Raw genomic sequence first — 287,542 nt, 5'->3', positions numbered from 1 at the left:
CTCCTGCTGAGCTCTTTTTATCAGAGAAAGACCTTGCATAAGACACTATAAGGGCAGCAAACACAAATTTGCTGAGAAGGCCATTCTCTGAGCTTGTGGAATTAGTGACTGATCTACTCACACAATCATCACAGACTCAAATGAAGTTTAATCCAGGCATTTCTCTGGGATGCTGCACGGCCCACGTTGTATCCCAAAGCACTGATCTTCCATTACAGAAAGTAACAAGTTCTCTCACAGATGGACAATAGTTACATAAGCTTCATATGAACTTAATAGGTCCAAGCTCAAATCTACCTGTCATCTAAAGTCCTTAAAGGCACATTAGTGGGCAAGCGTAAGCAAGAAGGTCTGCATCCAAGTCTAGATTCCGTTCTGCTGAAATTCCTACAGAAAACACATCTGCCCCAAATCCACCCTAAAACATCATCTCAAACCTAAAGCCTAGCAGCACGTCTGGTACTGTATTCCATCTTTTGTTTTTAACAAAGACGATTACAAAATGGGTCTGAAAAGATTCGTACGAACCTTTTACAATACTGCAACTCTCAGAAATAAGAGAGTTGCCAGAAACATCAGCACATCCTGCATGGGGAAGCCTATCCTTGGGTTTACAGCATGTGAAGTAGAGTCACAGGCAGGCGAAAGGAGAGCTGCTCACAGATTTCCCAGTAGATCACTATGAGAACCAGTGAGGTAAGTCCTCTCTCTCAAGTCCTGACCCCACATTCTGGTTTTTCATATGAAATATTAGAATCTGCAAGATAGCTGCGTTCAATTTTTTTTTTTTTTTAAGATATTTTTTCCTTTTTTTTTGTCAGTCACAGCTTAAATAAAAACCTTGGCACAAAGTCAGTCCAATAACTTTGGTTACTGACTTTCAGATGTTACACTCCATTTGCAGAGAGCATCTGGTGTTGAGCTCTGCAGGAACACGACAGCCAGGGAGGGGGAACTGCTGGCGATTGACCCTTCCAAGCAAAATTAAATTGGCAGAGAGATGCACGTCCGATTGATGCTCAGGGGTTGTACGACCCACAGGAAGCAGATGACAGAGCACCTGCCTGGTGTGCTCGTCTGTGTGAAGGAGAAAAGCAGGATGGGTTGGTTAATGGCATTAGTGGTCAGCCCAAATCGCACTCCTGCATGCACTGAGGCAGAGTTGGACTGGGAGCCAGAGGGTCCCCTTGAGCATCCTTCCATTTGGGAACAGTGGGTTTAGGTCCATTCAGGTGCTCTAAGGTCCAGGAGTGATTCAAATGGAAGAGCCCCAGTCCAGCAAGACGCAGGGAAATTTGGAGCCACACACCAGCACCAACTACATCTCGTCATTTTGTCTGCTTACACATGTTCTAAGGCTAACTCCTGAGCTGGAGGTCTCCACACATGTCCTGGGAAGGACAAGATCTCAGGAATCCCAGAGGCCCACCCAAGGTCCAACTAACAGCAAATGATCGGACAATCTCCTCCTTCATACATCAAATCTGTGCCTTCTGTATCTTCATGGTAATTCCCAAATGGATTTTGGACTTTGTGGCAGAGTACTTTCTGGAGGCTCTTTGGGATGTGACAGCACTTGTGCTGGGGCCCAGCAGTTGAAAGAAAATCATTCTGAGAGCCTGTTGAGAGCCCTTTCACACTGCTTTTTACATTGGCTAAAAGCAACCAAATCCTGAACACAACTTCTGCTCAAATGAGCTGTCTGGGAAGAGGTTCTCTCCACCCCTGGCCCATTTATACCCAAATCAATGCTTCTGAGAAGATCCTCTCTCATCGCAGAAGACCTTTGAGTTACTGCACTCCAACATTTTACCTTCAGGATATGAGTCAGCCTGCTTCACCAATGGTAGAAAATAACAATCCACCTTGTTCAAAGCCTACTGCTACTGCCTGGATCCACCCTGTGACCAAGCAGGCATCAGAAAAAAATATCCACAAATCTTTTGAGTCTCATAACACTAAAATCTGCGGTGTTCTGAAACAACGATAATCCCTCTGCCCCCTAAAGGAGCATCCGACACCTTGGTCACTGGATATTTAGAGGAGCAGAACACAGTTATTCACCACTGGGATCAACTCAAAAAGCAAAAGACGACTCTTGGTAAAATCCTTGATGCTGGCAGCATTTAAATTGTCCTAGGATATTGCTAGCCGTGGACGAGCATGTTCTAAGTACGGTTGTTGCACACAGTAATAATGTTAATTCAACCAAATTAAAATAGAAGCCCAAATCCTTCCCCTGGTTTCTTCCCTCTTCCAGCCTTATGCTTTCCAAAGAAGCACAGAACTAAGACAGAAAAAAAGCAAAAACGCTGATGTTTTACGCCTTGATCTGCAGGCTTACGGCTCCAACAAATCAATACATAAATATGCTAACAGGACTTCTCAATAAAAAATTCATTCTGTCCCCTGATAGCGTGGACTCACTCAGCTGCTTTATTCATGAGCGTGCCCAGCGCCGTGAAAACTCTCATTCACTGTCAGAAATTACAAGCAGGCCAAGGGACTCTACCTATTTATTTTTGCTAATCTCTCCTCTTTCTTATTTTAAACAGCTTGGAACTTGAATTATGAATGTAAACTAGGTCTAAGCAACTCCTGTAGGAAACAGGAAATGTTTGTTCATGCTAAGGAAGGTCAGATCTATGATGGAGTAACCAGGAGAAAGCATTACCCAAGGATCACGCATCCAGTTAGCCTGGGAACCACAGTGGGCATTTACAGCACAGACCTCATCAGGGACAAGCATTTTACACACATGAGCACCTTCTACATGGCCACAGAGCAAGTCAGCAGCACAATGATGAACAGAGCCCATCACGGCCAAGGATCTAACCAGAGACACCTCAAAGCAGCTCACAGGCTACTTGCAAACTCAACACTCCCTGCAACTTCTGTTTGGCCATGGGTAACAGGAAACCATTGCTGGTGACCCATGGCCCAACCCATGGCCTACCCAGCAGCACCACATGGCATCTGCACCAAGCCAGACCCCTTTTATTTCAAAGCCCTCAAAAGCAACGTCTAACAAATAGAAACCCTCCCTACGTGCACTTAATATTCATCATTTAAATGCCAAATCACAAGTAAAACCAAGTACTTCAGATAATTTCAACTAAGCATAACTCAAAGATGCTAATGGGCAGCCAATTCATCCAGCACAAGTCCAGTTTAATCTATTATTAAAACCAGTACCGCAGTGGCCGTTGTTGCCTTCGAGTTTCTTCTCTCTGAGCACACAACCAAGACCTGCTTTCTGGGAAGGGACAGACCTTACATTGCCAAGTGCCCCCAGAAGGTCAGCACAGAGGTTGTGGAGAGTTTGAGGAAGGGCTGCTCCTTGGAAAACAAGTGCTGCTCTTGAGTTTGAAGTTCTTGGAAAGTAAGAGCGCTTTGTATTTCACTCATTGCTCAGAAAGACTCATGCCTAAGTCATGTTACACTTAGAATTAAATCCAGGCCTTCCTTGAGCTTTCTTCTTCTACTGCATAGCCAACCAAACCAACTATCAAGGCTAAAGGAACACTCTGTCTTTTGTAGAGTTATCCCAAAATTACTCCCAAAGTCGTAAGGAGAGAGGAGTACAAACACACGTGCACACAGACACAGCTATTTATGAGCTATGGCTGTTCAAGGCTACATGCAATATTTACGTCAGGGTAAATGCACATTCAGACTGAAACATGAATTCTGTCGGCCTGGTGAGCAGATGCAGAATAAACTTGTCCTCCTGCTCAGCAGCCCCCATGGCCTGTACCCCTAAGTCAGCAAGACAGAGCGTCTCACATGGACAGATTCCCAGAACACTTAACAAAGAATTCAATACTCAGTCACTTTCTGACAATGACCATGGGAAATTATGGATCGATGCCCAAAATCATTGCAGATAATGACAGTCCTAAGAATAATGCACTGGCTTGCTCATCATCTTAAATGCAGGTCTAGACTCTTCCTGAAAGAAAAAAGCCTATATATTTCAAGCACTGATTTTCCCTCCCAACATTGTAGGCAAAAGCTTCCCAAGAAATTTTCAATAGCAGAAATCTGTTTAGCTGAATTAAGTTCTTCATTTTATTGCATAAAATCTGAACAATAGGCTATTGTTATGTGCATTCCTCAACAGAGAATTAGGTTTGTGCAGAATATGGATCTATTTAGGTCAGGCCACCTTCTCATTTTGTCTTCTAATGAGAATACCTCCAGCTGTACAGCTATCTCCTCCAGTCAATTATAAGCAAAAAATATCTTTGTAGGCATTTCTACAGCCTACAAAACAAGCTAGAGCTGAGAGCTCAATCACACAAACTTCAGAACACAGCAAGACCCTCAGGTCCAACAGTCCTTTGTCAACGCACACTCTGCTTCTCAGGACAGGAGCCCAAAACTGGTTTCTTGCCACTGTTTTCCCATTTCAGACAGGAAGAAAAAAAAAAAAGGCATTGGTGAAGATCCTCCAGCTCTACCTAAAGATGTTTCATAAAGGTTTTATGCAACACGTTAATTAGAGCAGCAGTGCAAGCCTGGTTTGTCAGGTCTCAGTCAAGAACCTGGTGCAAGTCTTTGTATGCGTATCCTTTGATATAGCAAATACAAACTTACATCCAGGTCAGGATGGCCATCTAATTAGATTAGAGCAGAGCAACTCTTAATCACAGCGCCACAACTAAACTTGTCTTTAAAGACAGGAGAATCTTGAATCAATTAATTAGTTCATTAGCACAACTAACAGCCTGCAGTAGGGAGACGAGCCCAATCTTTAACTGACCAATTTAGGTTAGAGGCTGTAGCAGAATCAAGTGATGAAAATACGTATAAAAGAGCCTAGTGAAAATCCTGCGGTGTGGCTGCTTTGTGGAAGACCACCTAGCACCCAAGCCTGCCCAACTTTACAATTAATCAATATCTTGCCTCTGTGTGTGACTGGATTACTGCACACCAAGTAACAAATCCATCTTTCACGTAACAAGCTGGCTGGGGAATCAGACACCCTGCACAGCAGAAGTGTCCAAATGTACCTGCTTCCCTGTTGGGAAACCAGTGAATGTATGTTTTTAATCCAGCCAAATGCCAACAGGTTTAGCAGAGCTAAATGGCAGCACAGCAGCCAGTTCAATGGGCTGGACCCTGAGCTCCTGTGTGGATCCACGTAGATCCATGCATCTCTCTCTTGATCAGGACTTTTCAGTCTAGACAAGGTGACTTTCCTTTAGAGCATGGCTTGTTTTTCATGAAGTTACGCTGCTTTTCATACTTACTGGACAATTACCTCCTGTAAGAGAGTAGCTGAGTGCACGCTTGACTTTGATGCATGGGTCTACAAGCAGTGAGGGCAATGTGAGCATTGCATGAAGAATCATAGAATCATTTAGGTCAGAAAAGATCCAACCATCAACCAACCATCTCCACGCCCACTGAACTGTGCTCCTCAGAAGATGAATCTGGATTTTAAGAACCTCCCATTTGAAAGTCTCAATAACTCTACTAAATTTGTCTGTTGGAGGAGAAAGGAGAAGAGAGTTTTGCTTGCAAAGGAGGATGATGAACCTCCTGCCAAACAGCAGCCTCAGTTTGCACCTTGTAGCACCCTGAGATGTGCCAAAATGCTGAGCACAGAGGACCTCTGCCCCAGCAGATTGCTCCTTGCCTCCCTATCACTGACACAGCACAGAAAACAGACCTGTGATCACCATCTGTGCAGGTTCCTAAACCCAGCATCCCACCCACACAGCCAGCATCCCACTCATCCCACTGTCAAGCTGCCTAACAACAGCACAACCCCGTATGCCAATACTGCACCTCTTAGCACAGCTCATCAGTGCCCCAGGGCATGCAGTCTGCAGATCAAAGACGTCATCCTGAATCCCTTGCACATCCAGCCTCTTCTGCAGGAGCACCTAGTATTAGGTCTTCTGGATTGCTATAGGAACTACAACAGCAAGTAAAGTCCTCGCCTTCTTTTCTTTTCTTTTCTTTTCTTTTCTTTTCTTTTCTTTTCTTTTCTTTTCTTTTCTTTTCTTTTCTTTTCTTTTCTTCTTGTTTTCTTTTTTCTTTTCCTTTCTTTCAAAGAAGTTTTCTCTTACTCTTTTCCACTTCAACCACAGATGTAGCAGTCATGGCTCAAGCAGGCTGGCATGCTTCTGAAAGCATCCAGCTGCTTTTATTTCCCTTTGTAGGAAACCAATTGCAGGGCATGTAAGAGAGCTGCTTATACCCTCGCTGCTGTAATGTTGTCAAGCTGCAAGCGAATTTCTTCAGCTGGAGTTTTCACTTCTTGGCAGGCACTGGTGATTAAGCTGTTGTTTGGAGAGATTTTCATTTCTTTTCAGAGAGCAATTGCTCTGTTGAAAGGGCTCTTTAAGTTTGTATGATGTATGTCATTCTCCGGCTGTATATGTTAAAGCCTCCTATCAAAGCCTGGAGGTGGCTGCCCCACAGTCATTTTGAATATACCTTCATTGAGACATTCAATAAAACGCAGAAAATACGGTGAGGCACTTAAACACTTGCTCGGCTTTACATTTCCATTTGCTCAGGCGGTTTTCTGAGCAGGGCAGTGTGCTGAATCAGGCTGAAATGCCCTACCTTTCTGCTTTACAAAGAGCTTCCAGCAGACGTGGGGGCAGACAGTCTGTTTTGCCAGACAGGTGGAGAGCTGGGCACGGCCAGAGACCTCCATCAGACCTGTCTTAGCACCTAAACATTGCAAAGCTACTTCAACCCTAGACAAGCTCCCCATTTGCTATTACAGTGTATCTTTGGAAGCACACAAAGAGTGCCTGCAACACAACTGCACCTCTCGGGAGGCTGTGAGAAACAGGGCATGGACTCCTCAGCAGGGATAAGGGGAAGTGTTTTCCAGCTAAAAGAGGAGAGATTTACGCTGGATATGAGGGAGAAGTTGTTTGCAGTAAGGGCAGTGAGGCACTGCACAGGTTGCACAGAGAGCTGGTGGTGCCCCATCCCTGCAGACAGCCAAGGTCAGGCTGTTGGGGCTCTGAGCACTGCTGGAGCTGTGGGTGTCCCTGTGCACTGCAGGGAGTGGGACCTGATGGCCTTTAAGGTCCCTTCTGACTCAAACAATTCTATGATTCTAAAAGATCTGGGACCTCACCCTTTGGCAAACAGACTCTGTGGTGCTCCAAAATCCAGGAGAAGGCGGAGGAAGGCATAAATAAATGGATGCTGGCCAATGCAGAATTTAGAGTGGTGAAAATCTGTTGTGCAGGCAGGTCATCCTCCCACACAAGCCCCATCAGGGGTGCAGATTCCTCCCATTTCGATCTGTCTCACAGGGGCCAGAAGAGAAATTCAGCCTAGCAGGTGAAAGCAGTGCTGCTCATTCGTGCTCATTTCTTATACTGCTGTATTACATGGAGCCAACCAGGTCTCATCACTGACAGAGCTATTCCAAAGCCCGTTGTTAGACATCTCCCTGGGGAAACCCAAGTGAGAAATCCAGTCCACCTTCTGCTCTGTAGCAAGGTGCTCAGGACAGAGCATGGAGTTCTGGGGAGGGTTTTAAAGGCACAGAGAACGCTTGTTATTTTCACATAGCCATTAGGTTGGTGCCTGGAGCAGGATACAAGTGGTGGGTTGTTCTGTTTGTGCAAGGATTTTTGAAGCCTGGGAGAGAGGCTGAGGACTGCACGACTGCCACAAACATAAGAACAACTTAAATGAATTAATGTCATCCTCAAAGATTCGTTTTTCTACACAATAATGATCTTCCCTGTTATTTGAGCCAAACACACGTTGCAACAGCACAGTGGGGATGCAGCAGGCTGAGAGCCAGCATGGGTGAAACCCACACCTTTGTAACCAGGTCTGTGCATCAGCCCATTCCAGACATCTCTGCTTAATTTTCCTGTAAGCAATTGGTCCTACTGAACAACCAGAAACGAACACTACCCCTCAGCAGCAGCAAGAGGGATTATCCATCACCCTGTGTGCACGTAGGAGGTGCCTGACTCTTATTAGAAGATTACAGTCATCCTAACTGGATAGTAAATACTATTTAACACTAACAGCATCCAGGGATTTTTCCTTCTTTACAGAACTGCAGGGAGGAAAAGAGCAGTCTTTCACATCCATGCAGCAGCACTAACTCTGGTACAGGTGCTGAGCTGCCACTGCTGCAGCACGCACTGTATGTGCACTGCCAGCTCTGTAACCAGTGCTTGGATGTGAGCATCTCTCATCATGCTCAACATACTCCCAAGAGCAACCTCATTGTGACAGTGAATGCTCAGTGCTGGTGAACACCAGATCCCAGGGATAATCCATCTCCTAATAGTGCAGTGGGGAGTTCTGCTGTATATGCTCTCCTTGCACTCACATGGCTTTAGGCAGATGCCACGGTCCCAGACAGCATTTTGGCTTAGGCAACACAACATCAGAAAGTCAGAAGTCCCCAGAAACACACGTGAGCTATCCAAACAACTAGGTAAAACAGATTTTCTTCTGCCCCAATAAATTCCAACACATCCACCACCTCTGGGCTGGGCATGGAACAATAATTACATCCTGACCTTCTCTTCCTGTGTCTTTGTAGGAAATTCAAAGACACAAAAAGGAGTGAAAAAATACCAAGTGAATCATCCTCAATTCAGTGAGGGTATAGTTCTAGTTGAGATCCAATTTAGGGCAAACTTGCATTTTATTTGAACTGTTCCTTTCTACTTACAAGCATATTAGAGGTTAGGTGCAGTCCACGCTCTTGTAATACCCACTGGACACTAATATTTGACAGTAGAAAATAGAAGAAACAGGAAAATCTCTTGCCATTAAGATCAAAAGAGAGTGAGCGTACACTTTGACATTTCTCCTTTCCTGCAAGGAGTCCCTGTTTTGCAAAGCAAATTCCACCATGTTATCCTTGAGCTCCTGCAGAGGAAAGATAAAAGGTGAAAATCTGGCGCTTTGAAAGTCAACATCCAGCTTCCTACCAGCTTCAGGTGAGTCAGGTTTGAGCCATGGTTTCCTGTAGGAGAAACGGGGCCACTCCAAAGCACACTCCTCAGATCCTTGGGAGCCCAGTGTGCTGCAAAGTCACCACTGCACCTCCCAGAGGGTTACGTACCAGGTAACTGCGAGAGGACCACAGCACAGAGCCCAGAAACCTTCCTATATAAGTATATAACAAAAGCACTGAGCCCCAACCAACCACAGCCATTAGGTCTACACGGGCTGCCTCATTTACAGTAACCAGTAATATCTGGCACATAGTTTACGTCCCTGTGGAGTAACTGGTGATTCTATAGAGGACAGCAAGGCGTTTTACAGCTGGGAGTTTGTATGCAGGCATAGAACATCTCTGGTTTTTCACACTTGGCAGAGCAATCTGAGCTTCCCACAGTGATCAGGGCCAAGTGCAGGAGGGGGCTCATGGTGGATGAGAAGGTCCTGGTATGGGAAAAGCTGAGAATCACTGCTATAGGAAGGAAAGCATCTGCTTCAAGGGTGTCCAACCTTTTGGCTCGTCGGAGCCACATTAAGTGAATGGCAGTTGTACTGGGCTGCATACACAGAGATAACTCAAAAGTTATGTCTCCTGTATACTTCCATGGAAAACTACAACTGGAACAAAGAGCACAACAGTGCTATTTGATAGAGCCAAATCTCAGCTACAAAACACTATTTTTCAACATAGTCGCCACCATTAGCTCTGCATTTTCACCAGCATTGAACAAGAGCCTACATGCCACACTTGTAAAATTCTGCACCAGTGGAGGTAACCACTGTCACCACTGCTGCAATGCAGCCCACCCACTGCCTCTCTGTGTTGGTCTCCATAAATATTCAGCAGATGTCAATGAATGTCATTTTTTCCTCACGGAGGAATTTGATGACACGCTTTTGCTCCATATGCACTTCCATGTCAGGTGCCATTCTGCCAGACTGCCTCTCTGCTGCCGTATGTCACACAGCAACAGGAATATCGGTGGGAAGGTTCAGCCTTTGCTGCCAAACCACCAACACAACTCCAGCTCACCTATTCTCTTTCCCCTTTGGCAAAAACCTGGAGGCATTGTGGAATTGTTCTCCCTCAGTGCTAACAAGCCCAGGTCATTGTCAGCTGTGCTTCTGACAGGATAACAAGTGCAGCATGATAATATTTAGCATATTAAAATACTTTACGAGAACTAATTAATACATTTACATAATGGTCCCAAGAGACCCTCTGATCACCAGTTACCACTTAGGAGTTCAGCAGTAGTTCTTTCAGGCACATGTGAAGCAGACAGTGCAGCTCCTGCTGTCCTACATCACTCCCATCCGTGCTGTGATACTCCAGGTGAACACTACTTACTTATTTACTCTGGAACAGGTTGCCCAAGGAGGCTGTGGATGCCTAGGAGCATTCAAGGCCAGGCTGGATGTGGCTCTGGGCAGCCTGGTCTGCTGGTTGGTGACCCTGCACATAGCAGGGGGTTGGAACTGGATGAGCATTGTGCTCCTTTTCAACCCAGGCCATTCTATGATTCTATGATATGATTCTATGATTCTTACCATGGGAAGGCCCTGTCCTGAGCAAAGCCCAGTGTCAGCACCACCAAAGCAGGACTCAGAATGGTGCATCAGCCTGCTGTAGTGGGCAGAGCGTCTTGAACAGCATTGCTGCTCATAGTGATCTGATGCTCTAAGGAGGTTTTCCCTCATTTCCCAGTCCAAAAGATGCTCTGTCTCTACCTCAGAAGACAAAAGGCGCTTTCTTGTCTCCTGTCCTTTGCACACAGTGACCTCCCCAAATCACCTGTTGCTCCTCACGTCCTTTTTGGCTATAAACAGCACTGCAGCCGACAAATCTGCAGCCCACAGAAGTGCTCCTTCGGAGATACTGCTCTGGTGTTCCTGTGCTGCTGACTCAGGAAGGAGTTTTCCCCTGCTTACTCTTAGCGCTTTTCACCTGATTAACGATTCAGTCTTTTTGCTTCGAGCATAAATCACCCTCCAGATCAAGCCTTGCTAGAAAGCTTTCTTTGGCCCCAATTAAAACGAATCTCTGGAATTATAAACAGTGGATCAGCAAGGAAAAACAGGGCTGAGATTTGTGAGCCAGCATTCTCTGTGCCCTCCTAATTCCTCAATTTATCACGGGAGGAGTGGATACCAGCAAGGTAATTACTGACTGCAAAGCCTTGCCTTTGATGGCAAGGAATGTATGGAAGTTGCATCTGCACACCATGTGAAGTCATGAAGCAATGACTCAATAACCCTCACAAAGCAGCTCTCACTGGAACCCTTGGAAGGACCTGAGCCAAGTCATCGGACCCGAACCCAAGCTCCCTCTTTTTCGTGAGCATCGATTTACATCAACCTTCAGACACAGCCCTCATTTTTCTGTCTTGAAGCTGCTTTCAGGGCAGACGGCTCTGTCCCCTGGTAGCCTCGATGCAGAAGTGGTAAAGCAGTCTCACCCCGCCACTGACCCCATCCTGACTGCAAAGACAAATTCGAGCTCTTAGCACCCCATAGCAGGAAGAGCAGCAGTAACAAAGCCCCATTCATGCAGCGCGATCAATCAATCACTATTCTGCAGGAGGAAATGAATGGCCCATTAAGGAAGCAGTCGGTAACCTCAGCTTCCCCGTAATTGCATTCAGCCCTACGCTGCCTGGCGTCCCGGGGATTTCAACTCTAAGGACAGACCCGAGGTGGGGCCGTTAGGAAGAAGAAGGGTGAGCAAAAGCAAGGCAGCAAACCCAGCCCAGCCAAGCAAACCTTGCATATGGCAGCGGTCAGGTAAGGGCAGAGGAAAGGGAAGATCAGCCTTCCTCTGTTCCTGCTTGGTGGGAGAAGCACCTGCTTTGTTCCTTATTAATGCATAGTCACAGTTTACACAGACTGTATCTTGTAGTCTCACAGACATTTGCAAATCTTAATTAAGCTACACGTTGAAAGTAGGTTCATAGCTCCGACGAGGATCCTGCACCTGGGGAACGCAGCTTTCCTTCAGGAGAGATGGCAGAAAAATGCATTCCACCACTGCTGGATGCAAGAGGCAACACCTCATCATAATCCAGTATGGCTGCAGTAGGAACTCATGATTGCAGCTGAGATGTGGGACGGGTCAGAGCTGGAAGGACTCTTAGCACCACTGACACCCACTGCTCTGCGTGTGCTGCCATAACTGCAGCAAGGTTTGGGCTTTTACTTCCTATTTTTTCTTCTTCTTTTTTTTTTTTTTTTTTAAGTTTTCTTTTTTTTGCTTCTTTTTAACAAACCTCGAGTGGGCATGGGAGAAACCAAGATGAAAGCCAAGCAGCTAGGGAACAGCCAATGGCTGGAGCTGTGAAAAACTTCAGGGTGAAACTTCTCCACCCACATCTTTTCTTGGCTGCTAACCTGCAAAAGGACAGCCAGCTCTTCAGCCAGCAGAGCAGCACGGGGATGGGGCTGAGGAACAGGGGCAGAGCTGGCTGCAGGCAGCAGATGTGGGAAGGCTGCAGAGTGGTTTGGTAGCACTGCAGGCAGCACGCTGCAAGTAAACCATCCAGAGATCCTCCAATCCAACAAAGAACCCATCAACCATTGAAACCCAACCAGGGTTGGGGGTCTCAGGCAAGGCCTGGCGTTGTACAGCAAATGCATGCTGCATCTCATCCAGGCATCTATTTCCAATTAGATGAAGGGACATCTAAAATGATACTATAATAATTTTCAAGGCAACCCCCACAATCAATACCCCAATTCTAAACTCTGGGTGTTTTTTTTTGCATGTGGTACAAAAAGCAGTTTGGGAGAAAATGATCTAATACACCACATATTGATTAATCAATCCCAGGCAGGATGCTAATGGGCTTTTCTTACAACAGTTGGCAATAGAGGAAGGAGTGGGATTGTTGAATGAGAGTGGGAGAACCAGGTTGCGTGATAAAGTTTCAGGGCAAGGGGATGCAATGGGGAAATGGGCCCTTCTAGAGATCACTTTAAGCAGGTAAGGACTTGGAAGAAACGGAGAAACTGAGCTATGAATGATAATAAATCAGATATATCAGCTTCAAGCACTGACGATTTGTACCTTGCAATTTACTGTGGTTGGTATTAATAATACTTCCCTGTTGCTACAGAAACCCTCACAGGAAGGTCTGCAGAAGAGCCCAGCATGGGACCAAAGCCTATAATGAAGTAGATGGAATATTTTGTAGTGTTACCAGTCAGGGAAATGGTCTATTAATGCCTGCTATGTTTTGTTTTCCACACTGGCACTTCTGCCTAAGACAGGACGTGGTAATTCAGATCATCCACGCATAGCTGTCAGACCTTCCTTTCTTCCACAGTCAACAGAAAGGAGCAGCTGATGCAGTCATACATTGCTAAGTCATCCCCATTCCTAAAGTGAGCTGAAAAGTGCTGTGTCCTTTGCGCCCCTGTACTGGATAAAGTCCTTTACTATCCTAGGAAATGGAAGTGCAAAACACGAGGATCATCCTTCAGACCTGTTACACCCACTATGAAAATATGGGAAGAGCTTAAGAAAGCATGAAAGTGGGGGCAGCTCTGCAACAGGCACAAGGTCCCCATTGATTCTCAAAGACTCAAAAAGGACCCTCTCTCCCCCACCCCCCCCAAAAAAAAAGCCAAAAAAAGCCAAACAAATTGACTTCTATTTTTCCCTGCACAAACATTCTCAAACTAGTGCAGTGCATTCCAGCACCCAGGAGCCCTACAGCCCCAGCTGCAGACTCACATTGTAGAGGATGTCGGTCCATCCCTCCATGGTGATGCACTGGAAGACGGTGAGCACAGCAAAGAGGATGTTGTCAAAGTTGGTGATGCCATAGTTGGGCCCTTGCCAATATTCCCTGCAGGTGGTCCCACTCTCGCACTGCCTGGCAGGAGGCTCCTCTCCACAAGGAAAATCTCCCACCTCTTCACCTGTGCAGGAGAACAGAGGGAGAAAAACTTACTGATCAAAGCCAGCTAAGCAGCTGGAACTGCTGGATCCTCTTTGCACCATGAGATGAACCTGGTTTGCGTTTCACGATTCCTTGGTGCCACTCTGGGCATGTAAAAGATGTTACACTCGGGCAAGCATTTATATACTGCCATGCTTTAAGGGGCTGTTAAGTGGCAGAGCGGAGCAGAACTACCTCTGAACTGCCCACAGTTTGCCCCAGTGCTCAGCCACATCATTTACAGAATCATAATCATCCGGGTTAGAAAGATCTACAGGATCACCATGTCCAACCTGACCTACTGAGTCCCATCACTGAGCCATGCCTCTTGGTGCCACCAATGAGAAGCAATATGGAAAAGAAATAGTGCAGTAAAATAAAATCAAAGGTTTGGAAATGGCTGAGTACAAGAAGATGCTGTGAGATACGGATGCGGCTTCACACAGCATAGCTAATTGCTCAGCTGCAGTCTCATTGTAAGCTCCATGTTTCTACCCCAAGGTCAAAGATGGCATCCAGCAGCAGGGATGGGGCTGCTCCACTGAGCTTTGGTTCAGGCAATGCAAAGGGGGAAGCAGTCTGCAATGGTTCAGGGCCACTGGGGATGGCCAAAAGTGTCCCATGTCTTCCAGTGCCAGCTGTGAGTCATTGCATCCCTCCAGAGACATCATGAGCGCCAGCAGAGAGCAGTTTGGAAAAATAAAGTGCTGGCTTTTCAAAGTAAATAAATACACCAAGCAACGTCCCTGCTTACACAGAGTTGCAATTCTGGAAATATTACATGGTTTTAAAAGCGACACGATCTGGTGGTGGAGCAGCAAACTCCACAAAATCAAATTCACCAGGGGGAGGAAACAAAATCAGCACTAACAATAATTAGGAATAATCATTCCACAGAGCAAAGCCTGCAGGAGGAAAACAAACCCATCAGCGTGGCTGCAGGATGTGGATGTGTGTGTAAGTGCTGCCTTTTCCTGTTGACTCAACACCTCAATGCTGGGCATCGCTCTCCAGCTCCCACCCTGGTCACTGCAGGCTTTGGGAAGGGGTTGGTGAGACAGGGCTCTGCAAAGAAATATCAAACCTGGCTCTTGCTGACCGTCTGTGAGCTCTAATAGAGAATCTCTCTCTTTCGCCTTTTGCTGCTCTAAAAAAGCAATGAGTTTTTTCTCTTGGAAAGAAAGACATTGACAGAGCAGAATTGGTCCCTACCCCCATAGCTGGGGTAAAGAGATGAGGAAAGGGAGCACACCAGGGAAAAAATGGGAAGTAAATGTGATGTCCTTTGTTTTTTTAGAGCAGATTCAGAGTGTTTGGCCTGAGTGAGATGCAGAGGACATCTGCTTAAAAACTGTCCTGTGTCTGCAGAGCAAGATTGCACAGAGGCTGCCAGGAGAGGAAAACAAGTCTGGCACCCACCAGACAATACACAGCTACTAATTTTTTTATCCATTTCTCAGCCCAGCCTCAAACGTCAGCCTCAAATGAACTTTTTGCCATATTTTGGTCCCCAGCATCCCTCTGTCATAGTCTGTTCCTGCAGGGCTTCCGGGCTCACAGGTCTACAGCAACGTTGACTGCTGACACTTCCACTTTCTTCCCTCCACGACATGAATTCATGACTGATAGCCCTCATCTGGTCCCCAATCCCAGGAAAAAATCTCCAGAGGTTTCTCACGTGGAGAATTTGAACAGACACCAATGTGAGCAAGTCCTCATCCACCAATTTGCGACCCTTTGACACGGGTCATCTTTTTAACGAGGTTCACATTCACATGCTGAAGTCAGCTGTCTGAGCCCGTGGTCTCAGGCCTGTGCTCGTTAATGCACCTCTTTGGATCTGATGAGCACTTAGGGTTTAAAAGGCTGTGCTGACAGCATTGTGGGATGCTCTGCTGCTCCACTCAGGGACTGCAGAGCCAGGAAGCCTCGCTGCCTTTCCAGAAGCATCATTTCCTGCAAAGCAGGTGGCATCGATCCCCATAACTCACCCTACAACGAGGGGAGGGGAAAAATAGGGTTCAGTGCCCGTAAGCAGAGCCGCTTTCTGCACTGCTGAGATGCCAGGTGCTGCAGGGCAGAGATGTGACATGCAGCATTTTCTGGCTGCACTCCCAATTCCTGGCTGGGGGTCACTCAGCAAGCAGCAGTCGCTTGCACACCATGGGGCACAGTGACAAAATCTGTTCTCAGCCCCCAGCTTGGCACTGAGACCTCTCAGTCACCGCTGATGTCACGGTTGTTTGCAGAGAACAGAGTGCTGGGGTTTGTTTTTCCATTCCAAGCTAACTAGTTTTCTAGGGAGGAAATATGAATATATCTGTATTATTTTGCCCACTGGATGCAGCCACCCCAGCAGAGAATGAACTGCAGAGCCCGGTGCTCCCAGCCTGCAAGCCGAGGATGCAGGAACTCACCCAGCTCATTCTAGGGCTGCAACGCAAAAAATCTGAGAGTGCTGCTCAAACTGCAGATTTTTGCTTCTTGTTATTCTTAAGTGTTTTCTCCTTGCCATCTCAGCGAGAGCATTGCTACCTCCTGCACCTCTGTGGTCACCGTTATTGCTGTTCCTCTGCAGTCGTTGCAGTGAGATGAAACCTTTTCTGCTTGGCACCAAAACGCACACACAGCAAAGCAGTTTTCCTCTCCTATCTCTCCAGCCCAAAAACTTCTCTGATAGATCAGTTGGACGCCAGCACAGGCTGCCCAGGGGGGAGGTGCAGGTGTTCCAGAAGTGTGGAGATGTGGCTCTGAGGGACGTGGTTTATGTTGGCAGTAGGTGGACGGTTGGGTTGGATGATCTGAGAGGTCTTTTCCAACCTCAGTGATTCTATGAAACTCCATCTCTTCTAGGAATCACTCTGCTGCTCACAAACAAATCTCTAAACACCCAACTGTCCTGTACAAGCTGTGTTCTGTTTTGTTAATGTTTCTTAGGAACATAAGCAAAAAAACAATTTCTCCCTCTTTTTGCTAAACTCTGTGTAAACTGAATACATTAAACTGTTTCCATGTTGTTTATTATAAACCCTCATGAAGGATGCCCAGAGATTTGGCTGGGATGTTCTTTTATTACCATTTGAATGCACATAATAAATCAATATGAAGACCTATTAGTGATAATCACTGAAAATACAAGACTGTGCTTTAAAGACAGTCAATTATACCTTAAATTGCATCTTTTGGAGACAGGAACAATATTTTCATCTGTGGTTAGTCCAGATAATCAGCACCTATTAGCGCTATTATAGCAGGAATATTTAAAAATTACATGGAAAAAAAAAAGGCTTTTTTATTTTAATTGAAATGAGTTCAGTGAAGCTGAGCACCTGTTGCACTGGCAGTGCTGCATGGTGCCTGCTCCTGCCCACCTCATTCACCTTCATGAGTGCTCCCTGCTCTGCTCTGTTTGAAGGGCATTTTTAACCTTTCTCCATCAGAGGGCTCCTTGCTTTTCATCTATTTACCTGTTTGTTTTTTTCAGTTTTTGGGATTACTCCCAACCTTTTCAATGTTACCAATGGCACTGACATCTTCTGCTACCCATACAACTTGTCCAAGAGATCTTGCAAGGAAATTTCCCTTTTGCTGCAGTTTGCAGAGCTAAACCCACTGATACCAAGCAGAGACCAACAAGTTGAAATAAAAAGCTGCCCTTCAGAGGGCTGCAACCATTGAAATTTGTTTCTTTATATGTATTATATGCCTCTCTGGAGGTGCCTGTGGCCATGGATAGAGTCCTGGGCTGCCTGGTCTGGTGGGGGGCAACCAGCCCATGGCAGGGCAGTTAGAACTGGGTGATCTTTCAGGTTGGCTTCTAACCCAACCATTCTATGATTCTGTGATGATTGTGAAACAAATCAGGAGGCCCTGAACACCCTTGTCTCATCCTTGGGTAGACTGACAGCAGCACTGAGAGCTGGTGTTGAAGTGGCAGGAGGATCCATCCCAGGGTGCACAGGGTGAACAGAAGTCTGTTAACTCAGTAAAGATGGGAAAGGAAAAGCCACATGAGAACAGGATGGGGATAGGAATCTTATGGAGATGGATAAGATAGAAATGGAGATGGAAAGGATGGGATCTCTGAGTGCCACGAGGTACACTGGGATGGCAGCAAAGCTCCAAACTCACCTGTCTCATTAGAGAAGCAGGTTTTGTGAAACTTCCCCATGTAGAATTCCAAGCCGATGATGGCAAACATCACGATGGCAAAGAAGAGGAGCAGCCCAATCTGAAGCAGAGGCACCATTGCCTTCATGATGGACTTGAGGACGACCTGCAGACCTGCAGGGACAGGGAAATACAGGTCATCAGGGAGGGAAGGAAAATGAGGGCTGGAGCAGGGGGGTGAGGCAGGGGACACAGGGCATCTAAGGGACAGATTAGGACTTGAACTCCATGCAATGCTGCTTTCCTAGGGCGCTGTAAAGAAACCTTCACACGCTCAATATTTCAGACACAGAAGCAGGGAAGTTATCTTTTTCCAATCTCCTTTCTTCAGATACCAGATTCAAAGGTCTCTTAAGCTTCAGAGACTCAAAAGGACTTTAAAAGGACATGCCCTGCAGTTGGTGGAGTCCCCAAATTCAGCTGGGGGCCAACTTACAGCCAGGCTCTTACAGCTTCTCCCCTGACAGTGCAAGTTGCCTGAGGTCTGCTTCCACAAGACCAGCAGGAACAAAACCAGACTCAAACATTCTCCCAGGGTTCTCCATCTACAGCTTTTTCACAGGCACTAAAACTCATTTTCAATTAAAACCAGGGGAGATAAGGCTAGAGAGGCAGGCGAGATGGAGGTGTCAGATAACGTCATGCAGACGCACATAACAAAATAAATTCAGCGATAACTGGCAGCTGAAAGCCACCTTGGTGGCCTGCTGTAAGGTGCTGAGAAGGAAGGGCCATCGCTGTCTCACCACCTTGCACTGCTGAGGGCACTCTGAGGGCAATACAAGATTAAAAAAAAAAAAAGCATTGAGATCTGTTGGAGAGGAAAAAGTACCTAGAGTGTAGAAGAAAAGCATGTAAGATGATTGTGTGAATGAGCATTCAGTTTTACATTTACTACAGGGGGAAAAAATACACAGTGCTCACAGCTTTCAAATCAAATAATCAAATAAAATCAAATAATGCCATGTAGGAAAATATCGTTGCCCAAAGAGGTGGTGGTGCCACAGCCATGCAGACACCCAAGGTGAGGCTGGACGGGGCTCTGAGCACCTACTGGAGTTATAGGTGTCCATGTTCATCACCTTGTTGGACAAGATCACTTCTAAAGGTCCCTTCCAACTCAAGAGATTCTATGGTTATGATTGTGCAGGTCCAGGGCACGCCAGCAGATGGGAGGGCACACCTTACCCAGACAACAACACCTCAAGGAATCACAGCCCCTAGCAGGGACACCAGGGCCTGGCATTTCTGTAAACACATCATCACTTGAGCCCTTTATTTTTTTTCCTCGACACTCAGTGAGCTGATCCTTGTGTTGGCTGGAAGTAATTTAAGTCAACATTCCCTGACTTGAAGCCCTTTTCCCCATAGCAGTCATCAGCAGAAGCAATATCTTTTATTGAACTGACTGCAGTACATGGAGGAAGAAGACAATATTTCAGGTGCACAAGATACATCCTGAGCTACCTGAATAAAAAATATATCAGATAATAAAATAAAATAAAAAATCAGCTTTTCCCCCAGCTTTATTTCTCCAGCATCCTTGGATGTGGACACAACAAACATACAGCATCTCCTTTTTAGATGTATGTTAGTAAGTAGTGCCTTTCTTAGAGCTAACCAAGGACCTGACCTATTTGGGCACTCAGACTAAAGCCTTGCCCATGAAAGGATGCTGATCTGGGGAAAATTTGCTGTTAGTGCATGTAAACCTTTGCTTCATATCTACAGCAGTGGCGTTTTGATCCCAAGGTAGCAGCCGGCCAGCAGGCAAGGAGTTAATGCAGAGCAGAGCATCCCCTGAGCTGAGGGGTTTCCTTTCACTGGCTCTTGCTAGAGAGAAGACCTCTCTGCTCCACATCCAGAAATGAAAGACACTCCTGACAGCCAACTGTGCAGAGCAACTGGTGAACAAGGACAAAGAATTGTAGAATCACAGCATCTCTAAGAAATGGAGAAACTGGAAAAGACTCCAGGAGCATCCAGTCCAACCGTTCACCTCTCACCAATATTTCCCACTAAATCTTCTCCCTCAGTACAACGTCTAAATGTTTCTTGAGCACCTCCTGGGTCAGAGACTACACCACCTCCCTGGGCAGCCTGTTCCAGTGCCTGACCACTCTCTCAGAGAAGAAGTTTCTCCTGATTTCCAACCTGAATCTCCCCTGGCACAACCTGAGGCTATTCCCTCCTGTCCTATTGCTCAAAAAGAGCAGCAAGGAGTGGTGTTGGTGCTGGGTGGTCTCAAGCTATAAGCAAGGCATGATTTATCCTCATTATCACCCTATCCACATTATCACAACACCCTGCCATGCACCAACAGAATTCAGGAACTACATCAGATGGCCGTACCAAAACTGGGACAGCAAAAACCCGAAGCCTTGCAAGCGTGAGGGAAGAACATATTGTTCATAAAAGCATATTAGACCCCAAAAGGTATAGAACCCATTTGGCTGTGAAGGCGACAGGTTCATGGCACTCACTTGGGATTCCCGACACCAGCTTCAGCGGCCGCAGCACACGGACGGCTCGCAGGGTCCGCAGGTCGAAGTCGGTCCCAGCAGTTGCTAGAATCCTAGAGTTCAAAGAAGGGAAGGGAAAGAGAAAGGAAAACGGGATTAAAACTGCAAATTCCTGTTTCCAAAGCATGGATTTGGGGCATTTTTCAGGCTGCTTCAGTTTTTATACCTGTCATTCATTGGATCTGCTGAAAACCAGTAATTTGCGTGCTCCTCCTGAGCTGCTGAGCTTTACTCAGACATGGGAAAATCCACAACACCTTTATGAGGCTGTTTGCATTTAGAGTGGGTCTGGCTCTGGCCCTTACAAAACAGCACCCTGTACTTAGAGAACACATGCCATTTTAAGACAGTGAGAGGGAAAGAATCCCCTCAGCTGTGCTAGAAATTACCTGCCAGAGCCTTTTGCAATAAATTCAGAGATCCCTCAGGTACCCATACCCTGTGTTTCATAATATTTAAAGAAGTTTCTGCTTATACAGTTTATCTCTGCAAAATTAATTTTTGCTCAGGGAATCTTATTTGAGGAGAACATCCAGAGAGTAAGGCGCGTTTCCTCTGATATGCTCACATGGCCCTAAGAAGAAATACAGGTCCCAAAACCAAATGATTCTTAAAAATGGAGTAGTTTCAGAAAATGAAATCACATTGGTGTTTCAGGATGCAGTAAGGGAAGAGAATAATAAAATCACAGGATCAGTAAGGTTGGAAAAGAGCTCTAAGATCATCTAGTCCAACCATCCATCATCAAACATTGCCCAGTAAACCATGCCCCTTGGTACCACATCCACAGGTTTCTGGGACACATCCAGTGATCCCCCACCTTCAGGGCAGCCTGTGCCAATGCATCATCACTCTTTCAGAAAAGAAATTCTTCCTGACATCCAACCTGAACCTCTCCTGAAGGTTCTACAGCTAGATGGTTGAACCTTCAACCATCTACAGCTCAACTGGGTGTTTGGAGCCCCATCCAGCCTGACCTTGGATATCTCCAAGGATGGGACATCCACCATCTCTCTGAGCAATCTGTGCCAGTGCTTCAGTACCCTCATGTAAAAAAAACTTCTTCCTTACACTCAAGCTCAATCTCCTCTCTTTTAGTTTGAAATCATTTCCCATTTTCCATTTCCCTCACAGCAACACACAGAAACACTGTGAGAGGTGTAGAGCACCCGAGATCAGCCTCCACCTGCCCGTTTTGCTCAGTGCCTGATAACGTGTAGCTGATCTCTCAGCCAAGTGGCCAGCTGCCATAAAAACACAAAATCAGAGTTATGCAGAAGGAAACATGTCGTTTTATTATGTAGTATGTATTATGCAGGATGTCTGGCAAAGTGGGCCATGGAAAATGTGGCCATGCAGGATGGGGCTGTGCTCACAGTTTCCAGAATAAAAGCCCTGTCCTTGACTTACTGACTGACTTAGTGCTGCTGCCAAGTGTGGGCCAGGGAAGAGCAGGCTCAGCATTGCTGTGCGGAAAGGGCCAGACTCAATCAGCAGGAGGTGCTGGAGATCAGGAAAAAGCATGCTGAGATGCTGGATGGCAACAGAGGCAGCAGCAAGCCAGAACCTGAGGAGCAGAGTGTCTATTCTATAGGACACCTGTTCCTACATTTCCACGACCTGAAAATTCGTGTTACATCAGCTCTATTGGTGCAATTTGAGCAGAAGCAACAGGAGATGATTTAAACCAAGGGCTATTGTATTCAGAGACTTTAGTTTTACTTTCTGCTCTCATGCCAATGATTTTGATCCTCTTTTCCCTTCCTTACATCCTCACAACATAATTGCTTGCTTATAAACCTCAGCAGCCAGGGAACCATGCACACTTCACACTGAAAGATAATCTTGAACATCCACCTGAGGTGTTGCTGCTAAAAGCACAATTAGTCTCCAGTGAGCTAAGATGGATTTGTGCTGTCATCAGGCAGGTTTGTGCCATGGGCTGAATGGGGGGGGATACTCTGTATGTTCATTAATTTGCTTCTGAGCTCATCAAGGACAAAACAGGAGTATGTGTGGGACACCATCAAATAGTCCCAGGGCATCAATGGCTGAAGGTCTTCATTCCAGTCCTGTCTTCTTCAGTAGTCTTGGTATTAAAAAAACAACCCGTGGCAACCTCCCCTAGTCAAAAACCCTAAGTATTCATTAATTCCCACATCACTAATGCTGTAATTCCCTAGCTAAATAATATAGGGCACACTACACCCCGCCATCTCCTGTAGTTGGAGAGCTGGTCCATGGATCACATCAAATCTCAGTCTGATCTTGTGACTTGTCCATGTCTACATGGCTGAGCTGTAGCTGCCAACTCTGTTCATGAATCAGCCACACTGGAAGACCGTAAAACCCCAGACAGATTTTGCCTAGAGAGAGAAATACACAGCAGCAAGCTAAATAATGCCACTTCCAGTGAAAGAAATGGATGAACAAGGGTACGAAGTGGTAAAATAGACAACAGCTCTGGGTCTAAAAGCCCTCAGTTGAGACTTGCAGGTAAATGAGGCAGGTGGTGAGAAAGCCCAGGTGGGTGTTGAGCCTTGAGCAATGCATTTTGCACAAGGACAGCCAGGTGCTGCAGCCTTGTAGGCTTTGCAAATAGTTTGGCTCTGGGAAAGAGACAGGTAGGATCTGGGGCTGACTGCAACAACACGACTCATCCTGGCCTGGGGCTCCTGAGACATTTCTGGAACCGCTTTACACTGACAAAAGGCTGTTTACATCAGCAGTCACTTCTTGCCAGCTCCCCTCTCACAGCCTGGATAGTGGGAGAAATTGGAAACCATTGCTGGCGCAGACAGGTGGGGAGGGTCTGCTCCAACCCAAGTCTGAGGGTTCGCATCTCCTGTAAAACACACTGCAGCTCTCTTTGCATTTGTTTGAGTGCAACAATACCTCTGTGCCTTTTCCCTTTTGTACAGGCAGGCCATCAGACCTTTCTTCCTCATATGCTACTGCCGCTCTAGGGATCTGGGCACGGATCCTGCTAGCTCAGCAGTGCTCAGGGCTGCTGCACGCTGCTCCTCATGTAATATGAAGCTGCCTGCATACAGAGCTCTGTACCACCACCTCCACACTAACAAGCTCTGACATCTGCTCCCAGACAAAAAGGCCAAATTTGTGATAAATGCCCCAAATCTTTTGTTCTAAGAAAACCTGGAGTCAGTTATAAAAAGAGCTCGTTCCTCTGGGTATAAAAGGATGCAAGGAACAGAGGGGAAGTGTCCTTCCTGAACATTATGCTAACATAAATAATTAGCAATCTGCTTCTGGAAGTACCTGAGAGCTCAGTATTTCTGTGCACTGGCTCCACAAGACACATTACCACGCGATGCTGCACATTTCTGAGCTGCCTCATATCACTGCTACCTCCTGTTATCACTGTCCATAAATCACACTGGAGGCCACAAGAGATGCTCGCCAAAGAACCGGGGCTGGCTGCGAGTCCAGCAGCTTCAGTGTGTCTGCTTGCAAGCAGATAACACAAAGCTACAGCAAACAGCAGCAAGATAAAGAACAGAATTACTAACACTTCCAAGTAGGTGTCTCTGCTGGACAACACCGGGTTCTGCTAGAGGAGAAATCACTGGTATAAACATAGGCATTTTTTAATGGAATCTTTTCATTTATAGTAAACTCTAGTCCTAGAAAGTAAGTGGAAAGAGCAATTTTTTCAGACATCTTATCAGAAAAAGAAAAGCCCATTCATAAGAACTGAGTCAAACTCTTCAGTGGGATTAGGAAAGAGATTAAATACTGATGAGACAGCTTTCCTGGAGGGAAAAAGAAGAAAAGAAAAAGATCCAGTTTGCAAGAAGCACAGAAGCCTCCTTGTGAAGAGAAACAGCAACCACCAAATCATACCCATGGAATCAACCCCACCTAACACAGACAGCTTGGCAGCACTGACCCCAAAATATGGGGCCACAGTGATTTCCAGGTCCTTCACCAACACTGAAACCAATGGGAAGAAGGAGAAGTGGGCTTGTCTTCTCTATCTTGAAGGAGCCAATACTGATGGCTGTCAGCTGTGGTAGCTCTTCAGAAATACTGGCCAACCAGTTTAAAGATGCTTCCGCTTTCTATGGGCGGCCCGTGGCTGGTTGACATCTCTATCTGTGGTCTTCCCCTTGTATTTCTGTCTGATTTCTCCTCCAGGAGACAGAAACAGACCCCAGCCCCACGGCAGCTGACACCACCATCAGGACCACTGCCACTGTGCTTGCAGTAGATGGATGTCCCAGTGCTGGAGAACCCACAAGCAACCATCTAAGTGCTTGACAAATTTACAGCTTAAGTTTGTTGGAAAGAACTGTACATGCATGTTGAAATGAAAGATTCTATCAAAAAGTTTCATTGCCTTAAGAAAAAAAAAAGTCCTTTCAATTCATATTAACCAGACAGGCCTTTTATTGGGTGCATTTCGAATGGCTACGATGTCCATCCTGCACAGCAAATGGCTCTGCTCTGACTCAGGCACCAGCCCACTATCATCACATTTCTGGACTGATTATGTCAGATGCTGTAGTAGGCAATTTGGAAGGGAATCAGCCTTATTTGGGGTCAGAACCAGGCCAAAGGACTCCTGGCTTTCTAGATTTTGGGCTCTAAACTAAAGGAGCATTGACACACGTATACACCAACCAGTCCAATGTGAGAAGCATACACTCATGAAATACCCACAGTTCCACAAGGAGTCACAAAGTACACCTTTCCAGGTGTCAGGAAAATTAACATAAGCTTCATCCACAGGAAAATGAAAGGCTGTGACAACTGATTGAAACTGGATGTAACATCCACAGGAACCATAAAAGCTTATTACCCAGCAAGTCAGATTCTTATCGTATATCAGACAACATAGCATTATAATCCTATCGGCTCTGTGGCTCTCTCCAACAAGCAAATCCTGCTGCTCCACACTGCACAACCTCTGTGCTTGCCACTAGACCACTTTTCCTGACCCTGGAAGGAGCAGATGTCTGTAGTTATGGAGGAGGATGGAACATCTCCATCACTGAGCTGAACACTCAAGCAGCACCTCTTCCCCAGCCTTCCTTTAGAGCTCACAACCCGAGCTGCAGTGCGAGCCAAAATCAGATCGTGGATCCCACTGCCAGCCCTGCTTCTCCCAGCTGCAGCACAAAGCTGCATGCAGGCAGGGCTGAGAGCTGCTGGAAAGATGCCCTCTTTCACTCCATTTGATTTCACGGTGCGTAAGCTTTATCTTGACTACCAATGACACACAGTCAACACCGGGTCGGATCCGATAAGTAGATGTGGCATGCTAATTGCACTGATTAATTCATGGCATGAACAGGTCCCACTGTTGGCTCCAGCACTCCACATCGGTGACGTCCCCACCAGCTGTGCCTGGGCCTTTCCATATGGAAGGACCCTGCTTGCCAGCTCTCTGCCTCATGGCCAACACCAGTCTCAGCATCCAAATACCTGCAGGTCTAAGCTTACTCCTTCCCCTCAAAGCACACCTACAACAGCGTATAAAACATCCCAACCCTTTCCTTTGTAGGCATCACTGAATTTGTCACTGGCTTTCAGCATACAGAATGCAGCCTGGAAACCAGTGCAACCCCTTTGCATGGCAGACATGCTCCAGAGTCCTAGGAAGAGACACAGCAAAATGAGAGCAGAATTACTGCTCCCCTCCCCAAACCACCTGCAACCTATTTTCCCGACTGTAATTCCTGAACAAGGCTCCAGGGAGATAAAAGGGAGAGGAGCATCTGTAGGCATACGCTCCTCTGCTATAGTGAGACAGTCTGCAGCCAAGCAGCGTGCAGCATTCAAACAAAAAGAATGAGGCTTTGCAGAGCACGGGGCTGATGGCTTGGCGTCTGCCCAGGATGAGGGGAGATATTCTGGTTACAACGATGCAATTACTCAAATAAGTCCTTGTTACTTCTAAGCAGGAAAGACATCAACACACCATGGCACGTAGTATAAAAGGAGGCTCATTTGCTGTAAGCCATGGCAGCTGGCAGGAAAATGCATGTGTCCAAATCATTTCACTGAGCATACACTGGGAAATCTGAGCATAGAGGAGTTAAAGCCATCCTGCACTTCATGGTGGCTGGAAAGTAGGTCATACCTTGAGTCTTGCTAAATTAACATTACAAAGGAGAGATGACTGCTTTCTGTCCTTGGAAATGGGCATCTGAGAATTTTGTTCCTGGCACCGGAGGATGAGGAGAGCAGGAACTGGGAGCCCAGAGCACTTTCCTGGCGTCCCACAGTCTTTTGGGTATGGGCAGGAAAACAGAGGGGGTTAGCTTAGTAGCTTACAGTCATAGAATCATAGCATGGTTGGGTTGGAGGAGACCTTAAAGACCACCCAATTCCAACCTCCTGCTGCAGGCAGGATTGCCAGCCAGCAGGTCAAGATTCTTAAATAGGAGAGGGAGGGAAATGTCAGATTCAACAAAACATTCAAAGTGTTTTTACTTTATGTCAGGAAAAAAAAAAAAAAAAAAAAAAAAAAAAAAAAAAAAGCAGTGAAACAACATTTGGGATCATTTGTTCCACTTGTCAAATTCTAAAATGAACTATTCTGACTTCTAATGTGTTTTCCTTTTTAGCAAAAGCAATTCATGTCAAGCGTACAAATATTTTTGACTTGATTTAAAGCTGCCATTTGCCTGACGAAAGAAAGGAAGAAAGGAGGAAACCTCAAATCCTGAGTGCATGAAAAATATCTCCCCAACTAAATGCTAGATTTCAGTAAGTCAGGAGGAGTGTGACTGTGCTTCTACTGGGCAAAGGGCAGAGCACGGCTGGTAGGTGGATGGGGGAATGTGTTTTTCTGCCAGGTGGGCTAGCAGGGCAGCAAGGACACTGCAGGAGAGATCTGAATCACTAAAAGCACATCTCAGCCCTCCATCATCACAGGACCCACCCAGCCTCCTTGCCAGGCTGCCCTGGGAGCAGTGACAAAACCTGCATTGTTTGGAACCAGATCCACAACACCCTCTGCATTTGGCCAGTCCCCAGTGATAACTGTTCAGAAGCTGAGCAGAAAATGTCATCACTGTCAAATTACACTGGTGTTGGGGGAAGGAAAGAAGAAAAACACATACACAAAACCAGCCAACAGTGAAAGGTTCAGAACAGAGCTCAGCCTTCTCTCCTGGTGCAAGCAGAAGAGAAACGGAGAGCAACATCATTGAGGGGCAGGTGCAAAGGAGAAGAAAAATATTTGGCAGTGCTGTGCACACCAGTCAGGATGAAAGGGAGATCCTTGTATTGTGACTGTCTTTTGGGCCTCTTTGCACAGCTGGATTTTCTTCCCAAAGTGATCCTGCCAAGCCGTGCACTGGTTTCTTGAGGGCACGCATGGAGGGAAGACCTTCTTCTGCATCCATGCACTCCGCCTTCTCATCAACCAGTGATCATCACCCTCCCTGGCCTGATCCACTTCTGAACACAGTGCCAGGAAGCAGCACAAGGAGGTGGCTGATCTTTGGAGCTAGAGCCATCTTTCTCCTTTCTGCTCTGCCATGGTGCAGTCCTGAATTCCTAAACATTAACAAGTGTTAATGCAACACTTTGGTGTCACTGCATCACTGCAAGCTGCAAAGTGACAAAAATGGATCAGTATCAACATCTGTGCATAGATATACTCATGCATTTGACCAACCAGAGATCCCAAACAGCATACAAATTGAACAGAACCATCCTAGCAAGAGAGCTTGACCAGAACCTCAAAAACATTCTTTTTTTTCCCCCTACAGTGTAGCAAAATGCTGACAAACAACAAGCCACCAGTATGTCGTTGCCCCTTGCCTGCCTGTAGCCTCGTTGTGTTGCTCCTTCCAGTACAAGCATGCTATGCCCAATGAGAAACACTCAAGTCAAGCTGCTATTTGTATATCATGAGAGATGACCACAGAGATGGTATAACTTGATATGCCAATCAAGCATCAAATGGGGTTAGTGGGTTTATGAGCACCCACCGCTGCTTGGTGTTTCCTTATGTCTCCTCTAGCAGCTGGGAAGTTCTTCTATGGGAACACAGCCTCCATCTGCATGGGTCTAGCTAATTTAATGACCTGGTTTTGGCACCGTGCTCATGATTTCCAGTTTAAGTCCATTGCAAGCATTGGAAGCAAGATGAGACGTTGAGCATTTAGTTCACAAGTTCTTTTAGCTAATTACTTTGAGAGTGGATAGGAGCCAACATTGAACTCAGGAGTGGTTGGACAGCAGACGGTTGTGTCATTATTCCCTGGATACATGGCGAATGCCCTCGGCTGCTGCTCATGTTACACCATCACATCACACCCCAAAAGGTGTGCCAGCTCCCTCCTCGCCTGTGCCTTCCCAGACATCTTAGCTCAAATCGATGCTGGAGCTGAATTGAGCCAGACTACAGCTGCCCCTCATGCATTTCACATCCAAATCTCCTTGCTCAGATCTGAAGCCTGACCAGCGTTCACACCCCAGAAATAAGTAGTCAGACCCCAAATCCACAAAGCTAGATTGATAATTACTAGACATCTAAAGAATACTAATTATATTAGGGCTATTTGCATTGACTCCTCAGGTTTTGTAGGCAGGAAAACATGGGATCATGTTTTCAAACTTTAATCTACAAGACACGACAAATGATCGCTTTCACATGAAATCTCCTCTGTCATAGGGGTCTTGATGATGAGGATTAAAGTAAGGCAACTGATACCAAAAGACTCGTAAGGTAATATCCCTTCCTTAGTGCACATCTGATTGCCACTTCCAAAAGGCACTGGTTTCCCTCTTTCATAGAATTCTTTTCCTTAATTATTATTATTTTCTGTTTTGGCCTGAACTATCACAGCAAATGTGTAATGTTGTTCTAAGGAAAACACAGTTTGCCAAGACATCTAAAATATTGTGTATTCCCTCCATCTGCTTCTCCTAAATAAACCCAGGGCCTTATCTAATATAACGAGTAGATGTTGGCAATAATTGCATAGCCATCTGCACCGTGCTTTAAACCTGTTGCAAGCTGGGCTGCGGACATGAGAAAGTCAGAATTTATTCCTTCCATACTGCAAACAGAAATTGTAACTTCCCCCCTTCTGTTTTTTAGGATAATTTCACTATATCAGCTCATCTGCTTGCTGCTTGGGGAACTGTAATTCAGGACCATGACAGACAAAATCCCTTGTTTCCCTATCTAGCATAGATAAAACTCAAGATTTGAATCTGGTGAAGGTCGGAACAGTCCCAGGTGAGTACTGCCTGTAGCAGAGCTGCCTTGAAGAGGAGGTTCTGCCCAGCGTGTTGCAACCACGACACAATATATTTCAGCAGCGACTGCACAACAGCAGTGCTCTGCCTGTACCTGAACCCTGCTGGGAAGGACCAACGCAGAGGAGACTTTCCCAGAAACCTTCGTGCCTGATTAGAAAGTCTCTTCTGGCTGCACGCAGCTGCTTGCACCATTGCATGCAGGGCTCCATCATCCAGATTTACTGGGGAATTATTTGTGTTATCATCCCAACTCAGACTGAGCCTGTGTCAGTTGTAAAGTTTAGTCGGGACTTTTTTAACCTTGTTCCACTGCTAAGCGTGAGATATCACACCAGTCGTCACAGATAATGCCACAGAAATAGGGATTCCCTTGCAAGAGCAGCTGCTGGGTCAAGCTGCAGGGTCAGTCCCACCCGAAGAGTTGGACATACACTACTGAAACACAAGCCAGGTCCCAAGCTCTTATGTATGAGGAGGACAGATATGAAATCCCATCAGCCTTCCCAGACACTGAACAAAGCTCCGGGAACAAGGAGATACACCACCATTTTGGATGTGCTCTGTCTTGACATCAAGCAAGGTCTCAGCTCTATCACCTCTCCCACTTGACCATAGGAAAGGGTCTGGTTGGCACGTCTGTGCCCAGGGTTGGGACCCTGCAGGACCACAGCGAGCAGCAGGAGGATGCCTGACTGGATTCACTGTTTGTAGAGCATGAGCAACAGCATCTAGGAGAGGAGCATTCATCTACTTTACTCAAGAGTGAAAAACACCAAAGTCATTGGATAGAAAGAACTGGGGTGAAGACCACTTGCTGCCAATGAAATCTGATCACCTGAATACAACAGATATGCACTGGCCTGGTGTCAAGGTTTTTCAGAGAAGACAGCATAGCTGCTGCCATCCTCTGCGTGCAACGACCACAGGAACCCCCACCAATGCCAACACACACCATGCCTACAACCACAGTCCCTATGAGCCCTTTGCACCTCTTCCACCACATACTGTAGTTGTCCACTCTCTCCCCACTCTCCCCCTTCTTTTCACCCACCACAACATGACACTCTGCTGCCTGAAACCAACATATAACTGCACCAAGGCTCAGCAATGCAGATCAGCATTGCCAGGTCACACTGAGCTGAGCCTGCTGACCTCAGAGGCCAAAGCAATGTCACCGACGCAGAGAAGCGACATCTTTATATCAGGAGAGGGAAATGTGCTTAAATTAATTGGCAGTTCAGATAACGGAGGCTTTCGCTCTCCACTGGGCTGTTAAGAACACTGGAATTGCTGCAGATAAAAGCCTGGCAGTATTTTCATCATGAGCTCAATGTCTCTGGACTGTATAATCCTGCCGTTAAAAAATATATGCTCTGGGCTGAAACTCGACATAGAAGGTCCCTTTGCAGCAGCAAACATTTGTGTTTTCCAAATTTCCAGGGCAGTCCCCTTGGGCCCATTGGGTAGTTACAAGCCAGCAGAGATGGAAGCTGCAGTTTTCCAGATGAGGCTGTGCTGGCACAAAGCTTTGCATATTTGGGGTTTCATTTTACTGCACTGACCACGCAGGCAAGTTTGCCTGCAGCTTCTGAAATACAAGCAGGAGCGGGTGCTCATCAGCACCACTGATTTGCTGCAGCAAGTTCCCCCGTGACACAAAGGCAGGTCTGAATTATGGAGTAGGAGAGCGAGATCTGTGGGGGATTTCTCAGCTGCAGAAGAGGCAAGAAGTATCCTGCAACCCACAGCAGCTTTCTGACAAGGTGGTGCATGAGAATATAGCATGGAGGACTTTGGGATGCGGGCCAACAGCATCAAATGCTTTTTGTTGATACAGCCTATTGCTGTGAAATGGTCCAGAAATCCCTCCTAGCTTCTCAGCGCCAGAGTTAAGTGTCTAGTTAGGAGCTAAATCATCTCTGCAGCCAATGGAGAAGAGTGTAAGTAGCAAAAAGGAAACCAAAAGCAGCGCTGGCAATTTCTGGCATCCAAAACGCGTGGGTCAAGTTCACTGAGGAGTAGTGAGAGTGGCTTTAACACCTGACCTGAGTTTAATCACCAAGTGAGCAAGGCAAGACAAGTCACTGCTTCACCTCATGCTTCTGTTTTCTCTTTATAGTACACCTGTTGTGCATTTTTAGGAAGGGGAATGCTACACATTTGACTGGCTCCCAACCTTTATCTCTGCCCACTGTTCTCCCAAATCATCTCTCCTGCTCACAGCACCCATTGCCATTACAACACCCAGCTGGCTGCTCTCCGATTACCAAAACCCCCAGAAGAGAAGATCTGAGGTTGCGTCCAGCACTGGGGCAACAAAGGCATTCCAAGCACATTTCCAGCCTGCCAGCATCAGCTAATGGAGTTTGCACAGAGCAGACCGTCGTCTAGACAGCGTTAAGCTCCAATTGGGGAAGGTGCAGGACGACACAGCGTGGTTTCCAGAGTAAGCATTTCTGACATTTGCTTAGTCATCCCCTTCCCTCTTGGTTGATGTCTGAGTGATTCCTGGCTCCAGTAGCTCTGGAAACCATGGGAAGAAGCAGCTCCAGGTGTGGAGTGCCACTATGAGGCGTCGCTGGGGGGAGATGTGGGACTTGTCACCCCTGCCTAAATCCTTGCTGCCACCCAGGAGACTCTGAAGATGAGCTTTGGATAGGACCAAGATCAATTTGAAAAAGCTCTGGAAACTTACCCATTTTTTAGCTAGGAAAGTGATAACAAAGAAGGGCTGGAAGATGTGGCACTCTTCAGCTCCAGCAAAGAAATGGTAATCAAGATGTTTCAGCTAAAATCTGGATGGAGATGGCAATCAGAAGCCATTCTTCCCACATCCCTCCTGAAGGAGCCACTTACTGTTTTAGACCCCACACAGCATAATAGTTAAGTACATTGGCACAGAAGGAGACCCTCCAACATGGACTGAAGCCTCACATATGGCCCGGATCACTCCATACAGCAAAATGAAATAACCCAACATTGGGTCTCCACGGCACCCCAGCTGGGAAATCCCATCACACCTCAAAAATCTGCCTCTTTCCACCACCTTACAAGCAGAGGCAACTGCATGCTGAGAGCAGAGGATGGCATGCCTCCATGGCAGGTCTGGGGGGACACCAACAGAGATAGAAAGACTGTAAAAAATTTAAGCCCTCCTTCAACCACTGTCCATAGTTTGTTTTGGGACCCAATTTCATTTCCTTCTGTCCCGATTCTGCTTTTTCTCCAGCTTCACTGGAGCAGTCCATAGCTCTGTCCACCACCAACAGCTCTGAAGAGCTCCAGCACAGTGTCATTACCATCTTATTCTTAGCAGCATCTCAATTAAGAAACAGCAGAAGAATTTGTACAAAACACTGTGTTGTGTAACTCCTACATTAAGAGCAGCCACAGCAAAGTGCAAATAGGTGGCATCTTAGAGGCGACAACCCAAGCAAATCCAGAGGTGTTGTTGGTTCTCAGAAAAAGCACTCAAGAAAGAGGGCTTTTGAGCTGAAAAATACCCTTTTCCCCCCCAAAAAATAATAAAAAAAAGTGTACTGTTAGAGAAACATCAATTTCAGTTTTCCCGAGGGAAATAACAAACCATTTTGATTTCATTTTGTCTTCAAATATGGCTTCAGATTTTGTTTTTATTTGGTTGTTTCTAACTGCAATGATATTGTACAGCTGGCTGAAAGCAGGCATTTCCACTTAAAATCAGGTTGAACTCTCCCAGGGGAAGCTCTACATTTTGAAAGAAATCTTTGGGAACTGGGAATTTTCCCTCTGATATTTCTGATTGGGGATTAGCCTGAATTTCTCAGTAGCCATCCTGCAAGGCTGAAGAAAGACAGCCCTCACCTGAAGCAGCTCATACTGCCTTCCCATTGGGACGTGGTGAGATTCTGAGCATCTGGGATGGAAGCAGATGTTGGGTGTGAATAAAATTTTGGGACAAGGAAAAGCTTGCTTCAGAAGGAAACAGCGTGGCAAGATGCATCCTCCTTCTGGAAGGCAAGACCATGCAGGACACAGATCTCCAACAAAGTTTCCAGCAAAAGGGGATAACTGAGACTGTGGGAGGAGGAAAAAAGCAAGGGAGCAAAGAGAGGGGCTGGAGAATGCCAAGCAACATCAATTTGCTTGGGTTTGCCAAGAGCGCAGGTGGAGCTGGAGTGATAAAGTTTGCATCTGGGTTTTGCAGATGACTAAATTTACAGGCTGGGGTAGAGTCAGAATTTGGCATGTTATCTCAGGTCCCACACTGCTGGAAAAACTGAAGGAGCATTTCAGCCTGAAATTTCCCAAAATCAGCCATGGAGATGCTTGGATGCAGTCAGAATGCATCTCCCCAGGTACCCCCTTCCCATTTATTCAGCTTGCATCAGAAAGGAGCCCAGAGCTCTGCTCACTGCCAGCAAACAGCTTTTTCACTGTGATCCAAGAGCAGAGTCTAACCGTAACTTCTGTACCTCTTGTAGAACCTGAGACAACCCAGTTTGGATGCACCAAAGAGTTCAGCTCCCACTGTGTCCCTTCCCCTAGCCCAGCTGCAGGATGGAAGTCATCTTCCTCTTTTCATTTTGCTTTCTTGTTCCAACTTTCTCCCTTGTTACATGAATGAGACAGCAGAATTTTAATGCTTCTTATGTTTGGAGAAAGATAACAGTGAGTGGTACCACTCTGACCTTTTCAGCACTTTGCCATCTCATCAGCTGTCCACAACCATTCTTCCCTCTTGTGCACATCAAGGATAGAGGGGAGTAGAACAGCAACACAGAGGACTGAAAAAATACTTTTTCTATAGGGTTAATCAATTCTATAGAAGCAGTTCAGCTGCCAGTAGAGAGTATGGGAAGCAGAAAGCTGACACCAGTCCCTGTTACCTGTCCCCACAGCAAGCTGTGGACATGTCAGCATGGCACAATAGCCTCAGTGGGGAAATTGCTTTGGATCAATCAGAGCAGACCCTGTCTGTGCTGCAGATCCAGAGACCAATTCACGTCAACCACAGATGGAACTACCTCCGAACACAACCTCTCCTCCACAACACTGCGCCTTCCTTGGAGGAAGCATCTTGGAGATGCTTCAATAGCCCAAAGGGCTCCTCCTCCTCTTCCGAAAATCACCCCATTCCCCAAATGCCAAACACGAAATCCCCTCTAACAGATTTCCTCTCCACTGCAAGGAGAAAGCAGCCCTGCCTGCCACAGGCCTAGATAACCTAGTGAATTTTAATCCTGGCCTGTTATTGTGCCACCACTAGAAGTACACAGATTGAGATAAAAGGCTCAACCAGCCCAACCATAATTATATTAGAAAGGTAATTATCTCCTCTCCCACCCAACTTTATGCTTTCTTTCTGTAACGAAGTTTCCAGCTGCTGTCTGTAGTGACAGAGCCAGCCACCACGAAATCGCCGGGAAACGTGAAAGCTAATTGACTGTTTAGTGCATGAGAAGCAGTGGATGAAGGCTGTGGAGGAAAGAAAGGGGAGGGAGAGCCCTGAACCAGAGCCCATCAGAGCTCCTAGCTGCTGCTGCTGCTCTGGCAGCACCCAGGAGCAAATAGATTTATTTGTTTCAAAGCATTGCCCCATAGATCTCACTCTTTTGTATATGGTTCCGAACTGTCACAGAGGTTAGAGATATGTTTTAAAAAGACATTTTCATCACATACAGGTTGACTTAGTAATTAAGGAGAGTGACTGCTCTCCCATCCTCACCAAACTTTGCTGTGCTGTTGGATGTATCATGCAAGTCATAAGCGAAAGGGGAAACTGAGGCACAAAGAGAGCATCCTGCAAGGTTATCATAGAATTGTTAAGGTTGGAAAAGACCTCTAAGGTCACCCAGTCCAACTATCCACTTAACAGCAATATTGCCCACTAAACCATGTTCCCAAGTGCCAAATCTAATGGCACTATGTGTACCCCAAGCCTTTGTCCACATGCAGCTCCTCCCAAACACACTGTCTACAATTTGGGCCACAGCTGCCTCTGTGCTCACTCATGTTCCAAAGTATGGAAGTAACACAAGGGCTCTTCTCCAGCAGATAAGAAGTTATCTGGGACTGAATGAGCTAAATATAATTCTAAACAAGCACGTGTTGTACAGATCACAACACGAAGATGTTGGCTGTCATGCAGTGGATCCATTGTTTCACAGAAGTTTCTTTGTGTTTTGTACCATTGCCGAGTAGAATAAAACTACCATTTAAGATGCTTAATTGTACTAATTATAATCTTTTGTGGAACATTCTGAAAAATTACTATCTTTTACCAATGCATAACTGACCAAATGGTGCCTCCTCTATGGAACGGCCACCAGCCTTTCTTCCAGCTTTCCAAATTACAAGGCTACAGCTTTTTGCAACACTCCCATCAGGATTGGTTCCCACCTGACACATCAGCTTCAGCTGTTGCATGCCCTCCCCATGAAACTAAAGTATCTCAAAACTTTGGTCTTTGCTTTAAAAACCACTCAACATCTCCCAGTGCAACAGAAAAACCAGCACAGGCAGCCAGTTCTTGAAACTGGCTCGAAAGTGGCTTTCCACCAACTACACAGAGATGGGGCAACCGGGAGTGGAGATTTGGCTGGAGATGGTGTTTTATTGTCTTAAGACATCAAACCTGTAAACAGCTCTCCCTATGTAGCTGCTGAGTGCAGCTGGATGGATCTGGATGCAGCAGAGGAGAAGTAAAGGCAGATAAAAATCAGTTGTGCGATCCAATGCCAAGTTCTTCTAACGCAGCAATTTGGAGACCTTGTGTGCTTACCTCCTTAATCCTTCATTTATCTGGAGATCTGTCTCACTCATCATTTCCAGGGGGCACCAGCAGTAGTGCAGGAACAGCAGAACTCATTTAGGCAGTAAAGACCCCTGCCATCTCCAGCCTCCCCACAGACACAGCGCTCCTCGCTGACACCAGAGCCAGGCATGGGAAAGGCTCAGGGCTGTGGAGCTGCTGTGACTTCAAGTAAAAAAACACATGTATGAGGTGACCTCCATGAGAACTTCAGCTCGATACCTGCAGAAAAGCCGTGACAGAGTCACCACCTCTTTGCAGCACAGCCAGTGCTGGTTACTTTGACCACAACTGCACAATGAGCAATTTTGAAAGGACAAACATGTGGCATGCACTTTGCACACCATCTCTCCTGGGCCAGGCTCTCCTCTGAGCCCCTCAGCAGCCCTGAGGGATGCTCCCCTCCCTGGTCCCACCTCAACAATGGATCATCTTCCATCACGCCATCCAACCTCGCTGTAGGGTGCAAGGTCAGCACATCTTCATCCACATCTCAGCCTGCAGGTCACCAAGCTCTGCAGCCCAGATAATTGACTCATCTGTAGGCTTTCATCTCCTCCCTTGGCTGGAAAGATTAAGTCGAATTGCACCTTCAGCGTTCAAGCTGTCTCTTGCCACCCCTGGCCAGTCAATAAATCCCTACCACCCTCACCCTGTGGTTTTCAGCTCAGCAATGAAAAGATCAGGCCAAAGCACTGGCGGAAACATCCCTCTCATCTGTCACACAGCTTGCTCTGAAACATGAGCATCCTTTAACCCGCCTTTACTTATTTATTCAGGCAGGAAAGGAGGGAGAAAAACATCCCTGAGTAGCCTGTGTCAGCAATTAGGAGCATGAAATATCTGGCAAGAACAGCTTTATAATTAGAGCTTTGTCTTGTCCTTCTCTGCTCCTCCTGCCAAAAAGAAATCATTGAAGCCTCCCCACCGTCACCTCTGGCAAAGGAGGAGGTGTGGGGTACAGGAGCAGAGGCAGTTGGCTTTCTGCTAGCAAGTGCTGAGAGGATAGAGGGGGAAAAGTCGTATGTCTCAGTCCCTTGATCTAAGGTCCTTGTTTCACAAACAGAACAGATGCGGGTATTAGGTTGGGAGCTTTTCCTGCTGGGGGATCTGAGTATCAGCCTTTTCTTCGATTCCCTGAACGCTATAGCACCTGGACGTTTCAGCTTGTGCTCTGTCAGCAGCTGCTGCCCAGCTCAGCAGAGGCCCAGAGCTCACAGCCAGCCTGCTGCCTCACTGCCTCACCTCACAAGTAAACATTTCCCACATGAAAATGCAATAGTGCTGGCCCGCAGGTTGTTCTCAGCTCTCCCAATGCCTTCGGACAACTCACACGAAGGCATTGCACATGTCCATCCCCATCTTATATCCTACAGTGTCCTACAACCCCTTTGAAAACAGACACCCCAAACCTACCACACCAGCAGCCTGCCTGCACTCCACATCCACTGTCAGTGTTTGTTCAACATAAAGCCTTTCTTTCCACACGCCTGCTACTGCCAGCTTGCTCCACATCAGCTGTCTCTGGTCTGTCTTCTAATTCTGAAATCATAAACTGCAATTTCTAGTGTTACATGCTCTCAGGATGGGATAAATAAGTTGTCCCAAGCAGCTATTTATTAATGAGATTGGCTCCTCATAGCCAGAGCCTGGTGGGTGACTGCCAGTGTCCTGACTGCAGCAGCAGACAACTGAGTGGCAGAGCTGTGCCGTCCCTGGGTCACAGGAATCGATATCTACTGGACCAGGCCAACACCTGCACACCATCCCAGTCCAGGAGCACAATGGCCAGAGCCACCCCATCTCTCCAAAGGACTCTTACACTCAATCCTGATGAATCTGTAAGGCTTCAGCCTTCTTCTTGCACTGGCAGCCCACAGGAGAGCTGTTCCATCCCTAAGCACAGACCAGCTTCACTTTAATCCTACCAGCAACCCGAGCCTCTCCAAATTCCCTTGCAAAAGAATGCATAACCCAACAAGATGAAAGCTCTAAAGACCATGCTGGGAGGAAGCACTGATCTGCCTGTGGGTAGGAAGGACCTATAGAGGGAGATCTGGAGAGGCTGATCAATGGGCTGAAGCCAACGGGATGAAACTCAAGACCAAGTGCTGAGTCCTGTACTTTGGTCACAACAACCCCATGCAGTGCTACAAACTCTGAAAAACTGCACGAAGGAAAAGGTCCTGGGGGTGTTGGCTGATAGATGGCCAGCAGTGTGCTCAGGTGGCCAAGGAGGCCCACGGCAGCCTGCCTTGTGTCAGCAGCAGTGCAGCCAGCAGGAGCAGGAGGGCATCATCCCTCTGTACGGCACTGGTGGGGCCGCAGCTCAGTGCTGTGCTCGGTGCTGGGCCCTCACTGCACTGCAGACACGGAGGCCCTGCAGCGTGTCCAGAGATGGGATGGAGCTGAGAGGGGTCTGGAGCACAGGTGTGATGGGGAGCGGCTGAGGGAGCTGGGATGGGTCAGCGTGGGGAAGGGGAGCTCAGGGGAGATCTCATCACTGTACCCTGCACATCCCTCTGTTCTCTGGACTGTAGATTGGCACACAGTTTCTATCTGAAAGTGACTTTTCGTCTTAAAGAAGCATAACTGAGAACAAAAGGCAGCCACCTGTATATCACACATACCTCACAGTGCTAACAGAACTGCAGCTCCTGGGTCTGCAAGCCAGCACAGTGCTCCTGAAGTTGTTCCATAATTCCTTATCCATAAATAAGCCAATGAATTTCAGGAGCAGCTGGATTGCCATGCAACATCTGGCGCTGCAAAGAAACCCCAGGGATGGAGCAAAGGCCCTAAGGAGCCACAAGTCACACAGGAATTGGAATGCTGGTAGGATACATCCTGCACTGGGAATACTGGCTGCGTTTGGGAGGCAGCCACGTGTCAGCACTGCCCAAAAGCAAGTCCCAGACCAGGCAATTCCTCACCAGGAACGACTCCAGAATATTTCTGCAGACCATTCAATCAGCAGAGTGTTAAGTTGCCCGAAGCCCAGTGACATCACTGCCAAGGCCAAACCCCACACCCAACACTTCTCGCCCCACAGACAGCTAATGCCTTAACACACAGTTTTCTACCTTGCACCGAAGGAACAGAAAAAAAAAAAGAAAAAAAAGTATATAAAATCGGAGCAGCTGCTCGTAATTGCAAGAGCCTTTGGAGATTTGCAGCATTTGTGCAGTAAGCGGATTTCAATTAAGGCCGTCCATGAAGAGAGAGGGCCCCTCTTTCTTTCTAAATCACAGCGGCACATCAGAAGGAGTTGGAAATGTATTTTTAAGCGATATACCTCAGATGGTGGAGAGCTGCATCTTCTTACATGGAGGCGGGAAACAAATTAATTGATGCAGGTCAAACCAGAGCAAGAATCTCAATTATTCTATGGTAATTACCCTAATAAAAATTTAAACACGCGAGCCTGCTCAGTAGGTTTCAGTCTCAATATTAGCTACATGAGAAATCCATCATCTACATTTGTCCAAGGAAAAAGTGGGAGCTGAAACAGATCTCCAAACCTCTGGACAGGTCTCCTCCCCACAGGCAGCATTCAGCACGCATGGAAATACACTGCCAGTACACACAAGTGCAGATTTCTTGCTTCTGTGCAAACACAGCTGTCACTTGAGGAAAATAAGATGCTTGTAACATAATACAACATCTTCAGGCCACAAACTCATTTTCCCTTACAAAAACACTGATACGCATCTTAAATAAAATGAAATTTCACATCCAACAGAATCACAGAATGGCCAGGATTGGGAGGGACCTCAAGGATCATGAAGCTCCAACCCCCTGCCACACGCAGGGCCACCAACCTCCACATTTCAGAGCAGCCCAGGCTGCCCAGGGCCCCATCCAACCTGGCCTTGCACACCTCCAGGGATGGACGAGGCATCACAGCCTCTCTGGGCAGCTGTTCCAGCACCTCACCACTCTCTCTGTCAAGAACTTCCCCCTGACATCCAACCTCAATCTTCCCTCCCTCAGCTTAAAACCATTTCCCCTTGTCCTGCTGTTATCTCCCCTTTCAAAGAGTTGATTCCCCTCCTGTCTGTAGGCTCCCTTTAGGTACTGCAGGCTGCACTGAGGTCACCCCACAGCTTCTCTTCTCCAGGCTGAACAAGCCCAGCTCCCTCAGCCTGTCACCTGTAGGGGAGGTGCTGCAGCCCCCTGCTCATCTCTGTGGCTCCTCTGGACCCTCTCCAACAGCTCCCTGTCTTTCTTGTACTGGGGACCACAGACCTGGACGCAGTGCTGCAGATGGGGATTGATGAGGGCAGAGCAGAGAGGGACAATCACCTCCCCATCCCTGCTGGCCACCCCTCTTCTGGTGGAGCCCTCCTTGGAAGTTGTGAACTATTATTTTTTTTGTTCTCATTTTTAAGCTAGAAGATCTAAGTTTCTGGAAGATGTTTTATCAAAAGAAAATGCATGTGGAGTGAAACCCAAAGCGTTGGCTAATTTGGGATGAATGCAGTAAATAGCCTCAGCCAGGAAAAGTGAAGAGCTGAAAGAGTAATCAAACATTTCCTCTCAGTGTTTGCTAAATTAGGTGGTTAAGAAGAGTGCTTTAACTTCAGCACTTCTCCATATGTCAGCATAAACAAGCACCAGAAGTATATATAAAAAAAATAGAACAGAGCCACACATTTTTTCAGCTATTTGGGGAAAAAGCAATGAGAAACGTACCTGGGGTCCACCAGCCATGATGGGACTTATATTTCTCAGATTGCTTAAACAGAAATGGAAAAGAATTGAGGAGGCTCTCGATTTCTCTTCTTATTTTTGCATCCCTTGGTGCAGACAAACCTGTGTTGAGAAGGCAGCAGCAGGGTGGGTGTGCAAGGAATCAACCACGGACCGTTCCCACTCCCTGTCACAATGGCTGCTCACAAAGCTGATGCACAAGAAGGAAAGCTGCTCCACCAGAAGGGACTCCAAATACTTGAGGATTAGCTGGTTCATCCCTAACGAGTTTGGGATTCCTATCCTAAAAATCAAGCAGAGCTTAGCTCTGGAGTTTTCTCTCCTGAATCCAAAAGCTCTGAGCATGATGTAGCAAGGAGCTCTTGGGCAAACTGTGCCTCTTCACTTGGAGCTGTTCCACTTCATATAAACGTTCCTAAACGCTCAGGGAGGTTGTTAAAGAGAGCAGTTACAGTTTCACCACTACAGGAGGACACATCCTTCTGTTTACCATACATCACTAAACTAAACACGAAGTCAGATCAGGTCAGTAACCTAAAACTGCTCAGAACTGTTCTTATTTTGCTGCTTTGAGACACAAACCCATTCTGGGCACCCGAAACAATTACTACCCCTCATCTCCCAGCTGGTCCCATACCCAGAAAAGGTCGTTTTGCTCCAATGCTCCTCTCATTGATAGCAACCTTTGAGGAGGTTCGTTATGCCTTAGCATGCTAGAGCACACAAGTGGATTGCTCCAGGAGCTGCCCTGCTGCAGACTGGTGCCAGAAGAGTTGCACTGGGGTTTTGTTTGTAAAAACCTTCCTGCGAGGACAGGCTGAGAGAGTTTGCAGCCTGGAGAAGAGAAGGCTCCGGGGAGATCTGAGATCTGCATGCCAGTATCTACAGGGCTGTAAGAAGAAAGGGGACAGATTCCTTAGCAGGGTCTGCTGTGATAGCACAAGGCGAAATGGTTTCCAACTAAAAGAGGGGAGATTTACACTGGATATAAGGAGGAAGTTTTCTTAGGACACTGAGGCACTGCACAGGTTGCCCAGAGAGGTGGTGGTGCCCCATCCCTGTAGATACCCAAGGTCAGGCTGGATGAGGCTCTGAGCACTGATGGAGCTGTGGGTGTCCCTGTGCACTGCAGGGAGTGGGACCTGATGGCCTTTAAGGGTAAACTCAAACAATTCTGTTGCACTGATGCATGTTCCCTCATTAGCTGATGGCTGGGGAGACCATGAAGAGTGAGAGTGCTGCTGCTGGACCGACACATCCTGGGAAAGGCACAGCCCAGCCACTCCTGTCTGTTGGAAGCTCTGCCTGTGCAAGCTGAAGGCGAGGCGATGCTGTTGCACAACCAGCTCACATCCTGAACCACTTCTGCAGCTCTTGGTAAAGACTTTGCTGCCCTTAGGCAGCTCAGTTCTCTCCAGAGCATGTACAGCTCCCAGGGGTTTTAATAGCTCCCTCCAGAGCCTGAAGCAGGGGCAAGGCCCCAATTACAGTGGCAAATTCAAGTATTCTTCATGTTATATAAGAGTTGGCGAATTCCTGACAGATGACAGGAACAGCAGGGCTAGCAGGAGAGGCAATGTTTCCTATTAGGCCCTCTGGGAAAAGAGAGGAGCTTTCAGGAATTCATTTGCCATTAGATGATTGCTTAAAAAATAAATAAATAAATAAATAAAAAGTGCATTTCTTGTAGATGTATCATTTGATCTAACAGGAGCACCTGTGCAGCCTCAAAAGTCCCTGCTGCTCAGCTCCAGCCCTGAAAATCTGTGATGTTAGCCTGGGAGTCACCAGGCTCAGCCTTCATATGTGAGGAAAAACAGCAGACGTTCAGTCAGAGTTGATCCAACCTCGTCCCCTTACCATCACCACCCCACAGGGATGCTCCCCATCAGCCCCACGGTATGACTGGTGCTCTGGGGCTCATTTCCCACTAATCTTTCCAGTCTTGCTCCCAAACCCCATTGTAAAGGGGTGAAAACATACCCTGCAGAAGGGGATGGGGACCAAAATGCTTCAATACCTGCTGCAGAGAGGTACAGTCTGCCTACGTGCCCCTCAGCACAACCCCTCACAGTGTGTGATGATTTCTCCTAGGATTTCCCATCTTGGTTTCCAGCAGCGCTGGGCTCCAGATGCCTGTAACCAAGCCAGGGTGCTCGTGCTGCCAGAACAGCATGGAAAACCCTCTCTGGAGTCAAAGATCAAAGAGAGAAGAGGAACTCAGGAAGCACAAACATTCCCACTGACTTCTGCAAGTGCTTCCACACGCAGAGAGCCATGCTCAGCTCCCACCTGAATCCTCTGCCCTATAACAAAAGGCTGCAGCTTTTCACTGCAACAGAAGCCTCAGCACAAACCTTTCCCACCCTTGCAGGTGCTGCCAGCTCCAGGGTACAACCAGCCCTGCAAACCCCCTGCCCACGAAACAACACAGTGGCGTTGTGCACAGAGAACCAGGAAGGGTTCAGTGAAGGATTTCAGATCAGATAGGAAGCAGACATAGTAAAACTCTGTGCTCTGCTTCATGCTATAGTTGCACATTCTGCTGAGCTCAGCAGCCTGCAAAGGAGGCAGCTCAGAGGCAGGGAATGGGTTAAAAAGCCGCCTCTGTTGCCAGGTGCCGTTTAGCTCAATTATGTCACTGGGAGAAGAAAAAATATTGCAATGAAGTGCACCAAGATATCCATTTCCTAGGGTGCCCGGGCAGCGAGAAAGGAAAATATTGATTAGAGCTGGCTGCAGATTTTCTGGGAGAACAGTTTTCTGACAGAAAATGCCAACTTGATCACATCAAAATATCCCGCTAGAATGGGTCGACCTCATAAAACTTTCATTCAGGAAAACAGCCACAATCTGTCTTATCATTACGTCGAACATGTTTGTTCTCATTTTGAAACTGTATTTAATTTCATTAAGACTCACCCAAAATAAACTCTGAAAGCAAAATAAAAATATTTTGATCTGTCACCAAAACAAACTATTTCTGCCTTGCTGGTAGTTTCACATTTTGGCTTTCCAAACAGAAGCTGGAAAGCCACTGGGAAAATCCAGCAGAGCCATCCAAGGATGCTGTAGGGATACCTGTCCCTATGGTTGGGTGCTGGCAAAGTCAGGGACATGGAGCATCAACTCCAGGTCTTCCAGATATCAACAAAAGTAGAGCAAAGAAGTGCAGTGCTCACAGCAGCGAAAGTTAAGCAAAACGCTTGAGGTCCAGAGTCACAGCAGCATTTATGCTTCCAACTCCTGATTTCAAAGCAAGCCAGGAAGTAAATCCATCATGGATCCATGCCAGGGATGGAATTTCTCACACCTGTTCAGTGCTCTTTCATTTCTCCCTTCATTCCTGTCATCACACCATTTATTTCATTCACCATTGCCTTTGCCTTGCTCCCTCTGGTACTGTAAAGGCATTCCTTTCATTCCCATTTCTCAGACATTAAAAGCACTTATTTTGAATTCTGGTGCCTCCAGCATGCAAAATCAGCCCCAGCTGCACTCAGAACATCAGCCTGATCTCATTATACGCCTGTATTTCATATGGAATTAAGGCAGAGAGGGAAACCCAGCCGGCCTTCAGATAACCCTGTTCATTCACCCCACTCCAGGTTGGTAAGGATGTGCTGTGAGGTCACACCATGTCCCTCTGCAGAATGGGCTCAGGGCTGGGAAGCGGTGGTGGAGCTGCACTGACTTCTTCCAGAGCAATGATAATGCTGTATTATTTTAAAGGTGACCAACAACGTGGATGAAGGTGGGTCTGCAGAGCAGTGGAGTCACAGGCCATCACCTCATCTCCCTCTTGTGAACACTGCTGTTGTGTAGAGCCCTGTCCTGGTGGGGATCTCTCATCTCACCCTGGGGATGCGGCTCAGTGCTGCTCAAAGCACAGGACAGGGTGAAGGCAACCTCCCCTGCTTTGCTGCAGTGAGCTGGGTGCATGCTTTGGGTGACCTTATTTCACCTCTCTCTTTTTGCCCTGCATTTTCCTACTATTTTTCCCCAGTGTTACCCTCTAAACAGGAATGGGAACCTGCAGCGGAAGGCAGTAATTTCTTACCCAACCCATCCCCATCAGCACTTAGAGCAGCATGCTGTGTGCACAGCATCAGCCTCAGCAGCTCACCCTGCTTGCAGAACAGCCCTACTACTCTCAGCAGCTTAACAGCAGACAGCCAAGCTCTGTGGCACTGATCCCCTGGAGCCACACTGGGGCTGCTGAAAGGTCCTCCAGGGACCCATGGGCTGAGCATCACAAGCAGTTCCTAATCCAGGCAATGTAAGCAGCACTATGCAAAACCCACAGAGCTCTGTTCAGCCAATGCTGACTGTGAATTCTTCACTAATGCAAGCGGCAGTGTGAGCAGGACCGGACTTAGCATGGATTCGGGGAAGCAGACAGCACCTACGTTACATATACAATAAACCCAACCAGCTTTTGTGGGCTTTGCCATTCAGATTGCTCAGTGCTGGCTGTACACAGTGGCACACATGAGCTGTGCAGCCCTCTGCTCCATTTTTCCCAGCAGCTTTGCAGGTTGATTGGGATTTGTGGTCATTTTTAGCTTTTATCCCAAAGGGGAAATGACCAAAAAATAAAAATAAAAATCCAAACTCATTAAGCTGTGAACTACCAGTAGTGGTTAGTAATGAGACAAACACCAAACTGGCTCCCAAAATGCAGGAGTGGGAAGAATATAGGGGATCTCTGAAAAGAAAGCTTTCCATCAGCCTCAGGTGGAATCGAGCCATTCCTCTGGCACACCACCTCCCCATCTCCCCTTTGTGACACACACACAGTGCCCTGGTGTAAGGTCTGTTCTCACTTGCAGCATTGAAAAACACACTGGATGACCTGCTGTTGATGTGACCTGAACAGAGCAGGGGAAGCTGAATCTTCTGAGGGCGATGCCCATGATTTCCCCAGATGACAACCTGAGCACTCAGTTCTGGTTTCACCAACAGCCCACACACTGCATCTGCAGCCTTCACGTGGCTACCAGGGGACCAGCATCAGCTCCTCTCTCCCAGGCAAGCAGATAGCCTGGAGAGATATTAATTGTCTTGCCTAGGGTCATATAACAAAGCCATCCAGGCAAGGCAGAGCCCAACAGTCCCAGCTGGAGCCTTGATACAAGGCAAAAAACAACATTCCCCAGCCTGGATCCTGCACCCATCTACAAGCTCCCTCTACTGTTCCCAAACGCATGTTACAGTCCCTCATTCTCGTTACTCTTTTTTCCCTCCACAGCAAGACCCCAAAATATGGATGAAATAAGGGGGGAAATCACCCTGCCTGCAAAGGGCTCAGAAGTTGTGCTGAAAAAGAGAAAGCAGAAAAGCAACTGCATTAAACTAAGTGCCTGAGCTGCAGGTGACCACCCCACCTGTGGCTCCTCTCTCTGCTTCTCCCAAGACACAGCCCATCCTTTCTTACTAATCGCCATCCACAAAACCCTCCAGCAAACATCCAGGGCACCCCAGGGTTAGCATGAACTCTAGTTCTTCTCCCTCTGGCCCTTGGCCTTAAACCCATCTCAGTGACTTGCAGTGATGAGCCTGCCTGGTGGCAGGGGCAGCAGCAATACTCAAAGGTCCACTGCAGCCTTCAGCAAAGACTCAGCAGAAAATGAGCTCTAGCACAACATCCTGAATTCCTGCAGTTTTCCCCGCTAGAGGTCAGTTCATCCAAACTTGACCCAAATGACATTCGTTGTCCCCAGTCAGTTCACAATCCACCACAAGCAAAGACCAATCTCATAAAATTCAGTCTGTTCTTAGTGGAAATAATAGCATACAGCCAGCCTAGCCTAAATACAAATAACTGCTTGCTTGGATCAGTTGTCTCCTGAGTGGGCTGCAACTGCATTTTCATATGAGGAGAGGCATGAAAGGAAGCCACAAGCTCTATTATGGAGGAGACCAAAGGCAGCAGAATGCCGTTGCATGCAGTCCCCAGGCACGCAGGTTGCTACCAACGTCTGCCTGAACTGGTAAATGATTCATCTCCGTCTCTGGAGGATTTTTCTGGTAACTGCTGCAGATCCACCTTGGGATGACAGAGCAGAGCTAACAGAAAACCAATCTCGTCACTTCTATTTATTCAACCAAAAAGCACAATTCCAGGATTGGGAAATTGGAATAAAAAATAATCTGATTCCTTACAAAGAGGTTTTTTAAGCCTCTTTTCAGACCATGTGAGAGCTGATGCTCATGGATTTATTGGTGAAATCTATGAACCAGTGAGGAAAAACCACCAAAAGAGAAGGAAGCACAATCAATTCCAAATCTCAGGGCGAGAAATAGCTTTCAGTAGGATTCCAAGGTGTTAAAGTCAGTAAGCCGGAGAGAAAGGAGTGTGAAACAAGTACATACACCTCCTAATCCCCACTGTTTTTGTCCAGAGGACATGGAACACCATGCTGCAAACTAAAAGCAATAATTGATGGACAGCCAGTGCGTGTTGCCAGGCAGACCACACACAAAGCATCCTACATCTGTGCCCAAGGGAAAGGACAGTAGTCACCACCCTTTTGACTAAACCTGTCTCCCTTTGGCTGGCACTGGAGACGATGTCCCTCTGCAGCCAGGAGAATAAACACAACCCTGTTCTCCCCCAGCTATCTGAGCCCAAGGTCTGCTCCCAGACCACTATGGCATGGCCACAAATGAATGACAAAGAGGGAAAAGAGAGGAACAAGCCTCCAAAATACTTGTTAGGTCCAGGAGTCATATCCCCAGTTTCTCAGATGCTATAATTATGTAGATGCATATACATACACACACATACATCATTTTTTGCATCAGCCCATTGTCAGTTGGCACCTGGGGGAAGCAGGAGGTTGGCTCTGAGTCACTGCATGAGCACAGAGCTCAGCAAGAGCCGGATGAGCTGAGCTGCAAGCAGAAAGTTGCTTTCATTGCAATGGCCTCCTCCTCCTGAAAACCCATTTGGAAATTCCTAAAAAGATTCATTTGCAAAAGGAAATGTGAGGTCACAGAGAGAGAACTATGATTGTCAGAGAGGCAGCAAGTGCAGAGTGCCACGGCAATCACATCAATATCACAGTCATAATTCAAACCTTTTGCCACAGCCATGAGAGCAAAGCACCAATGGGAGAAACAGGCAGAAGGCAGAGCTGGGGCCAGCTGAGAAATAAGAACCAGAACACCTGGCTGGAAAAATGGCCTAAAACATCCCAACTAATTAGCTCCTCGGCATACTTTGTTTATCCACTACAGCAGGAGTGAATGGAAATCAGTTTCTAACCAACAGTTTGGAGCATGACAGTGTGTTCAAGGGAGACGCAGTTGAAACATTCACTGAAGTTTTCAAGGTTGGATTAAGAAAAAAAAATTGAATTTAGAACACCAAATTAAGAGAATTTATTGGTTTTTTTTTTTTTTTTTTTTTTTTTTTTTTTTTGAGGGATTATTTCTTCAGGCCTCAGGTGCAGTCACAGAATCATAGAATCATTAAGGTTGGAAAGACCGTTAAGATCATCCAGTCCAACCATCAGCCCATGTCTGTGATCTCTCTAGACCATGTCACCCAGTGCCACATCTACCCTTTTCTTGAAAACCAGGGATGGTGACTCCATCAGCTCCCTGAGCAGTCTGTGCCAATACTCCACCACTCTTCCTGAGGAAAAAAAAATTCTTTATGTCCAACCTGAACCTCCCTCGATATGACTTAAGACTGTTACCTCTCGTCTTATCACTAGTTACCTGGAAAAGGTGGCCAACCTCCACCTCACCACAGCCTCCTTTCAAGAGAGAGCCAGTAAGATCTCCCCTGAGCTTTCTCTTCTCCACACTTCACCAATCCCAATTCCCATCCTCAGGGTGGCTCAGTGTGGGGATGGATTGTGGTTGGGCAGGAGGCAAGGAGGAATGGACAGGGATAGTGGGAGCCTGTACTAGACCGACTCAGCCTTCCCAGTGGGGTCATATCTACCATATGTACCATATGTACATATCTTCCAAACTTGGACTGGATGATCTTTTAGGTCTTTTCCAACCTCGGTGATTCTATGATTCTATGATTCTACGATTCTAACTTCATATTCCAGGAGATTACAGTGCTGAGCATGGCTTTCTCTTGCAGCAACACAACGATTTTTTGCATCTGGCAGTGTGAAAAGCTAGAATTCTTTCTGGAAACACTTCCAGCAGCTCTGTAAACTAGTACAGGTCTTTCAATTTCTTGTCCTTCATGCTGTCTGCCTTTATCACAAGGAAATTTCTCATAGCTACTTCTGCAAAACTTCTGTTCTTCACACAAACACTCACACTTTCATTTATTCTAGGGAGCCACTCGTGGAAGAGTCCTCCAAAATCTGCCATCCTTCAATGGAGCATCTCCAATCCCAGTAGCACTGCGTGGGACTGGAGCACCCAGACTGCAGCTGAGGTTGAAGACTCAATCAAAGGCCAACAAAAGACCAGGGGTCAGTTAATGGAGAGGAAATTAGTGTCTTCAGTAGTCCTGGCTCCATCAGCCATGAAAGGAAAGTTTAGAATGCTCTCGGGGGAGGAAATATTCTTATCTTAAGGCAAACTGACCTACTCACTCTATTTATAAACAAGAGGCAGCATTTTAGGCCTGCTACAGCTCAGCAGAGTCCACTTGGATGCTCTGCATGTTATGCAAGTGCTCCAGATCATTGGTCTCCCAGCCCATCCCCATGGGTATGTGGTTACCAGGAGCCCATCCTGTCCTGGGCAGGAGCACCCATCTGGCACAGGGATGGCAGAGCCCATGTACTGCTGCAACGTGGAAATGATGGCAAGAAGGGAAAGGCCCAAACTGAAGCATGCCTGATAGCCCTCTTTATCACTGCTATAAATTGGTCTCTGAAAGGCAAAATAGTACTGAGAATGAGGAGTCCCAAGAAATAAGAACCAGAAAATTGAGTTATTTGAAACCTGCTGTATTGAAGGGAATGGCAGAAGTCTGATCTTAGGCCAAATACCAGTTGGTTGATCACCATGGGGCTGCTCTGGAACAGGATGGGGCCATCTCCTGTTCCCTGGTCACCTTACCTCCAGAATGATGCTGCACACAAGATTTCAGCCTTCAAGATTATTTCTGTGCTTTTTGGATCAAAACAGTCACATTGGCCATGAGAAACTGTCCCACACAAGGTTGATTTTGAGTGCATGTGGCTACCATGATGCAGCCAAGTTAAGTTCCCATCATCTTCCACCTCCTGATCTTTCCAGTGCAAATTTAAGCTTCTAAAGTACTATTTGCGTGTCTCCTACCTCGGTTATTAATAAGGGTAACAAAGAGAGCCATTCCTGTTAATGGGAATTTCATCGTGGTCTCTGAGGACAGGGTTATGTGGGGTTACAGGGATAAATCTTAGGAATGCACTCCGCTCCCATTCCCAGCCAACCTGCACAAGAAGGGGACATTTAGCAACTAGATCTTGTAAACCTCATGCTGATGGAATCTCTCAAGACCAAAGATCTGAGTTTTGTAACAAACAAAATCTAGGTAGACTGTATATATGCAAACACCAAGTCTTTCCTTATATCCATCAGCTCTGCTCCCAGGGGCAGAGCTCTGCTCTGGGGCTGGGATTGAAACTTAGGGCCACAGAGTGCAAGCTGATGTCCAGCAGCAAAGCAGGTGCCATCCATCTTTCCACAGCATCTACTACCTTGTCTAGCATGAAGTTCTGGAATAAGATAAGAACCAGAGAAAAACACAGAAATCTCAATGGGACAAGTTACCAGCTAAGTGAATCCCCATGGACAGGGGCACTTAGGGCACCAGACAATGGTTAGAGCTGGGCTTGCTAAATAATATAGTATAATGCTTCTTAAGGATTACTCACAAATACACAGACATTTCCTGGAGTTGTCACATCACCTCATCAGCATGTCTCATTACTTATTAATCGTCCCTTCTTTATATTAACCTTTGAGAAACTGGTTAACCCTCCAAATACAAACATCTGAAGGGTTCTTCCTGCAGTAATCATCATCTTTGCCCCAGAAGGGATAATTCAAAGCACATTATTCAGGAGCTTGCTGTTAACTTGAGTTTTCAGGAAGAATGGAGCAAGATTCATAGCTGCAGCAAGGAATTGCTGGATGGAACTGCGAGGAGATGGAGAGCTACAGCAAGAATCACCCCAGTGATCCTCCAGGCACCTACATGGTATGGTGCAGCTCACAACACCTGCAGAAACACAGAAATTTACCTTCTAGGTACAAACATAGCTGAGAGCAGCTAAATTCTCTGACCACAGTGTGGGCTACCAAGGTGCCAGGGAGTAGCTCTGCCAACAGGGGCTGAATTCTTCCCCATGCAACATCACCCCATGCTGTAATACCCAGCTATCTCCAGAGCCAAGAACACATCACTACGTGAGCACAGCCCTATAGATGAACCATTCAGCTTTGGTGGGAGGAGGAGGGGCACCTCACAATGGTCCCATCAGTGGCACCCAGGCTAGTGCCAATGGATGCTGTCACAGCGGTGTGGCTTTGCAGGTCCCTCTGGCACAGCATCGCATCCCACAATGTCAAAACATCCCCTGCTAATGCCATGGGCTGTGCTTCCGTCCCCTGCAGCTGAACAAACAGCCCTGCTGCCTCCTACACATCGTTAGGCTAATTAAAGGGGGAAATGCGCTGTGCTGCTGCTCGCTACAGGAACATGGAGAAAGAAATATCAGAGCTCAGCAGGAGACCTCCCGCTGATCACTGGTCTGATACAGGGCAAAAGGAGAGGCTGCAGTGAAGGAGAGAGAGAAATCAAACACGAGGCACTGAGGGATAGACCCAAGCTGCAGGGATCCAGCAATTAATACTTGCTCTTTGTTATTGCACAAGCCATGCAATGGCTACAAGACACAGCAAAACACTCCAGCTTCTACCCCTTGCTGAAGGCCAAGAGACAGTTGTAGTAGTTGTCCAGCTGGTGCTGGGACTGTCCCAATAGGGAGCAGTGGTCTGAGGTCTGCAAAGCTGCCTCGCATCCTCAGTGCATGCCCAAAGGCAGGTGGTTTTCAGGAGGACACCACAATGTCCGTGCTCAAAGCTTGGAGGAGTCCAGCTGGAGCCCTGCTGCTTTTTCTCTGGCCTTGAGGTGGGAGATGAAGAGGAAACAAAAGCACAAGCAGCAGGTTTGAGTGTGGGAAGGAGTGCAGATGGCTAAGACTGACACTTCGGGGAGGAATATGGGATCTTGGCATGTTCCTAAAATATTACCTTTGTCTGTCTGACAAAAACTGGGTGAACACTGAGTGTGCCCTAAAACAAAATCCGTTAATGAGTGCTAGCAGAGTCAAGGAAAGCTCTAAGGTACCAAATAAAAACTAAAGAGGAAATGATGACACAAGTCTGCAAACGTGTCCGTATGCCACGTTAAGAGTCAAAGGTCAAATTCTAACATTTGACATTTCATTGCCTCTGTGTCAGACTCACAGCAACACAGTGAATATGGCATCAGTTCTCATGTGGCGATGACATCAAGTGACAGCCAGTCATCACTTACCATCCCCCAGGGTGCAAAATCCACTGCTGTTTTCAGGGCAGAGAGGAGAAAAGAAGGCATAGCAGCTCAGTGCCTTAAAGCAAGGGCCACCAGTACAGGCTCTTAAAGACAGGTAGCAACGGTGTGCCTAAGTTTCCCCAATGTACAAAGAGGGATTAAGGAAAGCATTCGGGATTTCCAGAGATAATTGCAAGGCTGAGTTAATACCATTGGATATTTCAGGAAAGGAAGGTGAAAAAAACACATAGCATTGTTCACTTAATACTTGAATATATCTCACATATAGCTGCAGTGTGCTGTGTTGAAGGATTATTTCACTAAGCACAGCTATTCTACAGGAAACAAAGCATCCTCAGTGCCTAGAGAGGAGTGACCCTCCATTGGCAGGTGGGACAGCCAGTGTCTGTCCTTTCCTCTCCTCCTCCCCAAGCAAGGGCAGTAGTTTTTAATGTGAGAAATTAATAGAACAATGCTGAATATGAAGGATAATGCCAAGTACACTTGTCTATAAGATACTGGCAATGCTGCTGCCTCCTCAGCAGCACCCTGAGCTGCTCCAGCAAGAAACATCCAGATTGCCACAGCACCAGTCTTGTCCTCCCATGGATTAAACACACCTGGGGTGGAAGATGGTGTAATGGCCACTTCCACTGGGAAAGCTGAGTGTGGGTTGGCTGGCACAGCTCAGGGAATGTCTTCTCCATCCACCCAATAGGTTGTTCAAAGGATCTGTAGATGCCCCATCCCTGGAGGTGATGGAGAACCCGCTGCGTGGGGCTCTGAGCAGCCTGATCTGATGGGTGGCAATCATGTCCACAGCAGAAGGGTTGGAACTGGAAGATCTTAAGATCACTTAAGGTCACTTCCAATCTAAGTCATTCTGTGATTCTATGATCCCACTGCCTTCTTTCTAGTCTTGGTCACATTTCACGTCTCAAACAGGAAAGCAGTAAACATCCTCACAAAAACATGGGTCAAAGATATGTTGAGAGAATCTGGCTAGCTCTTGGTAGAGGAAACATTCTCCCAAGAAAGCAAATCAGAAACCAAAAGAAAGCATGTCTTCAAGAGAACAGAAAAGATCTACTGCTCTAAGTGAGGACAAGTTTCCCCAAAGCTCCAAATGCATTAGTTTCCTTTAGATGTTAAAGAAAGAAAAAAGAGGATCCCTCTGAGACTCATCAATCCCCTTTTTCCAGGCCAGTCAAGCAGTACCTGCACACCAGCTCTGTCCTACTGTCTGCTGGCAGCACACCTGGGAGGGATGGACTCAATGCCAGCAAGGCTGTGCCAATAATTAGGCTGTTTCACACAAGCTCCCCTGTTTGGGTGTTACCATGCAAACCAGCCAAGACAACTCAGTTCATGGATCCTCTCTCCTCATTTAAGGGCTTTTAATATTTTCTAGACTGCTCTCACAGACCTTAAGCACTATTATTTGCTAGATGGTGCTAATGAGCTCAGCATCATCAGCAGTGAGGCTGATGTCTGCGAGTGTTCCTGCTACCCCTATGAATCCAACCTCAGTGCTCTATCAGCCAGGAGCTCAGGCAAGCTTCACCTCCAGAAGCACGGCTTTCCTTGGTCTCCGTGCTCCACCTAACTTTGTCCCATAGAGAAATAAACATGTTTTGTGTCTTTTCTGCAATGCGTTGCCTATGCAGAAGGAGGAATGCACTTGCCCAGCATCTAGGAGAGCCAGGTGGACTGTGTTCCCAAGACCATCAGCTGCAGGACCAAGATCTAAGGTTACTAAACAATGTCTCTTGGGAACGCAGGTCAGCCACAGGTCCTGTTCCCTTCCAGAAAACCTAATTATTCACCTAATGGGTAATTTGCTGCCATCTGGACATTGAAAGCTTGACTTGCAGTATGCCAGACGTCCCAATGAAGTCAGTGTTTGGCACCGATGTGGTGCTACCGCTGCCTGGTACTACTGGAGAAGTGGATGCTGATGAGCACAGCAGCACAAATCAAACAAGCATTAAAGCTTTTGGGTGAATGTTCTGAGAGTCTGCTTAGCAAACACTCATCCACTTTCCTCTGAGATTAACATAGTTTGAAATGCAGGTGTTGGGCAGAGCAGTGTATGGAAGGCAGCCTATATTCTGTTCCTTTATAGAGTTATCATCAGCTCCTAACTTTCACAGGCAACCAATTACCCTGCTAAATGTCATTTTACAATGATGCACATGGAGAAGAGCCTTGACTGGTTTGCTGGGAGAGTCGGTCCTTGGCACTCACTCAGAACTGTTGCCAACAACAGAGCACCTCAAGGCTGTTCCAGCAAAGACCAAACCTACTGCAGCACCAGGTGTTAAGTCGCACAAGTTAGAATTTTGTCAGGATTCAATGCAAAGAGTCAGCACTTGGAACCAAGATCCCCTGCCCAAGCCAAGCACTACTCTAATGAAGAAGCCCAATGCTTGCTGCGTATTTGCCTTTATTAGCTCTTGGAGAAGCACTAATCCCTCTAACCTCTTTCCATATCAGTTGAAGAGCAGTGACAACATGCATCCATACGGAACCACAGAATCCTTTGAGTTGAAAGGGACCTTTAAATGTCATCTAATCCAACTCCCATGAAGGCACGCTAATATAAAGACCATACAGAGAGGTGCAAAAGTTACACGGATCAAATTTTAACGCCGAGGTGGAGCTGAGGAGTTGGCAAAGGATGTGAATGAGTGCGTGGATGCAAGCTGGGATGAGTGAGCCCAGTGCCTGTAACCATGTGAAGGAGCGAGTGCGTCTGAGTGAGCAAGTGGGCTGGAGGCGCGCACGCTACGGCAGCAGTGCTGCACATACCTCACTGCTCCATGCTTTCATCCAGCATCCAACACGGGCTCTTTTTCAAGCTATGAATTTCAAAAGACCCACAATTATGCTCAAGCAAGCAAATAAGGAAAGATATTAAAGAAATCAGACATGGGAAAGAAGGACCAGGGAACAGGAAGCCAAATGCAGAACTATTTCCAGCAGGAATAACAGCCATATGGAAAAAGTTACCAAGATGATGAATTCTGCCTTCAATATGTTCAAGAACAAAACTATACCAGACCCATTCTGGGGGTGGCCAGATCCTTCGAGAGGGGGGGAAAAAAAAAAGCTGCCACCCCAGCTTGAACTTGAACATTTGGTGTTTCATTTGCATCTTGGAATGAGGCAACTGTTATCATTCAAACTTTGCATTCTCCTCTTGGATTTCTGCCTTCCCAGGTCACATTTGTGGCTCTCACATAACCAGGAATCCCCCAGCTACAATATGCTTCTCCTGGCTCAGTCCTGAAACCAAATTCCAGAGCAGCTGACACGGAAATTTACCACCAAACAGCTATTAAAGTTTTACTTCAGGCAGTAAAAACTGGTGTATGTGCTCTGCATAAAAAATGTAAATATGCACTCGTCTCACGTGCTCCATGGCATGTTGCCACTGAGTTTTACACTGCAGTCTCCTCAGATTTAAGAAATGGGGCTGGAGAAGTGCAACCCCAGTCCTATCAGTCTGTAACACAAAAATGATCCCTACATCGAGCTGGAAACCCAATGGCTCCATTACAAATCACAACACCCACCTGAATGAGCCAAGGTGGTTTTCTACTATTAATTAATTTGGCTTCACAACCTCCATCTGGACACCACACCCAGTGTCATTACCCAGTTCGAAGGCTGGAGAGAACCACAGCAGAGCCGCAGAGGGTCAGCACAAGAGGCAGAGAGGCAGAGAACCCAAAAGCACATCAACTGCCCAGGGACACTCATTCCTCTCTCCTCTGTGCAGAGGAGCTCCTGGTGTATTTCCACTGCATGGAAGAGCCCCGATGAGCTGTTTTTCTCTATGGTGCCTGATCCTCTACTGCAGGCACCTGATTCAAGATTTAAAGCTATCTGGGATGAATCCAGACTTTTCTCCAATTAATGGCAATTTCCTTTTCTACTTTATGTCCCAACATTTTCTGCCTCCTTCTTTTCCATGCAAATCACCACCCACTTTCCTTCAAGGGTGGACAGCCTTTGCCAATACAAGCACCTAGCAGAGAATTAAAGCTAGAAACCATTAGCCATTGTTGATTTTTTCTATCACTATCAAGCTCAAATTTCTCTTCAATTCAAACAATAAGTGGGCTGATACATCTCTTCTGCAGATCTCTGCGTTCAAGGGAGAAAAACAACAGCAACAAACCCTTCTTTTGGCTAATAAACAGAAAGTCATTGCAGTTTCTTTCCTGCAAAAGGAACTGGGCTACTGATGGCACTGGTATTTGCACCAGCAGTTAGTTTAATGTTCTCCTGCTAAACCCTACCCACAGAGCAACTACTTCCCCCTTTGTCATCTGTTTTTTCTACCCAGTGCCTAGAGAGCATATTCCTTTCATGGCAAGGATTGTTATTCTTTCTTTAGCACATAGAATCAAAGTATCATTAAGGTTGGAAAAGACCTCTAACATCATCAAGTTCAGCCATCATCCCATCTTCACTCTGCCCACTAAACTATGGCCCTCAGATCAAGCTACTTTCATCTCATTGCTAGTTACCACGTAACACAAAAAAAAGCACAATTAGACTTTCTCCATTGCAGCAGTAGTCACAGCTTAGTGCTAGTCTATGAGCCCCATGTAAGGAAAGTTATTTTGCCCAGGATGCAGAAGTTATTCTGCTGCACTGAGGAATCCAAGGAAATTTTGCCATAAGCAAGGTTAAAAAAAAAAAGAACTCCTTCTTCCTTTCTCCTCTATAAAGCAACTTGCTGATTAATTCAGAAGCAAGGTAAACAATAAACAGTGATTATGTGCATAGGGGTGATGATTCAGCCAAAGAAGCAGATACGTGTTTGAGTAACAGGCTACAAACGTGTGTTTTATTTTCTCAATGATGATTCTCCAGTGAGCAATGGAATGAGTTGTCTTATACAGCCACCAGACAACAGCATGGCTGCAATGTCAAGAGAGAACTCATGTGACTGACAACCTGAAAGATCCACATGAAAGCCAAAACCGAAAATCAGCTCCACAGGGGATCATGTGATTTAGGAGCAATTTTTTTTCTTAATTATTTACTTTTTTTTTCCATCCAGACTACATAAAACACAAACCAGCTGGGACATTCCAGTTAGCAATAGCATGGCAGTGCCTAGAACACACTGTCAAAAAATGAGCTTCTGGAAAAAAAAGAAGATGCATAGGGACACCTGCAGAACAACTACTTTTTGTCTGCATAACTGAGCTCTGCAAAATGTAAATGGGTATTGCAAGAAAAACACACTGGGGAAAGCTCTCCTATAAAGCCATCCAACACTTAGCTACAGCGGGAAACAAGGAAGTTGTGATAGAAAGCATTTGTGCTTCTGTATTATGCCTCATGTTTATTTTGCTTCATTGCAATCCTGATTTGTTCGTGTCTGTTACTTGGAAAAAGAGAAGATGGAAAAGCTTTCTGTTGCATCAACAAAAACCAGCATGAAAGATAACTGCAAAGGTAGCGAGCCAGATCCGAGGTAGCTGGAGGTCAGCATCATTCTGCAGCAGCCAACAAAACAGTTTGGACGTAGAAGGCTGAGATTCTGACCTGCACACATCTGTGATCAGAGTGGTCTGCACATAAGCAGTTGGCTTACAAACCCGCAATATTCTTTCAAATGCAATTACCTGCACATGGATGAGGAAAAAGACAGTGGCAGCTGATCCTTTGGGACTGCTGCTGGGCTCCTGTGAGTTGTACGAGAACTTCACTGGGACTGAAGGCAAATGCAAATGAATCCAGAAAATTCATCTCTGTGTCCCTGATTTGTTCCCTACCTGACATACCTGATCCATCCTTCAGCAACTTGGCCTTCTTAAACCCTCCTCTGCCACCAACGCAGAATCATAGAATCAATCACCAAAGTTGGAAAAGACCTCCAAGATCATCCGACCAATATTACCCACTATACCACGTCCCTCAGTACAACACCTAAACATAACAGGTGCCTTCCAATAACAGCTGTAGGTTTTATTATGTTAGTAGCAACCAAGTGGTTAACTAATCTAAGAAATATATCCACTCTACTTAAGCAAAGCAAAGCAGCAAGGGGGCCCTGCGGTGTTGACAACTCCAACAGCAAATTAAGAAGCTGAAATAAAATGCACCATCAAGCAAGCAGCTGGAGTGAGGCCAGAAATCAGAAAAAGACGTAAAGAAAACTCTATCAAGAAATCAGCTCCAAGCAGGTTCATTGAGCTCAATTACTAGAAATTACAAAAGGAAATGGAAAAATGTATATTGTAAGGACACAACGCATTATGTGGCATCAATTATGGTTGTACTGTTTGTTGTCTCTCACCTAATCTTGTTTTTATAGCATGGGATTTGCAATACCAGATCCAAGTGATATTGATACAGGAGTAAGCCTGTGGCTTCCCTCCACACCGTTCCCCACCGTTTACATTTAAGACATCAAACTAGAAGTGAAATCCAGCAGCTGGCCCATGTCCATGACACTGTTGACATTCCCATGTGCTCACATCTCCACAACCAGGAGCCCTCACAAGGCAGAGGCTGGCTGAGAAAGAAGGAGAGATTTCCAAAAGATTTCCAAAAAGAATTCATCTTCGAGATTTTGAGCCAGCACCGCCCTGCTTTGAAACTCTACTCTGTACTCCAGAGCACTAAGAAATAAAAAACATTTACTTAAAACAAAAAGAAGACCAAGCTAACAACTCATACGAATTGTCATATGAGTCTAAACAGAACACTGATTTATTCTTCCATCCCTGTCTTGTGCTTATAGCCAGCCTGAGTTCAAGCTGGACCCCCAGCCCCTCATCCAGGCAGGTCAGGGCTGGGAAATGGTCCATACCTTGCTCTGATCTGTCACTTGCTTCAGCACAATTTGGCAAACTAAAGATGTGCTAGGTTGAAAGCCAGCCAGGATCTTGCAACAGTGAGTGCCAGGTCAAACACAGCCCATGGCTAGCTCAGTCCATCACTGCTGAATGTACACTTTGGGAGTCATGTCCCATTGAAAAGTAAGAACCATTTGATGCTGCAACGTTTTCCCATCCTTTGAACTGTGGTAAATAACTCAAGCCACAGAAAAAGACATAAAAAGGCTTCTGGGCATAGCCTGAAGATGCCTTAAGTGAACAAATCCTCTTTGGCAGCAACAAGTGGACCCAGAAAATACCCCTAATCAAGTAGGAAAAAGCTTTTTTGCAGAAAGCTGCTGGCAGCACTTCGACATTGGTTTGATGAGGTACAGAAGCAGATGAACAAAGGAAAAAGCCCACAGAATCCATACTTCAGACTCACTTGTCTGGCTCAGCAGAATACTGGAGCAGCCTAATCTTGCTCAGTGCGTTTCTGTGACACACAGACCTTTCACTCCAGATGTTCCAGAGATGGGAAGGCCAGGAACAGCACTCAAGTCTGCAGGTGTTTCCAGCTCATCACAGCCCTGCCAGCTGACAACTCCCATGAGTTGTCCCCTCACATGCAAGCTACAGGTCATACATCTCTGGAAAGGTTTCTGCTTTGTGTCTAAAAAGGCTACAAGAAATGTAAAAATAAAGTCTATAATACCAGAAAAAGTCTATTATATCAGAAACTTGGTAGCCTACATCTCCTTCCTGGAGATCCAGGAACCAGAAGTAGAATGCAGATGCCTTGACTTGGTGAGTGCCACAAATCCATGGCAAAGCACTTGTTTAGTGCTTGAGGGAATTTGTCCTCCATTCCTGCAGTCCTCTGCCTGAAAACAAACATCTTCTCATAGGGCCCTTTCTTCTCAGGGGTCCCCAGAAGAGGGACAGCTTGGACTTACTGCCAGATCTGAGTCCCCATCCCATATTTCAGTGCATGACATTGCTCAAGCACAGGTACCACCATCCCCACCTGGGGCAGCCCTGGAGCCACCCTGGCTCTCCCTTCTTCGTATTCTCCTTCTCATCCAGCTTTCTCCCAGCTGAGATGCAGATGGACTGCTGAGCTGTAGAGAGAGCTCTCTTTTCAGCACACTGTTTAAATTGATGTAATTTCTTCAGAAACAATTTCCTTTATTACATTCCAAGGGGAAAAAATATCATGTGCAGTGACACACGCAAAAGGAAGGAAACTTATTCCTGGGTTTGCTTATTTAGACAACTTATTGGTATATATGTCTAGAAGGTCACTCATTTAAAGCAGTCTGTTCATCAGGGTCATATCCTTGTAAAGTATTTCTTCTATTACTTTAGACTGCACTGAGGCTTCCAGTACATTCAGCAGCTGTCTAAAAAGCCTAAGAAATAACTCTGCTGTCCAAGGATATTTAGTCTCCCATTAGGCATTTAAATGAGTTTTATCACATTGACATTCCCTATCCCTAAAGAAAGGCAAAGATATCACGTTGCTGCTTTCCTGCTGTGCAAGTCCTTATGCAGCACTGTGACATGCCTGCCTGCATGTCCCCAGTGCCCCAGGTAGTTCAGAGACCACCCCAAACCAATAGGCATTTGCTTGGCCCACAGGCTGCTGGTGTGCATCCAGCCCAGAGCAGCAGAGGTGCAGAACCCCTCATCCAACAGCTTTGTTTCAAACTGCAAGAGGGGAAACTTAGACTGGATATAAGGAAAAAGTGTTCTATGATAAGGTTAGTGAAGCACAGGTTGCCCACAGAGGAGGTGAGGCCCCAACCCTGCAGACAGCCAAGATCAGGCTGTTGGGGCTCTGAGAATTGATGGAGCTGTGGGTGTCCCTGTGCACTGCAGGGAGTGGGACCTGATGGCCTTTAAGGGTTCCATCCAACTCAAACCATTCTGTGATCCCTTTGGGGTAATGCAGTCCCTCACCTCTGTTTCCATCTTGCATCCCTTCTCCATACCCAAGAGGACCTTCAAACCACTGAGCTGCACAATAAAGAGCCTCTGAAGCCACAACCAACCCAAAAAAGGTGGTAAAGGGCTTACAAGGAAAGGAAGTAGTGAGGTTTTTGAAGCATGCTGTGGTTTTTGAAGCAAAGTGAGGACTTCTGGCAAGGAGGTGGTGTAGGCCTGAAGCTCCAGGGAAGTCATTGGGGTACATAAGGAAGAGGAGAAAAACATCTGAGGAGAAGGCGGCGATGATCATGACAGCAAGGGAGATGGAAGGGAGCAGAGATGGTTCTGGAGATGCTTGCAAAACTGCTGAAGAGGTGGAGAAATGTCCAAAATAAAGAAAAAAACCCATAATCTTAAGGAAGGATTCTAAGTGTACAGTCTGGGACTTGGTAAAGCAACCCTGACTGTTAGATGGAAAGGAGGGTAAATGCATTCAGGCAAAGTATTCTTGGCACAAAATTCCTAGTCTGCCTAGGCCAGGGCTTTCTTATGGAGCTTGAGTTCTACTCGTAATATCAGGAGAGTCAAAAAAGGGTCAGAAGGGCCTAACGAAGCAAAAAGCAGCTCTGCACCAGCCTTTATGAGAGCTATAGTGCCCCAAGGGCACCTAGGCAACAAGGGATTTTGTTCATGCCCAATGAAAAGGCACACCAGCCTGACCACAGAGAGCATCCTAGGGGACCTCTGATCAGAAATGAGAGCTTTGATGCCTACAGCAATGCAGGATGACAGCATCGCTCCTGAGTGGGTGGTGCAGCCTCATCCTTCATGAATGAAAATTAAAATATATATATATATACACACATACACACACAAGAAAGAATCACACCACCCACTAGCAGGTGTGCTATAAATGCCATGGCAGGGGGGTGTCTGCAGAGGAACTGAAGGTACTTGCTTTGTGGCATACTTGCAGAGCAGCATAGGCAACTTAATTAGCATGTGGAGCTGGAGATATTTGGCCATGCCTGAAGGCCTGAGCTAACAGAAAAGGGCTGGCTGCTTTGCTACAGCCATGCAGCCCATGCAGCCCCACAGCGGAGCAGAACTATGACCATGTCCAACTGGCTTTGCTAGAGAACAGGCAAAGCATCAGTTTTCTAATACATCGGCACCTACGCGCATCCCAACCCTGGACAGACTTTGCAGCAGAAAGAGATTTTGTGAGAGCACAAACTGCTTGTATGAGCCTGGGCAAAAATATGACATCCCAACCCTGCCTCGAGCACTGCTGATCGAAGTTGAGCAGAAGAAAGTTGGTGCAGATAGATGCTGACCTTCATCGCAGTATGGAACATGCTGAGCCTTGCAACAGCGAGAGGAGGACAAAATTAAAATATTTGGCAAGGTTCATGCGAGATCACCTACCTGATGTGCTTGCTAGGCTAGGAGAAAAGAGGAATCCCAGCAGAACCCTTCCTAGGAATCAATTTAGTGCACAAAGTTATTGCTTTGCGGCTAAATCGATGCCACTTGGGGTCCAAATCTGGTCTGAACTGCACATGAATGACAAGAGTGGCTCATTTCTGCACTGACACACCCCACGTAACAATGATCAGACCCCAGTCCTTTCACTCTTAATGGTTCCTCCTAAAAGCCTTCTACAATGCAGATTGCAGCAAAATTTATATACAGAGCCAAAGAAAAAAAAAATCCCGACATAAAAATCACATAAAAGCACAAAGAGATTTGCCTGTTTAAAAGAAGTGTTTGGTTCTACTGCTGCAGAGAAAGAACATTGTTACCTGGAGAATGATCCTAGAGGAAAAGACGAAATAACAAGAGCTCTTGGCAGAGGGAGGGGAAGAGCACGCTGGATGGCACACAGCAGGCAAAGCAGTCCCAAGCACAGGCAGAACCTGATTGCAAGGAGCCCTGGAGTCACATTTACCAATAGCTCTAAATAATAAACGAGGCCGTGTGGACTCAGCCGTGGTGGTGGCTGCATGCAGCAAGCTTTGGCTTTGCCCCGCAGCAGCAAAGCGGGCAGAAGGAGCAAGGAAGCAGGGTTCATCTCCCAGCAGGACACACGAATGTTCATCAGCCTCACATTTAGCCTGAGGGCATCCCAAAAAGTGCAAAAGGGCTCTGCTTACACGGCTCATAAGAACCTTACTTATGGGCTTACACACTCGGTGCAGGCAACGCTCCAGCACATCCCCAGGACAATTTAAAGAGAAACAATTAAGCAACTCTAAAGCTACCTGTACAGATTATCTTCTGCAGTATCTCCAAGCATTAACCATGTGGAGTTGTTTGCACACTTTGGCTGACTACTGAGCACTAACAGGATGTAACCTGGGATTTAGTCTTTTCTGAGTGCAAATCCACCCTGCAGTCACAGCTGCTCAACCCTGCAGCCACCTACAAAGAAAAGCTCATGTTTCCCTTTTCTCAATGGACGTGTTTGAAAACAGAAAGCAAGCATTTTACCAAGGCAACAGTGGTGCCAAGTGCCAAAGCACCGATTGCTTCCAACCAGCCCATAGGAGAGTCAAACAGAACATGCTGCTCCTCCTAAAGCATCCTTCCAAGGATTACAGTAGGGTAGAACTTATTACAAAGAAGCATTGCATATGAAATTTCCCAGCATCAAGCAAGCCACTGCTAACGTTTTTGCTGAAACTGTAACACTGGAGATCTTCATTCCCATCACTCAGCCTGTTTTATAAGAAATGTTACTTCAAAAGCCTTTGCATACAGATGAAATAATAACATTTCAAAATGTTTTTTTCTTTCTTTTTTCTTTTTTCTTTTTTTTCCTGAAGAAAATATATTTTCCAGGAGAAGAGGTCTGGTTCACATGATGCCAGCATAAGGAGCCCAGCTCCAGCTCTTACAATACTTTGCATATGAAAGTAAACCACAGCTGGAACTGCCTGGCAGCTACAATCCAACTCAGAAAGGTTTGATTTACTCTCTCCTGCACTCTGTATTGGGCTCAAATAGTGTGTTTTTGATTGCACAAAACTGGATAATAATAATTACCAGACTCCACCCACAAGCTGAGCACATCCCACTCCACAGTAAGATGCTTCCATCAAATGCTGGGATGTGGCACTCTGCATGGGCACACCTCTCTACCAGCACTATCAGTGGGGTTGTGGAGACAGGGACTTGTCACATGAGCAGGACTGTCACCAATGGAAGACCAAAGTCTTGGCACACTGGGTGCTGCTGGGTGACAGGCATAGACCATGGATTTGGGAGGAGGTTTTAGACAAGGTCTGGGTCCACCTGCTCACCCTAGAAGGGATGCTGATGAATGCTTGCCAGCATCTTCACAAAGATCCCCATCTGCCCTGCCCTTCCCCCTATAGAGCCTCCCTTAATGCCTAAGCTGAATTTTGCTGGGGACATTTTAGCTTCTCATCATAGCTACCTTGGACACAGAGAGATTTTTTCCCCCCTTACGGCAATTATCAACAAGTTGATCCTTGCAGCATCTGCTTCCAGGACACAAGGAAGCCATTCACAGAGGAAGCATGAGGCCGTGTTTCTTGGACACTCACCTGCCTTGCACCTCTGTGGATTGCTCTTCATAATTCTCACCATTAAGCACATCATCCTAAGCACAATGGATACTTAGGACCACAACATCAGGAGAGCCATGGCTGGGGCTCACCTCAGCTGCTTTAGGTGCACATAGAAGTTATCTTTTTACAAGATCAACTCATTACCACACCCTCCAGGTGCTTCGTGTCAAGGGAAGAGTCACAGCTCCATCACCCCTGCAATAACCTTATTTCTTAACCCAGCTCTGACTGCACCAATCAGAACATATCACTAAAATATCAGGGACCAACACACCCGGGTCTGATCTGAAGGCTTTAACAACAAAACATGAGAGCTCTGTCATTCACATCCTCTACGGACTGGGGAGAAAAAGGGGTAAGCACAGCTAACCACAGTCATCAGAGCAACATTTTGACGCTGCCAGATCCAAAGGATGGTGTCTCAGTCTCGCTTCTCCAAAATAAACATTTGTTTGAAGAGCAACAAGACATAGAATAAGGTTTCTCTTGGAGACCAAAACAAACATTGCCTTCCCCTATACTCACAGCCCTGCTCAAACTGCCTTTCTCGATTCTCTAACTGAAAAAGAAAGGAAGGGGGAAAAAAAAATTGCTTACCAAGATGATTAAATAAAACGTTAGCTATTCCAGCTACCCACTGGCTCTGGGTTTGACGTCAGTGCTGAATGCATTAACTATATTTGTCGCTCAAGATCTAAAAATATCTGAGGTATTAAAAAAAAATAGGGCAGTACTGAGAGAACCGTAGGCCCTTAGGAGGCACAAAGCCCCTCCAAGCCTTCGTGGGGTTCCCTGTGCCCCAGAAGACGTTCATGTTGTTGCACAGCCCATGAGGAGGCTACAGAAAAGCTGATGGTGATGCAGCCAAAGGGAAGGAAATTGGACACTGCTTTGTGTCTGCCTTTCAGAGTGCTGATTTGCCAAGCAGGCCAAGGAAGCGTTTGAAGCATTTTTGCCTCATGCTCAGCTTCCCAAACTGATGAACAGTGTAGTTGGTATTTTGGAACCAATAACCCGTGCTTCTTGGAGTAACTAGAGGAAAGAAAATTCTCTTACAATGATGCAACAGATCAATGTGCTGAGTTCCAGCCTCATTCTTTTCCAGTCTGTATCAACATTCTCCTTCTTTCAGCAAGCTCAGTCTGCTTACAAAGGCTACTATGGGCACTACAGGTGCAGCTTCAAAAACAAAGCAGTCAATACAGAACAAACCCTGGAGCAAAACTTTTGAAGCTCTTCACTTTTGCTTCTTGCCAGAGAGAGCACCTGATGAGTCAAATATCCTTCAACCCCTCCTCACAGATTGCTGAGAGTCAGGCTGCTGCTTGAAGGGCTCCTACAGGGGTTGTTACAGTGTAGTAAATATCCAAGCAGGAAAATAAGCTGCAATGTCCAGGCTGTTGTGTGTTGCTCCAGACTGGAAAACTTTTGAATACAAGGCAAAACCAAGAGGAAATAAGTTTGGGTTTAATTGAAGTGATGGAAAGAAGTCTGCATCAACAACTTGCATTTGTGCTGTTACTGTTTGTGTAGGCCCAGTTTCAGTAGAGCACGTATTTAACCACAGGCATAAATCCTGCTGGTTTAAGTACATTACTAATTTTTCACTGATTAGGAGAGGATTAAAATACGTGCCTTGCACTTGTTGCAGAAACCTTGCATGATGCGTACTAAAGGGTGGCAAAGAGGGGCAGGAGGACCTGGAATCCCTCCTATTGCAGTGCCCCTGGGGCTGTGCAGCACCCAAAGAGAGAGGTTGCTTCACTAGCATTTCACTTTGCTTATTCTGTCCGAATTGGCATGGGAAAGGTAGCATCAGGAGACAAAAACCCAAACCTCTGACCAGTGCACTTAAGAGGGACTGCTGTAACAGTGGCTCTGGATACCAAAAACAAGAACAAACACACAGTGAATCTGCAAACTCAAAGCAAAAAGTTTCAGAACAACAGAAAGGAGGAAACCAGCTGAACAATGCTTAGATGATACCTGGACCCCATGGGGAAACTCCTTGCCTGTAGGGTTGGAAGAGCACAGGTACTCAGGAGATTTTCCCATCCACAAAACGCCTCTGGCTCTGCAGCCTGAGTCACAGCCTTTTGTGCTTCCACAGCCCCAGATTCTAGGCACAGGCTCCAGGGAGACAAAAATCAGATGTGTTTTTAAGCACACACACTTGATGAATGACATGATGCAGAGATCAGCAAGTCAAAATCAATTTAATGGCTCTGTAAGCTAGTGTGCATTTGGTGCAACGAGAAACACACCATTCAGGTCAGATATTAGGAAAAAATTCTTCTCAGAAAGAGTGGTAATGCATTGGCACAGTCCTCCCAGGAAGGTGGTGGAGTCACTGCCCCTGGAGGTGTTCAAGAACCATGGGGATGTGGCACTGAGGGATGCTCAGTGGGCATGGTGGGATGGGTTGGGGTTCGACTTGGTGATCTTAGAGGTCTTTTCTAACCTGAACAATTCTATGATTCTACTCAAGCCCTCATAGTGCAACCCTTCCCAAAGGAATACAAGTCCCCAACACATGCAAGGTGTTCTGGGTTGCCCATGGGAAACAAGGTGCCCACCCACAGTAATGTTTCTTCAGCATATTAGACCCATCCAGTTAGAGAGAAGAAACATCACAGGAGTTTAATCAAGCATTAATGTACACTGATAGAGAACAAGCACAATTGCCTTGAAATGCCAACAGTGACAAGATAGAGAACAAAATGCATTTCCCCCAAAATGCGATTCAAGTTGCCTAATGTGGAAAGTTTAATGGAAGGCTGGATGTATAGACAATATGTAGGTTACCCACAGGAAAGCTTAATTTTGTAACTGCAGCCATGAGCCCAGAAACTACCAAATTCCCTAACCTGAGCCCTAGCAGAAACAGTCTATCATAGTTACTTCCTCCAACAGATCTGCAGCTTGTTCACCTCCCTCCGACACTTTTTCCTCTCTATTGTGTGAGATTAACATATGCCCAATCTGTTGAGGGTTGCGGAAGGAATTTCTCACTAAGAAAGGTTAATAAACAAAGAAGTCCTGCAGTAGCAATAGAACTACTGTGTGAAAACTTAATTGGATCGGCAATACATCAAATGTGTCAACATACAGACAAACCTGCAAAATGCTTGTTTAATCTCAGCCCTAGGTCAGAGTTTCAATGAGTGCTTTGCAACAGAGACTGCTTTTAGCTGCACTGAGAAGTAGGTTACAATGCGTTGGAAATAAAAGCTGTTTTGTAGTCGCCTCCCTGTTTTTAAGGCAAAAAGTTCTTGCCTTACTGGAGATTTAATAAAAACAAGCTCTGAGAAATATAAATTGCAATCTTGTTTAAAACAGTGTATTTTAGGGAAATAAAGCTTTGTCATTTTTTTTTAAAAACGAGTATTTTCTCTGTGTCAGATTATCTGACAACTAATTAGATTGAAGAGTACAGGAGTAAGTCCATCAAAGCTTGGACAGCCGAGGGAAGCCCTCAAGATCATCTACCAATACCACCGTTAGCACTGTCATGACAGCTCCATGACATAAGTGGGGACACTCACACCATGCAGACCAACATTACAAATTTCATGTTTTCAAATCAACTACAAATTTCCTTGGGGACTCAGCATTCTCCAGAAAACCAGTCAGTGTTGCCTGGTGAAGCCATACAGGCGTTTAACTTAAGAGTACAATTTCTTTCCACTTCGAGTCCTCAGATCTCATTTGGCACGAGAGGCCCCTGTGATACTCAATTTACAGGGTTACTTACAAGAACCCAACCTCACTTTGAAGCATAATAGACTGACTTCATCAAAGCAGGTGATTTCAACAAGGGGTAACAAGCTGCTAAAAAATAAATAAATGTGTTTCTGGATGTCTTTGTTGTAATTAGAAAAAATTGAAAATAAAGAGAAACTGACACCAAGAACCCGATGAGATATCACAGCTGCATCTGCTTTGACTAAACAGATGCTACTCTGCAGTTACTTAACGCTCAAAGTCATGTAGCTGTCTCAAGAAAGGAGCATTTTAAAAGTGACCACAGGAAGTAGAAAATAGCCAGGAAATGTCATTCCCCTTTTAAATGCATGGAAAACCATAAATTTCATAGTGATTGAGTTGGGGAGTCTTTCTTTTTTCTTTCTTCCTATTTCTGTGGTTTACTCCATATCCGGGAAGGAAATCCATTTTGATGTGATATTAGCAAAATGGCAGCTTCCCCTGGGAGAAGCCATTCACATTTACAATTACCAGAGCAGTGGCATTTCTCATCAAATCACTCCTCTGAGAGTTGAGGAGCGGAATAATGAGTTGCAGCAGGAAGAGGCTGGTACAAGCTTGTGCATGGAGAATGAATGTTCAACAGGCCAGGCTCTGTTCCCAGCTCCCCTGTGTCAACAGCAGATCTCCAGTCCCCAAGATGTGAACCCAAATACACAGGGGCCAAAGCATGGTTTAAGTATGAACTTTTCTTGGATACACACCCATGCATAGCATGGCTTTGTTTTCTAACATTCCAAGGTATCATGAAATGCCAGCAGGAACCCAACCCATAACCTCATACAGTAAAGCATCAGTTCAAAGTCATTGAAGCCTCTGCCTTATGGCACTAGCAATTCACTTGCCTGGCCTGTCAGCCTCGATCCATTCAAGAACACCAGATTGTTTTCCGTGTGCTGGAGACATGTCCAGCAAGATCATTTCTCAAGGTTCAAACAGATCCCATCATCCCTGATGCTTCTGCCCTGTGCACACATACTCTGTCCCATAGGGGATTTCACTACGGTCCCACAAGTTCCCTGTATTGTGTGGCTCATCAGTATTTAACACTGTCAGAAGGTTGGTCTGGACTCATTCCCAATCCTCATTTGTTCACTCTGCTTAAGAATAAGTCCCATCTAGACATGGGATGGTCCTGTTGGAAACCCACCTAAAACACCCCAGGGTGCTTTGGTCCCATCCCAGCACACGCTGCCCATCAGGGCTGTGACAGCCTAATCCTTCCCCATGCCCAGCCAAGATCCCATTGCACCCTTCAGCTCTACATATGGCTCTTCTGCATTAACACAATCCAGTGTTGCCCCATCCATCTTGACCTGGACGGGTCCCTGCTGATATTGCAACACAGTCCTAGCACAACCAACACTGGAAAGAGAAGGCAGAGTAGGAGCAGTAGGTTGGGTGCACGAGGGAGGATGAGGTGTGAAATTTCTGGTCCTAGCTGCAATTTAAGGCCAAGTCAGAGACAGTTGACGGTGATGAGAATTCTCTTCCACGGTAGGTGTCTAAGGAGATCCTAGCACAACCATGATGTCTACACAACACCCACCCCTTCCCCCACAGCTAATCCCCTAGATCCTCAGTTTGAGGAGGGTGATCCAGATCCCTCCAGAGACACTGCCTTTTTATCTCTGTACTCATGTGTGTGCCCCTCCATCACCACACACTACTGTTGATGCCCTCCCTTCCCCATCCCACAGCCATTGAAGGGTCGTTGCCACTCCCTCCTCCCTACCCCCTTCTCTTCTCCTAGCTGCACTCATCCTCCACCTCCCATCTTTCAGCATGAATTTTTCATTGGTGTCAGCGATGGTGCAGAAGCAGAGAGGAGACCAGGCTCTCCCAGCCTCCCAGACCTGGGTTCTTTTTATTGCAGTCAGCTCCAGAGGATCCAGTAGCATCCAGCCCCAGCAGGAAAAGAAGCAGACAAGAGCAGCTCTCTAATATTTCAGCACACAGACAGTGATCAAAAACTGCTGTTGAATATGGAGGATAGGAGATATACACTCACACATAAAACATAAATGCCATCATGCATCAATATTGATGTTTTCTTGCTCCCACAGACCCAGACCAAGGATAATTACATGCAATTTTTATGCTGCCTCTGACATGCTTAAGTCTCTGAACATCAAAGCATGGGGAGGTAATGCTACAAGTTGCCAGGAGGAGTGTGGATCAAAATGGAACTTGCAGAGAGGAGCAGTGGGTGGCAAGGTGGGTAATTGCTGCAACCTTTCAACACTGCAGATGCTGCCTGGGGTTACAAGGAGAATGAAGCAGGTGATCACAGGCTGGGCCCGATTGTTTGCTGCATACAGTTCTGCTGCCCTTGTCAGAGCCTGGGAGGGCAGTGCAGAATGGCTGAGCGCACTGTGGGATGTCAGGAAGCCTTGAGGGACCCCAGAGCCAACAGCCAGGGGACAGGGAGAACAGCACAGAGGGATTAACAGCAGGATGAGCTGAAGGCCGGGAGCTTCTCAGCCTCCGTCCCATACTGCTGCAGTGCCTCTAGGGAGCCCTGGAGAAAGCTTTTACTGGGCTGGCATGTTTCCACACCACCTCCACCCTGAAGAGAGGCACACCCCCAGCTTCAGACCGTAAATGCCTCTAAATCAGACACTGGGAAGCATTTCCCGCAGCAGTGAGAGGCAAAAAGTAGAGTCCCTGAGTCAACACCACTGATACACAAGCTGTTGTTTTTCCTTCCATGTACAGCTTCCACTATGGCTGCATAAAATCCAGTAGAACGCATAGCACCTCATCCTGCTGCGTTGGAAGGGATCTTAAGGATCATCAAGCTCCAAGTGCAACACTCAGTTTGGACCAACAGCTCCTCTCCTTCTCTCAAGACAAGGCAATTTTGCAGTCAACTGAATCTCTCCATTCTGGAGACACAGATAAAAGCCACATCCAGAGTTGCAACATGCCGTGAAACTCAATGCACGATTTAACATTTTTTTTCCTTGAATGACAGTTTTAATGAAAGACATTTTCGTGCTTAGGAAATCAGCATAAATGATCAGTTGCTAATCTTGTTCTCCCAGTAACTCTGACAAGTCAGAAATAGAGCAGGCAGAATAAACTGGGGGCTGAAAACGGAGGTGGGGATAGAAGCGGGGGTATGTTTTGCTCCTCTTTCTGAGAAATCACATAGAAATTACCACTGATTAAAAACCTGCTTTCTTACAAAAGGCACCATTTGCTGTACTGCCAATGTTGTGCAATACTTGAGGCACGTTTGGGCTCAGCACTTTTGTGCATCATCACAATCTCCAGCCTTTTACACTGTTGCAACTGCGGCACAGCTTCCAAACACCACCATCCCTGCCATCGCTCAGCACTGAGCACACAGAGAGAACACACAGTCTTATCACAACAGGTAAACAGCCAGCGCTCAGGAACCATAGCTCTGGAAACTGCGGGATGAAGGACTTCACCCGATGGATACAACCATGAATAGGGAAGGATGAATGGGTACCACTCCACTTTGGGACTAAGGGGCACTGTCCTGGCCCAGGCTGCTGTGGCAGATGACATATCTCACTATCTAAAATCAACAAAACATCTTGCTTTGACTTTGCTATTTCCATTTACCCTGTTCTACCCAAAATCTTACTCTAGTCCTGTCACCATGGTATCTGAGCTCGCAGTAGCAAAGTATTATTCTTTACAACATCAGAAGAGCCCATTTTCACATCAGTATAAGACTTGTAACACCTACAGCCTTCATGATGCTGCCTTTTTAGTAGTTCCTTTCATTTCTGCACTTTTTTTTTTATGAGGCTATTTTCTTTATTAGTGCACCTTAATAGGCTTGAGCAACACCTTTCTTGCCTCCAAGAAGGTGCTTTATAAATGAAATTATTAATAAAAGCTACGGATTTAACTTCAAGAAAAAACACAGATTGCAAAATTATGAATCCCACAGCCACCATTACGTGCCCACCATGTGAGTCTGGGTCCTAGTGTAGCCAGCAGGTTATCAATCCCGGTGTCTGCGCCACTGGCAGAGCAGCTGGAGCCTCAACAGAACTTAGTACTTCACACAGATAATTAACAGGGCTTTTGGAAATATTAAAATTATATTTGCTGATTTCTATACAATCCTGGTCTTAGTTTCAGAATTATAACGTTGCTTTTTTTTTTTTTCTCCTTTCTTAGAGGCTTCTTAAAATGTAAATGGTACCTGAGCCACCAATTACCTACAGCCAGCAGGACGCAGAAAACAGAAAACAGCCCATTATGCCAAAAGGTCCCAGGGTACGTCCATTCCTATGGATGTTCTGATCTTGAGTGCAGCAGACAAACAGAAAAATTGAGAAGAGCAGAGCTAGATGACCCCAGATCACTCACCTGTCATTGCACATGATAGCACAGACCAAGAAGTACAGGACACAGCCATGAGTGAGCTCAGATCTCTCCATCTATTGCACACACCCTCAAATTAGTGGGGACTTGAGGCCTGGTGCAAGTGAAAATGAAGTCTTGAGCTCAGCATCCTCCTTTAGCAGGTAGACCAGATGCTTCTGCTGTCTTCCCTTGTACCACGTAGCACATGGCTTTCATTGCCCACCACTCAGGACAGCAGCAGAGCCTCATTCTTTCCGTAAGGGGAGACCTTATAAGCTATATCTATCAATGAATTGTCTCATCTGTTGCAGTACAGTAACATAGCACCAATCTAATATTAAAATATCAGGGTAAAGCAATGCTACTCCACAGGAACAGGAAGCCGAGGTTCAGAAACCAGCCCCCTCCCAACAATTAACCTTCCCTGCACCCACCTGGTCCCAGGGCTGCAGTTAGGGTTTGAGCCACCTGGCAACAACCAGCTGATGCCTATCAGCCATATGGCAGCTGGGCTGGAGGCAGCCCAAGGCCTCCATGCAAAATCTTTCCTGCTGAACTCAGTGCTATTTTGTTTTCCCCATCAGTGCTCCTAATACCCTCAAAGCATTCACCTACTGGAGGAGACATTTTTGCCAGCATCCCTGGGGAAATAGGGCAAGCACTGCACCAGAAAAAAATACTCTTCTCCAAAATCATTTCTGCACTCTGAGACTGCCTGTTGAAGTAAGGGAAGATGCATCAGAGACCCAGAGAAGACAAGTTTGGGGGACAGATGAATCACTTTTGTTTCACAGGAGGCCAAACCAAAAGTATGGCCAGGGCAGTAGTAATTGGGGAATAGGTTCCAGGGCAGTCAGAAACCAGGTGAGGTTTAATAAAAGCAAGTGTAGAGCTTTGCACCTCGGAAGGATTAACCACAAGTATCAGTACAGATTGGGACATGACCTGCTGGAGAGGAGCTCTATGGAGAAGGACCCAGTGGTCCCAGTGGATGACAGGTTGGCCATGAGCAGTGTGCCCTGGTGGCCAAGAAGGCCAGTGGGATCCTGGGGTGCATTAAAAGGAGTGTGGCCAGCAGGGCATGGGAGGTGATCTTCCTCCTCTGCTCTGCCCTAGTAAGGTCTCAGCTGGAGTACTGTACCCAACTCTGGGCTCCCCAGTATAGAAAAAAAACAGGGATGTCCTGGAGAATCCAGCAGAGGGACACAAAGATGATAAAGGGCTTGGAGTATCTCCCCTGTGAGGAAAGGCTGAGTAACTTAGGTCTGATCAGCTTTGAGAAAAGATGACTGAGAGGGGATCTTAGTAATATTTGTAAATATCTTAAGTGTGGGAGTCAAAGGGAAACGGCCAACCTCTTTTCAGCGGTCTGTGGGGACAGGACAAGGGGAAATGGCTACAAACTGGAGCATAGGAAGTTCCACACCAATTTGTGAAGGAACTTCTTCACAGTGAGGGTGACAGAGTGCTGGAATAGGCTGCCCAGGGAGGCTGTGGAGTCTCCTTCTCTGGAGATATTCAAGACCCACCTGTGCAGCCTGCTGTAGGGGGCTGCTTTGCAGAGGGATTGGACTCTACAATCTCTGGAAATCTATTCCAACCCCTACAATCCTGTGATTCTTCCTCTACAGACACCTTCAGCTCCTCCATAGTGCTCTGTGGTGAAGTTCTGCCTCAGACCTGAACCCAAAAATCTCCTAAAGCCAGAAGATAAAGTTCCTTTGCTTCTCAGAACCCACTTTCAGGCCCCATGCAACAAACTTATCACAGCGCATCGCAAGACCTTTGGCCCATGGAGTCTGTTTGCAGCAGCACTTTTAGCTTGTCAGAAAAAAACCACCATCAACACACATTGCATCAATCAGTGCTATTCACAGAAGAAAAACAATTTCTTCCTGATCCCTCCAGGTAATTATATTTTGCCCTGAAGCACGAGATTTGATTATGTTTAGTCCCATTTTATTTAGAGCCCAAAGAGAGACCATGAAGTCTGAGATAGGAGTGATAAAAGGAAATGATGTTCAAGTCTAACCTTCTGCAAGTCAGCATCTGACCTAGGTTAAAATCATTCAAGCACAATAGGGGGAAAAAAAAAGTCCTTCAGATTTTAATCTATTTGCAGAGGGCAGAAATGCTAGGTGAATCATGAACTCTAGGGAATATGAACGCGTCCCGAAGGAAAGAGGGCTTTCTTGTCAATGTTCTTTAAAAAGAAAGTAATGTTTCATGTGGGTGTGTGCCGTTGTTTTTTTCCACTGGAGAGCAAGTGTCCCATCTTATTTCTCAAATGGTCTTTTCTTTGTTGATGCCTCATCTATTAATAATCCTTCACTAGAAGGGGAAAAGGAAAGCAAGCTTCTGTCAGACATACAAGCTGTTAGTCTGAGATGGACAAAAATAAACCAAAGCAGCACAATTAGCTGCAGCACAGGTCAGTTGTCTGCATTTGGGCTGTGGCTATAACAATAACCTTATGAAATTTTCCACACAGAGCAGGGAGTCAGATAGTGCTCAGTATCTGTAAGTGTCCTGAAGGCTTGGAGTAAATTTAGATGGTTTCCAGAGACATCCAGCCCTATTAGCTACATCAATGCTCTCTGTTTTGGGCCCGTGAAAATACTGTGCAAGTCTTAAAAACAAAGAGGAACCCATGGCTGCGCTCCCTATGGAGTCAGGGCATTCAGCGGGCTGCCCTGGAGCCACATTCTTCCCTGAGGTATGCAGTTTTTTTCCATAACATTCATTGAAAGTGGGCTCTGATCCCATCAGAAACAGTAACGCTTTCCCCCACATCCTTTCTGCACAGCAGAATTGCCTCTTCCTTAACACAGATGGGACCCTGGCTGCCAAAGCTGCCTGAGGATCTGGGGGGTTGCCCACAGGGTGGGAGCTGACAACGTGGTTTGATGACGTTCCACCCCCCCAGTCACCCCAATGGAGGGAGGTGGGCAGCATCTTCAGGTGGAGCCCGCCATCAGTTTCACTTTGCCACTTCCTAAAAGAAACCTTCCTCCTTTTTTACAGGTCTTCTCTACGCTGAGGCCCCTTTGCAAAAAGAACAGAATTTGCTGGAAACGTCAGCCCGGAGCTTTAGTGGTGGGTATGTTAAAATGCCACTGGTAAGTGAGATCAGTTATACTTCTGAGGTGTGAAGCGTACCAGGGAAGCAGCCAACTACCTGCGTCACACTGCAGGAGGCTTGACGGTGCCACCACATTTCCTGTGAAGGCACAGATGCCGGCTGAGCCCACAGCAGACCTCCTTTCCTGCCTGTTCACACAGCACCCGTAGGAAGAGTCGGCATTACTGAGGCACTTCTGAAGATGGCAGCCCTCAAAAGCAGGCCTTGGCCTGGGGACATGGATGGGAAGAAGTCAACCAGGAGCCCAGTGATCACCAAGCAAAATGAAGTGGTTCTCAACACATCACTTCACAGCTCCATGGTGCAGCACAGGGTGCCTGGTCCCCAAGGACTGAACCCAGTATTCGGAACCACCTGTCCCCTTTTTACTGCTGGGCAGTATTTCTGCTCAGAGGAAAACCACGATTAATAGCAGCATTACACTATGCCATGAGCTCTGCTGTAATACTTCCAGTCTTCCTCTTCCCCTCATGTTACTCACCAGCAAGAAATTAAATTATATCCTTAATATATTCATCTCTACTTCTTGTGTCCTTACAGAGGGTCACGGTTGGGCTAGATGGATCGAGGGGTTCTATTTTGTGCACAACCTGGTACATCAAGCAGTGGGACCAAGCCTTGCACTTTGGGATGTGATTGAAGGACAGAGCCCTCAGAGATCTCAACAACCAGCATTTTCTAAGGGGTTGAATGAGCTGTAGCGCCTTCAGCCAACATAAGGGTAGGTATACAGCGAGCAAACTGGATTGGGACTGTACCAAGAGCAGCAAGAAAGCAAACTCCATCATCCCTCTTGCATATGGGGAGACATTCATCACTCTCTCTTGCCTGCACCCAAAGCATTCAGGGCATGTTGAAGAAAACAGCAGGCAGACCTAATCCAAAAAGTCTTCTAGGTATACCAGGGATGGAGACTGCAGCAGCTCCAGAACAGGGAAAGAGGGTGAGTTACTCACCTAGAGTCAACATAGATCTAACCAGCCTGAACATCTCTATCAAAATCACTTTCCCAATGCTTCCATCACTCTTCTCTCACATATCTTTCCTTCTACATCCTGGGCTGTATTTCAATCTTCACCAAGACAAAGCTGAAGGTCCCTGAGATTTTTTGCACTGGGAAACACAGAGACAGAACGTGGAACTGCACGTTTCCACTTGCCACACCAGCCTTCCAGTTTGGGGTTTCAAACAGCAGCAGTAAACAATCAAAGCACTATTTTATGAGATAATGCCAGCTACTGTCAATGCCAGCAAGAGATGCGTTCAACCCAGAGCTGTTTAATTTCAGTGGTATGAACCCTCGGCTTTTTGCCAAGATATAGAGCCCAGACTGCAGTATATTAGCATAGGCTGCTTTATCTGCAGGGAAATAAACTCAGACCTGCTGAAAACAGTTGAGTGGAATATCACCATAGAAACTAGGCAAGGAAATGGGTGAAGTGTCTCTCCCCAGCTAATTTCAATGTGACAGCAACCAGAGAGGCCAACGACTTTGGACGGAGGCAGGATGGATGAGAAGAATGCCTGGAGCAGCACCGACCCGAGAGCAGATGTGTGCTGGTGGGGACACCCCCCACCCACCCTTGGGCTTTATTTTTAGCCCCAGGCAGGCTTTCTCCTCAGCCACCCAACACCGCTTTGCAAGGCAGCATCCCCCAGTGCTGTATTCGTGCCCTGCTGCCTCGGCCTGCACCTCTGCTACACACTTACCAACTGCAGTCGTGGGGCAGGGATGAAGCAGCCTCTTGTCTTTCATTTGCACATTTTAGTAGAGAAGGAAGGAAATGATCTGAGAGAAGATTATAGAGCTGGTGAACCTAGCTCCTACAGCACAAATATAAATCCAGCCCTAGGCTGGAGAAAATCTTTGCAACACGGACTTTCCAGGAGAGAGACACCCCAAAAAAATTCGTCTTCAACTACAGCCTGGTCCAAAAGCTTTGGAGAAGGAACATGAAACCCAAGAGCATTTCTTGTTCACTCCCTTCCCCTCCTTCCATGTTTGCAGGTGCCACAAAACAACCGCAGCATCGTGCCTTTAATGTAGCAGCAGCAATGCTGGGCTGTCTTGAGATGCCATGTGCACAAGTCCTCAATCTTGACAGTATCTACACACTGAGCTCCCCAGTTCACGTCCTCTGTAAAAGGTAAAAACATCATGTTTCCCTTCCATGTGCTTTATTATTATTTTCAGTAGTTACATGCAATCCCTACTTGTGTTTCATAAACAAGAAGAGGAGTTGCTGATTCACTGGCCCATCATTTCTGATTTTTTACATTTTTCATGTCCCCTTTTAGTCATCTCTTTACATTGAGTGACCATAGACTTCTCATTAATATTACTTCTCCTGTTTTTCATCTTGACAAGTTCTATTTCTACTCCATGCCCACTGTCAGATGCAAGAATCAGAGAACAGCTCAGGAAAGGGACTTTCACTGATATTATGGTAAGCTTATTTTTCTATCCCACCGTAATCATAGCAGATTCATTATTATTTTCACCACTGCCATGCACTAAGCATATTTTCCACTCAATCTCCACAGCATTACTCAGATCTAACTCCCTTTTCTCCCCATAGTTATCATCCACTTAAGGCACACTCACATCAGTAGCTCAAATTATCCCTTTCCATGGCATAAAACTTATGGCTGTCAGCACTGACTTCCAGCTCCTGTCTTCCTGCCCATCATGCTAACTTGGCTCCCACCTTCTGCAATCCTTCAGTCTTGGCTAATCTCACTACTAACATGAGACTTTGACCCTCGCATCTTCACAACCCGCTTCCCTGGACCATTAACAAATACATTACACATCAGTGCTAAAGCAGAGGCTGCTACTGCTTCCTGCTAACAGAGATACAACAATTACCATCTTGCATGCAAGCTTAATTTCTTCTGAATCCCATTTTCAAAATACAGATGTGTAGCTATTGTATTGGAGAAAGTAGCAGTATTGTCTGGCAAACCAGAGATTAATGACTGACCTACATGTTTAAATTGAGCCTCTAATTGGTTTCAGATCCAATTCATATCTCTATAGGACCTAGTATAATGGAATCCTGGATCGTGTACAGGCTTCTTGCAAATGCAGATAAATAGGTTAATAAAATGAAATGGAATGCGATAATTTCTTAAATTAAAATATTTTCAATATGATGATTGGGAGTTAAGATTATCCACTATTGAGCCACATTTCTGTTGATAAACTGCAACAAGAAGAGCATTTAATTTCAGCAAATTTCTTTACAGATGCTTTGAATTTGGGAGACTTGGGAAAAGGTACATTTACACCAGCTCAACTAAGTAGGTGTTGCCAGAGAAGGATGTTGTTGCATGTGAATGTACATATATATGTATGCATGGGGGCAAAAAAAATAAAGTACTTCTCAACCTTAACAGTTCCTTTTTGGAAGATCTAATCCAAAATTTTAGAAGAGCACTTGATTCCAGTTGGGCAAACAGCTGTCTAAGCCTTGGAAAAAATATAATATCTTAAAAATTCTCAACTATAGGAAAATAAGAGCTGCTCCTCTTCTGCCTAAGGGCCTCCTGAGTGGGCAACCAATGGATGGGGGCCAACAGGCACATGGTTGTACAGACAAACGTCCAAGCAGGCTGTAAGACAATGCCAATGGCCATACCAAAGGAGACAAGCCAACAGCACGTTTGAGGTGGGGATTGGCAGGCAAAGCACTTCATCCAGCAACTGTTGAAAACTGTGGGATCATTTTTTGCTCAGCTTCAGCTCCTTTTTCCTCTCAAGGAGAGGCAGAGGGGACACACAGATCCTTCTTTGGAGGGAGGAGTTGTTTATTGAGTGCTTTCTGCCTTGAAGCTTGTTGCTCTCCTTTCTAGCCAGGGCCCCATTTTATAAGCATGCAGCTCCTTTGTACAAAGAGTATTAAATCTTTAAGGCATTTTGTGAAAATAAGATGAAGCAAAGGCTACTTTCTTATGACTTCATTGAAATCTACAAAAAAAAAAAGAAAGAAAGAAAAGAAAAAAGAAACCTAGGGACGCCTCCATGGCCACTCCTGCCAATGCAGAGGCTGAAAATGAGGGGATGAAAGAAAACAGAATGAAATTCACAAGTGCCTCCTCTTCAGACACCATCTATCAGGGGTGGAACAGGGAGGGCTGATGACACAAGCTGCCCGTCTTCCAAACCTCTTCAACTTGAAATAATCAGTGTTTTTTAACCCTTTCCCAGTGAAAATACCAGAAATGAAAGGATTTTGTCCCCATGGGGCAGAAACCACACACACTTTTGTCTGCAGGGAACACTGCTCAGATATGCATCCTTATGACTCTTGCCCGGTTTTGCCTTTGGCTTGACCAGAATCCCTTTTCACTGCCAGAGTTTGAAGGCTGCCCAGCCTTCTCTTTGTTACACAAAAGCACCTATAACACTCCCTGTCTTCAAGGAAAATGCTGGTAGGGGATCCTTAACCTTTCAGCATTTCTTTTTTGTCTGCTGAACTGCTTCTGTAGACTCTTCAGATGTTTTAAACTGAATTTAACAGCCAAGATCTGCAGCCAGCAATACCCAGATGTCACATGGACAAATCACTTTCTTCTCTGTGTTTCTTCTGGCATTACAGACTGCAGCACAGCACAGATGCTGCTCTTTCATGTAACTGTATTCTTCATATCAACATGTTTCCTCAATAGAGGTTCCAAAACCATTTATGCAAACAGAATAAAGCTCTTCTTTTTCATATCATGCTAGACTACAACTTTCTATGGAACGTGCTGTCATGGCTTGGTGCAAGGAGGCAATCATGCACACTTAACCTCATTTCCTCATTCTTCCGTGTCTACTTCATTCCATTTCCCTGTCAGGTTTCAGTGCTTCCCATTCCAGCAGGCACAGACCCTTTCAATTCAAGAGGTTTGCATTTCAGAGGAGACCAGCAATGAAAATTCCTCCATGCAGATACTTTCCCTGGCAAGGGGGAGAAAAATCACTTTTTTGAGAGTGGAAAAAATTGGGGAAAAAAAACAAAAAGAAAAACAAACCAATTATTGCCACCTGGAGCTGATCAAGAGAACCTTTTCAGTTTGATGATCTAAGGGAAAGCTTGTGCAAGACAATATTACCAGTGTTATTTCAAAGCACAAAGTCGGAGGGTATCATTTCAAATATGTAAAAGCCATATATGAAGTGGTATTCAAAATGAAACACTTCTCAAATCTTCTTTCTTCCACATTTTTATATTGAAACTCCTATCTTTGAACAAATGTATTACCTGATGGAAAAAAAAAAGGGGGAATGTCTTCCTCTCCCAAACGTTACTGCTTCTTTCCAGAAAGAAAAGGCATCTCCAACATTGACAGAAAATCACACCATTGGTTTGTGTTGTGTCCTAACACGAAGCTGGGAGGGGTTTCAGGCCCCACAAAGCTTCTTTTATTCCCTTCTGGTCAAACAAAAGTAGTTTTCCACCAGAAGTCACATTTCCACTTCTTTATCTTTCAGATTTCCAGATTTGCATAACAAGGAGTTCCTAGTAACAGTGCTAAGCTTTTATAAGAGCCAGGGATTTTTCATCCAAACTGCTAGGAATTATTTTTCTCATCCTTCGGGTGCTAAATGATTTTATGTAAAACTGAGCTCCTCAGGTAAGACATCACTTAGCTGATGACCACGAGATCCTAGTTGTGTCCACCTCTCTTATCAGGTGGTGCCAGGATGTTTTAACAAGATGCAACAGTCTGTTCACGTGGCACACTGACGTGACCATCGGGATGGATGGCAGGGAGCCATTCCACAGCTTGCAACCGTGCTCTGCAGCCCAAGGCAGGAAGCTAAGAACAAACGAAATGCAATTAAAGGTGCAAGAAAGGCAGATGCTAAGATGTGTCATTGCCAGGATGCTGGGACTGAAAAAACCAACAGTTCAGCTCCAAGTGCTGTGTGGGCTCATTGACCTCACTGGGTTGAGGCCTCATTTTTACATCTGCACCAGGAAGATCCACAATGAATTTCACAGCAAGCTCCATAGAAGGAAGAATTTAGCATGCCCTACAGCCTGCTCCCTTTCCAGGTCTTATAAAAAAAAAAAAAAAAACAGGCAGCTGTGTAAAGCAAAAAATGACTGCATTTTTGTTCTGTGTTGCTTTGCTACTATCCTACTACGTCCCTCCTTCATTTCCTTTCCTTGAAGATGGATAATAGTTGTGTTGCTCTTGCATCTTTCCCGAGATACTCAGTAATTGCCTGCTTGCCAACTGCCTCAAGCTCTTCAATAAAGATTCACAAAAGACAGAAGCATGACCCCCTAAAGGCCTGTCCACAAGTTGTAGATGCCCCTTTCCTGGAGGCACGCGTGGTCAGATTGAATGGAGCTCTGGGGCATCCTGATCTGGTGGGGAGCAACCAACCCACGGGGGGTTTTGGAACTAGACAATCTTTAAGGTCCACTCCAATCTAAGCCATTCTATGATTCTATGATGTCTTTGTGGAGCCATTTTTCCTTGCCACGTGGATCACAATTCTAGGGAAAAATCTGCCTTTTATCTTAGCTCCTGCTTTATGGAAGTTTCTCCCAAGAAACGTTAGCAGTGCAGAAATACAGGAATAAGTGCTGTGAGCAGAAAAGTAGTTCCTGTCCTCCAGCATAGGCTGGTTCGTAAGACACCAACTTCAACCTTAGCTTGTGATATAATGGACTTCCAATTTTACAGACATGGAAATAGAGGAAGTTTGGCCTGAGGTCAGCCGCTATAATGAGGGAATGGAATGCCTTGCAGCACCTCATTCATCCCCTTTCGTCAGCCACTTAATCATCATTTAATCCAAGGGTACTCATTCATTCTGGAGTCTCAAAGCCCCGAAGGAAGCCTTTCATAGTGTCATCTGAGATATTTAAGGCTGAGTGGCTGGCAAGGACAGCTAGGGGGATGGCACTGTCTGCATCAGGTTCCTTGACCCTTACTTTGAAGAGCTTCCTGCACTAGCAGAAAAACTAGAAGACTGTTAAAGAGCCCTCTCAAAGATGGAATGACCCAACAGCAGTACAATCATTTCCTTAGATCATCAGGGCCATCTCGCTTGTGAATCAAAGCATGAGGGAGAGATCTTTTCCGAAAGCTTCTCTTAGAAGACCCGATGCAGATCTGCAGTCTCCAGAGATTCATGCAGACACAGGCGCCCAAGAGATTACGTTTTAATTTTTAAATAACTCTGGTTCATTAGGTCAGTCCCTGTTTAATGACACAGACTGATGGTCATTCAGGTTGGGGATGATTTTTCCTGAAGCTTCGGGCACCAACTAGTCATTATGAAATGAGGTAATTACAGAGCCGATTCATCAGCACTCAACTAGGCTCAGGTCTCAGCCGTGCATTGCCCACCCTTCGGCTCCCTAGAGGCTCTGCGTTGGATAGAGAAAACTTGTCTGCATGGTTTTATGTTCATGACCTGTTTCGAATAGCGAGATGTGAAAAGAAAAAAAAAAAATTACATTATTATATTGGAATTATGTAGAATAGATGGAACAGTACTATAAAAATTGACAAATTGCAGACATAACTGCACAAACCACAGAAGACACAGAAGAGTCTGAGTAGTATAGTATGTAAGATGGAGTAATCATCTTAAGAATTGAGGAGCTGCGGTCTATATTTATGTTGCTAAGGCTCCTTTCAGATACCTGAGCCAGTTCCTCATCTGTAACCAAGAGAGCAGCTTTAAACTTCAGCAAGATCAATCACAGAGCATTGGTAAAATGGGAGGAATGACTTTCCTGAAAGACAGTGGATTTAAATTTCTCGATGTTCAGTGACACCAATTGTTTCCCTCGGTTGCACATAAAATAACTGAGGCCTGATTCTGATTCATCCAGTGCCTCGGGCATTGAGAAACAGAAGCAAACCTGACACACAGGAAGAGATGAGTTATGTTAGCTTACACCTGGGTTAGAGTTTTTCCTCTCCTTTCATCAGCAAAAATCTGTCATGAGATATTCCTAGAAGAATCTATTCACAGCCACAAGAACAGGATAGAACACTTTTGCAACAAAGGACAACTGCAACAATTTGATATTAGCTCCAAAATGGTCTAGAATGAGCCACAGAATCGACATGCTGTTCTGAAGACCTAAAAAGCAACAGGGTGGCTGCAAATCACAGCGGTGTCCAGGACAAGGTCATCCAGAGATGCACTCCAGCCACTCCTGGCCTCAAACAGCTCCACAAAACCAATTAAAATGTCTGGAAAATTATCAGGGCCTAGAGAGTATGTGTATTTTTGGTTCAGATCGACTTGAAAGAGAAAGTTTGAAGGACTTTGTGGCACAAGGGGCTGGAAAAACTTATTCAGAGGTACAAAGGATTCGTTTATGGGACAGTAATTACTCCACAGTAATGGACATTAATTTGAAGTTCCTAGGGTTCAAGATATTTCATTATTCATTCTGCACCCCATTTGCAATGATATCATTTCAAAGTGATGGATTCAAATTTACGCAAGTAATGCACTGATAGGACAGAGAATACACTTTCTAATGTTTTATGAGCACGAAGAAATCCATAAATTTCAAGCAAAGAAAGACATTACAAAGATAGAAAATATTTTATCCGTCAACCCGCCTGTCTTCATTGCTGAAGGAATAATTCAGCAGGGTGCAGCAGCCCAGCACACCCAACCAGCACTGCTGGCTGCCCTGCAGGCAGATGCCAGCAATCGCAGGCAATGAATTCAGTGCAGCAGTGTGGTCAAAAATCTTTGGGGACTGATCTGAAACCCACTGAAATCAGCAACTTGGGTTGTGAGGACCTGGTCACTACCATCTAGAGCACAATGTTGAATCCCAAGCGTGAAACCTCTCTTGCCTTTCTATTGGCAAAAAGAATGGCTGTGCAGCAGGTTGGAAAGGGTCTCAGCCAACATATGATCTCAGGAGAATACAGAAAGGAAGAACATGTTGAAAAGCTCCTTTTGGCATGATGTGAGAGGAATGTGTCTGAGCTGGGATAGTCGAGGTTCACTGGGAACTCCTTCACCCTCCCATTGCTCTCATCTTGGTGCAGGAACCTAACACATCCAAACACTTGGACCCATATGTCCAGGCAACACACAGAGCCCATAGCACAGGAACAGCACCATCACACAACCTTAGGATAAAAAACCATCGTAATGACTTTAGAAGGGCTGAATAAAAGGAATGAAGGCAAATCTTGCCTTGACTGGCACCAGAATCATGTTTGTCTGTCAAGACCACAAAGCAGCCCAAGTCATCTGGGGATTTGCATCTCCCCTTTGGGGCGAGAAACATCCAAGCATTAACAAAAGAAGAAAAGTGCCTGCAGATAACATGGGTAAGAATATGTTGCCTTCCCAGTAAAGTCTCAAAAACTGCATCAGACCTGCTATTAAAACAACATGGAGAACATAACCTCAATTGAACAAAAGGAATAGACATTAACTCCAAATGATTTTATTCCAGGAAAACTAGTTTGAATATATGCTTAATGTCTCAAGCAGTTTTCCCCATACCTGCTAAGTACTTCTGCTTGAAGCAAATTGATTGCAGTTCAATTTTCTAGATACCAACAAAATGTAAATTACCAGAGCAATTGTCTGGCGCCTTCATCCTTCATCTCATCTGTATCCCAGGCTCCTTACTTGCAAACTATGAATACCTGCTTGTGGATTCTAATTTTTTTTCCAAACATGCAACCAAATATCTTGTGCCACGTTGCATTTCTTTCCTCCAATATAAATAACCTTCACTTAACAGTGAATGCATTAGCTCAGAGAACTATAGTACCATTGTCATTTCCTGAAATATTTGTCTTTTGGGTAGAAATTTTCCATTCTCAGTCTCAGCTGAAAGGCAGTTGTCCTCAATTATTGCCATCCTTTCTTCACTGTATTTTGATCTTATTTTTGACTTTTAAAGTAACAGCAATACTTTTAACGAAGAAGAAAGCCTAGACTTCTCCCTGAATTGTTCTAAAGTTTAATTTGATGATTATGAATAATCCATTTGACAACCAGTGGAATGCTTGTGAATAGGTCAGTAATGTTAAGATGCATCTGAAACCAGTACAAAGTTCCAAGAATGGCACAGCAGAGAGAAGGGCAGAGGAAAGTGCCTACGAAATGCCTGGTTTAAATACTGGAGCAGCTGAGGAAGCAAGACAACTAACTACTGCCCAGGAATATAGATATGTTTTGTCTTTGAATGATTTCCCCTTGTGTCTCCAAATCAACGTGGGGCAGAGGGTAGCAGGCTGGGTTAATTTTCAGCTGCCCATTCATGGCTGAAAAAAGGAAGTTAGCAGCTATGTGCTGAGCTTATCTGGGGGATACAAACACCTTCACAGAGCTGCTGTCTTAAACACAGATTGGACCCCTCTGGCACCAACAGGATTTTGGGACCCAAAACACCACAGCAATAAGACTAACAAAGATCAATAATGCAGAGAAAAAGGGATGCCAGACCACCCCCTCCGTTCTTCCAAGTGGGAGTGGGACTTCACTGATGTTTTTTTTCCTATTATTTTTTTTTCCATAACTTTTCATCCAGACATGTGAAATGAAAGCAGCTTCAAAAAGAGAGCAGGGATTTAGTTTCATACTTTATACACACAGGTTTCCAGGGTGCTTTTTGTTTTGCTTTACCACCCTCATCACCAATAGAAACAACTCCAAGTAAACTCAAATCGTTTTTGTCAGCTTAAACATGAGGAATCCACCCATCACACAGATATGCTCCACTTGGGATTGTTTTCTCCTGGAAGGAGCACACGATCCAGGCCAGCAGCTCCATCAACTTTCCAATCCTAAAAATAAGCAGTGTTTGTTCCTTGCCCCTTTCGCTTCACAAGAGCTCAGATGTTAAATATTCAAACCAACCACATATAGAGAACTGATTCATCCCAATTATTCTTGGACATTTTCTTCCTTCAGCACACATATACCAAATAAAGAAATAATATCATGAAAGCTTTTTCCCCCTCCTCAAGTACAGCTACATCACCAACGGTTCTAAAACTCACTCTTCACTGACAGATGGCACAGAGGGCTACATGATGGGATGAGTGGTAGAAGGTTTCAGATGAGCATTCAGTACAAGTTGCACAAACTGTCATCTTTAAGCTAAAGCGGCCACTAAGACAATCTTTACCACCATCACCTACATGTTTTTTAGTTTCTGCGTGCCTCTATCCATCTTAAGTACATGAAGTTACCAACAGACTTAAAGGCTGACTCCCACTTCTTTTTCTTTTGTATAGTTTTACATTTCTGGGTGTATGAGCATTCTTCAGGAACTGATGAAGCGGCGCAGCCCTATCCTAAATCAAGGAGGGCTGTAAGAAAACTCATAATGTTATGAGAAGCCCTAGAAATCGTTTGCTTTGGGTTGTTGCCCTGAAACTTCACAGGGAAGGAGCCTATACAGGAATAACAAGTCTATTGCTGTTCCCAAAATATGTTTTGAAAGTGTTAAGTGAAAATTAATGACTACCTTTTCTTTCAGATTTCTATACCTACCTTTCCACTATAAAAAAAAATAAAAATCAGTTTATCTCACAGGGGCGTTGTGAAAGTGAATTAATGCTTGCATGAAGAGCAATAAAGTCCATAAAAAGGATTTCAGTCCAGAAGGAAATGAAGATTCCCTTCTCCAGCCCCAGTGTGAATGGTGAGCTGTAAATAAACTCAGGGCTGTGCACTGGGCAATAAAGACAGCAAATGAAATTAGCATGGTCCCTTCTGCAACCTCAAACAGTGCTGGAGCCCAGCAGAGAATATGGGGATGATCAAAGGGCAGCATGGAGCAGGCACCACCAGACAACATTAATTGCAATGTTCCCCATTTTCTGACCACAGAATCACAGAATCACAAGGTTGGAAACGACCTGCAAGATCATCCAGTCCAACCACCCTCCCATTCCTATCAGTGCCACAAGCTACTAAACCATCTCTCGTAGCTCCTCATCCAGGCGCCTCTTGAACACTGCCAGGGACGGCGACTCCACCACCTCCCTGGGCAGGCCATTCCAGTGCCTGATCACCCTCTGAGAGAAAAAGTTTCTCCTAATATCCAACCTAAACCTTCTCTGGTATAACTTCTGGCCATTTCCTCGGGTCCTACTATTTGCCTGGGAGAAGAGGCCAGACCCTTTTGCACCACAACCTCCCTTCAGGAAATTGTAGAGTGCAATGAGGTCTCCCCTGAGCCTCCTCTTCTCCAGACTGAACAATCCCAGCTCCTTCAGCCTCTCCTCATAAGACTTGTGCTCCAGACCCCTCACCAGTTTCGTTGCCCTTCTCTGGACCAAGTCTGCACTGAGCAGAAAATGGGTTTGTGGCACCAAGTCTGCTTTGCAGAAGTCCACTGTCTGGTTGCTCCCTGAGGAGCATCTCCATGCTCACATTGTCCCCCCTGCCACTACAGGAGCAGCTGGGATGAGATGGATCAGCAGCCTTCTTCCCCTGTGTACCAAACCCCAAGGGAGCAAAGCACTGAGATCAAACAGCGTCGCGGTGGCACCCATCACATGCTGCATTCATGGGTTGTAAAAGGCTCCAGGGACAGGTGTGTTGTAGGGAGGCAGGTTAATATTCAACAGAGCAAGAACATCCACACCCATCCCAACAGGTTGGTGCACCTGCTGCATGTACTGCTTCACAAGCATCTCCTATCCTTCTGTTGACAGGGCAAGGTTGAAGTTCAGCTCTGCAGACTGGGTGATCACCAAGCAATCAGGGAGACTTAAAGGAGAAGGCATTTCAGCAAAAGGTGGCATCCTGCAGGCCCCATCTGCCCAATCACAGAGTCATTAAGGTTGGAAAAGACCTTTAAGATCTCCAGTCCAACCATCCATCTACCACCAATACTGCCCATTGAACCATTTCCCTATGCACCACATATGCATGGTTCTTGAACATCTCCAGGGATGTGCAGCCTGTGCCAGTGCATCACCACTCCTTCTGAGAAGAAATCTCTCCCAATATCCAACCTGAACCTCCCCTGATGCAGCTTGACGCAGCATGATAGAAATATTTTGCTCAGTAGCTTTTGTTGGATTGCCCCCAAAGATTTGGGTCAACCACATCACTGCAGTAACGAATGCTAAGCTCACCAAAACAGCTCCTTGAAGGGAACATAGAGAATTGTTGTTTATTTTAATTTCAACAACATTAAATTGAAACATTTCAAACTTAATCTTTTCAATTTGGGAGGATAATAAGTTCTAATTTTGCAAATAAAGTTTGAATTATTTAAAACATTAAAAGCTCAATTTTTTCTTAATCTAGATTGGACAAAAGAATTACACCTCATTTTACACAATTGTCTTTATTTTTGAAAGGGTTGTCTTTTCATCTGAACAACAGTCATGTCATTTCTTGGATTTTATTTCTTTTCAGAGCTACAAGTGAGCCAGAATAGTAGTTGTTTACACAACCAAAGCGGTCATGCCACATCCATTGCCATACCTATTGGACAGCTAAATTTAACTACTAAATTATGGGGTGAGAAGAGGGAAATAGAAATAAAGGCTGTACATGATAGCAGGCAACCACCTCTTCTTATTTCAAGAGCAGCACCAGGGCTGCCTGAATAGTCTCCTCTTCATCCTTTCATTCCCCTGCTCAGTGCTGGAACAGAATGTCAGCTCTCAGTTGCACATTTTGTCCTACCTTAAAACCTAAATTTGAAGAACGACAGTAAGTCTAAAGAAGAGAGCTGAGAGGTTTAATTACTTGCATGTGCATTTGAGAGGTGCTCCCATGTACACCCAGGATTCCTGGAATCGCAGCCTTAGTACAAGGGAGAAAATGAGCAGCAAGTGGCAAGCTAAAAAAATCTCTGGCTCCCAGATACATGCCTGAAACAGCTCATTTCCAAGAACACCGTGCTGCGAGGCTGGCCAGGCTGGGCTGCAGCAACATCCTTTCCAGTCAAATTCACCTCCCCACTACAAGGTTATGCATAAACTGCTCCTAGCTTTAGTGACAACTCACCATAGCAGCCCTTGCACAGGATGTAGTTCTGTGGACAGGTATCAGGTTGGTAGTTTCCTGCCAGCTGCTCTATGTTGATGTTCGAGGTGAGGCAGTGATTACGTCTTTTTAGACACACTTTATGAAGTGCTTCCCTGAAGTCATGCAGAGCAATCTTACTCATCCTCAACCCATTCCTACCAGTTTTTAAAGGCTTTATAAGGTGCTGTCTCTCAGCTGAATTTCTCAAACCACCTGTCCATGAAACATGGCACAAGGCCGCTGGATTTCACAGATCTCCTTTCCTACAAAAATACTCCTACAAATCATAGGATGGGCTGGGTTGAAAAGGACAACAGTGATCATCAAGTTTCAACCCCCTGCTATGTGCAGAGTCGCCAACCACCAAACCAGGCTGCCCAGAGCCATCATGGAATCATTAAGATTGGAAGGACCAAGATCACCTACTCCAACCATCTACCCATGCCTGTGACCGCTCAAGACTGTGTCACTCAGTTCCACATTCACACTTTTCTCGAAAACCTCCAGGAACAGTGAGGCCCCCAGCTCTCTGGGCAGCCTGTTTCAATACCTCGCCACTCTTTCTGAGCAAAAATTTTTCCTAATACCCAATCTGAATATCCCCTGGCACAACTTGAGGCCATTTCCTCTCATTCTAAAGCCAGGAGACTCAAAGGATGGTGGGAAGCACTGGGACGTATACAATAGCCTCATGTTTGTTCTGGTAAAGATTCTCTGTCCCTTTACCATGCTTTCTTCATCCCAAATTACTGTGGCTACTGCAGCTTCCTCCCCAGTCCAACCTCAATCCATCCATCCTAATGCCACAATGCACCACATGGAGAGTTTGCCCCAGCACACTCACTGCAGTCTCAGCTACAGTCCTGTTTCCCACACTAGCAGCAGGGCCAAAGCATAGCAACTACTACCACAAACAAGATCATGTGGAGCCAGTGGGTCTCTGCCCCCACCAGCACTGCCATGAGCACAGCATGGGCACCCAATAGCAGCCCATGGAAGCAGCAGTAGTGGTTGTCCTCCACCGCTGTCATTTTACAAGCTCATGGGAAGCTTTACAAGTAGTTATTCATCTTTGTGCCATATGCTCTGTCTACACACTCACCTCTCACAATGGCATCAAGCCCCACACTATAGCAGCCTTCCCTCCCTGGATAAAGGTTATCTTTCACAAACCACGTTAAGACAATTTGAACAAGCCAGCCATGGGAAGAAGGTTTTTTCTCCCAATTTTCTCATACCTCCAGAGCAGCAGGCTGACTCCTGAAAGATCCAGAAAATCATCTCAGAAGCCCTATTTGAGAATAAGGAGGACAAACTTTACTCAGCTACAAGAATCAAGCACAATTCTTCTGAAGAGTACCCTCATAGTACAGCCTTTGCTTCTTTCCCCTTTCTACAGCAGGTCTGCATAATTTCAGCATCTTCAGCTCCACATCATCTGCTGCACAAGGAGGGTGGACACAAGGGATGACTATCAACAGCATATTCTATGCCCTTAGAGAGTTACAGTGATGTCTGGACATCGTACAAAGCTAAAAACTCGTAACTACCCAGAAATCGCTCTGAGCTCTCGTAAGTTGGTTTCAGTTTAAAAAAAAAAAAAAGAGATTCACTGACCAGTAAGAAATCCAAGCTGCTTTTTAAAGGAATACATGCAATACCTGTTCCACATGTTCTTTGTGAGGAAAAAAAAACCATAGTTCAATTACAGCTTTACATAAAATGAGACGAGAGCATGGTGAACTGCAGTCTGGGAATTAGAGGTGAAGATACTGTTTGGTGCAGGCAGGCTGGGAGCAGCATTACTTAACTGTTTCAGGAAGCCACACACCCTCCCTTACTAGAGGATGTGATTATTAGAGATACTCCAATGCATTCATCCTCTCAACACAGTTATGCACTTAGGCAATGCAGTTATTTCACAGATGGAGACCAGAGAAGCCAAATGAGCCAATCTGCACCATCCAGCATGCAGGAAAGCTGGTCACCGCTCACTTGAGCTGGTTTCCAGCTGCTGGTCTGACTTTCTCTTTGGGAACTGGTTTGAGAACAAGAACCTTTTGCCACAGTAATGTGGCAAGTCCATGGTCATATTGCAGTGTCAACAGCAAGGGGTACCAGGCATCTCTAGGGCTGCAGATACCTGCAGTGCAGAGCTGGATTGTCAAGGCCTGAGTGAGCCCAGAATCTCAAAATGGTGAAGATTGGAAGGGACCTCTAGAAGTCATCAAGTCCAACCCTGCTGTGCAAGCAGGGATTCCTAGAACAGGTTGCTCAGGACCACGTCCAAGTGACCTGGTCTTTTGCAGACCTCCAAGGAGGGAGGACTCCACAATCTCTGGAGCTGATAGTGATGAAGGTGTACTTTTAGGCAGGAAGCTCAGCTGCAATATTGGGTGAACATTTATAGCAGGGTAGGAAGCTTACTCCTTCCTCACCTCACTAGCAATAGATTTACACCAAATTGCATGTCATTTGCCACTGTTTCCTGAAGAGTTAACAAAAGAAAATATTTGATCCATACAGATGTGACTGCAAAGACCAAGCAGAGCTTACAAGTCTGCTGCACCAAAGGCTCTGTTTTGCAAAGTCACATTTTTTGATCCTATCTGTATTTCAGAACATCTCCAACTGAGCTCCATTAATGTAATCGATTTTTAATGTCATTATCGAAGAACGAATGTGAAGATTTTAACAGCCTATTAGACTGAAATTAAGCCTCACCCAAACCTTCTTCCTTAAGAAGAAGGGTTTCAAAAAAATTGCAGAACTTTATTGCTAATGGACCAGGAGTTACTAAAGGGACCTGGGAAAAGGGAAATTTTTTTCCTCATATTGCAGTATACATAGCATCAGTTCAATCTCTGCTGAAGATCAGAGGTTTGTAATTACAAAAAGTGGAGTTCCCTATCGCAAGGGAAGGTTTTCTCCTGCTTCCCACGCAAAGAAGACCAGAGGGCAGCCCTTAAGGGATTAGAAACAGAAAGTATTTGCTGAGCTGGAAGAATTCCAGGATTCAAAATAAAATACAATGCATGCCCTACTTGCTTTTGTTCTCTGTGTTCCCTGAGAACAGGCATTGGCTGATTCTCGGATCAGGCCTTTGAGATCCCAACACCTGAACCTGGCCAGCACTTAAAATCAATGGCTTCAGCAGTGCTGCTTTCACCATGAGGCTTCTGCTATGATAAAATGTTGATAGCAACCTCCATCCTTTTCCTTGGGAAAGAGGCATGGGTGAGGACATCACCTTCTCCCTTTTATTCATTCCCTGTGTGAGCCACGTCTCTTCAAACTCTACCCATGATTCAAGCAATTCAAAGACAGGACAGTAACCTAAAGACTGCCTTTGCCATGGCTGACATTCATCTTTCTCTGCTCAGTCACTTCTCCAGCAAGAGTCAAGGCACTTTTTTATTCTCTGGCAAGTCAGTGACAAATACTTGTGGACATTTTGACTCAGAGCATGTCACCTCCTCCAAAGGTCCAATCTTTCCTCAGGTTAAAATCTGACAGACACCCACATTTGCAATTTCCCCTGTGTGGCACGCCATCGTTTTAACACGTTCCCCATGGTACACGAACACTGAGCTCCATGCAAGATTCTCCCACTCACTGTGAGTGAGCATCTGCATTTCTAGAAAATTATGCTGTTGCCATCTATTTTACTTCTGATTCAAATTTTCCTCTCTTGAATTCAACGTTTTTTAAGAATTATTTTTACTTCTTTTGAGACATTTTAAACTCACTTCTTTTCAATACTGTCAACCAGCCTATTTCACTATTATGTTATGAAGACAATGACGGCACCTGAATTCATTTTTGAAGGGATGGAAATGCGGATACAGAAGTGAAAAGCAACAACTGAAAAAAATCCTTCATTAGCCAATGGCATAGGCAGAAAAACACCAAGACACCCCCAAATCCTTCCCTGTTGCTCTGTTAGGCAAGAGAACTGAGATTATTAGCTTGGATCTGTCTCAGACACAGCAATATTATCTGCTGCTATAGTCTCATGTTCTTTCATGTCTTCCAATTAAAGCAAGTAAATTGAATTGGGCTGAGCTTCCTTTGTCCTTTTCACCTCTTGCGAAAGTCAGAGGTTACCATGATTTTATACCTGTTATAATTAGCTTTAATGTTGTAACCTAGGAGGAAAAAAAATAATGTTCTTTTAGTAATAGACTTAGTGGTTTTCTCTTTTCTGCAGCTGGTAGCCAAGTATAGACTTCCCAAGTCTTATTACAGTGTATCTAACCAATTCAAGTACTTTGATCAATTCGTTTGAAAAACAAAATTAAACTGTGCAACAAGTCAGTCCAGGCCAGGAGATAAATCTGAACACAGAACTTCAGGAATTTGTAGTTCTCCTGCTCAGGAAGCAAGAAAACAAGGCTCAGATTTAGCTGTTGGACTCAACAACCCTTATGGGTCTCTTCCAACTTGGGTGATTCTATGATTCAAGAGCTAAGAAGTGCAAAGTTTCCCCATCGCGTGTATCTCAGCACAGCAATAACGTGCACAGATGGGTGATGAGGATATAGATGTTATCAGCTGAATGTTTTTTTGGACTGCTAGAGCATCATTAACTTGGAGCATGTAGTTATGAGCTTTCAAAGATAATGAGATTTAACAAAAAAAACATTTGAGGAGTTTCCTGCGGTTTTTGTTCTCAACATTGCCTCCACGAAGCAGAATTTTTAGCCATACCAGCCAGAATACAATGTATATCCAACAGGACAAGACTTCAGAATTTCATCCCATATTTTCCCCATACCCACTTCCTATGACCACCAAGATTGCTATTAACTGTCTACCAACACACCAGCCAAAACTGCTTATTCCTTCACAGCGCAGAAATAGATTGCTGCCACTTTATGTGGCCCTCGACTACCACCCTTCAGTCAACTTAGGGGGCCTGAAAAGCAGCAGAAATTTGCATTGGTGTTGAGAGAGAGGTATGTTAACACTTCTACCTGCCATGAGAGCTTTGGTGCCCAGCTTCTTGCAGCTGGGTGAGTTGTCAAGCCTGACTGACGCTTCATCCAGCACAGGTTCTCACTTTGAGAAGATCATTTCATCCCTCAGAACCTGTTGCCATGTTCCAGGTCCTGCAAACAGACTGCAGCCAAGGGGAGCCCTCTCCTCCCAACACAAAGTCACAGTGATGTTCCACCATGGAAAGATCAGCAAAGCTACAGTACGTGGCCTGATGGAACCAGCCCTCAGTACTCTCCAAAACCAGAGCACTTTGATAAAAGTGTCATTTATATTACTTTAAAAAATCACCTTGGAATCATTTAAAATGAGGGACAGTGTTGAAACCCAGATCTTTCCCTGAAGTTTAGGCCTGCAGGATGTGGGGGAACATTTCTCACAGCACCGGAATATCCATTTTTTTCTCAAAGCTGAAGAATGGCTTGCAAAAGATGTTTGCTCTTTAAATCAGACATTAAGTGAAAGAATACCACCAGTCCTACTGATACTGTTTCACATATAAAAGGAAAGTTTAGCCCTTGACATACACTGCTTCATTTCATGTGTCATGCTGTAACAGACTGGATTGCTGGATATCTCCAGCATGATTCAGAAGAAATTACAAGATAAAGAAAAGGACAATTATGAAACAGCCTGTTCAAATTTCCACCTAACTCCTTTCAGAGAGCAGCAGGAAGTAAAAGGGTCTAATCACACTCCTTCAAAAATCCATTTCCTTTCTGGTGAATCTGTAGATGATCTCAAGGCTCTTTTTGTCTCAAGACTCAAAACAGCCCAGCTGAAGCAAAGTCTTGTGACAGTGAATTCCATGAGTTAATTATATTTCCCTTAGCAAAGGAGTTCTAAAACTTCAATTTCTTTACTGATTCTTTTTGCATCCTGCCAAAATAGATAGAGAAACACAATTTCCTCTCTTTATTCTTCTTTTTTCCTCTGAACTGCATCACCCTTATGAGACTTTCCTCTTAATTTTAACTCTCAGCCTTTTCATTCCTCCTGAAATAGAGATTTTTTTTCAACCCTTTAATCATTTTCACAGCCTTTCTCATAAGCTCCTATGCTCAAACTCAAGAAAAGCTTTATTCAAGAATGCTGGTTCAAGATGTTCAAGATGGGAAACTGAAACGAAAGACAATGCAATCTTCCTTTATCTTTCTGAATTGGAAAATAAGCTGAAGAACAAGTTTTGTTATTTCGGCTACACTTTGAATGAGAACAGAGATACATCCAACTAAATATTTCTGGTTAGTAGTTTAGTTTGAGAACTCTTCAGAAGAAGGACATTATGTAACTGAAGAACTCTTGGTTCTTCCAGGTATTCTTCATTCTGTCCTTTCCTTCTTTATCTCTACATCACCCCATAGGCCACTAAATCATGTCTAAACCCATATTCATGGTGTGTGTGTGTCCTATTTTTCAGACCCTCACTGGGCAGTATTCTTAATAACAGGAATGTGGAAAGAGTAAACTTTAGCCTATCTCCTTTAACATCCATAAGGGACAAACTTCACAGCATTTGCAAGCAGATTTACAGCGCAGGGGTGACACGTTGAGAGCAATCATTCTTCTTTTTCAAGAGGCCCAGGTACTCTTTCTTTTCCCAGTGAAAGACATTACCACTCTCATCTCTATTTCTGGTCTTTTTCTTATGCAGCCCAGCATGAACTACCTTGAACTCAGTTAACAGCTAAATTCATTACTGGCAAAATCTAGGGTTTAACTCTGAAGTTATCTGAGATTCTTGCTCCAAGGGGATGACTTTAAAAATCTACAGCTGATCACAAGATCAGCCCACGTAACCCTCATAGCCAGCTCTTGAAACCAAGGCATCTTCTCCAGCACTGACAGAATAACCTGACCTGTTTCCTCAAGGTTCCACTCTAAGATCACTTAGAAAATAAGTTCATTTTGAAGAGAGAGGAGGGAGGGGAGTGAGGATTATTTTTCTGACTACTAACAGGAAAAAGAAGGTGGGAGAAGACAAGGCTATATGTTGTCAGCCCTTTATTCAGCTAATGGTAACCATGCCAGGAAGGAAAGATTCAGGTGTCCAGGCTTCCTTTGCAAGGATCTGGAAGCTTTCCAACCCCTACCTCACAGTACAGGTTCAACATGTGCCACAAGAAGCAGGAATTATTTCTCAGCCCAAGCTGCCAGGCTTTCCCATGGCAGGAAATTGACCCTCCCATGTAGCCAGGAGTTCTTGCAATGCATATTCTGTTGTCACTGAGCTCACTTACACAGAAACCTTTCTTTAATTAAGTTCTATCAGGTTCTTCAGTATAGAGAATATCCAGAACAGCAGAGGTAAGATGTTTTGGTCTTGAGGAGCATCTGCAGGCCCCCAGATGACAGGTGCTGAGCATAGGGCCTGAGTTACCTACGGAGACCTGGAGCCATCCAAGGATTCAAGGGTTCTTGGACCAACGTGAGCCTGTTGCTCCTGACATGTAGGATTAGCTTACAATTAAAATCAGGCTGATTTTCTAAATCTTCCTTCTTTTCAACACAGCCAAGTCACAGCCAAGTTCTTGTCATCTGAGATGTGCAGACACTTTGCCATCAAAGTGCCACTTGGGAACTGGGACACAGCACTGAAAGTAGCATTTGAGAAGCACGAGTCTGAGAAATCCTGCGCACTCCTCCACATTTAATCATGAGACAGCACTCAACACCAAATAGAGGGCCTGGGTGATTTGCATTTTTTTGTTTGTTTGTTTTTTAATGGGGAGGGAGTAATAAAATTAACATTAGTGCACTTCAGAGCCGCATTTTTATTCATTGTTTTTGGTTTTCAAATCCTAACATTTAAACCCAGTGGCTAGGTAAGCAATCCTTTCCATTGGTAGAGAACAGCAAGCAGTTAAATGGATACCCACTGTGCCAGGGCAGGATCAGAGATCAGGAGCAGATCACAAGGCCCAAAGTCCTCTCTCCACACCTGCAGTCTCTGTAATTGCCCGTGCATGGCACATCTGGTCCACTCAGAAGAGGCAATATTTCCCTGCCAAGAAATATTCCTCCTTTCAAGAGCTGTAAAAAGCTAAAACCACTGTCTGGACTCTGTACTAATTATCCTGGCTGGCTTTGATGAATCCCTGGCTGTGATGAGGAAGCACACCTCCCTTTCATGTGCTATGGCCATTTTTGCTGGATAGCAGCTCAGCTTCGGGGCCTGCAGGTCAAGCACTCTTTAGGTCATGCCCAGCACCACTCTCCTTATGTGCCAAAAGCTTAAAAGAAGCATAGAATCCTAGAATCATTAAGATTGGAAAATACCACTTAGATCACAAAGTCCAACCCCAACCCACCCCCACCATGCCCACTGACCACGTCCCTCAGTGCCATTTCTTGGAGCACCTCCAGGACCTCCTCCTCTGTCCCCTGGGTCTCTGTTCCACTGCTCAAGCACTCTTTCAGAGAAAGAACACAAGCACAAAACGTGAAAATCAGCACAAAATGGAAAACTGAAGAAATGCTCCCATTTTCTCTCCACTCAGAGAAAAACTATTTGTCAGTGCCTTTTCTGGCTTATTGTGCAGTACCCATCACTTATCAGTTAGCATACCAGGTATTCAGTATACTGCATTCAGTTCTAATAAACTAAGAAAGGAGCGTGTTCATCTCATTATTTCTTTGCCCTTCAGAAATATTCTGACCTGAAACACTCAGCGTTCCACAACAGGGAGAGCAGAGCCTTGCTTCAAGGCTAACTTCTGCCAGGGAAGGGCTGGATCTACCTGTGGCTCTTCTGAGAGTCTGTGACCATCTGCAGCCCTTTGCTTCTTAAGCTCCCCAGTGTGGCTTCAGTGTCCCATGAGCCCAGATGGTCAAGCGACAGCCGAGAGGACAACCTTAAATTTCAGGTCCATATTGAGGGATCACATGCCCTCTCCTCTTCTAATTACTGGCCACTTGTTTTCTCTGCCTTCCTCCATCACTGCTCCAGTATAACTGTCAGATCTCCACTTAACACTTTGCATTCAGGAAAACAATTCCCTTTCCCTCGTCCTCTTTTTATTTAATTTAATATCAGAGTGTATCCTGAGCTTTCCTGAGACAGCAAACATTCATCCATCTTTGAAGCATAAAATAAATAGAGAACAGCGATCATCTCCATTAAAATCTGTAGAGGTTTTGTTTTTAGCATGACTCATGCATAATGCTAACAGCAATCAGACTTGGCCCATCACCACCCCTTCTGTATAACAAGTCTTACTTACTTTCCATGAGATAACTTCAAGATAAAGCTTGCCTCTATTAAAACATTCATTTGCCCAACTCCTGTTGCTGCTCAGCTTTGCTTTCTAGCAGAGACACAGCGAAAGTTCCATGTAGAAAAAAGAAATTTGCATTTCCCTGCACCCACCTCCTTTATTCCCTAGCTGTCTCGATCTGAAGCTTTAAAAAGAAAACACCAAGCATACTGGCTAAGCAGAACTGGAAGTGCTTTCAAGGGTTTTTGTTATTCTACTTTAATTTTGGTTTTTAAATTACCATCCTCTATGGCTATTTGGAGGTGGGGGATTCAACCATTCTCGGCAGTGCACAAGCACTAGTCACGTAGGGCCCTGTAATTCAGTCATCCTACTCTAAGAGCTTTTGAATTCAAAGGAACACATGTGGAGAATAAATGTTAGAGACTACAGGCATCCACGTTGTTTGACAGCTTCAGGAATCCCAGCCCTCAACCAGACATTCACTTTTCAGACTATTTCCCAGCCTCATTACACCTCACGCGCTGTCTAAACGGTACAATCTACCTCAAGCTGGAAGATCAGATCTCTGCAGCCCACTGTACAGACCAGGTTTGATGGTTCCTGTGCTTCTCCCTTTGACAGTCATTGCAGCAACTAAGCCTGCTGCTGCTTCTCATGCACTGCACCAGAAATAGCATCTTAGACTGCCCACGTACGGAGACGGTCCTGGTAACTAGCAAAGCAAATATCAAGGATGATCAGGTCCTTGTCATTAAATGAGTTACCTTCCAGATTATTAGCATCACCACAACCTATCGTCCAGACAATCGAGAGAATTCTGGCTTTTGTGATTTGTTCCCAACTGCCTGAGACATCAGGAATTGCACAGATACTTTGTACATTTCTTTTGGCAGCTCCAGGCCTGGCACATGCTGTCTCTGCCAGTCCCACCCAGAGATCCAGGCAGCTGATCCAGCTGGCTCTAAGCAACACCAGGACTCTTAAAGAGTGTTCAATGCAGGCCTATTAAAAGCAAAAAAAAATTAACTCTGCTCATAAACAACAGATCATGAGATTATTTTTTGTTTAATTTGTTTATACTGGTCATTAGCCACTCTCAGTGTTGGACAAACAATGCACACAGTTGTGGTCACTGCTTCCCAGAGGATCCAATGGAACCAGGGAAGGACCAAAATAGCAGCACGAGTCAGTGGTGCTCTCATGTTCAGGGAGGTCAGGTAGCTGAGGTCTCCAATACAGGAAAAGATAGAGACTCAAAACTATAAACATGCAGGAAAAGGAATAAATTATTTCCCTGATCTCACAAAATCTAATGGAAAACCAATGGAAATCTCAGGTAGCTAGTGAGGAGGAGGAATAAGCAGCAGCACCACTCTTCATGGCGTGTAGCTGAATCATGAAATCTTTTGCACAAGATATGATGAAGCCAAAATTATAAGCAGGCTCCAGAACATGTAGGAGGAGAGTCCCCTTATAACTCTCAGTTTAAAAGCCAAGAGACCCATCTTCCCATGAATTCCAACAAGAACAGATCTGAGCCCTGAAGGTCCTGAATGCAGGTTTGCAGGTTCAACGGTAGGAGCCTGGATGCGGGGAGGGCTCTGTTTCCAGAGCAGCAATAGAAAGTAAATAAATCCCCCTGATCTTCCCTCAAGAACAGTGCATTAAGGTTGTATATTTCCAGCCCAGTTGGGCATTTGCCTTTTTTTTTTTTTTCCTTCTTTTTTTTGGTGATTTAGAGTAGCTAACAGGTGATGTGATCATAGGAGCAAACACGGGCCCATGCAAACGTGAAAAATAAAATGAACAGGAGCAATAAACTACGTGTGCCTCCACAACAGCAACAGGCCCATCGCAGCAGGGCACATCTCCTCAATGCTCATCTACAACTGGAAGAGTTTATAATAAATAAATAAAAATAAATTACGGAGAGAAGAAAATCTTCCAGGAAGCAGCAGTCTATTATTTTCCCAGGCCTTTATTAGCAGTGGATCCACAGGCTTTCTTGGAAGAAAATGAGAAAAAGCATTGCAGCTCTGCTGTCGAAAGAAACCAGGGGAGTATTTTCTGGAACAGCAAGCCAAGCTTTTTAGGGCTACTATCAATTAGTTTCCAGTTTAGCTCAATAGGATATTGATCCTGGTCACATATAACAGAACCCTGGTTTATTTTCTGATTAACAAGTTTGACTGTTGGATTTTGACAAACAAGATGTCCATCACTGCAGAAAAAAAACAGCCGTATTTATCAGTAATAACAATATGAAGGCTTTGAGTAGAATAAGCTGGGGAGGGGTGTGTCAAAAAAAGCAGGTGTGGGAAGGGTTACTGCACGATCACTTTAACATTTACATAAGGGTAAGTTCAATTAATGCAGAGTCTTCCCCCACAGCCTCCTCCAAAACACACTCAGACACTGGCTGGCCTTCTTCCTATGGAAACAGCCAACGAGAGCAAAGATGCTCTTTGCTTTCATGGGTATTTTAGTTAAAAGCTGAAAATGAGATCAAGTTTTCTGACATTTGCTATCTACCTTAAAAACGTGCACCCAACAGGATTAGCAGGTGCACAACCCTGCGTGTGATATCATGAAATGCATTCCATGTTCTTTTACGTTTGTATGGAAAAAAAAGAAATCAAAATCCCTCTGTAATATTGAAGATCAATGTGAAACTGAGCTTAGGAACCAAATATCAATTGCTGCCTGCAAAACATGAAGTAACATATTCAAGTAGGAATCTTGCACATATGGCAAAGGGAAGCTTTTGATATTGAGTAGTAAAATGATGCTTCAAAACCTGATGTCCTACATAACTGTATTTGTAAGAGCACATAAAGCACAAGTTCAGCATGGTCCTTCTTTATTATTCTTTGACGAATTACAGAACCTGGCTTGATTTTTATTTTATTTTTCCAACAGATCTGCGATCACTTTCCATAGAAAGGAAAATTAAAGCACCAGTTGTGCTACCACCTCCCTGGAGAAGCAGCCAGGGCTGCTAGCAGTGAGCGTTTTTCCTCAGCAGCCTGCCTTCAAAGTCTAAAAGCAGAAATACCAAGCTGCTATCTATCTGCAGTAAAACCCTCACTCAGACTTCCCCTTGAGGAGCAGCTAGCCAAGCAGGAAAGGCAATGGGTGGCTGAGAGGGTTTCTGGTCACTTAAGGAAGCTTAAAGAAAGGAGAGTCTGCTTTCTAGCACAGACCCATGGCAACACAGCAGTGAGGTAAAACACAAGGATCTAGGAAATTCAGAACAAAACACAGCAGGCTGCAGAGAAAATACTAATTTAACCCTGTGTTAATCTGCAGATCGTGCAATCTCATTTCTCTACTGCAGGTCCCCCCACATCATTACTGGATTTGCAAATACAGCCCCCAGATTCAGAAAAACATTCACCTAACCAAGCACACCTGATGCTTTCGGTGGGGCCAAACACCAACACTTGGTCACGAGCTCAAGAATGCCTCAAGAGCTAAATCCAGCCCTCAGTTCACAGGATTAGAGGGCTGTGGGATTCCTCACTGGAGCAAACCCTTGGGCTTGGTGCCGGTTGGTTTTCACATTGCCTTCCCCACACTGCCTGCCTGATGGGAAGTCCATGTACAAGACAGCTTCAATACAGCCCAGCTAGCATCACCATTGGAAACCAGAAGCTTTGACATTAACAGGATTGTACTTCAAAAGAATACGCATGTTTGCAGATAGCAACAGGGTTCCTTATTACAGCTGTCTAATCAAGCCGATATTCTGCAATTATACTCTGAGATCAAACAGCACTGCAAACAGCACTTGCAATAAAACTGGCACCAGAAGGATGCCCGTGTCACGCCTATACACTGAGCCTTCAGTTGTGACTCCACGAGCCTGGCACACGCACTCAGTTTCAGGTGCTATTGCAGAATGTTGAAAGTTTCAATCGCAGCCAAGTGTTTTTTAACTAGACATATTTTGATCCTTGGGATGTGTTTATTTAAAAAAAAAAAAATAATCAGGTAAAATCCAGTTAAATTGCTTTAATTTGGGGCACAGAACCATTGGAGCCAGCCAAGTTCAAACAGATACTTGAATGTTTTGCTGTGGGATGAACTAAAGCAAGTTCTTCCCAGAACCAGGGCCTTAGTTTTGGTGGTTGGCTGGCTGGGTTTTCCATTTGTTTCCTTGAGCACACAGGAGGGCACATTGCAAACAAGAAATCAGAACGTACTGTTGGTGCAAATAATTGTAGCATCTATGCTAATTCTTTTTTTAATCCTGATACCCTGTGTGCTTCTAAGTATGTACATCTGATTCTCCTTGTGGCTCCACTGAAGTTTCTATTGATTAAATACCCAGCCCCAGCAGCAGGAGGATCAAGCCCTGCGTATTTATTTTCTTCCTCTCAATACATACAGAACTCCCTTTGGCCTCTCAATTGCTGTATCACATGGTGTGCTGAATGCAAATAGAATTACAGTGCTAATGCACCCAATGAATATATTTGTATATGCGTGCCAGCATTCTCTCCTACCAGCATCCTACTGTACACCACTAAGTAGACCAAAGAATATATATTCATCACACCTGGGAGGTTTGTGAAATGAGTGCATATGAGTAACAAGAACCAGTGCTCACTCTTCTCAAAGACAAACTGAGATTCCAAGATGAAGGCTGCAAGATCAGGACCTCATGCAGACCTTTGTAAACCCTAATGTTCACAGTGGAGTACAATCTGCACAAAGTAAGAGTTACTTAACGCTTGTTAAACGCAGAAATTGTTGCAATGTGTAACAAGACAATGCCAGCATTTCCCAGAAATAAATTAGTGGTGTCTCTTCAAATAGGACACAAAACACACATTCAGCATCTTCAACTACAATCTTACCAGACATGCACCCTCTTTGAATTATTTTCAGCAACCTTGTTTTACAGCAAACTAAATTCATCCCTGTAGAAGCTTCACTGATTTCAGAGCAATAATATCTTAAAGATGGGATGCATTTAATTTGCTGGTTCACTCTACATTGACTTTTGAAGTCAGCCTGTAACGTCAGAAGATAGATTGATTTAAATCAGGTTCAAGTACCTCGTGGCAATTAGAACCTGCAAAGCCTGGGAAATGTCAGTGAGTATTCGGATGAGTTACATGCCAGCATGTATACAAATAAATCTCCCCAAAGTCTCACTGCAGTTGGTTCAAACAATGCTTTGAAAGTGACTCACTCTGCTCAATAATCATCATTTAAAGACAGTAACTGCAGTTTTAAAGCAATGTTTCACCACAGCCACTTCCACTCTAACCCATAGTTTAAAAATAATGCAAACCAAAACAAGGCTGTCCCCTAAATTTACAGCAAGAGGAGGTCACTTACCCTGTGAGGACCACAACGAAATCCATCACGTTCCAACCATTTCGGAGGTAAGAGCCTTTGTGAAAAACAAACCCCAGAGCAATGATCTTTATACCAGCTTCAAAACAAAATATTCCAATAAAGTACGGCTCAGTGTCATCCTGCAAAGAACAAAAAGCAGAAGTGTTAAAGATGCCCACGTGCCTGCACTTGCCTCAGCAATTGTAGGATAAATACGTGCACCAACTTCCCATTCTTTCCAGCTGTGGACAGAGTTGAAACCAAAAGGTTCAAATGTATTGAAACCAAGCGTAAAGAAGGATTTCAGAATTATTCTTATGAGGATAAATTTGACTTTTTACATGGAAAATTCTCTTTGCCTTTGTTCCAGTGGTTTCAACCCCTACTTTTCACAATTACTCAAATTCCTGGAAAGAACTTTAATACTGAAATCTTGCTCCAGGCATACATCTAAATGTGAAATCACATTTCTATAGTTACTGACATGGAAGAAAACACGTTTCTGTTTCCTGGATGAGCTATAAAGACAAACCAGAGTAATCTGAGGAAAACAAACTTACAAACATCACCAGGAAGTCTTTTATCATTTATTCCATCACTTCTTTCACTCTTTCTGCTTCACATTCCACAGCTTCAAATCCATCTACTTTTGTTCTGTTGTGTGTCTGATTCAGGGACAAAACCTAATTTCCTTCTGTTAATAGTGGAAGCAGATAGATTTTTGCCTAGTGCCCCATTGAAGCTAAGACTTCATATCCTAACCCAATAAAGAAGAGAGCAAGTTTAGAGCTTTATTAAACTTCCTTTCCATCTTTGGCACCAGATCCATCAATATTATATTGATCCCTTGGTATTATATTGATAAGAGTTTAAAGAAATTCATTTCTAAAAGGAAGCATTCACTGTTGGAAAAAGAGATGTCAGCAGAAAACAAGAGCAAAGGAAAAGGTGAAAGCACCAGGTGTCAATTTCAAGAGCATGCTAAGCAGCTTCAGCACCTGTATCCAATTTTCACACATGCCTTAGATCCATGATTTTAGCTTGAGGTAATGGAAGTGAGGCAGCCCTACTTAAAAGGAAACAAACTACCAAATTAGAGAATTGCTGTTACAGTAGCTTTGATAATTCTGATCAAGAGTTGAGCTTTGGGTGCAGTTATTTATATGTTGCAGTTCTGTTAGTGTCAAAAAGTAGTTCATTTTGTGCAGAAAGAACATGAGTGTCAACTCTTTGTGGCCACAACAAAGAAAGGAGCAGTTTTGACACGAATATTTTGCAGACACAGCACCACAGCTTCAACCCAGCACTGGCACACAGACCATGTTTTAGGTATGATGCTTGTTACAGAAAGCCAGCTTTTCTCTTACAGAACGACATGATAGCACACCCTTCCCAAAGAGCCTTGAACACTGATCACATTGATGTATACCCAACTCAGAAAATCAATCACAAAGCAATAATCCCTGAGGGTAGCTCTAAGCTGTTGGAAATACCTACATGCGGACAGGCTTTTCCATCAGCATCTGAATTAAACTTTTGTTTCCTACCAAGGAGAGTCCTGCACCCCTACGCACATCTCAGTGACACAAGACCCCTATATCTCCCATTCTACAGCATCTCTAGTCCCTTCTACCTTTCTTAACCTCACTGCTTCCCCTCCTATTCCCCTGTGGCCAGGCAAGAAAGAAGAGAGATCTGAAATTATCGTACATGGTTTAAGGAGAATCTACCTTACAGCTCCCTTGGCTTTCCTTTGTGATCACAGAGCCTCTCTTGCTGCCTAGGCTGCCTGCTCTTCAGCCCCACAACACCTTCTAGATCAACAAACACCTACAATCTTCACAAAACAAAGCCCCCCCCAAGCCATCCTTCATTTCCAAAACACATCTAATAGTGGACCTCTAAAAAGAGCTTTTCTACCACATCATAAAATAAATATTAAAATTCCCCCACTCTGAATGCACTCCCTGCTTATTACTCCTTCACTTCCTGAAAGCTCTGCATCTACTCTGCTACTAGTCATACACTCTATCTGGGTCAGATGCCTTGTGGTTACAGCTCCCATCTTTAAAGGACCGGCGTTCAGGTACTCGAGGGTTTTATAGAATATGTTTTTTCCCAAAGTCAGGAGTATACAGAGCTGTTAAGAATTGGGTCAAAAAAGCTCTTATCAACATCTAAGAAATCAGGAAGGATCACATATGGGCTTGGGTATTTATTTAATAAAGAAAAAAAGAAAAAAAAAAGAAAAACAAAAAACAACTATTCACAACATTGATGAGAGTGAGTAGCTGAGGAAATAAGAGGGCATAGAAAACTGATCTTTTCTAAAGCCTATCTATATTTACACTAATTCAGCCTAAGAATCAGGTCAGTAGCAAGGATAGAATTAAATACAAAAGTGATGCCCCTCTAGGTAGTAGGAGCTGCTGCTGAAAAAATGGATTTGCATTAGTGTGTGTGATGGAAGGATGTGGAGTGGGTGACTTGCCCTGAGCAACACTGAAACAGCACTGCTGTCAATTGAAAAATCCTGCTTCCAGCTCATCCTGCAGCCCCTTGCAGATAGGGTACTGGGGTCTTGCTTGAATTTAGGTTTAGGGAAGTAGGAGATTATAAGTATGGATGTGAATGCTTAGAAAGAGGGTGGAGAATTTGGGCAGCAGCCAGAGCTGTGCCAGCAGGTTGTTTGCTGTGGACACAGCAGAGCTTGAGTCTGGGCCAAACACACATTTAATCAATATGTTTCAGATCAGAAACAACTTCTATGTCTGGGAAGTCATTACTATTCCTAGTCCATTTCCTAATGTCTTTCGTTGGCCTTCAGATGTGACAGCCTTAATAGATTTGGGTGTGTAAGCCTTTGTTCATGCAGAGCTTAATATGAACTGCTCATATATGGCTGCACGAAGTGCCAGTGAATAGGTTAAAGAATTAAATCCATTAGGCAAATGAAGGATCTGTCATGCTGAATATCTGAGAAAACAATTATGTTCCATCCTCACATCAAAACCAGCCAAACACTAGGAATGTTCACCCTACAGTGAAACACACATCCTACAGACCCACTGATGTCTTCAAGCAGGCTGTTCTGCACAAGAGTAGAGCAGAAAATAAGTTTCTCATCCTGTTAGTTCAGATATTGTGTCTATTAGGCCGAGAAAAATTCATGGTCTATAGAAGCTTCACATGAAAAAAAAAAAAAAAAAAAAAAAAAAGAAATTAGCAGGACAATGGAGAGCAAAAATGAGCACAAGCACACCTCAGGCTGGACAGCCAAGGACACAATGGCCAAGGCATCCACCTGCAAGGTCATTCAGGCTTCGATTTGAAGCTCACCTTCCCACATCTGGAGCTCTCACCATCAGGCTCTGGGCCACTCAGTGCAATTCCCTCAGCATATTTTATCCTGGCATTGCTCCAAAGTGTATAAACAATGCAATATTTATTGGAACATAGTGAAACTGCCTCTACAAACTATTGGCTAAGGCATTCAGCTGAGACAGAGAGCAGTAAGCTTGCAGCATTCCTGCTCCAATGGATAATTACTGATTTGAAGTAAAAACTTCCAGCAGCCAAAGAATGCCAAGCTCCCAGACCAGCACAGGCAAGAGCCTAGGGAGTAAAGCATTCCCCTTCCAGTGGGAGCGTGAGCTTATTTCTCTTGTCAGATAAACAAGAATTTGCAGGCAAGGTTCCAGCTCACTTCTAACTGCTTTAACCACCAGACTGACATACTTTCAGAGCCTTGATTTTCACTCCCATTCTAGTGTCACTTTTTCCACTGATAGACACGAGGTACATTTCTGCCCAAACAATTGGGTTTTGACAAAGTTTCCATACATTGCTTGTGTTTTTCCTGGATTTTATTAGCAGACTGCTCCCCAGTCTTAACTTGACAGAACAATAAGACTATATGCTTCCATATAAACCTCAGTTGTCCAGAAACTTCAGACCAAAAGAGCTAGAAATTAACCTAGCTAGTCCAGGAACAAAAGAGGCATCAACAGCTTTTCTGTCTCACAAACTACATACTGAATATGAATTATGAACTAAAAAAGATTACTTATAATATGAACTAAAAAAGATTACTTATAATTCAGCCGTTCCAACTCTGAAATATTGCATATACCAATATATCACTCACTCTTCCCATGTATTCAATTAACCTTGCTTGTCAAGAAACATGAGCATGGAAAGCAAATTGAGATTGCACTGCAGGATCGTATCTTGGGTCCCTGGGGAGATACATTGAGGAAAATCTTGATCAGAAGAGAAAAATAATGAAAATATTTGCGAGGATTCTTCCGTCATCTTTTTCTCGACTTTAACAAACAGATGATCTTAAGATCCCTTGTCTTTCTGTCTGTGGTGCAAAGTATTTGAGCAGGTTTTGTTTTCCTTCAAAACCTCACCCCACATCTCTCAGTTGTAAAAGGCTGATGACATACATCTCATTCTTAACATCTGATTAACTCTTCAGCAATGAATCCACAGTCCAGTTTGGAGTTTTAATGAACCCAGGAGAAAGAAATATATAGCCATAAATCATTAGCCAAAAGAGGCCATTTCTATTCCTGCCAAAGACAGTAGTAAAGTACCTGGTGTTAAACGTGGACTTATAATCTGGCTCAAAAAAAAACCTGAAAATATGTGGGATGGTTTGGCCACTCTGTCTTAACAGAGAATTGTAACATTTTCAGTGAAACTACTCACAGTTTGTGGGACACAACAGGAGAATTCTAACGAGGCTTCGCTTTTAAAACCAGAATATAGTTCTTATTCACAATGCTTAATTTTTAAAGCACATTTTGAAAATAGAAAATATCCTGATTTGTAAGGATCATCACTGTTATTCTACGCTAAACTCTTTAATACTGCAGTTACAGACGTGCTGGTGTTAAGATGGCCTCAGAATATGTGATTAAAATTCAATGCTGCACAGCTTTGTTTGGGGCAAAACTTGAGGGTTAATTCTTCCTTCATCTCCAAGGCAGAAGCAACAAGTTGGGTCCTATGCATTTAATTTGTTCAGTTATTTTACACTGCTGTTAATGACATTGCCCCACACAGTCGTGATATGAGCAGAAACCAAAAGAGGACATGGAAGCACGGAGCATTGAAAAACAGAGCTAATGCAATGGAGAAAAGAAGCAATAAATACCATCCTGGATCCATTTGTAAGTCTAGGGATACAGTGCAACTCAGACACAATGTGCTAACCATACCACCTCCTGCATGAAGTAACAAATTACCATAAGGTTACCAAGCCAGAATATTCACAAAACTGCCTTTCCCCTTCACTACTGCATATGTTTAAGATCCATGTATGGAACGCTGGAATTTTCCCAGCTCAATCATCATCCTAAATCTGTGCTTTGCTCACAAACCCACATTTGCTTTTCTATCAGATCCCCAAGCATACAAAACACATTGTCATCTAATGAAAAAGTTCAACACATTTTTCATTTTTTTTCATCAATACATCTTAACTACAAATCACAGAATCACAGGATTTGGAAGGGACTTCTGGAGATAATCTAGTCCAACACAATAATAATAATTAATATTAAAAGTGACTAGAATACAATGTAAATAGGCAGTCAGTCTATTATATATGCATCAGCAGATACATTTCCAAATAGGCAGTATCAACCAGCTGAGCCTGAAGTTCATTCTAGATCTCTCAATTACACACTTTTTTTCCCCCCTGTTTTCTCTTTACTTCTGTTTTGAAGACTGAAATTGTGAAAGTTGCCCACTGTTATGGACCAGACTTAGAAACTGTAGCAACCAGCTTTCAGAGGTTCAAGCATTTGACTAGAAGGATAATATTATTGTTGTTTCAATAATTTAATGTCTACATGTAAAACACACGGAAATACATATTTATTAATCCTTTGAACATACACCAAGACTAATGAATTTAGACATGAAATATATTCCAGATCATTAACAGCAGGAGAGAGAGAAAAAAAAAAAAAAAAAAAAGTCAGACCAAGTATTATCCATTTTTTCCTACAGCGATGATAAGTGAAAGAATGATTTTGAAGCTATTCTTGTATTTCCTTCTGAAATAAGGTAATTGAGCTCATTACCATAAAGCCTGCTGGTAAATTATTTTCCTCCGTAAGTTGATTTCCTTTTTGGCAGGGGAATGTAATATTCTAAACCCAAAGTTTGCTTAAAATGGTCCTTAATATACAGTTGTAGCTGGAAGACAGCTGAAAGACTCACGGGCCTAAAGGTTATTCTGTTCTAACACTTCCTCTGAAAATATCAAAGATGTTCATTTGATTCTACACATAAATCTGAGCAGCTCCTTCCTGTCTTGGTCTACATACAGTGCAAGTTTTCTCCTCTTTTGTTACGCTGAAAAGTCCCTCACTTTTCTTGGAATTGCACAGGATTGGCTAGCGTGATGAAGCATTCTTGTGCTTGTAGAATTGGGAGGCTGTAGTTCTGTTTATTGTCAATACCTTATTTGTTCTGTTTGTAAGTTCCATTTCTATTTGTTTACATATGGATCTTGAAAATAGATACAAGTACCCACAACACTGGGTGGCTGATTGCTTTTTGTATAAGACTAGAAGAAAAAAAATCTAAATAAATGAATAGAACTCACCAATCTCTCTGACATAGGTGTCTTGTCTCCATCCGGCAAATGTTGCTCCAGAGCCAGCACAATACAATTGGCTATGATTGTAGCTAAAATCATGTATTCAAATGGAGTGGGAACCAGAAGTTAAAGAAAAAAACCAAGATAGCACAAGAAGAACCACAATTAAACTCATTTATACCTAAAGCAATTAAGTTGAATGTTCAAACATCTGTTATCTCTTTTGGAGACGTTCGGTCTCCTAGAATTTCTTAGTTCTTTTGGGGGTATCTTTGGAAAAAGAACAGGAAACTAGATCTTTGTGAAAGTTAGTGACCTACACAAAATCAGAGCTACTCAAGGTGAAGTGTAACAAGGATGAAGAAAGGAAAAAATAAAAAGTAAAAAAAAACCAGAAAGCTATCTTTTTATCATTATTAAATGAGATTAATGACCCAAACTGAAACAAAATAAATAATATAGCTGTATGTCATCTGCTGAGTTATTATTCAGAAATTTGTCATCATTTAACTTGCTCGCATCATGTAAAGAAGTCATGGACTAAATAGTTCTATTTAGTGTGCCTACACAGGTCCAAACTGCTAGATTGCAACACCTGCTCCTGATGAGAGCAAAATAGTCAGTGCTCTATCGAAATGCAGAAGAGATCTTAGAGGAAAAAAGGCAAACCCAACACGGGGTAGCCTCTCGTTTCATGGATTCATTCTGGCCCTGAGCCGTTGCGAGTCTCGGAGCTCCGAGGGCGGAGCCGCGTCGCGGGCGGCAACGTTCCCCCAGCACGGCGGACAACTCCGCTCAGCACCGCGGACAGTTCCGTACCGTACCGCGGGAACCGTGAGTCAAAACGTTGGGTCGCGCCCTTTTCAGCACCGTGGACAGCGCCCGATCGGCACCTCGAATAGCGCCCGTTCAGCACCGCGGATAGCTCCGTCGCTCAGTACCACGGACAGCTCCCGCCCTGTCTGCCCCCGCCCTCCTGGGCCGCAGCTCGGCCAGGACCCGGCCCGCAGCCCGGCCGTGGGGACCTGCTGGTGGCTCTGTTGAGCCGGCTGGCTCCGCAGCGCCGTGGGCCCCCTCCCCATGCTGTACCCTAACAGAGCAGTAGCCCAAGAGGCTAGAGAGGGATAGAATATATCTAGCCTGGCAGGAAATGCGATGCTTTGGCTGCCACTGGGGCTTTGGAGCTTGTTTATTCATGCAGGGAGCAGAAATGGATAAGGAAGTATAGCAATGCCTGTGGTTTTATAATTCGGATGGAGAGATCAATATGCATGTGTATTCAGGAGGAAAAGAAGTGCATTCATTCCACTGCTGTATTTTTTTCTGTTAGCCTCTTTGGAAGTGAAAGCTTGGGAAGACTAAAGAGAAGCCGGCCTCCATGGCAATTGAAAGTGTTGCTAGGAGGCTGGGAGAAGGCCTTCCTGATGTTAGCTCACAATTAATTGGTGTGTGTTCAAATGAAAAGAAAACAACCAGCTCCCTTGAGATCGCCAGTGTAATGCACTCCTGTACACACACGCACGTACACACACACATGCAATACATCTACTCCCTGGTAACCTCAGTTAATCTTGGAAGAAGAGCCTACTTCCCTTTTCTCACAGCTTACAACCCCGCTGTGTGTATCATTACAAGCAAAGCCTCCTTCTAAGGAAGATATCTGCAGCTCACTCGGCCTGGAAGCTGGTTCTGAGACAGAAAGCATCTGCCCCTTTCACAATACAACAGATGAGCTTTCCCTCCACTTACTGCCTTCCTCTCTCACAAAGCTTCACTTTTTTGTTGTTGTTGTTTTGTTTTTAGAACTGACTAAGCTTAGATTGGGTACTTCATTCAAAGTGATAAGATTCCTGTTGGTTCTAATGGATTCAGGACACAAGGTACTGAAAAAAAAGCTGCAATGGTTGTGTGGTGGGATTTCACAAGGTACCTTAGTTATCACTGTCTCTCCTATCAGTGCAGTTTAATGCTAAGGTGTCACCATTTTTATCTTACATTTATTCTCCTATTTCAGTTAGAAATAAGAGTTGTAAGTCTCTAAGATGGAAATAAGAATTGGGATTCATTAGCAGGAATCTAACAAATTCATTAACATTTCATTTAAATTGTAGAAATACAAATCTATGCAACTATATATCTCACACCTAGATACACACTGGAATGCATGTATACCTAACACCCCTGGCACAGTCAAAAGCACACTCTGCTGCTTCCACAGAAGCATTTTCCTGTGATACCAAGCTACACAACTGCACATTATGTCAGACACAAGGATCTATGTCGCACATACCCATTACACACACTGGATCACACATGCAGGTCTATATTAGCAGCAGACACTCATCCTCAGCTGACTAGAGGGGTCTCAATCTCCACATCTCCCCCCTCCCCAGCTTCCCCACCATGCCCACACAGCCTCCCTGAAAGGATATGGCCATTCTGTTATTCTCTTGGCATATTTCCGTATAACATTATCTTCACTGAAGATGAAGAGGGATCTGTTGACTGTGAAGCAGTTCTGTTTGACAGGGATGGGATTGTAGAGAGCCATAGTCCGGGCCCTCTGAGCCATCGACTGCTTATACATCCTTTGGCCGGCTTGGGGGCCACCTTGCCGGCTGCTCCCTCTTCCAGCCCCGGCCGGCCCTCCACCTCCATAGCGTGTTGGTAGATCATCCCCGAACCGAGCCATTCTCTCAGCGCACGGAGCTGGGTGCTACAATCCAATCTGGCAGCCGAGACGAGAGGAAGACGCATCACAGCGCGCAGCACTTCTCCCTCCGGGGGCTTCTGTTGCGGGGTCGGGATTGATCGCACCAAAATGCACAGCTAGATTTTTAAAAAATAATCATCATCATCAAAATTCCCTTCCCTTCCTCCGCCCTTCCTCTTCGCTCGTCGCTGAGGCTGCCCGGATAGAAGGAAGGTGCCGATGCTCCGCTCACCTCCCCGCACAGGTGCCGCCTCTTCGCCCCGACCTCATGGCCGAAACCGCGGGGCTGACGCGGTCCCTTCCGCGGCGGCCGACGGGGTTCTGGGCTGAGAAGGGGCTGCGCCGCTGCCGTGCCCACCGCCGGAGCGCTCCGCCGTGCCCAGCCCAGCCCGGCCCTGCCCGGCCCCGCCGCATGTGATGCCCGGAGCCAATCGGTCGCCGAGGCTCCGCCCGTTCCAGTCACCGGCACCGGGAGGCGGGGAGGGAAAGAAGGAGCCGACCCGGCCCGGCCGCCACCTCCACCCCGCTAAATACGGTGAAACCGCGGCCACTCCCCGGGACTGCGGGGGGGAGGAGGATCCGAGCGCCCCCAGCTCCGCGAACGGCCTCGCAAAGCCCCGACCCGGGGGTGCGGGTGGAGGGGTTGGGGAACAGGCGAGGCAGCCCCCGCGCCTGCGCGCCGCTGTCCAGATGTGCGCTGCCCAGCTCCTGCACCCGTGGAAGCTGCAGAGCAATGGGGCTCCAGGCCCCCGCCCCTCCTTCCCCCGGCCATTGAGATCCCTGGGGAAGAGAAATGGGCTGCGGTTGCGAAAGCTCTTTTGAGAGCCTGACCCCATCCGGCTCCTGCAGGACAGAAGGGGGCTGCAAGAACAAGGCACATGGATAACGTGGTGCAAAGCTGAGTGCGGGCTGGCTTAAAACGGACAGCTGCATCCTGGACAACTCTGTATCCCCTTGTTTTGTGTTACTCTTGTAGAGCCCTGGGTACCTTTAATTCCATATTTATGGATGAAATCCTTTAATCCTGTTTATTCCAACACCCTCTATTGCTCCCATCCATCCCAAGTCAGAAAGCTCACTCCTTGTTCCTGAGGCACTCACACCAACCGTCACCACAGTAGCTGGTAAGGATAACCTTCTACGTTTAGGCTAAACCTGGAAGGGGCCCTCCAGAGAAGTCAGGGCTTCCAACAAGGGGACATTTTCACTTCCTCCCACTAAGGAAACCTTGGATTCTGCTGCTTATGAGTTTTTTGCCTTAGTCATCCAAGCTGTCTCAGCTCAAAACCAACCCACCAACTAGGCAAGACTGCAGCAACAACATCTGCTGACTTCAGGAGACAGTAAGAGGGTTTTCACAAATAAGGGCTGGCAACGTCCAAAAGGGTGACTCTCTAAAAGAAACCAGTTTCTTACAGAGGACTTTGGCATCTGAAGGGTTTTCTCACATTGCAGGATGGCCAGAAGATGCCCTTTGGAGGCAGCTGGTAACAACATTAACTCAAGGAGCTGTAGAAGGAAGCAGCAAGGGAGGAAGGCACAGCATTCCTTGCTGCCTTGAGGGTTGGTTAAAGCCAGCTGAAGCCCTGGGCACAAGATCAGTGAGGCTGGCAAGGCTGCAGTTTGCCTTCCCACATATTTTTGAGAGTCTATGTGGCTGAAGAACATTAATCAGGACTTGCCCCTCAATCCCAGCTCTGCATAATCTGCAGATTGAATTGAATGCTGGAGTCATTGGTAAAAGCTTTGCCCAGAGAAAGAAGATGAACTCTTTGAGAAGCAGGGCCTCGCTCTTCAGCTACCACCAAGTTGCTCTGGCATCCACCAGACACCCGAACCATCCCTGGGTACAGATGAATATGCATTTCCTCATGTAAGTCATCATCTGTTAAGCATCACACTGAAGCTGATCCCCACAAATGGACACACCAGGGAAGCCACGTCATCTTTTTACCAAGGCAGAAGGAGGGTGCAGAGAGCTCACAGCTCATGGGCTGAGAAGAGTGGGAGGTGCTCTTTCCCTTTAGTTTTCCCTAAAAATATCATTTTCACCCTCACTGCAGTTTTTCCATAATGAATTTAGAAAAGCAAGTTCCCCCCAGCTGATTTATTTTGTCTAAATTCTCACTTCTCATCTTCTGGTCACTCAATCTAACATCCTGTGATCTTATGCTACTCAATGGAGGAAAAGCTGGCTCTGTCAGTAACCAGTGGAAAGAGAAATACCATTTTCAATAATCCCTCACCTCTACTGATAGCAATCAGCATTTGGAAAATTAAATATATTGGCTTACAGAAATCTTCGTTCTTGTATCCAGTAAGACAAAGGCTGGGGAACAAAGCACTGAAAAGTAAAAATAAAAATAAAATAAAAACAAGCAAACAAAAAAACCCAAGGAAATAAAACAGCCTTTCATATCAAATGGCATTGAGAATCAGGTATAACATGGACTCCTGTGTCTTTTTCTCTCCTCCCAGAGCCCACAAGCCAGCAGCTCCCCAGCACAGCACTGCAGGAAGTCAGCAAACAGGCCAGTGGGGGTGTTTGTGACAGCTAGAAAATGGTGCAGTGTGGCGTGGTGTTGTTCTCTTACATCACTGCTTGCCCTTCTCTCTATCTGCATGCCCAGGATTTGTTTGGTGTTGCATTGGTTTTTGCTGTTGTTATTCCCCCCCCCCCCCCCCCCCCCCCCACCACAAGGAAGATCACACAGATCTTAAGCTCTGAAATCCTTAAAGACAAGAAAGAGGTTGCAATTGCAGGGATTATTTAAGCTTTAGAAAGGGAAGCATCAGGATTTAGTTGGGGCTTCTTAAGATTATGAACAGAGCAGGGAGTTAAGAGACAACCAAAGAAATGAGAGCTCTAAGACAGGTCAGACATCTGTGGTCTGTCACTACAGGAGGGCAAAGAGCAATTTCATGGTGAATTCTAAAGATGGATTCGGTAATGAGAAACCCCTCCTAGTGAGACCTAAAGACAAAGGTGAGAAAATCATACGGCCCTCAGCTGCCTCAGCTTCAGCAGTGAGTTGTCCTCGTCTCCGAGCTGCTTTGCCAGGCAACCAAGCATTTCTCTGGACTTTCACCTCCAGACCAATCCTGAGGCAGGTGATGGCCTGACTGGAGCAGTGCTTCCATCTGGGCAGGCAGAGCTGCCTTGCTGAGACAATGGTGTGACATTTAGGATCTTGGCACATAGCTGCATCACCAGGGTTAGTAGTTGACAGGGACTCCCAGGACGGTCTGGATCCTCCTCTCTGAAATCCCCAATGTTGAGGAACACAGCAGCCACTTCAACCCTATGCAAACTGGAGCTCAGGACCAAGGTTATCACCAGATAGAGCAACTTCCAAGAGCACAATATTCCCACAGATTTATTAAACGACAAGGCTGCACATTGCTTTCTATCCCATAGCAAAATCTGAAGCTCTGGGCCAAGAAAAACAGCTTACAGAGCTGTTCCTGGCCACTGACTTCTCTCCTCACTCACATGCATGCAATTTGCTCCAGCTGTGCTAGAGGAAGATCCTGCTGTGATGCAGGTAGAGAAAACTGTTAAAGGTTGTGCTCAAGTATGCCAGAAAATGCCAAATGGCATTATGAAAAAGACAGCGAAGGGAGGGCAGTGGGAAAGACAGACTGTTAACTTTCGTCAGCAATGCAAGGATAAAACAGCTATCAAAGGGAAAGAAAATACTCATGAAGACACAGCTCCTCTTATGCACATGTCACGATCCTGGTACTGCATGTAATACAAACAGTGCCCTGAGTCACTGGGATCCATTACCATCAGCTGCTGTGCTAATGTAGATTAAGAGAGACCCTGACCTGATTGCTCAGAGTTTGAGCTGGGAGCGTGGACAGTGAACACCAGACATTATTGCCTCTGACACTGCTGCACCATATCTGAGCCCCAGCAACACCAGGGCTGTGCTTCCTCCTCAGGACAGCAAAACAACTTGCTCACATGCACTCAATTGCTCAGAGCAGAGGGACCTCAACAAGATGATGGACAGAAAGTGCTATTTTTTACATCAGGCTTCACACCTCAGTTCCCTCCAGTATTTCCAAGATTGTTCTTAGCCCATTGATCTCAAAGACTGACCAGCCAGCAGGGAAAGGCTGCAAGATCACACCTCCTCTTACATGGACTTCAATTCAGCTGAGAACTTGGTAACCAGAGAAGGGAATTTGGTGAATGAGCCTGCCTTCCAGTACGTATCTGTCTGTGCTACCAAAATGGTTAAGCTCTAATCCTCATTAAGATTCAGGTCTGTCCCATGCTCAGGCTCTTCTGAAAATCTGCCTAGATGCTTCTCAGCACATCCAAATGTCACAACAACATTTCAAGTCTGACTTCAGACAAAATTAAGTAATGTATCGGCTCGGCTCTGGGTGAACATCACTCTTGAAACCTGAGAGTGAGCAGCATCACAAGAATTGATTGAGCACCCTGACTCTTCTGGCCCGCTGATCATGAGCTAGATGGGTTGGCAATGGAAAGTCAGAGGTTTATACTGTAGGAAATTAATCAGTCACTTACCCAGAGGTCAATGCAAGTTGAAGGCAGCTTGCTTCCAGGCTTCTTTCCACATGAAACCAGCAATGTGTACTTGTCCCACACAGATGCCTGCTATCAAGCCTGCAGTACAACATACACACGTCAAATCACACTGCAAAAGTAATCACAGTTTATTTTCATTCTTCATACCGAATACAGATCGATCAAGGATGAAGAGTGTGTTGTCTTCTCCATGATGGGCAAGAGAAGATATTCAGGCATAGGGAGAAAAGATGCATAAAGGAATATGGAACACACAGGGAAATGGTTCCATGTTTGGTGTGAGGATAAGGTGGAGGAGGGCCCAGATTACTGAGTCTTCTCAAGTTTTGAAGACCTTGAGAGTAACGCACCACGAAACCGTCTTCTCCCCACGTCGCAGGGTGGCAATTGTTGGTGACAGCCTGTATTATAAAAGCAAGGGTGATGACGGTACGATTTTTGGCTACCTGCAGCTTCAGTGGGTGTTTCTGCAGCTAACGTCTGCAAAAGTTTGCCATTTGCATGTACAACATCCTTAATTATGCAACTGCACGTGGAATGTGTCTGAGGAAGGGCACGTGGGGAGAGCAGATACCTCTTCAGTATTTTCTTCTGCTGAAGAAAAAAAGAGCCTTTTGTCTAGAAGAGCTGGAAACAGCAAGCTTATCTCCCAGGAGGTATCACTGCAGGTGAATGAAGCAGAGTGGAGTAGTGACAGTATCTACAGTGCTGTAGCTGCAGTTAAGTGGGAATCCATCCTCATCTTCTGGTACAGACTTAGGAAAGCCAGGTGAAGCCTGGACCGGGTTAGCAGCACTAACCTCACACATCCCATCATCATGCAACCCTGAAAACTTCTTTGAATCCTTTCATCAACACATCTTTTGTCTTCCAGTTTCCAAGTGGTTTTAAGGCCTTCTAGCCTAGGAAAGAAAACAGGTTTTGGTGACACATGGTCAGATGACAAAAGAAAAAGAACAACACAAGGATTAGTTTCCTATACGGGGTCCTCAGTTCATATGGCACAAAATAAAGACAAGGCATGTAAAGAGGTGAACAGAGGGTGTCTTAAAAAAAAAAAATAATAAAATTGGGCTTTGACTAAGAAAGACTGCAGCTACACATCAGATGTGCAGGCAGGAGTCTAAAGCTGGTGCAGAAATAAGTTCTCCTCATTCCCCAAATCCTAGGACCTGCTTTGACCAACACGCAGTGAGCACTGCAGCCTGCTGGCACAGGGTCACCAAACGTAGGGCCCACCAAGGTTTAATCCAAGCTCTCTCAATGACCCCAAGCACATGGATATAGATGAGGTCTTTACATCAAGAGGCCCTTTGCTTACTTTTCCCCTGTTTCAGATCTCTCTGCAGTCTGGGATGCTCTCTCCTCCGTTGCAGCACGCTGAAGCTTTAAGCTCACCTGGGACTTGCAATACACATAACACAGATTTAAGGGACAGACCCAGGGTTTGGTGCAGTGCTCATTGAGACACATGGGTTAATGGGGGCCTGTACTCTTACTCTGTTTAGGACCAAACTGAGAAGCAGGCAGCAAGCAAGAATAATAGGAATGTAAAAAAGCAATGCACATTCCACAGCCTCCTAAGATTTGAAAGGTTAATGCACACAAAAAGGGAGAAACAATAAAAAGCTCTGGAGCTACAGATTAACTTGCACTTCTCAGACTCTATTACTGTTATTAGGGCAGATATTGGAAGGGAAGAAAGAAAAAAAAAAATAAGAGAGAGAAAAGGAGGTAGGTGTCCTACTTCCACTGCATTGCACTGGGAGTTGGGGCTTGGTTTTGTTTTATGCCTTTCGGTATCTTCCCTTTTTTTCTTCCAACCTGCAGTGAAATGCAAATGACGACAGCTTTGATAAGCAGCCTGAAAGCTGAAGAGCTCTGACAGTGAGGGAATCCCCCAGGCGTAGGGCAGGTCTGCGCATTGCAAAGCAAATCCCCCTTCCCTCGAAAACCCTTTGTAGCTGGGAGGCAGCCCCAGTGAGCCCACGCCAACGGAGAGCTCTATTTCTAATGGAGCATCTATTAGGAAAGCGGTCTGCTTAGCTTGGGTGCTCGTTGTTTATTCAGCTAATGGTGAAAGTTATGTCCACATTCGAGCGTAAATTAAGTATTCAGCTATTTTACAAGGCACTGGTAAGTCGGTCAGCCTTAGCCTCGGTAATTAGGGCTTACTGCTTAATTAATCTCTAGTGGTCACATACAAGATAGAGATTGCTCTATCGCACTCTCTGTTGGCTGTCACGCTAAAGAGAAGATAGGCGAAGGAAGAGGAAGAGTTAATCCTTTAAATGCATCACTTACCCCCACTGCACAGCATTAATTGAAGCAGCCCCCCTGCTTCCTCTCTTCACTGGTGGAAAAACATTTGGGTTACAAGGCTGCAGAATCACTCAGGTCATTGGCTCCTTGCCCAGGTGGCAGAGCAATCCCACTGGGACTGTTTTCTGTAAAGGAGAAGGAAAAAACTGCTGCACCTCTGGCCAGAGAAATGCTGAGCTATCAGGGTTGTGCCCAACATGAGCCTACAAGCAGCTGCAGAGGCTCTGTGTCCCATGGCTCTTGAGCCCACAGAGCAGAAGACACCAGGAAGACCCACTGACATACAGCAGTGTGGCTTTAGAAATGAACTAAGTGTCTGACTAAAGCAATGCATCGAGGTGGTGATGATTTGCAAGGGGAATTGCTGTGGAATGCACCCAGCATGGGCATGTCAGCACTGCTGGGCACTGGGAGCATCCCTAGAAAGTGCTGGCTGCATCACCAGCACACAACTGGTGAGGAATTTTGGGCAGCCACAGCAGTGCTACGCTACTACAGGTGGTAGGAGAAGGTAAGAGCAGAGCAGAGCACCCACTGCTCACCCATGAGCTCTTTTCCTCTGTCACTGATCTCAGGGAAGCTGGGACTCTCATACTAGCAGACTGATCCATCTTCTGCACCACGACCCTAGAAATCCTCCTTCTTTCCAGGGCAGGGCATGACAAAAAGCAAGCCCACATATCAGATGGGTGCTCCTGCAGTGCAGAACAGCTCCTTTCCATGCTCACGTGCCAGACTAAACAAGCCAGTCTGTGTCACAGAGGGAAGCTGCTAGCATTCGTGTAGAAAAACCTGCAGGTCTTCTGAACATCAACAAGTCTCCAGTGCTTTACTCAAGAGAGATTTCCCTTTGGAAGAAGGATGCAGAAGCTTAGTCTTTAATTTTCCATCTGGAAGTCTTCCTGAGCATGCCTGAGACTGTCCAAGCCTTCACAATGCTGAGTGGATAAACCACACACACACACACACACATTTGCAACCAGCAAGATTCACAGATGAGGCACTTCCTATGTGAAGCATTCTCAACACTCTCATCACTGGCATAGTGCACAACAGAGACACCACTGCTTGCTCCAACCCAAAAAGCCTTCTGTGAAGACCTAACTCAAAATGAGAGTCCACAGGCCACATCTCAAGGAATCAAATAACAGAAACAGCTCAGAACCCAACAGCTACTTCACACTGAGTGGCTAGCACAGAAGTTGAACCTTTCTCCAAAATTCTTAGAATCATAGAATTGTTTGGGTTGGATGAGACTCTTGAAAGCCATCAGGTCCCACTCCCTGCAGTGCTCAGGGACACCCACAGCTCCAGCAGTGCTCAGAGCCCCAACAGCCTGACCTTGGCTGTCTGCAGGGATGGGGCACCACCAGCTCTCTGTGCAACCTGTGCAGTGCCTCACTGCCCTCAGTGTAAAAAGCTTCCTTACATCCAGTCTAAATCTCCCCTCTTTCAGTTGGAAACCATTTCCCCTTGTGCTATCACAATACTTACCCCAGAAGCACATTTGAGAGCCCTTTCTTTGGCACCCACCTCTTCCCATACAGCTGGTAGGATGCTAAGCACAAATTCCCAAGAGATCTAATATTGCTATCTATATGCAGATACATACATTCAAAATAATACCTATATAAATGCATTATACTTTAGCATAGGGCCAGGACTGCATACCATCATCTCAGCATGGATTGAGCATGGTAGCACTTCTCTCCACTTTGAGGCTATTTGGAGAAGAAAGCCAAAAGCCCTGAGATGTTTCGCTGCTGCTAAAGTGAGGTCATTAAAACTCACAGGTTGCAGTCAAGCATCAGTGACACCACAGCATCACTGAACTCTCCAGGCAGTGACATTACAGGTGGCATCAAGGGCCAGCAGGTGATCAGTGCACAACGTGTGATAAAACCCCATTGTAATCATTCAGCATCAGGACACAAGGATGCGGCATCTCAGGAACACAGCTCTGATGATTTATGATGCACTCAAGATCCTCCAGTGACATTATTTATTTGCATTACCAAGAGGACTTAATTATTCCTTCTTACATTAGGAGAGATATTGAGAGCTTCTATTATAGAGAAAATAATCAGCAAACAGAGCACATGCCACAAACCAAACATTCATCGCAAGGAAAGTCAGATGTCTGAAGAGTTCATATTTCAAAACCTCACTGAACGCAGCTGCGTGTGCCTGATCTGCACAGACTGACCCACAAACGGGAGAGACTAATTGCAGCAAAGCTGATCAAGCTTTTCAGTGGGTAGCGCTGCAAATGAGCACAGAGTTGCCAAAAGAAAAGAGGAGAAAATAAGGCAGATTTAGGGCAGCAAGCCAATTGTCTTGCCTGAGTTCTAGCAGAAAGCAAAGCCCATTGGTCAGAAGAGGGACCCTAAAGTCACATGAACTAATCCTATTGCTGGCTTCTGGGAAACAAGCAGAAGGGTGACGGCCTGTCCCCAGGCACACAAGGCCAGAGGTGGATGTGACCATGGCAGCTGATTGCCTCCTTCCCTGGAGGTCACTGGTTGACTCGCACGGAGCTCTGCATCTTTCTTCGCAACTGCTGTTCAAATTCCCTGCAAAACTGAAAAATTAATGCCACTGAGCAAACCTGTGGGAATCCAAAGGGATGTCAGATGTGTTTGAGAAAGTTTGATTTGAATACACAGTCTTCTTGCTTATTGCAAGAAAACACTCCTGTTCCTTCACTTAGTTTTCTATAATCAGAAAAAGTCCCTTAAAATAACAAAATCTTTCATTATGTGGAAAAAACAAAACAAGAACATCAAACCCCACAGCCCTGCTCTTACTGGAAGCCACACCATCTCGATCTGCTTTGGAAACTTGGACATTTCCTGGAGAAAAAAGCCTGCAAATCTAAGGAGAAACGGGTACTCAGTGCTCTGCTGAGGCATGCTGAGCGGAGGCAAGACCATCCAGCATGAGCTGCCTGCCTTTCACGTCCAGCTATTTGATGTTCCCCTTAACATCTAAAGAGCTGATGTGATCATCAGATCAAATGCTTCTTCCCACTCGTTATTTAACCCAGGAACTTTAGGCAGAATGCAGCAGGGATTGCTCCCCTCCCAGCTCTGCGTCCTTCCACGAGCACAGCATCACAAGGGCTTTCTTCCCCAGCACAGGGAAGAAGCTGGTCCCCATGTTCCTGCCTAATGATAGTGTCCACTATTCAAGCTAATCCTCGGCTAAATACAAATGTACAGCCAGCTCTTTCAGTACTGGCATCTCTACAAGTTAAACACAGCAATTATGGCTCGAAGCATTCAGGGGATGGATACACTGCTCTGCCAATGAATGAGGATTCAGTATCCACTCGATATCATCTCCTGGAATATGAAAATCAAAGGGGTCATCACCGGGGTGGAACAGAAACACGCATGGATGCTGGTGAATTGGATCATTGGCAACCCTGCCTCTCATTGGAGCCATTTGCCCAAGGGCTCACAGCTGTACCACCAGGACCAGAGGCATTCTGATGGCCTAAAAGGGTCAGCGAGGTGAGGACATGTCTCTTTTAAGCTGGGAAAGAGGTAAGAGCAACAGGAACTGCTGTGGGACCAGGACTTTGTTCACTAATGTGTTGAACACATTGTGGTTGGCATTACCTCCTGTATGGGCACGTGAGGTTGTAGGAACAGCTCCAAAGCATCCTGGGGTCACCATCCTGGAGTCACCATCATGGAAGCGCTTAAGAACCATGGAGATAAGGTACTGAGGGCTGTGGTCTGTAGGCATGGTGGGGATGGATTGGCGTTGGTCGTTTTCTTGGGTCTAAAGCATCCAACAGCAGGCAGCATCCGAGCAGCCCCAGTCATTGTTTGGAGTATTTCACTCCACTGAAGTTTTTGCTGTTCCTATTTCAGGCCGTTTAATAAAGGATTAGTTCTGAGGCACAGCTGCATTTCTCATTTCACTGAAAAATAAACATAAGAATCACTTTGCTCTGCAAGTGGCACAAGAGCAAGAGAGCTCATCCTTCCCAAGAGAAGCACGATGTACCTCTACCGTACCCTCCTCACCCCACTGCAGCACCCCGTGAAACCTCCCCTTGCTCAGAGGGTTGGGATGTGATGCTTCCCTGCAGGAAACCTGCAGACACCACAGATGAGGCTTCATGCCACAGTAAACCCAAACATCTCTACAACACTGAGCAGCAGGCTCCCAAAGCCAGAAGGCCAGATCCTCCTCCTTGCTTTTGTTATCCACTGAAGACACAATAAAAGTATTTAAATAAGGTCCACACACCAGAGCCTGTGCAGGACCACAACCCACCAAGTGTTTAACATCTCTGATCCAGGGGGCTTGCTCCTGGAACATGAATAAAAACAGCTTCTTAATTAAGTCCTGTGTATAGATTTCATTTTCATCCCATTAACTGCTTTGCCCTACATGCGTTTGCTACGCACAGCAGGGTTCTCCTTACCCCCACCTTGTAAACACACAGCCAGCAAAGATGAAACAGCTTCATTAGCTCTCTCTACTCTTTAGGCACCAGCTTCATTTTTGCTTTAAAGTGCTCTTAAAAGAGCCTTCGCAATGGCTTCCAGGCTGCCTCTCTCCAGCAGAGCCAAGATACACGAACCAACATCAAGAGCCATGCTTCACTGGAATCAGGAGAGAAATCTGCACAGCCCATAAGGAAACCCATCTTCTGGGCACACCTACATCTACCACTGGGCAGGTGATAGGAGTACAGGGGTCAGTAAATCAAAAGCCCCAGAGGCAGTGCTACGTGTTAGTCCTCTTTGCAGAACAGTATCATAGAATGGCCTGGGTTGCAAAGGAGCACAGTGCTCATCCAGTTCCAACCCCTTGCTGTGTGCAGGTCACCAACCAGCAGCCCAGGCTGCCCAGAGCCACATCCAGCCTGGCCTTGAATGCCTGCAGGGATGGGGCATCCACAGCCTCCTTGGGCAACCTGTGCCAGTGCCTCACCACCCTCTGATGAAAAACTTCCTCCTAACATCCAACCTCAACCTCCCCTGTCTCACTTTATAACCATTCCCCTTGTCCCATCACCATCCACCCTCACAAACAGCCGTTCCCCCTCCTGTTCATACGCTCCCTTCAAGTACTGGAAGGCCACCATGAGGTCTCCCTGCAGCCTCCTCTTCTCCAAGCTCAACAAGCCCAGTTCCCTCAACCTCTCCTCATAGGAGAGGAGCTCCAGCCCTCTGATCATCTTAGTGGCCCTTCTCTGGATCTGTTCCAAGAGCTCCATGCTGGGGGCCCCAGGCCTGGATACAGAACCCCAGTAACAATAGTTTGTCCTTAAATACTGAGCAGTGCCAGGGCAGGACACTGTGCTCCTGGTAAAGAAGATCCAAAAGTTTCTTCTTCACGTGTGCGTGGGGGAGGAAGAGTTGTAAGTGAGAGGAGTGAGGCAAATCCCAGGTCAAAAATTGGAAAGTGAACAAATGGGGAAGCACAAAGATAACAGACTGAAGAGAAGAAGAAGGAAAAGAGCATTTTCTTAAGAGCTAGAGAAGAGAGACATGGAAAGAGACAAAGAGTTGCCACTGCATCCTCCAAGGTTATTTGCACCAGAAACCAAGGTTATTTGCACTGAGAAGACTCTTTCTGCACAGTTTTTAAACTTACACAACCACATTTTGGTCTTTGACCCAAAGGATTCACAACCAAAACTGAGGCTCTGCACGTTAAAGGAGAACAATGGCAGAGAAGACATACTTATGCGTGCGAGTAGGGGATGCACACACTTTGAGAGCAGCTGTTTTCAGCTGAAAGGCATCACTTCTTCAGGGCATTACAGAAAAGGACAGAAGGAATGAGAGCTGGCAGAGACATGGAGGCACTGAAGCCCACCAAAGGGAGATAAGGACAGAAAGGATGGAAATCATCAAAATAATAGCAGGATGGCAAAGTCTTTGGCTGCAGCAAATGAGAATGAGCACAAATGCAGCAGCCATAGATAGAGAAATGAAAGAAAAGAGCTGCTTACGTTTAAAATACCTCAGGTAGGCAGGAATCTCCAACCTCTCCTGCCAACCATTAAATGAGGTCTGGATCCTGGCTTCACCCCTTTCAGCCTCTCAGGTGCATTGCATGCAGCTGAGCTCCCCTGGGTTGGCCCTGCCTTCCCACCAGGTGCTCAATCACTGCTTCAAGCTATGATTTAGCATTTCCATTACAACACGTTTTCAGCTTCCTTTTGGTTTGAGTTGAAATCTGAGGAATTCCTGGTATTCCCAAGCATAAGTAAATATTTTTCACCCAAACCTGGGCACAGCAGCAGAGCTGGGTAAGGAAACTGCTGCTTTGTGCCTTGATACCAAGGGCAGCTGCCTAGAAGGTCAATGAGGAATAATCAATAATCTGAGCAGCAAGTTTGACTTTCTCCAGCATGCTAGCTTGCAAAAGCATGGTTGGTTGCCAAAAACTTCTGGTAAAGCTTCTCATTTGGAGCTCGGTTGTTTTTCCAAAGCAGAACAGAGCTAAATGATTTGCCTGGTTTGAGGCAGCACTTGGATGTTTACACGGATTTAAGAATTAGCTCGAAAATTAACTGTGTGCCAAGAGAAGTGGCAGCAATGATGGGCTGCTTGGAATGTGTCAGAGCTTTTCCAAAGTCCAGATTTCTCTTTGTGTCTTCCTTCAAGAAACAGGACTCCCTAACATCAGAACAGCACCTCCCCAGGTCCAGCCCTCCGCTGGTGGGAGTCAGCACAGGCGTCACCGGGACTGCGAGAGGAGCTCCATTCCACAGACCCACAGACCAGCAGCACTTATTCCAACTGAATTAGCAAGAAAGGTCTGGAATGGTTAATTGAAATTATTTAGCCATAATGTTTTGCCCTTCTCCTCCTCTCCCCAGCATAATGTTTTCTAAATTGAATTCCTTTAACAGAATCCAATATGCAGCAAAACTGTTGTTCCAGAGAAATGTAACATTTCAGGTCTGGCTCACAGCCTTCCCCACAGCTCCTGCAGGCAGCAGCTCCCAAGGACCCCATTGCTGTCCCCAGCATCAGGTGTTGCATCTCCTCTGTGGGTTAATGACACCAAGAGCACACAGGGCTCAGCACCAAGGGCTTCCCTTGGACCTTGGGCAGATGATCATGTGGGAAGGCTGGGGAAATCAGTGCTTAACCAAGACACAGTTCCTGCTCTGGTAGCTTTCCTGCATCAAGTTTAAGAACAATGCTGTGGAGAGTTTCAAATAATGGGAAAAAGGGATTTTATGTTGATCACTAGACCTTGAGATCCATGCAGTGCTTCTCCCTGCAAAGAGGAGACGCTCCGAAGTGCGCCATGGAGGATGCAAGCTTGGTGACCCTCTGGGTGAAGAACATTACCCTCCAGTACAACAGGGGGGCCCTGTTGAGCCACCACCTCATTCCCATTCTGAGTTCTTCATCCCCTTCCAAGGAGGGCTTAGGATTTTCCTATCCTTTTCATTTCACAGAACCACAGTATTGAGGCTGGCTGCACCTCTGCGTCCATCCAGTCCCACCCCTGTTCCAGTGGGGACACCCAGAGATGTACCCAGGTAGATGATGGGGATCTCCAAAGAGGACAGCCCACAGCTACCAAGCAACCTGTTTGAGCCTGTGTAAAACATTGCCATAATAGATTTTTTCCTACCTTGAGTTTTCATTGAGGACCACACGCAGACTCATCTGAAGGAAAGATTTCTATGCAGAGTCACAGGGCAGACACAGAGACAGCAAATGGTGCATCCATGCATCAGGAGCAAGCCTGGTAAGCACCCTTCCAAAAGCAGAGTTGCAATGGCAGCTAGGATAGGAACAGCCACCTCCAGGCCAGGGCCTGCATGAGTTCCCAACATCTTCCAACACGAGTCTGTCTCATAGGGATTCTCAAGGTATAAATGAGAACATCATCCCAAATCACCTTCTTTCTAAATAGAAAAAAAACCTCATTTACACAGCAGTTTTGCCAACGCTGCAGGCCGCGTTTGCTGCTCACAAACTTCTCAGCAATTTATTCCAGTTATTTTCCTCCAGCAGCTGCACAACCAGAAAGGAATACTCCTCCCAGCAGAGATAGGAGAGCAGGATGCTCATCTTTTGGCTGGGGAAAGCTTATCTGCTCAGGTGCTGTTCAGAATTACATTTGCAAAGCACAAAGAAAAAAGCACTAATTGCTGTTGCTCGAGAGGAGCATCTTCTGCCCACCCTACTATACAAAGCCCCCAATGTAATTCTTATCTACAGTTGAGCTGCACAGAAATGTTTTAGCATTTACCCCCCATCACTATTGCATTCCTGCTGGGATGCCACCATCCTTGGTGATCAGCTGGGTGCATGGGATCCACATGTGTCCAAAAGCTTTCTATTCCAGCAGCAGTATTAAAGACTTCTGCAACCAGGAAAGTTGGCAAGTGGCTCCCTCTTAAAATAGCCAGCCCTCTGCATAATGTAATCTCCTGTCATTCCTGTTAGATAGCAGAGCTCCAAGGATTTAAACAAACTCTTGGCTTACTTTGCTGATGCCCTGCCCCTAGCTGGTCAGCTGGGGAGGTTTGCTGTAAGGATGACTTTAATCCCAGCTGTAAGGATGAGTTGAATCCCAGCCCAACACCAGGCTGCAAAGGCTCAGTGATGGCATTTGTCTGCCTTAAGGCATAAACACCCTGATCCCTGCATTCCTGAGAAGGGGCAACTGTCAAAGCCAGCACCTTCCTCCTAGGGACAATAGAAGCTTAAAGACCTCCAGGGTGGTGAACTGTGACCTAAAAAGCCCCAAATGTTCTGGCAGCTCTGCTGGCACTGAGCTGATAGGGGTTGGGGTGTAAATGTGGTTGGGCCACTTGTTGCCAACAGTCCCTTCCTTCCACCTCCCCATTCATTCCAGATGAGCTGGGGGTTATTTATTCATCACAAATACAAACTTTCTGGGTACAGGAGCATTTCCTCACTGCTGGGGGCCCCCTTCCATGGGGATACCTTCCATCAGAAATCCCTCCCATCGGAAACCCCTTCCAACAGGATCCCTTCCACATCCCTACTGTAAGAGCAGATGTGGCATGACCACATGGCATTCACCAGTATCTGCTGTCTCTGGGTGCTGGGAGGGCTGGACCTGCAGCCCCTGTGTCCACTGCCTTCAGCCTCTGGGTGGTTGAGCTCCTCCCCACCAGCAGCAGCCCCTCACCCTGCCTGCGTGCTGGGGAGGAAATGAGCAGAGCGATAACAGAACACTTTTGGCAGCTGAGGGAATATTCTGTGCTATCTGTGAAGTAAAGGGATATTGCTTACAGCTCTGGCACAGGCTCAGAAATGAGGGGTGGGGTGAAGTCACACAGCTGTATTGATAGCTCCTACCTGCTGCAACCCTGGGCTATTGGGGTGATCCTACAGATTCCAGGAGCATCGGGATGCCATGGGATGCTGTGCAATGCTTTGGGTTGCACAACCCCTCCATGTCCCTCCCCATAGGTGGATTTGTGTCCCCCTTCCCACCTGAGCTCAGTACAAAAATTCATCGTCCAGTGCTGGGGCAGCTGTGTGGCCCTGGGGATGCCCTGAAGCTCTGCAGGCAGGTGCCAAAATGAAGGCAAATGAATTATTGGAGATTTCTTTGTTGTAAGTGGAGCCGAGGGGAGCATCAGCAGAGGGTGAATAGGAAAAGCAATCCTCCTGTGCCAGCAGCTGCCACGAGCAAAGCTACACGCAGCAGCCTGAGAGCGAAGCCTGAATCAGATGCTCTCACCACATTAAAAGAAAAGAAATCCTACTCTCAAACAGAATCAAATCAGAGCTGCAAACACATCCTCGGGCAGCCCAGGGCGTGTGCAGCAAAGGCTTCATACCCACAGAACGTGAGGAGCCATTGCTTCACTCCAAAACTTGGGGCTGCAAGCAAGATATAACATGACAGCGGTTGCACCCGTTTGGATAAAGCATTCCCACAACTGGATCAGCCCCTGTGGGATAATTGCTAGAGGTGACTTGGAATTAAACTTAACATAAGCATTGTTCACGTGGTAAGGAAAGAGGCAAAAGCAGAGCGCAGGCAGTGTGCAAGGAGTCTGTTGTGCAGGAGATCCATGGGCAAGCTGAGGTGTGGGCAACAGGAGGGCAGCTTGGTGTGATGGATGGAAGGAAAATGGCACCAAGAGTGGAATGGAGTGAGGACATCATCACCACCATGGGAACGTGGGATTATGGGGCTGATGAGCTGTGTATTTTCTACCTGAGCCAGCAGACTGTCATTTTTGGACAGCCATCCTTTGGGTGAACGTTGCTCATTATAATCTCATAATAATACCAGAACACACCTCCATCCTGAAAGCTGCCTGTAGGCAAGGTGCAGCTGAGCCTGCGCCCTGCCTTCTTCAGGTCTATTCCTTCAGCAGCAAAGGGACAGAACTTCACAACCCTCAGAGCAAAGGTGTGTGACCTGAAAATGAGAAATCATACAAAAACGGCTCAAGAGAGGGGGATGTTGGGGAAGATACCATCAGATTTCAGATCACCTCTGATTCCTGGGATCCACTGGTGGCTGAGCCCCTCTTCCCTCCCACATGGACTGATGCCTTGGGCGAGATTCCAACACTCAGCTGCAGGAGCATTTCCACGGGGAGCTTGGAGAACTCTGTGGAGTTGTTCTGTAACCTCTTGTGGCCAGGCTGCATTATTCTCATTCTTTGTGTGTGCACGTGCTTTGCAGATGGGAAATGTATCACTGGCAACCCAAAAAATCCGTGCATCTGATGCTTCCATAAACCACACTATTTGTTAAGCTGGCTGTGAGATCTCACTGAACACAGCCAGAATCCTCACCTGTGGCTGTGGGAGCTCATTGAACAGCACTGGACTGAAAGTGCATGGCAAACACATACATCCCTAACGGTGACAGTTCAACACAGTGAACACAACTGGACTACTAACCCCAAAGAGAACCTACCCAGGGAGGTAGTGGTGCAGGGGTAGTTCCATTCAGAAATGAGATTTCCCAGTGTTTTTCCACTTCTCCCCTTCAGTTGAAGTGCATTATTTTAATTCTGATGCTTCATTGTACAACATTGGGCTGTAGTTAAACGACCTTCCGTGCCACGGCACACTGGGGTCTCAGGGTTCCACCCAGCATTCTCACTGCAGCCCTTGCAATCCCAACAGCAGAAGTGGGATTTCTTGGCAAGCAAATCTTGCAGCTGATGAGGATTAGTGCCCAACTGCCCTCAAGCAGAGCAGACAGAGAAACAAGGAGAACGGCAATGCAATGAGGGATGGGATGGGGTGAGGAGGGGTGGAGCTGTTGAAGACGTCCCCAAAACTTTAATGCAGAACTGAGAAAAGAGCAGTGGGAGCTCCCTCTCCTGGTGCACAGTGCATGAAGGGCTGTTGATGGGACACGGGTGCAAGGGACATCCATGAGGAACCCTCAGGGCGCACCTGAACCCCCTGACAGCTCCTAATGCTGCTGCTCAGTGCCTGGACATCACTGCCCCAACACGCTTGGCAAAGCCACGTGCTGGGAGCAAACCCAGCTCTGAGAGGTAGCACAGAAGCCAGGCGATTTCCCCCTGCGACTGGCAACGACCAAACTGGCCACCAAGGCGTCCAAGGCCCCCAAATTTACTCCAGAAGTTGATGCCCCATCCCTGAAGACTTCCAAGGCGAGGCTGGATCAGGTTCTGGGCAACCTGATGGAGCTGCGGTGTCCCTGTGCATCGCAGGGGAGTTGCACTGGGTGGCCTTCAGAGCTCCCTTCAGAGTTCCTTTGGACTCCAGGGATTCCAGGATTCTATGATTCAGAAGCAGAGGGAGGCACAGACTGCAGCCCAGCAGCCCCATGGCTGGGGCAGGGAACATCCAGCCCCACTGGCAGCCCTTTGGGATGGGAAATTGCCTCCATGCAGGAGATTTGGGACAGGCAAATCCCAAACCAGACGGTTGGGCATCTTTGCATTGGCTTGAAAGCACCCCAGGTCTTACTGCTCACCTTCTTCATTTCGCTCTCAACGACGAGGACGAGGAACGCGGCGCAGAGGGCAAGCAGAGGCCAAACTCATTTTAAAGCACTTTTTTCTTTTTTTTTTTTTACTTTTTTTTTTCTTTTTTTTTTTTATTGATTTCATTGAAAACAGAACAAGAAAATGATCAGAGCCAAAAGGCTGCATCTTTAAAACTGTCAAAAAACATGAACAGAAAAAAAAAAAATATAATAATAATAAACATGACGGCATTATGAATGTTCTAGAAGAGATGAACAAAAAAAAAAAACAAAAAAAACCAACCTGTAACTGCACTAATTACAGTATTAAGATATATGCAAAAAAAAAAAAAGAAATTAAGATAATGACCTGCCCAGCCACCACACAAAAGGTGATGGCAAATTTATTCACACTACAATACTAACAATTTAAAAAAGGTTTTGTGTTTTTTTTTTTCCTGCATTTTATACTAAAATCACTTTGTTCTTTTTTATACAATTGATAGTTTATATTCACGTGGTGAGCAAAAAATCACACCAGAATCAGCACCGTTTTTTTTGTTTTGTGGTTTTTCTCTTCGTCGTCGGGTTTTTTTCTGTGTGTGTGGGGGGGTTGTTGGTTTTTTTTTTTTAATGCTTTTTTTTTAATGGTTTTTTTGGGGGGGGGTCTTTTTTTTTTCTTTTTTTTTTTTCTTTTTTTTTTTTTTCTTTTTTTAACGCTACTCCCCAATGTTTCGGTAATGGTAAAAAATAAATCAGTTTATTGAACACCTCATAACGTGTGGCTTAAAAACGAACCGAAGGTGCCCGGCGTTGAGCACTCTGATGGGAGCAGACGAGCTGGTGGCATCGGGGTCCTTCTCTGCAACGCGGCCCCTCTGCTGCTCGCCCAGGGGGTCTCTGCAACGCATCTCTCATCCGTTTTAGCATTAGAAAAAGTGATTTCCTTTAGCAGTTAGTGTCTCGCACAAATCCCCTTCGACGCTCCCTCTCTACAGCCGCCGCAGGAGAGGGAGATCCTTCCATTGGTGAAGCAAATGCTGGATCCGCCGCGTGGCCGGGAGCTGGATGGAGCCGGAGGGCTTCGCAGAGGGGTTTGAGGAAGCGTCTCTGGTTGGCTCAGGGACCAAAGGGGTCAAACGTGGTGGATTTCTTGTCATCGGAAGAGTAAAAAGCCAACGGGTGACGAGGAGGCATTGGTTAGAAACGCAGAGGGCAAGCGGGAGTTGGACCAGATGACCTTTAAGGGTCCCTTCCAACTCAAACGATTCTATGAGAGGCCCCACCGCGACGTCCTGCGAGATGAGGGAGGAATTCAACCAAACTGAGCAATGAAACCAACCAGCAGAGCCTGGCCAGCGCCTCCCTCCCGCCCTGCTCCCCCCGGCCTCTAGAAACAAAGTCCCATCAAGTACTCAAAGTTTATTACAAGTGAACTGGAGATGACTTGGCATGAGCGATCCATTCAATTAACAACGTTCAGAGGACGGGCGGCTCTCCCTGGGCTCTGACAACACTTAAGAACATTAAGAGATGGAGGCCAGGACAGCTCGCGTGGAAAAAAATGCAACAGCCACCCCTCGGCACGGTAAGAACCAGCAGCTTTCCAGGACCAGGAGGGGAGAACAACACCACAGAGGTGAGATTTGCTTTCACTTATTCCTCAAGTAACAGTCGGTGGCACAGCCCTAAGTGTCACGAAGCCCTGGCTTTCCTCGAGCGGGTTTTCTCTCTTTAAATGGAAAATTCAGACAGTATGTGAATCTATAGGGTTAAAACGAGTCAGTCTCTGAGGAGCGGAGCCTCAAAAGGGGCCGGCTGCTGTGGCAGAGCTGGTGTCGGGGAGCCCATTTTCCTGCGTGTCCTGGGACGAGGTGCTCGCCTGCCTCTGGGCCAGCGCTGAGCTCGAGTGTTTGCACTTGGGTGAACCGCACTGACAGCTGAAGAACTTGCCTTTGATGTCCCAGAACCTGTCGCCGTAGTCAAAGCTGGAAGAAAGAAATGGAAACGGGGTCACCGTGATGATGGAACGCTCGGGAGCGAGAAGCCGAGGTTGGCAGCACCTGAAGCAAAGCAGCATCAGCACATGGAGTACATTGGGGACACGGCTTGGCAAGCAATGGGACACGGCAAACCTGGGGGCAGCAGAGCTCTTGTCTCTCTGCAGAGGAAGGGGTTTGAGAGGTGACAATTCAGGTGCCTACAGCACTTCAGCCTCCAGCTAGCTGTAGGACCTCAGCACTTAGAAGTCTACCCTGGACCAAATGCATTTGGAGAGTTTTTTCTGTTTCAGTCCACTGCTGGATAAAACCATCCAGGATCTGCCCCCAGCACAGAGCTGAGCACAACGAGCTTGCAAAAAAATCCAGAGAAATTCCTACAGTGAGGACCAGAAAGCCACAGAGGGGAGCAGAGCCCCCAGCTGAGCTGACCCCAGTCAGCCAAGCAGCCACCAGGGGATGGGGCTGCTGCTGCCACTGAGGTTCCTCCCAGCACCCCGAACCCCAAAGGCTGCCCCAAACCAGCATCCTGACATGGGGCCACCTGGCACTGGTCTACTGGGGAAGAACTCAAGACATGAATCCCAAATCCTGAGCACCAACTTGAAGTACGTGCTCTGGACAAGTCCTGGTCTACCAGTGTTAACCTAACACAACCATGCATGGAGAACAGGAGACAGTAGGAGGGTCTGGCACAGCCCCACCACGTGCCAGCCCTGCCCATGGGGCACAGATGGGGCCTTCTGCTTCATACTTGGAAGGTCTCACACCTCCCAGCGCCCACAGTGGAGATGAGGGCTGTGCTGAACAACTCTGTCACTGCTTACCGGCTTTTGGGTTCATGGGATTTTGTTGTTTTGGGCTTTTTTTTTTTTGTGATTTCCCAATTTCTGGCTGCTCCAGTGGCTATCCACAGCAAGCCCACAGCAAGAAAAAGTTTAGGGGGAAAAGGGAGGCTGAGTTACAGATGTCACCAAACAAAAGAAGAACAGGAAAATACAAAATCAGCGACATCAAGCACTGAAGCTCTGCTCAGAAGGCAGGACAGGGCATGGGAAGGTTTGCAGCACTCAGTCCTGCCCAGGCAAGGTGCAGGCAGCCAGCCCAGCTCGGTACCTACCCAATTTCTTCTCCAGCCTCTATGTGCCTCGTGCTGAAGAAGGCGATCCTGGGAAAGCGGAGGTCCTGGTGAGACATGAAGACTCGCACGGGGATGAGGTTTGGCTCACAGAGGTGGTTTATAAAGCGGCTGATGTTGCCATAGAAACGGGCATCTATGCAGTACACCTCTCCATCCTAGAGGGAGAAATGTTGTGTGTTTCATTAGATGGGATTTTAAAAAAGGCAGTGAGCGAGCTAGCAGCCCTTGTGCTAACACTCTGGAGATCCTGAAAAAGAAGAATGGCCAGGGAAGGCTTTAAAAGGACTAAACACATACTTCTACATTCAACACAGCCCCGAAAATAGTTTCCCGTGGAACACTCTGCCCCTGTGAGCCCAAAGACCTTTCAAAAATGCTCTTGACATTGGCTGGCACAACAGATCTGCTCTGCTTTTGGTGCAGTGGGATTTGCGTTCTGGGCAGAGCAACACCTTATGGGTAAAAGCCACTGGACAGGGGAACAGGAGTCCGTTCTGTCCTCTAATTGAACATGACAGCTAGGAAAACACTAAGCCAGAGCCTAGAGAAAACAGTTCTTTTGCAGATAAAAGTGAAAGTGAGAACACAGAAATTCCCTTTCCAGAGAGCCCAGACAGCAGTCATACTTTGTTTTCCTTGAAAATAAAAGAACCCCCCTCAGGGCTTTTTTATTCCAGTACAGAATGACTGTGCAAAGCAGAGACTTTAATTACAGAAGCTAATTTCTGTTGCAAAGAGGCCAAAAGCAAAAGGATCCATTAGCTGCGCTCAAACTCCCTTTTGGGCAAGCACCTTGCAATCTTTAATGGATGAGCTGGGTCAGATCACACTGCCCAGCTGGTGCAGGAGCCCAGGGAAGATGTCCCAGTGATTGCGGAGGCATCACCCTCAGAGCCCCACGCCACACAGTGCTGCAAGCTCTGATTTCAATTGCATTTAAGTCTCATCCCTTCTTCACTTGTGGAAATGCCACCTTCTGTAAGGACAGCATCAGCCACCCCAGTGAGCAGCTGGGAAGATCTGAGCTCTTCACCATACAAACCAAGATGCTCTCCTTGAGAAAGCAGGCAGCATTCCCACGGCCAATGAGGACAAGTCCCAGAGCAAAGTGCTTCTCACCTTGCTGCAAGAGTTTCAGGAATGTCAGAGGCAAACAGAGAGGAAGAGCAGAATGGGGTAAGAGGACGCACACGGATGGACTCTGCAGACATCTGCATCACTTCTTACACCTAAGATCTTCAGTGCTTAAAAAGGACCTTAGGATCTGGCACTCAGGGATGCATTTTGGTGGGCATGGTGGTGATGAGCTGACCACTGGATTAATGATCATAAAGGTCTTTGCCAATCTTAAGGATTCTGTGAAGAACATTTATTTCAAATGGCTTTCAATGCTCAGCAGCTGCGATGCGAATGGTTCCCAGTCAGGCTTAGGACCATATGTGGGAAGGGGAGCTTAACACCAATAGAAAGCAAGCACACCAGATAAAACTCATCCTCCCATCTATCAGAAATAGTGTGTTTTTTTCTGGCTCTCTAATACAGAGAGAAAAATAAAAATAAAAAATAATCCCATTAACCTGTGGAAACCCAGAAGGTGTCTACTGTGCTATGTATTCTGCCCTGAAAGCCCAGAACAGGCCCTGACTTCTGACTGCTCGATGTTTGCCCTCTTTCAGACACAGGAAGGGATGTGACTGCAAGACCTGGCACGTTGAGTGATTCACCACACACATGGCCCCCAGTGACAGCTCAAGGAACAAAGACATCAGAAATGACGTCCTCAACATCTGTGCTTCAGCACAAGCTGCATCCAGGCCACTCCTCCAGGACACAGCAGAGCCCTAATGCTCCCCACCCATGATATTTTCCCAGTGCTGGGGATGTGAGGGGACCCACTGGGCTCTGCCTGCCTTCAGCACAGCCTTGGGTTTCTCTAAAGGACCCCTGAGCGACTCGCTGCCTGTTGCACAGATGCTCCACTCTGAAGGTGCACTGATGAAAGACTGTGTGCTTGTTCCTGTGCAAAATCCAGATGTTCTACCTGAAAGCAGCCAGCCAGGGGTTAACCTGAAGGCCAAGCAAGACCCAGGCAGTCTCTTGTTCATAAATGCAAAAGCCAGCTTCAAGTCCCTGCTGCTCTTTAACCTCTAGTTACAGTCTGACCCCTGTTTTCAGACCTGCTACAAGGCTCACTACTTATCTTTTTTCAACTTTAATGTCTGTCACTTAAGAAGAAAAATTGTAATAACAAAGCAAAGCTTCTTTGTGACAGGCTGATGGCAGGCACAAGACAAAGACCGCTTTACAGCTTCCCTTGGAAGGCGTCCCACTGCTCTGATTCCCCAGCTCAACTTTCTCCTCTTCTCCCTTCCCAAGGAAAGTCTGAAGTGACGCTCAGATGCTTCAGATCACACTTTTCAAAGCAAGATTTCTGCACTGAGACAGCCCTCTGCAGAGCAGCAGAGGACAACCAACAGCAGCAGAAGCCTCAAGTCCCTGCTAGGGTGTCTGCTGGATCCCTTTGTAAGGGAGCAGCATCTCTTTCAGCTTTGCAGCTCATGCATCAACATCTTTTTATGAAGAGCTTACAGAGCTGCCAATCAACAACACCACAAGCCTGCACACTGCTGTATACACACCTGAATATCAACAGCTGAACACCTGAACTCAGGATGTTTGAGCATTTTTAATAGGGAAGCTCCTTGCCCTGAGCCTGCTGTGGGCAGCTCGTAACGCTGTGGCCCAGCTGGGCTCTGTTACCATTCTAACAAGCCCTGAAGTCTCATCTCCACAACCTTACTTTTCTAACAAAACCCAGTGAGAAAGCAGCTCTGCTTCCAAGCTTTCAGAGCACGCTGTACATCAAGATATAGAGAAATACTCTCCGTGCTCCTTTGGAGAAACAAGACCTTGGGTTCACCTCCCTGGATACAGTCAGTACCTTGTTGTCAAGGTCGAAGAGGTAGGAGTCCTCTTCACGGACGTCTGCCTCGGAGTCAGATATCAGCTCACCAACATACCTGCAGGCAAACAGGAAAGGCAGGAATAAGATGCTTGTGCAACCACCAGCTTGGGTTTAACACCCCCTTCCAGTAAGAGGGGAAGGAAGGGATGCAGCCACCATCACAATCATAGCCTCAGCAGTGCAGGTCATTTCAGATCCGCATGGGCAAACACAGCTTTGCCAACTCAGAGCAGCTAAAATCTGGCTCCAAGCTCAGTCTTTTCAGGGCAACACTTTTAATATTAAAAATGGAGTTTTATTTCCAACAGAATTCACTCTTTCCTTTCGCAATCCTCTTTGTTGGCCAAGATCAGTACATTAATCCAACTCTCTTTATGTCCACCATTGGACTCACCTCCTGTACAGTACTGTCATGTCTGTGCTGTTTACATTTCAATGTAAAATGTTTGTTTCCCATTCTTCCAACATTTGAACTGATTACGTATGCTGTACACCTGAAAAAGTCCTGTTGTAAAAGTCCCAGGTCTAGTCAAACCTGTTAGAATGCCTGGAAGGATGTAGGCTTCTTCCTCATCCTCCTCAAACCAGACCATATCAGAGCTGTGGTCTGAGCAACAATTACACTGGTGTCAAAACAGGTGCAAGGCAGATTGCAATCAGGCCCTCCCACTGAATGTGTGCTCTGTGGTCTGGTTTGCTGAGCAGGACCAAACACAGGCACCACTTCTGATGCTCCAGATGTTGGGTTTGATGACTCAAGTTACAGGAGTCTCTGCTGCACCTGCATTCCCACATCTGCCTCCTGTCTCCAGCTTACACGGTTCTAGGCTGTCAACCTACAACACTTCCTGAACTGAGCAGCCTGCAATCAAAACAAAGACACACAAGAGGAGATGAACTGAGCCAGAGGGAGGAATAGAAGAAAGAAGCTGTAGCACGGTAGATTCTGGTACCCAGCTCTCCACAGCCTTTGACACAGCACTAATGAATTATAAGCAAAGGACTCACAAAACAAATATCCTTCATAACACCAACAGATGCTCCCACGATCTGCAGCCACCACACCAGCAATTCCCCTTCAGCTTTCGGAAGCGTTTTAGAAGCATTAACCAACCGTATCCACATCCCCTTTTGGCCCGAGGCAGCATTTAACTTCAGGGCTCAGGAAGGAGAGCCACGAAACATTAACCTGGAGCAGACCCACGCACTCTGTGACCAGGGATCGTTTGGCTGCAGTTCCCAAATCTAAGCAATCTGGCAGAGCTGTTCTGCCAGGCCAGGAGGCTGCTGTGGCCGTGTGCGATGCTGCTGTTTGCCCCCACTGCATCTTGTTATTTATTAAGAGCTCCCACAAGGCTGCAGCATTACTGGAAACCACACGCTCACTGGTGACCTAAAGCAATAAGAAGATTGTGGCCAGAGGCAGAGAAATTGCTGTAGCGTGGCACAGTAGCCAGCAGCAGCTTGGAAACAGCTGAATAATGCTGCACAGAGAGGCACTGCTCAGCGAGTGCCACTTCAGGGTCACCATTTAGTGGAACAAAAAATCCCACAGTCTAATTAAAAACTGTTGTTTCCATGTTCCTTTAAAGACCATTCCTGCAACTCCTTTCTTTTTCAGTCCTGTTACCAACACAAACTTTTCCATAATTTACCAGGTCCAAAGTTACAGAAAGATGCACAAGGAGCACAACTTCCTACTTCGGAGTATCCTTCATGGAAGTTAAGGCAACGTCCTTCTTCCCAGCAAGATGCTGAGCACACTGGAGGCAGTAACTTCACGTTGCTACTCATCACTGTGAGATCAGAGCATATTCCATGCAGAAACCAGGAGCAGTGATACATCCCCAGCACAGGCTGTGTCTGTTTCCACGGGGTGTGGGGGATGGGGTGGGATGCCCAAGATGTCCCTGGCTGAAGGGGTGACTGAAATATCTGCCTTGGTTCAGATGGTATCTTGCTGGAGCTGTTTTGTACAGGAATTAAACATCTGGAAGCCACATAATGTGCTCATACCAAAAGGAACAGACCAAAGTGTCACAAAACCTCTGGTTTCTGCCTCCAACTCATTCAAAGCCCATACCCACAGTACCATCCTTAGACCAACACAATTATCGCCCTTTCAAAGCAGAGGAATAACCTCAGCACAAAGGGACTGCCTGGTCAGGGCACTGCTCTGCATGGTCAGTGCAAAACACTCTTCTCCAAGTGCCGATCCTGGGAACTGCTGTGTGTAAGCAGCCCCACAGCACCAGGGCTTCTTTGCCAGAGGTGAGGAAAAGGAGGAACAAAGGCTGCACACATGCAGTATTACAGAGAAATAGCACAGCTGGCTTGAAGAAGAGAAAGGCTGGGGTTGGTGAGCTGAGCGAATAATGTGAGTGTGTGAGTGAGAGGGATGGGGACAAGGAGGAGCCTGCATGGGCAAGACAAAAATGTATTCAGCTGCTTAGCATGCAGCTCATTTAGATAATGAAGATGGTGCCCACCTCTGAAACTGCCTCAGCAGCTCCTGGCAAGCGTGGAGGAAGAGTTAAGGGCAGCTGTGGCATCTGAACCTCATCAGCTCTGACTCTCCAACACACCCATCTGCGCTGGTCACCCACTGCACAGAGCTGCCCAGTCTCCCTGGGCTGCCAGTTTATCACCACTTATCCCTCTCTAGTGTTTACATTCCAGCAGGATGTGGTAAAGCTGGTGCTGTTTTCTTTAGGAGCAGTTTGCCTACAGGCTCAGGATCATCTCTGGGCACTTAACCAGGACACAGCGACCTTCAGGACCCATCAGGAAGTCCCACCTGAGGACACACGTGAGACACTCCCCCGTGACTCTGCCTGGATGAAACATTTTTATTTCCCTTTCTTTGTTTAAATACTGCAATATGCTACACCAGTCTCCTGCTGCCTGACTCCATACAACATCAATAATCCGCTCCATAAAACCCCAGCACGTATTTTCATGAAGGGCAATAGTCCTGTCTTATTTAGAACATCTTAGCTCATTAGTACCACAATGAAGAAAACACTTTCCCAACTGCTTACTGAACAACATCAACCACTTTAAAGCCTTAAAACCACGTTGGTTCAGCAGCAGTTTTTTCAACCTGATATAAATCTTAATATTTTCGTTCCTAAGTACTTTATTGAACCAGGGCCTAAATTTGTGCTTAATGCCAAATGCTTTACTGTTTTGATGAATCAGACTAAAGGCAGAGCTGTGACACCAGGGAACCTCTTGGGAAAAGCCAGTCTTGAAGCAGAAAACAACCCTATATGAAACAGTTGTTCCAAATTCCCTCAGCCTTAAAGGTCTTGTACACGGTGAACACATGATGCATTTGCAGCACAACCCAGATCTGTCTCATTCCTCACTGCTCATGCGTCACAGGGGCAGCAGAGCCCAGAACCACAAGCTGACCACAGACTGCAGCGAGGTGGAGAGGGGTGGAGAAAGCTCCATGCCACGAGGAAAGGACGAGCAGAGCAGGAAATGGGATCAGGAAGCCTCGCAGTGAGGTGAGCTGCTCTGCTCTGTGCCAATTTGATTTGCAAGAAATCATGTGCTGAGCATGCCAGCCCTTGGGAAGTACTGCATTTGTGTGAGCTAATGAAAGCTGAAGGAATAACTTACTCGCACACAAAGGTTCCCAGTGGAATGTCTTGCATCGTTCGCACGCCCCAGCCCATCTTTTGCGTCCGATAGAGCTGCAATCGAGTCCTGGAAAAGAGGAAATGAAGCCACATCAATAGCAGCACTGAGCAGAAAGGCAGCAGGGGAAAGAGCAAAAAAAAACAACCAAACAAACAACCCTGCAATCTCCAATCAGCACAAACGCAAAGAGAATATTTCAGCGTTCAAACCCCCTGTTCTCAGTCTGGTGCCACAATATGTGTGCTCCATGCACCAGGATGGCACTGCCTCTCCCTGCCCAGCTGCAGCTGCTGAGGTGCATGCTTGGTGCCTTGCACACGTTAAGGACTGGGGAAGAGGGCATGGCAGCAGATGCTCCACGCTGATGCACAGCTGATTCACACACAGGATACCAAAATCCCACCTCCAACATTTCTTTCTCTTTCACACACGTGCCCAGCACTCAGGGGAAGGTGGAAAGGGACTTCAGGCTCCAAAGGGAGCGGTGCTGCAGGGGGAGGCAGGGAGCTTACACTGAATTAAGAACACCTTGAGCTAAGTGCTCTGATCCCTTTGCCCTCTGCTGAGGCCAGTGCATCTCGCAGCTCCATCGTATCCAAATCCCTGGAGGAAACGTAAGGAAGAAACGCTGCAACCTGAAACTTCTTGGTGTAATAGCTGCTCCGTGGAATTTTACTGATGGAGTTTATAGGCAGAGAAACAATCCCGTAAGTCATTCTGTCTCCTGCTCAGCCAGAACTTGAGTTAAGTGCAGGATGAACCATCTCCACTAGGGAATGTTCTCTCTTTCCCCATGGGAAGCAACCCCCCCTCTCATCAATGCTGTTATCGGAATAAAGAGAAATCTGATGCTCACCTTAACTTCACCCTGTTGGTTTTTCCAGTATTTCTCTCCTCTTCCCCCCACCCATTCCCTCTTTGCACCATCAGCTCAAACCATGCTTCCTCTCCAGGGCTGATGGTTTACTCCTATTTGTTCACAGCTCCAGGAGCCTGAACCAGAGCTAAACAAGACACCAAGAGAACACTTGAGCTGACAAAAAAACAGAAGCATCAGATCTAACTGCATGGCTCCTGAATAAACACTCGTAAAGACACCGAAGCTGTGCAGTTTGGATAGGAAAAACTACAGGGCTGAAGTTCTGTGGAAACACATCCAGCCCTTTCTTATTTTTGAAGTTGCAAAACGTCCTTGGAAATGTAAAGCCCACAAAAAAAAATGTGTTGTCAGTACCATGAAAGATTTGCAAAAGTCTTTTTTTTCCAGGAGGATTCCTTAGAAGTTTGTCCCGATGCATTCAGTGCATTGGCAAACTTCTCTGAAGCAAAGGTGCAATACAAAACATTTTCATTACTGTCTGGCAGCAAAATGAACAGAGCCTAATCAGCAACACCTCTGAAGCCAACAGGTATCCAACTCAGAGAGAGTCAGGCCAATAAGTGGGAAACTTCAAGCAACCAATTCTTTGCCTGCCAGCCTGTATTTCTAAAATCAATTGCTATCTTACGACAGCTTCTAAACTGAGGCTCTGCATTTTTTGTTGCTCTTATGTCTCTCACAGCTCTCTACCTGACAAGTTACACCCAAGGCTGCCCTTGGGTGCAAACCCAACACCCTTTGTACACTCTGTGGTCCAGCTGAGAAAGACCAGCACAATTCTCCCATGCGCCAGGGTCAGCAGCATGGCACAGATCCCAGCTGAGCTCATTGCCTATTGCTGTTCATCCCCACCTGCAGCACACACAGGAAACTCCTCTGCCTCTCACTGCTGAGTGGTGGCACCTGCCCAGCTCTGCTCCACCTCTGCAAGTTCTGCACTTTGTGTGTCTGCAGGCAGAGCCGAGGCTCTGTGCTTTGTCCCACAGCAGGCTGTGTGTGGCTTCTCACCTGAGCCCATTCTGCACCACCCGGTTCCTACAGGTCCGCCAGCACGAGCAGGCATGATTGCACTCAAAGATGAGCGGGGGCTCAGCCATGTTGAACTCAGGCAGGAGTCGGCCGTCCTGAAGAGGAGATGCATTCAAGACAGAGTTAGTTATCTCTTCTTGTAAACTTTCCCAAATGCAAAACGGGTGAGAAGACCCCTATTGCAGAGGCATGCCCCAAAACAACCTCACAACTCAACTTCTGCAAGGCTTCGTTCTGCCCTAGCAGCAGCACACAAGCCACTGTCACAAACAGCTGACAAACAGCAAGAAACCATTCAGGTTTTTGCTGCCTGGCATCACCCTATGCACCATCATCAAAAGCATCTCACAGTGCTGTGCAAAAAATGGTGTGCATCATCATTATCATCTTTTCATAGTGCTGGAGGGGAGAAGCATATGCTTTGTCTATCTCTGGAATAAAGCCTAAACTTCCACGTTACAAGGCCAGCACGTCCAAGTTCTGTAAACCACATTATCTTCCCAAATAACTCTCCCAAAAAAGCTACAATTCAATTATCTACCAACCATATAGGATTAAGTAAGTGATAGAGGCTGTTCATCACACTAAACAAATATGGCTTTTATGGCTTTAAAGATATAATCACCTATTAATGTGTAAATAAAATGCCTACAAAGCAAAGAAAGATGCCAATACTCCCCCTGGGAGAAACTTACAGAGATTAAGAGAACTTCTGATCTTAGCAGAACCTGTCCAAATATTAACCTCAAAACCTCCCAGGCGGACTGAAGCACACTTACCCAAACCAAACTAGGCTTCTGGCAGTGATGCAGTTAAAACATATTTACTTTGCATTCATCCAGAAGGATCCTGATAAGTACAGGTAGGCAAAAATCTCTCTTCTACCCTCCCCCTGTTTATATATTGCAGCATTTTCTATGTCTTTCTGAAATGGAAGCTGATTTCACGCATGGGTTATTAAATGCTCTCTATCACATGGGTATAATTAATGGCTCAGCTGGCATGACAGCAACACAAACAAATAACACTGGAAAAGCTTCCCTGAGTATACATTTTGTTATTGTCACATACACCTCAAAGCTGAGACTGCAACTCCAGGCATTTTAAAACAAAAAGCAGAGGAGCTGTGCAAGGAATTTGCCTTTAGGTCCTATCAGAAATCCTGAATTTTGCAATGTTCTGTTTGCCAACCAAACCTGAAGCTGTGCATCCTCACCTTATCATACCAGCAGCGCATACTGAGTTGGCCACACATGCAGTTACTGGAGGAGCAGTCGTCTATACACACGCAATACTGAAAGAGAAGCAGAAGGGATCAGCTCCAAGCCACTCCAGCACAAGTGAAAGAGCAACTTCTCTAAGTGGGCCAGTGAGCAAAACCACACGTCTTCACTTTCTCCTGCCTGGAGTGCCTTCCAAACTTTCCCAAAAGAGGCCACTGCTGCAGCTCATTAGCCAAAAAGATAACCAGACTCATCAGTTCAGTGTCATGTTTACTCAGTTCTTCAATTCTACACATAATGGATGGCAAAGGAGTCCAGCCTGCAGAACAGGATCCCGCCATGAGTCACCTTCATCCTCTCCCCACATTACTAACCTTCCTCTGTGCCCTATGAGCTCCACACCTGAGGACAAGGAAAGCTCTGAAGTCACTTGGAAGACAGCATGAGGAAGGTCTCCAAACAACTCTTTAACTCTCACAGCCAGAACAGAGGAAAAGGATAAACAAATGGGAGCTGCACCAGGCAGCACCAGGCTGCAGTAACAGCTGAATGCAGGGGTGAGGTGAAGTCTGGGAAAGGAAAAACAGAAGAATCCCTTCTTCTGGAATTTCGGAGCACAGCCTTGGCTTGAACTCAATACGAGCACGAGACATTCCCATTCTGAATGCAAAACCTGGTCTGAGGTGCAGTGCAACATCTCTAAATGCTCACAGCAGAACAGGACAAAAACACAATCCCTCACCTGTAAATGGGTGATGTTTCTATCAATGTCCATTGGGGAGGTGACACAGTTCTGTGAGACATACTTGTAGTTGCTAGGACAAGGCTCACTGTCCACTGAATTGACACAGGGAATCGGGATCCTCTCATAGCCCCGGGCAATGTCTCTGTCAGAGGCAGAAAGAGAAGTGTCACAGCAGAAAAGCTTCCCCAAACAAGGGGCCATTCAAACACCATCCTGGGGTAGAATCAGTGTCTTTGATCACCGAGCAATTCAGACTAGATCAGAGTTCATATTTTTCCACTCTGCCTTACAGATTATTCTTTGTGTTTGTGAGTTATTTCCATTTGGAGGATGAATTTACAAGTCATGGACTGAATCAGCGATTTTTCAGTCCTGCTAAGCTCCAACTGACCTTCACACCAGTTTAGAAAGCACAGCACAGCACACACTTTCAGTCCTTTCTCAAAGCAGGCTCCCTGCCTTGCCCTGGCCAGGGCTGTATTTCAGGACCCACGAGCAAAGTCAGTCGGATTCTCACCTGCTCACTACCTTCTCAATCTGGACAGGCTTCTCAGTCGATGATTCTCTGAGTGTTTTGTTCATCTGTAGAGCCACCCAGACCTGAGAGTTAAGGCTGGAGCACTGGAGCGGAGTCTCACCCTCCTTGTTCTTTAAAGTGACATCCGAGCCACGGGAAAGAAACAGACTGCAAAACAGTAAGAAAGGATAAGGATCCCTAAGAGAAAGTGCACAAGGGAAAAATGAGTTGAATCGCATTCTCCAGCCAGCCCTTAAGGGACAACGTAGCATCTGCAGCAGTGAATAATCACCTGGGTTTTCTTTATAAGCATGGCTCAGTGAATCCTTCTACAGGAAGGTGCTGCCAGAAGCCACAGACTGGAGCTCTGGGCAAATCCTGCCCTGCTCCAGGTCCAGTAAATGCCTTGCTGGTGACCAGCCTAACTTCAGGCAAGCTGGAAACTCTTTCTGGGAGAGAAAGATAAGGGGTGGGAACGGTAGGCTGGAAATGGTTAAGTCCAACCAGAAATTTGTATTGGACTTGGCCCTTGTTCATACTCACCAGCTTTTGGTGAGGACACATGCTGACTTTATTCCTAGCAGTGACTAAACAAAAGAAAAGTCTTGTTACCCTATTACACCACAAAAAGCTCCAGGACTACCCCTCGTTTTGTGGTCCTTTTTACACCAGCTCTGGCAGCAGGCAGTATTTCACACCCACTGTGCCTAGGAGCAAGGGCAACAGAGAAGCAAGCCCTGCATCCCAATTTTGGTCTGTGCTTAAATGCCAAAGGCATTTCAAAAGCTGTCCCAAGCTTCCAGCCAGCACCCAGCCAGAAAGGAGCAACCAGGGGAAGGGAGAGCAGCAGCAGGGCTGGAGCTGTACTCACACAACACACTCGTAGCGGTTCTCTCTGGCTGCAATGTGCAGGGGGGAATCTCCATGAATATTCACCGCATGTAAATCACACTTAGCAGCCAGCAGAATCTCTGCAATGTCAACACAGCCAGAAAAAGCAGCCCAGTGCAAACAAATATTTTCCTCCTGGAGGGGAAAAAAAGCAGAGCAGAGGTTTGTTTAGTGCATTAAAACCCTACTGCTTTGGGAACTCCATCATCCTCAGCTCTACACCTGAGGCATTGAACACGTAGCTTCCTTCTCCTCCCCTACACTGCTCATGCTGGTTGGGAGCCCCAGGGCAGGCAGGGAAACCTCAACAGAGCTGAGCAGGGAGTTCTCACTCCAGCCACCTCCGCACACAGAATTGGGGAGGCTGCATCAAAATGCTCCATTGCCTTTCTGTTGCACACAGACTAATTGTCTATCTGTGAGCCACAAAAACAATCTGGATCAATCCACGAGAGAGGTGGCAGACATGAATAAGCACAATGGAAAAGGCTAGAAGCTGAACTTCCCCAGCCCAGACACACAGCAAAACTTGCATGTCTCCCAAGGTACAAAATCGAAGAGAAAAAGTCTCTGCCAAGCAAGAACAGAACGCAGGCTGTAGGGTATGTGAAAGTGCTAGAAAGAGAACCATGAGCTACATGGAAAGCAATCAATCTGACTTTGGGCATCTCTTAAATACTGTATGTACTCATCTCTCACTAGCTGCACTAGAAATAGCTGAACACTCATCTCTTTGATGGAGATATTTTAAGCAATGATACTCTGTTTTCTGTTACAGTGCAACTGGCAGCACTTTAGAGTCCTTCCCCCCGACAGGCCCTAAAGATGCCCGATACAACAGTGCAATCATAGAATGGCCTGGGTTGCAAAGGAGCACATTGCTCATCCAGCTCCAACCCCCTGCTGTGTGCAGGTCACCAACCAGCAGCCCAGGCTGCCCAGAGCCACATCCAGCCTGGCCTTGAATGCCTGCAGGGATGGGGCATCCACAGCCTCCTTGGGCAGCCTGTTCCAGTGCAATGACAGTAATGATCACCTTTTTTTATTATTATTTTTTTTAAATAAAAATAAAGCACATCTTAAAGTCATTGTAACCTAACTTAGATCTTCTCTTACATGAGGAGGCTGCTGGCACGCACCAGGGAGTGGGAAGACCTCTCTGTGCATGGCTTCTGCCTCCTACAGTGGTAAAATCCAGGAAAAAACCTCACCAGCATCATGTACTGATCTATAAAAGATTAATGCTGTTGATTGCATGCTGCATGCTGCTCAGACACGTTACACACACCTAAGATTTGCTCCTTCGTTTAGCACTGGCTACTGCCTAGCAGGAGCATAATTACAATCAAAAGTGTTTCTCACAGAGTATGATGTTTCCTAGCACAAATGACATTACTTCTTAATGGCTGCAATCAGGAGACACTGAGCTGTAGGTACAGTAACAGATATGTGATATATACATCTGCTAAGGGGATATTTTTCTTCCAAGTGAATTGTTGACTGAGACAATTTGGTTTTCATCATTTAACATGTGAACTTTTAACTGGCAGCCAAAGGCTTCTGTGGCAGCTCAAACAAGAGTCAGCACAGTCTGTGCTAGGGTCCTGAAGTCATGCAACAACCCCAAAGCCCCCTCCTCCCACTTTGACTTTGGCTTTTATGAAGAGTATCAGGTCCAGAACTGCCTGGGAACTGTTTAAGTTACCAAGGAATGGAGGCTGTTCCTACTAAGGGCTTTCAGACTGGGGAAGGCAACTCGCACATGGGGCCACTCTGAGCTCCGTGGGACAAATGTGCCAGCACCTACCCCTGCCAGCACCCAACAGACACCAGAAAAGGCATTTAGGGAGACAAACACGAAACGGCGCTTACATCCATCAGATTCAGAAAAGCACTAGCAGCCCTGGAGAAGAAAATATATTGTCATGAGGTATGCTAGGGCGTGAGATGAGATGATATCAACTACCTCTCATCTCTTACAGACCCAAGCCTGGAGTAGCTCTTCACATCCAAGCTTCCCTTGCAGATACTTCTGGGGTTTCAATAGCAGAGGGGGAAAAGACAGAAATACTCTATTAAGAAAAAAGGAGCATTGCTGAGGTACTGAATCTCCTGAGCAGAAGTGAATGTGCTTCCCTTCTTCTCCCCCATCACCTCCCTCTCATTTTCTCTTTTTACTTGAAAAACTCTGTGAATTCAGCTGGCACAGGAAGACACCCAGAGCCGCTGGGCCCACCGAGCTCCCAGGGAGCCCACGTGGGAGGAGGAGGACTGCTTGCTTGCCTGGAAAGCTTCTTCTAGAGTAAGGAAGAACATTTTCCCAGCCAACATTCACTGTCACTTCTGTATAGGGATCACTGTGCCTCCCTGTACTGAGCCCAAAGTTGCTGTTCTTGGGCTCTTCTGGTTTCTAAACAGAGATTGCGGATTATTTCTAAAACAGATTCCAGGAAGAACCTCACATTGTCTCGAATGTTGATGTCTGACCCCTTTGCAAGCAGTAGCTTCACCAGCTCGATATGCTTGTACTCAGTGGCCCAGATCATCGGCGTCCAGCCTCCGTCATCCTGGGGAAGGAAAGAAAAGGCTGAGACAAGTAGAACAGGCACAGCGGTCTCCTGCTGGCTCCCACAAGCCTAGGAAGCCATGGCAGCATGTGTCTTGCTAGGAGCCACAGACCCCTTCCCTCCCCACGTCTGCCTCACTGCAGTGTTTCACTCTAGGCTGCTGCAGGGAAAAGTCCCTCATGGATCCTGCAGAGCCCAGCAAGATCCGAACCAATCTGCCCCAGCAGATTTGAGTTTATTTGCAGCTAAGCAGACTGGAGATGGGTCCCTAAGGTGTTCAAATCCAGCTGACTGTCAACAACAAAGAACACCCAGCTTCTGTAAAAGCACTTGCAAAAGCTCACCTAAGCTCTGAGATGGTCAGGGCTAGGGTAGACCAATCCCACAGCACGTGTATGATCTCACCCTTCTGCCAGAAGGAGCACAGTGGCATCCTTTGGAAATTCAGGGCTAAGGGGAAACTGTAAATGGAGACACATGGAAGGGAAGTTCCCCTGAGGTCAGCAAGGAGGTTTCTGCAGCAGGCCAGAAGGGGATATCCTCATTAGAGAAGAGCAGCTTCTGCACCTTGCAGATAGGCCTCACCTGGCAGTTGACATCCATCTTTCCTATGGACAGGAGATACTGAACAACATCATAGTGCCCCTTCTTGGCAGCCAAGTGCAGACACGTGGAGCCCTCCGCATCCTGGACACAAGCACAGAACAAGTCCTCAGGGAACATCCCTTCCCCACATTCCCCATGTCTGCAGACCACCAATGATGCTGAGGAACATCAGAGAAGTCATCAGAAGAACATCAGACAAATCAGAGAACTCCAAAAGCAGCAGCAATCAGTACTGGCACAGAGCAGAGGCAGCTCTCCAGAAAGCTCAGACATGCATCCAGTGCAGACCAGAAGGGTGAGAGCAAAGGCTATGGGAAGAGACACCTTTATAAGCACAGGGAAGGTAACAGCCCCAGCCCCTGGGTGCTCCCCTTCCCCAGCAGGCAGTGTCTGTGTTGAAGAGCCCAGAGGAAGCAGGAATCTCTTATACAGCACTGCACTTCAATGTAAAATACTCTGTTTATGCAGCTTTTTGCTGTGTTTATTAGCACAAGGCTTAACCCAGCAGCTGGCAGCAGGGACCAAGACCCCAGGGTGCCCTCGGTCATGTATCCAGACTGGGGAAACAGAACAACAGCAATGGCTGAAAGAAAAAATGCTATGGGAGCAGAGTCTGGTCGATGGGCAGGCTGGGGCTGTGAGTCATGATGGAGACACTCCCACACCAACACCAAAACTCTTGGCTGGAGTCTGATTTTTATCAGATGCTTCTATTACAAAAGTTCAGATTACAGCAAGGCCTGGAGACCAGGAAAGGAGGAGGAAATGAAAGGCTGAAAAGCAAGAGATGTTTCCTTCCTATTACAGAGTTTTCTGATGGAGGACACTCCCTTGAAAAGAGATCACAGCACAGGGATGGGAAGCCTCACATCAGGGATCGTACTAAGGCGGTTTCCTAGGGGCAAAGAAGAGTTTTCCACTCTCCCTTGAGAGCCTGACAACTGAATAATGTCACACCTCCCTCTCAGATTAATATAAGCTAAGTGCAGCTTCTCCATCCTACAGTGAGCTGGCGTATTTTAATACAGACTTTTGGGCAGTTTTGAGTGGCTTGCACATCTTATGGACAGGATCAGGTGGCTTCAGCCTGAGGGCTTCATCCCCACCCTCCCCCCCCCACAGGCTGGGGGCACTCAGTGCACACCCCCAGCAGATAACTGTCTGATTTTTCATCGAAATGGCTGGAGCTGATTGCAAACTGCAATGTTGCTACTTTCAGAAGATGACTAATTTGGTGCAAGAAACTAATTAACATAATAAACTAGTCTAGACTTCAGACGTGATCTCAGGCTTCTAATTTGTTTTTGCTGGCTCAGGGGTTTTTCCTTCCCTTTACCTTCAGAAGCAGGAAACCTCTTCTCTCCGACATCAATAAATCAGGTGAGTGACGTCCGGACTGCTGCAAGATGCAGGTTCATAGTGGCTGCTGTCCTTGCATGTGCCTGCCCTGCCCCTTCCCTCTTCCCAGCCTCCCAAGGAGTCATCCAAGGCTTGGGGTGGACAGCAGCTCTTGTGCAATCCTCCCAGCCTAGCCAGCTCCATCACAAAACGTGCATCCTGGCCCTGCTGTGCTTCCTAGCAATAGCAGAGGAGTGAGCCAAAAGCAGCAGGTTGTAACAATAAGAAGTTCACATGGGGAGGGTTCTTGTACTCCAAATAGAGTCTGATTTATGGGGCTAATAAACGATCTGTATATTTTCCAAGACTGCAAAGCAACCCAAGCATGCTAAAGGCAAACAGACAGCTGCATTTTATTGTATTTGTTTAAATTAAGGGGTAGGGAGTTTAAAGACTGGGTCCAATTCTGCCACTGCGGCGTGACTGCAAGAAACAGCACATTAGACCTTTGGAGATCAAAGCTTCATGTCACTTCTGCTGGCTTTGCAAGTATCTAATTACCAACCCATTTTAAAATGGCGCCCCAAAAATCTCATTACCAAGAGTCTGCAGAGAAGGAAACTCTGAAATCAAACTCCAAACGCAACGCAATGACACCAATGCTTCTTGGAGGCCCCATATCAAATCAAACACCCCCTATATTTGGTGCCATGAATTGATGCAGTAAGCAGCTGCACTTCCCGACTGCTCAGAGCCAGGGCAGCCTGTCCAAGTCTCTGCACCCAAGACAAACAAACCTTCATTTCCCTACTTCCTGAGCTTAAAACCTTTAAAAAAGAAATGGCAAACAGATGAAGTGCTACCTTAGGATCTACTAGTGCTCCAGCCTTGATAAGGTATTTCACAGTTTCCAGGTGGTTGTTTTCAGCTGCTTCCATCAGTGGGGTCCGCTGGTCTTCAGAGCAGCTGTCTATATTCGCACCAGCCTGTTGAGGAGGCCAAGGCAAACACAAGGACAATTGTAACCTTTACTGGTTAGCAAAGGAAGGATGTGGGAGTGGAGATTTAGTAGCAAGTTTAGCAGCAAGACGTTCCTGAAATTCAGCCACGTTGAGAAAAAAAACAAAACCACCAGAGGCAGGAGACAGACAAACTTCACCTGTTCTGGAAAGCAGTGCACACTGCTTGCATCCTGTAGCCAGCAACTAGAGCACAAGGAAGCAAACAGGTGTGAAACAGCTCTTGTCATTGCTGCTTTTGGTACTGATGCTCTATGGATAGTGCTGGTAACAATGCTGACAAAAAAAATCTGCCCTTCCCAGAAGCTTGGTCTACCCTGGTCTATCATCTCTACTGACACAAGGAACAGACAAGCAGTGCTTCCCAATGTCACAGGCAGTAGGAACAACCTGCTGATCATAACAGAGGAAGGAGGTGTCAGAAATGCTACAGACTAGCTAACTATTCTATTGAAGTCAATGCCAGTATTTCTCTGAGAACACATGAAGTTCAACATGGAGTGCTCTGGACCAATATCTCTACTGTCCCATGCATCTTGCCCTCTTTGATGTAGCTCAATAATCCACCCACTACTTAAAACCAAAAGAAAATCTGAGAACTAGAACAACTCTTGGCACACCGTGCATGTACCCACGCACAAAGCAAAGACCTGCTTACAACAGTAACGTGCTGCCTCAGTTTCACCAGGCACAAGAAGGTGGCCCCATTGCTTCTGTGTGCCTCCCACTGCATGTATTTGTTTTGATCAACTTTTATAAAGCTAGAGCAGTTTAGACCAGAGAAGAGACACTTCAAGTCTAACACGCTGCGGACAATCCCAGCCAAACACACTGCTGCTGCAATAGCCAGACATCAGGGAACAGGGGAGAATACAAAGGATTCTGGAAACAAACCAGCCCTTCTGATCATCAACTCAAATTGTTTGTAGTGTCTTGCAAATTTTGCTCCTTTTACTCATACAAGTCATTCCACCTGTACTTGTGCTAACTCAAGTGAGCAAAGCTCCACCTTCAAACAGCACTTTGAATGCTGAGACATCTCAGCAGCCTCATTATCAAAGAGTGGCTTTGCCACTTTCTCAGAAGACTTTTACAGTTTTCCAGTCACAAAGGGCAAGGAAGACACAACCAGATGCCCAAGGTGCCAATGCAAAAAAAATACCACAGCCCTTCAAAGGCCTTCTTTTTTCTTCACAGTGTTCTGGAGAAGATTCAACAGCAGCACTGCTACGTGTTTCACCATCTTCCCTCATTCAAACTTACCAGAGCCCAAATGTCTACATCTCACATAACAAGTGAAACTTGCATCTTCCTTCTTTCCACAAGTGTAAAGGACAACCCTGCTGGAGTTGCTCAGATTTTGACAGAAGACAAGACAGGGTCTGACAGCCAGCAGGCTTTACAGCCTACCCACCAGCATTACAAAGAGCAAGTTGGCAGCAGCTTGCAGCTACCTGCAGGTCAGCCTGTGCTGCCACATCTGGCAGTGCACTACACTGCAGGGTGTGCTCAGACACAGAGCATCCCACATGCACTACAGTGCCCTGCATCAAAGCTCCACGTGCTCATTGCACAGACAGTGAAGCTGGTATGGAGAACAGCCTGGAAAGACATCTTCAGTCACATCACCAGAGTTTTCACATCACTCTGCACCACTCCCTCCTGCAGCAAACAGTGTGAACGAGGAGGTTTTTCAATGCTGTTTTTTCAACTGTGCTTTAGTTTTGTGGGGCACAAGACCAAAAAACAGAAAATTGCTCACACAGAAAAACACAGAAGTAGAGACAGACCTGAATCAGCATATGGCAGATGTCCACATGGCCAGACTCAGCAGCAGCATGGAGAGGGGTTCTCTTACTCTGATGCTCCATTTTAAAATTAGGGTCAATTCCATCCACTGAAAAACACAGCAGAGATGCCTTCAACCACAATTCAGAGATCAGAGAAAAGGGTAACAAGACAAGGAGCTCTCGACCGAAGCTTTTAGAAGACTTTCCCCTAGCCCATCCTCAGCCCTTCTTACTATACATGCAAGCCAGCAAGCTCTCAGAGTAGTCCCTAGGACATCTGGTATGCAGCAGCCCTCAAGCAAGGAGCTTCAGAAACACCACAGAATATAATACTTCTAATTTTTGTAGCAATTACCATTTCTACAAAAGCCACTTCCTTCATTCCCCTTCTCTCACTGCAATACCATCAACACCGTGCAAGGGTAAGAAGGAAAAAAATAAAGTGCTGCTGTCGGAAACAACAGAAAGTCAGCACCACCCAGCTTTATTGTCTCAGGACCATGATTAACTGCACTTAGTATTAGTGATCTTTTTTGCACTGCTGTAAGGAAAAGGGCTGCAAAGAGGATGGAGCTCCAACACGAGCTCGGGATCTGGCCAGAAATTCTCACAGCTGTGCAAAGACTGACAGATGATGATGACAGCCAGACAAAGATGTCTGGGCATGATAACATGTTGCATATGATGGGGCCGTAGCTAAATATCAATGAATAACATTTTGGTGCTATTGAAGACAGGAACAATGAAGCTAATACTTGTTAGGAGAAAAAAAAAAAAAAAAGGGTGATAAATGCAGAAGAACAGAAAGCATCCAAAAATGTACTTTGAAGTACTGGAGTGGAAAGGAAATGATCCCAAGTAAAACACTGTGTCCTTCACAAGGAGATATCGCTTGGGAATATTTGTTGGTCAAAACAGCCCCAACCAGCTGAAAATCATCTGGTGACAGTTACGTACCCCCAGAACAAAGCCCTGTGCACTGAAGTTCTCCTCTTTTCCGCTTTCTTGCTGACTGGTCTTAATTTAATCACACTCCCATCTCTCTAGCTCTCCACTGGATGCAAATAACCAACCATCCCACTGCACGGGGAGGCAAAGTTCTACTGGATTGGAAAAATCAAACATAGGTCATTTGGGGTAGAGAGAGCTTCTCTGGATAAAACTGCGTCCAAATGCAGAAGCAAGCTGGGAGCAAGTCCACATTTCACAGAAAGATTAAGCCATTTCTGATGACACATTACTTGCAAAAGTGGCTTTCTCCTCCCAACACCACTCACAAGGGGCAGTGGGGAATATGACGTGCTGCCATGCTGGGAACTGGGCTCTGGCAGCTGCCTGGCAGGAGCTGGGAGTACAGCCAGACATCCCGTGTCCTGGGAAAGAGCCACCTACCCAACATAAGCAGGACTTTTTGCAGCTCTCCTTGCCTCGCAGAGAAGTACAACTGCTTTGGATGGAACCGTAACTTCTTGGGTCTGCAGCAATGGGGAAAGAGGCAGAATTAACACACACTGAACAACACTCCCCAGTATTTTTTATCCCAACCCACACCGTAGGCAAGAGAAGGTTTGTTCCTACAGTACAGCTCCAGAATGCCAGCAACACCAAAGAACATCAACTCTTTAGGAGACATTCAAACCTCCAGCTTTGGTCACAGTCAGCCTTGTTCTAACAGCAGCCATAGCTACTCAGAGCTGCTAATAAAAATTTCTGGATCTTACTGCTACAAATAGGAATTCCTAGTAGTCATAGCTGAAGTTAGAGGTCTGGTGAAAAGCAAAGTCCTCCAGACAAATCACTATGACATTTAGAGCTTTAACTGCTTCCTGGAATCAGTAATCCGCTGAAGTTGACAAGGGACTGAAGTGAATAAGAGAACACAAGAACTGAGTGGAGTCAAAATCCACAGAAGCTAAATCTCGGTTTTCCTTAGGTTAAGCAGCTCTGCTGGGAACTGGAGAGACCCAGAGGCCTTTTCCTTACTTTTCAGAGTCCAGAGCAATCAGGGCACTTTCCAGAGTTTCTTTAACTGGTCCCTGGGTCAGGCTGGTAGTAGGCTTTGGAAAAACTGAAGATCCAGCTAAGTCAAATCCCTCTGCAGCCGAACTTTCTGGCTTGTCTTCCTCAGACAACCGCGTTCCAGTGACACTGAAAATGAGAGAGAGCCAAAGCACAACCATTACAAATATACAACACTGTGTGTATCTTAGGCTAAAGAAGGAAAGGAAACTGATTTTAAATTGACCGACAGCATAAGCAAAATTGAAACACAAAGCAAGATATTTCACAGGCTTTTTGGTAAGAACTTGCCCTGAAAAGGAGTTGCATTGTCCTATGACTACATTTTGATGTACTCTTTGCAACAGGCAACAGAAGATCATGGGGCTGAGGGCACTGCCCTGCTCACTGCAAGTCATAAAAGCCTTGAGAACAAGATCAGATCACACGGGAAGGTGAAGTACTGTTCATCACAGGGATGTCTTCATTTATGTTTTCCTCTAAGTTTTGATTCTCTGCATCTGTACCCACTGCTGTGGGCAGCTAAGCAGCTCAGGCTAGGTATTCCACATGAATTTCTCTCTCATTCACCACACATGGGGATGTCAACTCATTCCACTACTATTTCATAGAATTTCATAGAATGGCCTGGGTTGAAAAGGACCACAATGCTCATCTAGTTTCAACCCCCTAATATGTGCAGGGTTGCCAACCAGCAGACCAGGCTGCCCAGAGCCACATCCAGCCTGGCCATGAATGCCTGCAGGGATGGGGCATCCACAGCCTCCTTGGCAACCTATGCCTCACCACTCTGTGTGAATAACTTCCTCCTAATATCCAACCTAAACCTCCCCTGCCTCAGTATCATTTCTAACAATAAGAGGAAGGAGTTGTATTAACCCCCAAATCTTCATGACCATTGCCCCAGCCCGTCCTGTGCTTGCTGGGCTCCTCTCTGGCACTGTAGCACAGAATAGGCCTGCAAACACCTGCAGCTGAGCTTGGCTTGTCAGAGCAGCACCAGAAAACACCTTGCTCTGCCAGCAGGAGCACAAGCATTCAAATGCAAAGCACGGCCTGGCACAAGGGTCGAGGCTGCCACGTGCTCCTATGCTCACCTTCCCGTCGTGGTGTCAGCCCTTCCTTCCACTGCTGCTGGTTTCTGCTGCTCGTAGGTCAGCGACACCGTGGAAGTCGTGTCTGCTTTTGCTATTGTCACCTCCTTTGCCTTGGAGGCATCTTCCCCGCAGTGTGGGCAGTAGCTCGTGTCGTTGACCTGGGAGGCACAGTTCTTGTGGAAACGGTGGGAGATGCTGCTCTCAGGCTGACACTCCATGAAAGTGCCCTAAAAAAATCAGAGGAGACATTCATACCTTGGTCACTACGTGCCTTACCCCTTCCACATGCTTCATCCGCAGAGCTCTTAAATACTTCATTCATGACCACTCCTGTCCCTCGCGCTTCCAGTACAGTAAGCAAGCACTGCCACTTCTTTAGAAGAGAACAAAACCAAGGTAATGGGAAAAAACTCACTTGGTTAGGAACTGCAAAGCAAGTTTTTTTTAATTGCACGTGGGAAACAGAACCACAAAGTCCCATTTTCCAGCTCTAACACTTGAGGTTCTTGCTTACGTTTCTAGAAGTGCCAGTGTACTGTAAGGACGCTCCCAATACTGGAAAAGAAAACTTCAAACCAGTCAGCACTAAAACTACCAAACACATCTGCACGCAAACCATTCGAGGAACAAATAATACAATTACATCAGCTGTCAATCCCAATGTAACCCAAAGCATGCAACTTCTCTCTTTGGACCAGCCCTGTATGCTGTTTAACCCCATCTGCTGACAGATGTGAGCCACCTTTCTACAAATTATCTTCTCTTTCCAGCAAAGTCTTCCAAGCTGAACTGCACCCCAGAACAAACACACTGTTTGTTCTGTGATATCAGTGCTACCTGAAGCCCCACCGTGCTCTGTGTTATTAGTGACTGATAACACAGACAAACACTGCCAGTTTTACCTTTATGAACTATGAAGCCACTCAGAGACGTAACAGCATTAAGGAAAAGTTAGTTAAAGCCCACTCTTCTCCTGGATTCACAGTCCTCCCAAGAAATCTAATTAACTATTTCAGCATTGCAAAATGCCTTCGAGCGTTTTGAGGGTTTTATCTTTTAAATGATCTTTGACTCAGCATGAAAACTCAGGACGGTTCCATTTATTACAATAATGTTGAGACTTCTCCAGCATCTTTCATTGAGTCATCTTAAAGAACCCTAACATCAGACAATTAACCCACCCTATCACCCCGGGAGGCCCTCAACAAGGGTTTCACCAGCAAGGAAACAAGGACACCAATGGCTCAAAGCACTGGGCCAACGCTATTAAAACCTCAGTGGCAGAGGTGGAGGAAGGAGCAGGAGATCTCAAACACTGCCTTGTTCCAGTGCCATCACTCAGGTTCCCCACCTAAACCCCTGTGAGTGGTGGGGGGGAGGGGACAGAACCCCTGTCCTGTATGCAGACTCTTTCAAGAAGCAGGCTAACACCATTTGTGATGTGATTGACCATACAGAGGAAGAAAAAAACAAACAAGTTCCAAAAAAATTCCAAAGGTATGACTTCCACCCCTTTGGTAACACCCCTTGAGGTCTCCAGGAAGTTACAGGTGAGCATTGCAGCTACCCTCACACACATTACTGTTGAAAACACCATCTGACGTGCTGTGGAACGAGGTGGAGCTTATGCCAGGAAGTCAGTAAACCCCTTTGGGTAAATCTCCACCTTCACCTCTTCCAGCTACTGCGACAAGTACCCCCTTCCCTAGATTGAGAGCACGGACTTACTGCAGTGCAAAAGTATCCACAGCCAGGGCAACACTGGTGTTTCACCATCCTCCCTCTATGGTCCTCACACAGCACCAAAAGCTGGACTTTGTTAGACGGGCGCATCAGTTCATACTTAACCACACTGTTTGTGCATCGGCCCAGCTGGAACAGGAGAAATTAAAGGAAATGAAATTACTGGAGACCAAAACACTCTCTGTGCTTGTGCGGAGGAAGATTTTGCACACTGCCTTGATGAGCCCTGGCTTTTTCACAGTAATTCAGATGTGTGCCAGATAGCATTAGCAGTGCAGCAGGAAGCTGTGAAAGCTGCTCTCACAGGAAGAAATGCATCATTTGCTAACTAACATGCATGTGGACCGGAGTCATTTGTTCCTTGCAAGAAAAATCATAACTGGAAATACGCAACAGCCAAGCAGCCACAGAGGGGGCAGTCCCAGGGGCCTGACTCACAAAACACTCTCTGCTTTTGCCAGGAAGAGCGGGTGTCAGTGACCAAGAGAACGAGACCGTACGCACTAAATCTTGTTACTGTTCAAAAGTACAAGTCACAGGAAGATAAAGGGAAAAATAATTGCTCTTCGTTGCCAGCTATGTTATCGTCTGTACTGGTTCCAGCACTGGCCCCCGCCCAGACCACAGGGATGAATAGCCAGTCATTTACGAGAGCTCAACTCCAGTCAGATTTTCAGCGTGCTTTCTGAAACATTTCACCAGTGTGTAATTTTGGGCTTAAGAGCTGTCTTCTCTCACACCACCTTGTTGTGTTAGTGACAGCAGGCTCCATGAGCAGGGCTTTTCCCAGCGGTGTCTGTCCCCCTGCTGCGCCAGAAGGACTGGGGCTTCCTCCTGCCACCCTTGTGCATACACCTATGAGCCTCCTCCACATCCTGGTTGCCACCTGCCAGTGCGGTGCAACATCGTTTGGGTTCTCATAACTCCCTCCAGATGAAAACCTTGCTTTCCCCAAACGCTTGGCAAAGGACATTTCCAGCACAGAAACATAAACATGAGAAGTTCATAGGAGGAAACAGCCCTACCAGAATCTGAGCGTGGTGCACTGCACTCTGCCTCCATGATCAGAGCAGTCCGTAAGGAACACAGTGTCTGTTCATCACTAGCAGGCTGCCCCTCCTGCTCTAGCTGAGGTTTGATTCACTGCTTTTTCTCAGCAAAACTAAACTCCCTCTCTGATTTATTTTAAACTCCATTTCTCCTACAAACAACACACCTACAGGAAAAAGAAAAAAGAAAAAGAACAGTTTTTAACCTGAGCTCTTCTCCCTTAGCATCTCTGACCCAGCTTACCCAAATTCCAGCTGCAAATCCTACCTGTGATTGTGACACCTTGCCTAGAGTGATCACTGCTAGCACACAGATCCCAGGGGCTGCAGGAAAGGACCAGTCCATTGATTTTTATTTATGAGTGGAGGAAATTTGATTAAGGCGTGAGAAGCTGCACTGCCTGTGTAAGGAAGTCCCTGCATCATTCTGTCACGACATATTATTTGTTAGAAAAGTCTAAAATAGTACAAAATGATTAATTGCTATTTTCCAGCCATTAGAGAGTGTAGCACAGTGCTCCTAACTACAGCATTATCCAAGGACATGACAGCCTAGAGAACCCACTATTCATACATGTAATATCCTTACCACATCTATGAGTCACTTACCCATTGCCAAAAAGAATCTAACAGAATGCATGGCCTTTGCTATTCCTTCCTCTGATTTATCTGGGGAGAGAACTGTCAGACAACCATAGGAACTCTTCTGTATACGTTTTGTTATTCAGAAACCCTGGAGAACCCTCTCTCCTGTAAGTTTCCAGGGCATTCTCTCCTTAACCTATCAACTTTGTCATGCTAGTGAAATTCCTTTCTCTATAGGTACCTACTAACAGAAGTAGAGCTGGGCTGTAAATGTGATTACCCCTTCCTCCCTCCATCCACCTTTCTACTGGGATCCTCCAGAAGAGCCAGGAGTGCTCTGACTCCTTGTCCTTCTACCAGTAAATATCAGAGCACCGCAGCATGGCTGCAGCTCAGCTGAAGCACCACAGAAATGTCAGTTTCTTCCAGAGCAAGAAGCATCTCCTGAGTTTGATTCTGTCTTCCCTTCCAGACTCTGAGAGGAAGTCACTTTTGCCACTTAATTCCACCTTCTCGGAACCAGCAGAGCCCAGCTAGCCCAGCTGTGATCAGTTTAGAGGCATCGAGTGCAATGTTTCCAGCCAGCCAGCCACAGAGGCTGCGCAGGACTGCCAGGACATAGGAAGCTTTGTAACAGAAGCCTCTTGGGGGGAGGAGAAAAGTGGAGGGCCAGAAGAGACTGAGCTGGCGGAAAGCATGCCAAGTTCCAGAAATTCAAGAGCTGGCTATGGAAAGGTTTGCATCAGCTCCTTTGTAGTCAAGGGAACCAGCTCCAAGCTTCCCCTGATTGGATTCTCTCACTTTGATGCATGCTAATGTATTTTAGCCCACTTGGCCCGAAGCATTGCCTGTTACATCCAGTTGATCCAGCTACACAAGCCAGGACAAGCAGGAGATCCACCCAGTGCCTCTCCAGCTAGCCCTGCAGGCTGCTCCTACTCACTTTGGAGTGGCTTTCACCCGAGTGTGTGACACATGCAGTGTGCTGGGGGGAGGTGCTTGCCCCACCATGCCCCACCAGTGGGCTCCCAATCTAGCATGTTGCAGAGCATGAGTGATGTAATGCATGCTCCTGGCACGGCTTTGTCTCTTTATGTCTTTGTCCTCAGGAAAAAAAGTCTGCGAGAAGCTGAAAGACAGGTTCCTACCTCATTGTCCACACTCTCGGTGGCCATGCACTGGTTGTTGGCTAGCGTGGTGATCTCTCTGCTTTTGGGGGTTTCCATTCGACAGCTACAGAGGGGAACTTCCTGGAGACCGTCTACTTCCATTGCTTCAGGACCATTGGAAAGACCTAGAGTACAGAAGATCAGCAAATCAACTCTGATGTTACCCTCTGGGAGAACACATCAACACTGTCCATGTCTCATGGCATCTTCCAGTTCCACATCCTGAAATGCTTCAAAGGCATCACTTAAACCCTACAAAGACCCACTTCTTACAGCAGATGGAGTTTGCAAAAGCACACGGTACTTTTCTGAGTCCAGTGACACTACAGATGACAGTGCTGAATTCAAGAATACTGAGTGAAAAACAGTTTATCCTGAGAAAACCCCAACGTGGAAAAACTATAAGATACAGATTTTTATCAGTCTCTCTTTCTCACCTGTCCCACAACACTGCGCTCTGGCACCAGGAAATCTGTGGGTAACAAACTAGAGTTGGAAATTCAAGTAGTAAGGGGAGTGTTAAATAGAGAAGATCAGGGAAGCACAAACTACTATTTGCAGAAGCTTACTACACAAATGGGAACAACAAAATTCCTGGGACTATTTGGTCTCACACAACCAAAATATATCTATCTATCTATCTATCTATCTATCTATTTATATATATATATATATTTTTTTTTTTTTGAAAGAGAACAAACCAGAGAAAAGAAAGCAGCAAGATGTTCAGATTTTCTTGCCTTCTCCTCATCTCTTTCTCTCAGGTATTTAACACTCCCAAGCCTTTTTAAAGGTGGATAATGGCTTTTAAGTGATCACACAGCCAGGAATGGGGGAACACTGAATATTCTTGGGGCTCCTCTGGATTCAACTCATTTACTAGGTTACGTGTGACCACAAGACACTGACCCAATGACACAGGGATTACTTTTTGTCCTTCACACCTACCTTAGTCCTACAGAGTTGTAACACCTTTTGCAAGGTTTTAAACCCTCAAACATCACCCGCAGTTCACCCTGTAGTGTCCCAAGCTTTTCCTGCACAAGCCTGCTATGGGTTGGAGTCCCAGTGAGAAGGAATTAATTGTGCTGCTGTTTTAGAAGCTTTTGAAAGACGAATTATTTTGCTGCAGAATTTCAAAGACTAACTTCATTCTTCAGAGAGATTCCTCTGTAGCTGCCCTGGCAAAAGCACTCTCCCTTATGGCTACGACCCTACAAGCTGAGCAGAAGCTCTTTTCATCTTGTAAGGAGTTTCCATTGGTTAAGTTGCAAGACCAAGCCCTGAGAAAGGATGAGACGTTTCAAGACACAAGTAGAAGGAAAGCCCTTTGTCATGTAGAATCCTGCCCAGATATTAAATGTTTAAGTGCTTTATCTAGGACCACAAATCAAAAAGCTCATTCCTCACCTTCCAAGCTGTCACTTTCATAATCTTTTTTGACATCCAGAGGCTCTGATGAAAACATCCCTCATCCATCCTGACCCTCCCTTGGTGGTAAACACTCCCACCCGTTCTTTGATGTGCTCCTATCAAAGAGCCACACCACTTCTGAAGGCAGAAGAGCAATGGGGGAGAACCGTCAGATCCACACCGGAGCCAAGGATCAGCCCTGGGAACGGCTGCCACTCAGACACCCCTACCATCCACCGTCCTCACTGGCCACCAAAGGCAGACCCCTGCAAGTTCCTGAGGAGACGAGGGCACCAGTGTGCAGGGCGATGATTCACTCAGAGGCCACACATACATCGCCCAAAGCCGGGGGAGTGGGACAGACAGATGGATGCATCCCACCTCAGCAGCGTTCCCAAACCGCTCAGCCCCCCCTCACGCCTCCGGCCCCCGGCTTCTGCCAGCCTTGCAGGAAGCCTCTCAGCCGGGCCAGGCCTGGGTTCGGGGCTCTGGCAGCCACCAGGGGGCATGCGGGGCTCCGCTCGCTGCTTGGGCTGAGCGAACAAAGCCAACGTGGGTCATGGCCGCGCCGAGCCAGCACTCACCTTCCGCCTGCGAGGAGAGGATTCCCTTCACCCGCAGATCCAAGGAATCCAGAGACACCTCCATGTACTCCATGCTGTTATCCTGGGCAGAGCCCTCTCTGCCTCCCAACGATGATTTATAGGCTTCAGCACCTAGATTCAAACACACGTATATTTACACAGCTGGAAAAAAAAAAAAAAAAGTGCGTGCATGTGTAAAGGCCATATTTAACCAAGATGGCTGCATGCAGGCTCCTCAGAGAGCCTATGAGTACAGATGCACACAGAATTATGGAAATTTAACAGCTGGGCAGATATGGCACAATTGATCTCCCATCTCTTATTTCCACCCCTGTCTGATCCGACAGATTTTCCACTTCTACGGAGGTAGGTAACAAAAAAAAAAAAATAAAAAAGGAATAAATGAGACAAATAAGTTCTGCATCCAGAAGGCACATCTCTGCCTGCTGTAGGGCAGCAGAAGCTCAAATGGCATAAGGAAGGGCTGAAACCAGGGCTCAGCGCATTCCCCCATCTCCAACCTGCTGCAAAGGGCTCCAGGTACAGCCCGGCCAGGCAAATCAAACCGGCTGCTGATGCAGGTTCTGGAGAGGACGAGACAGGTGACATTCAGCTGAATGGGAGGGGAAAACATAAAAGCCAAGTTCTGGCTCTGAGAGAACAAAGCTGCTGCTGGGAAGGGATTGTATGGGGGATCCCTCGGAGCCTTCGTGGGAATTGTCATCTCTTCACATTCCCTTGGCTTTGACTCTCAATCCTGGTTTGCTTCTCCCACTCAGGCTTGGCCAAGAGACTTGTGTTAGCCTGAAAGACTGGCTGCCACCTTTATGTAAGGGGTAGAAAAACAGCCTGCATCTCAAATGAAGAATTAGCTATTTGCTCTGAAAGGGATCAATGGCCCCCATTTCCTTTTAGGAAGAGTTTGCCTTGGGAGGAACAAAATGAGATGAGTGACAGACGCTGAGGGCAGCCCAGGGGCTGCAACGTGGTCATTCAGAAAACAGGCAGCAACAACTGCTGATAAAAAACGGCCTGTTTAGAAGGAATTAGCAAACAGAATAAACTCTTTGATGGCAATGGATGTGTGAAGCCTTAATAAAGAGAAGGCACACCTTCACAGACTACCAACTCTTTTTTCTTTTAAACTCATCCTGTTACTTTTCCTGAAGATGAGGAATCAGATCCAGCCTGCACCTCCTCCATCCTCAGCCCACAGCTTTCTGGGGACAAAATGAACTGTAACCTTTGAGTGCTGTGTAACTTCACTCAAACTAGAATGGCCACCTGAACTCAGGCCCAGGGATGGGCTGCGGTGCTTTGGAATAGCAAGGACAGCCAGCACATTGCATTCAGCAGGACTAACACCCACACAAAAGCAATCAAGCATCACTCTGGGATGGTTATTCCTTTCCCTTCTCCATCTAGCCAATCTCCTTCAGTTACACTTTACATCCATGAAGTCGTCTTTGGATGTTCTAAAAAAAAGAGAACTTGTGAACAATAATCATTACTTCAGCACGCCCAGGATAAAGCTGCCTCACGCTTAGTTTGCTGTTAAAGTGCAGACACAAGCTGTAAGTGAGATGCCAGTTCAGGCTCTGGTTAACCATAGAGGTAAATCTGACCATAAAGGAAAACCTTCCCTTCAAAAGGAAGAAAGAGCTCTGCAGACAACCACTGCCTCATGGGCCGGAGGTCCTTACCCTACCTGGCAGACCATTTTCTGTGCAGCTAAAGAACAAAACTCAGTTAGTTACCTAGCACATTGGCTTGTTTCTTTTTATTCCTCCGTCTCCTCTTGCGGGTGGGTTTCAGCCATGGGCTGTCTGTCTTTCCTTTCCTCTTCAGCAGCTTCTTCTTAATGCTGGACTCCGAGCTCTGAACAACCAGAGAGGCCATGTGCATGTAAGGCATGTTGGTATCAGCATCACAGCAGTCCTTTGCACTCATATGAAAGAGCCTTCACACAGCTTGAGAAGTGTAAAAAGGCCTTAAGGACTGAGGTTTGAGATCAATTGGTGCAGAAATGCCTTTACAGTGCAGAAAAGGAAACACCAGCACACGTGTGGGCGTATTTCCTGTCATCTCAAAAGTGCTCACTTTACCTTCTCTTCCATGTAGGCTCTAACACCACACTCATCTCAGGAGTAGCTGAGTATCTCTGCACAGCAGGCTGAGTATGCGTGCACGCTTTTAGCTTCTCCCCAGAAAAGTGACCTTTATTTCTTTCTTTTCCAACTCAAATATTCACATTGCTCCACAGCCATGCTAGAAAAAAATATCTCTTGTACCTGAAGAGCCCAGGCTGGGATGGACCCTGGGGAATTTAACTGCATAGCAGAGACCAGCTCCCTCCCTGAGCAAGGTGTCAGCACAACCTAATCACACAGCAATCTTCAGGCATGTATGAATCTAAACAGAGTTTAGGTTCCCTTTCTGTTTAATACACAGAAAATAAGGTGACTTTTCAAAGTCAACTTTAAAATGGGCAACCAGAAACTCCAACCCAGCGTTACAAAGCTCCAAACATAAAATTCATGTTCTAACATGAACTCACTCCATCTCTCACTGAAGCCTACAAAAAAAGCTCCTGCTGCCTTCAACAGAGGCTGGACCAAGGCCTACCTTCGTGGCCTACCTTAACAGGAAACTGATGCTGCACCATGCCCTCTTAACACAGAGTGCAGCAGGATCGAGGTGGCGCTGAGCCCTGGCTCCCCAGGCAGCTCTGCAGTGGTGTCTGCACTGGCCCAACAATCACTGTGCCCAAGTGTAAGGCTGTGCCTCGCCACGTGGCTTCCACCAGTTGCATCACTGCTGGTGGGTGAGAGGTTTGCATCTGAGCCAGTCTCCATCTGGGCTGCAGGCTGAGTCACCACATATAAACATAGCAAAAATCACAGTCTAGGACGTCTGGATATGACTGGGCTGTTTGGACTTGACTGCAAGCTCTACCCTTAGTTTGATCTAGCACTACAAAAGTGCCTCAAGCTGCCCAGTGAAAGGCACAGGCTATACAGCCCCTTCTGGCTAGTCCTCTCTGGCTCTTGTAGTGTCAGAGAACAAGGAATGAGATTCTACAGAGCTTCAACAATTCATTTGGTACAGTTGCTTCTACCTTCAGCTCAAAACATCGAGACAATGAAGTCAAGAATTTTCTCAAGGTGACTGAAGAATTGGGGTGCTTTAAATGCTGGCTCCTCAACTTGAGATGCTGTGAAAAGGGAGCAACATTTTTAAAGTAAAGGGGAAGGTGGGGAGACACAGACAATCAATGAATAGCAATTTAAAAAAAATTATAGTAATTTTCAAGTTCCCTCCACCAGCCATCTGAAAAATAAGAAGTCAAAATCACCAAACCGCTGGTGAAAATCTTGCCTTAGGACTACCAGACGTTCCCAGGGAGAGTGACTGTCTTTCTGTATGCTGTTTGTACATATGCCTGACAAGAGCTGCCCGTGCCTCTGAGGTGGCATGTCAGACAAGGTGAATTTAGGCAGTGGGTTGGCCCAGTGGATTTGTGAACATCTCCACCTGGACTCACTCTGGAGGCAAGCTGAGCTTCAGGTTGTTAAGAAAACACTGCTTGCTCCCACCACTTGCCAAATCAGCACCCAAGGAATTTAAGCACCCTTAAATATTTCCACTGCCATTCAAATGATTAAAAGCAGTCAACACCTTGTTGAAAACAAGAAAAATAGCCCATTAATTAGTGCTGGAAAGTAATTAAGTGTATCGCTGCTATGCATCTTGTGGAAAACAATACTCTGTGTGCATGGATTCAGCCACTGAGTTTTGTCAGAGTCCCAAAACTACACTGCTCGTCTCCTTCTGGCAGCAAAGCAAAGAGGAAATCATTACCAGCAGAACAACGGTTGAAAGCTGTATTTAGCAGCCAGGCTTACCAAGTCAGATTCATCTCCATCCTCCTCATCCTCTCCAGACTCTGCAGACTCTTGATCCTCCTCAGAGTCGCCATCATCAATCTGCAGCCACCATGTGCCCCAGAACAGAAAGAGTCAGTCCTGTCAGGTCCCTCCAAGCACGGCACCCCTCCACACCCTGCCTGAGCATCCCATCACCGTGCTGCACTCAGCCCCAGCCATGTGAGCACTAACACCATCTCCTCTCCAGGACAAGCACTCCAAGGCTGTTAACGCACTTGATGGTTCACCCATGAGGATGGGACAGGATAACACCCAAAGAAAGTTTTCCAACCAAACGTTAATTTTTGTGGTTAATAAGAAACAACCTCATACCTACAATATGCGTTGTGATTTGGGGTAAGTTAACTAAAACAATCTGAATCTAGTTACAGGCTGGTAAAGAATTAGGAAGACATCTCCTGCTGGTGCAGTGAATACCTAACTGTGATGGAAGTCCTGCACATACAATGGATCACAGAGAGTTATGTAGCAAGGCTGAAACAGGAGGGTAGGCGAGGAGACTCTCGTGGGGGAGGGGAAAAGGAAGCAGGAAGTGGTCATCAAAAGCCTCACTTCCACCACTGAGCTTTCTGCCATCTTGCATGCTAAAAAATGCCTAGAAATTGCCTCAACTGATTCCACTCCTGTCTGACAGGGATCAGCAGTGTCCCATCCCACTCTAAGTCCTGCACGGGGCATGTGAATACCTTTCTGACATTGTCTGCGTCAGACGCGCTGTCTTTAGAGGTCCTGTTATCGTCTGCAGGAAATGCAGCTGCCTGTTCTGCTCCGTGATCGTCCTCATCTTCCAACTCATCAGAGTCTTCCTCTTCAGAGTCTACATCTATGCTCTCCCCATTCACGTGAGGGCTGACATCACCTAGCTCCTTTTCACTCTGGAAGTTGTCCAAGCACACGTGCCACAAAGACAACATCAGTTCACAGCTCAGAGCAGCTGAACCCATCCCAGACCACCTGCGTTAAAGCTGCTGAGGGAGAGCCAGCTGTATGCCCCTCCAGAGCCCTCCAGCACCGCCAGCACAGGCAGTGCAGGTGCCTGCCACCTAACCCTGCCAGTCTGGGGAACAAGGAGTCATTCTGGACTCAAGGCACGGAGGGGAGGGCTGCTGGACAGCAGCTTTCAGCCAGACCATGCAGACTAACCGAAAGGGCATCTCCCCATGGAACACCAAGGGTGCAAAGGAGGTTTCTAAATAAAGGGAAGTTAAATCAGGCTGGGGGATTTTTACTCCACTCCACTGATGCCTAGCGCTTTGAATTCACTTGAATTCAAAGGCCAAAACTTAAGGGCCAGGACTGCAGCAAAAGCAGAACCTGATCAGGAGGGAAACCCAGCCTGCAGTTTGCTTTTAAGTCACTGGTTGTTTTCCCTTACAGCCTCAAACGACACTAGACAGTAACCCTAAGGACTCCACAACAAAAACGTTACCACGCTGTGGTATGCTTTTAAACTCTCCAGTCCCACAGCACTCACAGGACAGAAGGGGAACATCCACTGGAAAACGTTGCAAGAGCTGCTATCAGAACATCCACCCTCAAAAAGCCATTTTCAAAGCAGCAAGGCTGCCGTGGGCAGGATGTTGTTGCCAGAGAGAAGATGTAGACTCAGAACAGAAGATGCTGACAGCAACAATGTTCCTACTCTACCCATGGGGCTGGTGTGGCAGGACAAGGTGTGTGCATGGTGACAGCAAACATGCCCGGCCGACTCGGTGCAGCCCTCACCTTGGCACCCGCAGAGGAATGAGTTATGCTCTTAAACATCTCAATCATTGTTCTCTGTTTTAACACTTTGGTCTTTTTCTTGGGAACCAGGCTATAGGTTCCCATTCTCCGTTTTTTCTTTCGAGATACTGCAGCAGCTGGAAAAAAAAAATAAATAAGTAAAGCCAAAGTTGGTTCAGGAGTGAAAAGAAAGGAGTGAGAGTAGAGGCTGTAATGCAGGAAACCGTATTGAAGGACGTTATCTGAGAAAAAAGGCTTCCCATTCCAACTGATTTATTTACAGTTCAGCCAAAAGGTGACACATACATACGTGCAAACACACAAAGAGCTTTTTGCCAATGCTGCAAAAATCGCCCAAATTCTGAGTACCTCCTCTATGTTTCCTCTGGTCCCTGTATCACCATACATAGCATCAAATCCTTACATTAGCCTGTGTTTGGCAGCACTGCTAATGCCACAGGAGACTGAATAGAATCCAGCTTGCTCAAACAGATACTGCAAGGTTAATAATACCGACTTACAATAAAGCCATCATATAATAACTAAAGAACAAACAGAGAAAAGGTACTTTAAATAAGGAGCTGTTTGCCATTTAACCTCATTTCACACCTGCTACGGAAGCTTGCTTGATTCCTTTCACCGCTTTGATTGGGTCTCAACTTGCTGAGTCTCCCTCCTGGCCTTCTAATCAAACCAGTCCTCACACCTCAGTGCCTGCTGCTGCCTTTGGTGCACACACATCAGAAGTGTGCTTAGCACAGGCTTTTAATAACAGCATGCAGCAGGAAACAGCCAGCTCCAGCACCAGCAGCTGTAGAGGCTGCTCCTTGAAAGCATCTCTTCACGTCTCGCTATGACAAAGTTCCATCAAAAATCTAGAAAGAGTCCCCTCAAAAACTTTCTGCCAAGCCAAATCATTTTATTTACACAAGTGTGGCTCACAGTAAGCAGCATCTGTCAAAACAAGATCTACAGCAACAGCCCTACTGATGCTGCCAGGCAAGGAAATCCTAAAGCAGATTCCGCTGCACTTAGGTTGGGGCAACCCCAGATGTGAGTATGGACTGGGAGGAGAACTCACTGAGAGAAGCAGGGAGAAGGACCTGGGGGTCCTGGCAGACAAAAAACTGGACGTGAGCAGCAGTGCATGCTTGCAGCCTGGAAGGCTGACTGCAACCTGAGCTGCACCAACGGAGGGGAGGCTTTAAGATCCCTTCCAACCCAGCCATGCTGTGATACTACAATTCTCTGTGGAAAAACTAGTACCAAAAGGCTCAGTCCTTACCAAGCTGCCTCAGCCCGTGGAACCTGACACACACACACATTTGGGAGCTGGGTGCTACTAAGGATTTTAGCTCTGTCCTCTTACCCGTCTGCGACTTGGAGGTGGCCACATAGCTCTGGTTCTGAGGTAGTGACTGGTGAAGGCCCGGGAGAGAGGGCAACGGCAACGGCTTCCCAAATTCCAGGATGTTTTTGTTGCCTTCCTCTTTAGATTCTTTTTGATCTCTGCTTTCTCTCCCATCTTTGGGGTCTTTACTTGCATGCTGGAAAACAAAGTGAAGTTAAATTGAGCCTCTGAATTCAAAGAAATCACTGAAATAAATTTAATTCCTTTCTGCCAAATAGAATCACTTGCATGTGAAGGTAGGAACAGATGCTCAAAGGAAAAGCACTCTGCCCCTTCTCTATTAGCAAACAACGTTTTCTTGCCTGAAGACTGCAAACAGACCCAGCCTGCTGCTGGTCACTTGGTGAGGGCAGCTCCCCAAGAAGGAGAAAACCTGCACACAGAGCAGGCATGGCAAAGCTCTGCAAAGTAAGTGCAGATATTGAAAAGCATTAGGTTGGCTCTCAAGAAGATGAACAAAGATGAACAAATGCACCTATTCATTGAAACACATCTGGACTGCAGCTGTCACCTCCCAGCAGACAAGGAACAGAGCCTTGCACAGAGGACTCCAAGGGGTGGGCAGCAGTGGGAAGGGATCCTTCCTTCTGGCCTCATAAGGACTCAGCAAAGCTTGTGCTCTCCCACCTGCTTGCCCAGCTCACAGCCAAGGAAGGTATTTGCCTGAAACTGCAGGTTCACCTCCAGCACTGCCAGTTCCTAGCAAGATGTGGCAAAGCTCGCTCTAGCTCGGGCGATAAACCCCTACTGAAAAGCTGATAAGGCTCAAGAGAATTTTACAGTCACTTTGGTGCTCTGTGCCTGCAGACAGGCTCCCAGGCTCCAACACAGCTTACACACGCTCTGATGTGAGCACACCTCACCCTGCACCTTCAGTCATGCCGCGACTGCTGCAGCTACATGCGCACGGCTGTGCTGTCACAGCAGAGATTGGGCAAATGGTGCCACTCCAATCTGCCATTTGACACTGGGTGTGCCATCTTCTGTGCTTAAAACAAGGCCTAGCCCCATCCATGCCTCTCCATACACCTGTCCATTGATTGGCAAGCAGGTTTGGAAGAGATGCTCCAGAAATCCAAGAGCACTGGTGCTGGATTACAAGCTCTGCGGTGGCAACGTGCTGCTCCACCACTTCTTATGGGATGTTTGAAGTGACAGCTGAAATACCAGAACTGAAAAAGGAATGCAGGCAAAAGGGAGGAATTAAAAGAGCAGCAAACAATCAAGATAGTCTCTGGGTTCATATGGGCTCTGTTAGATGCTGCTTTCAAGTGATCTGTGACCTTGTGAACAAACGGGGAAGCGACTGATTCTCCTCATTACAGCTCTGCCATGTGCACATTGCTGGCAGAAAGCGAGGGGTTGGTCACAGCCAGAAAAGCCATAATGATAATCCAAAATGACCTGCATAAAGAGGCCAGCACATTTCCAATGATTCCCACATCAAGCCCATATCTTCTGGCTGAATTAGCGCCTCTCTTCCTACAAGGCATCGAGTCGTGGATTAATGATGTCAAAGATGACAAATCTACCATACCCTTTGATATGTTGTTCCAATGCTTAATTGCTCTCACTGTCAGATAATTAAATGCATTAAGCTGTTCCCACTAAACTAAAAAGCCCTGTATCATCAGAAACTCTCCTTCCTGTACTTACAGAGTGCTTGAGTAAAAGTTTTAAAAACTTTCTCTTCGATAAGCTGAATAGAAGGAGCAAATTCAGTGCCTGTAGGATCATCTTCTGGACATGGATCACTGCTCCAGTTGTTCTCCCACTTAGAACAAGTACGTCAGGAGCGCTGGGCAGAGCATGCCAATAATAGCCTCAACAATACTATTTATACCTCTTCATAGTTTACAGACATAAAGGTTAACTCTCGGATACAGGATTATTCTGAGAGTTCCCAGGTCTCCTGGGACATCCACTGCTTTCCGGATTTAACTCAAAATGAGGAGGATGAACAGGAGGAGCAGATCTGACTGCAGCTAAACAAGTGCACATAAATAAGGGCTTTGTCCTTTACATGCAGGTTCTTGCAAGTGGTCTCAGATAAAGTTTGCTGTTATGTGGAGCCATATGGCGCAATACTAAGGAACAAGAATTTCTGCAGAGACATAACCAGATCTCCCAGGAAGCCTAATGGCATTCAAGGAGGCATTCAAGGCCAGGCTGGATGTGGCTCTGGGCAGCCTGGTCTGGTTGCTGGCGACCCTGCACACAGCAGGGGGGTTGAAACTAGATGATCCTTTTCAATCCAGGCCATTCTATGATTCTGTGATAATGGCACAGAAAGCTCAACAGGCCATCAGCAAAACATATTACATACAAGTTTCATGTCTATAGAAATCAAATATTAAATCTGAGGATTGGGGCTAAAAATATCAGCAGAGATCTGGAAGCATTTCTCTGCTTTCCCACCATCCTTCTTCATTCCCCATGAGCTGAAACCGTTACATCTTCACTGTTCTCATTAGATTTTAACCTTCCACCAACAGTGCTACGAGTCCTTAGTGGATCCAACTTTATTCTTTTCTTGTTTCTAAGGTCTCTGAATTCTGTTGGTTCCTTGGCCCCAGTCTGTAGGTTGGTCCCTCCTGGTCCCTCACACTGAGCTCCTGCACTGCTCTGCTCCATCGGTTCCAGATTTAAGCACTCCCAGAAAAGAGGTTTTGCTAATCTGGCTCACTGCTCTGCTGGGAAATCTCTTCTTCCTTCAAATCCCATCAGGCTGGTGAAGAGCTGGCTCAGGCACATGCACAGATGTCCCCCAGTCCTCATCCCCAGGTTACATCCAACTGGCCCCTCCCAGCATTGGACAGCAGGCAGTTGCAACTAAAAGGGGAAGGCAAAAGGAGGACCGAGCATTTGGGACTGGGTAGACGGATACAGAGCTCTTGGGAGCACTACAGACTCCTATCAAAGCAAAACAGAAACAAAATATTACAGAACAATAAAGCTCACAGGTGTGCCTGCAAGCCCCCAGCACAACCAGAGGGCATCTCCAAATGCAAAACGCCAGCAAGTTTAGTGCTGGAGAGAAAGCTGTCAAAGGCAAATGTCGGACAGAGGGTTTCCCTGCAGAACACAGGTCCTGGCAGCCACTGCTCTGCCTTGCTCTGTATGAGCCCAGAGCTGGCACGACCCAGTACCACCTCCACGGTCTGCTACCTGATCACATCTGACTGCATTTAGTGCTTCTGTCACCTGCTGCTGCTTTCCACTTTCATGATGGATGGGTTCCCCTCACCCTCCCTGCTCCTTATGCAAGCAGGCCTCAAGATAATTCCTGCAGCCCAGCAGTCACCCAAGCCAACTCCTGACTCTTGCCTTCCAGCTCCCTTGCCCTTCCCCAGGTCGGCAGAGGAGGCGAGAGGCACACAGTGTACAAGGGGGCTGCCAACAGCAGGCACCACAATAAACCCCACAGAGCTCATCACCAATTCGCTGTGACAAATTCTATCACATTCCTGCTTCGATTCCTGAAGATCCAGGCTCCTCCTCTTCATGTCTCTCTGCTTTGGGTGGAAAATGCAACACTGCAGCTTGCACCAGAAGCAACCATGCCAGGAAGGCAATGCCTGGCTTTCCAGGAGGTGACCTGCTGAAATCCCCACCACGGGTGCCACACTTCCACAAGCAGTTTCAGCTAAATAAACTGCTGCACTCAGAAACTGCATCATCTGCTTTCACTTAAACCAAATAATGCAAGGGAACAGGAGTGCCTTCATGTAACACCTACATGGGCTCCACTGCAAACATCAACATTCCAGGCAAGATGCTTGATTACTGACACTAAATTTACCCCACTGCTCTGCCTGATACACCTGGGGTGTCTTTTTTTTTTTTTCTCCCCAATCATACATAGGTTTTTAACAGTCCAACAAGTTCTGTTTTCAGCTGCATGTCACAGTCTAGAGGACAGTGAGGAGAACCCCATGCAAAGACAGCTCCAGGCCAGTTTGAGCTCTGTGGTCCCAAGTGGCCTGAGCCACCATCAACCAAAAAATGATCAAAAATGATCACAGACAAACTGCATTACTAATGGCTTTGGTTCTGCAGCTTCTCACATGGCGTCAGCCAATGCTATATGACAGGTTGTGAAGTTCCTGCCTTGTGCTGGGCATTGCAAGGAATGGGCAAGAAACCAAAAGCATCCACTGAAAGGCTTAGGGCAGTGTCCAGAGACATCTGTGCATGGGAATGGAAAAAACTGAATCACAAATACGTTCAGTGCATTCATGCTCCTTAGATTGGCACAAGACAACATCATTTTATGTGTTTAAGAAAATCATATCCACGTACTTACTACACTGTAATGGGATCAACCCTGTTTCTATTACTGGCACAGAAATCCCCTACAGCAGCAGGGAGAAGTTACTAAAAATGGCAAAGACAGACTATCCCACTATTTTTTCCCAGAAGCAAAGATAAAGAACAAATAAACCTTACTAATTAAACGCCGTGTCGGTTCGGCAGACCGCGCAGCGTTCTTCCCACAGCCCCACAATTAAGAGCTCTTTCATTACCAAAGCAGATGAGCTGGCAAGAAGAGGAGTGATGCTGGAAGCACAGCCATGTGCTGAGCAAAGGCTCCAGCATGTGCTGCTTCCCAGCAGAGCTGCTGCTCACACAGCACTCCCAGCTCCAGCTCAGCCATGTCAGCCATCTTCTCTTCCTTATTCTCAGAACTTTCATCTCCAGCACAGCATGAGCTTGCAAATGAAGCCCAATAGCCAGAGGAGTAACCCAAAGCACCGCTGCAGCAAGGCTGGTGTCCATCTGCAGCTGGCTGCGAGTGCTAACAGGGTGTGCACCTCTGGGCATGGCAAAACGTGGATGTGCCAGAGGCTCCAACACTTGGGCAATGATACTTAAGCAAGAAATAGCAGTCTGCTATGAAAACCAGATCCCCAGCAGATCTTGCTGCCTGTATGAGCCATGGCAGAGCAGCTCTCCATCACTTCTGCTGTTGTTGCAGAATTACAGTTCAGTACAGAATCTCAAGCAGCTCCCTGGGGACCCTCACCGCGGTCTTGGCGAGGCTGTGTGATGAGTCCAGCTCCACAAGTGACCCATCCAGCTGCTATCCATCCTTCAGCAGGCCACCAGAAGCTTGGCCCTGTTTGGATGACTGCAACGGCACCAATGTGCGCGTGGTCACACACCCACCTCGAATGGAAGACATCCCATGCCAATGGCCTCTTCAGTCCTAAGGGAGGGTGCCCACACAGGATATTTGACCACAGATGACACACACACAGACCTCACATTTCCAGACCACACGTGCATCCCTGAGCATCCCTCTGGAGAGGGTCTTCAAAGGGTGCACCTTGTAGGGTCAGAAGAGCCAACAGCAGCTCTCCAAATCAGATGGAAAGCTCTTTCACTTTTCTTTTGATGATTTTTTCCATCCAGGAGACAACTCCCCCATCACCACTCCCATTAGAATTTGCCCTTTGAGGTTTTTTTTTTTGCATATCACAGGGCTTCATCTCGCTGAGCGGCCCCAGACTGTTGCAAACCACCAACAGCCACCAGCCTGGCCCTGAGAAGTGCTGAGGCCACGAGGAGCTCCTGCAGTGCAGCCCACATCACTGCTGGGCACTGACACAGAACATCATGTTTTACAGCAACAGCAACACCTGTCTGCACACAGAAAGCCAGCAGTTCTCAGTGCTGGGACCAGGCATTCAGCAGCAGACAGCAGAAATAAATACCAATATAAGTGAAGGAGTTCTGTTCTCTTCCTTGCTCCTCCTTCCTGCCCAGGCTTTATCCCTCCCAGTTAAAGGATCCCATACTTTGGGCTCACGTTGTGAAACAGAATGAGATATTAATTCCCCTGTTTCCGCAGAGGGTTCAGTGCCTCTGACCTCATTTCTCCACACTGCACAAAACTGCTACCAGAAACACACAGCTCCAGTTGCAGCCTCGTGGTCACCACAGAATGACTGGAAACAACCTGGGAGTCCCAGCTCAGGCAGCTGCTGCTCCTATCTTAAGGGATAACTACGGGTCACTTTCACCTCCAAGATCCTTCTTCCTTTCCAGACACATCTCAGAGAGTTTATACATAGAAATGGGGATTTCTGAGCAGGAGGGGCTCTCAAAGCTCAACACACACACACAAAACTTCCCCTTTGGTCTGCTGTCTCACCCCGCAAACCTTTGTTTTCTCAACAGAGTTATGAACAGATTAAGAAAGAATGGAAGAAATTCTTCCAAAGGTGCCGAGTTTGTGCTACTGCACCAACAGAAGGGGAGCAAAACCAATGCTGTCAAAACTCTTCTGAGATCTCCGTTCAAAAACCAACTTAACATGCAACAATATCAATTAAAATTTTCACCTGTTTAAGATTCAGCTTCGATCCCAATTCAGGAAGCAATTCCTAAACAGAGAAAAAGCTGGTTACATATGTGAGAAAATCATTTCCTTCCTTTCAGGCACCAATATGCACATACAGAAAAGGCTACTGAGGTCCCCTGACAACTGTAAGGTTGAAGAAAACAATTTTTTTGCCCCAGCAGGTTTCTGCAGGAGCTGAGGAATGAAAGTTGTTGCCTGCAATGCATTAAAATACCTTCCTTCCCCGCTTCCTTCCCTTAGCAATGCGTGTAAAAGGATTCTACCAAGAGAAGAGCAATGCTCTAAAAAATTGATGAAAACCCATGCATCCAGTCACATCAAATTGTGAGTGATTTCTACAATTCCTAAAATACATCCATAGTGCTTTCAAAGGGGAAAAGGCACGACTGCATGTGCTGTGCTGAGGAGCCTCTCATAAGCTGCTCAACAAAGAAATAATCAGGACAGAAAAATGGCAAGTAGCAAAGACTTTGCTCCTCAAATGAAAACAGCATGTAAATTCGAAAGACAATGGGGAAAAATAGGTAGTAATTATCTGGAAGGCTGAACAAAACAGCTGCTTTATTGTCTTGCAGAAATGAGATCAAATCTTGGGGACCATGCGCTCGCATTCAGATGCAAAGCTTCTGAGCAGGAAATGTGTGAACAGCCTCTGCCTACCACCTCGTGAATTTCGTTCCTCTCACCATTTCCAACCCAAGGAAATGGGCTGCACTGCAGAGGAACAGTGGCCAAACAACTGCAGGCTTTGCCTTTTGAATCCATTGCTGTTGCAAGAGTGAAGGGTGATCAGCAGTGCAATTACAACACTCCCATAACGTCGCAATGCAAACACTCCAACGTTGCAAGCAGCTTTCTAGAGACAAGCCCAAAAGCCCAAGGGGTTGTATAAAAAATCCTTCTGATGTATCATCAAATATGAATGATGAAAACACTCCTTCCTAACCTAGCAGTTGTTTTATAGAAGGGAATTGCCTCTTTCAATTGCTCAGCCCCACGGGGGTCTCTCCCTGTCAAATTCCACCAGGGTCGGGGTTTGCCCTGCCTAATTTAAGTGCACTGCAGGCTGCTGGAGGAAAGCTGCAAGGTTTCAGCTGCAAAGCCTTGTTTGGGTAAGAAAGCCTTCCATGAGCCTTCCATCAGGCTGCCTGCGCTGCATCTGGGCCTCCCCAGCTGCCAGCCAAAAAACTCAGCAGGGGGGCGAGAGCCAGAGAATTCAAATGCAATCAGGGGAAGGCAGAGGGGAAATTAGTGGTTTGGGAGAATGGCTGGGAAATTGTGGCCCCTGTGGTTTCTGCCCTGCTCTGCAGGCTGCACGCCACAAGGTTTGCAGGCTCCATGTGTTTGGACTCCCACCTGCTTCCGGAGTCACAGGTGCTGCAGCACCAAGGGCACCTTTCCCCATCTGTGGCTGGCTATGTGCCACCAATCGTTCCTCTTTTTTTTTCCCCCCTTCCCCTGCTCGCAGCTTTGAGACCTTTACATCGTACTGTTGCCGTGCTGCAACATGTAGGTGACATCTGAGGATCATCTGGCATTTGCTTGTTCACAACATGCTGGTAGCTAGCAGCAATCCACTACGCCAGCACTTACAGAGCTGCAGCAGCTTCCCATTTATTTCTGGGTGTCACTCACACTGCCAAGCAGGGCTCGCAGCAATCTGTGTACCTCAACCTGGGTACAGGATGGTCCCTCTCCATCGTTAGACGCAGCACGATGGAAGGATCTAGCTCATCAGAGCTAAATATAAAGTGTCACAGGGTTGGAGATCAAGTGCTCGTGGTGCAGATCTGACTGTGCCCAGTATCTGATTCCCCATCTTTGGTGAAAGAACCAAAACTTGGTCCATGTTTATGACAAACAAAGGCCCATTTCTGCTCACTCCCATTACATGTTGGGGTCACAGGATGACTTCAAATCCCCTTTTACTTCCTGAACAAAAAATAGATCTCTCTTTTATTAAGTGATGGTAAATCCACACCCAAGGATTCTGTAAGAAAGATTTCTGAACCAGCTGCATTAGTGTAGGCAGCACGTACAGAGTAAGAAAGCATCATCCAGTTTAATGACACGGCAATGCAATCAAGTTGCCTAACTTATCAGCTTCTTGACAGCTTTCAAGCTTAGGAGAAGCCTCCAGTTAACACACTAAGCTTAATTTCCTTTGGGTCAAACTTATAAGAAATCTAATTTGTTTCATAAGCAGCTCTGGATTTCAACAGACAGCTGATGAGCAATACAGCCAGGAGAGAAAGGCCATTTAGTGTCTGATAGATCTGCCAGAGAAGGCAATTGATCAATTATATATTTAGAAACACATTGGGGAAGAGAGCTGACTGCAGCCACATGACTCTTTGAACACCTCTGTCTCTCTGTAAGAAGAGAAAAACATCAAAAAAGAAAAAAGAATTAAAATCAGCCTGCTTAGCGGGAGGTCACTGGAATATATCCATCCCCGTGCAACAAAGTGTCCCTCCCACACACCCAGAGAAAGCCAAGAGCTAGCATGGGTCTACTATACATTACCAGGCTAGGGGTGGGTTTAGGCATTGTCTTCCGTGCTCTGTGGACCTTGACTTCAGCATTAGCAGCAGTGGCTTTTTTAGCATCCATGTCCTTACTGCCCTCCCCGAGCTTGGCTGGCATCGTGGCTTGCATCTGAGAAAAGGTGCCCACAGTTCTCCCTTTGCTTGCTCCTCCTGGAAGGGTTTTTGCAGCATGGCCAGTGAGAGAAGCAAAGGTGCTGGTAGTCCTTAGAGGTTGCTCCTGCGCCATCTGCTTGGTTAGAATATATCCATTGCTCCCTGTTAGAGAAGTCTGTGTGAAGTCATTAGCTTTCATATGGTTTTGCTTCCCAGTCTCACCGTCTCGTTCTGAAATGCCATTTTCTGCTATCCTATTTAATTTAGTACTAGAGTCCTGCTGGCTCACTTTCGTGTTGTCCTGAGTGTTTTTCGCTGGGTTTGGGTGGCTCCCAGCCTCGCCGTGCTCACAGGAACCGTTGGTTTCACCATCTACAGCCATTTTTGGTTCCCCCGCTTGCTTTTCTGTAGCACTTTCATCCGCAGCCATGGCATTGAACCCTGGAGAAAGAGGGAGGAGAAAGGGAAGGGAGGAGAAAGAAAAGGGTCACAGGCGTCATTAAAACACGCAGCGGCTGACAACCACGAAACGTCTCCCCCAAAGAAGCTCTCCCTACACATTTCCACTTGGGCTGCCAACACACCTACCTGACTGGCTTGGCCGGATCCTGGCATGGCAAAAAGTGGGGCAGCTCAGCTGAAAGCAGTGCACTCATTCTGACTCACCTCAGCTGCAGATGTGGCCGTTTATTCCCCAACGATGGATATTTCAAGGTAAATATTATCTTTAGCTTTACCAATAACTACATTTATAGGACTGTATGTCAACATTCCACATGTCAAACAAAACACTGCCCAATCCTGCACTCGGATCTCTAGCACAGCTCTTCACGGTGCCATGGCAGAGCTGCTGGAGAGCTGGATGGGCGAGCTGCTGTGGCACAGCCCGGAGCCTGCAGGTGGTAACCCTGCAAGGAATAAGCTCTGTAGGCAGCACTGCTCACTGAGGATCACTCTTCCAGCAGGAAGCAGCAGCACAGGAGCAGGATTCACGGTGTCATTTCAGAGGTAACGGCCAGAGTAAACACGAGGGTGAAGCAGGCTAAGTGCAATTCCAGACTAAAACAATGACATGGTTAAAGCACTGAGATCTCTGCAGACCTAAAGCTCGCTCACAGATAACACAGGAGCATCCATGCAAAGACATTTTTTTCTCCTTTCCAAATACTTCCAAGCTCCCCTGCCAGTACTTTCATCCCACAGATATCTCAGACCTGAGCTGACAGAATCCAAGTATGAACACCGTGTACTTACAGAAGGGTTCCCGACACGACAAACCAGCAGCTCCCCAGGCAACCAGGGCTGATAACAATTCACTGGCACGTCCAGTAAAATGAGTAAATCAACCTGCTGTTAAGGATTCTGTGTATTGTTTTCCTTCCAGAGGCCAGACAGTTATGAAAAGCATCGTAAGTACCATCGAAAGCTCTGTCCAAGCAGACTGGAGGAGCAGGTAGGACTGATTTACAGCCAACTGAAGTTATTTTAGCCTACAGTAGAGCCCAGAATTCAAAGCAGAAAACAGCTGTGCAAGCCAGAGCAGCGTGCTGGTATCAGCACCTTGCTTCACAGTGCTCATGGAGACTGATGTCCTGCAGACCTCTGCTGAACTGGTGAAAACCTTCTGCAAAGCTCCAGGCCCAATGCCCACCTCCCCTGGGTGCTGCCACACAGAGCTGGGGGGGCAGGGGCACCACGCAGGCAGAAGCATCAGAGCTCCCCAAACACCACTCAAAGCCAGCATCCCCCGTGCTGCTTCCCAAACCACTTTCTGTGTGCTGAAAGCTCTGACAAGGTGCACGTGGGTTGATTGGGGTTGAGAGGACTCATGACAGGGCAAACATACAATTGCTACTAGGTGAGACACCTTGGGCAGGGGGAGCAAAGCGCTGCGCACTGCGCTTTTTCAACCTTTATTTCTCTCATTCTTCACCAAGTGTCCTTAGAAGTGCCATTTAAAGGGTTCTTTCAGCAAACTCAGCACCAGAAGGAAAGCAAAGGTGGGTAGGCCGCAGCTGCAGGCTCTCAACGCTCAGCAGCAGGCACCTGGCAGGGTGAAGCCTACAGTATTTGTTGGCTGCAGTGCTGTGCACTTCCACCAGCACAGCAAACAGCTCCAGTGGCTGAATACTAGATAAACCAAATCAACTGGGAGCAAGAATTGCTCCGCCTGCCAGGAAGGGGACCAAACCAAGGTAAATGAGAGCACTGCCCTAAGGGGAAGGTATGACTGCGTTGGCCCCGAAAGCATCACACTTTATGAACGATCCATGAGGTTGAAACAGATGTAATTCAACATATGTTTGCTTTTTTGCTGAACAGGGGCCTGTAGAAAGCGATGGGAACACGATCCAGAGAGAGCGGGAGCCTCGCAGTGGGTAAATGCTCAATAAAAGCCTGCAGGAGCTCTTCAACAGCACCAGCTAAAGAAATGCTGGTTCCTTACATTTCACCTTCTCTTTACTTTCCAAAAAAAGTTTTTGTATTGCGAACCTGTTGAAATCTTGACTGACAATAGGCCTCGTGACAGTGAGTTCCATGGGTCAGTCAGCAAGTTCCTCCTGAAAGCCCAGCTCAACAGGAGGCTTTTCTGCTCACCAGGGAATAAAAACCCGAAACTGATTACTTCTCTGAAACTTTACAACATTCATTCCTTCTAAACAGACCAAAACCACGCTTTGTCTGTATTCATTTCTCTCCCTCTTTGTCCTTTAACTCAAAAAAACTACAAGATAAAAATATACAGCCTATTTCTATGGGTGTGTAACCTCAATTACTAGAAGCATCCTGGTATCTCCAGCATTGTTTTATGCATCCTCTATGTTACATACAGCAGGAGAAGCCTGTCACATTGTTCACAATGCTGCCTGCAACCCAATCCAAGCACACACAACTAATTGTAAAGCAGCAACAGGAAACTCCCTACTCAGAGATGGTGAGGCCCTGGAACTGTTGCCCAGAGCTGCAGGTGCCATCCCTGGAGGTCCCTGTGCCCATAGATGGGTGCTGGGCAGCCTGAGCTGGGGGGCAGCCCATGGCAGGGGACGGATCTTGACTACTTTAGGGTCCCATCCAACCCAACCATTCTGTGATTCTACGAGTGCAACACAACCACAGGCCAACCTGTCCTGCTGCTCATTTACACAGCAAGGAATCTGAAGCTGCTACCAAGTTGAAACAATCTTCAGTGTGTATCTTCTAGGAGCTGGATACTAGCCCTGCAATTCCACAAGCAAAGAACAATCAGCAATGTACCTAAACCAGTGCTCTGCATTAAGAGCTCACTGTGAGCAACAAAGAGTTCGCAGCCTTCCACCTCTCCAAGCGCTCACAAGGAGCCTCTGCAGCAGCTTCAGTCTTAGGCTTCCTTCTCAATGTCAAACACAGTTACTCAAAATTAAATTAAAACTGTGATGCAGAAAATGGAAGATTGAGAAAGGAGGGGAGGAGCTGACCTTGAGCACAGTGCAACGGATGCTCCAACAGCACGTTGCTGTTGGGACCCACCAGCTTTCCACCTGCAGGCACACAGGGGTTTGGCCCAAGGCTCGGTAGTACTGAGAGAATCCTCCAAAAAAAACAAAAGTCTTCAGTATATTTTGTTAAACCCAGATCTCTCCGTTCAATGTGACAAAATAAGAAAAACACGCAAGCGTTAGGAGCGTTGCTCCAGGCCAAAACGCGATCACTGCTAAAAAAAACAACCAAGAATAAAGGTCCTTCAAGTGAGTGCTTGATTATCTGATCTGGAACTCTGACATGTTTTCCTGGCCACCTCAGTACTGCTGGAGGCTGCTGATGTCCCACAGGGTCCTTCCATCGGTGTGCTCCTCATGCAGGGCGCAGGGCTGAGGCTGCAGCAGTGCCACGCTGAGCCCAGCACAGCTCTTGATTCTGAACTGCACTACAGGTGAGTGCTGCCAGCATTCAGGTTTATACATATAGACATTTCACAGGCTTTTATCTTTAAGTGCTTGCTGACCATCCTTAAACTGCCACAGATAGCACAGACATTTGTTCAATATCCAACTGACCTGCTGGAAACAGCAAGGAGTGCATCTGCTGAAATCCTTGCCTTGAGGTTCCTCCAATCTCTTCTTTCTTTAAATCAAAGAAAATCATGAAGCAGAGAAAAGCAATAAAAACACTGCTGAAGAGATGAGAGTTCAGACCAGTAAGGAATGGGAGATTGGGATCCCATCCTCCATCTGAAAGGAAAGCTCCACCTCTGTCATTCAAGCCAAAAAGCTGAGCACTATGAAGCCAAGAAATGAAGAGAATTGTAAGTTTCGGGCCAAAGTTCCTCTCTGGGATGAATTACTGATGGGCTTTACTATTTTTTGTCCCTTTTACATCGGTGTAGGCAGATGATGGCCAGGTGAGCTCAGTTTTGTATTTCCATAATGCAAGTGCCACCCTCCTACTGCCCTGAGTCTGCAGTGGGAGCCTGCCCCACATCTCCTGTAGGACACGGCCACAGCCAACACAGGGAAAAACACATACAAAAAAAAAGTACATTTGCTGTTAATGTCCCACACTGAGCTTACAGGTTGGTAAATGGGACTCAGCCTCTTGCCTACAAATACCAGTGATGACTGCGAGGTGTTTAATGCCCCACATGAAATCAATTGTCCTTTTGCCATTGGATGGAGTCCCTGAACACAGCCAGCACCTGGTGGGCTGTCAGGGGGGAGCGACCACCTGCAGTGTGTGAGCATCCTTTGTTCCACCTGGCCTCCTGGCTGCCGGGCTCAGCAGGGAGTCCCAGTGCTGAGCAAGTCAAGGCAGGGAGATTATTTTTTTTCTCCTTTTAAAGCACCTCTCCCTACACCTGGGAATGCAAAGGTTGCAGCTGCTCAGTGGAAGGCTGCACGTTCCTCACCCACAGCAGCTTTCTATCTGCAATAAGAGGCAGAAGGAGGAAAAAAAGTAAAAAAAAGAAAAAGCCCTTCCAAGAAATTAAAACCCTAACACTCTCTAGAAGCAGCTTTAATGTTATCTGCAAGCAAAGTGACTGTGCACACCTCACACACCTCCTGTAAAACAGTTTGGGAAAAGTCTTCAGGAGGCTGAGCCCAATGGGGAACTTCACTCTTCACTGTGGATGAGTGCAGCTTCCCACCTCCAGGGTAGGAGCAACAACAGGAGCAGTTTGCACTGGAAGGTCGTGTCACAGGAAGCACACAGCCTGGGAGCTATGGGCAGGAGGAGGAGAACTGAAATTTCTGGCAATTCTTGCAAGAAACCCCTTCTGACTAACTTCTGAGTCAGGCTAAGTACAACTCAGCCTACTAAAACACTTCTGCTCAGCACTTCCATCTCCACACCCCTCTTCCTTCCTTGTCAAAGGCAAAGAGGGACCTAAACTACCTAATGAAAAACTGAACTGGAATGTTTCCCCATGGATAACAGGAGACACAAAGCCGAAGAAGCAGCTTACAGTGAGCTGAGAATTAATCCCAGAATCAGAAATGAAAGCACCAGGAACACCTGAAGGTCTCAATCCTACAGATGCATGTTAAACTTAGTTCAGTCACTTCCCTCCATTGGTACCAGCATGAAACTAGAAGCAGTGCCCATGTGCCTTGCTTGAGGGACAGGCCACTAAATCTCATTTCAAAGTTGCAAGCTACCTGAATTTCCTTTGGATCTTTAAGTCCCAACCTCTGCAAGTCTCCAAGGGCATTTCCCCAAAGGGATCACAACCCAGGACAGATCTAGGTTTGTGTTACAGACAAGAACTCCTACCAATCAGTTTGCTTCACAGCAGCTCAGCCTAAACCAGGACCTAGAAGCCCCAGCAGCCTTCTGTGGGTTCCCACTCCAGGCCTCTTCCTCTACAGCAGAGAGCAAACACCAAGAGCCACGTCCCACACAGCAGGGAGCTGCACCAGGCTGTGCACCCCATATCCACACATCACCTCCCATCCCTTGGTTAGGAAAAACAGGCTCAAAGAAACCATTCCGTGCCATCCTGTGAGTCTGCTGGAATGATTTCATGTTCGCTCCACGCTCAAAAATGCAAATTCCCATGCTAACTCAGAACATTGCTATTAACAGAATTTAGGGCCGCTGACTCATTGAACTGCTATGATGGCCACAGATGGTTAATGAAGGTCAGCTAAGAACAATGCATGTAGCACGATGACCAAGCAAACCACTGTCTTTTACATAAATTGTACGTTTGAGAAGAAAGAGAATACAGTCTGAGTCTCACCACAAGTATGGAAGCTATGCAGTTCAGACGTTAGGATCCTTTTTCCCCAGTAACAGAACAGTACAGTAAGCTGAAGTGGTTGAAATTCGAGCACCTTGTCAACCCTCCGGACTGCTCCTGCACAGGGAGGGTTCCCAGCTTCCTTTTCAGACACAGCATTTCCTTTTAGTCAGAATGAGTCAAGACTTGCAAGGCACAGAGGTTTCTCTTTTCCAGACCTCATCCTCTCTTTTCACCTCTGCAGACATTTGCCACTTACCTTGGGTCCAACCTAGAGCTAAATACACTAGCGTAATACTCCTGAGCCAAGCAAGGCAAGGGATCAAAGCTCAAGTCTCTTCCCAGAGGAATGCAACCTCACACCCACACCTCAGACTCCATTTCTGGTCTTCCTGGATCAGAGGTCCACGTGGAACTGACGTCAGCAGCAACACTCATGTGCTGCCAGTTAATATGCAAGCACCGTGGTCACATCTGACACAGCACTCAATATTTTGCTTGTTCTTTCCAAACAGAACAAACCATTACACTGGGCAGAAGAGAACTCAAAGGCGATGCTGTACTCACACAGGTCCAAATTAAATCCAAAATTTTGTTTCTAGCAAGAACAGAGTATTTTGGTGGGGTCAGTTCAGTGCTCTTCTGATGTTCTATTATGGAGAAGAGAACAAAAATTCCCCAGATCCTGGCAGATCAATGAGAAGCAGCTAGTCAAGGAATAATGAAGCCATGAAAAGAAAGTGGGGAAAAAAAAAAAAAAGATTAGGGGCTGTGTTGTTTCTTTTTTCCCTCCTAATCCCACCGACATCTATTAAGCTCTCAGATCTGTGTGTGTGCAACTCACAGACAAGCGCAGAAGAAAGATTTCATCCCACTAACATGTGCACTACAGCCTGCAAAGTAAAAGAAAGCAGAGACAAGGCAGAAGCCAGGAAGCAACCCTCAATGGCACCAATGGCACGAGGTGTCTCACCCAGCCAGCAGTGATCGCTGCCTGCTCTGGAGCAACAGTGAGACTCAGAGGAAAACAGAAAGTTAACTTTAATAGGGAGGAAAAAGGCCAGGTCATCGTGTGGATCAGAGTTTGACTAAAAGCAGTCACACAGAAGAAGTTCAAAGTAACTCGAGCCTCCTTTGTGTCTCACAGCCACACGAAAGCAGAAGTGAAAACCATCTATAATTCAGGTGGGTGGAGATGGATGGACTGTAGAGCAAATTTGCATCTTCTGGGGAAAAGCCCTGCTCAGCAGAACACAGGAGGAGAACGGAGCCGCTCCTTTTGTGAGAGCACAGCTGAGCCCTTGGGCACAGAGCACATCTCTCAGCCCTCACCTCGCTCCCAGCTTGCCACAAGCCAACCCCATGAGCCAGGCTGAGGTCCGGCCCTCCACCAAGGCAGGTGCTCACCTTCCTCCTTGTTGTTGGTGATATCTTTCAGCAGTTCAGTCTTCATGCAGGCGTCTTTCCTTGTCTCTCCCTTACTCAGCACTGTTTGCTGATGGGGGGAAAAAGAAATACCGAGTTTTAGCTCCAAGTTCATACACACATTGCATTAAAAAAAAAAAGAGAGAGACAATCGTGGATGTATCCTGTTTACATCACAGGCCAACCTCTCTCTGCAAAATACCGCTGGCAGGAAACTGCCAAGGCACAGGTCAGAGATAAAGGCCCCAGGGCTGGAACCTGCGCTTGGGGCCGAGGCAGGCACTGCAACTGGGTGCAAGCGTGCAGCTCTGAATGCAAAGAGCTGAGGAACCCAACCGAGGCTGCTGCAGGCTGAAAGGGGCACGGAGGGCACCCCAAGGAAACGACCCTCGCGGCCCCAGACTGCTTTGTTGTGGGTAGGAGGAGGTGGGCTGAGCCCATTTCTCGCTGCACATCATTTATCTGCACAAGCAGGCCGAAGTACGCTTTGGTATTTCTGCTTTTTGTGGCCTGTTTAAATGCAGTTTATAAAACACAACCATCAGTGAGCTTCACCGAACTCATCGCCCCTACCTTCCACGTTCACTAGGGCCAGTGAGCTCATCTCTTAATTTTATGGAAAGTAATTTTTCTTCTCTTCCTCTTTTACTTTCCTGCAGAAAGGGAACACCTGCTCTCCCCCCTGCCTTTCACGTGCCTGGCATCACATTGCTCGATCGGGTCTGCAGCCTTCACACCACCGCTGCGGATTGCAGGGGGCAGCTACATTTAAATTAAGATAAAAAAAACAAACAACTACCAAAACGAAGGAGAAAAGTCTTATAAAACCCACAACCAAGCACACAGATGAGAAGGGTCCTTTGCTACAGCTCTCTGCTCCCAAACTAAAAGACAAGCACGGTGCCCGCCATGGAGCTGCACGGCACCAGGGGAGCCCCAATATCACGAGCCCAGGTCAAACCAAGTGCTGTAGGAAGCAGATGAAGCCCACAGCCACGCAAATCAAAAGGTTTAAAGCACAATGAGTGGCTAAAAAAAGGAACAGAAGGCCTGCTCATCTCCCATAAAGCAAGCAAGAGATAATGAACACATACGAAGGCTGAAACATCAGCTTCAAAGGCTTTACCAGGCAAACAAGGCGCTGCTGCTCACCCTTCCCCAACCATTCTCTGCTTGAAGCCACCCAGGCAGACCTTGGTGCTACTGCTGGGAGCCAAAGGCCCAGCCAGCCTGAGCAACGCGTGCTTCCAACAGCTCCCATCAAGGAACCACAGGAACACAGCCTCGAACAGGAACACAGATCAGCTTTTCCCTGCTAAGCCACAACATGCATCTTCAATGAAAACATCTACAAGTAAATCCTACCTCTCCTCCACCCAGACTTGCTGTAAAATGGGGATAACTTCACCTGCCCAACAAGCTCATCCTGGTGCAAGGGTAAGCAGGGAGTTGCCCTGGGCCCGGCCTGTGCAGTGAGCCCCTACTCATCTCACACAGACCTGCTGGTTTTCCCAAGCTTTGTTACAATAAATAGAGGTCGTGATATTCCTGCTGTTCAACTGACTCCTCCTGAAAGCCTCAGCATTTCCAGCAGGCCATTTCCATCCCTCCCATCCTTTATTTTCCAAGCAGCTCCCCCACTCCACCAATTATTCACGCCCTCCCTTTCATGGGGACATTGCTGCTGCTCAGACCACGAGGCCTAAAGAAAAGCCACTGCAGGAGCCCCAGCGTCAGCCAGCCCTCGGCAGCTAAAGAACACACTCCCTCTTCTCTGCAACTAACAGGAGCCCAGAGCTGCCCCACATCCCGGACAGCGCTGGGAGCTCTCAAAGCAGCACCAAGAGAGGAACCGTCACTGCTCCACGCTGGAGAAGGAAAGCTCAGTGCCAGCTCAAAGCCACTGAGGTGGTTCCAATGGGTTCTGCAGCCCCAGCCAAGCGGCCTCACTAGCAGCAGCTCGATGGCCTCCGGGCATTGCTCCGGAGCAAACAAACAGCCAGCATCGCCATCCACAACGCTAACGCACCTTCAGACCTGCTGGGAGGGAAAGAATCAAGTAACAATAATGAAAAAGACAACTGCGACTTCGGAAGCCTTCTGATCCAAAGGAGGCTCCAGGAAAGCAGCGCACGGCCCTCGAAGCCTCGTCCCCAAGGACAGCACTCCTCACCCGCGCTCCATCACCGCAGCAGGGTGTTGGCAGCAGGACGGGCAGCAGGCAGCACCCTGGGTGCCCACCACCCACAGCCCAGCCATTCCCACCGGCCCACGGCTCCACCCAGCCGAGCCAGCAGCAACTTGGCTGCGAGTGTCAATACCTCCATATTTGTGTGCCTTGCTTTTCCCCCCTTAAATTCAGAGCAAACTTCCCCTTCGCTCACACCCCATGGCCCAATCCGTCGGCTCCTGATTGGCAGGGAAATCCTATACCCACCCTCCCCGCCAGAAGTGTCGGCTCTTGCAGCAGTCCCAACAAAAGCCAACTGCCAAGCTCAGGCTGCTTCACAATAAAAGTCTCACGCTCTCCTCTTTTATTTTTTTCCCCCTTCCCCGCAGACGGCCGCCTCCATTCCCCGACCCCAGATGGATTATTAACCTCCAGCCACTGGAGAGCCTCCACCGAGGCTGCGTGCCACGAGCGACGGGGCGTTGATTCCCCCCACCGGCTCCTTTTATTTTTAGATTTCGAGGGAAAGAAAAATGGCTGCGTCTTAAGAAAGGTGTCTGAAAGGGCTTTAGAAGCCAAGAAGATCCAAGCAAGGGCTGGCTTTAGTCTTTCCTCTGCGCCTCTGATTAACAAGAAATAAGGCTTCCCTTCCTCCACCACGTCTTTGGAGAGGACGGAAGACAGGGCAGAGCCGAGGAAACGCTCTGCAGCATTTCCAAGCAGGCAACCAGAAACTGCATGGTGCCTTTAAAACAAAAAACAACAACAAAAAGAGCAAAGCTGGGAAGCGCAGAGAGCTTCCTCAGCCTCCTCCTTGGCATTTTCATCAGCCCTTTGCAAAAGTCCAAGCAGGTTTTACAGGCAAAGACAATACATGCACAGCACAACTCCAACATATTGTAGCTTACCAAGCCCAAGAGAGCAGTTAGTTGCATCATGAACCAGAGCTCTCTAGCAGTAGACCAGGAAGGAGCGGAGGTTGATGTGCTAAGATGACTACCTCCACAAGAGTCCTTTTTTTTTTTTTTTTTTCTTCCCCTCCTTGTTTTCTTAAAAATCAACCCAAGCTTTGCAGCAACGCTGCTCTGATTTGAGACGTGTGTTAAAGCAGGTCAATCTGAAGGAGGGCTGGAAGCAGAATGACCAACCCCTCTCCAACACAGAACTGCTGCGCTACCAGCAGCAGCTGCACCAACGCTCCCCAGCACATGCACACCAGGCACAGGGGACAGCAGTGACCCTGGGGCCCAGAAGCCCCCAACAGGAGGCACCCAGGGGACACTGGGCCCCCAAAGGTGACACCACCAGCACAGCCCCACAGCTGGGTCTGACCCCATGCGAGGCAGCAGCGTGTGCTGCAGCAAGAAAAGGAGGCAAAGCACTCAATAAGTGATGCAACTCCAGCAGCAGCGGATTTCCATTTACTCTCATTTTTTCCTGCTAATGAAACCCAACAAACCCAACCTGCTCATAACCTTTGCCTTAAAAGAAGGCAAACGTTTTGTAGCTAATTACATAGGAAGCAATGATTAAGAAAACACCTGTAGAGAGACGGTGTTTGTTTTATCAGCAGGAGAAGAGCGCTGATTTCAGATTTCGGCTCTGCTCTGGTCCTGCTGAGCATGGGCAGGTCTGGGATCACCAGTCACAGGGACACTGGCCCTGGGCCTGCCACGAGAAGCATTTGATTTGGAGAAGAAAGGAAATGTAACACCCGTGTACCTGGCCTACAAAGCAGCCACCAGTCTCAAAGCTCCTTTTCTAGGTTAAGGCCACTTCCTTATAAGCCTCGTGCAATCATGTGGACATGGAATTTTATCTGCAGCTCACAACAAGCACTCCTCTCAGCCTGTCCCCAAATCAAACTAGACCTGCAATTCTTTTGTCTCCTGAATTCCTCCTATCCTAGAAGAACAGAAACATTTTCTTCTCTGCCTCCATGACTCCCTCCAATTCCAGCCACACAGATCAACTCCCAAAAAATGGGGGAAGGGTAGAAACGAGGCACAAGTCCTTGCATGCAACAGCTGGGAACAAGGAGACACACACATGAAACACAACAAGACTTAAAAGTGGGTTCTCATAGCACAGGGCAGTCCATAATGGTGCCCAGGCTCCAGGCAAGGGGGGTTTGTGGAGCCTAGGCTCCTGTTGGGGTGAACCCAGTGAACAGGGCAGCCTTGGTGCAGATGCAGCTATGCTGTCTTGCTGCTTCCACGCAGGGAAGCATTGCATCCATCTAACTGTGACCCAGTAGAGTGAAAACCACTACAACTTGTATGTGAAGACAAATGGAAATCCAAAGCAGACAAAGGCATCTCCTTCCACTGGCTAAGGTTAGCAAGAAGTACAGCTGCTGCCCACCTTCTCCTGTCGCAAGGGGGGGGAGGGGGGGAGGGCAGAGAACCTAAAAACAGAGATGAAGGATCTTAATCTTCTCTAGCAAAAGCAAACCAGACACTTCAGAAACACTAGGTCCCCAGGAAGGCTCAGCAAGGATGAAACCACAGCACCAAGAAGAGCCTGGAGAGAACAGTTTGCAGCCTCGTCCCCATCGACAACACCCAGGCACCTCTTTGGCCTCAGCCGTCCTCTTCCTCCCTCCCCCAAACCACCGCAGCCAACAGAGCAGCTCCCTCACCCCTACCCAGCCCAGCAACACCAGAAGGGAGGCCTTCTCAGGCCTGGGCCCAGGGAGGTGGCCCCAGCCTGGGTGTTCCTTGGGCCATGGAGGACCTTGCCCCGCGCACACCTCCTCTTCTGTGCCACCTGCAACCACAGCGACGCCTGCGAGCCGGGAAAGCAGACAGGGAGAGGAAAACAAGGCAAAAAACAAGACAAAAGTTGCACCCTCGGGCCTGTCCCTCTAATAGCTACAGCAAAACCTCACCAAGACTTTACTCTCCTGGAGGGTGAGAAAGGCACGCAGCGCTGCCCAGCACCCGAAGTCCTAGAGGTGGCAGCTCCTCACCACCTTGCCTCCATGGCCTACGGGCTTCGTCCTTCGTGGGGCTTTTTTTCTGCTCTGTCATTAAGAGTGGAGCCTGGTCTTTTCCTTCAATCCCAAGAATTGCACTGAATTAGATCATCTTTCTCGGCTCACCTCCCCCTACAGGCAGCTCCCGAGCATGCTCAGCTCGGCCTGGCGCTGCCATTTCATAACTGCATTGTTTACAGACGCACACTGACCTGCCATTTTTTGACAGTAGGAGAGGAGCTGGTGCTTGCAACCACGGCTGCTCACAGCCCTGCTCCTCACCACCGCCGGGCCAGGGGCGAGCTCCTGCCTTGCAATAAAAGTCCAATTTGGAGAAGGGAAATTGCAAAGTGTGGAAAGTTGCAGTTTACTGTTGTTTTTGTTGTTGCTGTTTCTCCCCTTGTTTTAGGTCAAAATCCACCTGCTCGGAGCACACGGTCTAGGAGGAAGCAGTTAACCCCTCTCTGGGGTGAGGAGAGCACAGGTCTCGTCGAGCTCAGTGCAGAATGCCAGCCATGATTTCAGCTTCTTCAAATCACAACTGTGCTTCGATGTCACCTAAAAATACAATGTTCAGCCCGGTCTGCCATCCTCTGTCAAGCCTTCCTCTGAGAAAGAAAGCCTTGGAAAGATGGTATTTCCCTTGAATAAACAAGTTGGCTTAGTCCCAGCACATACAGTTTTCTCCTTTAAATGCAAACCAGAGTATTTTTGCAGGCACACAGGAAAATGAGGAGAGGAGGAGGGGAAAAGTTCTTCATTTAACACCAAGAGCTCCATTAAAAGCACTGCAAGGTTGCTCCCAGTCTCTCTCTGTTCCAGTCCTCTCCCCGTCTGTGTTTATCATGCTTTCCAGGTGAAAGCAGCTCCAAGTTATGCTGGACAGAAAATGCCAGAAGACCTGGAGGTTTCCTCATCCTTGGAACAAGGACAATTTGTGCAAAGCTTCTTTTACAAGAGGCACTGTGCTGCTCCGACACAGTATGGCAGCGTTGCAGGGAAGACGCTCACACGTCAGATCTTCTTAACCCTCACCACCTCTCCCTTTTTCCACCATTTCCACCAGGCTTCCCCCTCCTCGGGGAATTGCAGTTACCTGGGATCAGGGGAAATACCACAAGTTGGTATTTTGGATCCCAGAATATTTTTTAAGAGCTTGCTCTGTATTTTTTTCCCCAGTGATGTTTTTGTGTTGGTTTTCTTTTCTTTTTTTTTTTTCCCTTTTATTTTTAAAAACACATTCCAATTAGCTCAGAGAGTGAACGAGCTTCTCTCCAGCTGCTTTACCAATAACCCCGCACCCTGCTGGGCAGCGCCTGTCCTCCATCGCTGCCCCCCTCTAGGACCAACACCACCAGGCAACAGAGCCAGACATTTCCTACGCTGCAGAACAGACCAAGGAGTTCAAACAGGCACCGGAGGGGAGGAGGGACAGACAGATCTGCAAAGGGCCGAGTCCGAACGTCAGGGGAGATCACGTTACTGGCTGCTGGGGTCTCGTCTGTGAAGAGGGTTTGATTTCAAAACTCACTTAATTTACAGTAGTTGAAAAGAATCGGCTGAAAGTGGCGGTTAAGGGTTATAAATTCAAGATTCGCTTCCAAATCACGGGCTTTGCAGTTCACTGCAGGAACATATGGTCCTCTGAGCCTCGAGAGCAGGGAGCGCACATTGCCAGAGCCCCAAGTCTTTGGGCTGAACCAAAAGCAAGACATTTCTTCCACTGCAGGGTGGTCACTGTGGTGCTTCCTCAACCTTTGGCAGCTCCAGGAGCAACACAAGGAGAAGGAAAAATTTAAGGCGAGAAAGACAAAAGGACAACAAAGAGCAGCCCCAGGAATCGAGTCATCCCTCCCCCAGCCATCCACAAACCAGCTGGTCACGACAGCGAAGCTCCTTAAATGTCCTTGTTTACCTGAACAAAATAGCTCCCTGCCATTGTACTAGCAGCATGCGATCCTGAGATGGCACTGGGCAGAGGAGGTGGTGCTGGCAGCCCCGTGCTCACCCCGTAATGGGATCCGAGCTCCGCACTGGAGAGATGCAATCCTGCTGTAGGGCCTGTGGGGCCACGCTGGGTAATGGGGGGGATGGTTGCCCTGCAGGGAAATCCAAATGTCTCATGCTGGCGATGAGAGATGAAAAAATGAGGCAAAGGGCAGGAGACTGGCGTGGGTTCCTTCATACATGATCACCACAGGCGGGCTAAGGAGGAATGGTGATTGTCTTGAAAGGCGGGGGAGGCTGCTCATGCTGGACTTCACTTCGAAGTCAGTTTAATATAGGAGAAAAAAAAGAACAAAAAAAACCCAGCACCCAGATGTCCATATTTAGGGCTGTTAGCTTCCATGGAAGTCCAGGTCTCAGGATTCTGTCTTCCCTCCAAGCTCTCTGAAGGCCACGCAGCACCAGGTGCTATGGGCGCTCAGTCACCGTGCTCCCCAGGCACCGGTGCTGCTCCATGTCAGCCCGGTTCCACCAGCACCGCAGCTCTGTGGGCAGGAGCCAGCCAGGCCTTCACCCATTGCTTCCAGAAAGAACCTTCTCCTCATTACTTCCTCTCGTTGTCTTTTCCTTCGGTGCACGTTTACTGGAGGAGAAGTCCTTGTGAGCAGGCAGGGAGGTGCGGAGCCGAAGCCCCACTGACTGCCCTCTGCTGCCTTATGCCCAGCGTGGCCCAAAGCCCAACCACAGGCCTGCTGAGCACCTGTACAGTACCTGCATTTAGCACAAACAGCGAAAAAACAAAAAACCAACATCGAAAACCCACGAGCACGGCGGGGCCAGGGGGCTGGATTTCAGCTAAATAAACTGCAGGCCCGTGCCTCCTGCCACCACACCAACCACGGATGTTTCGTTTTAATCAGCTGCATGGATTGCAAACTACTACCGGGAAAAAAATAGTAATAATAAAATTAAATGAAAAAGAGGGTGAAAAACATCCCCCGAAATTACTGTTGTGTTGTTGTTGTTGTTGTTGTTGGTAGAATAGCGTGGCTCAGCAGGGAGCCATAGGCCGCAGCCAACACAGGGCCTCCCTGGCCAGGGGCCTCTGCAGTCCTTCCCCAGGGCAGAGCTGTGCCCCCAGCCTCTGCTCCTCTTATAGCAAGGAGAGCTCCTGGTAGACCCAAATTCCCCAAAGATTTCATGGTTTTTTGTTGTTTTTTTTTTAATATATATATATTTATTTTTTTTTTAAACCCAACCCTAAAATAAAATTAAACGCCATCCCTCCAAACAAGCCTCCCCACCACAGAAGGCAAACAAAAGATCCAGAGCCCAAGCTTCCCCTGAGCCAGGTAATGCCAGATGTACGTGCAAGGCCATGGAACAGCACAAAGTCACAATCATAACAACACAAAAGAGCAGTCAAACGCTGACAAGGCAGCTCCAGGCTGCTCCCCAACCGCCCCAGCGCCCTGCCCCGCATGGCTGCCGTCCTGCTGCGCTCCCTCCCTCGCACAGGGCAGAAGAAAAGAGAGAACTGACATAAAAAAGAATCCAGCCATGATTATCTGAACTGTCTTCCTCCTCTCCGAGGCTTCTCCTTTCCCACCTGGCGCCAGGCTGCCTGCAGCCCCAACCGGAGGGACGCTGCTATTTATGAGGTATGGGAGATGGACACTGCGAGCTACTGTACCTGCAGACATCTGTGGTCTTCTCCTGGGGAAGACTCAAAGAGTTGCATATTCCAGATCCTCATGAGCAGTGATTCAGTTTCTGCTCATGTGATAAAAGCTCCCTCTACAGAGTGAGCATGCCCAGAGGAGACCATTTCACTGCTCCCTCCAAGCTGCAGCCATTTCACAGAGAACCTGCAGGCTCCAGCGTCCATTGGAGCGGCGATCAGCCCGGGCATCCCGGGGACGCCCCGGTAATGCAGATCATCTGTCAACTTTCTGACAGGGTGCCAGGCCTCAAACCGATCGCTTGCCTGGAAAAAAAAAAGCCTTTTAAACCCAGAATGTGTTCTGTTTCGGTGGCCTTCAAGAGTAGCCCTTGTCCACAGAAAAAAAAGGCAAGGGGAGCAGGGATGGGGAGGGACACGGTGTGGTGTGGGGACATCCTGTGCTGCTTTTGTACTGCTTAATCAAGGGTCTGACCCGTGAAGAGGGGGATGAAGGCACACGGGTTTAACCGGTTAAGTGTGCAGTGTCCAAGTGCAAGAGGATTCAAGATCTGCTGAGCTGAAGGGGTGCTGGCTTCCACTGCAAGAATTTATAATACAACATGACCTGGTACAACCAACCTTAAAAACATATCACAGCCACAGTCATTAAAAAGAGGGGGGAAAGCATAACGAAGTGATAGCGAGTGCACTGCGAGGTACAGTAGCTCTGAGCTCAGCCTATGTTGAACCGTGTGATACATCTGGCCTAGCCAGCAAGATAAAAGAACATTTTAGCTTCAAAATAAAAGTAGTTTGCCTCTGTTCTCCTTAACAATTAAGCACAAACTCTTGGCAACATTTGCATCTGCTCATGCTCCCGGAGAAACCAAAGCAATGTGCAGGAACATCTGCAGGCAGAGCAGGGCTGGAAAAGATGCAAGCACAAGGCTGGCAGTGGGGCTGGCAGAGGGGCTGGCAGTGGGGCTGGCAGTGGGGTGCCCCAAGGCTGCAGGGCTGCCTGTGTGGGGCGGGAGGGAGAACCCAGCCAGAGGAGGCAAGGAGGAAGAGGAAACTCAGACATGGGCTGTGGCACCTCCTGGCTGCTCTTGGCCAAAGCAAAGCTATTTTCCATGAAACCAGAACACAGAAGATGATTGTTTTTAAGGCTAACTGTTACAATGAAGACGAGCTCAGTGCAGTGCGTTGTAGTGGGCTGTTGGGGGCAGGGAACTGCCTGTATACAAAGCAGGGGGAAAAGCCACAGAAATCCATGGCGAGGTTTTGAGAAGCCCAGTGATTTTATTTGCTTTGCACCTTGCATGAAAAGCAGGCATCCAAACTCACACCTCCAGCACAAGCATGAAGCCAACGCCTGCTCTGCTCAACCCATTCCCTCCTCTCCTCTGCTGAGCAGTGCCAGCATGTCCTGCTATTGTGTCAGCATCAGAGACCAGGCAGCTACTTCACCACTGTGTCCTTGCACATTTGCAAAGCAGCGATAGTTAAAGCAGCAGGAGAGCTGCTCTCGGTCTGCTTCAGCTACAGTGACACTATTTTTCTCTCTGCACTCTAGAGAAGTTTCACTACTAAACAGTTAAAACACACAAGGCTAAATTGAGATGACTGAAATTCATAGGGAATGAATATTTGAGGTGACAGTAGAAAGCAAGGATCTCTCTTTCAGCCACTGGGTTTTTGTTTGATGTAAACTTTAAGTTTTAATATACATAAAATGAGATTTTGCTGGCCTTCCTATCAGTCACTGAAAGGCAGAGAGGTAAGTAATTGAAGACAACCCCCAAAATCTCAAAACAAAAGCAGTAAGAACGACTACACAAACTTGAGTTGTGTTATCCACAGCATCAAAAGATTACCATGCTTCAAACCAAAGATGGCTCTGTAGGAGTGCTGCTTTTCCTTGCAGCATGAAATTACCAAGCTTTCATTAAAAACACAGAAATAGAAACAAAGATATTTCTAAACGCAAAGCCAATGAGGGACCACAGCCAACATCCCTTTTCAGAGAGAAAAGGACAGGGACCCATCCTGCAGCACTCAGTCTTCCTGCGCTCCCCACCATACCCCAATACTACAGATGTTTTTACTGCTGAGGTTAAAACCACACCGAGAGCAGAAGCACCCGGGGACACTCTGCACATCTCATGTTCAGCCCTCAACGTACCAAAGATGTGTTAAACAACCACGCCGATCGGGCTGGTGCGGGCAGTCCAACAATCAATCCTTGGATCCGCACCATGCCAGCATCTCCCCGGGGTCACAGCCCCGTCTCCCCATTTCCTGAAGATCTAAGTCCTCTCCCAAGCAGTTCCCACAAGACAGGAAGCCTTCCCCCCCCCCACGCGTGATGCAGGCTGGCACGCTGGAAGGATGCACAGTTTAACCGTTCAGGAACTCGCTGTCTGCAGAAGCCCACCAGCCCGCCTTCCCCTCTCCTGCAAAACGAAACATGTCTCTGGAATGGCTTGGGAAGGGGGTTTGCTCAGCATGTGAGATAACAGCAGCCCAAACTCCACAAAGCGTTCCCCTTTATCCACCCCAAGGACTCCCCACCAGTTTCTTCACCAAAGCCTGCTGGACGGCTTAGCATTCCCCACTTCCAAAGACACAGGGCCCACACAAACACCCGCTTTGCTGACATTGAGCCTCCCTGGCCTCGGTTCCCCCACTCAAAGCTTGAAAACCCCTTTCAGAAACCTCACGTTTCCAAGACGAAGGCAGCAGCACAGCACAAAGGACAGTAGGTTCCTGAGGGCTTTTGCTTAATTACACCATTACACATGGCATTTTCACAGCTCCCTTGCAGCGGAAACACAAGCGGGAAGCAAGGGGAGATGTTGCTTTCTATAGGAAGAACAGTATTTAGCCCTGCAAAACGCAGGGGGTTCTCCTCGTTTCCATCAGGTTCCTCTTTCAGCTCAGACCTTCCACCTGCTCACAGCTGAAGCTCCTTTGGGGCCTCCTCAGAAGTTGTCCCAGGAACACAACGAAACAAACCGCCCCCAGTAAAGGGCTCTGGATACACAGAGAGCACTGCTGCTGGAATCCCGAGTTCTATTGCAGTGCTAAGCAGTGCTCTGCTCAGCAGCAAGCCCTTACAACGCCTCCTTCCCCCCTCGGTGACTATTTACACCACTTCCTAAGCAGAGTGCCCATTCCCAGGACACACTGATTGTCCTCAGCATCCTCTGAAGGAGCCGAATCGTCCCCATCCAGCCTCAGCTAACAGCTCTGAAGGAGCATTCGCTCATTAATGCACACTTCTGGAATCACAGCTTTCTCCGCCTTTCAAAGCCTGAATATTATTTATTTATTTTCACCCAAATCTTTTCAAGCCATCTCCCCTCCTCCTGCTTACAGTTTCAGCAAACTGCCTTTCGTTAACAGGCAACATGAAACGTTCCCCAGGACGCTGTGTTGAGTGGCTCACATACACCAAAAAGGGGATTAAAAGAAAATGTAAAAAGGGAAAAAGAAAGAAGGAAAAAAAAAGATGCTGTTGCAACAGATGTAGAGAGGTAAGCTCCGTGGAAGATGGTGCTGTGTTTGATAAGAACATGTGCTGAGTTATTTCATTTCTGGGGGCAATCCTAGAACTTTATTTAGAAGCAGATTGGCCAGACAGCTATAATTCAGAACATACTGTAGTCTTAACAGTTCCCAATTAGAAACTCCTTCAGCTTTAACTTATAGTAACCGTGGCTCCTTCTATTTTGGAAAGCTGAAAACACCATTTCTCCCCTTCATTCAGCTATTGCACATCAAGAGCTTCTTCTGTAACAAATGCAGTCTTGCTCAGGGAGGGTGCAAACATTGCTTGCACAGCCCATCTCAGCAACAGCAAGCAAGCTTTCTGCCTCAGCCACGCTCCCAGTTTGCTCAACAGACGTTTTATGGGGTTGTTTGGGGGCTGGGAGGTGGGATGGGAGCAGCACAAAGCCACGCTGCTTATTAGCAGTCCTCTGCCAGCAGAGCAGCAGGAAAATGGCCGCTCACATTCAACCTCGCTTCTGCTGCACTGCGTTGCTGGAACACCAGGGCTCTGCCCACCAGCCTCACGTGCTCCGAGCCTCCCTGTTCTTTGACCTCACACCTCTTTTTTTTTTAAGCATTAGGGCATTCACGTGAAAATAAGCGCGCTCTTCACTGCGAGAGAATGAGCTCTTCATGGTGCTTTTATCTCCCTCCCCACATCATCAACTCCTGCGTTGCAGCACCACGGTTGATGGCTCTATAAGCGATTCCACTGACATTATACATTGCTGCAAGGAACAGAAGGAGCAGATGAACTCTCTAAAAACAAAGCTCTTGCCTTCATGCAAATATCACTAGTTAAGAAGAGCAGAGAAATAAAGCAAGCACGATGTGGGTACAGAATTGGCTCAGATGAGGCTGCTTTTCAGCAACTGCCATAAGGTGGCAGTGGGTCTTTAAGGCTACCTTACACCTTTCACAACAAGCACAATAAGAAATCATTACACCAGTGGTTTTCAGCATCCCAAACTGTTTAATCAAATTTCCTCATCAAGGGAGCCAGACCATACAAGAAAACACAGGACCGAGATCATTCCAGTGCCAGAGTCACGCAAGGAGAAAAAGCCACTGAGATCAAATTGGAAAAGCTGTGAACGCAGCTCCCATCTGAGCCAAAATAAATCAAAACCTTTTACTTTCCACGCACAATTACAATGCCATTTATTTTACATAAACGCTTCTCTTTGTGCATTCACCCAACCACAGACAAGCCAGCATCCATTAACACAGAATGCAGTTTGCATCACCAGGATGCACGGACTCAAGCTGGCTTTCTGCTGGGGCTGCCAAAACCAGCCTGTACCGAGCTGGTCCCCACATGGGAGCTGAGCTGCCTGCTGGCCAGGGCTGGGTCCTGCCCTGCCTGCTTGCCCAGAGAAGGCGCTGGAAGCACTGGGTATGCCAGCAATGTGGAGCCAGGCAACAAAGATGCAGCAATGTGACTCATCATGCAGACTGACCTGAGCGTGTGAGGCCGTCACCTGGGACAGAGCCATAAAATAAAAACGTGTGCGCCGCTCTCCTCCATGTGCTGATCTGCGTGATGAAAAGCAGCAGGGTTGCCCTGAGGAGCCAGCCAGCCTTGCTGCACGCAGACTGAAGGCTGCAACCGCAGAATGTTCTGCTAATAAAAGTGATAACTTCACAACACCAACGCCTGCACGACGCCCTGACGCAGCACGCCTCACCTTTGCTCAAACCACATCAACGCCACCGGGGATGCCCAACAGCACCTCTCCCATGGGGCACAAAGGCTCAGCAATGCTCCCATGCAAAGCCACATCTTCCCTGCAGCTCTCTGGCACCGGCCTGGAGAGCCCAAATCTGCAGCGGGTTGGCTGGCACCTCCCAGCACAGCCTGCTGGCACCAGGGTGGGTGACTGGGGCTGGAGAGGGGCTGCAGCCACGCACACAGTGCGCCAGCCCGGCCTCACACATGGCCCCAACTCCTTCCACAGACCATTCGCCAACGTGTTAAACCCAGAAAGCAGCACACGAATAAAAACTAATCTCAGCCAAAGGAACAGACGCACAGATTCCCTCCTTTCCTTGCAAATTTGGAAGAGCTGATTTGGCAAGATTTGTTTGCAACCCTTGGAATGCAGACCGAGGAAAGGAGCTGGAGTTTGACGTTCCTTCGCCCTCCTACGACTGCAGACAGATCTCAGAGCAGCGAGCAGGTCCGTGCCCCACGAGGCTTCCCATTAACAGTAATTAGTGCCTCGCGTGGGGAAGGCGCAGCCCAGCGCTCCCCGCAGTGCTGGCGACCAGCCCGGCTCCTCGGGGCCACCACCCTGGAGCTCGCCAGGTCCCTGCTGCATGGAGGTTCGCCAGGCAGCCGAGGTCAGGATTTTCCAATCCGCAGGAGGCAGCACGAAGCCAGCCGGTGGTGGTGGTGGAGCCGAGCAGCACCCAAACCGCTTCCAGCAGCCCCCTACCTGGGCACACGGCCATCCTCTGCCCCTGGGCCTGGCTCCTCCTGCGGCCACGCATCCATCTCCCTCTATGGGTGCAGCTTCGATCCCGGAGCATGCTCAGTACGGGCTGATCTTCAGCCATTACAGAGCTTTGATGACATGTAAGCAGAAGGAAGTGTCATTAGCAAAAGGGGAAGAAAGAAAAAAGGTGCAGGATTCACGCTGACCAGCGATGTCCTGCGCCCACCGGGACGGCACAGCTCCGGCTGCACGACTGCAGGTGTGCTGAGCCTGCCAGCATCTTGCTTTAGCACAAAAGCAAGGCAAACCCTGTCTCAGTAAGCCTCATGCAGAAAGGAGCATTGCCTCCAGACGCTCAACCAGCGTGTTTTTCCACTCTGGGCCTTCTACAAATTACAATATTTTCACAAAATACCATTAATATTCCCTCCCTCGTAGGCTTCAACTGCTGCTTTTAGTTCATAATGCAGACCGTGCTTCCCTCTGTCTTAAAGCTAACCCTACACCACCCCATCCTCTGTAACCTTGATGATTATTCCCAATGAATTTGCAATTAACAGCAGGATGGATAAGGGGAAGAAGCCTACAGTGCAACACCCTTCCTGCTGCGTTTTGCTAGGAACCTGCATTTAAGGGAGGTTTGGTTTTAGCAAACCAGCTCTGAAAACCTCCATGCTCACATTTCCATCGTCCATACAGTAGGAATGTTTCAAAGCAAAATAAATAGAGGACTTTCTTTCTCCTCTCCAGTTTTCCAAACAGCAACATAGGCACAGACACAACACTGAAGTTCACCTGGTGCTTTTGGTGCTGGAGGATTACAATCTGCACACCGAGTTATTGTCACACAGAACTTCCCTGCCCCATACAGACTTTATGTCGTAGACTCATAGAATCATTCGAGTTGGAAGGGATCCTTAAAGGCCACCTGGTCCCACTTCCTGCAGTGAATGGGGACACCCACAGCTCCATCAGTGCTCAGAGCCCATCCCCCTGCCCTTGGGTGCTGCCTGTCCCCTCCAACTCACACAACTTCTTGAGAAAGAAAACAGTTTGGAGGAAAGCTATGCAGCCCAGGGCAAATATTCACCGCTAGTCCCAACCAGTGCACAGCCCTGCTACTGCACTGAGCCCAAGCTAAAAGCTGCTCTGGGTGCTCCAATCCACGTACCATCAGGCAGCCCTCACCGGTATTTCTGCTGTGGGTGTGCAGCACTGCTTCCATGCTGAGGGTGCGATTCTCTAAAGGAATGCTAACAAATACAGGAAATAAACGATCAAAACCTCAATTGACACCGATCATCAGAACACAATACAGTGATAAGGGAATGCCAAAAATGAGCTCTTTGCCTGCACCAAGCCTCCAAGATAATGACAAAAATACCAAGAGATTCCAAGCAATGCAATAAGGCACATTAAATGTGTGATTTTCATCAGCACACGGCACACTTGTCAGATGCACTACGCACACTGCCCTGCACTTCGCTCTCCTACTCGAGAGATCTCTCTTCCCCTCTACATTCAATCTGAACACCAACCTCGAGCTATTCGGCAGATCATTTGTGATAGCAAAGTGTTGGCGTTCACATCTGACTTCTGGATGCAGGGCAGCCCTTTGTGCCAAGCAAGTTGCGTTGTACTACAACATTATTAGAGCACGAGGCGTCTGGCGCAGCGACCCGCGATAAACCACGGCCATTGGGAATACAGCGCTTCTCTGCCCCCACACCTCGACTCCTGCTGCAGCCTTTCCTCAGAGCATTTACCCCACAGTGCCCCGGTGTCTCTGGGGACACCCACAGGGACACCCATCTGCAGAGCAGGATGTGATCCGCTCCTCACCACGCCAGGCAGCACCAGGGCACCGCGCGGCGCCTCCGCTCAGCGCCGACTGGCAAAGCCTGCCGACAGATTCTATTCTCATCCTCTCCTGTGCCTTCAAATCGGAGGTGGTTTAAAAATAATATTCAGCCCGTAGCATCGTGAGGCACGTCTGCTGAACCTAGCGGTGTTTGCATCTTGCATAGCTCAAGCATGTCAAGTTTGTTTCCTTGGAAACAAAGACCAATTTGCAAGCATTGCTTTCTTCCTTCTTTTTATTTTTTTAATGTCATGAACACATACCTGCAGCTCTTGTTGATGCAAAGGAATTGAAGTTGCTTCACATACCAAAAAAAGTTCATAAGAACTTTATTATTAATTATTAATACATTTCACTAATGAACAATTGGCTTGCTGCAGCGAGGGAAAACCAGCTCACTGCTATTTAAAAATCCCTTCTTCCCCTCAATAGATGCACACTCAAGGCATGGCATTTATACTGTCTCCTCGGGGAGAGGGAGGGAAGAAATGGAAAAGCAGATTCATGTGCTTGCCCTAGGCTAGGTGCAAAGTTCCTAGTACAGGGGAACAACCTAAGAGGGAAATCCTGCACTGCTCCTAACACTAGCACTGCTCCAAGAGATGCACCAGTACTGCTCACCTGCTCCACACAGACTGGAGTGCAAGCACAGGCTCAGTAAGAAGGAAAGCAGTAACACCTTCTGGAGATGTCTGGCCAGCTTCAAGTCCAACTTTTTCTCATTAAGGGAATGCATTCGTGCTTAGGTTGGGAGTCAGCCTTTCCATGCACCATAGCTGTTCTCCCAGCCTGCTCGCATCAAAGGTCTTCATGTTGAAGGCTGCAAATTCTGCAGCAGTGGCACACAACCTCTCTGGGTGGGCAAGACAGAAGAGGGAGGGCAAGACTCAGAGCTGAGTTCTTCACAGCCTGCCTTGCAACGGGGATTGGTACCCACACCTACCAGAGCCCTTGTTGTGAATTACAACTGCTCAGTACCTGTCAGTACCTGTCAGATAAGGAGTAAAATGGACACGTGTGAGAACAGCAAATAAAATTATGGCTCTTTAAACACACTGTCCTGGGGCTGTTCACTGCCCAGCACATCCGGCTTGAGCTGTATGCAGTCAGATTGAAGTTACCTCCACATCCAAGGGAGCGAGCCGGGCTCTTCAGCATCAACACCAGCACACGAGGGAAATCCAACAGAGCTGCTCCAGATGGAATAAACAGCCTCCTCCTTCCACATAAAGCCCGAGGCCACACCATTCCTTGCCCACTGGAGCCAGCACTGTGCCGCCACTGGTGGAACTTCTGAAGGTCACAGTTTGAGCTTCATTCTCCAAAGAGCCTCCCAACCTGCAAATGCCACTTCACTGACAGAGCAACCTTGCTGTCCTTGTGGATGTGCCCGCAGCAGGATCAATGCACTCAATTGTAAACAAAAAGTACCAAAAAATTACCCCTGGAAACACCAGGCAGAGCCACTGGGAGCATTTCACCCTGCAGCCTGAGAACTGAATCTCCACGCACAGCACAGAATAGCATTTCCATTCCTGCTGCAGTAAACCAAACCCGGAAGCGAATCCCCAGCCATAAATACGTGCACTCTGTAGCATGTGTAGGTTGGTGTTATAATTGCTGAGTTCTATCCTAACCAATGCCACGGCCTTAGAGCTTTGGGCACTGCTCTGGCCAGCACGAATTCTGGGAGAAGAGAAAGGAAAACAATCTAAGTCTTTCCAGTCAAAAGCAGAGCATGTACAGGAAAAAGCATCTACACATCACTGTGCAAAATAGAACCAGACAGATGCACTGTGATTTGCTTAAATATACTGCAACAATAAAACAGCCATGGCTTCTCTGTAATATAAATTTATAGCATCTTCATTTCACAGAAAAACTGAGGCTGGGAGAATTAACTGCTGTTTCTGGAGTGGTCCTACACGAAGGCATGGGAGACTGGAATGTGAGCAAAGAGGCCCAGCACCTGATGGAGCTGTGGGTGTCCCCGTGCACTGCAGGGAGTGGGACCAGATGGCCTTCAAGGCCCCTTCCAACTCAAACAATTCTATGATCTCACCTAAACACGCCCTGTTCCCAAGGAGGCTGTAAAGCAAAGTTTGACCTTAAGCAGTAAAAATGCACAAAGAGGCTGTACCCATTATGAGACGCAGGCAAAAGGGAGAAGAACTTGGTTGATAAATAGCACCATAAGCACAAATTTTCCTGCAGCAGTGAAGTTCGCATGGACTGGTCTGTAGATGAATGCCAGGACTGGGTGTTCACACAGCACAGCTAACTGCAAGGAGGGGTGCCAGTAAATGGGACCTTCTGCACAGGTCTGAGTGAGGGATTATTATAAATCCATGGAATGGTTTGGGTTGGAAGGGTCCTCAAAGATCATCTGGTTGCCAACCACCAAATCCAGCACCAGCTCAGGCTGCCCAGGGCCCCCATCCAGCCTGGCCTTGGGCACCTCCAGGGATGGGGCAACCACAACCTCTCCATCCTGCCCTGAACAACAGGAATCAGGGCCCTCTGCAGCACCAGCCCTTCCATTCATCACTCCATTAAGATACAGGGGCTTGGGGGATTATTTTTTTTAATCACTGACATAAGGGGCAATTAAAGCAAATATTCTGCAACCTTCTGCAGAGACAACGACCTGCACTCATCTCCAGATCCCCATTTTGTTTGCTATCTTCACCCACATCCCATCCCTGTTACACACTGATGTGTTTTCCCTGCATTCTGCTTTGGGATCAGGGGTTGTTCTCTTTGCAGTTGCCCACAAGCACACGTGCCAAGTTCCTCCTTTTTCAAGCACTCATCATCTGTGTGGTTTTTCCTCTGCTTTGAACTCCCTTCCTTATTTTTTAATTCTCCTATTTTCTTTCTCCTCCGTTTCCAATCCATGTTGCACGGATAGGGGCCACTGAACGCACAACACACAAGCATCCACATACACGGCAGCCAGACTTTAATCTTGTCAAGGCTCCAATCTCTATAACTTCCACACCCCTGTGGGTTTATTATCATTACAGAATAACAGCACGGTTGGTTTGCAGGGCCCTCACAGCCCCCAGCCCCACCCCAACCCCCAGCTCAGGCTGCCCAGGATCCATCCATGGCCTTGGGCACCTCCATGGATGGGCACCAGTGCTGGGGCCTCACCTCCCTCTGGGGAAATGACTTCCTCCTAAAATAAAAAACGTCCTCCTTTCTTCTTTTCAGAGCCCAGATCTCCACCTCCTCTCCCCTCTGCCTTTGCAGAGAACATTTATGGCATCGTCCTCCATTACATTACGCCTTATATTTTCACTTTCTGTGACCATAAATCACTAATAATCCCCACTTATCATCACGCCGTTATTATCCTTAAAATTAAAATAATACAGGAAATTGCACTGGAGCTTCAGGTTTTGAAAGAAATAAACCACCCCGCAATAAGAGAACGGGCTTTTTCTTCCTTTTTAGCAAAAGAAAACCACCCTAAAAGCTACACTTTCACGGCCGAATTTTGAGCCTCACACTGCTGTCCTGCTCCCCGTATGGCTGAGAGCAGCGCGGCGCGAGGCTCAGTGGGGCTGCACCCCCAGACCCATCCCACAGGGCCACAGGTCAGGCAGAGCAGGGACAGCATTAAGAGCTCTCGATCATTCCTGGGAAATACAAGAAACTCAATTACTCATCGAGCGATTAAAATGTGCAAACATTTTGCTTGCTGTTCCGACTGCCACATTGAATATTTCGAGCAGTATCCAGGCCAATATTGTTGCTTAATTTAACATAACTGGATCCTGAATGCATTTCTAACAGATTAAACCACAGAAATATCCACATGTTTTAATGGGGATTTGGCACTGCTCGGAGCCAAACAGATTTCAGCAATATTTTTGGACTACAGATTCTTTCAGAAGAAAAGAAAGCCCACTGCTGATGTATCTGCATTCCCTACATCCCGAGCTTTCTTTCTTTTTTTTAATGATTTAAGCACAAATCAGAACCCCTAAACATCGAGTGCCATTGTAATTCCAGCAACATCTGGACAATTCTCTTGGCCTCGTGAAAGATTTTGGGCACCCTGTGGAGGTTCAGTCCGTGTTCATCCAGAACGGCTCCTTCTCCATCCGCACGCTCCACTCTGAGCCTGTAGTTTCTATGCCAACAAGCATCTGTACTCCTTAAAAAGCACATTTAGATGTGGGGGGAGAAGATTTAAGACGTGATAAAGAGTTTCTGGTTGTTTGTTTTTTTTTTTCTTATTTGGTTTTGTGCCCTCTTTTAAATCATCCATTCCTCGTTTTTTGGGGTTTTCTTGGGAGGAAACCACAGAAAGGTGCACCAACCATCACCTCTGCCATGGCAGCTTTTTCACCTGCACCACAATAAAGCACCGAGTCAGGAAGGAAAGCAGAAAGCTTCTTCAGTCTTAGAGTCATAGAATCGTTTGAGTTGGAAGGGACCCTTAGTGGTCATCCGGTCCCAGTCCCCTGCAATGAACAGGGACACCCACAGCTCAATCTGCACTCAGTCTGACACAGAAATATAAACACACACACCTATATATACATATATATGAGCACACGTTTGTGTGTGTGTATTTTATACACAGAAATACATCTCTCCAGTTCTCTCTTCAGAAGGAATCAATACCAACCACCTGCTTTCATCTCTTCCAACAACAGCTCTATGAGGAAAGCACCAGATCTGCAGCCTTGAAAAAGGAGTCTTACAGAACGCAGCCCTATCGCATCACTGGGGTGCGATGGCACAAAACTGCATCTCCATCCTCTGCTCCTGCATGCACAACCTACAGGAGGTTCCCAACCTCCAAAAAAAAAGCAGAGGGAGATGGGCAGTGGCTCCCAAGCTGTGCCCTGGCCCCACACTTTGGGATCCCCAGTCCACCCACAGGGTACAAAGACATTCAGACCTTTCCTCCCCATTGTGCACATGTAGAACATGCCTACAGAACAAGGCTGTAGCTGCTGTGGGTCAGCGTGCTGACATGCAGCTCAATGAGCTAGCAGGAAACGGGCACTGGATGGGCTGGAAATACCCTGCCAGTTTAGCAGCAGACCCTAAAATACTGACATCAACAGCAGCTTGCTATGGAGCACTTTTGAGGCTTTTAAGGCAGCGCATCAGCATCTCCCCAGATTCACCAGGCGATGCTCATCAGTCAGACAGCATCCAGAATAGTGCAGAGCTGGGTGAGCTCTGAGCAAAGAGCTGCTCCTACCTCAGCCACAGGGCACCCAAACCTCCAGGCACTGATGGGCCAACACAACAAACCCAAGGACAAGGCTCCCCATTAACACCAGATAACTGTAGGGATTCAATTGCAGGCAGCCCATCTTGAGAGCACAATCCTGCATAAGACGTGCACTATCTAATGCAGCAGGCATGATCCCATTTTAATATGCAGAAGGAAAAAAACCCCATAATCCTACAGAACACAGAGCAAATAGCACTCTCTGGGACTACTTGAATACCACCCTATTAAAATACAAACATGTTCCTACAGAAGCTCAATGATTTTAAACATTCACCATCTTTTCATTTCAGGTTTTAAGCATTTTGCCTGGCAACTCTCTGAAGGGCAAATCGTTATGGAAATAGGAAGACAATTAATTTTCCTTTATTCTGGAAGAGGATTATTGGAATAAATAAAATAATCAGCTTAGACAAGAACACAATTGCAACTTATGAAAAACAGAAGTCTTTCTTCATTTTTATTTGCAAAGAAAAGATTTTCTTGGGTGGAGCTGGAAAGGCAAGAGCAAAAGTTTGGGAGCTAAATAACCTTGGACTGCGAGCTCATAGCTGTCTGTCTGTCTATCCATCCACCGCAGCTCTGAACACCAGCATTTTAGGGTCCCCTCCACACTCAGAGAATGCATGTTGGGTCCATTGAAATGAATGAATTTACCTGGATATCAAGCACTGTAGGAGGAACGAGGCTTCAAACCCAAGCAGAGGAGTGGTGTGTGCTGATGCTTGCCAATGAGCGTCAAGGAGAGATCAGCACTGGCAACAGAAATGAACAGCGGAGCCTTCAGGTGCATGGTAGCATGAGATGAAGTTGTGATTGATGAGAAATGCTGGGTATGGCTTGGTAAGAAGCGCCCCGTTATTCCTGACTCCTCTAACAAGCAGAGCGAAGTACAAAAACGGCAGGGAGCTTTGGTTCAAGGTTGGTACGGGCTCAAGAAAGGAAAGAGAGGTCATTGATGGAAGCACAGATTGCTGGGAACACAAAGGACTGTAAAAAACTGAGAAATCAAATTGATCATCTGGAAAAATCAGATGAGATGGTGAGCTCTCAGGTTAGCCAGGAGAAGCAGCCTCGTGGCTCAGGATGGGTTACAGGGACGGTGAGGTTGGGTGAACCAGCCCTCAAACCTGAGCCTGGATGCACCCCCCTTCTTTGCACCACAGACCCAGTTTTCTCAAGTACTGGATTGCTTTCCAACACTCAGAAACCCAAACATATGCTCTCCACACCTACCAGCTCATTAAGCCTCATCCACTACAGGAATTGAGTTATCCTACTAATTTCACAGCCAGGTTAAGAAATGCTGCTCCTTCCCCTGAGCCTGGAACCCCCCTTATGAGCCCCAGGGATGAGGGTGGGAATCCTCTAATCCCAGCTTTTTCCAGCCTGCTGGGTCAGCTCTCCAGGGCCCCAGCAGCTTTGGGCACAGAGATGCTGCTGCAACAAGGAGTGTTGAAATGTTCAGGAAGACACAAGATCAAACCATTCCTTCTAAGTGAGCCGTGGTAAGGCACGAAGGCAGAGAGCTGCTGGGCCTCCCAGCAGAGAGGATTCATCACAGCGACTAATTACAAGGCTCATACCATAATGCCTGGCTTTAAAGTCATTAGCAATTGAGTCAAGGTTGGCTGAAGCATTTAGAAGGAAGAAAGGGCAACAGGCTCTGAAGTGGTCACTGTCTGATGAGGGCTTGGTGCAATGCATTCCCCAGCTGTAAATGCCTCCTTCCTGCGAGGGCTGCAGTCATGACAGACTTCTTCAGACACACCTGTGAAACTCAGTTCCATTTGCTTCTGTTTCAAATACTATTATGGTCACAGATTCAGCTTTCAGTTCCTCCAGAGAGCACATTTATGCTGATGGAGAAGGGACGTAACCAGCTGTACATGCAGGGTTTGCACAAAAACCAGAACCTGCAATTCCAGGCAATGGATCCCCCTGAAACCCCGAGTTCCACATCTCAATAGAAGCAGCAGAGATGCATCCCCTGCAGGCATCACAGCCCTGCAGCTCCACTGCTGGGATGCCCCAGTGCCACTTTGGGGTCTGACCCCTCTGCCCGGTCCACCAACACCTTCCTAAGGACAGCACTCCTAGGGTAGCAGCTCCGATCACAGCTCATTTTCCCTATTTTCCTCTAAAACAAGGAGAGGAGGAGGGCTTCACTCTCCTGCTTTGAGTCACAGGGCATGGCAGGAGGAAGCAGTGCCCTGTCTCCTCCACTCACCCTTTTTACCTGTGTGCTGGTGCCCACGCTGAGCAACCTCTCACCATGCAAGTGATGGGGCTGCACCAGTGAGCAGAACAAGCCTGAAGCCCTGGTGCCACTCACCTGTCAGATCCTGCACTGAGAGAGCAGCCCCCCACCTGCACAGCCCCAGTTAACGGAGGGCCTCTGTTACACCTTGCTCAAAAACAGCCTTTAAGGTTCGTTTCCATGTTCTGACACCCCCCTTTTTCAAAGCATTATTCCCCAGCTCTTCGACCAAACGCACTGCCCCAGATATTCACTGTTTTTCCTCAGAACTGAAAATCTCTTCACACGGTGTCAATGGCACAAGGTAAAAATCCATACTAGAGAACACCAAAGCATGGAGAAGCACACAGCACTGCTGATCCCCACACAACCCCACGGCCCTCTGAGCTGCAGCTTTGTTCTCACGACTCCCAAAACAGCTCTCTGAAAGCAACATCCCTCCCATATAGATTTATACAGCTGTATCTCTATCATTTTCCTTACCCCCATCAAAATGAGGATATAATTAATCCATCCTCAATGAAAATTACAATGATTTTGAAATGGCGAGAAACAATCTATTTGCATTTGGCAGTTAATTATTCCCCCCACACGCACACCCAGCAATGTTCCCAAAACCCATTCTCAGAGCACAGACAGTCTGTGCTGGCCACAGCTTCTGGAAGGGAGGAGAAAAGGAGGGACGAAGCTAAAAACCTCAACACTGGGCTGGCAATATTTTCAGCGAGTACTCAGCATCCCCAGCTCAGCACAGCCCCTATCAAGACTGCCCTCCTGAAGACTTCCAGCAGCTTTAGCATCCTCCTGCGAGCTGACAGCCACCATTGGGAACCTCCAACATTCACAAAACCATTGCATTATTATTTCTTTCTTCACACCATTCCAAGACAACACCTTCCAACACACAACACCACGCGCAGACCCTGCTGCCCTTGGATGTGAATCATCCCAGCCATGCAAGATGCAGATTTTCAGTGGCAGAAGCAGCACAGGAGCTGCACCCTTTACTATTTGCTCCTTGAAGGAGTGCCACTGTTCCACGTGCACGGCCCTGGATGGAGATTTGCTCAGACGTGATCTCGAGTGACTGGAGCTCACAGGAATGGGGTTTCTTCCAGCCAGGCACCCCACCAACACACCCCACCCCAACGCTGGGTGCGCCTGGCTGCTGGTTCACATCCATTTCCTCATTGCTCAGCAGGATTAGCTAGAAGCTTCTGAGAGCAGCATAGAGTCACAGAACAGCTTGGCTTCGAAGGGGCCTCAAAAACCATCCAGTTCCAACCTCCTGCTGCGGGCAGGGCTGCCAACCAAGCACTAGACCAGATCGCCCAGGGCCCCATCCAGCTTAGAGCTGAAGATACAAGCCATGGTGAGGGAGCATCGCCTCTCCCAGCACCAGCACCATGCTGAAACAGCCCCAAAACCACCAAGCCGTGTGGGTACCGCTGCTGTCCATCACTGTGCTTCAAGAACTTGGCCAACGTGGACTCAGAGCACCGTGGCACCGAGCTCCAGCCTCCAGCCAGGCTCACAGCACGGGGTGCCTGCTGCACTTACCTCACCGCCCAGCCGCCCTCAGCACCGAGCCGCCTTCAAGCAAAGCCAAAATAATGCCTCAACAGTCCTTTTTCTCCCCATCTGACACGGGCTCGCGGCTCCTCATGCACGGGGAGGAGCAGGTAGCACACACACAAAAAGAAGGCTATGACTCGGTAGGCGCTCAGAGCCAATCCCTTGGCACATTTTCTCTCCAACAGGCGCAGGAGGCATCGAGTCCCGCTGGGTTCTGAGCGCCCTGCAGAGGGCTGGGTGCTGCCCCACCTCGGTGCTGAGCTCAGCCCCACACCGCGATGCCAGGCCTGGCACTGCGAGAGGATTGCTTTGGCCTGGAGGGAAAAAAGAAACCACGACATGAAGGTCACCCATAAAATCATTCCGCAGCTCCCTCTTCCCCGGCTCTCCTAGAGAAAATCCTCACCAAACCCTCAACCTTAAAGGAGAAGCACAAAAAGACATGTACATTAATCCCATATACCTCCGTCAATTTTTTTCCTCGTGTCTTTAGAGCAGTTGTTTACTGCAGCCAACTGCAGAGAAATTACAGTAGCTTAACTCTCCAACTCCCTCTAAAGGATTAATCTTCCAGTGAGCATGCTCACGCGAGATCTTTTTTCAGCAGTTGCATCCATTTCATGAAATGAGGGCTGCTGCAGACATGAGGAAATGCCATTTCAGGACGACAGGCAACGTTAAACAGCCCCAAAAAGAAGTGCTAATCCCTGCAGGGCTCACTGCAGCGCTCAGCACTGCTCACCCCCGGCTGCCCTTCCAGGAAGGGGCTGCTCTGCCAGACACGTTGTAAAGCTCAGGGCTTGACTTTTCTCCACAAGCTGGTGGACAATTTGCCCACCGAAGGACGAGGCACAAAAAGCCTCCCTTGCCCGGAGCTCTGCCTTTTGCATCACTTGTTGGCCATCTTTGCCCTTTAAAAATTAACAAAAAAAACCCAGGGAAGATAATTTGGGGCACGGGGGAGGGGGAAGCGTTCAGATGAAAAGGAACAGCTTGAAAAATCTAGTTCTCAACTCTGCAGCACAGAAGATAACAGAGCCCGAGACACATTTAACTCCACAGATTAAGGACCCATGCAAATGAGGATTTGCTGGTAGACAACAAATCCAGTGTCTAAACAAAGCTGTCCAAGTAATCTCGTCCATTCTTCCCCAGACCATTGTGGGTTGTAATTAAACTGCTCTATCAGAGGCATTGCTCCCTCAGCCCAAAGAGCGTACCTCGAAGCAGAGCCTTCCTGCTGGAAAGACAGCTCCAAAATTAAAGGCAAATATTTATGCTTTAGGAAGAGCTTCTACCATTTTCACCGTCCCACATTCCTGGGCTGCTGCTCCCTTTCCCACGTCAGCTGCATGTCCTGCTGAGCAAGGATCTGAACGTGGATTGCTTTCAAGTCTTGAGTGCCTTCAACGCCGTGAGTCCCTTTTTCATTTCATTAATGTTTTAGGCCCTACACACGAATCCTCAAAGAAGGGAACATGTCATGATAGTGTTAAATAAGGACGACGTCTGCTTGTTAAAATGAACGCTCACCATAGCGACCGTCTCCATAAGGGATGATAAAACGTATGGTGACACTGGATGTTTTATTCTGTCGTCACCTAAATAGAATCGCCCACAAAAAGGAAATCTCTGTTACCGTGCATCAAAACAGGTGCTTTGTTGTATTTAGAAAGCATCCAAACGGGTTGGTTGGGATGTGTCACAGCACAGGCTGCTCAGCCAGCCCTCCCTGCCCTGTCCTTTGGGGACCTAAGGAACGATGCTGCTCTCCTCCTCCCGCTCAGCTCAGGTGGAGCTCTGTGGAAAAAGGCTTGGAGTCCCTGAGAACGCCTGCAAAGAGAAACCCCGGCTTTAAGGCAGGTAGATGTGAGAGCCTCAGTGCAGGAAGATCATGTTCTGCATTTCCTCCTCTATGGCAGGATTAACCCAAACATGAAGTCGGGATATCAGATACGGCGTTATCCTGACCTGTCATCCCCCATTTGGAAACCAGTCGTACTCCCTGAGAGTTCAGACTTTGAAGACTGCTATTGATTCTTCTTCAAGCAAACAGCCCAAGTTGGCAATCAGTCAATAATAAGCAATTACTCAACAGCCTCTTATCTCCAGATGCCAGCCCAGACGGCTCGATTCATAGAGGCTGCAGGTCAATAAATCAAAGCTGCTCTCAATTTTAAAATATCATCACATTTCAAAATGCACCCAGCCTTCAACCTGAAAAAGCAGCCAGGACAGAGAGGTTCCAGCAGCACAGGACACTGCTGTGTCACTAATTTACCAAGCAGCAGACAGGATGCGATGCAATGACATCCACCTCAAACACTCCTCGTTTCTTGTGAGTAGCACGAAGGTTTCAGCTGGATGAAGAACATGAGGGGAAGGAGGGAGCACAGCCCTCCCCTCACTCGGTCTCACTGCTGCTGCATACAGCCAGGGGTGCAACACAGACAAAAATCAGCCTCGCTGAAATCTCCCCTGGACGTTTTATGCCCTGAGTGCAGACTGCCTTTAAAGAACTAAGAACAAAGAATTGCTTGTCTAACTGTGGGCTGGAACTAGATGATCTTAAGGTCCCTTCCATTCTATGATTCTGTTATTTGGTGATCCAGACTCGCAGTAGACCCTGGTGCAATGGGAACTCTCCATCTGGTACTGCAGAACTTCAGATCCCTGATAATTTCACACACGTTCTCACAGAAGTCATGGAAAAGGCCTACAGGTACCAGCAAAACAGAGCTACTCTTTATACATAATTCTGCTTCTGTTGCTAGCAGAAGGTGCCTTACAGGACAGTGCAACCTCCACATCGAGTGTTAACTGCTGGCATAGCAGCAGGTACGTGAGGTCTGTACCAATGAGCCATACAGCACAGTAAATCCAAGACCCTGAGAGCCTGCAAAGCATTCTTCACGAGCAGGAAAGCTGCCAGAGGTCTAAGCAATAACAAACATGTAGAAAAGAATAAGGCAAGACTTGGGAACGTGGCGTCTCTGAGTGCAGGGGACTGGCATGGAGGCACCTTGCTGCATTTGTCCCAGGACTGAACATAATTGTACAGCAATCACGACCCAATCTTACAAACTGAGAACTGCCCGTCAGATTAGCTTGCAAAACCAGGATACACAGAGCCTGGCAGAGCAAAAGGAAGCAGGCACAGCCCCACAGCTGGCGCTCACTCCTCGCCCTCCGCCTGCCATCAGACACAGGCCATGGTCCGAAAGGCCCCGAGTCCAGCAGCTGTTGGAGGTCCAGATGTCCAGGTGAAGGTCAGCAGGCAGGGGATTCCTGCAGCCCTGCTCACCAGCTGGAGCCTGCCACAGCTTCTGCCTTCAGCAGCATGCAGAGCACTGAGCTCTGTGCTTCGGCGGTGGTTGGGACACAGGAAGCTGTGGGAAGCAGCCCAAAATCTGAAAGGGATTTCTCCTCCTTTTCTTACCCACAGAGCACCTGCAGGTGGCTTCTACACCATCAGCGTCGCATGCAGTATCACAGCAAAGCACGGAAGAGCACTCCAAAAAAAGAAAAAGTGTGAACTCATAATGCTGCATTGCTGTCAGCATTTATAGCAAAGCCACAAAATGCCAGAGCAGCTGATAGGATCCCACAGACCACACTGCAGAGCGACTCCTGAGCCCTGCAGCCAACAGGAGGAACTTCCAAGCAGCACCTGCGTTTGGTTGGTGCAGGACATGGAGACCCTCTCTCTCCCCTTCCACACATATGGATGGATGTCAGGTTGGTGTAGCAGTGGGAGCAAGGCTTGAGATGGGCACCTGGAGAACTGCTGGAGGTGCTGGCCACTGAAACAGTTGTTTCCTCAAAAGAATACACTGTTCTGCACAGCCTGGCTTTACTGGATGCACTTCCTCAGCCTAACCTGCATTGCTGGCTTCTTCAGACTGCTAAAGAAAAATAACACAGCAAACCATAGGTAGTAACACAGCTTTTCTGATCATTTCTGATGAAGGCGATGCTGACTGCACAACAGTGAGACATCACAGCCCATCACCCACATCTCCCTTCCCATGGTATGACTGCTTCATGAAGACATTCAGGTTGGTTATTAGGAAAAACTTCCTGTACCAAAGGGTGGTGGTACATCTGCATGGGCTGCATGGGAGTTGTGGAGTCACCATCCCTGGCATTCAAAAACACGGAGATGTGGCACTGGGGTCAGTGGGCCTGGCAGGGATGGGTTGGCAGTTGGACTTGGGTCATTTCCAACCTGAGTCTATGATTCTATGGTCCGTGGTGCGGGTTCCTCTTTTGACCCCACTGCATTCATCAGCACAGGATCTTGCTGCTGCCTTGAAGCAGGATGTAGCAGAGAACAAAAGAGCTCCATGGCCCTGCTGAGGATGTCATCAAGGAGACAGCAAGAACATGAAGTGGCACCCAAACAGCTCCCTTAGAGCTGGGAGCTGCCATCCCCAACACTCACAGAGGTCAGTCCTTCATCTCAGCACAAAATGACATTGGACTGGATGGTCCTGTAGGTCTTTTCCAACCTTGGTGATTCTGTGACATCAGCTCAGCCCCAGGTCTGCTAGCTCTCAGGAGTCCTGAGATTGCCCAAGGCTTTGCTCTTCTTGGTGGTCCCCTGCTTTGTGCCATGGGACCTTACAGGTGACTCTGATGCAGAGGTACATCTCACAGCAGAAACTCAAACTGGGTTAAATTTCAGAGGTTCATTGTGCTAGGAAGACAAGAGACTCAATGATCTCACTGTAGTTCACTCAGCCATCTCATCCATGTGGTCACGTGGCTGCAATGAACATGGATGCTTCATAAAATAATCCTCAGTGCAGACTGGTCCCAGGATTTCCCTTTGGCCCTTCTGTTGCCTCCAACACAGAGATACTACCAGATGTGTGCACAGCACTCAGATTGCAGTGTTCCCAAGTGGGGTGTGGGAAGGGGAGGGCAGCAGCCAGGAGGCTCCTCCTGAAAGTAGCAGAAAGGAACAGCAGCCAGCCCCATTTGGCCTGGGACAGAGCTTCAACTTTGCATCTGCATGCTTTCAAAATAGCTTGTTCCCCATTGGACATTTAAAACAAACAAAAACCAAACAAACACATCTATACAAACAGCAATCCAAAACCACGCAACGACAAAGACGGCTGCAATAGCCTGTAAAGAAGCTAATTGATTCGAGGATCTGATTACTGCTTTAGCCACCATTTTTGCATCTTTTGGGCTCCCCCTGTTAGAGGCACACTTTTACAGCACGATGCTTCATGTCCATTTGGAGCACACCCAGAGTTATCCCAGCATAGCTGTGCTTCTATCGACGTGACTCTGCTCTGCACGCACAGCAGCACGGCCACACTCACACCAGTGCAGATGTGCCATATCCACACGGCCAAGCCTCGTGCCTTCACATAAATTAGCTGTACTGACCAGCAGTGTCAGCTCTTACTGAGATTTGCAGTTCAGTCCGTCTGTGCTGTGGGCTGTGTGTAAACGAACTCTGAGAACAATCTTAATTAGCAGCTACAGCTTCCGTCACACGAAGGAACCACCCCCACCAGCAGCCAACAGCTATCCCTACCAATCCAACAAGCTCATGAAAACCAGCAGGTGTTTTTCACACAGGAGGGCATATTTTCAACCAGCAGCCCCAGGTGGAGGCACAGCTCACGCACCTACCACACATGGGCTGCTGCAGCCCTGTGTCCAAGCAGCCAGCATCACCGCCAGCCCCCAGCTGAGGAACAGCTCTCCCACAGCTCTCCCAGTAAAGCTGAATGCAACAGCACATCAATTATTACTGTCCAACACCAGCACCTACGATGTACAGTGCAGTGTGCAGCCCCACGCTGAAGGCAGCAAACACACACAACTCCTCATTGCAGTGCAGCCCTGTTAGGGGAGGTGACAGCACCCAGATAACGCAGCAGCTGTGGGAAGCTTAAGCCAAAGCTGAGCTTCACCAAACAGCACCTGAACTCATGCGAGGAGTTACAGAAACTTTGATTCATGTATTCAAGGAGATGGGGCTGTGTTCCTGGAAATTCATTCCTGGAGGTGCCAGCAGAGCAATAATCTGCTGAGCTTCATGCTTGCAAACCCAAAGCCCTGCACACATTGCCTGAGAGAAGCAGGAAAGCTCATCCTGCTTCACCCCTCGGGCAGTGCAGCACACAGGGATGCTCACAGATAACAGAAAGTGCTGTCTGCAGAGCTCTGGCAATGCAGGGAAACAACAAGGCTGGTGGATTTTCCTTCCTTGCAAGGTAAGGAGAACACAGGCCAACCCAGGCTGTGCCTGCAGCCAAACAGAGCAACCCCTCTGCAGAATGAGGTTTAAGCTTCATACGCCTTGAAATCCTGATGGCAGCCTGCTAAGGAGGGGATCCTACCCGGGCTGAGCAAGAGACTGCAACCACACGGCTTCATCACACACAGAATGAAAGACTGGGAATTCATGCCAAAACATTACAGGCTTTTTCTCATTGAAAAATAAAAAAAATCAAACGGCTGAATCAACCGAGAGAGCGGAGCTTTACCCAGTGCTACTGGGAGGAGCATCTGCCTCCCCCCATGCTGCCATTCACCTGCACTGCACAACCTGCCCCCAGCTGCAACTGCTGGGGATGCAACTGCAACTCCTTGAAAACCACATTAAAAAACAAAACAAAACATAAAAATAGATGTGAACAACCAAACTGGAAAGCTTGCCAAAGTGACACTTCTGTTTTTTAAAAGTGCCCAGCAGGGCACAGAATGAGCACAGAGTGGATGCCATAACTGCATGGGTTTGTTTGGGCTTAACACACTGGTATGAGTTCTTATCACAAATAGGTCCTTGTCACCTTCAAAGCTATTTGGAGACAGAAGCCAGCAACTCCTGCAAGAATTATAAGGCAGGAATAGGACATGTTGGCCTAATTTAAGAATGTAATAAGAGGATATGAGAAACTTCATAGCTCACATCTTCCGGATAAAGTCCAACGCTGCTATCAGAAACCCAGAGAGGAAGTGCTGGATGTTTGGAATCGTATTGGCTTTAATCACAAATACTTCAGAACACTCTTGAAAAGAAAAAGTTTCCCATTTTTCTTCACCAGATGGAGCACATGGGGACCGAGGGGCTTCACCCACCCTAGGACCCAACAGAAACTCTATGCAGACACACAGCTGAGCTCAGCAGCATGAGCAGCTTTGGTGCATATGGTCCAGAATCAAGCACACAGTCCTGGAGCAGTGGGAATTGGCCTCTCAGGGGCTGGCCGTGCTCCCTGGGGCTGCACCTGCAGGAAGGTGGGCTGACAAGAGGACGTGGCAATGCCAGGCCAAATGGCGGGACTGCAGCCCATGAGCCCACTGGGCTGGCTGGGGCACGGTGGTTTTCCTGCAGAGACACATCCCAAATCCCAGCTGCAGACTCCAGCAGCCAGCTTCACCTGCACAGTTCTCTCAGTCCCTCTGTGGCAGTTCTGCCTGCCCCACTGCTGGCCATGCTGTGAGAACACGCTCCTGCTGGCCAACCTCCCACCTCCAGGTTGCTGTGGGTTTGGATCACCTTCGGTGCCCCTTTCTCATGCAACACCCTCTTTTTGTCTCTGTCATCTTCTGCCTCAAGGAGGGGCCAATGCTGCAAAGCCTCCTTGCATTTAAGTCTTACCATCTTCCTGCACTAATGCTGCACGTAGGGTACGCACAGGTCCTCAGCTCCCTGCTCTGTGTTCACCATTCCCGAAGCTGCACATCAACTAAACTTGAAGAAAAAAGGAAAACAAACCCAAGAGATTTACCTCACTTCGGGATTCAGCAGCGCAGTGAGTTTGTGCTCTGCTCTCATTGCACACAGCGCACGCTTCAGAAGGGCTGGGAAACGAGCAGATTACACCCCAAGCACCACCTATACTAAGCAATAAAAAAATTGTTTAATTAATAATACAGCAGCAAGAAAACATTAATGAGCACCCAGCAAGGAAAGGACTGTTGTCTCATCTCCCTGTGCAGCCTCCACATTCAGGCAGCAGTCAGCAGCTGCAGTCCCAGGGCAGGCAGACATCTGACTCAGCCATCACCATTCACATTCCTTTTTAAAGGCTGTTGCATCAGGAGCACCTCTTGGCAGCCCCACAAACTTCCACTCGTGGAGTTTTTGTCATTTAATAAAAGAATGTGGAGTATCTCTGGGCACCCAACATATAAACAAACACACATAGGCCAGGGGGCCTCTTGCAATGGGCTCTTGTTGGCCACGTCTGCAAAACGGGCTGCATGCTGCTGGCACCAGTGTGCACAGGGTGGTTTCCTTTGGCCAGCTCTGCCTTGCAGCAGCAGCATGGCTGGGAACACAGGCAACCTCAACAGCAGGTCAGATTTTCTTCTGCTGGCACCCAGGAGCGGGAGGAGATGACAGCACCTTGGAGGGGAACCTGCAGTCTTGGGTCTGAGATGATACCAAACCAATCAGCTCTGAAGAAAAGCTGTCATAATTAAAACATGCACTGTCAACGTACAGCTTTGTAAGAATAGGTGCTCAAGAAACCCAACAGCAGAACTGCATTGTCAGTATGAGGGGGGCTTCAGTGGGGATGAAGGTTACTCAGAGAGTAACCCCAGAAGAGTGGGAGTTTGGTACAGAGGGCACAATGTGCAGCAGGCAGCCTAAACCCAGGGGTGACTGCGAGAGGAGATGGTGCCTGCAGGTCCTATGCAACCATTTTGCATATTAAAGATGCACCAAAGCTCCAATTGCAAACAACGCATCCTAGTGCTACTGAGAAACACACATCCCAAATCCAAGGGTACAAGCATCGGCTGGATATAAGCAAAGACTGGGTGGAAAGAAACAAAGGGTTTTTTGTGTCAGGGATGGTGCAGCGCTGGCACAGGTTGCCCAGAGATGCAGTGATGCCCCTGGTGACATCCAGGGACCTGAGCACCTGATGGAGCTGCAGATGCCTCTGCTCACAGCAGGGCGTTGGATCAGATGCCCTTCACAGGCCCCTTCCAACTCAAATTCTATGATCAAACGTATGGAATGCAGGGATTCTTACCATGTAAAACACAGCTGAGCTGACAGAAGCTATTACCTACAAGTCTGCAGTAGGAACCACCTCATGTCCTGCCTCAGCAGCTGCACTGCCTTCTGGATGCCGGTTTAATCTATCAAATATTAATAATGCTCCTCAATTAATGAAATATTTAGACTCATGCTTTAAGTGCTCGTACCTGGAGTTATGTGTTCAAACTTGCAGGCCAGCAGGATACCAGATGGATCCACAAAGCACCCAGCAGCCTGGCTGGGAACGCTGCTCTGTCCTGAACACCCTCTTCCTCACATGGACAAAACCCTACTTGGTGGGGGCACGTTTCCTTCTTACCCCTTTGGACACAAGAAATTCATCAAAAAGCTCAGTTCACTTCTCAGATCCCCATATTGCAACAGATCTACTTTCCATTCCCAACTCAACAGCTGGATAAAGTATGTGATTTGTAAACATAACCACCCTTTCTGAGTCTCTGACCACGTGCACGTCCCATTTCCCCTTTCTGGAAACAATATTAGGATTTTGGAGAGGACCTGGCTACAGCTCCTGAGAAACAGCCCCAATTACTGCTGAAATTGGATAAAACATCTGAGTCATTTGCCTTTTGGCTTTGAGCCCTTGGGAAAAACTACCTATTGAAATTTGCTCTGAAGCTGCAAGGACTAGAAATGTAAGTGGAGAGGAGGAGGGCAGCAGAGGTTCTCAAGAACCCTGGAGCTCATGCTGGAAGAGAATGAAGAAGGAAGAAAAACCAGCGCGTGGTGTTTCACAGCTCTCAGGGCTGCGTTCAAATGCACCAGCAGATCCTGGTCAATGGTCCCAGGGCTCCCTTTGGCCAGCCAGCACGCTAAAACACATCTCTTCATGTTCTCAGTTTTCAGAAGCAGTAAAAACATGAAGTAGAACTCTGGAAACCACGTGGACTTTTTCTCTTAACCTAAGCAAGGCCAATGCATGGAATACCTCAGCTACAAGCCTCGGGCAACAGTTGTCCCTTCATGGAGACACTCATTGCCCTTCACAGAATCACAGAACGGCCTGAGTTGCAAAGGAGCACAGTGCTCATCCAGTTCCAACGCCCTGCTGTGTGCAGGTCACCAACCAGCAGCCCAGGCTGCCCAGAGCCACATCCAGCCTGGCCTTGAATGCCTGCAGGGATGGGGCATCCACAGCCTCCTTGGGCAACCTGTGCCAGTGCCTCACCACCCTCTGGCTCAAAAACTTCCTCCTCATATCCAACCTCAACCTCCCCTGTCTCACTTTAAAACCATTCCCCTCATCCTATCAGTACCACCTTCCCTTCAGTGCTACAAATTGCAAAAGCTGCCGGCTGCCCTGCTCCCAGAAGGAACAAACCTCGCAGCCCTCCTCCTCCCACCCAGCACACTGCCCTGCACAGCCACAAGCCTGCTGGACTTGGCTCCAACGCTTAGGCCCAAATCACATGCACTGTTACAGTCTTGGGGCAATGCTGGCATTCTCACTCACCCCACTTTGCTCAGCTCCCCACTTCTTTGCTGCTGGTTTTGAATGCTTTAGCAACAGCAGCTCACGGCCATCTCCTGACTCACGCTGTCTGCCCCAGGGAGCTATAATCTCTTTGGATATTTTCATCCCCATTTGCATAATTTTGCCTTTCCCTGTAACAAATGAGAAAAGTCATTTACCTGGCTTTATTCTGAGCTTGGCTGAGCCAGCCTTGCTATCTTGCTCTCTATTTACTTTCTCCCCAGCTGTGACACCTGCAGATTTCCTCCTGCTCCCAGCGCTGGCTCTGCAGGACGAGTCACCACATGCACACAGAAGCAGACCTGAATGTTCCATCCTGCCACTGTCCCACTCGCTGTTCTAAACTGACACGACTCACCAGTGCCACCGAGCTCTGCCTTCAGAAGGAGACACAGCACCCAAAAGGCTGGACGTTACGTTTAACAGCTCCCCTTTGCCCCCATGCCATCCTGCACACACACAGGCAGCTCAGCCCTGCGCCATGCTGCTCATCCTGCTCAGCTCCCAGCACAGCTGCTGCCCCATGGCCAAACTGTCTGAAACACAAACTCAGGGCAAAGCGCCTGGTGTGGAGGCAGACAGCAGTGGGGGTCAGGGGGGAGCCAGGAATCCCCTCAGAAGAACATTTCCTGCTCTAAAGGAGGATACATTGCACGTCCTCGCTGCTTTGACTGTGCGAGGTGCTTTTAATTAAAAGCAGGAAAGCCTTTCTATTTTAGACACCTCAGCAATACTAGCACCAAAAGATTTTCTCAGCAGAGTTTGTTCTGAGTTTACATGCATTTCACAGCACCAGACAAGCCAGCAGAGCTACACAAACTCTCCCAGCCGTGTTGGATTTACCCATGCAGCGCTGCAGGATGCGCCGGTCCCAGGCTGAGCAGCGGGGCAGTTTCTCCCTGACCCCCAGCATGAGCAGCTCCGCCAGCCCTGCCCTGCACACCTTTGGCTTCCACAGCAGTCACAGAGCAGACGATCCCCAGCAAAGAGCATCTCGAAGCACCCAAAGGGGCTCCTTGAGCCCCTCAGTCCTGCACTAAGCAAACCCCAGGACACAAGACAGGCGGTCAGAGCTTGGGGAAACCTGACAGCCCCTCCCCAGGGACCTGATGGCACAGAAAGGAGCAGGAGCTGCCCCTGCACGACCTCCCAGCACAGGGCACAGAGCAGGAGATGGTGGTGCCTCTTGCTCCACTCTCCTGTAAAAGCCCTGACTTTGCAGGAATGACCCCTTCTGCCTCCTCCCCACATCATTTTTGGATGCCAGGGCCCAAAATGTAGACGTCATGCTGTGCTTCAGCACTTTGCTAGAGAAAGGCATGAGGAACACGGGCTGCTTTCATCCCCCCCACAGCCCCATTCTAAGCGGACACACAGGTGGCATCACCCCAGCTCCAGGAGATCAACAAACACCACAGCAGGTGACACAGAGCAAGGCCCCAGATGAGCATTTCAGACCAGCAGCACTGCAGCAGCACTGGTCCCCAATGGTTTTGCTATCAGCCGCTCTCGTGCACATTTGGAGACGTGACAGCCCTGAGCACCGGTGCCTCATTTGCTGCCAGCAGCCCGGAGCTGCTGAGCGATGCCAACAGCAGCAGCTGGCACAGCTGCCAGCAGTGTGCCCACCAACCACATGCTCACACAGCTCCGGTCAGCCCCCCCACGGCACAGCTGTTTGTTTTTCTCCTTGTTGCTGGAGTTTTTGCTGGTAATGGCTTCTAGCAGGCCTTCTGCTGAAGCGGCCACAGCAGAGGGGAGAGCAATTGATTTGCATCTGAAGACAGACAACTAAGGTGGCAAAACTCAGTAGCATACCAAGCTTTTGCTTTGGAAAGCAAAAACAAACAAGCTGCCCCGGTCTAAAATCATCTCCAAACTAATACAGCTATGCCCACAGCAAGGACATTTATTGTATTACCGCCTCAGCAAAGAAAAAGAAACATCATTCTCTCCAGACAGCATAATTAAACTGCAAGAGCTCTTTCCAAGTACAAACCAGACCTTTGATTCTGCCTCCACTTCACAAACTGTTTTTCAGACGCTTCTTTCAGCCACGTTGGCTCAGCTACATCAGCTTAACAACTGAAGGGCGCTTCTGAGGCTTCCTCACAACTTTGGAAGCCGCACTGAATCACTTGGGTTGGAAGAGACCCTTAAAGGTCATCTATTCCACCTTCCCTGCAAGGAACAGGGACAGCCACGGCTCCATCAGTGCTCTGAGCCTCATCCAGCCTAAACGCTCTGGTGTTATTTAAAGTCTGTCTTTACAGAAGGTGAGTTTCCAAACGGCATCAGCTCACCATTAGCTCAGCGTGGCCGAAGCACCATGGGGAGAATTGGCATTGGGGAAATAGAGGCCAGCACTACTTAACATCTGTTTGTCAAGGAAGGGGCAGCTGCAACTGCAATCCATGAAGTCAAAACTCTCCTGCCCTTACCAGGTTGTTCAACGTCACAGGTGGGGAAAACTCCTTTCCTCACACAAAATCACTGCTAAAACGTTGCAAACCACCTTGAATCTAACACAACTGGAAACCCCACCTTGTACACGTGCCCAGGATCTCCTGTCAGTGTAACATAAACACACCTCACTGCACCAAGGGACCGGAGACAACATCTGTCCCGCAGCCATCAAACACACAGGCTCCCAAAGGGAGAAAAGATGACTGTGCATTAAAAGCAGTGGCCCTAGGAAAGCAAAGCAGAGCCTCTCCACACTTGTGCTATCAGCTGGCAGGAGTAAATGAGGGAGGAGGAAGGGCAGGGCAGGCCTGAAAGGAGCCCTGGATCTCACGTCACCTGTGAAACAGAAAGTGGGAAACTGAAGAGATCGTCTGCTCAAGTGCTCAAAGGCACTGCTCATTAGGTCCTGGCTTTTCCCATTATCCCTTCTGCACTCGGTGGCCTATTACAGCAACCTCCTTCCAGCCAGGGACCCGTGACTAGGAAGCTCTTTGACGAGAGCAAACGTTGCCCCTTAATCCAGTGGGGAGTTCATTGCACGGGCGGAGGACTGCCTGCAGCACTCCAGCACCAGCTGGCTGCAGGGATGAGAGCGCGGATCAAAGCCGGGGTGCAGCCCTCACACCGGCTGATCTGCAGCCCCACGAGGCCCAGCTTTGGAGGGCAGGGAGCAGCAGCACTTGCAGGGCTGCTCCTGGCTGAGGGGCAGCAGGGAAATCCATCTGCGACGTGGGCTGTGTCTGCTGGCTTTAAAGATCAAAGCTGCATCTCCGTGGAAAAAAAAAAAATGAAAAAAAATGTTACAGATGAGAACAGACAGGAGGGGAAAAAAAGGATGAGAAATGCAGTGCAACTTCTGAGGAGAAGCACTTCAATCACAGCCACACACGCACCTTGCCTGGCGTGCAACGCCCTGAGGTTTGCACGAGGAGGAAAAACGGCGTGGCTTCGAACCTGTTTCCAAACTCACACTGAATGAAACACACAGAGACACTAAAAACTGATGCAAGCGAGGCCAGCAGCATCAAATTCAAGGAACCCACAATCGCATCAAACCAGCTGAGCAAGGCAAGCCCGCTCCCTTCAACTTTAATGTTAGTCCTGCAGTTACAGGAGGTCTGAAATACGTGAAAGCACCAAACCAGACTCGGTGTGAAGGACCTGAGGGCAGCACCTGCAGTTTGGCTTTGGGCAGCTTGAGTGGCACAGAACCTCACCGGAGCTCGGCTCTGAGAGCCCACAGTGCTGGGGGGGTTTGTCCTTCACCTGCTGCCCCCGGGGCCTCACGAGGACCTCGCCTGTGCCCCGTGTTCTTACCTGGAGCCAATTAGTGCCAACAGCTTTGCTCGTGGGCACAACTTGTGCCCACCTTGCACCCCACATGTGGTACAACACCCTGCAATGCAGGGTCAGCCCCTGCCCTCCGCACAGCACTGCAGGCTGAGCATCCCGGCTGGAGTAACGCAGCCAGCGTGTCAGAGGGCAAAAACAACAGCAGACAAGGGGAGGAAGGGAATTCAGTCCTGAACGAGTCCCTGCCGGCACCGCATCACACACGGGCACCTGCAGGCGCTGGGTCCGAGAGCAGAGCTGGGCTACAGGGGATGCTTCCCAATTAAAAGGGTCGCAAAGCCAACCCGCGAGGTGCGGGCAGAAGTTCCACAAAACACGAGGAAAAACTTCAGCGAGGTGACGGAGAGCCGGCCGGGCTGCCGAGGAGCAGCCGCCCTTCCTTGGAGACACTGAGCCACAGCCGGGAGCTGCGCGACGGGGAACCGGCGTGAGAGCGAGGTGAGCAGCAGTGCGGGACCGAAGGAAGAACCGGGCGTGGGGCCACCGAGCGCTCCGGCACGGCTCGCAGGAGGCGGCCTCGGGTAAAGCGCCCCGCGGAGAACGGAGCGAACGGGCCGGCGGGCCGCCCGGCGCTCACAAAGCGGACACGCGGCTCCCGCAGCCCCGCCGCCCGGCGGAGACGCGCGACTCCTCCCGCCGCCCGCCCCACAACCTCCGCCGCGCGGCCCGGGACCCTGCATGCCTCGAGCCGGCGTCTGCGCGCCACCCCGGACCGTGTATAAGCGCATAGCGGCGGCCCAACCGCCGGCGGCGGCCCGCCCGGCCCGGGACCCTGCATGGCGCCGCACGCCGCCCCGCCGCACGAGGAACCCCGGAACGTGGATGGCGCCGGCGCGGCTCCCCCCGCCCCCGCCGCGCGCACCCGCTCCCATTGGGGGGAACCCCGGAACCTGTATGGCCCATACCACCGACCGGCCGCGGAGGGGTGTTACTTATACAGAGTCCCGGGCCCCCCTACACACAATGGCAGCAGCTCCCACATTCTTCCCCTCAGAGGAGTTGGACTGAACCATGGGGCGGCGGGGGCACGGCCCTCTCCCGGCCCCCGACAGAAGCCGCCTGGCCCTGGGCGATACCACTGCGCGCTCCCCCATCTTCCGTCCCCCCGCCCGGGTAGATGGACGCCGCCGCTCTCACTCACCTCGGCATCCACTGTGGCCATGGCCGGAGCCCCGGAGCGTAGCCCCGCCCCCGCGGCGGCTCCTCGCGCCTTGGCTCCGCCCCTTTCCCCTCATTCTTCTCAATGGAGACGCTCCGGAGGCCAATGCGCATGCGCGCGGCAGCATGGCGGCCCCCGCGGGTCCCTTCGGCCGTACGGCGTCATGGCGGCGCCCATTGGGAGGCGCCGTACGGCGGGGGGCGGGCCGAGGGCGGGACCGAGGGGGCTGGGGGGAACGGGGATGGGGACAGAACTGGGGTGAGATGGGGACAGGGAGAATGGGATGGGGGCGGGAATGGGAACGGGAAGAGGAATGGGGGTGAGATAGGGATAGGACAGAATGGGGATAGGAGGGGGTGAGATGAGGATAGAATGATATAAGGACGGAAGAGGGATTAAATGGAGAAGGAGCGGGCTGGAGATGGAATGGGACAGGGAGGAAATGGGATAGGACAGGGAGAGACGGGACCAGGATAGGGATGGGATAGGGATGGGGACATCAGTGGGGATGAGATAGGGACAGGATGGAATGGAGATGGGAGGGGAATGAGATGGGGATATTGTAAGATAAGAACGGAAATGGAAGAGAGATGGGGACAGGGTGGGCACGGGGTCAGGACGACGGTGGGACAGGGACAAAGACAGGAATAGGGATGATATAGGGATATAGTGATATAGGAATAGGGAGACAGGGATGGGGTGTAATAGGGATAGAAGGGGGATGAGATAGGGATGAGATGAGGATAGAATGGGATAAGGAGAGCAAAGGGGGTGAGACGGGGACAGGGTAGGATGGGGGTCGGGAATAGGGGGGCACAGGACGGAGCACAGCTCTGCCCCGCTCCCACTGCAGAGGGTCCCACTGCCGTGAAAAGGGGCAGGGCAGGGCAGTCACACCTCCTGCCGCACCCACGTCCGTGTTCTGCGGGTTCGGGGTCACCCAACGCGGCTCCGTCCCGCAGCCCCCAACGCACGTCCCTACAGCAGCTCCAGCTCCCTACGGCGAGCCGGGGCCGCCCCTGCAGGCGGAGGAAGGGACGAAACCTCGGGCTCCGCCCGGCTCCCATCGCTCTCCGCCGGCCGCTGCTGCCCCCGCCCGGCCGCCCCGCGCCGCAGTCAAAATAAAAGTCCCCCGGTGCGGAGCGTAGCGGCCGGCTCTGCTCGGCTCTGCTCGGCTCTGCTCGGCTCTCTTCGGATCTGCCCGGCTCTGCCCCGCACGCAGCCTCGGCCCTACGAAAGGAGGGAGGTGTTGGTGGTGTGGGATAGAAGCCGGGATGGAGCGCTCCCCGAGCGCTGTGATTGTAACGGATTGCAGGGTTTGAGTTGTACGGAGCCGGCGGTTGTATAAAAACCCCCACGTGTATCAATAGGAAAAGGTATCTCAGCCCCGGTGTTGGTCCCATCCGGGTCAATGAGGGAGTTGGGATGGGATGCGTTCCTGTTGCAGGGGGCTGGAATTGTGTTAAAAGATGGGCCGCCATGTCCGTTGTTCCAAATAATTCCTCCAGGCAACGGCAGAAAACGCCTCTATGGAGCTACTGGAAGTTCAGCGGAAAGCTCAAACAGGAGCCGACATCCAGTGATGGGAACCGGGGCTGAGGAGGAGCTGCAGCCCTTCTCACACTGCACTCAGCTCCGGGCCCAGCAAACCAAGAGCTGCAAAGGAAAGCAGCAGAGCAGCCAGGCACGACTCGACCACGTTGGTTCGGGGGCAGAGCAGCCCCCAGTGAGGCCATGTGGGGCAGCAGGACCCAAAGCAGAGTTCGGTGGAACACAAACGGCACTGGAGAGCAGGATGGGCAAAGATGTGCACAGCGAGAACGAAGCAGCACGAGAAAGGACAGAGGATATTTTTGGTGCTTTCCATTGAATGCGGTTTGGAAACAATTATCTCACAGGCCTCCCTCACACCCCGCCACTTCCCCTCCTGATTGCAAACAAAAGAGAAAAGAAAAGAAAAAAAAAAAACAAAGCCAAACAATTGTTTATAAATTTGAGCCAGGAATTGAATTAATTCCTACATACGAAGCTTTTCTATCCAGAGCTGAATTTAGCAACCAGGCTTTTGTCTTCAGCACAGAGTTCAGAAAGAGGAGAAGGGAAGGAGGGGCCCACAGGAGCTGCCTGTGACTCCAGGCTGCAGCAAGGCAGGGATGATCCCATTGCTCTGCCACGGAGCGTGCACCCCAAAACTGCTTTCCTGCCCTCTGGCACCTGCTGTGAGCACCCTGCACCATGAGGCATTCAAGGCCAGGCTGGATGTGGCTCTGGGCAGCCTGGGCTGCTGGTTGGTGACCTGCACACAGCAGGGGGTTGGAACTGGATGAGCATTGTGCTCCTTTGCAACCCAGTCTAGGATTCTATGACTCCGCTGCCACAGCATGCTGGGCTCACAGCCCCTGGGGGGGGGTCAGAGGAATGTTTCACCCTGCAGTCTGGGATCACCACGCAAAGGGGAAAGTCCTAAATAATAAACACTGGGCAGAAGCACAAGGTGAGCAGAGAGTGAGGAAGAATCCTGGTGTACGAGAGGCAGGCCGTGCCTCGGGCTGCTTGCAGAACACTGAGACAAATCCAACTTGTTTGCGATGGTATCAGCAAACTGTGGGCACAGGGAGCAGCCTTCCAGCTGACCCAACAGGCACACGGGTCAGCATCAGAAATGGAAGAAAGAGCACAGCAGTTTCTCTTGGAATAATTTATTAAATACAGCATTAAAATTTGTATTTATGAATTCGATCATTAAAAACAAAACTTTGTCTCATATATATATATATATATTTAAGGACAATGATCATCATTCGCTCAGAACGGCACCTTCTCTACTCTACCCTTAAAGCAGTTCAACACTTTTAAAAGAAAATAAAACAAAAAGGGTTTTGCAAAGGAAGAGTGCAAAGCAGGGCTTGTCCCCAGCAGCAGCCGGGGGTGTGAGGAAGCAGAGCTGCTAGGAGGTTCGTTAGATGTTGCCTGCCCAGCATGAGGAAGTGCGGGACCGATTCTCAGAGGTGCCAAAGGTGCAGTCTGCTATTTCAGCCTTGGCTGGATGCCCACAGCTCTGAGTGTCCTGTGTTTGGTTTCCTCAGCTTGGGCTAAAAAGCTAAATGACAAGGAAGGGGAAAAAAAGAAAAGAAGAAAAAAGAAAAGAAAACAGGAAAAAAAACAAACAAAAGAAGTTGCTTTCGGTATCCCAGCTTCTTCCCCTGACCCGCCGGGTCCAGCAGAGGCTGTGAGTGAAGTGTAGCAGTTTGTGCTCCCACTCTCTCCGTTCTGCATCCTGCGGGGGCTCTGGAGATGAGCAGCACAGCAGTACCAGCCATCCCTGAGCCATGCACCCCCGTGCTGGTGTGGGAGCAGGGAGCAAAGGGCCAGGCTGAGCCTGGAGAGGGGGGCACCGCGAGGATGGGGCTTCCATGGGCAGAGTCCTTGGGCAGATGCAGAGGTAGCATCAGACATTTCTGTAACTTGATTGTCGTGTAATTCTGGCCTGCCTAAGGCCAGACAGCTGGGATGGAGAGGGTGCCCTGCAGGAGCAGGAGATGGGGCACAGGAGCTGGTGTCCCCTGTACAGGTTGACAGACGCTGGTCATCCTAGCAGCAAGCAAGGACGGTCTGTCTCCTCTAGAAAGTTATCCTTGCTAAAAAGGCTCCTTGCTGACAGAGCCTGCTCTCCACTCAGCACAAGCAGGCGGCGGTCCAGGTCACTGCCCAGGCACCAAAGGCTGCCAGTCACTCATCCCACCACGCAGGTACAGCAAGGGCTTGTGCTTTTGGCTTGGCAGGAGCCCCTGACCTTCCAACCCTGCCTACTCCAAGAAAGCTCCTGTTTCACCTCCCCCCGGGACCTACGAGGACGAGGAGGAAGAGCTCTGAGAAGCATTTCTGGAGAGCACACAGCCCACGAAAGAGAAGTGAAAGTTCACACAGCCCAGCCTTCACCTACAGTGGAGACATGCCAAGACAGGAGCATTTCAGATAAGGCATCGCAGGTGCTTTGATAGTAAAGCAGTTAGTGGTGACTTCAGTACTTCCAATACAGGCTGCTGCAGAAGGCATCCCTGGGGCAAGACCAGATCTTCCAGCTCTTGGTGCAGCAGAATGAGATGGTTCAGACCTCTCCTACACACAACACGGGCTGTTCTGGCTGCCCTTTTATCTTCCCCCTCCCAAGAAAGAGACTCAAAAAGCCCAGGCCAGGATGTGCCATTTGCTCTGCCAAGCAGCCGAAGAGATAAAAAGACGCCTTCTGCTGTACCAGACTTTGCAGCAGGCTGGTGAACCGTGCCGACGGGATGTGGAGCAGGGGAGGTTAGTTGCCATTGCTGATGCTGGAGTTGGCACTGCTGCAGCTCTGCTCATAGGATGGAGGTGCCTCTGCAGGGAAAGGAAACAACAAGAAAGGCTTTAGTGGGAAGTTCCCTGAACCTCCATCTATGTAAATCAGTACTGAGCATAGCAAGCTGCTAACGTGTGTGCAGGCACTCCAGGACCCACAGCCTGCCCTGCTGAAGTGACACGTCTGAGCATCTCCCATCATCTCAGTGCTGACTGACTGGTTTATCCATGTAGGACTGTGCCATGCCACTGGTCCCAGCCACCTCAGAGAAATACTGCTTCAGCAACGCAGCGTGCTGGGATTTCCCAAGCTCTTCCATCCTGGACAGTCTCTCAGTGCCCACCCCCACAGCTTCTGTCTCCAGACCAGATGCAGGCCCACTCCAAAGCAGACGTAAGATTTCAGTTACATCACTTTCCTGGCTCTGCTCCCGCCAGCCTCACCACAAGCCAAGGAGTTTTTATATCTGTGGGAGGCTGAAAGCTCATTTCAGAGCAGGGAGATCCTCTCAGAACAAGCCTAGAGCAGCATGGGTGTGGATGTGGGAACGGACAGCTGGCTGTCACAGCCACAAGGAGCTCCTTCAGAGAAGGCAGGCAGAGAGCTCTCACAATTTCCCCTGACTTCAGCCCCCGGCGAGCTGACATCTCTACATTCCAGGCTTTTCAGCTAGCAAAGAGACTCCTGTCATAGCAGATGTTTGCTATCACACTGCCAGACTGTTTAGGTCTCAGGAATGGGATGCTCACCGTATGGGTAGCCCCACGTGCTGTATTCTGGAGGCAAAATGAGCGAGCTAGCAGTGGGCACGGGCACCACGTTTCCCTCGGCGTAGTAAGGGATGGTGGCTCCTGTCGAGAGGCAGAGGGTGGGGTGATTTGGGGAGCCTGTCTGCTCCGAGTCCGCTTCCTGGAAGCTCAGTCCTGGGGCGTAGCTGAATGGCTGCTGCTGGGAATGGCTTTTGGTGGGGATCAAGACATTGTCCATGGGGTGATAACCGCCGGCTGCCTCCTCTTCCTCCGGGGGGGCACTGGGTACCACTGCAGATGGCAGGTGCTGGACAGACCGGGAAGGGCTCAGGGGGACCCTGTTCACTGCAATGTTGCCAATATAAATGGGAAGGGTGACTGAAACCTCCGGTGACTTGAGGGAAACCTGGAAGAGAAGGAAGAACAAAGTGACATCCTCTTTGTCGTGCATTGCACAGGGTGCAGGTAGGCTCACCTAACAAGGAGCACAACAGCACAAGGGCAGCCTCACCCATCATTACTGACCAGCAAAACAAGTCACGCTGAGTTCCTCAGCAGAGCTACATCTTTGACAGCCACAAGGTGCCCCCCGCACACAGCCATCACTGCAGCACAACCCAGCAGAGCATCACGCTGCTCACCTGGATATAGTAATCGATATGTATGAGGCTACAGCCCTGCAGAATGGACTGGGGCAGTGCTGGAACAAGGATCTGCTCCTTCCATTCCGCATGTTTCCAGGCTTTCACTCCTGAACCTTCCACCTCTGCGATGGTCCTCAGGTCGTAAATCCAACGCTTGGATTTGTAGGCCACTTTCTGTGCAGACAGGAATAAAAACAGCTTGCAGAAAGATTGCAGACGATCATCCTTCCCCCACAAAAGTAAGGCAGGACACAAAACCACTCAGTTGTTCTGTCAAACAAGTTCAAACGTAATGCACATATTACAGGGCAGGATTAACCCATCACTGCGTTACGGACTGAGGTGCGATAAGCAAGACAAGTCCCACCACCTCTTTCCCCAGGAAGGCAGAGGGAAACAAAGCTAGCCAGAGGTCTGGATTACTTGCTGCCACCTTCCAGACAAAAGCAGCAGCAATGCTCACTGCGGTGAAAACAGCCAGCTTCACAGTTGCCTTGTTGAGCTGGATGATGAGCATAGCCAAAGAATCATCTTCCTGGATGCTTACCTGCAGTAGGCTGGCTACCACAGCCCCGGTGTCCCGGCCTGATTTGTTCTCTATGTCTGTGCGGAGCTGGATCACTTGCCCCACAATGTACCCCTTCAGATCTGAGGTGGCTGTCAGGACAACGTTGCCGCTTTTCACGAGCTTGTAGTTGAACTTCTTGGTAACAGACATAGTGTTGGGCTGCTGCAGGAGACAGATGGTGACCCAAGAGTGTCAGAGAGCCTCCAGGAAAATGCTTGAACCCAAAACATGCAAGCAGCAATGTCTGCTCTGAGAGGCCACGAAGAACCAGTAGCACAGACAACAGGCCTCTCTCCTCCACCCCCCCCCAGTTTTTCCTGTCCTGTTATTTTATTTAGCTTCTCTTCAAGTTCCCCAAAGCCAGGTCTCTACAAACACCTGGTGCTATTGGCTGGGAGAGATGCCTCTCTCAGCATGTTCAAAATTCATTTAAATCTTCCAAGCAATGGGTGGAGGAGTCAAAACAAATCACTGAGTGGGGACTGATGGCAAGGCAGATCAAGAGCAAGAGTCCTCAGGCTGCTCTTGCACCAGCAGGACATGCAGTCAGAGAATTATCCAAACACACAATTACTCCCAAATATCACTTATGACAAGGAGAAGCAGCCTTGATTGCCTTGATTCCCAGCCAAACTCATCCTTGTTCCTACCTCAATATCAAGGATGTCGTTCAAGTTGAGAGGGCAGAGAACATAAAAGATCTTGTTGCACTTGTAGTCCTTGGAGAAGCGAGGTGTGTCTATCACAGCTTTCACCTGATGGAGGACCTTGCCAAAAGGACCTTCAAATGATGTAGGAGCAGAGGCTGGAGTCAAGACAGAAAGAAAAGGTGTCACAAGACTCAGTTAAGCCAATCATTTCTGTGTTCGAGACAGTTACTCTTCACATGAAGCTTTATGCAAGCATTTGAGTGACAGAGCACACATGACTTCCCAAAAAAAGACCTGGGGACGAGGACTTGGGTCACCCAGACTCCCTACAGAAGGCACCCCCACACCACAGCAGAGCACACTGCACCCAGGACAGCTGGCCAGCTGCAGCCAGGACCGCTGTGCCCAGGTGAAAGCCCACAGGGTTCTGCCCAAGCTGTCAGTGGCACTGCAGACCCAGTTTTGCTCCAGATAGGAGCATACAGCTTGCCTAAACTCCTCTGCTGCCTGTGGTCAACCTTACAGTCCCCTCTGGCACCCTTGGGCCTTCCCTGCCTCCACCAGCTAGTCACCAGCTGTGCCTCAGCAGAGCTCCCAAAGCTGGGCAGGTCCTGGCTTATGTGAAAGGGCCTCCAGCTGTGTATCTGCATCATACCTGGCAGCAGGAACTGGAACGAAAAGTTGTGCTCCCCAGCTGAAAGGACTCCTGTGGGAGATAAGAGTAACAGGTAAGTGGGAGGTTGTTACCTTGGAAGGGCATTTTTGGAGCAGGAGCTTCTGGCAAGAGAGTCCAATCCCAAGGGAATGCACACAACTCGTCCAGCTGCCTTCACCCCGGGACACCACCATGCTCACCCTCTGCATCCAAGGAGCAACTCACCTGTCCCTGGGGCAGGACACGTCTGTGTTCCCAATGAGCCTAGGTTAAGATACTTGGAAATATCCTGGTCCAGACAGGGCTGAAGGGATGCCAACACCACATGCTTTAGAGAGGGCAGTTAGCCCCACATTACTGACAGAGGGCACTAAGAAGGAATGCTGTGTTTCCTTCCCTCAGGGAGGCTGTAGCCACTGAGGGGAAGATGAGGAAGCAAAGGCACTGCCTGCAGGTGGGGTAAGGAGGTCTGGTGGGCACCAAGCTGGAACCAGAGGTCCGAATCCCAGGCCTGAATGCACCTCCGCAGATCCTGGCCCCAAGATGGGACCTGCAATACCCAGCCCAGCTGTCTGGAGGACCAGAGTCAAGAAGTAACTTCAACAATGTCCCTGAATTCTCCCCTTGGGCAGTCATAACAGTGTGGGGCAGAAAACCACAGCTGTGAATTCCCACATATGGCACCCAGTGCTTCAGGGAAGGCTGCAGGCTCCCAGCCCAGCGCTGGGAGTTCAAACCTCAGTGCTGGTTTTCTTCAGCTCCCTGCAACAGCCGCCTTGAGGGCACAGAGCAGAGCCAAGACCTGGCTCACAGCTCCAGCAGCAGCTCCAACCCCAGGCTCCCCTGCATCCAGCTGGTCTCCCACCCCTCCCAGGACAGCAGTGACCCCAAACAGGCCCCACGGTGTGAGCTGGGAGCACCAGGCAGCTCCTCGGGCTGCCTTCATCCAGCAAAGCACCGAGATATAAAGAGGAATCCACATTTGCTGAATAAACATGAGAGGTTTTGTTTTCAGATTGGCAGTGCTAAGAGGAGACCTGGATACCTATTAACTCAAGCTCTGTTTGTTCTGCTTTGCAGGATCGCTGCTGGAGGTACCAAGGCTCTAAATTTGGCTGGCTGTTTAGTTGATGCAAGAGCAAGCAGACAGCTTGCCTGTTAGCAGTGCTGGCTCTGCAGAGCTGACAGTAATAACGTCCTGGTACCAGGTGATCAGGTGGGTTACACGACAGGGAAAGGAGCAGAAAATAACCCCCATTTGCAGCACGTGCCCTGGTAGATGAGGCAGAGTTCAGCCCGGTCCACAGTTCCTATCAGGAAGCATTGCACAGCCTGCAGCCCCCAGCACACACAGCTGCAGCTGATTTCATCCCACTGCTACAGTAAGTCAGGAAGGAAAGAAGAGCTGTCTGTTTGTACACTTAGCCTGGAAAGAAACGAGACCATTTGCCCACTGCCATCGCTCCAAGCCAAAATACACTCCTGGTGATCTCCCTTCTCATCCCCAGATAAAACCGGATATGTAGGCTAAAATGCAACATGCCACCTTGTCACAAGGTGGAGGCATAAAGCAACTCAATGCCTGCTCTGGAAGCCTCGAGACATCGCAGCCTTCTCCTACTGCCTTCTTGGGAAGGGCTCAGTGGAGGGCAGCGCTGGGATGCAGAAGGTGCCTTTGCTTGGAGGTTCCAGCACAAAGCCTCGCTGGCACGAAGCACTCAGCCACTGCTCCAAGAGCTCCTGCCTCTTATTAAGGCACATCCTCACTTTTGGAAGCAGCTTTATGCAGTGAATTTTCCAATGGTACAGCAGCCCGGACCACGCACCTACCACTACAACACACGACATGGTTTGCTTAATGAATGGCTAATGAATGACCAGCTGCTCAAAGGGCCCCAGCATGCCGTGCCTGCTTTTGCTGCCCACATCGCAAGCCTGGAGGCCACTGCAGCAGGGAGCTGTGGGCAGCCCCATGCAGGCATACCCAGGGGCTCAGTGCCAGAGCTATTCCTGGGACAAGGCTCAATAAAAATAGATGAAGAAAAACAGAAGATCCTGACCACGATGGGAGGTTCCTGTGAAAGCCTGGGTGCGCTCGGGTCCCTGGCGGACTGACAAAGCTGCTGGGAAGCCCGGGTGCTGCAGAGTGCAGGCAGACATTCACAGCAGCCAAGCTGCTCCCTGCTCCTGCACCAGGAACTCTGCTAAGGACACGCTTAAGCAGAGACCAGGCCAGGTTCACAGGAACACAGCACGGAGCTGGATCCACACACTGCGTGCCCCAGGGCTCCCAAGTGGCTTTTAAATGCACAGAGTGAGGGGAAAGGGCTGTGCAAGCTGCCACAGCCTCACCAAGCCATTACCTCACCATTCCCCAAAGCCCAAACAAAGGCCACAGTGTGTTCAGATGCAAAAGCTTTTCCTGAAGTTTACGTGCAGCTAAAAATAATCTTGAGAAAGTCATTAGGCAGCAGAGGGAGGCTGCTCAGCAGGGCTCTGCCACGGGGCTGTGCCTGCAGCCCTCCTACCTGATAGGAACCGAGCCAGCAGGGCCCACACCGCAGATATCCTCCCTACAGAGTCCTGGAGGGAAAGGAACTGCTGCCATAGGAAAAGAAAACAAGCAACCCAAGGAGGCGGAGCAGCAGGGACACGCTAACAGTGCGGAGCAAAGAACAACCTTGGAGATTTCCCCTCTTGGTTCCACTGCCAGCGAGGGTTTGTCCAGACGCAGAAGGACGACTCTCCCTTTCATGGCTCAGCCACTCCTCTCGCTGCCAAACTGGGAAAGGGGCCTTGTTTGCACCGCTGAATGTGGAGGAGGGGTGCAGAAAGGAAACAGTGCTCATACTGAACTCTCTACCCAGCACCCAGGAGGGCCTTGGGGTGCCCGGTGCCCTGTAGGGCATCCCCTGCAATGAGGAGCACAGCCCTGAGCCCAGCTCCACTCTGCAGAACATCTCAGAGCATCCCGTGGCACTCAGGGCATTCACGGTCACACTGCTCACCTTGTATGCTGTCCAGGCACAGAGGTTTTCAGACTTTCCCCAGAGTCACACAGGGCTCCTGTGCTCAGCTCAAGCTGTCCATGCCTTGAGCCTGCCCTGCAGCTGGATGCACCTGCAGATAGGTTGGGACTGATGCACAAAGGTGCAGACAGCCCTGGCTGGTAGGGATCCCCTGGCAGCAGATCTGAACTGCACAAAGCCTGTATGCTTCCCAGGCTTTTCTGCAGCTTTCTCTCCAACAGCCCACGCAAACAAACTGCTCTTACAGTACAGGTGGGGCCTGAAGTTCAAACCAGTGCTGCCACAGAGACAACAGCCAAATGCCTCCTTCCAGTTTGCTCACCCAGTCCCAGCAATTCCATCCCAAATCCCTGCAGGAGCCAGGGCTCTGTGCCCAGCAGTGCCTCCTGCCAGCCCACAGCAACCTACCACCACCAGGACAGAGTGCCCAGCTCAGTGTCAGCAGGGCATGGAGCTGCAGAGAAGCCAGCAGAGGGCTGGGAGATGCCTTGGCCACCGATGCACAGCAACGATAAACTCAGCTGAGCTGCATTACTCACCCCTCTGAAATCTCACACTCTGATGCACTGGGAGAGACAGCCCAGACGTCTGAGCATGCTGGAGCCTGCAGGGCCAGACAGCTGTAACGGCAGCGCAGGGTGCAGCACTCACCTCTCCCTGCCTTGCCAGGCTTCATGCACAGCTCGACAAGGGCTACAAAGATGGATATTCAGCATGCTGCTCCCTTCTGTTTCCCAAAGAGGAGGGTGCTACCTGTTCTGCAGCCAGGACCAGGAGCCTGGTAGGTGTCCTCCACCCCGGCACGGAGCCAACTCCTGCCTGATCTCCAGCCTCGCTGGCTGTTAGCACCCTGCCAATGACAGCAGACACTGCTGCTCTGGAGCACAAACAAGTTTAGCCTTTGGACAGGACATACTTTTTGGTTGTTCTAACAGGGGAACAGCAGGCCTGGCCATATGGTAATATCTCTCTGGCTACTCAGTGAGTGATGCAATGAGTGTGCTGGCCAAAGTCTGCAGCAGGGCCAGGTACGTGGTGCCTGCTGGCTCCCTGCCACTGCCCACAGCAATAGGAGCTCCCTGCAGCATCCTGCTGCCCCAGGGCACACGAGCTCCCCAAAGCAGGTATCAGTGCTGCAGATGCCCAGCTCAAGTCCTCTTTGGGGATGACATGATTGGCATCAATGTGAACAGCAAGAAAGGAGCAAGGTTTTATTTCTGAGCTGAGAAAGAGGCAGCCCTGCCAGCACCGACAGCCCGGCTGGCTCCACTCACACCAAGCCCAGCTCTGCACTGTGTGTCAGGAGCCCAATTCCTCAGCTGCTGAAGTTCCATCCCTCCACACAGCCCTGACAGCCAGCACCTCGCATCCCTGCCCTCCTCTGCAGCCCAACAAATTGCACTGTAAGCAAAATCAGGACCCTTCTCATCCAGAGGCTGTCTCAGAAGGGAAGCGTTAGCTTTGCCTGCTCTGGGGCACTTTGAGGGATGCTGGGCAGTCGCAGCATTAACACCAGGACTCCCATTCTGTGGATTAAGTTAATACACTAACACAAACTACAATAAATGAGGGTAAACACACCCATTTGCTGGCACCAGCCCAGCAACGGACACAGGTGCTCTCAGAAGGAGCAGCAATAGCCTGAACAGCCCCAGCAGCAAGCACAGCCAGGGGAGGACACGGCCTTCAGCTTGGCTTTGCCTGCCCAAGAGCACTGCTGCTATGGAGCAGCCTTCAGCTGATCAGGACAGTGCACAAGCGGTGCGGGCACGGCCCCAGCTCTAGGCTCCCATTCAAAGCAACTTGCTCATGCTGGATTAGCTGCACGCAAACACACGGTGGGAACAACCTCCTGTGCTCCCATATGGTTAACGCTGCTGAGATAAACCCTTCTGTAACACAGGAGGTAAGCAGAGAGGAAGAAAACACACAAGAAGGCTCAGCAGCAAGGCTGCAGTAAAGGCTCCGCTGCTTACACTTCTCTGTATCAGCAGTTCTCAGTGACATTTTCAAAGAATTAGTAGGATTTGGCAGTACAGCAATGCTGCAAAAACCTCTGAGGATTAACAGTGATCTATTGAGGCAAGAAATTAGGAAGTGCTGAGAAAGCTGCTGAGACCCACAGTGACTGCAGCTCTTTCCACATGGTTTTCCTGGGCTGCATGTGCCGTTACTGCTCCACAACCTGCAGCACAGTGCAGGCACAACCTGGCACCACAGACTCCTCAGGGCTCATCACTGCTCACGTTTGCTCTCACCTCCTCCAGGGCTGTCCAGCCCCACTGCTCTGCTCCCTCCTGCAAACACTTACTCCAGAGAACAGACCAAGACCCTCCCTGCATCGTTCCATGCCTGCCCAGTCAGGTCGTCACGCTTTTTTAACTCTGTTGGAAGACAGAATTGTAACCTTTCAGTCTGTGATGGCTAGGAAGATGTTGTGCCAGGCCAGCAGGGAAGAGGTGATGCACAGCTGCCCCATTTTAGCACTTTGCACAAGAAATATGCCAGAGGAGGAAGCAGGTGTAGCAGCCAGGAATTCCCCACAGTGCCTGCTAGCTAGCTAACAAGCTGCCAGAAGGAAGGTCAGCTGGCAACTACAGCCAACTCCCTGCATGGGTTCAACTCAGGTACAAACAGGATTTAAAGAAAAAGTCTACCTTTGCATGCACAATCCATCCACAGGGCAAGAGCCGTGTGCACAGCCGGAGACAGAGCATGGCCAAAGCAAACAGTCCTGTGCAGGCTCATGGCAGACCTGCTCCTCTCTGGCTGAACGAGGCCAGAGCTGCAGAAGGGGAGGGGAGAGGAGTGCGAGTCCTCTGCAGAGCTGAATTACTCCATTATATGGGATCAAGAGAAGCATCTCTGTCTGAGCAGTGGGGACAAGCAGGGCTATTTTGTACTCGCAGCAACTGGTGTACTTGATCTCCTGTACCGCAGATACCCAGGGAAAACCAACACCACTCACGTTTGTGGGTCTCCCTTCATCACTGCGTTTTTCTCCTCTTTGCAAAAAGATGACCCAGGACGAGCCAGCACCAGTGAGCAAGGGGCCAAGCCAAACTCAGGTCAGGTGGGAAAAGCAAACCCTCCCCTCTGGGAGGCAAAACAAAGAGGTCCCCCTCCCAACCCCATCCCACAGGCTGAACAACCTCCACAGCCCTGCACAGTGTCCTCAGCAAACAGCAGTGAGGCCTTGCCTGCATGCACTCAGAGCAGCTGCTGCCCGCAGCGCTTCCTGGCAGCTTCTCTGTAACGAGCAGAGTTCATTAAACCACTGGGCTGCAAGTCTTTGCCAAGGCTACAGCACGGACCCTGAGCAATACCCAGCTCCTAGAGGCAGGAGCACAGTGGTGAGTGGGGCCTTCTGAGCTGCTCTGAGCCAGGAGGGAGCCTGAGCCCCCCACACTGATGCTGCTCTGATGTGGAAGCAAGGAAAGAAGTTAAGGATGTAGCCAGTGCCTTAAACAGTGCCTTGTGCTGCAAAGTGGGCACACAGGGTATTTTTTAGGGTCTGTCTCCTCTCATGCAGGATACACCCTTTAAGAAAAAATAAGTCACGTCTATAAAACAAATGACAGTTGATGCCAGATAGGATTGGCTGCCCCCACCCATAGTTCAGCAACAAGGTGCGTGGGTGCAGAAGAGTAGAGTTGCTCTCAAATGCTTAGAGAGTGTTCCAAGTTTCCATAGTTTTGCAAACCTCTTCTCCCAGCACGTCCTCCAAGAGCACAGGCTGCTTTTCTTCTTATTTATTTTGCCACGCAAAACATGGGAAGAGATCACGCAAGCATTTTATCAGACTGAGCTTCCCTCTCTGCTCCATCTCACAGGAGCAGGGCTGGCGCAGCCCCAAGGACAGCGGAGCTGGGCACATGGTGACTGCATGGCCTTGGGGACACCTGGGGTCCTCCCTCATGGTCTGCCTGCACGAGCCCTCTGCCAGAGGTCTGGGGACAGTGCCAGCAGGGAGGCAGGGGCTCCCCTGCACCCAGCCCATGGCCATTCCCTGTTCAGAAAGGACACAGGTGGGCTGTGTCTCTGTACCAGGGGCGTCAAACCATGGATGGCATGCCAGCCACATGCACACACACTCTGTCTCAGCTTTGACACAAGAAGCAGAACACAGGTCAGTGACAGTATCTGGTGTGCTGCTCTGGATTGCAGCTAGCTGCAACCTGCTTTTTCCCCAGTATTGCACTGTACCTTTGCAAGACAGGGCAGTAACAGCACCACAACACACCTCAGCTCTGAGCTCAGCGGTCCTACAGGACACATTTTCCCTTTGCTGCATCCACAGCTCCTCGGATCAGCCCTGCCCCACCAGTGCTCACTCCCTCCTGCCCTGGGCTGCATTAGCACAGGAAGATGGCAGCATGCAGCCACCACAGCAGCACCAAGGCACAGCAGCACGGCCCCAGCACTCCTCAAGGCTCAGGCCCAGGCCCCCTGCAGCACTGGGGTTGACACGTGAACCCAGCAGTGCACAACAGCTTGTGTTCCAGAAAAGTCAAGAGCAAAAAGACTAGTGCTTTTTGTGATGACTTGAGGAGCTGGGAGTACCAGTTGTTGCAGGTTTTCTGGAATTCAGGTATTGAAAGGTGTCACATTAAGGGACAATTCTGTCCTTTCCCATTTGCTCCAGATGTCAAGGGGAGAGCTCCCAGATCCAATCCTTCAATAACCAAGTGCAGAAGCAGCCATCAGCATTTCCCAGGGGCAGCAAACCCACATTCTCCCACTCCTATCTCATAGCTTCTGCTGTAACCATCACAGAACCATCCACAGTAGCAGTTTCCTCACTAATCATTAACACTAGGAACAAATGAAAGTTCATTTTCAGTGCAGTTGCAGGTTTAAGCTTCTCCAGGAATCCACCATTGTTCACAGTCCCCAGCTCACCTACACTGAATTGCCTGCAGCCCCTTACAAAGCTTCCAGGATTCTGCCAGCCCAGCATTCACAGCTGAGACCCTGGCTGTGATCACTACCATGTCCAAAAGCAGGACCATCTCTCATTGGCCTCCCAAGCAGTCTGACTCCTCCTGCAGCCCCTAGGCTACGAGCCAAACTGAGCACTGAGCCACCTCCCTTCCTGGGGCCTGAGCAAGCAGCGCTGTCTCCAAGTGAGGTCAGACTCCCCTCCATGCTAAAAGCTCTGCTTGAGAAATCGCTGAGGTGGCAGGAGCTGCCACTTCAGCTTCACCCATTTCCTGTTACTAGATCAGAGGATCAGTGCAGCATCAGAGGACTGCTAGCCTGGCCTACTGCCACGTTACAATTACTGCTACAGCCAGTGCCCTTAGCAGGTGAATAGTGGCACCTCTCGATTCTGATAGGAGCCAGAGCACAGCATAAATTATTTATGCTGAGGTTGACCTATTTAATAGCAGAATGACAGCATTCATTTGAGCCCAGATTCCCCTGAGGCTACTGGTGTCACTTTACCCACAAGGATAACACAGCCCCACTGCTCTATCTCTAGGCATCTGGGCTGGCAGCTGTGTGCTGGGAGCTGCCATAAGCTGCTCAAGCCAGTGCTCCTCCTGGAGGATGAGCAACACCTCCACTTCCCTTTCAGTGTAGTTCAACCACTCCCAGCCTGCAGTCAGCTTCAGCTGACCAGTTCTGATAAGGTTTTGATACTGCCATAGATAACAGATGCAAAGCAGAGCAGGGTGAAGGCATAGCACTTTGTGCTCACAGACATCCACCAGCAGCAGCAAAGTGGCTGCTGACAGCCCCATTCTAGACAGAGCAGAGCCAGAGGATGCACCACGTTTTAGGTAGCTGCCAAGTTGTGCAGCCAATCAGGGTGCCACTCTGCACAACTCATGCTGTCTCCAGTATTGGCTCATACATTCTGTGTACAAGTCAAAGCAGCCTATGAAGGAGTATTTCACATCAATGCACTGCTGCAGACCAGTCAGCCATCTCCAGTAAGAAACCACACACCCACAGATCACCACCATGTCCTTGTGGAGCTCACCTTTGTCTGCCAGAGACAGTGTGGTGTTGAAATACTGTTCCTCCACGGTCCAGGCAGTGTCATTGATCTTGTTTGACACTCCACAGAATCCAACGCAGCTCACCTTGATGGCTGTTAAAGAGAAACAACATGCATAAGACTGGGAAAAAGCAAAACCACAGCTTCAAGACTTCCTTCGAGGCCTCGTGAACGCACACAGGGTGGAAAAAGGGAGCAGGGCAATCAGGTCACACCTCCAGCACAGAGCACGCTTTCCCCTCGCTCTCAGCACTGCCACACTCTCTCTGCTCCCCCAGTGCTACTTGCAGCTGTCAGCACCAGTTCTCATGCTGGCTGTCTCTCACTGTAAGGGCCCCAGCAGTAACTTCAGCACAAAGGCTGCTGAGTGATGGTGCTTCTCAGCAGCCAGACACCACTTCAAGAGAGTACCTCCTCCTCCTGCAAGAGATACAGGGCTCACAGCAAAGCCACACAGCCAGGTCCAGAAGCATTCAGGATGCCATTTGACCATCCCAAAGCAAACACAGAATCAGAGCTATGTTTGTACCCAACCCTAGAAAAGTCATCCCTGTGCCTACCCTGCTTGTTACACAGCAAGAGGCACCTGCAGTGCTTTGCTCCAGCCTGAATGTCTCCTGTCCTGATTCCCACCAGGTTTTGCAACAGCTTTAACAGATCCCACAGAACTCCCTTGCTGGACCTGCTGGATGCATACTTCTACTTGCAGAAAGGCAGCAGGAGCCACCAGACAGGCTCTGCTCCCATTTCACCCATCTGCTTACTGCATCCAAGAAGCATCTCACAGGAAGCCTCTCCCCAGGAGGCAGGCAGCCAATCTGCCTGACTTCGGGGCTGCCTTCCTGCTCCAAGCTCCCCTACCTCCTGTCTCCCAAGCACTGAGCTGCAAGCAATGCTGCTCACAAGCACCCCACACTGCTCTGTGCAGTGCCTGCCCTGCCAGCCCAACTCAGGGTGGAAAGAAACCCAAACCCAGCTCTCTCTGCAGGGGGAACGCAGAGTTCACACCCCAGTCCCCTTCCCTGTGCTTTGCCATAGGAGTCCAGAACAAACAGGCTGCTTGGGGCTCCAGTCCCAAAGGAGGAACAGCCAACCCACAGCCCTGCTCACCTGGTCACAGCCTGACCATGACCTAGAGCACCCAAGCTCACTGCAGCTTCATCCTCAAGGGCACGGGATGAACAGTGGCAGATGCCAACTCTCATTAATCAAGCACTGCTACGCACTGGCTCTGTCCATGTCTGCGAGGCACACCAGCACTTCTGATGCTGGGGACAAAGCAAAGAGCATGGCTGGCATAGCTGTGGCACTGAGCATGGCTGTGCTGAGCTGGCATGGATCCCCTGGAGCACAGTGCAGAGCTCAGCCGCCCCCTACCCTGCACAGACCCACTGGGAAACCCACCGCTCTCATCAGAGGGCAAAAGGAGCGGCTTTAGCAGGGTGGGAGCTCTCCCAGCACTGACAGCCCGGCTGGCTGCACTCACACCAAGTCCAGGCTCAGCCACTCTTCTCCCATGTTTTCACATGGGAAATGTGAAAAAGCCTCAGCAGGAACAGGACGGACCGCCCCGGAACAGGCTCCACACAGCCTCCCTCAGCCACAGAGTCTTAAAGATAACGACCATCTGAAAAGTTTAAAGATAACTGCCATCTGTTGCAACACCCAGACGCTGGGTTGGAGATGGAAGTCTTCCATCCAAGCCCGCCTGCTGCACTGCAGTGCTCAGGCATTCCTGTTCCTGGAGGCAGGTGGGTGGCACTTTTGCACACAGACACTACTGCCCCATCTCCCTTCCCATGGGAGACAGGGACTCAGCAGTGCCAAGTGCTGCAGCCCAGCACTCAGACCCAACCTTTAGCTGCTGTTTCCCATTGCAAGCTGGGCTCCTCTGCAACAAACCTCAGGGCTACACACAGGCCCCATCCGAAAGCCTTACTGCAGCCAGCTATGGCTCCTCTATAGGAGGAGTGCTAAAACATGGACTGTCCACAGGGCTGTCAGCTCCAAGGCCTCTCAGCTGATCACCAACAATCCAAACTGGTTTGGTCACAGCCAAGAGGGAAGGCTTCTGTCTCTGGGTCCTCACCATGGGTGGCCCTCTGCTGTCACGGTCCTGAAGGTCACTCCTCTTGGGGCACACAGGCTCTAGTTCACAAGGAGGAGCCAGGACATGCAGCAGCTGACAGGCAGAACCCAGGCATGCAGCGCTGGGGGCAGCTGCGAGCTAAAAGTGGGGTCAGCAGGACAGCTCTGGGAAACCAGCAACATCAGAGCTGCAGCAACTGGAAGTGCAAAGTTCGTCAGCAGGGCTGCCAGGAAGCTAAGTGCACAGTCTGAAACTTTCCAGGAGCTCCCTGCAGGCAATCTCCATGCCAAGTAGCAGATACAGAAAATGAGTTCGTACATCAGAACAGCCCGATTCTGGTTGTTAGAAACACATTAAAAATGCCTCCTAAATCCAGCTGTACCAGCAGCCCCGGTTCCCATGTTCCTGCTCTCTGTTTACCCAGGTTGCTTTAAATAAATACAGGAAAAAAAAGGCAAAAAGCTGTAGGGAAGTAAAGGGGTGAGCAAAGGGCAGCAAGAAGTGGAGAAGCGCATCACAGAGCGATGCAGAAGGCAGCAGCCCTTCACCCCCACGATCCCCCAGCACTCTCAGAAGCAGCAGCTTGCATCCAGCCAGACGCATCTTTAGCAACGCACCGCAGCACTCGCCAAGTGCTGGAAATAAAAGGAGACAGCTCAGCCATATCCATCTCTGCTCTAAGCAAAAATAGAGATGCCAGGAGCTGGGTACGTCTGCCTTCTTCCAGGGTGATGTAAGGAGAGCAGCCGTACACCTCAGATTACTTTTTCTGTTGATCCAGCCAGCTGCCCTCCCCGGGGAGCTGGCACCGCATTGCAGGCAAGGGGAGAGCAGAGGGCATGCAGCCCTCACCCCAATTTCTAGAACCCAGCTGAAGAGCCCTGAGTTTCTGCCAGTTGAAGCCCATGCCAGTCAGTATCTGGACTGATGGGCCCAGGAGCTTCGGCTGAGAATGGTGAGCCCACACCCACAAGCACAGGGCTAGACAGGTTCAAAGCCACCCTGAAGCATCCTCACACACACAGCACATCCCAAAGGAGCTTTGCAGAAGGGCTGCTGCGTGCCTGGCTCCAGACAACAACAGCAACAGGGAGGGGAGGAGGGCTGTGAGAGCCCAGCAAGTCTGCATCAGATAGTCTTCATTTCATGGAAACCAGCCAAGAGGAGCCCTTTCCTCACCCCTCTCCATCGGAGCCGCAGCAGGCAGCTATCAGCATGCTTCAATTAGATTCTCCCCTCTCTCCGGCCCCAGAAGAATCTGTGCCTACAGATCAACAGGCTGTCACAGCAGCACTGCGGTTCCACTTCTTTGGGGTGGGGGGAAATGAGACCCACAGCAGCCCACAGCCTCTTCCCTCAAGCCCAGCTGACAGCACACAAACTGCCAACCCCATCGGGGCCAGCGTGGGGGCCTCAAGGCCTGCACACAGCACAAGTGCAGCTCTCGAGCAGTTTGCAGAGACTTGGTGGTTCTTAGAAAAGCTCTACTAAAAAAAAAAACAAAAACAAAACAAGAAACGCAAGTACCAGGAAACCAAGACCACAAAGAGAAGCACAACAAGGCCTTGGACAGGTTGGCTTTCACAAACTCACCAGTACAAGGTCTGACACAAAGGGCTCCTGTCCTCCTCTGCACAGGAAGGCTGGAAGCTCACGAGATAAGCTGCTCCTCAGGCTCCCAACCATTTGCACAAATATACTAAGAATCTATTAATTAAACCAGCAAGTCCTAATTAATTCTGAGCTGTCCCCATCCTTTTGGGACCTCCTTCAGACACAAATAGACCCGGGCATTTAGCAAACCAGCAAGGCAGGAGCAGAGCTGGCATGGAGCTGAAGGCAGCGGTGGGTCTGGCACAGTGAAGGACTGCCCAGAGAAGTTCCAATCTCCTCCCACCCCAGAGCTCAGCTCAGGGCCACAAAGGGCACTCAGCCTCAGGGAAGGAGGTGTCCCCATCTTCTCCAGCTGTCACAGTGGAGCTGGCTCTGCCACGTCAATGCAGGAGGTCCCTGCTGGGTCTTTCTTACACACAACTTGAACCCACAGCTGCAACCCACTGCAGGAAGCCTGGAGCATCAGACAGCGACAACTCCACCTGCAGCAACAACTGGGCAGTGATGGCTGTGCTATATGGGTGACCCATAGCTGTTACTTAAGCTAAGGGTGATTGGCTTTAGCCAAAATCCATTCCAACAATATATCAAGGGTGTTCGTATCCCAGAAACGCAGACTTCTCCAAAGAGAGACCAGGCAGAGCTGTACCTCCTGGCCAGGTCTTTTCCCAGACAAGGTCAATCCTCTCCCTTTGCAAGCACTTTCCCCTATCATAGATACACAGCAGGAACGCCTGCTGTTTCCAGCCCCTGTCCAAAATCAGAATTCTGCACACACCCCAGAGAAGAAAGCAAGCTGCTGGGCTCCTGGTAAGGACAAACTGCAGGCTTTTCTCCCTTGCAGAGCTGACAGGTTTATTTATAGCATCACAGAGTTTTATCAGCACGCGAGCTGCCCTCAGAGAAAAGGGGTCATCTTGAGCATCTGGAACGAAATCCCTGGCTGAGCACGTTTAACGAGCCTGTCTTCACCCACGTCAGGGCAGGATGGGAGGAAACCTCACCGGTGAGTAGGGCCACCCAGACACCCAGGGGACAGCCACGTGCCACTGAGCCCCAATGCAATGGGCCCAAAACCTGCTGCATCCCCACACCAGGTCTGATGGCTGCACTTTTCACTTCCTGGAGTGCTGCTGCAGCCGCCTCGCTACCAGACACACTCCTCCAGCATCCCCTTTTCTCAAAACATCCTCTTGCAAAAAAGAAGCTTTCTGTAAGCTGCAGAAGGATGTAGGTGCTGCGCCACCACAGCCAACCACCAGGCCCATGGGCTTCCTGAAGGAGCAGCCCTGGACACGGTGCAGGCAGCAGCAGGGCTTCAGAGGAAGCAGGGAAGAAAAAAAGTCACACCTCAGCCCAGTTCAAGGAGCCCAAGCTCTCACTCCATTGTACACGTGGTTCAGGAGCAATGCTCCGTGCAACATGGAGCAGAAATGGGTCTCCAGGTGCAGGAGCAACTGAGCACCACCAGCTGCATGCAGAGGGACTGGCATCTCCCTCTCAGGATAGGAAGGCAGAAGCCTCTGACCAGGCAGCAGCACAGCAGGCACTGCAGGAAGTGCAGTATTTGGCACAGAGATCTCATGCTCACCATGGAAATCCCTGTGCCAGCCACCCACCTCAGCTGCAACACCAGCTTGTAGCCTCCTTCCTAACATCCATCAGAAATGCAGAGGAGCTGCAGATGAGAGGAAGGCCAGAGGGGATGTCATTCTTCTGGTGCAGTAAGGCAGCTTTCAGCCTCAGAAAACTCTTTTCTTTCTGCTTCTCATGGCATAAGTTCAGAGAAGGAAACTGACCTGACTGCAGACAGACATACCTGCCCTCCAGTGCTCCGTTTGAGACTCGCTGCACCAACAGTCAGAGCATCTCTACCTTCAGGGCTGGGCCTCTGATCAGCCCCATGGGAGGGGAATACAAGTCCCACTTGGCTGAGGTGCAGCAGAGAGGAGCCGGCACAGCTTCACCCGGTGCACAGGAATGCTGCCAGCACTCAGCACTGCAGCCCAACCGCAGCCACCTTCCTCGGGCTGAGCCGTGTGAAAATGAAGAGAGGAACCACTTTTTTTATAGCTTGCCCAAATGGAAAGAGGTTTCCACCCAGCACTTAGCCCTACTTTGGGCCAAAGCAGTTAGGATATTCCAGTACACACTAAAAACAGAAGAACCGGGCAAGAAATCCCACCACAGTAACCACACCGCTGGTCCCAGGAGGCATTCTCTAGGTGCTTGAAGACCAGTCAGGTCCACACCGTAGCAAACCACTCCTTTAAACTCATTGTCAAACACACTTGTTCCTTTCCTGCCAGCACCAAGCACACCAGCAGAACAAGCCAGCCATTCAGCCACAGCAACAAGGCCGAGCTCTGATGTTCTGGGAACACCAGCCAGCCTGTGACCACCAGAGCTCTGCTCTTCCCACTCCCTGGGCAGGTTTAGTGACCTCCTCCCCCACACCCCCTGAGTTCTGTACGTAAAATAATCAGCCGACTGATCAGGTTTCTCTGCTTACCACAAAGAGGTTGATTCAGAGCCTACTCCCTTTTCAGGCTCTTTCTAAATAAAGGCTTCAAAGAGTTCTGGAAATTCATGCTCAACAGGCTCACAGAAACACCCAAGCAGGAGGGCTGCATTGGGCCAGCTTCTGCTGAGGGACTGAATCACCCCACTTTCTGCTGGTGATGGGCACGCGTACCTAGGAGCTGTGGCTCAAGCAGCTCCTCCAGAATCATAGAATCACCTGAGTTGGAAGGGACCTTAAAGGCCATGTGGTCCAACTCCCTGCAATGCACGGGGACATCCACAACTCCAACAGTGCTCAGAGTCACATCCGGACTCACTTTGGGTGTCCCCAAGGATGGGGCACCACCACTTCTCTGGGCAACCTGTTTGACTGCTGCTTGCTGCCTTTCAGAACACTGCCAGACACAGGGCTCCGGGCCCACAGCCAGTCCTGCAGACAGCATCAGTTCTGGGAAGTGGAGGAGACATTCCTCCCTCCCCTCCCAGTGCTCAAGGACACTCTTGGGCACTGAGTCTCCAGGACTCATTCCACCAAGAGCAGAGCAGTCACAAACTCAGACTGATAGATAGAAAGAGGCCTGTTAGAGGCTGAACACCCCCTGTCACACAGTGAGAGGCAGCAGCACAGACAATACTGTCACAGCCAGGTGTCTTGAATGAGTTTGTCCCCACAGCACCGAGATGGACCAAAGAGGCAAGTTCACAACTGCTCAGGCATCCTGGTGTGGGCAGATGGAGCCATCTAGAAGGAAAGCAGACAACAGAACGGGGACAAGCAACCACAGCTCTGTGCTGCAGCCCACCTGCCCTGCCACTCAGCTGCAGGCAGCAGCTCCCGAGGAGCCAGCGCATGCCGAGACCTGCAAGGCTCAGCTTGGCTGCTCCCAGGCACGAGCCCATTGCCAGCTCACCCCTCCTGCAGGGGAGGTTTCAAGTGCCTCTTCCTGAAGAGCTTTATTTATAGCCAATAAAGTCAACCAGTTGAGTTCCCTGTATGCACGCAGCCCTGGCTGGAGGCAATGCATGGCACTGGCAGCCATGGCAGAGCACAGCCGTGTGCTCCCAGTGAAGGTTTCTCACACCATGCTGAGCTCCCAACCCCTGCCTTCACACATCTCAGCTGTCAAGAAATATTCCTCCCCCAGTTCCAGCGACTTGGGAGAAAGCAGCCAGAACCCAGTTTCGTTCTGCATAAGAGCTCCTATGATTTCCTTTGATGCAATTCAATGTAAACAGCTGGATTCTCTATTTTTAGCAGAATCATCAATTTGGAAAGGCAAATTATGTTTTCTTGTTATTAGCAGAGCATCAGATTCATAACAAATCCCTACTATGCTAGGAGGAGTATGGGTTCCTAAGATGATGCACGCAGCCAGGCTGGACACCTGCAAACAGTGCTGGGGTCTCAGAGCTCACCCTCCAGACCTGACACCCAGCCCCATGCTGATGCTCTCCATCAAGAAAGCACATCAAACCTACCCAGTGAGCCTTCCTCCCCACAGATGCTGCCGCTCTGACCCAAGTCTTACTGCAGGGAACACCTGGGGTTAAGGCGAGTGCACACACATGAGGGAGGAAGAGTAAGCAGCAGCAGCACCACCTCCATCTGCAGCCAGAGCCATCAAGAACGTGGCTCCTTCAGCAAGAACAAAGGACTGGAAGTTATAAGCATTAACACTCCAGAAATGATTCATGTTTTTCGGAAACGGCCTTTTTGCTGCGGATATCTGATAAACTCTGGTTTTCAATCAAGACTGAAGTGCTCAAAGGTTGGGGCATTTTTAAACTAAACAACTCTCTGAACAACTGCAGACCGGCACAAACTTGCCACCCTCATCTTCCCAAGGAGGTGGAAAGCAGGGTCTGTCCTTACCTTGGGACACCCCCATACTCTCAGGGTGCTGACACACCTGTGGCAGTTCGCTCATCTGTTCTGTTCAACCGTGTGGCGCTCAGCACCCTTCTAAATGCCACATGTGATCCCAGGCAGAGTGGTACCCAGCCAGGGCTAAGCACTCCCTGGTAAAAAGCCTCCATTCACAAGCTTACCTGTAGCTGAACAAATACACACAGTTCACACTTGACACAAGCACGCCACCAGCAATTTTTAAACGGCCAAAGAGTGCTGGGGAACGTGGAGCTGCTTCTCAAAAGGCATTGCAAGCAGACAGACATCTGCCCATCTCTGTGGTCTGAAGCTACAACACCTCCAGTTTCAGATCGCAGACATAAAATGGGGACTACAGCCATGCAGGCATACCTGCACACAAGGCTTACAGCCATCCAGGTCCTTTACACTTTTCCTTCCTCTTGAAGCACTTTTCACTTCCACGCCAGACATTAAGAGTGACAACTTGAAGAGCAGCACAAAAAAAAATAAAAATCACACTTCCACAGGAATTGCTGCCTTCAGAGGTCACAGCAGTAGCCTAGAGGCTGCACAGGCAAGATCTCAGTGCTCAGCCCTCAAGTAAAGAGGCACCAAGCTAAACGCTCAGCGTTCTTGTCAGGCTGTTTCAGGAGCACCTGCCCTAAGCAGGAGGAAAGTTCCTTCTCTCCCAGCCCCCGGCTGGTGCCGGTTTGCAATGTTCCTACAAGGGATGGGAAGCTGCCTCAGGACGAGAGACTGAAAGCCCAGAGTTTCTTGCTCCTGGCGAGGGAGCGTCCCTCCTGTCTACCTGAGTCCCGCTCAGAAGACAAGCTACAGCCCTGCCAGCTCCACACCGCTCCAGGGAGGGAACGCGCAATCGCACCCCGTTTGTCACACCTGGAAGCAAATCAGACTGACAGAGCTCCACTCCACTTGTTCTCTCATTTTGTTAAACAAGAGGGAAGGCTGCAGCACATCTCCTCGCCAAAGAAAGCAGCAAACAGTTTCTCAAGATGAGCTCAAGTGGTGCACGGGCAGGGGGAGAAGCAGAGAGTGGCACACGCTGCAGAGACAAGAGACACAAAACATTCCTGTGATTAGTTATTGACTCCAGAGGAGCTGAGCTCCAGCAGCAAGCCAGCCAGGATAGCAAAAATCCCTCTTTTGTTCCCCAGTCTCAGACAGGGTTGGCCACACAGCTCACTGCTGTCTCGCTCCAAACAATGAGAAAAGAAAGTTAATCCACTGGCACTGCTGCCGGAGCCATCCAGCCTGCTGGGGCGATGCTGCAGAGCAATCCGAGCAGTCCTGTGTGTCACTGTCAGCCGCTGCTGTATCCCACCTTCCAAAATCCCTGAGATCACACTCAGCTGCGTGCTGCTGGCATCGCACTCCTTCACCGGGCTGCATCCAGAGCAAGGCTGAGCCATGGGACCCTCCTGCCTGTCTGATGGACACATGAAAGGATGAATCCTTTTGCCACTGCTTCACAGAACAGCCTAAGCCACAGCCCTTCTGCAGGAACATTTTCCCGTGTCACAGTCCAACCTGTACAGAGGATTGTGGCTATCAGAACTCTCAGGTGTCACCATTTTCTCCATGCACTGCCAAACCCAAATTTCTTCCTGCTACCCTTCCAGGGACACAGAAATGACCTTTTAGTTTGGGCATACAGCTTGGGATCTGCCTTCAGCCCCCTTCTCCACTGCCAGATTTCCCAGTTTTCCAGGTGAGAAGTCAAACCGTGTACTACATTAAAGCAGTAAATGATGACTGCCAGGCTCTGCAGAAATGAGAATTATGTACCTGGGTACTTCTAGAGCACAGACAGCAGTATTTTTGTCTGCAGATTTGTAGTTCAAGGGACTGATTTGAAAGTCGAGTCATCATCGCATAAACCTGGACAGCTAAATAACAGAGTACAGAAACCGTGCTGAAATCTGCTCCAGAAAGCGCTTTCAGTTTCTTTTCTCTCAGTGACCCAAGAGATAGGACTGTTATTTTACCGTTACACTTTTGCCCACAAAAAGCATCTTGAGCAATAGGCATGAGGGCTGAAATAACCCACATGGCCCTGGATGCTGCAGAACAGTGAGAAAAGTGCTCCAGTACCCCTGAGCAGCATCAGCGTTGTTCCAGCATGCTCCTGCCAGCAAGCAGGGCTGCCCCGTGCTCTGCGAGGCACTTCCTTCCCGCCCATCTCCCCCAAATTACCTCTATACCCAGCTGTCCCAGTGCCAGATTCCTGTTAGATTAATTGTTCTTTGTACACAGGCGCTTGATGATTTACCCAGCAAGTCAGGCACACCAATTAGGGACATGCACTCCCATTAGTGACCTCCCCCGAGGCCCAGAAGTTCTCACAGGAACACCTCCGTCCTGGCACGGCCACGGCGTGAGCGTGCCCCACTGACGTGGCCCCAGAGGGTCTACATGGGTCACGAAAGGTGAGTCACCATTTGTGACGCTGCTGCATGGCCAGCAAGGCCAATGTGTTACTGAACAGCCATTACAGCAGTCAGAGGGCTGGCAAGGAAGCCAGCGTAGGTGGGAGCTTTTATAATCCTATAAGGTGTGTCTCCAGTTAAGCTTTCCTATGACCCAAGACTTCCAGCATGTTTGGCGAGGCAGAGCGAGCTTTGTTCGCTTGCACTGACCATCCTTTGATAGGGGCAATTTCCAAGAGCCATAAAACAAGGTACTGTGTGAAGTAATCGTCTGCAAGCTTGTTTGTGTTTGCTGTCTCAAAAACTACACACGTCAGACCAGTTCAGGAAATAGAAAGCGCCATACCTGGATGCCATGAGCATGACCCTGCAAAGGGGAAGCACCACACGCTTTCCCCAGGGAGCTGCTTGTTAGTCCTGGTCGCAGGAGGTGTGGGTGAACACAGCACAGAGCACAAGCTGGGGAAGCCACAGACGTTCCACCCACCTCTCTCCACAACCCAGCAGAACTGCAGCATAGAATGGCCTGAGCTGAAAAGGATCATCTGGTTCCAACCCCCCTACTATGTGCAGGGTCATCAACCAGCAGCCCAGGCTGCCCAGAGCCACATCCAACCTGGCCTTGAATGCCTGTAGGGATGGGGCATCCACAGCCTCCTTGGGCAACCTGTTCCAGTGCCTCACCACCATCTGAGTGAAAAACTTCCTCCTAACATCCAACCTAAACCTCCTCCGTCTTAGTTTAAAACCATTCCCCCTCCTCCTATCACCATCCACCCCACATGCCCAGAAGGCACAGCGTGGCAGAGGCTGTCTGACCCCACTGCCATCAGATCCAGCTGCCTGCTCCGCAGAGTGCCTGCTGTTGTGCCCAGAAAGATGCTTCAACCACCACTCCTGTTCTCCTGAAGGGGAGACCTGCCCAGCAGGTAGCGCACACAGCAAGGAGCCGCCCCGCACCCCACAGACACGGGCACCACATCCCCACGTGCACTGCTTATCTGGGCCGCCGCAGGCACCAGCCACAGCAAGCTGCCATCCCAGCGGTGAAGCCAAGGCACAGTGACCTCAGCCCAAAACGGGCACTCGCAACACTTCTAACACAAGAAGGCACAGCTCTCCTTAAGTTCTGCCTCCATGCACGTGCTGTCTCTCTCAGGCGCTGCGCTCGCTACCGAAGGACAGCTGAGCCCGCACAGATGCACCCAGCTGGAGGTCAGCGCGCACCGCTGCCAGCGCCTTGGGTGGAAGGAGCCGCCGACGAGGAGACGCACGCGCTTCGCTCGGGAGTTAAACAGCCGACAAGCCCGCGCTTGTCCAAGATGCTTCTTTTCCTCCCGAGGAAGCTCCCAAAAGCCACTGTGGGCACCTGGGAAAGATGCTAAAGGAACGGGAGCAGCGCGGTGGGGCAGCACGGCGAAGGGAGGCTGCGTTTGAAGCTCTTCGGTCATCCTTACCCCCAGTAATTTATCACAGACACAGAAGCGAACAGGACAACCTCAAGGAAAGCAAAAAACGAGTCCGCGTTTCCGCAGCACAGCACGTGCGATCGCTGCCGACTTCTCCGGAGCAGGGCAGCCCCCGGGCCGGCAGCCCATCCCGGGGGACCGAGACCCCCGTAACGCAGCCGACTGCGGGATGCTCCGGACCGGCGCGGCCCGAGTGCCGCGGAGCGGCTGCCAGCCCCGAGCCCCGCTCCGCTCCGGCCGCGCAGCGCCGCCGCCCGGGGAGCCCCGTTCCCGGGCAGGCCCCGCGCTCACCTCGGTACTGCAGCGAGCCCGAGAGCCGCACGGTGACGGTGCCGGCCAGCGGCTCGCCGGGGCTGTAGATGACGCGGCTCTCTCCCAGGCGGATCTCGAACAGCTGCACCTTCCCCATGGCCGCGCCGGCCCGCTCCTCTCCGCTACTACCTGCCCTGCCGCTCCGCACCGCGCCGCTCCGCGACGGCCGCCCCGCCCCGCCGGGCCGCCCCGCCTCCGCCCGCCCCGGCCCGCGCCGTGGGGTCGGGGCGGGCCCTGAGGGAAGGGGCGGGCGGAGCGGCGCGGAGGGGAGGGGGAGCGTGGTTGTGTGAGAAGGTGCCGGTAGCGGGGTCCGGCTGTGAGGGAAGGATGCGGCTGTGGGGAAGGACTGTGAGGGATTGGGCTGCAGGGGGGAGTCTGGTTGTGAGGGAAGGGCACAGCTATGGGATCAGGCTGAGGGGAAAGACACAGCTGTAGGGCTGGACCGTAGGGAAAGGAGCCAGTTATGGGACCCCAGTGAGGGAAAGACCCAGCTATAGGCTCAGGCTGCGAGGGAAAGACACAGCTATGAAGCCAGGCTGTGGGGAAAGGAGCCAGTTACGGGGCCAGGCACGTTACAGACCCACTTACACGATCAGGCTATGAGGATAAGAGCCGGCTATAGGTTCAGCTGTAAAGAAGAGACCCAACTGCAGGGTCGGGCTGTGAGGGATGGAGCCAGCTGCCCAGCCCAGGCCTGGCTCCATCTTGCCTCCCAGCGCTTCCTCTAATCTGATCTCCCTGTAATTCTCCCTGCCCAGCTGTCATTTCTCCCCCCTCTTTATTTTTTTATATCCCCAATTACTTTATGTGTCCAGTGAGAAGCATACAGGCACACAGCATGGGACCGGGGCTGGGAGGCAAGCCCAGGGAGCCAGGGGGCAAAGAGCAGGACAGCATCTCGTATCACCCTCTCTGTACATCCCCCTCAGCATTACTTCTGCTGCGTGATTCCATTTCAAAAAGTCTGTAAAAATAAATAAATAAACAGCTATCCCTTTATTCCACAGCAAACAGCAAACACCAAACGCAGTGCTGGGGAAAGGCACCTCCCAGAGAGGCCTCCCGGCTGATGACAAGCAGGTTGTGTACACGGGCGGAATGAATAAGCGTAACAAGGGCTGCTTACCCATTTATCCGCAGAGCACACGCCCAGCAGGACGACCAGCCCTGCAGTGACACCAGCCCGAGCTGCAGGAGCCTCCCAGGTCACCTTACGGTGGGTTTCATAGCATAAAACCCCACTGAAAGGGGCTTGAGTGCTGCCTGAGAACAGTTTGTGTATTCTCAGCACACAGGGCTCCTGCTGAGCTCTTGCAGGCCCTTACTCCTCCGCTGCTTAAAAGCTACTTTTTCTTTCCAGCCTGTGCATCATCACAGGAAACTAACACCCTGATGGGCTTGTGCCAACAATTTAAGTAGCTCATCTTCTCCTGTGGTGCACACACCCTCAGATGCTTCCATACACCGCTCTCCTTGTGCTGCCCTTTTAGCTTTTGTTTTGCCACTTTTCTCTCTCGTGTCTTTCTGTAAGATGAACCTGCATCTTCTGTCATCAGCCTCTGCTGCTCAGTTCCCTCCCAGTCTCTCCAGGTGGCATTGCCAGCAAAAAAAAAAAAAAAAACAAAACAAAAACCAACCAACACAAACAAGTGAGGGGTAGCAGAAGCACCCTGTGCTACATCAGGTTTTGCTGAACCTGTTTTCTCCCTCATGGAAGATGTCTGAAGATTCAGAGCTCTGCACGCTATTAGGCCACTCAGTGGCTGTACCCTGTCTGTGCCCATCAGCACCAGCACCCCCATCCCAGCAGGATGCTGAGCACTGACGTGTGGCAGCTCGTGATTGTAAGAGCTCTTTGCTGAGCTGAAACCAAACCCCTTACACACTGCACTGCAGTGTGTGCATCTCCTGATGCACTAAGATTTATACTCCTTGTTTGCAGGAAAGTATTTTTAAGCATTGTGAGGTCACTTGCTCAAGGTCATAAAGAGCATTAAAGGGATTCCTGTGCTAGGAGCTGAACAAAGGCATCCTGGCTCCAGCCATGCGCTTGCTGCACAGCTACAACACTGCAAGACAGCGCTGTGCATCCCAACAAACACAGGAGCTCTTGTGAGGCAGTCAGCAGCAACGCCATGGTGCTGATCCTTTCCCAGACCACAGTTTAGCAATCTATAAAACATAACGAGATGGGGATAATCCAATATGTGAGTCCTTCAATGCCATGGCACCCGCTGTTCCCCTGTACATGGCATGGCAGTGCTCAGTTCAGGAGGGATTTGCTCAATGCATGTTTGCATTCCTACCTCCCTGCTCATCCACACGTGCCCTGGAGTCACCCGTGTTATCTAATTGCCTGCAGGGTCACCAGCACTGAGACTCAGAGCGGGTGGAAAAAAGGCAGTGATGTTTGATAAGCTGCAAAAGATCCCCTTCCCTGCTATTTTGGACCATTGTTTTGCTTGAAGTTGTTTTGGAGGCTTTGTTCTGCTGGTGGGAACTCTCACTTCCTCTTCGTTCTGTCTGTTCTCCCTTCCTCTTTTTTTCCACTATTAAAAGGGACAGTCTAAAAGGAAAGAAAGAAGGAAAATTAAAAGTCAATCCCAGCTTTAGATTCAAACTTTCCTTTCATGTGTCATCACATTCCACCAACATTAAGAAACACGAAATTTCTTGATAAAGCATGCAGCAAAAAGCTGCCGCACCCATTGGCACCCGAGCTGTGCCCACAGCACCAACAGTCCTGTCACCGGCCCTGGGAGAGAGGCCAGGCACAGAGCATGCCCACAAAGCAGTCAGCTGCAATTCTCATGCCACGTATGTACGTGTGCAGAAGGCTTCGTGGATAAATCATGGGCATTTTCCTGTGGCTTACATTTGTTCTTCTCTACCTGCTGTCCTACAGCTGTGCACAGCGATGCTGCACCTGACTGTGCCTCAGCTTCCCCCACTTCAGACCATTGCCTCCCCAGCTTGGCAGTGACTGACGCCAGCTTTCCTGATGTGAGCACTCCTGGGTGAGGCAGTAGCACGTTATCTCTGGGTCAATTTGTAGCTTGCAACGTCACCGTCATGTGCTGCATCACTTCATGGTGCACAACTGCTGGGGAAATGGAGCAATCCCGGGCTCATGGCCTCTCTCCTTTTGGCCTCTCCTCCTACTACAAAGAGATGAGGAGCCTCCACCATCACTCTTGTTCTTCCAATTCTTGCCTCCATCCTACCAGGCAAGCAGCTGGGAGCAACCCTTAGCAACCCAAAACATCAGGCTGCATGACTGCTGTGACTGAGGAAGAGCGAAGGCAGAAAGGGTGCAACCCAGGGAGTTGGCTATCGCATTTCTTAAGCTTCCTTTGGGCTAAAACTACTCCATTTGAAGAGAAAACCCCTGGAGGGCTCATTTCTGATATGAATATTGTATGTACCGCTCATGATTTCTTTTTTTACAGATGTACTCCCATAGAGAAGCCACATATTAATGATTTATTGTAATTAGGTTTATACACCTTTCTAAATCACTTGCCCTGCCTTGCTCAGTACCTGGCTGCTTCTCTGCCAGTTCCTCGGCCAGCAGAGCATGTCACCCGATAGTAACACAACAACAATTACTCCTTTGTGTTGGGCTGACACCTTTCATCGGTTCACACAGTGTTTAGCATTGCTCTGCCACACTTCCCACACACCCTCCCTCTCTGCTGGCATGAAACACAACCGTACTCTTCGTCTCTATTCTGTGGGTGCCTGCATTCCACCAGACAGCTTCCCCAAGGCCACACGGTGGCATTTCAGCTAGGTGTCCCACTGTTGGCACACAGAGCTCTAAAATCTGGATGTCCCAGGGCTCTTCAGCAGCCCCTGGCCACTGCTGAATCCACATCTGCATCTCCCTAGGAAACTCAGAGCCTCAAAATCCACTCCTGGGGTTATGGAGAAGAGCGATGAGCAATGGGAGCAACCTGCTGAGCAGAGCCAGGAGGCACCAACCCTCAGAGGCTCCATGAGGAGGCCAGGAAGCAGCTTTGGGCTCCATCTCTGCACCGTTCAGCACTCATATCCTGAGCCAGGACTCCAGGAATCAATCAAAGAGGAAAAACAAACAACTAAGGGGCTGTAACAGCAATGTCATCCCATTACCCTCATACTGTACACCCGATCAAGGAATAATTTGGCTGAGGCATCTCCGCCAGAGAAACAAAACCACCCTTCACTAAGAGACAAAAACATCCTGGCAAATGCTTTGGCAGTTTGCTTCTGCTGCTCATCCCTGTCGCTGCTAACACGCACGCCTGCTTTTTAGTCCAACTTTGGCAGGCTTCTGCTTCAACCACCGGTTCTTGTTCTGCCCTTCCCTGACATCAAACAGTCCTCCAGTGCTGAGTAATTTCTCCCTGTGGTAGCACTTAGGCACTAAAATCAAGCCATCTCTCTATTTCTCTGATAAACCAAACAGTTTGAGCCCTTCAAGTCTCTTCCCATAAAGCATTATTCCAGCCCCCACGTTATTGTGCTGGTTTTTGTCTATGCAAGCCCACGTACTGCCGTTTGTGTATCGATGGAAATCCGCAGGAGCAGCCTCCCCCATACAGACACACACAGGGCTGAGGCATTGATGTTTGTCCCCAGGTGCACACAGATACGTGCAAGCCCTTGAGCTCGCATGATGACATTTATGTCTCCTTGTTAGGGGACCAGATGAGCATCCATAGGCAACACCAGATGCTCTTGGCCTGCTTTGCTTTCCTAAGTTAATCCCCACCTCTGCAGGAAAAAGCCAATTCAGGGCCACCTCCCCTAAAACAGCTCCTCCCACTTAATTTCACCCCAAAGCCAAAGAAAATTAGGGGATAGAGCAAGCCCCCAGCTGAGCCACTGCAAGCCCATGACACAGTTGGCACCTGCCCCTGTTACATGGGTGTTATTGCTTTAATTGCTTAACACCTATCCAACACCTGGCTAACCTGCTAGAAAATCCTTAGAGAGCAGCAAGGCATCAATTATTATTACTTTAATTCTAAAGTCACTGCTGGGATTTCTGATCTCCTTCACTGGAAGAGCCTGTGCTGCTCACTGTGGGGGGAAATCAGCAGGTGGGACATCTGTCCTCCCTTCCCCATGGTGTCAGTATCACAGCTCAGGCAGAGGGACTGCAGTCTGCCTGTGAGCTCTGGGGGCAGGAGGCCTCACTCACCTGCTCTGCAATCCCAGCAGGATCCAGTCTGAGAAGAAGTCCAATTAAAATTTAGGGCTGGATTTGCATATTCTTTTTGCATTTCTCTTCTCATTGTAAAACTGTTTGTATTTGTGCTCCCTACAGGCAGACCAGTACCCACACGCTTGCCATCCTGAGCAGGCAATGGCTTCAATAGCAGTGGGACCCCCAGCTACACCCAATCACCACCTGAGCAGCAAGGCACCTGGACCTTATGTTTGACATCATGTCTCCCTTCCCATCACTGCCCGGTTCTTCATTCCTCCTTCCCTGTAACAGCAGGGCAGCCCAGATAGCTGGCAGAGCACTCACCACCATCACACCCAGCAGTACCCAGCTTTTCCCAGGCTCTTCGCACTCTACTGCCCTTCCTGCTGCCCCACCATGGGCTCCGCATTGTGGCTTATCAGCCCCTCCTGTGCAAAGTCCACCATCTCACCTGCTGCAGATCTTTTGCCTAAAAGCACCACATTCCCCTCCCAGAAAGAGTTGAGGAGTCATCCCACATTGCTGGCTGCTAAGGAGATAACTTGCAGCAGGGTCAGTGGTGCTATCTAGGCTGACCATAGCTGCCAGGAGCGATCCCAGCACTTCTCAGCAGCCTCCAGTGAGGATTAATTTAACCAGTCCCCATATCCCCCTTCTAGATGATAAAAGCTGTGGGATGGACCTTGCACTAGGTAGCACAGACAAGATGTTACTAAGAAATCCCCCAACTCTCCCCATAGCCCAGCATGAGGGGCCTGAGGAGAGAAGAGCAAACACTGGGGTGATGGCAGCCCCCAAATCAAGAGTATGAGGTGGAGACGCCCTACAGCCCCTACACTCCTTCCCAGGCTCAGGCTGGGGGACATCAGCAGTGCAGTTCTGTTGGCCCAGAAGCCTTCCAGACCCAGGCATACACTATAAGTCATCTCAGCCCAAACCTCCCTCTGCCAGGGCTGTCCCACACAAGATTTTTCCCTTCCATTATCATTAATTTGAGTTTCCGGGAGCTCAGAGGCCAGTGCTCTGATGTCAGCAGGCTTGTCACAAGCAGGTGAGTCACCTCTGCCAAACCTGCCCCAACCTGAGCACCACTGATTAGTGCCTCCAGGGCCTGTCCCAGCACTGCCCCACCTCAGCACAGCGCTGATGGAAGCTCTGCCCGTGCTGGAAGCACACACTGAGCATCTCCTGCCAACTGGTGGCACTAGCGAGGTTGGTGAAGTCCACAGCCTGTCTTTACCAAGCCATCAGGTGGTGCTTCTGCAGCCAGCAGCTTCGTGGCTCTTTCACTGGGTTATTTGGGAATAACAAAGCCCTTGCACTGGGGAATGCAAGAAGAGGGACCTTGGCAGAAGGACACATCAGGCATCACACATCTTGTGCGATAAACCACCAGACCCTTTGCTCAGGACCAGGAGGGAAGGATGTGGTGTGCCTGGTTCAACACGGCCAGGACCATAGTGACAGCACAGGCTGTGAGTGTGTGGATGAGGTGGCAACACCCCAGGCACACTGTGAGCATATGCCCAGGATTAAGCCCTGCAGAAGAGAGCCATCTGAGAGCAGCCTTTGCAGCAGGGCAGCCCCCAAACTGATTTCAGCATTCTCCCTGGAGCTCTCTTACAGATCAGCTGCTGCCAGACCTGCTAACATCTTTCTTTCTCGCTTTCCCTGAACCACCACCTCACTGCTGCATTTTTCACTCCTCCCTGGTTTCCCATGAGCTGAGGCTCAGATGGGTTTAGGGCAAGCCTAATTTTCCCACTCACTGCTCTGTTTCCCAGCAGCATCCATCACCCCTGCAGAAGGGGATGTTTTAAACCCAACCCTACCTACAGCTATTTTTATCACATCCTTCTCAAACCCATGCACAGCCAGAGAACTTTTCTGGAGAGGACACGTGGTAGTATCCCAGGTCCTCACACGGATGTCACCAGGAAGAACTGACCCCATGCTGTAGCTGCCCTGATGCTCAGCCCCTCTGGCTTACCCTTCTCCCACTCCTTGCACTGGGGCACAGTGAGGACACCACAGCTGTAGGGCAGGGTCTCACCAGCCAGGACCCCAGCCCTCTGCTCCCAAGCACAGCAGACCAGAGATTACTGAAGACTCTAACCAAACATCCAGACCATCAGTAAAACTCCCTGCAGTGCTACCGGTCTGAGCTTAAACTGAGCCCCAGACCCATGAGGGCACAGCTGAGGCTGCTCAGGGTCGTCACAGCCCATCACTGCCAATTCCTAACACTCTGCAGCCCCCAGCCTGCTGCTCACAGGGGACTGTGACAGCTCATCCAGCTCTATGGTGCTGTTACTGTGACTGGGGGGGTGCTGGGTTCCTAAGGAGGTGTCAGAGGAGACAGATTTGCTTCAGGATGAGCACAGGACCAGGGCTGAGCATCCCCAGATGAGCCCCTCCCTGCGTCTCCCTTACAGCTGTGCTCCAATGGCGGAGAGCTGCTGGTGCTGAGCTGCAATCCCTGCAGCTGAGAGCCTCTGAGATCAAAGATGCTCTCATACAAAACCAAAACGTTATTGCTGGCTTTTAAAGGCCAGGCTGAAGTTCTGAAGGAATGAAGTTCCACTTTCCAGAGATCTAATTTGAAACCGTTTAAATGCTTATTGAGATAAAGAGAGCCAAGCAGATTGTGCGGGCTGGGAGACGGGGAAGGGGGAAAAAAAGAGGTTATTACTGACTTCAGTTCAAGCCTTTTTTCTACCTCGAGCTCCCCACTTCTGCCCAGCAGCTTTCAGTAGTGCCATTGTTAGCATCAGAATTGTAATCCTAGTGTCCTCTAATAATAATTTAAAAAAACATATCCCAAAGACCTTGGCTGAAACCGGTGTAACACAGTGGGAGGGATGGAAAGAGCTCTGGGGGCACAGGAAGCTGCGGGGCGACCCGGTGTCCCCGGGGGTGCGGGAATAAACCTCAGATGTGTTTTGTTTCCCCGCTGCCGGGTGGGAACGGCGCTGTGGGGCCGGGGCTGGTCCTGGGGCCGCGCTCGTTGCCGTTCGCTTCAGAGCCTGCTGAGGGCAGCAAAGCCCCGGCTGAGCTCCGCACCCGGAGGAACCTGCAGCGCTCCCCGCGCAGGATGCGGCCCCGGGAGAGGGAAGATCTCGGGGTGCCCCTTTGGGACAGCGCTAGGTGAAGGTGCCCCAAGGCAAAGCCGGGCCTCCTGGCTGTACCCCCGCCTAGCAGCCCTTCCTGCGCTGGGATTGGCGTGGGGCTGCCTTACTGCTGCCAGTCATCATGGTGCCCTGCTATGGTGTGAGCGTAGGGATGGCGATGCTGCCAGCCCGCTGCCGCCTCCGGCCCCGACCCGATCCGTCCCCAGCATCTGCTCTGCCAGCTGAGCCCCACAACCCTCCTCCTACAGCAGCCAAATTGTTAGAAAAGTTCTTGAGAGCAGGTTCCCATGTCCTTGTTTCCCCTGCAGTGCTGGCCCTGTGGGTGGAAATCTTCCTGCTTTAAGGGGGAAAAAAGATAAAAAAAATCATAAAATATGGTTTCTGACCCATTTTGACCCCAAAAAGTACAAACAAGATCTACATTCTGGCAAAGGACAGCCAGCAGCATCCAAGCACGCAGAAACCACAGCATCCCCTGTGGGCAGCACGCAGGGCTGGGAACAGCCCCTGTGGCCCTGGGAGTCTCTGGAGCCTCCTTGTCCTCCCCAAATGGCTCCAGTGAGGGAGATTTACAGGATAAGACCCAGAACGGACACAAAGGGATGGAGGCACCCCACACAGTGCTGTGCCAGAGTCATCTGTATGTTGGCAATGCAGATTTCCATGCTTCTCCAGATTTAGTGGCACAGCGCTGTACTCAAAGCCACTTGTACAGAGAAAGGAACATGAGAGTGTTCCTGCTCCAGATTTAGCTCTTTATTGATTTTCCAGCTGCAGGCAGCAGTCACTGTCCCAGTGCTCACATCACCCATTAAAGACATCATAGAAATCAGAGGAAAACAAGACAGAGTTGTGGTTTGGATGAAAAGCATTAAAAATACTGAATGGCAATTTCTGGGAGGAAAACATCCCTGTTAGTGTGGGGAGGAGCAGGCTGCATTTACTGAATGGTTCAGAGACACCGAGGGCTCCCGGCTACACACAGATCTGGGGCACAACAGCATCTCCATCTCCCACTGCCATCTCTCCCACTCCTCTGGCAGTGCTGTGACCAGCAGGAGGGAGCTGGGATCTGCAGATTGGGCTCATCGCTTCACAGGAAAAGGCAAAACAAGATTCAATATCCTTCTGATAGCACTAGGGCAGACATGAGACCATCCATCCCCAAAGCAAGTACCCCATCCCCTCTGGGTAACTGCTGCCAGTGGCCATGCAGCTGTCCCAGCCCAGGATCAGCCCGTGCCACCCAACAGGGGATCCTGCAGTTGGAGCACAGGCACTGTTGTGCACCACCCCCTTCACTTGCACCCACGTTCTGTCCACGGTCGTCTGGAGTGACACTGAAGCGTTTTGCTCAGAAATTCATGGCCTCCAGGATCGCAGACACCAACACCACATCCCCGGGGATCAGCAGAGCATCCATCACTCGAGCTGCCGAGGGGCATCGTGCTGGGGGTGCAGTGGGGGCATCGCTCAGCTCCATCGCTCAGCCCCAAGTGTTCCCAAGGGCTGTTCCCCACCTGCTGTGTGCAGTGCTGACTCAGCAGCTCAGTGTAAACACCCACCAGCTGCTGCTCCGGCCACTGTTTGCTCAGGCTGTGCTGCTCTGTTTGCCTTGTGGGGATCACGATGGAGGGAGATGAGCTTTGGGATGCGGCAAATGGGGCAGCACAGCCCCTGCAGCAGCTAAAACTGCCCCAGGGCTCCTCCAGCGTCTCAGCTCCTGCGCTGCCTGGTCCCAGCAGCATCAGCCCGTCAGCAAGACTCAAGCTGAATCCTGCATGGAGCTCTTGGAGGTACAGAAAAATGCACCTGTAGCAGGATAACACAGCTGCCACGCAGCCAGGAAAATTCTTTATTATCATTTCCTTGCAACAGAGACACTGGAAAAAAAAAAAAAAGAAAAAAAAAGCACACACCCTGCCCAGGTGCAAACAGCAGCAGCTGCAGCTTCCATGTAGGAATCTATGTACATCACAGTGTAAAGTCCATCAGAAGGAAAAAAATTCAATCCAACTTTAAAAAAAAAACCAACAACCTCCCCAGGTGTGACCTAAAACCAGGAACCAGAAAACGTGGTTGAGAAAATAGGTTGGGCCCCTCCCTCTTACTATAAAATATATAGGATTTCTAAGGCAACGTTTCACAAAACCAGAAGCGAGGTTCCTAAAGAGTCTGAGCTCACAGCTGAGAGCACGGGCACGATTAGTGTCAACACAGAACCCTCACCCATCCCACGGCCTCAGTGCTCTGCATACTCCTTGGTCTCCACCCCGGTCTCGTTGAGCACCGTGGTCCTCATGATGGCCTCTGTGACCGCATAGGGGTCGCAGTTGGCCGCCGGCCGCCTGTCTTCGAAGTAGCCAAAGCCGTCCTGGCCCACCTGGCGTGGGATGCGGATGCTGGCTCCACGGTTGGCCACGCCAGCAGAGAACTCGAAGATGTTGGAGGTCTCGTGGTGGCCGGTGAGGCGCCGGGAGTTGTCCCTGCCGCCCCGCGGGTCGTAGACACAGATGTGGTAGTCGTGCCGCTTGCTCAGCTTCTCGATGGCGGCTTCGATGTGTCTACGGGGGATGGATGGGGTCAGGTTTGGCACAGGGATATGCTCAAGCCACTGCATGTGACAAGTGGCTTTTAAAATCAGATGCTCAGCGCATTGCCCCACCCCTCCTGGCTGCAGCCCCAAGGACTCACTTGAGGCCTCCCTCCTTCCGCATCTCCTCGGTGCTGTAGTTGGTGTGGCACCCGGCCCCGTTCCAGTTGCCGGTCATCGGTTTGGGGTCCAGAGTGGCCACGACCCCAAAGTCCTCACAGACACGGTGGAGGATGAAGCGAGCCATCCAGAGGTGGTCACCCATCTCGATGCCCTCGCATGGGCCTACCTGGAATTCCCACTGCAAGGGAAAAAGAATGTGTGCGGGGGGGTCATGTTGGTGCCACCTGATGGGGCAGCTCCTGTCCGCTAGCCTCAGCAACAGCTGGCAGCATGGGGAATGGCTGAGCTTTGTAGACCACAGTGCAATCCATTGGGTACGGGAACTGTGCAGTGCGTGAAAAGTTCCAGCACTGCCTCACCTGAACTGCGGACAGAATGGGGAGTTGTCTGACTGAAGTCAATTATCTCGAGGTCCTACAAATAAGGATCGTAAGACAGCAGCCCCTTGAGCTCTCAAGGCCCACAGCAGACTATGATTCCTGATCCTCCCCTGGAATGGGACGCCTCAGGGTCAGCTTCTTCAGGTTCCTTGCCGACCATCACCGAAGAAGAGAAGCCCTTTTGGGACAGATCTCACCATCCACTGAGAGCTGAGGAAAGGGTAGGTGAGAAATGAACCAGGGGAAGAAGGTCCTGAGCATGCAGCTGAGGGTTGAGGAACATCCCCTCCAATACCCTGCAGCGTTTCATTGAACTTGGCCATTCTCAAGCCTTTAAGTTGTGGTATTCAACTGTAACAAATTCTACTGAAGCACTGAATCGTAGAATCACAGAACAGTTTAGGTTGGAAGGGACCTTAAAGATCATCCACTTACAACCCCCTGCAGTGGGCCAGGTGCCCCCAAGCAGATCAGGCTGCCCAGGGCCCCCCAGCCTGGCCTTGAGCACCTCCAGGAATGGGGCACCCACAGCTTCTCTGAGCAATCGCTGCCTTCAACTGGCTAATGATTAAGTGCTGATGAAGCGCTTTAAGACTCATGCAACCTAACCTTGTGATTTATCATAAAAGCATTAATAAACCCTAAATTGCTGCTAAAACCAGAGCTGTGCAAAAAAAAATCTACCCAGGACAGCATGGGATTGAAGACATCCCTACATCTTCAGGCGTCCTTCCTGGGACAGGGTTGCACCACTCACGGTGACTAAGCAGCAGTGACACATCCACCTCCACTGGCACGGCACAGCTGGATCACAGCGTGCTGAGAGCAGCCGAGGGGACACTGATCATGTCAGGGCAAGCAACAGGTTCGTTACACTTGTAATGTCCTGCCTCAGCCCCCTGCCAACAAGGCCCTGCTTATCAGTGGGAGGCTCCAATTGCCACTACCCAGCCTGGCCACATGCATAAAGCAATCAGGGACCACCTTGAGATAACACCTCAACTACTCAAATCCCCTCCAGCCATGTGTGCTGCAGGAGGGTCCTCAGGACCAAGGGCAGGATGTGGGCACCCACAGCTTGGTTTGCTGCCATCCTGGCTGGCACTGATGCTGCAGGATTAAGCCAGCAACACATGTTCACCACTGGAGACCCAACAGCAGAGAATCCTCCAAGGGGAGATGGGAGACATGCATCTGGGGGAAGCAGACCCAGAGCATCCTCATGGTCAGCACCTTCAAGCACCCACCTGGGAGGGCATCACCTCGGCGTTGGTGCCGCAGATCTTCACGCCCGCATAGAGGCAAGCCTTGTAGTGGGACTCCACGATGTCACGTCCGTACACCTTATCTGCTCCAACCCCACAGTAATAAGGGCCTGGGGAGGAGGCAGAAGGCATCAGGTAAATAAAGCACTGGGGAAGAAATCCCACCAACTCGGCAACAGAGAATTGTGTTGGTCACAGAGAATTTACAGGAATCAAACGGCGCTGCCCTCCACAGTGCATCGGAGCTCAGACCCAAAATCCAGAGCCCAGTGGTGGTGCAACCTCAGCCTTATCTATGCAGCTCAACTGGACTGGCAATGCATGGGAAGGCGACCAAGAGATAAGCAGAGCTGGGCTGGATGTGCCCGGCGGCACCACCCTGGCTCTCTGAGCACTTCAGGCTCCAGACATTGTTCTGACAACAGCCGGCATTGTTCGTGCCTAGAAGAGTCAGCAGGCTGTGGTTTCACAGGGTTCTTCCTCATTCAGCCTGCCAGGGGAAGATCTCCTCCCCGCCTGGGGGAAGGGAGATGTTGCAAACAGCCCGTCCCTGTGCCGGGCTGGGTAAGGCGGGTTGGGAAACCCCCGGCCCCCTCTAGGAGGTGCTTGGGCTCATGCACCCAGCCGGTCCTTTCACCAACAGCCGTGGGGAGATTTTTCCGGCCGAGCTCTCCAGCCCTTGACAAACAAGTCGTGCAGCCAAGAGCTGTTTGTGCAATGGGGTCCGGCTCATGTGAGCCACGGGGCAGCGGTGAAACAGTTCCAGACCTCCTCCCACCCACCACAGAGAAGCACTGGCGATGGGATGGGGCTGGGATGGGGACGCCTGCTGTAGGATTGCATTCCCTATGGGCTGAGCATTTGGGTTGGGGCCTCAGGAAGGCACTTACCCTGTGGGCCAGGGAAGCCGTTGTCGGGCCAGCCGTAGGGGTGGCCATTGACACCCAGCAGTGTGTATTCCTGCTCCATCCCAAACCAGGGGTGGCTGTCCTTCACCAGGTCCATCACCTTCTTGCAGGTGTGCCTCAGGTTGGTCTCTGTGAGCAGTGGTTGCAGTCAGACCCGGTCGCCCTCAGCCCTCTCAGTCCCAGCCACCTCCAAGTTCTTCCCACAGAAGCCCCAAAGAAAGCAGTGAGCGAATTCCCCTTCATGCAGCACTTTCTACTCACTGGATTCCTCCCTGCAGAACCACTGCATGGCCACAGACTCAGGAGGTTTCATTAAATCACTCCCTAAACCACAACCTCCGGTCATAGAATCATAGAACAATTAAGGCTGAAGAAGACCTCTAAGATCACCATGTCCAGCTATGACTGTCCTCGTCTTCCTCTCGCACATGAAGACAGCAAGGACATCTGCAGCCCTGTCCCACAGGCACCTGGCACAGCGGGGAACAGGGTCTGCCCATCTCCCATTATGTCTTTGCTCCCATCCTCAGCCCCCGTTTAGTCCTCCTCATCCCCATAGCTCCAGGGCTGTGGGAGCAGGACAGTAAGACATGAGAGGTACTTAATGGGGCCCAAATCCAACTCCAGCACTCGAGGCCATGCTTAAAGCTGCCTCCAAGCACAGATCTCAACAAAAACCCTTCCTCCAAGGCTCCCCTCCTCCAGCTGCACCTTTATCAGATGGACAGACAAACGGACTGCCGGGACTGCAGACTTCTGCCCTCGCCGATAAGTCCTTGTGCTTGCAGAAGGACACCCCGTGCCTGACTGCGCCGCGCCAGCTCCTGCCTGCAGCTCCCTTCCTGCAGCCATCCACCAGCAGAGCGACTCTTCCTGCTGTTTCCACCCCTGAGTGCTCTGAGCACCACTTCCCATCTGCGGTTCCCTCTTATTTACAAGATGAAGTGCTGGTGCTCTGCACAGCCCCGCAGGGCTGGGTGTGCTCAGGATCAGTCCCCAGCTCACCCTTCTGCCCTAGGGACATCAGCCTCCTTGCTGTGCTCCTGCTTGTTGCAGCACCTCCAAAACACATCCACGCATGCACCCATGGCACCTGCATTTCAGAGCCTTAGGACAAGTGCTCAGTGCAATTCCACAAACAGTAGCACCAGTGCCTGCAGTCCCCTTGGAGAGAGGCACTGCAAATGATCCCCAGGGCGACAGGCATTAAGAATTATTAACAACAACAACACCGATGCTCACCTGCAGGTTTCCTGTTGTACTTCAGCACTTCGCACAGCACCAGCTTGTTGGGGTCCAGGCAGAAGGGGTCCCTGAACATGCAGACGGGCACCAGGAACATGTCGCTGTTGGAGCCCTCCGCCTGCGCTGTGCTGGAGCCATCGAAATTCCACTCGGGCACATCTGTGGGGTGGGAGAAGGGCAGAGAGAGGGGTGGAGTTGGAAAAGATGTATCTCACATGTGGGGTGTGTGAGGGGCTGCTGGATTAGACCCAGAGTTGGGCACCCAGGAGGATGTGGGCGCACAGGACCGGCTCGCAGTGTGCCACATACCAGTGCAGCTCCCCTTCCCACCCAGCACTAATGACAGCTTGCAGGCTGGGCACCCTGCAGCCGGATATTTACATTACCGCTGTATAGAACAGCCCTGTGCAACAGCTGCACCGGGTATCGCCAGCACCGCACAACCAGCACAGGTGAACGTCACCTCCCAGTGCCCAAAGCACCTCAACGCTTCATCACGGCCAGGCTCAGCGCCCACCCACCACACCAACAGCCAGCGGAGGAGAGGAGGCGGTGTTACCTTCGATGCTCTTGGGCTCCTTATCGAGGGTCCTGCTCTTGCAGCGCACGCCCTCACCGCTGCCGTCGATCCAGACGTAGGTGACCTGCACCAGCCCGCCCTGGGGCAGCCTCATGTACTGCTCCCGCACCAGCTTGTTCAGCCTGGAGCTGTGTGACACCGACATGGCGACGACCCTGCGGGAGCGGAGCGTGCCATCACCCCTTTGCCTCTTTTCCCCCCTCCTCGATCCCCCCGAAAGCAGCCGCCCCCCGGACCCTCCAGCGTCCCCCCGCGGGATTCGAACCCGCGGCCCGCCGCTCACCGGCCCAACGCTGCCCGCGGCCGCGGCCGCCGCCCTTTATAGGCGGGGGGCGGTGCGGAGGGGGCTCCGCCCCGGGGCGGTGGGACGGTGCGGGGCTGCCGCTTCCTGCCGATACTGAGCCCCGCGGGGACGGTCGCTGCCGGGTTTGTTATTTGTTGAAGCGTTACTCAGCGCAACGGCAAGCGTTTCCCCGTCAAAATATCGCCGTTGCAAAATCGTGGGATCAGGGAATACCCCGAGTCCGTGGGGCTCCCAGGGATCACGGGGCCCTGCACAGCACCACCCAAACGCACACCTCGTGTCTGAGAGCAGTGTTGGTGAGGGGCTGCCATGAGAGGCTGTAGAACTGCCTCGAAGCCTCCTTTCTGCCTTCTCTGTCCCGAACAAACCTCAGGACCTCAGCCATTCCTCACACTCTGTGCCCTCCAGACCCTTCCCCATCTTGTTGCCCACCTTCTAGATCCCATTTATTTAACTCTCGTTTATCACCCCCTCCTGCTGCTGTGGGTTCAAACCCACATGGGCAATGTGCAGCCACCCATGAGAGCAGAGCTGTGCTGAGGGCTGCAGGAGGCTGAGCACAGGGCTGCCATCTCCCCTCAGCCCTGCACTGAGCTGCAGTCCAGCATCTCATGTTTTCAAGCACTGCAGTGTCATTGAGACCTTTAAAATGAATCCCATCCTCACGTAGCAACGCCGCCCCAATTTGGGGTTAACTGCAAGAACTGAGCAAACAGGTGTGAACTGCAGCAGATCATTTCAGTGTAGTGGCAACTTCTGAAAGCCCACTTTCAATCACATTGGTTAAACAGGCCGTGCTGCCTTTTTGCTTTGCCATAGACACAGCATCACAGAGTCACCAGTTACCCAAGCAGGCCACTCTGAACCACACCAATGGGGGCAAGCACAACACGAGCAGCCAGCATGGGCAGCTCCCAGTACTGTTATTTTCCGGGGGTGAAGGGGGGGGAGGGGAGTTTCAGAGGTCCCAGCTGTCAGGGCTGGGTGAGCACTCACACTTCCCTTGTTTTTCACTTTTCAAAATATTTTAAAACATGCCCAGGCTCCCAGGCAGCTCAGGGCCTTGTTACCTGGCCAGGACTGCAGGGCAAAGTCATGTTTTCTGCTGCCTGACTCACCCCACGAGTGCCTTTGTGCAAAACAGGGAACTGCCTCCATGCCATCGGGGCAGGTGAAAAACCCTTTGGCAGCAAAACCCTTCTGCAGCCACCCAAGCTCAGGTTTTTCTTCTGGAGGTGTTTTGCTCCCTCAGCCAGATCAACAACCGGGAAGAAAGACAAAAGCATCTGAGATTGCACAAGCACCAGGAAATGAGATTGATGGGCACGGAGGCAAGACATAATTAGCAATTTGGGTCCCCGGGTTGTGACATCAATGGCACCTGGACGTCACCTGGGAGGAGGTCAGCACCCAGGATGTGCCCAAGGGCAGCTGAACAGCGGTGGCAGAGGGTGTGGGGCTCCCTGGGGTTCCCCCTCCACACCAGGGGTCGTTCAGGGGCTCCTTTTGCAGGACACCCTCAAAGCACGCAGCTCCAGACAGCCACCACCCCCCTCCCCGAGGTGTTTTGGGGACGTGTCCATAAACGTGTCTGCAGGGCCCAGCATTTCCTCGTTCCTTGCTGGGAGCAGGAAGGCAGCGCAGGAGGAAGTGTGCACCTGGAGGTACAAGCAGGAGGGTGGCCCAGAGGCGTTCCTGCACAGCTGCCCTGGTCGTGTCCCTGTCCTTTAGGCTGATGCAGGGCTGGTGCTGAGCTTCCACGGCTCCATGGGGAGAGGATGGAGAGCCCAAAGCCTCAGGAAAGCATCACAAAACAGCCCCAGGGATGGTCAGTGCTGGGCATCAGCCCTGCAGTGCTGAATGGGTCTCTTGGCAGGAGCGATGCCTTCATGTGAGCTGAGCAGTGCCAGGGCTCAGCCGAGATCTGCAGTGCTTTGGCTTCTCGACGTCCTACAAAAGCTCTGATTTTACCTCCTGAATGCGTCCAGAAATGCGCCATGTGTGCATACACAGCGGGCTCAAAAAGATGGAGGAGCAGCACAAAGTACAGGCTGCACTGATGAGCAGTACTCATGATGTGCTTCAGGGAGGGAAGCTTATTTTTGGAGAGCTGGAAGTGCCGAGCACCAAAATACCCCAAGTGGGAAGACAGAACAAACAGCAGTTAATCCCTTACCTGGTCAAAGCCCAGCAGGAGGGCAAACAGGGCGCGTTTATGGCCGCTTCAGGGATGGCTCCAGCCTGCAAGTGTGGGGTCCTATCCCTGCCCCAAGCACCACTAGCAGGGCAACTCACCAAATATCTGATGCCACATTGCTAATTAGCATCCAAAGCCTGCTAGGGCGTTCTGTGAGGTATTGCTGCCATACAGTGTGGAACACCTGGTTGTTTGGTTCACGCTGTTCCACTTTGCATCAAGTCTTACTTCACCACGGTCTAATTCCAGCCGTTTCCATAGCATGAACTCTACGGTACACCATTCCAACTGGATCCTTGAGCCTCTGGAACCACATTTCCCCCTGCAGGTGACGAGCTCTTTGCAAACAGCCGTCTCCCGCCTGCGACAGGCACAGCAAACATTAACCAGCGCCCGGGACGCGTCACCCACCCAAGGTCAGCAGGACGGAGCGGCGGAGGCAGCAGCAGGGATGTCCTTGTGTCTGCAAATGGATGCAGATTAAACCTCTGGAGGCTGTTTTGGGGGGGATCTCTCCAGCTGTGGGGCTGCAGGAGGAGCAGAGCTGGGTGCTGGATGAGCCGTCGCTCCTCAGAGTGGCTGCGATGCTGGGCTGAGCTCCGGCTCAGTGGGCATCGCTGAGGCTCCATGCTGAGTTCCAGCCTCCCAGCACAAGGTTTGGGTGTGAGGCTGCAGCCAGCACCCCCCATAGCTCAGCCCAAGGCTGAAATGCTTCCAGGTGTTATCTCCCTGACTTTGAGGCTTTATCAGCCCAGGCATTTCCCAGCCTTGCCAAGATACACCGAAGGTATTATTAAAGCCTTAGCAAATTTTCCAGGTTGAAAGAACACCAGGAACACGACACACTTCATCGAGAATGGGTTAAATGCATGCGAGCCGGAGTGACTTTGGACAAGGGACCTCTCACTGCTCGTCCCTTCCCCAGCACAAGCTGGATGCTGACAGGGGTGCTGGGCTCCTGGGGCTGCAGCTTTGTCCGTGGGTTGGTTCCCCCCAGGCACAGTGCAGCACTGAGCTGTCAGGATGGAGAATTTGGGCTTTATCCAAAGTTACTCTCCAGGAGTCAGGGGCTTTGCCCTGGGCATCGATTGCTGTGAATGAAACCCCAAAAGCATCACCTGCAGCCCCAGGTGAGAGCGTTCCCTCCATCTGGTCAGGATCTGGCCATTCTGCAGAGCATTTGCTGTGCTGTCCCCTGCCCAACCTGCTTGATGGGGAGATTAGAGCAAAGGCAAAGAGCAGTTTCAGCATGGGGGAGTCCAGCACAAACACCATAAAGAGATCAGAGGGCAGGGGGCTGGGGGGCATGCGGGGATTTTCCTGCACACCTCTCAGGAAGGGACAGTTTTCCAGAGGTAAAGAAACGTAAGAGGGATGCTGCAAAGAGGTGATGCAGGCATTCCTGTGCCATAATTTGCAGGGGATGCTGCTGGGGGGCGGCAGGATGCAGCTCACGTGGGTCAGGTCAGTGCAGGAGGGTTTAGCAGGGCTGACCTGGTGGTGGAGGTGGGGTGGGAGCACAGTGGGACCCACCATCCCACGCTGTGCCAGCGCCGGGGCCAGGAGATGTTGGCTCAGGGGTGAATCTGCGCTTCCCTCCCATGCGTGCTCACTTCTACACTGTTCCCACAAAACAGCTGATCTGACAGTTCGCCTTCACAGTTGAAATACATTTAAGCAACGCAAATCTCCTTACGCTTGGATGTTTGCACCCAAAGCACTTTCTCCTCATTTGAGTAGCAGTTACACCTTCCCCTCTACACCTATCCATCCGCACGTCATCCTGTCCATCCATTGCACCAGAACACACGCAGGCAGCCCACAGCCCCGCTGAGCATCACCCCAGTGGCCACCATCCCCACTCCCAGCCTGAGCCCTCCTCTTCAGCCCTGAGTCCTGTGCAACCTGGGACCCGCAGAGCCCCCAGCCCCTCCAGTCCCAGGCACAGAGAAAAGCAGAAACAGAGGAACAGCGGAAACCCCGGCCACTCACCAATGTTCTTGTTTGAGTTTTCCTTCTCAATCCCACAGCCATCACCTGAGGCTGAAAGGAAACAAACCTGGGGGAAGGAAGGGGATGCAGGACATGCATGGCTTCGGGGAGCAGAAGCAGCAGGGGCTGATTGCCAACAGAGCAGCTCCAATTTGCAGACTGCCAACCCTGGCAGTGGTGCAGGTGGCTCAGCACACACAGCTGCACCTGACTGAGTCAGTGGATGAATGCACACTGGGGTCTCACCCAGCCCTTTCTGCGGGGAGGAGAAACCCTCCCCAGGATGCAGAACAGTGGCACTTTTTATATATATATATATACCATCAGCATTTACTGTAGCAAACCCCCATGCAAAGAGCTCTGAGCAGAGCTTCCAAAGAAGCAGACTAGTCCTATCTAAACTGCACGTTAGTTATGAGCAAGGGTGAGTGATGCTCAAGGCAAGCAGCAACCAGCCCACCACCACTCCTCACCCTGCTGCCCTCTCACCCATGCCCTGCGTGGCAGCCTTGCTACGTGATTCCAGGAGCTGGAACTTCAAGGTACAGAAGCTAACAGTGAAGCACTCGGCCTTGGCCACACGGGACCTACAGAGGTGCTGTGTTGTGCTCTGAGGCCATCAGTGCGGCTGGGAGAGGTTTCTTTGCCAAAAGCTGTTTTGTTTCTTACAGCTCCAGGCTGCCCCTTTGCAGCCTTTTGCACAAACACGCTGGTTTTGGCACAAGCTGGCTCTGTGTCAGCCTGCAGCAGGGCACCCGGGTGTGCTGAGTGCTTTGGGCACAGAACCTGCCCAGGCTGCAGCTCACCCTGCCCAAGTGAAAACAAGCAATAAGAACCACTAAGAGCCTTAGTTTGGCATGGCTCAAGCCATTTTGCAAGCAGATGCTTTTGAAAGGCAGTGCTGCTGTTCCCTATCAAAGTGCCTCCATCCATGCTGTCTTTAATCCCACCAGCAGATGCAGTTGGTGTGAGTCTGCTCTTCCTCAACCCATCCCCCCCTCCCTGTGTGCCCATCCTGTGCCCCTGACCCAAACCCCACCTGCACACTGCAGAGCTCGAAATGGAGCCTCTTCCATTGCCCACCCTATGAGCATTGCCCACACCTGAAGCATCACCCCTGGATGCTGGGGGAGGTGCAGCCATTGAGTGCCCATACACTCACCCTCATTTAGCTGATCAGCAGCACCTTGCATTGCCAGCTGTGCTGGGATGGGAGCTGCCCACACTAGGGGTCAAAGCAGGCTGCACCTCTGCTCCCTCTCTTCATCTGATAGGCACAAAGTCATTGCACTGCCTCCTGCAAGGCTCTGCACTGAACTCCTCCATTGCACCTCTGGCTGCCTGCACAGTAACTGCAGGAGAGGCTGTCCTTTGCTTCCAGAGCCATCACCCACAGATCTCAGTGTCAGCGACCCAGCGGTGTGAAAAAACCAGCACTCCTGGCACGAGCAGGGACATCGCTTCCTATGGAGGTCAGCAAAAGCAAACTCTTACATTCACCCAGGGTTTCCATCTGCCAGGAACCTGGCTGGAGCCCAGGCACTCGCAGTTTGGTTGGAGCTGGCTCACATCACTGCCGAAGCTCACGATGCCCCAAGGAGGCTCAGCATCTTTCCTCCCAGATGCAAAGGCAGAAAATCCCTCGCAGGCACCAGAGCGCTCAGCTGGCGCCCCTGGGGACACAAGGGATTTCCCCCTCTCCAGCAGCACCTGGTGGGTGTGCAGCACTGGGTTGTGCTCATCCTAGGAGAGGAAGGAAGGAAATGGCACAAGGAACAAAAGTACTCCACCAAAACCATAGAGATTTCTCATGTGCTTTGCTGCACGTGGAAGGATGCAGTGAGAGCAGGACGGCGCCAGCACAGCACTGCCAGGGCTGGGATTTCCACCCAGAAATGTCCCTATCAGCCCCAGGGTGACACTGTCCACAGCGTCCCACAGCACACCCTGCAGCCCTCACCCAACCAGCACAACATGGACAGACATCCATTTGGATAGATGGACAAACAGACACATGGACGGAGCTGTGTGTGGATGGATGGACAAATGATGGAGCTGCATGCACAAGTTTGTGGCCCCAGACTCCAGCTTTCCGTGCAGACCTTTGTTTTTTTCTCCTTGGGCAGCTCACTCCCTCCAGGTGCACACACTGTGCTCTCCTTCTGCTCTCCTGCTGCTCTGAGCTGTGCTATTCCAGCTGCAGGGGTGCCGGAGGAGATGGCATCAACAAGGGATGCCCCTGCTGCTCCTCAGTGCTGACAAGGTTCAGCTTGGAAAGGCTCCACAATGGGAAGAAAATAAATGTCTTCTAGGAGCAGCTCATGAGCGTCCCTTTCCCAGCCAAGCAGCACTGCTGACACGATGAGTCTGGGCAGAGGCAATGGGACAGGTTCCAGGGAATGGCTTTTGTCAACCAGAAGTGGTGCTGGGGCCATCCCAAGGCTCTCTTCATGCAGACCCTCCAGCAAACATTTCTCCATTGACTGTGGAGTTCAGAGAGCAGCTCTGTTAGCGCTGGGCCAGCAGAAGGCACTGCAAAGCCCCTGGTTCACAGAGCTCAAGGGATGCGGCACTGAAGTCTCCATCTCTCGGCTCTGTGCAACCACCCCCATTGCCAAACCTGCACATTTTCCATTTTCTGCTATGTGATAAACGTTAAAAAGCACCTCATTCCCCCCTGAGTCGTATCCCAAGGCAATGACGAGAGCACAGACCGCAACCCTTGCCACTATTTTAAAGCTAACTCAGCGATGAGCAGCCCCAGCTCTCTGCCACTGCGCTGCTGGAACAGGAGGAAACCTTTCGCAACGGCACCGAGCCAAGGCAGCACCCAGCAAACACAGCAGGGCTGAGCTGGGCTTTGGCACGGTGGGCTCACATGGGCTGTGGCTGCACCCCATCATCTCCCAAACAGGAAACCCATTTGTAAGTCACCAACCAAAAATGTGGGGCTGCGGCCATCGGTGCTGCCGGGCAAGCAGGTTCTGGCAGTGCCTGCTGCCCACAGACTGGATTGGGGCTGCCAGCTCCACAGCCTGTGCCAGCAGCAGTTTTGCTCCCTCACATGCAGCGGCACGCGTTGCAAACCTCAGTGCAATGTGGCCCACAAAGCACCATACAGCGCAGAACAGTCGAACCACAATGCAAACCTCAGCGCTGCACTGCTGTGCTTTGCAAAGCCTGGCACGTGCTTTGGGGTTGGCGTCTGCTGGGAAGAAACCTTTGGTTTAATCCAAAAGTTAAAGCTGGCTGCATCGTGGCCGGGCACCATCCCCTGTGCTCCACCTCCCTGTGCTCCAGGATATTTCTGTGGGTTTGGGTGCTTGAGCAACTCCTCATCCACGGCACCAGCACTGCTGTGCTGCTCATGGGGTACTAAGAGCTAAACTGGGAGCTGCTGGAGCTGCACGGAGCTGGGATCTGTGTGTTCCCAGCACTGCCACCACAGCACTGCCTGTGGCTGTTCACTGGTGGGCAGGATTCTGACTGAGGGTCCTCCTCTTAGGAGGAAGTTTTTCCCCCAGATGGTGGTGAGGCACTGGCACAGGTTGCCCAAGGAGGCTGTGGATGCCCCATCCCTGCAGGCATTCAAGGCCAGGCTGGATGTGGCTCTGGGCAGCCTGGGCTGCTGGTTGGTGACCTGCACACAGCAGGGTTGGAACTGGATGAGCACTGTGCTCCTTTGCAACCCAGGCCATTCTATGGTTCTATGATACAGGAGACCAACATCTGATGGGATGAACCGTTTGCTGATCAGAACACTTCTGTGCTTCAGGGCTGAGTTGGGATTTAGAGCTGGGGAACCAATGTGGGTTGGCTTACATTGGGGTGGAAAAAATGGTGTCAGGGTCCTGAGACCTAAGAGAGGCAGAGGTCAGCAGTCTGAAAATATCAGCACTTCACCTTTGCTCAAAGCCTGGAACAAAAGGAGTTTGCCTTGCAAACCGAATGCCCTTTGGAAGTGCTCTTCATATCAGAAAGGAGTAAGAATCACCTTGAAGCATCAAAAGCTTAAAGGCATTTTTCACAGCAAGTGAATACAGACCACAGTCTGAAAATTTCCCTAAGAACAAATGTCTGAAGTGGGGGTGGGGCTGGAGCACAGCACGCAGCACGAGGCCACAGCTGGAGAGCATGCCCAGCATTGGGCCCCAGGACAAGAGGCACAGCCACACTGGAGAGTGGATTTGTGGTGGTTGGAGCAGGGCAGCGATGGGCTGTTAAGCGTAGGATGAGATGCAGGATGGCTGCACTTGTGTGGCTGACTGCCAGTTAGTTCACAGAATCACAGCATCACAGAATGGCCAGGGTTGGAAGGGACCTCAAGGATCACGAAGCTCCAACCCCCTGCTACACGCAGGGCCACCAACCTCCACATTTCAGAGCAGCCCAGGCTGCCCAGGGCCCCATCCAACCTGGCCTTGAACACCTCCAGGTATGGACGGGGCATCACAGCCTCTCTGGGCAGCTGTTCCAGCACCTCACTGCTCTCATAGGAAAGAATGTTAAAGCTAGAAAGGTGAAATTGACCTGAAAAAGCGTTCAGCATCAAAATCATTCGAGTTATGTTCCCTGCTGGAGCAAAAAGATTATCCTGATGTGGGCCCTCCCCACCACTTGCTCACCTGGGTTTGAATACGAGCCTTCAGCTTTCTGCTGCACACTTTGGCAGATGTGAGCACAGCCCCACACAAAGGCCCCCTCAGTTACACACCAGCTCAGGAACCAAAATGTTTCCTCCTGTAAGCAAGAGCCCGGAGCCAAGCAGCTGCTCAGTGCCTGTGCAGAGCGGGGCGGGCGCCCACCTGGGCTTTGCAATAGGGTCCATCCAGCAGTGATGTTACTAACAGTGCCTTCCAGCAGCTCTCACGAGGCCTGCTGCACGCACAAATTGAGTTAAGCTGCAGGACAGCCCCCTGCCAGGCAGGTGGGCAGGGGTCAGCCAAGGAATTACTTAGCAGAGAGAAGCCAGGCTGGAAAACTGAGTCTCCCAGTCGCTTCTTAAAAGTGCTGCTCCCTGTTGTCCTGCTTTTAGGGTCATCACAGAGCCCTGCAGAAACCCCAGACAACATCAAGGTTCCCGTGCCTGGTTTGGCTCATACAAAAAGAAAACCATGGGCACAATGTGCAGCTGTTGGCATTCTGCTGAAAGAGGAAAGGCAGGAAAGGGAAGAGCAGTCAGATGCATTTTGGAGATGGAGAAGTGAAACGTGGATCTGACGTCACAATCATGGAGCACATTTACAGCAAAGCTTAAATATAGAACCATAGGATCATGAAGGCTGGAAATGACCTCAGAGATGCCCAAGTCCAACCCCAACCCATCCCACTGACCTCAGTGCCACATCTCCATGGTTCTGAGCACCCCTGCTGATGGTGAGTCCACCACTGGGCCACTGCATCACCACTGTTCTGGAGAAGAAATGTTTCCTAACACCACCCAACCTCTCCTGGCACGGCTTCAGGCCACTGCCTCTGAATAAACCCAAGCCTCTCCTCTCCCTGCATCTTCAGCTCCTTCTTTCCCATAATTTGCCTCCCTCTATGGACACAAAACATACTCAGAGGTGCAGCTGCACTGATCCAGCACAGCTCCGCTTTCCTGGCTGTCCTACAGAGGGGAATTGAGGCAGGGCACGAGGAGGGGCTGGAGCCCATGGCACTGAGGGCAGTGATGTTCCAGCTCTGCCCATTCTTCACAACACCGAACTTTTTGCACTTTGCTTCCCATTGGGAGTTTGGAGCTGCAGCAGTCAGAGCCTTCAACACCGCACCCTGCATGGATGAGAGCAGCCCCTGGCAGGGGTCTGGCCAGGCAACAAACTGAAACAGGGCAGAATCTGCAGTTAGTTTCCAAAATTTTGCATCCTTCCCCCATCCTTCTCCCTGGAAGCCACCCAGAGCAGGGTGCAGGAAGATCCTTGCTCTGCCATTCAGGGACAAGGGCAGATCCACGAGCAGCCACTCGTACTTCCAACCCCAGGACTTTCCAACAGTCTGGGTTTCCTACCAGGCAGGTGAAGCACCTTTCCCCATCTGTGCATCCTCTGCCTTTACCCCTCACCTGTGGCTCCATGCCTGCACCCCACACTTCTCTCTGGAAAGAGCTGACGTGTGGGAAGCAGGAGCCTGGTTGGGGCCCAGCAGCACCTGGGTTGGGATCACAGGGGCTGGGGAGATGGATGCTGATGTGCAGGGACAGGGGTGTGGGGCAGGAGAATGCTGCTGGTGCTCAGGGCCTGCAGCCTCCTTGGCTCAGCACTCCTGTGCTGCTCCTGCCAGGAAAGAAGCAGCACAAAGCATTCATGGGCAGCAGCCTTCGCTGGTGTTCTCCCACTTCATGACTTTAGGCAGAAATTCTCTCTCTATTCCCTTCTTCCCCTGAGAGGGCTTTGCTGCTTCAGCATTCCCAAGAAATCCACATAGGAAAAATGCAGCCCCTCTTTTCAAGTGAAGTTTTGATGAGCCCAGCCGTCCCTTGGACAGAGGGATGAACCAGGGGAACGAGCACAGCTTTCTCAAGATCTTCTCCCAGACGGACCTGCGTTGTGCTGCACCAGATGAGCATCAGGTTGGTGCTGTGCCGTGCAGGAGGACCTGCAGCTGCTCTGTGTGCTGCAAAGCAAAGAGGACGGCAGCGAGGAGCTGTGGGAGCAGCTCACACACCACTGCTGACTGACAGGAGAAGATGAAATGAATGATGCTGTTACTCTCTGGCTCCAAAAGCCTCTGCATTTACAATCCCAGCATCCCCCACACTACAATTATCTGGCAGATTTGTTACAGCACAACCGGCACGCGGCCGACCGACTTCCCCCCTTCTGCTGCCAGACCTCACTGCCAGCAGCCAGCACAGCCCCCACAGCCCACCCCAAATCCCCACAGTGCTCAGCCCTGCTGGGGGAACGGCTGGTTGCTCAGGGATGGGGAGAAGCAGGGCTGGGAGGTGTCCTCGTGGCTGATGCATTTTCGGGCACCTTTGGTCTCTCCTGGCTCTGTTGGATGGAGAAACGTGCAATTAAATCACATTGTTCTGTTAGCTCAGGGCTGGCTGCGTGCTGGATGTGGCCATCAGCCATTTGCTTACCTCAAAAACAACAGCAGGATTGGAGCTGAGCTGGATCCAGACCAGCGCCCAGCATCGCTGCAGAGCAACCTGAGCATTTGTAGGAAAGGAACAGCAACAAAAACAAAGCAAAGCCTACAAGCATCAAAAACAAATCCCTGGATTGCAGCCACGCGTTCCCCTGCAGAAAGAACAAGGGAACAAACGTCTGTGCCACACGTTCAGCTCTGAAGCTGCTTTGAGCCCCACTGAGTCACCCTGTGCGCTGCCAGCAGCCCATGCGGCTCCCTGGGAAAGCCAAAGCAGTAAGCAGATAAACAGGGTGGAATGAGAGACACCTGAACAAGGTGAGTGTAGAAGAGTTTATTGGGAGGAGATGTACAGGGATAAATCCAGTGTGTGATCAGCAGAGCAAGGCTGCCCGCTCTCGGGGTGCAGCGATTCGGATGTCCATCGGTCCCATTCAGGTCTGTCTGTCCTGCTGGTGCTGGGAGCTTCATCCTGCGCTGCCCTGCGAGTGAATGCAGACCTCTGCACACTGCCTGCTCCCAATGGGAGGGCATGGGACACCCAGCCAGGTCCCCATAACCCTGGGGGGGCTGAATGCCGGGAAAGCAAAGCAGCCAGAAACGCCTCCCAGCATTTTTCCCCAACGCCTTTCTGCTCGCTGCTCTGTTTGCTGCGGATGTGCCGGCATTGTTGGGGCAGACGCCTCGGGGAGCAGCCACAGCATCGCAGAGCTGAGGCATCTCTGCATGTTTGTTCTCTGAACTGAGCAGAAAATCCCTGACTGCTTCTGCCTCAGGACACACAGCGCTCGCCCCATCTCAGGTGGACAAAGCTCTGCCCGCTCTAAGAGCTGAGGCTCCGTCTCTGAGCTGTCTGCCCTGGGGCAGCACCAGCGGCTGTTTGTGCTGAGGAATGCCCGACCCACCCCAAGGTCCTTCCCTATCTGCTTCTGCATTACGCATCACCCAGCCTGAGTCAGGCTTGTGAATGGCTGGCAGAGAGGAAAACAGGCTGTGTTGGAGGCAGACGTGGCAAACAAGCAAGACGTTCAGCAAACAAGGCAGTCAGCTCTGCCCTGAGTGCGAGCTGCAGGAGCGCGGTGCTGGAATCCTGCAGCGCCCAGCGATGGCCCATTCTGCACACAGCTGCTGGGCAGGACACGAGAGCTGACTCCTGCCTTTAAAATCTAATTTTACACCTAAATCACAGACCCTAATAAAAGAGCAACGTGTATTCCTTTCCCTTCTATCTGCTCATTAGGAAGTCGCTCTTACACTTGGCTCATCTGCTGGGAAGGCTGCAAAGCAATCTAATTACAGGGCCGTTGCACAAATGGCACCAGTACCCAGCGCTTCCCCTCTTCCACCACAGAGCAACGGTGACAAAAAGCAGAAACGCTGCACAGTGAGGTTGGCGGGGACCA

At 48.6% G+C, this 287,542-nt stretch overlaps 4 protein-coding genes across 29 annotated transcripts in view; all 4 read right to left on the bottom strand.

Moving 5' to 3' along the window:
• CACNA1B (calcium voltage-gated channel subunit alpha1 B) overlaps nucleotides 1-119,021 on the bottom strand; it is a 264,962-nt gene extending 145,941 nt beyond the window's left edge. For 9 of the 13 annotated variants that reach the window (XM_048966420.1, XM_048966419.1, XM_048966422.1 and 6 more), the window contains exons 1-6: nucleotides 114,103-114,788; nucleotides 111,676-111,782; nucleotides 105,051-105,190; nucleotides 20,552-20,643; nucleotides 18,030-18,182; nucleotides 13,691-13,878 (exon numbers count right to left, since the gene is read on the bottom strand). In XM_048966420.1, coding sequence (XP_048822377.1) covers nucleotides 13,691-13,878; nucleotides 18,030-18,182; nucleotides 20,552-20,643; nucleotides 105,051-105,190; nucleotides 111,676-111,782; nucleotides 114,103-114,361 — 939 coding nt within the window. In that variant the 5' untranslated portion in view covers nucleotides 114,362-114,788. Of the gene's footprint in view, nucleotides 1-5,796; nucleotides 5,918-13,690; nucleotides 13,879-18,029; nucleotides 18,183-20,551; nucleotides 20,644-105,050; nucleotides 105,191-105,610; nucleotides 105,972-111,675; nucleotides 111,783-114,102; nucleotides 114,789-118,928 lie in introns of those variants that run through there. The other 4 variants (XM_048966416.1, XM_048966418.1, XM_048966426.1 and 1 more) reach the window with 4 other exon arrangements.
• A 14,795-nt stretch (nucleotides 119,022-133,816) lies between these two features.
• EHMT1 (euchromatic histone lysine methyltransferase 1) lies at nucleotides 133,817-230,264 on the bottom strand. Of its 13 annotated transcripts, XM_048966442.1 has the most exons (29): nucleotides 215,133-215,236; nucleotides 214,655-214,983; nucleotides 188,949-189,036; nucleotides 181,209-181,765; nucleotides 178,663-178,704; nucleotides 172,274-172,451; nucleotides 170,905-171,041; nucleotides 169,866-170,054; nucleotides 169,138-169,218; nucleotides 166,990-167,110; nucleotides 165,233-165,364; nucleotides 163,215-163,360; nucleotides 160,418-160,561; nucleotides 158,690-158,916; nucleotides 157,557-157,721; nucleotides 156,966-157,048; nucleotides 155,574-155,680; nucleotides 153,628-153,750; nucleotides 151,406-151,507; nucleotides 150,716-150,820; nucleotides 148,234-148,388; nucleotides 147,363-147,530; nucleotides 146,843-146,987; nucleotides 146,094-146,171; nucleotides 144,857-144,972; nucleotides 142,948-143,034; nucleotides 139,294-139,372; nucleotides 136,332-136,507; nucleotides 133,817-135,199 (listed from the first exon to the last, which is right to left on the bottom strand). In XM_048966442.1, exons 3-29 carry the CDS (start codon nucleotides 188,992-188,994, stop codon nucleotides 135,016-135,018), a joined length of 3,873 nt encoding a protein of 1,290 aa, XP_048822399.1. In that variant the 5' UTR covers nucleotides 188,995-189,036; nucleotides 214,655-214,983; nucleotides 215,133-215,236; the 3' UTR covers nucleotides 133,817-135,015. The 13 variants fall into 13 exon arrangements, with proteins under 13 accessions (XP_048822399.1, XP_048822396.1, XP_048822388.1 ...); XM_048966439.1 differs by lacking the exons at nucleotides 214,655-214,983; nucleotides 215,133-215,236 and adding an exon at nucleotides 230,150-230,264; XM_048966431.1 differs by lacking the exons at nucleotides 214,655-214,983; nucleotides 215,133-215,236 and adding an exon at nucleotides 222,430-222,534.
• Nucleotides 230,265-232,856: 2,592 nt separating this feature from the next.
• Nucleotides 232,857-259,315, bottom strand: ARRDC1 (arrestin domain containing 1). Its single transcript, XM_048966215.1, has 8 exons — nucleotides 259,109-259,315; nucleotides 246,788-246,898; nucleotides 237,770-237,820; nucleotides 237,115-237,269; nucleotides 236,444-236,626; nucleotides 235,894-236,070; nucleotides 235,253-235,658; nucleotides 232,857-234,541 (listed from the first exon to the last, which is right to left on the bottom strand). Exons 1-8 carry the CDS (start codon nucleotides 259,224-259,226, stop codon nucleotides 234,477-234,479), a joined length of 1,266 nt encoding a protein of 421 aa, XP_048822172.1. The 5' UTR covers nucleotides 259,227-259,315; the 3' UTR covers nucleotides 232,857-234,476.
• An 8,890-nt stretch (nucleotides 259,316-268,205) lies between these two features.
• On the bottom strand, nucleotides 268,206-274,875 carry LOC125702728 (glutamine synthetase). 2 transcript variants are annotated; one of them, XM_048966364.1, is made up of 7 exons: nucleotides 274,835-274,875; nucleotides 274,531-274,706; nucleotides 273,969-274,130; nucleotides 272,709-272,855; nucleotides 271,801-271,928; nucleotides 270,152-270,351; nucleotides 268,206-270,021 (listed from the first exon to the last, which is right to left on the bottom strand). In XM_048966364.1, exons 2-7 carry the CDS (start codon nucleotides 274,694-274,696, stop codon nucleotides 269,700-269,702), a joined length of 1,125 nt encoding a protein of 374 aa, XP_048822321.1. In that variant the 5' UTR covers nucleotides 274,697-274,706; nucleotides 274,835-274,875; the 3' UTR covers nucleotides 268,206-269,699. The 2 variants fall into 2 exon arrangements, with proteins under 2 accessions (XP_048822321.1, XP_048822320.1); XM_048966363.1 differs by lacking the exon at nucleotides 274,835-274,875 and adding an exon at nucleotides 274,817-274,830.
• Nucleotides 274,876-287,542: the final 12,667 nt, after the last annotated feature.

The sequence above is a fragment of the Lagopus muta genome, chromosome 19, assembly GCF_023343835.1.
Source record: "Lagopus muta isolate bLagMut1 chromosome 19, bLagMut1 primary, whole genome shotgun sequence".
NCBI classification, from domain to species: domain Eukaryota; kingdom Metazoa; phylum Chordata; class Aves; order Galliformes; family Phasianidae; genus Lagopus; species Lagopus muta.
The sequence above is the reverse complement of the archived record's forward strand: the minus strand, read 5'-3'. Positions and strand labels throughout refer to the sequence as shown.

What these genes read in the sequence shown, in the direction of transcription:
- EHMT1 (XM_048966436.1), bottom strand. Translation starts at nt 197,816, where the DNA reads ATGAGGATCTGGAATATGCAACTCTTTGAGTCTTCCCCAGGAGAAGAC. An exon ending in ATGGAGATGAATCTGACTTG is followed by an intron (nt 167,111 to 169,137) that starts GTAAGCCTGGCT and finishes CTGGTTGTTCAG; the next exon opens with AGCTCGGAGTCCAGCATTAA. An exon ending in GTGGATACTTTTGCACTGCA is followed by an intron (nt 158,917 to 160,417) that starts GTAAGTCCGTGC and finishes TGATTTTTTTAG; the next exon opens with GGCACTTTCATGGAGTGTCA.
- ARRDC1 (XM_048966215.1), bottom strand. Translation starts at nt 259,226, where the DNA reads ATGGGGAAGGTGCAGCTGTTCGAGATCCGCCTGGGAGAGAGCCGCGTC. An exon ending in ACTGTCTCTGGCAGACAAAG is followed by an intron (nt 237,821 to 246,787) that starts GTGAGCTCCACA and finishes TATCTCCCACAG; the next exon opens with GAGTCCTTTCAGCTGGGGAG. An exon ending in ACGACATCCTTGATATTGAG is followed by an intron (nt 236,627 to 237,114) that starts GTAGGAACAAGG and finishes TGTCTCCTGCAG; the next exon opens with CAGCCCAACACTATGTCTGT.
- LOC125702728 (XM_048966364.1), bottom strand. Translation starts at nt 274,696, where the DNA reads ATGTCGGTGTCACACAGCTCCAGGCTGAACAAGCTGGTGCGGGAGCAG. An exon ending in GGAGCCCAAGAGCATCGAAG is followed by an intron (nt 274,131 to 274,530) that starts GTAACACCGCCT and finishes CCCACCCCACAG; the next exon opens with ATGTGCCCGAGTGGAATTTC. An exon ending in CCGAGGTGATGCCCTCCCAG is followed by an intron (nt 270,352 to 271,800) that starts GTGGGTGCTTGA and finishes TTTCCCTTGCAG; the next exon opens with TGGGAATTCCAGGTAGGCCC.